The 273,780-nt window shown below is 38.9% G+C and overlaps 8 protein-coding genes and 1 long non-coding RNA gene across 19 annotated transcripts; 8 read left to right on the top strand and 1 right to left on the bottom strand.

Moving 5' to 3' along the window:
- Positions 1 to 20,044: 20,044 nt before the first annotated feature.
- On the top strand, positions 20,045 to 32,025 carry LOC102123428 (membrane-spanning 4-domains subfamily A member 6E-like). Its single transcript, XM_074012554.1, is given in 9 exon segments — positions 20,045 to 20,146; positions 21,439 to 21,599; positions 23,524 to 23,575; positions 23,578 to 23,658; positions 26,021 to 26,048; positions 26,050 to 26,077; positions 28,543 to 28,749; positions 30,966 to 31,066; positions 31,854 to 32,025. Coding segments are annotated over 9 exon segments (720 nt in total). The 5' UTR covers positions 20,045 to 20,136; the 3' UTR covers positions 31,906 to 32,025.
- Positions 32,026 to 63,587: 31,562 nt separating this feature from the next.
- MS4A7 (membrane spanning 4-domains A7) lies at positions 63,588 to 79,034 on the top strand. 5 transcript variants are annotated; one of them, XM_005577726.4, is made up of 7 exons: positions 63,588 to 63,753; positions 68,189 to 68,348; positions 70,135 to 70,269; positions 71,763 to 71,819; positions 74,430 to 74,636; positions 77,714 to 77,815; positions 78,835 to 79,034. In XM_005577726.4, exons 2-7 carry the CDS (start codon positions 68,202 to 68,204, stop codon positions 78,907 to 78,909), a joined length of 723 nt encoding a protein of 240 aa, XP_005577783.3. In that variant the 5' UTR covers positions 63,588 to 63,753; positions 68,189 to 68,201; the 3' UTR covers positions 78,910 to 79,034. The 5 variants fall into 5 exon arrangements, with proteins under 5 accessions (XP_005577783.3, XP_065384204.1, XP_073868649.1 ...); XM_065528132.1 differs by having other exon boundaries at positions 68,073 to 68,348; XM_074012548.1 differs by having other exon boundaries at positions 67,953 to 68,348.
- Positions 79,035 to 81,528: 2,494 nt separating this feature from the next.
- MS4A14 (membrane spanning 4-domains A14) lies at positions 81,529 to 102,051 on the top strand. Its single transcript, XM_005577728.5, is given in 7 exon segments — positions 81,529 to 81,785; positions 82,919 to 83,047; positions 85,467 to 85,517; positions 87,977 to 88,126; positions 90,809 to 90,907; positions 100,345 to 101,850; positions 101,852 to 102,051. Coding segments are annotated over 7 exon segments (2,145 nt in total). The 5' UTR covers positions 81,529 to 81,647; the 3' UTR covers positions 101,924 to 102,051.
- An 11,046-nt stretch (positions 102,052 to 113,097) lies between these two features.
- MS4A5 (membrane spanning 4-domains A5) lies at positions 113,098 to 123,528 on the top strand. Its single transcript, XM_015434099.3, has 5 exons — positions 113,098 to 113,352; positions 114,199 to 114,327; positions 115,814 to 115,870; positions 117,205 to 117,357; positions 123,418 to 123,528. The coding sequence occupies exons 1-5, from the start codon at positions 113,200 to 113,202 to the stop codon at positions 123,526 to 123,528; spliced, it is 603 nt and encodes a 200-aa protein (XP_015289585.3). The 5' UTR covers positions 113,098 to 113,199.
- On the bottom strand, positions 121,103 to 265,559 carry LOC123568791 (uncharacterized). Its single transcript, XR_006692337.2, has 5 exons — positions 265,247 to 265,559; positions 125,651 to 125,683; positions 124,576 to 124,665; positions 123,373 to 123,534; positions 121,103 to 122,009 (listed from the first exon to the last, which is right to left on the bottom strand). It is a non-coding gene; the product is annotated as an uncharacterized lncRNA (long non-coding RNA).
- On the top strand, positions 130,122 to 145,247 carry MS4A1 (membrane spanning 4-domains A1). Of its 3 annotated transcripts, none has more exons than XM_015434168.3 (7): positions 130,122 to 130,222; positions 137,464 to 137,638; positions 138,103 to 138,222; positions 139,385 to 139,441; positions 141,023 to 141,259; positions 142,064 to 142,165; positions 143,408 to 145,247. In XM_015434168.3, the coding sequence occupies exons 2-7, from the start codon at positions 137,480 to 137,482 to the stop codon at positions 143,624 to 143,626; spliced, it is 894 nt and encodes a 297-aa protein (XP_015289654.1). In that variant the 5' UTR covers positions 130,122 to 130,222; positions 137,464 to 137,479; the 3' UTR covers positions 143,627 to 145,247. The 3 variants fall into 3 exon arrangements, with proteins under 3 accessions (XP_015289654.1, XP_073868653.1, XP_073868652.1); XM_074012552.1 differs by having other exon boundaries at positions 139,385 to 140,034; XM_074012551.1 differs by having other exon boundaries at positions 137,290 to 137,638.
- Positions 167,493 to 176,978, top strand: MS4A12 (membrane spanning 4-domains A12). Of its 2 annotated transcripts, XM_065529684.1 has the most exons (6): positions 167,493 to 167,771; positions 170,933 to 171,067; positions 171,810 to 171,866; positions 173,489 to 173,593; positions 176,455 to 176,565; positions 176,747 to 176,978. In XM_065529684.1, exons 1-6 carry the CDS (start codon positions 167,493 to 167,495, stop codon positions 176,837 to 176,839), a joined length of 780 nt encoding a protein of 259 aa, XP_065385756.1. In that variant the 3' UTR covers positions 176,840 to 176,978. The 2 variants fall into 2 exon arrangements, with proteins under 2 accessions (XP_065385756.1, XP_065385757.1); XM_065529685.1 differs by lacking the exon at positions 170,933 to 171,067.
- Positions 183,432 to 205,642, top strand: MS4A13 (membrane spanning 4-domains A13). Of its 3 annotated transcripts, XM_005577713.3 has the most exons (7): positions 183,432 to 183,646; positions 186,171 to 186,283; positions 188,270 to 188,410; positions 194,078 to 194,134; positions 195,069 to 195,188; positions 199,506 to 199,601; positions 205,448 to 205,642. In XM_005577713.3, exons 2-7 carry the CDS (start codon positions 186,233 to 186,235, stop codon positions 205,502 to 205,504), a joined length of 522 nt encoding a protein of 173 aa, XP_005577770.2. In that variant the 5' UTR covers positions 183,432 to 183,646; positions 186,171 to 186,232; the 3' UTR covers positions 205,505 to 205,642. The 3 variants fall into 3 exon arrangements, with proteins under 3 accessions (XP_005577770.2, XP_045227865.1, XP_045227866.1); XM_045371930.2 differs by lacking the exon at positions 195,069 to 195,188; XM_045371931.2 differs by lacking the exons at positions 194,078 to 194,134; positions 195,069 to 195,188.
- On the top strand, positions 222,405 to 255,568 carry LOC102121923 (membrane-spanning 4-domains subfamily A member 5-like). Of its 2 annotated transcripts, XM_015434653.3 has the most exons (5): positions 222,405 to 222,452; positions 229,678 to 229,821; positions 240,976 to 241,032; positions 253,065 to 253,195; positions 255,529 to 255,568. In XM_015434653.3, the coding sequence occupies exons 1-5, from the start codon at positions 222,405 to 222,407 to the stop codon at positions 255,566 to 255,568; spliced, it is 420 nt and encodes a 139-aa protein (XP_015290139.3). The 2 variants fall into 2 exon arrangements, 1 of the variants encoding a protein (XP_015290139.3); XR_010581231.1 differs by lacking the exons at positions 222,405 to 222,452; positions 253,065 to 253,195; positions 255,529 to 255,568 and adding an exon at positions 241,791 to 242,583 and having other exon boundaries at positions 229,766 to 229,821.
- Positions 265,560 to 273,780: the final 8,221 nt, after the last annotated feature.

Here is a 273,780-nt window from a genome sequence, read left to right as displayed (position 1 = left end):
TGTCCTATAGACCTATGATACTTGGTATCGTATGATATGATACTTGGTATAACAAAGGTAGAAAAACCAGGACTCTGATTGGCACATATGGAGCCTCAAAGATAATGTATGTGTTATATCTTTGCATATAATTTCTTTATATTAATTATATATTTGATATAATTACTTCAACATATAATGCATAGATATGTATTTTATATATCAAGTTATTATATTCAGCTTTCTTGCTATAAAATTATGTTTTATTTTAATGTCACAATCTCATAATTATATTTATGACATCATATTTTTAATTTCTTGGGAAAGTTTTTCTTATTCCAGCTTTAAAATATATTATTTTGTATTTTCTTCCCTTGCTTAATAATTTTGTCTCTGGCATTTATTTTTATGAATATTGTTTAATATTGTATATTGAACATATTTTTCATATTATTGGCAATTAAGACTGTACTACTTAATGTAGAGCCCATCATCACCTCACTGACATTAACTGTTAATGTTTTACCATGTCATAAAGAGATATTGGTCTATTTATGTACCTAATTCCAATCTTTTAATTATTGTGTATGTGCTGATATCTTGTTTTATTTCTCCAATATTGTATTAATATTTGACAGATTTTGGTACTCAGCATTTATTCCCCATTTGTTCTGACAATGACAGTCTGATTTCCTCCAAAAAAATCACCATTGTCTAATTCTTAATTTATGTACAAGGGTGGAGCTCACTCGACTCCCAGCTTCAGGAGTTGACCTGTGTCCTACATCTGGGAAATGGCAGAATTACATCAACTCAGCTAGAGTGAAGTTCTGTGGTAGCCTTGTGACCTAGGAAAAACCAATTGTGTGAATGACTGACACATTTCCAATCAAAATTAATCTCATCATTTTCACTTCAGTGACCAAGAAATGGTCTCCCCATCTTTCCTCTTTCCTGTTGGGTTTGGAGCTGTGAGGAGGTAAGTTTGCTGCCATCAGCAGCCATATGAACCCCGTGACAGACAGATGCTCACAGGCAAAAGCAGAACTGAGAAGTGCCAAGTGAAAGATCAGACCCTAATGTAATTCTTTTGAGTCTCCAAGTCAAGTTTTACCTGGAGTTAACCCGATCCCTGGGGTTTTAAATATATAAAGACAAGGAAAGAGATTTATTCAGATAGTGTAATAACTGGGCAAAATCCTTCAATGACTTCCTCTCTAATTCAGAATAAAAGCCAAAGCTCATGTAAATCCTACAAGTCCTTACATCACCTGATTCTTTGTTGTTTTTTGGATTTTTAAAATATCCTGACTTAAATCCTGATATATTGCTTTGAGAGTGCCTTCTCTTGGTAATAATTAGTGCATACATAATTTTCTTAAGTTTAACACTTATATAAGCAACCTAAGATTAGTGCATTTTTAGCTGTAAAAAGTTCATGCAAATATTTTGTGCTATTAGTGCAAGATATTATGATTCCAACTTTTAGACAAGACCACCTGCACTTGTTTCATGTCATGTGATTTGAAATTTATTCTTCATTTGGTTATTCTTGGTTTTATCTATATGTGACTAGAAAGCAGTAGGAAAATGTCCATGAGACTTTGCCTCCTTTTGCTACATTTACAATAAAAATAATTTTTGGTGTTTTTTGTTTTTTTTTTTTTTTGCTGCTGTTGTTGTTGTTTGAGAGAGAGGGTCTGGCTGGGTTGTACGGGCTGGAGTGCACTGCAACCTCCACCTTCTGGACTTAAGCCATCCTCCCACCTCAGCCTCCTAAGTAACTGGGACTACAGGTGTGCACCACCATACCCAGCTAATTTTTCTATTTTTTGTAGAGATGGTGTTTCACCATGTTGCCCAATTTGATTCCCTGTCTGCTTAATGATTGCAGGTGGCTGCTCTGCTAGGTTGAAGTTGGGCCAAGAATTACCTTTGTAGTGGTTGGTATGGTAGGGATGGTATGGTTAAAGTTGAACTCATTATTGAGGGAAGTATCTTGGGACCGTGCTTTGCCTTGTAAATAATTGGGGGGGGGGGGGGGGGAAGAGTTATAAGGTCTTGAATATATAAGGTGATCTTATTGATAACTTCAAACTATAAGTAGTCAAAGCTCTTCAGGTAGATGCAAGATATTTGTGACTAAAAATGATTTTTTAAAAAACATCTTAATCCAGTATTTTTTTTTTGTCTTAGACTCACTGAGGCAAAATGAAGCCTGAATTCACGCTAAGTTAAATTTGTGTTATCATATATTTCTGTCCCCTTTCTCCTCTAAAATCTAATTTCTCTTCTCTACCAGTCCTAAATATCAAAGATTATAAGAAAAGTAAGGATAATTAAAGGTTAAATAATATTGAGGCTTGTGTATTTTTTCAGCCAATGATAAAGAAATGGGCAATCAATAATGAGCAATTGGTTAGTGTACTATAATCAGCATTGCTGCAAAAACTGCTATCTATTGAGAAAACATGCATCCAACTATTAAAAGTAATTTATGTTTATAAAATCAAAGTAAGCTCACTCATAAATGTAAGAGAAGTCTCAAAGGGCTCATTGTTTTAACAGTGATAATAGGTATTTTTACATTTGAGGTTGTAAAATGATAATACTGAATACTGTATGCAAAGTCAGGGGGCAAATCAACATTTCTAACAGTGATGTGTCACCCTTACATTACTCAGTAAATTGGATCATAGACCATGGAACAGTTTGGGGAAGAATCATCTCGGGTGTGCCCAATGACCATTAGAAATCTGTAGTTTATCTTAAATTAACTATTTTTTAAATTTGCCATTTTCTACAACTCTTATTTTTCCTGATTCTGAGTCCTAATCCCATAAACTTGCAATACTCTATGGAAAGGATTTCAAGAGAGATATACTTTTATCTTTAATAAAACCATGAATTACACCAGAAGGAAGGAAATAAAGAGTTGAAGGTCACGGCTGTGGCTGCTGAAGTAATCGATGCATTTTATCTTAATACTTGACTAGAAATTTCCTGTATCTTCATTTCGTATCTTATTATGAATCTTCATCATTAAAATGTATGATAGCTTTATGGTAGGTCTTGAAATCAGGTAGCATATGTCTCATATTATTTTTCTTCATTAACAAAATTGATTTGGTCATTCTAAGTCTTTAATTATTTCATGTAAATTTTGGAATTACTTCATCAACTTTGTAACTTCATCAACTTTGCAATCCAAAAAGACCTTCTTGGATTTTGATAAAGAAGGTATTGAGTCTATATAGGTCTATAAGGGAAAATTGCCAACTTAACAATATTGAGTTTTCTAATCCATTAACAGAATATACCTATTTATTTATTTATTTATTTATTTATTTATTTATTTATTTTTGAGAGGGAGTCTCGCTCTGTCAACCAGTCTGTAGCACAATGATGCAATCTCGGCTCACTACAACCTCTAACTCCTGGGTTCAAGTGATTCTCTCACCTCAGCCTCCAAGTACCTGGGATTACAGGCATGTGCCACCAAGCTAGGCTAATTTTTTGCATTCTTTTAGTAGAGACGGGGTTTCACCATGTTAGTCAGGCTAGTCTTGAACTCTTGACCTCAAGTGATCCACCTGCTTTGGCCTCCCGAAGTGCTGGGTTTATAGGCATGAGCCACCACTCCCAGCCTATTTATTTAGGTCTTCATTAATATGTCTCAGCAAGGTTTTGTCATTTTCTGTTAACAACCAGAAGTTCCTTTGACATTCATTCCATTGATTTTTTTTCTGGTACTGAATTTTCTCAGATTTTTTGTTTGTTGTCTGAATACATCTTTATTTTACCTCCAGTTTAATATTTTCACAGGATATTGATCCTATGTTACAGCTTTTACCTTCAAGTACTTTAATGATGTCTTTTAATTGTCTTTTGGCTTACATAATGGCTTATGGGCAGTCTGCAATTATTCTTACCTTTATGCTAATGTGTCTATTCTTACCCTCTGCTTTTAACATTTTATTATTCATTTTTAGCAATCTAAATTATGCTTTGGTGTGGTTTTATTTTTGCTCATCCAGCTTGTGATTGATTAGTTAAGCTGTTTGCATCTGTGGGTTTATACTTTTTATCAAATTTAGAAATTCCAATGATTTATTCAAATATGTTTTCAATTCATTCTCTCTTCCTCTTGTTGGATTCAGATTACATGTTAGACCACTTCATATTGTCCCACTGATGTTTTATTAATCTTTCTAGACTTTTTTTCCTAATCTTTGCTTCAGATTAGAGATTCTATATCCATCTTCCAGTTTACTAACCTTTTCTTCTGGAAGATTTAATGTGTTGTTAATCATAGGCAGTGATTTATTCACTTCATGTATTGTGGTGTTTATCTCTAGAAGTTCTATTTGGTGCTCTTTTGTATTTTTCATTTTTATACTCTTTGCATCCATGTATTTCTAGGAATTCTTATGCATGATTATAATATATATTCTAAAGCACTTCTCCTTTGTTGTAATCTGTAATTTACAGGTCTGTTTTTATTAATTTTTCTCCTGGCTATTTGTTATTGTGACTTTTCTGCTTCTTGGCATGTGTAGTAATTTTGGATTACATGCTGGATATTATGATTTTTATTTGATTGAGTGCTCAAATTTTTCTTTTTTCACAATGTATTACTTTTATTTCTTGCAGGAGCTTAAACTTGAAGACCAATTTGATTCTTCTGAGACTTTTGAAAAGGCATAATACGGAGGGTGTATTAGTCCCTTCTCATATTGCTATAAAGAACTACCTGACACTGGGTAGTTTATAAAGAAAAGAGGTTTAATTGACTCACAGTTCCCTAGGCTCTACAGGAGGCATGGCTGGGGAGGCCTCAGGAAACTTACAATCATGGTGGAATGTGAAGGGGAAGCCAGCATGTCTTAGGTAGTAGAAGCAGGAGGAAGAGAGAGTGAAGGGGGAAGTGCTACACACTTTTAAACCACCAGATCTTGTGAGAACTCACTATTATGTGAATAGCAAAGGGAAAGTCCACCCCCATGACCCACATGAGACTTGAGTGGGGACAGAGAGCCAAACTATATCAGAAGTTTTATAGTTGTTGTTAATTGGGTACATGCTTTAATAGTAATTGACTTATTATTAAAGCATGATCTTTCTGGAGGTCTCTATTCTATCCCCCAATTGTTCATGGAAGTCTCTGCATTCTAGCTGATTGGAACTTGAATGTGTGTCAGCCCTGTGTAAGCCCTGGTAATCATACAGCTACAACTACCTGGCTAGTCTTTGACTGTATTTTTAAACTTTCAACCCATACATACACAGCTTATGTTAAACTACAAATTTAGAATACTTCCCTGCAGATTTCTGGACCCCTGTCTCTGCATAGCCATACCCTTTATGGTTCTGTTCTCACTAACTATAGCTGTCTCAGTGCCCTCAAATTCTGTCTTTTGTCGACTTAATTCAGCAATATCAGAATGGATCCCTCTCCCTGACCATCGTCTGGAAAGTTTCTTCATGCAGAAAACCAGAGCAATTATTATATTCACATTTGTTTTCATTTTTTCAGTGTTGAAAGTCCTGCACTAACTGTTTCCCAATGTCTGGAAGCAGTTGTGCTTAATTTTTTCCAGTTTTATTTATAATATTAAAAAAAATGTGTGAGACAAGTTCTAACTCTGACACCCAGGTTTGAGTGCACTGGTGTAATCATAACTCACTGCAGCCTCAAAATACTGGGCTCAAGGGATTCTCTGACTTCAGCCTCCCAAAGTGCTGGGATTAGAGGCATGAGCCACTGTGACCAACCCAGTTTTCTAACAGAGTGGAAGATTAAGTCTGGTTCTATCACAATTGGAAGAGCTGAGTTTCAACTTTTAAAAGAAGATCACAGGCTGGGCGTGGTGGCTCATGCCTGTAATCCCAGCACTTTGGGAGGTCCAAGGGAGTGGATCACTTGAGGTCAGGAGTTCGAGACCAGCCTGGCCAACATGGTGAACTTCGTCTCAACTAAAAATAAAAAACTTAGTTGAGCGTGGTGGTGCGCACCTGTAATCCCAGCTATTTGGGAGGCTTGGCAGGACAATTGCTTGAACCCAGGAGGCAGAGGTTGCAGTGAGCCAAGATTATGCCACTGCATTCCAGCCTGGGCCACAGAGTGAGACTCTATCTCAAAAAAATGCTCATGAACACAGATGTTAGCATTTTTATTTCATTTGTTTATATTTAAAATTGATTTAAGCATGCCAACATACGTAACTTAATCAAATCAATACTTATAATTTAAAATATTCAAGCCGAAAATTGAAATACTGTCATTTTCATATGTTGATATTTTAGTCACCTTATTTTGGTTTCATAAGAAGCAACTATTAAAAGACACTAGCATATCACAGTTATTTTTTATTTAAATTACTTTGTGATATTTTCCAATGTTTTATATAGTAATATCCAGACAGTTTTAATATACACTCAAAAGTTTTGTTTTCACACAGTATAAATACAGGAAACATAATGAGACAAAGCTATACAAATCCAGGGAAAATACTTACATCTTTGAATTTATTAAAATATGTCTCTCTGTTTGAATTTTGAGTTTACTGTAGGAAAACACAGAAAAGATGTGTAACTTTCTTTTGATTGCCTGGTGGATACGAAAACAAAAAACAACTAAATTTGAGATATGGTTTGAACAAAGCTGATGATGCATTTGCCTTCCTGTTTGAATCTCTTCAAGATCAGCAACTTGTTTTTTTACTGACTAAGGTTTGTTGGGATTGCTACTGCTCATGTGATTCCCAGGAACTTAAGTACTTTCCAGTAACTGCGTGAGGCTGATAATACTAGATTTAAAAAAATTTGTCTTCAGTTAAGTACACTCTTTCCAGCAGAGGAAGCAATTCTGAAAGTTCTTTGTGGTTTCCCCTCTGGATCTTTTTATCATCAATGTCAGCAAAGGGTGGTATTTTCCTTTCTGTAAAAGGTCAAGACTGCTTGTTTTAATCCTTCTCAGACTCCAGGTACAATTTCACCAGATATAGCCTGTAACTTGCTCCCATCTCTTGAATGCACGTTTCCAGCTTGGCCAGGAGGGGCTGGACATCAAAAGGAGTAGCGTCACAGTCTGGATGGGGCTCAGAACCTCACAGTGCTATATAAGCCAGCTATCATCTGGGGGTTTTTCCCCCCTTAAGCCAGTAGCTTCAACCCTTGTTGGTTACTTTCAGTAACTGATTTTTTTTGTCTTAAGTTGCTTTTTTTCTTCTTAGTATTCTCTCCCATATTTAGAGAATAATGAAAGCATTCCCATTTTACCTCCAACTCTGAAGTCATAGAAACTGTGCCCAAAACAGGGTCGCTAAATGGCCTAAGTGACATATATGCAAATACATATACACAAACACACATGTGTCTGGAATATATATAAATTTGTATATTATTTGAAAATATATTAAAATATATAAAGAACTTGTATATTACATATAAATTTATATATATTTCATATCATATAGGCATATACTTTTTTTCTTACATTATAAAACTCTGGCAACATCTGCATGTAATGTAAGAGTCCTTATTTGTTTTGTTGACAAAGATTATCTGTCCCAGAATCTGGATTAGAAAATTTAGTTATTTAGTATTTGGTTGTATTATTTCAATATTTTAATTTAATTTATTTTGGAACTAGAAATCAGCCTGCAAAGTCTGCAAATTTTGCTTAGAAAGGTATCAAATGCATAAATTTGTTTTAGCTGACCTAGAAAATGGAGGGTTTATATTTCACTTTTTGTTTTTTGTTTTTCTATATAAAAGATATTTGATTTAAGAAGAAAATCAGTTCGAAGTCTTTGTAAATCTGATATATTCTCTATTCCCAATTATATTGCCCAAGTCAGAGTCTATTATTTTCCCCAGGCAGATATTTGAAAAGACTTAACAACCACCAAAGAATGTACTCACATGAGGCTTTTGTCTAAAGGCGGAGAGTACAATGCAGCGAGAGAGAGAGTAGGCAAGCACTGGAGACATTCCACAGTGCAAGATCCCCACAGGCCTAACCAGACACATGAACCATGCCAGTTTCTGACTTGAACTGCCCACATCTATGCAAGAAACTCTCTGTATCCCATTAAATAGTCAGGCTTGTCAAATTCATTAAGCTAGTTGCAAGTCATTAGCAAAGAAACTGACCTTGGGGCTTGCTGAGAGAGTTTAAAATTATTCTAAACTGCACATTATAAATTCCAATGGTCTTATCTTGACCAAGAGCCAAAATTCATACATTCAGCCATCCCCAGGATGAAGACAGAGCTCTTAAGTACTTCTGTACATTAACTCTATCTCACAATATCTTCATTCAAGAAATATTTATTGAGCATCTACTGCATTCCAGGTACTACTGGGAATATGGAGTGAACTAACTGAGCTGTCTATGACCTCCTGGAGCTGACATTCTAGTTTTGTTCTACAGTTATCGTTCAGGAGGCAGTTTTAGCACATTCAATGTGAGTTCTCAGTTAAAAGTGAAAATGAAAACTTGGCATAGTTTCTAAACTTTAATGTTTTTATAATTAGCCTCTTCTCATCATACTGAAACCTCATTGACCTGCAAACTTGAGAGGAAATACACAGATTTAATCTAATCTCTGAGTTTTTTGGTTGTGTGTTACCTAGCAAAATAACACAAAACTGAAGAGAAGTCAAACTTACAAAAAATGTATGCCATATGATTTCATTAATTAAAAAGATCATGCCAATGAAACTAATCACAGGTATTAGAGGTTGAGATGGTGATTACTTTGGGGGTATAGTGGCTGGAAGGGAGCAAAGGGGCTGTATACCTTCCTAGTACTTGCTACCTTCCAATTTTTAATTAGGAAATAGGAACACACATGTCTTTACTTTTTGATAATTCACGGAGCTGCATGTTGATGATTTATGCCCTTTATGTGCTCTTCCAACTAAAACATTGACACTAAATCCCTGTCTCAGATTCTGTTTTCTAGTGAACCCAGACAGAGGGTGCTTGAGCTGACATCTACTATATTCCAGGCACTATTGGAAGTATAGAGTGAACTAATTGGGCTGTGACCTCATGGAGCTGACATTCTAGCTTCACTCTAGAGTTGCCATTTACAAGGCAGTTTTAGCACATTCAATGTGAGTTTTGAATGAAAAGTGAAAATGAAAAGTTGGCATAGTCCCTAAACTTTATTTTTTTTCCTTATCATTAGCCTCTTTTCACCATAATGAAACCTCACTGACTTACAAACTTGAGAGGAATAATACAGATTTAATTTAATCCCCGAACCTTTTGGTTGTGTGTTGCCCAGCAATATAATACAATAATACTGAAGAGAAGTCAAACACACACGAAAATATATGCCATATGATTCCATTAATTAAAACGCCAAAACCAACAAAACTAATCATGGGTATTATAAACAGAGACAGTGATTACTCTTGAGGGTGTATTGTCTGGAAAGGAGCAAAAGAGTTCTGTACCTTCTTCATACAAGCTATTTTCTAATTTTTAATTGGGAGTTAAGAACACATATCTTTATTTTTTGATAATTTATCGAGCTGGACATTTATGATTTATGTACTTTTTGTGTTCTTCCAACAAAAACACTGGCACTAAATACCTGTCTCAGGCTCTGTTTTCTAGTGAACCCAGGCTAACACGATGAAAATTAATTTTAAAAAAAGCTTTTCCACATTCTTATGTAAATAGATTATATATGAAGACATTTATTTATGTGTAGTATATATAGAGATCTGTCTACGCATTAATCATTTTTGCCATGCTATCTATGCAGGGGAAAATAAAACATTATGCCAGCATTCAAGTTTTCATTTCAAGAGAGGGGAGGGGAGGGGAAGGGAGGGGAGGGGAAGGGAGGGGAGGGGAGGGGAGGGGAGGGGAGGGGGAGGGGAGGGGGAGGGGAGGGGGAGGGAGGAGGGGAGGGGAGGGGAGGGGAGGGGAGGGGGGAGGGGAGGGGAGGGGAGGGGGGAGGGAAGGGGGGGAGGGAAGGGAAGGGAAGGGAAGGGAAGGGAAGGGAAGGGAAGACTTCCAATGCAGAGCTTTACATGACAGATTTCAAAATTCAACATTATGCAGTTTTTTCTTTACTTTGTAGTTCCAAGGAAACAGGACTGTGTATGAGGCTTGCTGTTAAGCCCTTTATAGACAGCTCTGCTTTTCTTTGAGCCAATAAAACACTACAAATTTAATGTTACCCAAACACCACCCTTCTCCCCAATCATGAAATAACCTCATCTCTTTTTTTGGTTGATTAGATGCCTCTTGGTTCTCCTAGGGTGTATTATCACTTATGAAAACAAGTCAATAAATCTGTTGTGTTTGACTACATGTTTGTCTTCAGTGGTGTTTATTAGATGGACATTATCATATGTAGATAATATTTTGTTTGACTGAACATACATACACACACACACACACACACACACACACAGCCCGCATGCATATATTCCTGACATTTTGAAAGTAAGTGCAGCGACACCAGCAAGATGACCAACAAGAAGTTCTTAGTGCTCATCCCCACCACTATTAACCAAAACAATGAAGAAACTACTACATTTTGAAAAAAATAACCAAAGAAGAGCTCAGGAGTAAAGCAAAACAATAGCAAACATACTAGAGAGCACAGAAATCCAGATGGCTACATTTTCTGTCCCGGAAACACAACATTTTACCAAGCCAAATAGCCACAGAGGGTACTTGAGCTGAAACAGTGGCAGACTTCCATGGGAAATAAGATCTTGGTTGAGTCAAGCAGTCTCACCCCTCAGGACCTGAGCTAATGCAATGTCCCACTTCTGGGTTACTACAGTCTTGGCCTAGCCAAACAGTCATGCCTCCTGACACTTGAGCTAACTCAACACCCTGCCTTCTGAAGAAATAGAATATTGATCATTTCAAACAGCCATGCCTGCAAGGCCTAAGCTGACATGGTGCCTCACCTCCTGGGAAACCAAAACCTTCACTGAGCTGTGCCACCCCACACAAATGGCCAAATATGTACAGTCCTCTGCCTCCCTGGAACTAGCCACCAGGAATTGAGCTGCTGAGGTATGCTGCCTCCTAGGGAATGCAACCATTGCTGCACTACTCTCTGCCTTCCAGGGCCCAAGCCACAGTTGCATCTCAACATTCTTGTATCTTTGCTGCCTACCTTCACTGAGCCTGGGCTACTTGCACCTCCCTTCACTGAGCCTGGGCTACTGCCATGTCCCATCAACCCAGAGTACAGAGTCATAATTAAATGGTGCCTCATCCCATGAGGTCTGAGTTGGTATTGTGTGCTGTTGACTCCAGGACCTGAATTGCAGATGTATCCTCCTGTTTTCCAGGGCCTGAGCCTCTGGACCACCCATCATTCTCCAGAAGTATGGTGATACTTCACTCTACCCCCGAAAGTCACAGTCATAGCTCCATCCCTGGCTCTTGGGCCTGAGCTGCTGGAGTACTCCAGAGTCACAGACCTCAGCTTTGTAGGTAATCTACATTCACCATGACCTGGAGAGTGAACCAGTGCCCCAAGTCTTAGGTGGAAGTATTTTCATAGACTATGGGTCCAGGACCCTGGCTCCAAAACCACTCTAAGAGGTGGTAGTTCGTATCCCAACACTGTGTGGCCACCTGTGGACTGTGTTAGGCCCAATACTGAAAGAGATTCCCTCAGCTAAGATTCTCTAGTGTGAGGAAAATGAGTAAAAGAGGACACCAAAAGCCCTGTCACTGGGGACCCAAAGAACCAATGCTGTCACCATAGCTGCCACCAACTCCTGAAGCTTAGGGCACTTTGACACCTGCAGTCATCAATGATGTGGATCACAGATGAAGAAGCTGCATGATGCCTGCACCCCTGTGCACAACTGGAACCAGAGCCACCACATCCTGCCCAACTAGCACCCTTGGATCCAACTGCAAGTGAGTCTCTCTCTACAAAATCGAAGCTGTAAAGTTTGAAAGAGGTGATTGCTCCACTAGCTGTATTGACATGACCAGAGGCATCCAAGAAATGTGAAAAGGCAAGAAAATATAAAACCACCAAAGAAATACAATAATTCTCAAGCAACTGGCCTCAATGAAATGGAAATATACAAATTGCCTGAAAAGAAATTCGAATTAACAATCTAAGAAAACTCAGTAAGATACAAGATAATATATATAGGCAATTCAACAAAATCAGAAAAAAATTATATGAATGAGATTCAAAAATAGAAATCATTGAAAATAATTAAACAGAAATCATGAAGCTGAAGAATTCAATGAGTAAAATAAAAAATACAGTAGAACTTCAAAGGAGATTAGATCAAACAGAAAAAAGAATCCAGTAACTTAAAAGGAGGTCATTTAAAATTACCCAGGCAAAGGGAAAAAAGGAAAAAGCAGAGAAAAAATGTGAAGAAAACCTACAGGACTGATGAAACACTATTAATCAAATAAATTTTTGCATTATGAAAGTTCCAAAAGGAGATAAAACAGAGAAAGGACCAAAAAGCGTGCTTAATGAAATAACTGCTGAAAACTTTCTAGCTCTTGGAGGAGATATAGACATCCAGATCCATGAAGCTCAATGATGACCAATAAGGTTTAAATCTTGTAAGTTCTCACATTATAATCAAATTGACAAAAGTCAATATCAAAGAGAATTTTGAAAGTAGCAAGAAAAAAAGTGAGATTTTTAAATATAAGGGGATTTCTATTATGTTAGCAGAGGATTTTTTAGTAGAAAGTTGCAGGGCAGAGGAGAATGGGATGCTATATAAAAAGAAATTGAAGAAAAAACAAGATTTGCCAGCAAAGAATATTTTACCCAACACGGCCATCTTTTTTTTTCTTTTTTTTGGTCCCAGGGTACATGTGCAGGTTTGTCACATAGGTAAATGTGTGACATGGTGGTTTGCTGTACCTATCAACCCATCAACTAAGCATTAAGCCCCACATGCATTAGCTATTTTTCCTGATGTTCTCCCTTCCCCCACCCCCTATGCCCACCAACGGAACCCAGTGTGCGTTGTTCCTCTCCCTGTGTCCCTATTTTCTCACTGTTCAGTTCCCACTTATGAGTGAGAACATGCTGCAGTGTTTGGTTTTCTGTTCCTTCATTAGTTTGCTAAGGATAATGGCTTCCAGCTCTACTCATATCCTGCAAAGGACACGATCTCATTCCCTTTTATGGTTGCTTTGTATTCCATGGTGTATATGTACCACATTGCCTTTATCCAGTATATTATTGATGTGTATTTGGGTTGATTACATGTCTTTGCTATTGTGAATAGTGCTGTAATGAACATAAGCTTGTGTGTGTCTTTAAAATAGAATGATTTACATTCTTTTGGGCGTTTACCGAGTAATAGGATTACTGGGTCAAATGGTATTTCTTGTTCTAGGTCTTTGAGAAATCATCACACTGTCTTTCAAAATGATTGAACTAATTTACATTCCTGCCAACAGTGTAAAAGCATTCCTATGTCTCTGCAGCATTGCCAGCATCTGTTGTTTCTTGACTTTTTAATAATCACCACTCTGACTGGTATGAGATGGTATCTCACTGTGGTTTTGGTTTGTAGTTCTCTAATGATCAGCGAAGTTTAGCTTTTTTCCATACATTTGTTGCATAATGTCTTCTTTTGAGAAGTGTCTGTTTGTGCCTTTTGTCCACTTTTTAATGGGGTTTTTTTCTCGTAAATTTGTTTAAGTTCCTTATAGACACTGGATATTAGACCTTTGTCAGATAGATAGTTGCAAAAATTATCTCCCATTCTGTAGGTTGTCTGTTCACTCTGATGATAGTTTCTCCTGCTGTGCAGAAAGTCTTTAGTTTAACTAGATCCCATTTGTCAATTTTTGCTTTTGTTGCAATTGCTTTTGATATTTTCATCATGATATATTTGCCCATGCCTATGTCCTGAATGGTATTGCCTAGGTTTTCTTCAAGGGTTTTTGTAGTTTTCAGTTTTATAGTTAAGTCTTTAATTAACCTTGAGTTAATATTTGTATAAGGTATAACAAATGGGTCATCCAAAAACTTCTTAAGCTGATAAGCAACTTCAGCAAAGTCTCAGATTGCAAAATCAATGTGCAAAAATCACCAGCATCCCTATACAACAACAATAGACAGGCAGAGAGCCAAATCATGAATGAACTCCCATTTACAATTGCTACAAAGGGAATAAAGTACCTAGGAATACAGCTAACAAGGGAAGTAAAAGACCCCTTCAAGGAAAACTACAAGCCACTGCTCAAGAAAATCTGTGAGAAGCCAAACAAATGGAAAAACATTCCATGCTCATGGATAGGAAGAATTAATATCATGAAAATTACCATACTGCCCAAAGTAATTTATAGATTCAATGCTATTTCCATCAAATTACCATTGACATTCTTCACATATTTAGAAAAAAAAACATTTTAAAATTCATATGGAATAAAAAAGAGCCTGTAGGGACAAGATAAAACAAATAAGGTTTTATCTTGTTAAAACACCCGCTTGCTGCAGAGATCAGCCAGAACCAGATGACTCTTTCTAGTTGTTGATTCCTCCTCCTCACAAAGAGCCCACACGGTTCACTTTGCTTAATTGTCACTTTGAGGACAATGTTTCTTCCTTTCTTTCTTTCACACTTCCCTCTTTTCCTTCATTATAGGAAGAAACTTCTCATGTATGAGAAATCACAGTCACTTTTATGAAATAGCTTATGCTGAACATTAGCCCCTCCTTCTCTGGATCCCTTGAATGCTGGAATAGTTGCCAGGCTGTGTTTTCAACTGAGGACTTCCTGTTGCCCAACACTAATGTATCCAGTGGAGATTATAAGAAAGATTAAAAGTCTTGCAAACATATGAATATTTTTTCTTTTCTATCCCAAGCATTTAAGACTTTCTTAGTACTTTTCTTAAGATAATGTATGCAAAGGAAGTGATAAGTGGAGGAGGCAGAGGAATATAGTAATGGAGGAAGGAAAAGGAGATTTTGCTTACTAGCTTCTAGCTTTTGTTTTCCAGCAATCCAAAGAATAATATCTCACTAAAAAGTTGATGATACATGCTTCAGAAAGATATATCAAAAGAGAAGGGTTCCTAGAGTACAGGGTATGAGGGTCATCATGGAATGGAGGGGGAAACACGATAAATAAGAGAAGGACAGATGTCCTCAGGGAATAGAAGATTCCCCTGGTCCTGAAGGAGAGAGTTGTAAAGTGGGAAATGAAAGCTGAGATGTAAGTGGGACCTGGGAAACAAAAACTCAGATAGTTGTTTTGGGTCCAAAGAGTTAAGGCCTTCCTATTCTCTAAGGAGGGATCCCTAGAACTAGAAATGCCAGGGAGAGGGTCTTGCCCATGGACCTGCAGGAACAAGAGATATTTTATGGAGAATGTGCACAGAGAGTTGTATATATTGTTAGAGAAACACCAAATGTTATCTCTAACTTCTTTGTTGTCAAACATAAATATCTGTTTTTGATCTCTGCCACAGGAACTAGGGAGCACCTCAGATGAGTGCAGAGCCAGGAAAAGATGCATCAAAATGAGTAGAAAAAGTCGTGGTATTTTACTCGTCCTAACCTCTCTCACCCTGATACAGTGAGACTTGATCTGGAGAAAACACTTAAGTCCCAGCTTCTCCCTTAGGGAGGCAAAAGGAGTGGGCCATGAGTCCAGCATTCTGGGTTTCTGGGGGGTTGCCCAAGGCACTGGTTTCTGTCTTGCCTGACTCAGAGTGCAGAGTTTGAAGGCCATGTTGGGGGCCTCTGAGAACAAAGGCAAGCACCCTGTTTCTGCACTAGGGAGATTGTAGTACTATAGGCAGACACCAGGGGGAGAAAGAGGTTCCAGGCTCCAAACAGGAAGCAAGCACACCTCTTTAACTGGGAAATGACACACACAAGCCCAGAAAAAGCTTGAAGGGCCCCTAGAATCTCTAGCTATGCTAACCAATAAAGGTCTTCCAATGTATGAAGCCAGTCTGTAATGACTGGAGGAGGTCGGGTGTATTTTTCAAATGCCTGAATCTTAATAAAAGATCACAAGGCATACAGAGAAATAGGAAAACAGGGCCCAACCAAAGGAACACAATAAATCTCCAGAAACTAACTTTAAAGAAATAAATATCTATGAGTTACATGATCTCTTATAGATATTTACACACCCATATTCATTGCAGCATTATTCATAATAGTTAAGAGGTGGAAGCAACCTCAATGTGGACCAATGGATGAATACAGAAAATGTAGTATATACATACAATGAAACTGTAAGCCGCCTTACAAAAGAGGAAATCCTATCACGTGCTACAACATGGATGAAACTTGGGGATCTTGTAACAGCCCAAGGGGTCCACTTTGCCTGCTGCCTAGACAGAACTGCTTTATCAAGAAAGAGGAATTACGATAGAGAAAGAGTAATTCACGCAGAGCCAGCTGCGTGGGAAACTGAAGTTTTATTATTACTCAAATCAGTCTCCTGGAGCATTTGGGGAGCAGAGTTTTTAAGGATAACTTGGTGGGTGGGGCGAATCCAGTGAGCCAGGGGTGCTGATTGGTCAGAGATGAAATCATAGGGAGTCGGAGCTGTCTTCTTGCACTAAATCAGTTCCTGGGTGGGGGCTAGAAGATCAGATGAGCCAGTTTATTGATCTGGGTGGTGCCAGCAGATCCATCAAGGGAAGGGTCTGCAAAATATCTCAAGCACTGATTTTACGAGCAGTTTAGGGAGGGTCAGAATCTTGTAGCCTCCAGCTGCATGACTCCTCAACCATAATTTCTAATCCTGTGGCTAATGTTTGTCCTACAAAGGCAATCTAATCCCCAGGCAAGAAGGAGGTCTGCTGTTGATCATCTTTGTTTAAACTATAAACGAAGTTTCTCCCAAAGTTAGTTCAGCCTACCCCGAGGAATGAACAAGGACAGCTTGGAGGTTAGAAGCAAGATAGAGTCAGTTAAGTTAGATCTCTTCCACTGTCTCAGTCATAATTCTGCAAAGGCAGTTTCAATCTCATGCTAAGTAAAAGAAGCCATCACAAAAGACAAATACTGTATGATTCCTCTTAATGAAGAAGTTATTAAGAAATAATTCCTAAGCAGCTAGAAAAGTTATAGTTTCTCAGTGGAAATTTTCCTGTAATAAGAAGCAACCCCTGGAACCATTTCTTTTCTAACAGAAAAGGCAACTTAAAGAGCCAGGCTGGCAAGCTTTGACGTCCAAATGCTGGTGAGTAGAAACTAGGTCCACCTGAAATGGGCAACATGGCGATTCCCGCCGTCTTCTCCTTGTCACCACATGTGCCAGTGTGATGGCCACCTCCAGATTACTCACATGTGTTCAGGACATCATGGTGACCCACATTTGCATATTAAAGGGCTAAGGTGAAAGGGCAACATGAATGACACCCCTGGTCAAACCAATCCCCTGGGCCCTATGCAAATCAGACACCACCTCTTCCAGCCTCCAATATAACCAACTACTTTTCTGTTCTACACGGGGTTTCTCTTTGTTCGGAGACCCCCTCCCTCTGTCTCTGTATGCGGGAGCTGTTTTCTTCTTTCTCTCTTCTTTCTTGCCTATTACATTATCTGCTCCTTAAAACCACTCCATGTGTCTCCATGTCGTTTATCCAAACAGCACGAGACCAAGGACCCTGGTATTCCTGTATCACTCTCATTTGAAGTATCCAAAGTAGACATAGAATGAATATGGAACAGAAAGTAGGATGGTGGTTACCAGGGACTAGGAACAGGAAGGAGAGGGGTAGTTGTTCAATGGGTGTACAATTTCAGTTTCGCAAGATGAAAAAGTTCTAGCGATTTATTACACAGCAATGTGAACATAAGTAATACTACTGATCTGTACACTAAAAAGTGGTCAAGATAATGAATTATACGTGTTTTATACAACAATTTAACATTTTAAAAATAAAAATTAAAAATTGATTTAAAGAGAATATTGCTTTGTTTCTTGCACACCTGCCTTTACACAGAAGACACAAAACCCTTTTGCTCCTAGGTCAGTGGTTCTCAACATGGATGTGAGGAGATTTTGTTCTCCCTCCATCAAGAGACATTTGACAATATCTGATGATGTTTCTTGTTCTTACGCATAGGGTGGGGTTGTGCTGGCATAGGCCAAGGATTCCAGTAAGCATCCTACAGTGCCCAGGATAGTCGCCTACCACAAAGAATTACCCCGTCCAAAATGGCATTAGTAGCTTATTTGAGAAACCTGTCCTAGCTTATTAATCAGAATGTGTTATTGATAAATAATATTATTAATCAGAATGTGTTATTGATATATAACTTCTCCCTTCTAGTTAGGTCGGTGGAGCTCAGACTCTGGAAAAAACTGGGAATGTAAAAGGCTGAATGAGTGTAAGCTGAAAGACAAGAGGAATCTTGTTTGGAACTTACTGAAGCCAAAATGGAAAAAAAGGAAGGTTGGGGGAGGAAAGACAGTCAAAAGACCACTTTTAGGTCAAATTCTGTAGGGTTCTGTGCTAAGCACCTTATACCTGTTGTTTCACATAATCCTTAAAACTCAGAAATCATTTTAAATTAAATAGCACAGACTGGAGAGGGAGTCTTTGCTTGGGTAGGCAACTTTAACTGGTTTATTAGCACATTCCCCGGAAGGGAAAGGGGGTATGATTGCTCCTGAAGAGAGACCAAAAGAGCTTTTAATCAAAGCTCAGGAGGAGAGCTGCATTCCACTGTTTCACAGATGCTGTGAGGGTGGCAAAGATGCAGGGCACCCACCGGAAACACAGCCGGCACTCTGTGAAAGGGGAAGGGGCACCAGGAGCGCGGGTGAGCGAGGCTGGAGGTGATTCTGCCCCTTCCCCAGGCTTTCTGGGTGAGTCCATTCCCCCTCTCAGACTCACTGTTAGAACTCAAGGCAAGCCAATTACATTTCGTAATGTCTGTGTCATTCTGATGCTGAGAACGAATCCAGCCTTCTGAATGGTGTTTCTTAACTCCTTTCTTCAACAGAAGAGTTAATGTGTGGAATTAAGTGCAGAACCCATGGCCCTCTGAGGTGACGGTGATGGTTCAGGTTGTGTTTCTGGGTTCATTCTGGCAGCTCCTCCAAGGAAAGGAGGAAGGAAGCTGGCAGGGTGGGGCTTTGCCATCGCCCTGGCTAGCTCTGGTTTCCTTGCCTGATACATTGAGGTCAGCTTCAAAAGAATGCCCAGCCAAGGGTTTAAAGGGCACAGTGGCTCTGTCCTCACAAAACCAGCCTGCATATGAGTTTGCTGAATTCATTTAGGTCCTGCTGAATCTTTCCCATTTGTTCCTTCTCCATTTCAATATTTCAATACTTCCCTAGAGGGGCCCAACCTTCCTGGAGGGCAAAGATGTTGCTAGAGAAAGAAAGCAGCCAGAGGAAGAAGATGACTTTAGAGTAGGCAGCAGTTGGGCAATGATGTTGAAAGGCTGCTTTCAACCTGCCAAGAGCTTGGGGAATTAGAAAAAAAAAAAGAAAAACAAAACTAAAAAAACAAACAAACAAAAAAATTTTTAGGAAAGTTCTATATCACTATTATTAGCTGTATATTACTATATATTATTATATTATTAGCTATGTATTAGCTATATATTAAATGTTAATTGAAAGCATATTGTCATTATTGCTGTGATTATTATGGTTACTTATATACGATGGAATATTGTTATTTATCTATGTTATGATGACTAGCAATATTACTTTTATTAGTTACATATGATTGAAAGCTTCAAAGCAGCATAGGCTTTTTATAAGCATTTTTGCTCATGTTTATGACAATTCTCCAGTGTTGGTATTGCTCCTCTATTTAACACATTAGAAAAATGAGGCTCCAAGAACAGACTGGACGAATAACAGGGCACTTGTAAGTCTCAAACTGGCAATTCACACATAAAGCTCTGTGACGCCTGAACTCTCAGTCATAAGTTGGTTCTTTTTGTGATTTTCCTGAAGTTGCTAGAAGTTTATAGAAAAGGAAGTGCAGGCATATTTCACAAATTTACAACCTGTAAGTTGCACATCCTGTATGGCTGCAAACACTGGAATAAGAAAGGGCTGATGACTTTCAGAAGATGAAGGTATGTAGAAATCATTGATGGGACTATCTGAGAACCCAGACAGACTCTAGCTCCCTCCTGGGAGTTTCTGAGGACTCAGCTGGAACCAATGGCCACAGGTAGATAATGCTGAAAGTCTTTTCTCATCTCACCGTTCCCTTGCTGTGACGTCATTAGAGGAGTAATTTGACTTGAAACTCATTGACAGCAGTTAAGAGACACTAGAGCACTTTGGAAATAGAGTGGGCAAATGGGAGGAGTATCTGGTTTTAACTCTGTTTCTTCTGAATTCTAACTGCATGATGTTTGTGAGTCACTTACCTAAGACTGTGTAATTAATGGGAGCAGAGGTCTTGTCTCTTCAAATGTTCTTAGGCCATTTGCACACTGGGCAGTCTGTGGGCTGAGAATGGTGCAGTGAAAAGAGATCCAAGCTGAGCTCAGCAACAAATACCACAGCCAATGTGGTCTTAATGCTAACCGGAGGAGGATCCAGGATGCGAGCCTATGTGTTATGACTCCAAGACTTGTTTTCATACCTCTACATGTAGCTGCTTCTCCAACCTGAGTAAACTCAGACACGGGCTGGCATTGCCAGGTGGGAAGGTAGGAAGTACCACTACATGTAGCTGCTTCTCCAACCTAAGTAAACTCAGACACGGGCTGGCATTGCCAGGTGGGAAGGTAGGAAGAAGTGGAATGATCTAGAGATTTATGCGGAGGCTTCAGATTCAAGGAAAGTTGAGATCCAAAACTGGCTTTACAACTTCCCAGCCGTGTGAACAGGGTTGAACAATAAGGATAACTGCAAATATTTCTTCAGCATTAACTCTATGCCACACATATATGCAGCATGTATATTACTTGCATTCATAACTCAAACTTTATTTTCAGTGTTCTTATTTATTACATGTTTTTGCTAACTTACTAACATGCAGAGCTGTGGTAAGGATTAAAACCACTGCATAAGAACTAAGAGCATGTCTAGTAAAATATGATAAACATATTTAAGATGAATGCTAATAGACAAAAATGAGCAGAGTGCAGTTGTCTAAAAAATTCATCAAATAAATGGCAATACAGTTGTTGTCAGTAGGACTGGGCAAAGAGACATTGCTGCATATTGCAAATTTTGTGTGACCCTTTGCCTCTGGACATTGGGGCCTCTCAAGATTCACATTGCTGCCACCCTGTGATGTGTTTATTATCTATAATGGACTGTGTCAAACATTATGGAAAAATCCTCAGGAAACCAAGGTTGTGTAGTTTTCACTGTTCCATACTACCAGTTTCTTTCTCTAACAGACAGGCCAAGTCTGGACTAACTGGCAGAAACTGACTTACCAGTTTTGCAGCCAGAACCTGGGAGCTCTGTACTTTTTAAGAGCTGAATCTACTTTTTCTTCCATAGTTGGCAACACCATCATGACATCACAACCTGTTCCCAATGAGACCGTGATAGTGCTCCCATCAAATGTCATCAACTTCTCCCAAGCAGAGAAACCCGAATTCACCAACCAGGGGCAGGATAGCCTGAAGACACGTCTACAGGCAGAAGTCAAAGTTATTGGGGTAAATCTAATTCAGAACATGTTGGAGAGGGGTTGGGGGAAGCGGGAAGAGATGATGTATGTCTTGGGACTGGTCATCTGTCCTGAGTGTGGAGACCCTTAAGTTTTACCAGAGGGACTTTGGAGTAGAAGCCATTTGGAGAAAACTGTCCCAGAACTTTTCCACAAGAGGTTGTCTTAGAAATGTTTTTTCCCTTATTCTGAAGATGAGGAACTGATTTTCTGTTGTTGTCTTTGTCTTGTTGCAGTACAGTGCTTCTCTATATTTTCTTTTACAAAAGTAATGGTGGTAAATAATTATACATTGTATATACATTTTTCTGTATTTCACAACTGCATGCTTAATAATCCACACTGATTCTTTGCAAGGAATTTTTCCCTTACTGTAAACTACAGAAAAAATCTACTTTCTCTCCCTCTTTTCTCCTTACCTTTTTGAGAATGGAAATGATATTCACCTTTTGTTTCTCTGTTTCTCCTCTCATCCAGAGTTTATTAAAGAAGCTGTATTGCATGAAGGGAGGAGAGAAAGAAGGGATCTATCTTGGATTGGGAGGGAAACGCAGAGTTTTGGTTTCTAGAATTGCCTCTGATCTGAGGTGAGGCACTCCATTTGACTGGATTTCAGGGCCTGGTGGGACTGGTTTCCTTGCCTCATGTACAATCACGTGGGTTTCTGTGAGGCTCATGTGACATAAGGTCTAGAAAACTTCTTGGTAAATGATAATAGAGCTGTGAATCTCTGAGGTGGACGTCCAGGAGGGAAACTACCTCCTAAGACAGAGCTTCCGTTAGACGTGAGAGCATGCAGTATTTGGTTTCTGTCCCTGTTAGTTTGCTAAGGGTGATGGCTTCTGAATGATGAGAACACACGGACACATAGAAGGGGACAATGCACACTGGGGCCTTTCAGGGGGTAGATGATGGGAGGAGGGAGAGGATCAGGAAAAATAACCAATGGGTACTAGGCTTAATACCTGGGTGATGAAATAATCTGTACAACAAACCCCCATGACACAAGAGTACCTATGTAACAAACCTGCACTTTTACCCTTGAACTTAAAATAAAAGTTAAAAATAAAAAATAGAGCTTCCAGAACTTCAGCTTTTGGTTTGTGAACTGCAGTTTCCAAGGAGGTGACCAGAGGGGCAAATTCCATGGCCAGTGGAGTCTGGGAGATGAGGGGAAGGACTTCTGAACCGCCAATCCTTCAGAGAAAGTGAGGGCTTCCAGGTGCCCCCCGTTCTCAGAGAGGTAGAAAGAGAGTTACTAGTCATGCACTCAGAAGTCCTGAGAACTGGCAAAGCAAATCCCAGCAGCTGCTCCGAGCTGGAAGCAGGCGCCGTGAGCAGACCAGGGCCTGAGAGGCAGAAATGCAGACGCCTTCCTGAGCACCTGCCAGACCCCGAGACTGTGGCTTCTGTGGCAGAGCCGCACACCCTCCAGGGTGTCTTTTCTTGTTTCTCACTCCAGAGTTTCCACAGGGTTTGTATCCTCACTGGGATCCTGCAGAAGGCGATAATGCATTAGCGCCATGGGAGAGGCAAAAAAGTCCTGTTTTTTTGTTTGTTGTTTGTTTGTTTTTGACATGGAGTCTCACTCTGTCACCCAGTCTGGAGTGCAATGCCACAATCTCAGCTCACTGCAACCTCCGTCTCCCGGTTCAAGCGATTCTTCTGTCTCAGCCTCCAGAGTAGCTGAGATTACAGGTGCACACCACCACGCCCGGCTGATTTTTGTATTTTTAGTAGAGACGGGGTTTCACTGTGTTGGCCAGGCTGGTCTCGAACTCCTGACCTCAGGTGATCCACCCACCTTGGCCTCCCAAAGTGCTGGGATTACAGGCGTGAGCCACCGTGCCCAGCCTGGCCATGTCTTTACAAATGCTGGTTTTAATCCTCAATCTTCCTTTCTCTTTCCACAGACTATCCAGATCTTGTGTGGTGTGAAGGTATTGAGCTTGGGAATCATTTTGGCATCTGCTTCCTTCTCTCCAAATTTTACCCAAGTGATTTCTATGCTGTTGAAGTCTGCTTACCCATTCATAGCACCCTTATTGGTGAGTAGTTTCTGAGGAGGGAAGCATGGGGCAAAGAGGGGAGGGAGATGTCAATAGCGTAAACTCTACACCTGCCACCTTGCTATGTTTGATCTGCCGGGAGCAAGGAGTCAATGGTGAAACTTGTTCTCTTGTGTGTGTAGTTCAGGGAGGATTGAGTGGGGTAGGATGGCAGGGCGTTCCTGATTTTAGATCAATTTCTTATCAGACTCAAATATGCATTTCTTTTGAAGATCATCTTATTTTTCACCTTATCATCTTGAGCTATGATGAAGCTAGTGACTTCTCTCCGGGTTTAGGCAAAACATTCATGAATTAGGATAAAGTTGGGAAGGAACTTTTTATATTAAAAAAAAAGCATCAATGGAAAACATCATACACTCACAGAGAAACCACACAGATGCTTGTGGGACCGTGGAGGAAGGGGAACTGACACCTCTGAGCATTTTGAAAATGCTTTTACTGCATTGACGGATTCCCAGGGAAGGCTGAGCAGATGTCTGTGTCCCAGTGATGGGCTGGAAATTCCTCTGAAATAGCTGCAGCTCTGGGGTTTCAAAACGACTTAGTAGTCCTTTTCTCAAAGAACTGCTTTCTCTTAGATTGAGGCTTTCTCATAATTAAGCTTCTCCTTAAAAGATGTTTTTTCCTTCAACTTCCTGCACCTCAGTACCCGTCATTAGCCCTTGTTTTACATTTGTTTATTTGATGCATCAGGAAGTTCACCTGTTTGTCTATCATATCCATTTGTCTTCTTTTATTAACAGAAGTTTCATTTGGATTTGGATCTCACCGGTTTTCCACAAATGACATTTTTCTATGTTAAGATCCATGCAAGGCTACTACATTACACTGCATTACATTTGGTCATGATGTCTCAGGCTCCTCTAGACTTTCTCAGATTTTCCTTTTGCTTGAGGACTTTGGTAGTTTGAAGTAGTACTGGCTGCGATTTTTATAGAATGTTCCTAAATTGGGGTCTGTCTGATATTTTTCTGATGTTTAGAAAATGGTGCTTTACCTCTGCTGTCCTCAGCCAAAAATTCACCCAAGTCTAAACATCAGAAAAATATCAGCGTGTTGTCACTGACACAATTTACCTTGATCATGGAGCTTTACTGAAGCCAAAATGGGGAAGAAAGGAAGGTTGTGGGAGGAAAGACAGTCAACAGACCACTGTTGGTTTCTCCTCTGTAAAGGTTCCTCCTTTGTAAAGTTACTACTACTAACTACTAAAGTTACTATTGCTTTCTCCGCTGTAAAGTTACTACTTCTTTCCTTCCTCTTTCTATAACCCATTCTTTAAAGGCAAGTCACTAAGCACAGTCCACCTCTGAAGAGGCATCTAGTCCATATTTTATAGACTTGGCATTTGTCTATATAGACAAGTAACTAAATGCCTGGGTTACAGGAATCACAATTTTTCTTTGGTGTTTGTCCCCCTTTCTTCTAACTGTCAAAGAATGTTCTGTTCCTTAATGGCTCTAAATCTGTAGATCATGAATACTCTAGAGGATGAAAAAAAATTTCTTTCATTTTGTAAACACAACCTTGAAAGTTTCTGCCATCCATTCCTGTCTTTCCTTCTGTTCTCCTTGACCATTTTACCTTAGCCTGGGGAGCCAGCAATGTAAGATCCATGTCTCTGACCTCCCATATCTGTTAGCTTTTCCCATCTTTTATTTTCTTTTAAAGAAGACCTAGTAACAACACTTTTCTGCTCTTCCAAAAAATTGAAGAGGAGGGAATACTTCCAAACTCATTTTATGAGGCCAGCATTATCTTGATATCAAAGCCAGATAAAAACATTACAAGAAATCTACAGGTTAATATCCCTAATGAACATTGATGCAAAAATCTTCAACAAGATCCTAGCAAACTGAATTCAACCACATATTAAAAGGATCATTCACCATGATCAAGTGAGATTTATATCAGAAATACAAGGATGGTTCAACATATACAATCAAATGTGATGCATCACATCAATATAACGATGGACATAAACCACATGATTCTCTCCAATTCTTTTCTCTTTCCATACCATTGTTTTCATGTCCTTCTCTAAAGAACATCTTAAGCCAAAATTTTCTCATTTCATTAAGAAAACGAATATTATTTCCTGGCTGTTAAGATCCTCATTTTGTTTATTTGGATCTATTTCTGCTATCTTTTTTTTTCTGTTGCTATCTGAAAACTATAGGGGCAAACAGGATAAATCTATGTCTTTAAATGGATATTACCTCATTGATCATTTGTTCCCCAGGGTTTTTCCCATGAGTTTTCTATAAATATTGTGGTAGTAACATCGCAATTACTCTCTACATGGAAACTGACCTCATCATTTTCTCTTTTATCTCAGTTTGTCATCTCTGGCTCTCTATCAATTATCACAGAGAAAAGGTTAACCAAACTTTTGGTAAGTATAAGAACTATAACCCACAACCCAATGGATCAAAATGAAACTTAGACAGAACTCGTTAAGGTCAGTCTTTCTACTTTGAAAAGTTGAAAACTCAGTTCCAGAGCAGTCAGTTGTTAGAGTTAGGAGCCAGGCCTGGAACCTCTGTGTCCTTGTTCAGAGCACATTTCTCCAATTATTGCACCCTACATCAAAGTCTGCATTCAAGGAATTATAATATCCCTTCAGCCAGTGTCCAAGAATCTATCACAGAAAAATTGTGCTTATTTATGATGCTGTTTTGGTGACAATTGGCCTTCAAATTTAGGTTTTCAATGGCAAGGGAGCTGACAGTGTTATAAAGAGGCCTATTTGTTGGGGTTCACTGTTTAAGCCCAGGTGTTACCACCCTTGAAAAAATCGAGTCAACGTGCTGTTTATGTGCAGTACTATCTCTCATTCTTTCATCTATCTCACCAGAAAGATAATACTTTTATTTTGTTTGAGTATAAATTCTTGCACCCTAAAAGTTGTCCTTAGTCATTTGTATTGGCTAAGAAAAAAAAAAAAAGCTTTATCTGCCTTTATCCCTTATTCCAGCAAAAACTAGAGTTGGAAGTGGTAGGGAGAGAAAAGCTGGATTATAACAAGAAGTGTTTCTTGTCTGTAAAGTTTCATTAAGTCTTCACTCAATCCTATATCCCTCAAAGGATTAATGTTGGAGATTATGTGAGAGAATGTCATATCATTTAATTGCACAGAAACTCAATTTGGAAACTCTGGCTACAAAAATCTCCCAAAGCCAATGAGGAAGTTAGAGAGAATGCCCAGAAAAATGCCAGTTGTTTTTCTTTCCCTCGTTGGTATTTAATTATTATTTGGAACCCTCAGTTACGATCCAGACCACTAGATCTGTGCTGTGCAATATGATGGAAATGAAATGTAACTTTCTATGATGATGGAAATGCACTACAGCTGCACTGTACAACATGGCAGTCACATGTGGCTATCGACAATGTGAAATATGGATAGTGCAACTGAATTTTAAATCTTAATTAATTTTACTTCAAATATAGGTTGCCCATGTGGCTACTGGCAACCATACTGAGTAGCCTCATACAAGAGTAATGTTTCCAAACTTCTAGGAGGAAATATATGGGCCTCTTACTCCATAGAACAATCCCACAATGAACATGCAGGAAGCTCAAGGATGCAGGATGTGGTCTCGGGGTGGGCTCACACTCACCAGAAACATCGAGGCTTTAGTGAGTTCTACTCTTGTCACACATTGTACCAGCCCTTTTTGAGACTGAAGAAGAGTGCCATCTCAAGACAAATCTAGCTTATTCTAAGAAATATATATTCTAGGCATCAGGACTACTACTGGCTACTAGGAGGCCCAAGAGTATAGAGTCAGTCATTATGTTGGGAAATTGGGGTCCCAGAGCATCAACTGGTGAGTTCCTAAAAGAAGAAGTGCCCATATCGGATTAAATAACTCTCTACTGCATGGCTGTTGGGTTTGCCCTGGAGCCTGCCTACCTGTAACTATAGCTTTCAGAATGCTCTTAGCTCAATTCTCTTTTCTGTGTGAGTTGGAGTAAAGGAAGTCACTTCTGAGGTCAGTTTATTTACTCCCTTCGTTTCACAAATGTAGAAATGAGAACCAGAGTGCAAACTAAAACCAAGAAACTGACTACCCAAGGGAACAAGCTGGGTCAAGTCTATACTGTGACCTCAATTTTCTGACATACAATCTAGACCTTTTTCCTGTACTTCCCACTGCCTCCCACACATTACACCATCCTTGGGCCTGCACCTAGACGACTGCCCACAGCCACCCCATACTGCACTCAATGTGGCCAATCAATGCCTGCCCAGGTTCCAGGGCCTGCCTGAGACTCAGAACCATCCCCTCACTCATCCTTAAGAGGTGTGCTTTTGAGAGAGGCAATGGGCACTCATGCGTGAGCTATTAGGTTGGTGCAAATATAATTGCAGCTTTGCCACTGAAAGTAGTGGCAAAAACCGAAATTACTTTTGCACCATGCTAATACACCATCCACCTTTTCTGTATGGTTGATGCTTGCACGAGGGATTTCTGAGTTGGCCAAGAGAGAAACTGCATCTGGTACATTGCCACCTTTGCTTTTGGTCACACTTATAGTAATTTTCCAGGCAAGCCTAGTGGAGGCCCTGCTATCTGTCCCAGGGAAAGAATTTAGGAGAGTAACATTCTCTACCACACCACTGAGGTCCTGTTTAAGGGGAACCAGTTCATATATTCATTCATTCAGCCAAGTTTTACGTTGCAGATTCTGAGATTTTTGCTGGGCAATGGAGAGGCATACAGCAAGAAACGATCCTTCCCAGCCTTCCTGAGGGAGACAGATAAGGGAATAACTTGCAATGTAATGGCAAAAAGGGGTGAGAGAAATTCGTAGCTCATTGGGAATGATCCTTAACCAGCATGTCTCTTTCAGGTGCATAGCAGCCTGGCTGGAAGCATTCTGAGTGCTCTGTCCGCCCTGGTGGGTTTCATTCTTCTGTCTGTCAACCTGGCTGCATTAAATCCCGCCTCACTGCAGTGTGAGTTGGACAAAAGGAATATACCAACCAGACTTCTTTCTTATGATGATTATAATTTGCCTTACACCACGGACTGCTACAAAGCCAAAGCCAGTCTGGCTGTAAGCATTTTTTAGATGGGGTGTTCTAATTTTATGAGGTTTCTGAAAGCCTTGATTTCTTATTATTCCTTCCTTTGAAAATCTCTCTGTTAATTCTGGTTCGGGCATATGGAGGAAGGCCAGGGTTATGTAAATCAAAGGAGGACTGCATGGATGAGATTAAGGGGATTACATACTAATAGAGTGGAATTGAAAATGTCAAATAAGGTTGATGATGAAAAACTAAAACTTATTGTTTGTAGAGTTTCTTAATTATTAAACTAATCTAATTTTGGAGGCATAAATTACAAGTTTGTCAAACTGAGAATGTTGGTACATAGAGTGGTGAATTCAGATTGGCAAACAGAGCAGAAAGATCTGGGTGATCAGAAAATGCCAACAAGGAAATGTGGTATGTGTGTGTGGTAGGGGGTCAGTTTGGTCTAAAAAGACATCAGACTAAAGACGAAGAAACAGAATAGGAAATAGGGGGTTAGATGGTAAGGGCTTCTCCTTCTAATGATTACAATAATGAATAATACTAATCAGGTGAGACGGTAACATTATTATTGCTTTTTGTTATAGCTGAAAGAAGTGTGATACATTAAATCAGGAGATAAGAAATACAGGGAGTCACGGGGTCAGGAGATCGAGACCATCCTGGCTAACACGGTGAAACCCCATCTCTACTAAAAATACAAAAAATTAGCCGGGCGAGGTGGCGGGCGCCTGTGGTCCCAGCTACTCGGGAGGCTGAGGCAGGAGAATGGCGTGAACCCAGGAGGCAGAGCTTGCAGTGAGCCGAAATTGCACCACTGCACCCCTGCCTGGGTGACAGAGCGAGACTCCATCTCAAAAAAAAAATAAAAATAAAAAAAATAAATACAGGGAAATGGAGAGTGTAACTGATAATTATTGCAGGAGAATTCTCTCTTTGGAAGAAGAAAAACAATTAAGTTTGGCTAACAGAAATAGTATGTCTGAAGTTGAAAGATTAAGGGGTATGTGCATGGTCAGCAATACACTGAGAGGAAAACAGGCAACATAAAAGTAAAGAAGTTGCAGAATATTTATTGTCCTGCAATCATAAAAATGAGATCAGCCAAAAATTCAGCTGGAAGATGGATGCATAGAAAGGTCTGGTCAAAGTCATGCTTGTACAGCATCCATTATAAAGTAGGCCTTCCTCCCAAGGTAATGGTATAATGAGGAAAAAGTGCATGCAAATGAGGCTGACAGTAATTGGCACAAATTAACACCGGGCACAGCCAATTCTACCTTGGGAAAAATTCTGGAGAGAAATTTGAGAGAAATTTGGTAGTGATAAAGATGATGGGATGATTTTACATTGGAAATAAGAGAGCTTCTGTTGAGCTTGCTTGCTGGAACTATTTCTAAGGTAATGGACACAAGGTGTATCTTCTCTTTAACTGTGTGTAAATACCACAAAACAAAAGTTCATGTGATCAAATTATCTCCCTTTATTATCAGATGGCCAGTTCTACACAAAGAATGTCTCAGGACAGAAATGGTAGAACCCATCCTTGTGAGTTGATGTTGGTGATTAGCAACTCTGACAGTTTACTACCTTCACGGTTTTTTTCCAAGTCTTAAAGCCACCAAATAAATAAATAAATAAATAAATAAATAAATAAAATAAAAAATAAACAACAATAAAAATAAAAAACATCCAAAGGGGTTCGGAGACATAGACAGGGATGTCAATACTGAATTTTACAAAGGGCTTACACAGCCAAAACCTCCTTGATCCTCACAAATCTCTGAGAAATAAATGTTAGTAGGCATGTTTGATACATGAGGAAACAGGAGCCAGAGAAAGAGAGAGACTTGTCCAGGCTTACACAGCTACTCAACAGTAAAGGTGAGACTAGAACGGAGCTGCTGATTCTCAGTCCTGGTAGTTATTACACCACTCTGCTCTCTTACTGAGTGAACAATGTCATCACAACTATCTACGTCTCAAAGAAGTAAGACACAAGAGGATGGAGTGGATTAGTTGATTTAGTTACTACTCATCTTCCCTTCTCAAGCAAATGAATGAGTGAAGGAGTTGAATTAAGACATTTGTGAGGAGGAGCAGTTTTGTTTTCCTGATGGTGTCGTTACTTCATTCTCTAACGGTTGAGGTGGTCTTCTTCTCTGTGGTCACCTCTCAGCTAGGCATGAAAGCTTCGGCTGACCCAAGCACCACCGATATTTTATTTCTTGACTTTCAGGGAACTCTGTCTCTGATGCTGATTTGCACTCTGCTGGAATTCTGCCTAGCTGTGCTCACTGCTGTGCTGCGGTGGAAACAGACTGTGTCTGACTTCCCTGGGTGAGTGCGCTGGCCAGCCTCGCTTAATCTTGCCTAGTGTATCTTATCTCTGCACTGTGTTGAGTACGTCACCAAGAGTGGCAGAAGGAACAATCAGCCAGTCATGAGATACACATGGGAGGTCGTTTAAATGGTGATGGAAGACAGAGAAGAAAAGCAGATGGCAATTGAGTAGCTGACAAGCTGAGAGTTCACTGGATATGAAAATAGTTCAAATGAGAAATCAACTGGTTCAATTTCCCATTTTGTCAATGAAGGGAATGAGACTCTGGGAAGTTAAATGACTTCCCTGGCATTATACTATGAGTTTGTGCCTGTGCTGAGGACACTAGAACCGGGCTTGCCTCCCTTCTAAGCAGAAACAATTTCTGCCACAACCCCTAGTCTCTTTAATAGTATTGACTTGGTAAAGGGCCTTTACACATGTGACTGGATCCAGTGAATGTCTTATGCTCTGCTTTTCCTTCTGGTGATTTTAAAATTCTTTTTCCTTTTAAAAGATATATTAAAAATGTACTGTTGAATCAAATTCCAAGAGATACCACCCCTACGGACTTATGGCTTTTTTTAACTGAATTTGAAAGCCTTGATTTATCCAGAATTTTATTATAGAGAATAGAATGAAGACTAGACTGATAAATTGCAATTATTTGAAGAACCTAGTGATCTGTTCTACTTATCTTGGATTAGCTAAGAATTCTATGTATACAGTTGGAAAAATGGCATATATACATCTATCTTGAACCTGAGTAAAGTCTGAAGACCTAACATACTTTGTTTCTTCTAGAGTGTGCTTTTCCTGCCTCACAGTTACTCCTGTCCCCAGAGATGACTCATGATGCTGGATATGAAGAGCTATTGACTTCTTGGGGAAAAAAGGGAGAAATATTAATTGGAAAGTTGATTTTTATGATAATATGGAAAACCTAACCATTATAAAAAGGTGAACTTGAGTTTCCTAAATGTAAGCATTTAAAGTAATGAATATTTGTTTTAAAAAAGTATTTCACTGTCATTTATGATATGTGTTCATTGGGGGATCTCTTGGTTTGCCTGATATTGACTTCAGCAAAAGCGCGGGGCTGTAAATTACCATTTACTAGGCTAGCCAAATAGTCTTAGACATGTCCCAGAAAACTAGGCAGAATGATGATTCAATGGATCATGGTGAAGCAAAGGATACAGCTTTTTCTTATACCCCTCAATTGTCAACAGGAGTTAACTGATTTGCTGTGGTGCTCAGACTCTTTTGTCACAGGTGCTACTGATTTATCCCATGTATTTTACTCATTAGTGCATAAAGGCAAACCCCATAATGAAGTCTCAGAGTGTTTGAAGGTAGCTGGCTTCAAAATAAAATCTTTGAGTGCATATTTTATTTTAATACTTATTTTGTTGTTTTTTCCTTTAAACACAGAATAAATCAACAATGACAGACATAAACCCAAATTTTAACTCAATTTTCTCCTCACCAATATTCAAACAAAACTAGTGAGTGAACAAATGCTAACCAGGAATACTTATCTGTTATGAAGAGACAACCAGTTCATACTTATTTCCTTATTTCAAAATAAGAAAGACTAATTGTTCGAGTATAAATGTTAAGCCTCACCTCGCTCATGCACGCACACACACACGTGTAAAAAAGTATTTCAGTTTTACATAAGCTCCATTTCTTTGAAAGATGTTGTCATATTTCCCTTGCTCTGACCCTCTATAGCAGGGGTCATACTTCATGCTCAGTGTATCAGATATCCTGATACTCAGAGAGTTTCTCTGCTCTTTTTTTCCAGTCTCAAATGGAACTGTCAGTTTCTTTGATTTTAGCTTTATCTTTAAGTTCTGATTCATTATGTCTTCTCCCTGTCCTTTGCACCCCCCACTGACACACACCATTTCTTTCATTTATTTGCCTATTGTGGACATTCAACTTTTATTGATACTTATTGGATACCAAACACTATGCTTGATGCCAGGGCTACCAAAGTGAATAAGATACATGATTAGGCTTCAAGATATTTATAGGCAAATGAGGAAAACAGAGATGACAATGAAATTAAGGATATATACAGGACATTAACTGTTACATAAGCACAGAATAAAGAATATCATCTTCTGCCTAAAAGAATGTAAACAGGCGTGTGTGAGAGAGAGAAAGAGAGAGAGAGGGAGAGAAAGAGAAAAGACAGAATGTCCTTCCTTTGAAAATCCACCTCCCCACTATTAATCACATGGTGCCACCTTCTGCCAAGGAGAGGACCACTGAAGCATTGTCATTTGTCTGGGATAATACCAGAGGTTCATTGTCTCATGCCAAGAAAATTGAAGACATGGACACACAAGGAGTGAGTTAAGAGCAGAAGTTTAATGGCTAAAAGAAAGAAGAGAGCTTCCTCTTGCAGAGGAAGGGGTCCTGAATGGGTTTCTGGGTTTGGGGCAAGATGAGGTTGGTTTTATAGATGAGTTTGAGGAGGTTGTGTCTGATTTACATCAGACATAGTAGATTGGTTGGACCAGGTGTGCCATTTACATAGCATGGGAAGTGCTGGCCATCCCACCCTAATATTTTATTATGCAGATGGGGTCTCCACCTGGCCAGCACCATATTGCCTGCTTTTTTGTTGCACACATGGTAACAAAGAAAAGGGAAGAGGGAACCTCCATGTTTAATATACCTGGCTTCCAAGTTCCCCTTTCTATTGGCACAGCTGCTGGCATTCACCTTTGCAAGCTTCCAGCTTGCTTATCTATTCTTGCAGCTTGATTTTTCAGGCTGCTTTTGCTAGACAAGAAATGATTTGGGGGCTGCGTTTTAATAAAAGGAAAATCTTACCGAGAACTCCCTTACCCTCACTAGGTGCTTAAATAATTTCTTTTTAGCTCCTGTATTATTTCTCCCCTTAGGAGTAGTAACCCTAATTGCTGTTAGAGGGTGTTGGATAATGGCTCTTTCTGGCTACTTCCTGCTGAAAATGGGGCATCGAGTGGGGACAGCAGCTAGGGCTCCTCCTGAGTTCAATCTAAGTGTCCTCAGAAGAAAGGCGTGTCCATGTGTGGTTCTGCCTGCAGCACCATTTAAAGTTTGACTGCTTCTAGGCCAGAAGAGAGAAATTTTACAAGAAGGTTTATAATACAGGGTTTGAATATGAGTGTTAAGATTACCATTATTAGTAGGGGTACTATAGGCCATAACCATGCCAGTAGAGTTTGATACCTGTTAGCCATTTTAATGGATTGTAATACTAGTCTGCCTCCACCAGGTGTCGCTTACTTTACCAGAAGTGTTAATATAAAAGCAACATTTTTCTTTGCATAAATGTCATTGAATTGGGTGGCTAGAGTAACTTTAGTGTTAACTTTGGCAAAAGTTTTCCAGAAATTATTAATTCTATTATAAAGATGATAATTAGGCAGAATATTACAGCAATTGGAATTTTCCAACCGGAATTGCACATTGTAGGTGCCACAATGCATAGTTGTATTGCAAATAGTAGAGTGCATATAACAATTCCCACAAAAGGGGTGTAGTAGATAATTGGCAAAAGTTTTCCAGTAATATTAATTCTATTATAAAGATGATAATTAGGCAGAATATTACAGCAATTGGAATTTTCCAACCGGAATTCCACATTGCAGGTGCCACAATGCATAGTTGTATTGCAAATAGTAGAGTGCGTATAACAATTCCCGCAAAGGTGGTATAGTAGATAATTTCCATCTAAAACTTTTACTCACCAAGACAGAGAATTTCTCCTTGGGTTCTATGAAGTTACAAATGTAATCCCATGCATAATTAAAATCTCCCTGCAAATGTGTGTTAAAAAGAAGTTCTAATATCTGGTGGCGAATCCCAAAAGGAAATGTCGAAATGACACAAAGTATCTGGTGAGGTAAAGGTGGGACTGAGTAAGATGGGTAGCCCTTACTTGTTTACTTATCTTTTCTGATTTTCAGCTTAAGATCTCTTATTTTTTGTCATTGATATCCAGGACGTTCCTCTGGGCTGTCAGGGATTGCTCTCTCAGCTTTCCAGGCTTTGACTGGAGTGGGATGTGTCCAGGAATTAATACCTGTAACTTTTGCTGCTGAGGGAGTTGAAAGAAGAACAGTGTAGGCCCCTTCTCAGCTTGGGGTCAGGAAGAGAGAGAAAGGAGAGTTTCACCAATACCAAGTCTCCTGGGTTAAAGAAAGGTAATCCGATTTCTCGGAGCTGGACTTTTGCTAACTGTGTCAATTCCTGCTGGAAAGGAGCCAGAGAGGTTACATGCTCAACCAACTCAGAGATTTCCTAATTTAATAGAAAATCATTGGTAAGGAAAGACCATCCATACAGCATCTTAAAAGGGCTCAGACCTAATTTTGAAGGTGTATTTCTTCCCCACGGTAAGGCTATGGGGAGAGGAGTAACCCAAGGAAGGTGAGTCTCTTGGGACAGTTTTCTGAGCTGTCTTTTGATAATATCATTTGTTTTCTCTACCTTTCCTGAGGTCTGGGATCTCCAAGCACAATGCAGATGATACTGTATGCCTAGTGCCTTTGAGAATCCTTGTGTGACAGCTGCCTTAAACAAGGGGCCATTGTCACTTTGGAGGTACTTAGGTAGACCAAAGTGGGAAGTTGTTTCATTAACTAACACTTTTATTACCTCAGATGCCTTTTCTGTATGGCATGAAAATGCTTCTACCCAGCTGGTGAAAGTATCTCCCCATCCCAGGAGGTATTGGATGCCCTTCATCTTTGGCATGTGGGTGAAGTCTGTCTGCCAGTCCTCCCCTGGATAGCTTCCTGTTCTTTGGGTTTGAGGAGGAAGGAGCCACCTGTTGAAGGGATTATTTTTAAGACAGACTTCACAAGCATTAACAACCTGTTTGGCTGTTTTTGGTAAGTTCTCTCCTGAAAACAATCTCTCGGCACATCGGTAAGTTTTATCCTTTCCCAAGTGAAAAGCTTGATGAAAGATTTTAAGGACTTTCCATTGACTGGAGGCTGGCAACTGGAGTTTGCCATCCTGACTGTAGCCATCCTAAGGGCTGGAAAGTATACACTCGAGAAGTGGCCCATTCTATTTCTGCAGGGAAGTACTGAGGTTTAATTTCTCTACGGGGCCTTCCCAGATTAGAGGGGCTTGAAGTCCATAGTTGTCTTGGGGTTTCCTTGCTGCTGACTTAGCTGCCTGATCAGCCAACCTATTTCCTTTGGCTACTTCATCTTTTCTCTTTTGATGTCCCTTACAATGCATCACTGTTATCTCTCATGGAAGGAAAACTGAGGATAAGAAACCTGCTGATTTCCTGGTGGTATTTTATAGGAGATTCATTAGCAGCAAGAAAGTGCCTTTCCTTCCAAATGGCACTACGAGCATGGAGAACTAAGGAAGAATACTTGGAGCCAGTGTAAATGTTACCTACCTTTATTTTGCTTAATTTAAGCAAAATCAGTTCAGTTAATTGAGTGCTTGTGGCTGGAGAGAGACACACACTTTCAAAGACGTCATTTACAGTGACTACTGTATATCCTGCCTTGTGGATTCCTTGCTCTACAAAAGGACTCCCATCTGTGAAGAGGGTCTGGTCGGGATTTTCTAGGAGAGTTTCCCTGAGATACTCTCTGGCTGCATAGGTTTGTATTATAACTTGTTCACAGTCATGTTCAGTTTCCCCAGCTTCCGCTGGAAGGAAAGTGGTTGGGTTTAGGAGAGAACAAGTGTTTAACTCAACCGTGGAAATCTCTAACAGCAGAACCTGATAGTTAGGGAGCCGGCTGTCTGTTAGCCAAAGGCTCCCCCTAGAGGACAGTAATCCTGCCATGTTATGTGGGGTGTGAATCATTCGCCAGGGTTAATTTGGTGGCTTCTGGGACCAGTAGGGCCACTGTGGCAATGGCTTGGAGGCATGTGTAAATAATAGTTCCCCCCAACTGCAACTAAGGGGTTGAGAAAAATATTAGATTAGAATTTTTCCTGAGATGCCCCTCACATTCATGCTATGGGAAGAGGGGAGGCCAGGATTAGAGAGGAGAAAAGATTTCTTTCAATTCACCCAGAGTGCAGAGAATGGGGTGGGGGTGGATAAAAAAGTGGAATAAAATTAGGATGTCACAAAAAGCACTTTTTGAAATTAAAGCACTTTAATATTATCTTGAGAATCAACTTATGATAAGTTTTTAATATTCTCAATTAGAATAAAAGATATTTAAAAAATTTAAAAATTAAAGCATGGTGAGTAGAAAGAAAAATATACCATAAAACATTTAAACTTTGATATGTTAGTAATCAAAATAAAATTGAATACAGAATACTTACTATTTAAAATAAATATTAAATATATTAGAAGAAATATTTAAAATATACATACAAAATTAAACAATGACTAAATAAATAAAACACTATGCCCTGAGAAGTGAGTTATGTGATACTAAAAAATAGACAATTGAAATATTCAAAATATTCAGAAGATTGTTTAAAAAAGGGAATGCTCACAAATTTATTTTAAAAGATTTTGATCTAAACCAAACCAGAGCAATAAGAAATGGGAAAATGTTCAGATATTCTTCGATCTCTGAAAAATCATATTTAAAACACAAGGAAATACGATCTCACAGTGTAACATATATCATTACCAAGGTGTAATTATACTGAGAATGTATGGGTGTTTTAATAATATTTCACTGCAGACTTCAGAGGTAAGCATGATAAAGAAGGCAATCCTGTAGAACTTAGTGAGGGAGAGGGGCACCACGTGGCCACATTACTGCAGACCCCATCCCTCACAGTGACCTGAGAACAGCCACCACCAATACAGTAGAGCACATGCACAGGCAAGGCCACCTAAGCTCCCAGCTGTCTGCCATGCAGAGATGGGCCTGGTTTACAGACAGTCCCACTAATGAAGAGAGCTCTGTCCTTCTGCTATATTGATGGTATCTTAGTGGGCTCAGACAGAGGCACTGCCCAACAAGGACTAGATACCCTGTTGATCCACATGCAGCAACATAGCTAGGCCTTTAACACAGGCAAGATACAAGGACTTAATGATACCCAAGTGAAACTAACAAAACTCCTGGGCATAATTCAGAAAGGAGCAAAGCCTCTCATTACAAAGATGATTGTCTAGATTTTGACCTTTTCTTTTCTCTCCCCACTCCCTCAAAAAAAAAAAAAAAAACACACACACACACACACACACACAAAAGCAGCAATTTGTAGACCTAATTGGCTACTGGCAGCAGTCCCAAATACCCCAAGTAGATATCCTGAAAGTATTCATCTACTGGCTTACCATAAAGACCACTACTGTGCAGTTGGACCTCGACCAACAGGACACTCTGGAGGACCTCACTGCAGCATCCACATTCTGGGTTAAAGCAATTCTCCTGCCTCAGCCTCCCGAGTAGCTGCAACTACAGGTGCACGCCATCACACCTGGCTAATTTTCAGTAGAGACAGGGTTTCACCATGTTGGCCAGGCTATGGCCATTGTTTCTTTCAATGGACTCACTAGTTTAGTCCTGCTACTGCTTCCTGTTGCATGGGGTGGCTGCCTTGCACTGGCAAAGGGGAGAAGGCCACAGTGTTACAGCCTTAGTACTCACATTAAATGGGTCCTGAGTTATTGTCCCATGTTCAAGAAGAATGAGGTTATGTTGACAATTGAAGGGCGAGGAGGGCGGAGAAGAATTTTATTAAGTGACAAAACAGCTCTCAGCATAGAGGGGGTTACAAGGATGGTCCCCTACCCAAAGTCAGGTGGTCTCTCTCACCCAGAGGTGGGCAGTTCCTATGTGGCTGAGTCCCTGGCTTTTATGGGCTCAGAATGGAGGAGTACAGGCTGATTAGTTTGTGAGTATGCAAAAAAGGCTAAAACAAAGACACCACTCAAAAGTGGGCATGACAATGTAAAAGGCCAATTATGGAAGTGTAGGTACATGTAAAATAGGTGAAGGGTGGGGACCAATTAGAGGAAAGCATGCCAAATGGGAAGAGAGGTTCTCAATCCAGCCTCAGATTTATCTGAGACTTGTAGCTTGGCTTTCAGGCTTTAAACTCTCTTTGGATTAAAGGTGGTATTCACCAGACACCTGCCCCTGTCTGCCTAGGATTGTCTACCTCCTGGCGCTGTCAGATGCATCAATCTCCCCAAGTGCCTGTTTTATTTTTCAAAGTTCCTAGTCTTTGAACATATGTTTTTAGGAGAACTAAGGGACTAGGACTATAAATAATACCCCTTTCTTCTAGTCCCATGTTTACAGTGACTTGCAAAATAAGATACAGCAAATGCTCAGGTGAAAAACTAAAATACTACCTCATTCCTGATATGCTGAAGGAAAAGTATTCCTTCAGTTCAAGGCCAAATGAAATTCAATTTATGTGTGCAACGAGTCACTGGCAGGGCTGGATCACCCCAGGTCTGTCCCATAAGAGGAGGACTTCCAAAGCCTAGCAAGGGAAAGGAAGAGCAGATGATAGTGGTTTCTAGTAGGCAGACCGTCTCCAAAACAAATGAAGAAACTCAAAGGGGCTGAGCCATACAAGCCCAAGCCCTCCTTCCAAACTCTGCAACTTTGTGCAGCATTCCTCCTTCCCTGAAGAGAACCAGGTTAAGGAGATGAAAGAAACAGGTGTGTTTCTCTATGGGAAGTTCTGCTGGAAGGAAATGTGAGGCTAGAGACAGAGGAGGTTCCTTCCTAACTGTGGATACCTCTGGACAAGGAGGCAGAGGGAGGAGGAGACAGGGAGAGCTTTGGGGGCTACCCGCAGAATTTACTTCTGTAGGGAGGAAAAAAGTGAAACTAAATAATCACATAAAATGATCATGTCACTCGAATCACCGGGGGAAATACGTAGATATCTGTTTTATTATTATCTGTACTTTTATCTATGTTTATAAATTTTTGGAATTAGCATATAAACATTATAAATTATTTTGAATCATTTATCATCTCACCTTTCTATAAATCTGATCCTTTAAGAAGGAATACACGAAAGAAAAAGAAGAAAACATAAGTCTCCTATGAAACTCAAAGTTATTTTGTTATTATTTAATGTACCAATTTTATACAGCTCTGCAATTTATAAAAGTCCCTGAGTGGCAAATATATATAGTTGTTTTTCCTCGTTTGATCTTCTGCCTTCCTGCTTTTTTGCATGTTTCACTGTAACCCCCTCAAACAACAGTGAGTACTCTTTTCAGGACAAAATGTCAAGTATGAGTCACAAAGTGCAAAGGATCTATACCCTCCAGAACGATGAGAAGGAAAACTTTCTGCCTAAGAGATACTTCATATTAACCACGCAGTAGATTTCCTCTCAAATGGAAAGCAATTGAAGAGAAACCTCAGGAAAACAGCACATTTTTGTTTCCCAACAGTTATAAACAACCCAGTTTTCCTTTCCCTTCTCACCCCATTTTCAGACACTATGAGTGTTTCCCAAACTTTGGAAACAAAGACCTAAGTTTCAGGATCCTGCAATGACCTGTCGGTGACATTCTACTGCAGTCTTCAGGGCAAGTATGATGGCAGAGTTGCAGCTGGCTTGGAAGATTTATTTTTATTTTTAAGGGCAGAAGCAAAGGAAGACCCTACGTTCACTCACTGAAAATAACAATTGCCCACCTGCATTTGTTTCTGCCACAGCTTCAAAAGCCGAGGCAGAGAGGCTGATGATGTGGGCAAGTCTGGTCTTAGAGCTTAGGGCCACTTACGGATCCTGAAACTCCAGGTCAACCTAGGCTCAGAAAGGTCACTGATATCCAACCCAGCAGACCAGACGTATGAGTACTCTGCCCAGAAGCCTATTTACTTCTTCAAACACACAAAAAAATTATCTAGAGCAACTTCCTTAATGTTTTGGGGTCTTCCTCTCTGTTTTCAGAATGGAGATAGTGAAACATAATAGTACCCGGTGACAGGATGAGAAAATATATACATCCAGCACTTAGAACAATGTCTGACAGTGTAATCTCATCAAGACTTATGAGCTTCCTTTCTTCCATCGTTCCCTGCCTTGCTTTCCTAGATGATAGAGCTAGACTACCCTTCCATAGCCGGACACCCTGCTCACTTCCTCCAACACTTGCCCACAGGCACACCTAGAATCCTCAAGACCACTCCAGTGACTTTCTCGTACCACTCTTGCTAGACCAAAGGAAAAGGTAAGATGTGGAGGGAATTATGCATCTCAATTCTTCACATCTTCAATAGTGCTAAATGGTCCATATGTTTTCTTATAGTTGGGGGTGCATGCATTTACACAAACACACCCACACACAAAACACCCTCACACAAGAGTGTGCTGGTGGAAAGTTATGCAAATCTGAGGCTCTAACTACTTTTTGTGTACTTTTCACAACTGCCCAGCAGATAGCAGCAAAGTGTCCTGAGGAACTACCTTTTCTATCTAATTCAGCCCTATGTGGCAGTGTGAAGTTAGAGGCTAAATTGTCCCTCTAGATATGTAACAGGGCATAGGCAGGAGAGGCGTTCTGTTCAGTTTCATCTGCGGCCCAAAGACAAGAGATGACACAGAATTGTGCCGAGGGCAGGGCAGAAGGAGGAGTCTGGCCCTGGAGCAGGTAATTATTCAGGCAGAATTTAGATCTTTTTTTGTTGTTGTTGTTCCTGAGAGCAGTATTCTGTTACCAATACTGTTTAGAATTGTTTACAAATGGATGCTAAAAAGCATATGGCAGTTTGTTATTGTTGTAACATTTTCTACGGACCATGCTTCTTCTCATTGCCGGCACCTGAAGAGAACACGCCCACCACCACGTTCTTGTTTTGCCAGGGAGATGACAATCGCTGCCAGTTTACACATAACCCCATTCACCTGAGTAGAAATTAAGAAAAAAGAGCCAAACATGGTTTTCTCAACCAGATTATAAAACTTTAAAGATTGAGTAAAAGAGTAAGAAATTGAGTAAGACTGAAGGAAGAGGATTTCATTAGAAACAGAATGTCATTTGGAAACTGTACTGGAGAATTTCATTAGAAGGACATTGTAGATGTTTTGTGTGGTTTCCTCTGTCCTGTCACTATAGGAAAAGGAAGGAGGAACCTCCCCCTCATCTCCAGCTCAGAGAGGCTGGAATGGGACCACATGGGGATCATGATGCAGATCCTCTGCAGTTTAGGGAAAATGAGAAACTTGAGTCCAACACACCAGGAGAAACCAAAAAATGCTAAGACTAGGCCTGTCTACGCCATGGCCAGTGTTTTTATCTATTGCTAAATAACAAATCACCCAAACGTAGAGATTTAATACAGCACACCTGTTATCTCACAGGTCAGGACTCTGGGCATGACTTAACTGTGTTCTTTGCTTCAGGATCTCACCAGGTTCCAATTAAGGTATTGGCAGGGGTGAGGTCTCAACTGAGGTTTGACTAGAGAAGGATCCACTTCCAAGCTTACAATGTTGTCGCCAGAATTCAGTTCCTTGCACTTGCAGGATAAATGGTCTCATTTCTTGCCAGGTGTTGGCTGGAGGTCTTTGCAGGATATTGACCAGAGACCGCTCTCAATTCCAAAGGGCTGCCTACACTCTCTTACAGTATCAAGACTGCAACATGACAGATTGGTTTCTCAAGGACAGCAATGGTGAGAATGAGACACCAGTAAGACACAGTTTGTGGTCTTCTGTTACATGATCATGTAATCACATACCCCAAATCACATACATCCTGTCACCTTTGCAGGATTCTGGTTATTCAAAGCAAGTCACAGATCCTGCCTATATTTACAGGGAAATAACCACAAAAGGGCATGAAGACCAGGAGGCAGGAATCATCTAGCCACCCAAGAGTAGCTCTCATGGTTGCACAATTAAGCAAGAGGAGTATGTTGCGTGGGGGTGGTCTGCACTTCCCCCTGTAGGTCGGCTGAAAGAGATTCTGCCTGGTGGTCTTAGAGCTGGCTCTGAAAAGAAACCAGGAGGGAGCAAGGAGATCTTGAAGAGAATGAGGCTGGAGATTTTCCGATGGACATCCAGGGGCAGGACACAGGATGAATCGTCAGCCGTCAGCTAAATCCATGAGGATACTGAGGGTGGAGCAGGACGGGCCGCAGACAAAACCTCTCAGACACCAAGTTGTAGAAGGAAGGGCTTTATTCAGCTGGGAGCGTCGGCAAGCTACGGTCTCAAAATCCGAGCTCCCCGAGTGCACAATTTCTGTCCCTTTTAAGGGCTCCCAACACTAAAGATTTCACATGAAAGGGTCGTGACTGATTGAGCAATCTAGGGGGTATGTGACAGGGGCTTCATGCACTGATAGTCAGACAGAAACAGAACAGGGCAGGGAGTTGCACAGCGTTCTTCTATACAATGTCTGGAATCTATGAATAACATCAGTTTCTAAGTTATGAGTTGATTTTTAACTACTGGGTTTAGGCCAGGCAGACCCAGGCCAGGTGTCGGGCCTGGTGCTGGGCTGCCTGTCTTTGGTTTTACTTCCTTGTTTTTTTCTTAAAACAGGTACTGAGTATAAAACAATATAAAACAATGTGAGAGGGTATTTTTCTATTCTCATTTCCCCCCTTTGAGACTTTCACTCATTTTATTAGTGGGAGCTCTCACTTTCATTTTCATTATCTATGTTTTCCTGTGCAATAGATTGATAGTGATTTAAATAATATGCTTGTGCTGAAGCATTTTGGTGAACTAAGGTAGCGACAAAGCTTTTTATCATTTGGAGAAGTACAGGTATCAGACAAGGGAGCAGTAAGCAGGTTCCTATTACTATTATTACTCCTATTATAAGAGTTTTAAATCCTCCTATTGCTGGGAACCAATTTCCAAACATGGCTCCCGGATTAAATCCGCGCCACACTTGCACGGGTACATGTGCCAGTTTTGTTGTATCTTTAACTATATCCTCAACTACTTGCCCCTGATCATCTACATGTAGACAATAATTAGTAAGGCTGAATTTTCCACAAATTCCTCCTTCAGCCACTAGCAAGTAGTCAAGAGCTAGTCTATTTTGATAGATAGCATTTCTCATCAGAGTCTCTTGCCGGGCAAGAACGGCTTGACCGGTTTTATTAGTAATAATTTCTAAAACAGCTTATAACCGTATGATCTGGTTGAGCATGTAGATGGGGGTCCAATATCCCCACGAGCCATCTTCTGCCCAAGTGGTGGGTCCATAGTATTGTATAATTTTTTCAGGTGGCCATTCATTATCTCTCCAATTACCTATGGCTATGCTTCGTTTTTCGCGGGAAGCATAGTCAGGGAAGCCCAGAAGTTCACTTGTTTTTATGGGCAGTAAGAAGAAAGATGGCTTAATGGTGCCAATTACACAGCTACCTGTCCACTGATCAGGCAGCTTAGCGTAGGCTCTATGTCCACATATCCAGTATAACCCGGTGGGGCCGTCCAGTCCCGGTGGAATTCTGGGTGGGCCCAAACAGTCTGCAACTTTGGAAGTTTACTGAATGGATTTCTTTCTGTGTAATTGGAACTCCACCATGTAACTGTTTTTGCGGTACCATTATACAGCTTTTGCCCAAGACAACTAAGCCGCCCTACAGGATGAGTGGATCCCTTTCCTTCTCTAGCTATGCAATACTGTCCAATAATTGAGGCTTTTAGAACCCAAAAATTGTCAGGGTGGTTCTTTTGGGCCAGGAATTCATCAGGAACTGGGTCTGTAGGAACTAACTCTCGGGCTTCCCATGGCCAGTGATCTCCTGTTACAGTTCCTCCACAAACATAACATGAAGTGACTTTTAGAGACTGGGCTACATGTTCAGCTAATTGCAAAAACAAATTTCTAGTTTTTCCAGGAATCTCAGGTACTGGCACATTTAGTTCATCATAGAAAGTCTGAAATTCTGGTTCTGGAGAGTGTCTTTGAACCTCTCCTTTTATTAGGAGGCTTACGCTAGGATCTAGTCCTTTTCTATCAATGCCTAATGTTACGTATTTTCCTTTATTCCATTTTGGGTCTGAGGGGTTTGTGATGACCAATTCTAAAGGGTTGCGGTTCCCACTCGTGCAGGAGGGGCTGGATTTTCCTTTTTGGAGCCAAACAGGATCTTTTTTATCTTCTTTCCAAGTAGCCCAAATGACCCAAGACCTGTACTGACACATCTCACATAAATATGACTCTTGACAGATATACCTGTTTTCGGCTGTGTAACTTTTTTCTCAATCTAGAGAACGGCATCCTATCCCATGCTGCTTACTATTAATAGTGGCACAGGCATCAAATGTTAAGGTTACATTTTGGGGGACCCCCTCTTTCTTCTGTTCCAGCTATTACTTTACTTGTGTCCCTTAGGAAAGGACCAGTCCTTAGTCTTACTTCAAAGACTGTGATCATGGAAGGTTCAGAGGGGTCATAGCACACATCGGGCTGGTCACTTCCTGGATTACATACTTTGTACTGGGTGTTATTATACAAACAGGTTCCCTTTGGAGTTCCTAGGCATTCATAATAACTGTAAAATAAAAAGATTGTCTTAACTTGTCCTACCTCAGTCACCTGAGGTGTGCACTGAATATAGTCCTCTGTGTGGGAAGAAGCAGTGGGAGCTTTTACCACACAGGTCTGTGTTATAAGGAAAATAAGTCTCACGATGATTTTCCTCATGCTTTGGCCATGTGTAGACCAGTCAGCTTCCGGGTGTGACTGAAGCAGGGCTTGTCATTTTCCTCAGGGTCACTTTGCAGGGATTGTCCAGGATTGGTTTGGCCTCCCAGGTCTCAGCAGCCACAGGCTTCATGTGGCTGTGGTGAATCCAGGCTGGGATTCCTTCTACCTTTACAGCTGTGGGAGTGATCAGGATAACAGTCTGGGGTCCCTTCCACCGTGGCCGCAATGGAGCCACGTTCCAGTCCTTGATCCACACACGGTCACCTTCACGGAGCCTGAGTTAGAGCAATGAGTTCTGCTTTTGGGGCCGAAGTGCCCTGAGGCAATGGCTCAGCTTCAGCATCATCCAAGGTTACCACCGCACGTCCTGCACACCCTTCTCCTCCCGAGTTGATGAAGCTGCTCCTGTCCACATGTAACTCCCAGTCTACCGATGCCCATGGCTGGTCTCAAAGATCTGGTCGGCTAGAATAGACAGAGTCCAACACCTCTACACAGTTATGTTCAACAGGGCTGTCGGATACTGGGAGCAAGGTGGCAGGATTTAAAGTGTTAGACATCAATGGTTATGCGGGGGTTTTCACATAACAAGCCTTGGTACTTAGTTAATCTGGCATTTGTTAGCCAATGGTGTCCTTTGGTTCATCAGAGTCAACACCGCATGGGGGGTTTTTATATTTAGGTTTTGTCCGAGGGTTAGCTTATCTGCTTCTTGTGCTAATAGCGCCGTTGCCGCCCAGGCTCTTAGACACGGAGGCCAGCCTTTAGAAACCCCATCTAGTTGTTTTGAGAGGTAGGCCACTGGTCTTGGCCGGGGCTCCACAGTTTGAGTTAAAACTCTTATTGCCATTTTTTCTCTTTCTGACACATAGAGCGTGAAGGGCTTTGTCAAATCTGGTAGTCCTAGAGCTGGGGCTGACATAAGTTTTTCTTTTAACTTACGAAAGGCTTGCTGTTGTACAGGCCGCCATTCAAAGGGCTCTTGGTCGCCGCCCTTTGTAACCCCGTACGACGGTTTGTCTAGCACCGCAAAGTTTGGAATCCATATTCTGCAAAACCCCACAGCTCCTAAAAATTCCTTTACTTGCCTTCTGGTTTTAGGTTCTGGTAGGCTCCAGATGACCTGCTTTCTTTTTGACCCTAGGCTGCACTCCCCTTTTGGAATAGTGAATCCCAGGTAGCGTACCTGCTGTCTGCAGATCTGAGCTTTCTTCTTGGACACCTTATACCCACAGTCCTCCAGGTGCCGAAGCAGGGCATCCGTCCCTTCTGCACTCCCGACTGCTGTGGAGTGTCCTAGCAGAAGGTCGTCCACGTACTGGAGCGGGATGCAGCCTAGGTCTTTAGCAGGGAACTTCTGGAGGTCTCGAGCCAACACCTCCCTGAAGATGGTGGGGGAGTTTTTGAGCCCTTGGGGAAGCCGAGACCAAGTGTACTGAGTGGTGATACCTGACCCCAGATCTTCCCACTGAAAGGCAAACAGTTTTTGATTCTCGGGAGCTGGCCTGATGCTAAAGAAGGCATCTTTCAAGTCCAGGCAAGTAAACCAGCCGTCCTCAGCCGGCAGCAATCCTAACAGTGTGTAAGGGTTAGGAACTGCTGGGTGCAGAGTCACTGTAACTTGGTTTACCAAGCGTAAGTCCTGTACGGGTCAATAGTCTTTGGTCCCTGGTTTAGGGACAGGTAGGAGGGGGGTGTTCCATGGAGACTGGCAAGGAACTATAATTCCAAAGGCTTTTAAGAGTCTAAGGTAAGTCTGTATTCCTTTAAGGGCTTCCCTGGGAACTGGGTACTGCTTTTGTCTGATTGGCTGGGCCCCAGGCTTAACTTCTATGAGTACGGGGGCTTGATTGATTGCCAGCCCCGGAGGATTGTCCTCTGCCCATACTCGGGGCCATCGCTTAGCTAGAGCCGGTTTTATTTCCTGACCTGGCTCGGTTAGAAAAAGTCTCCATTTTTCTTCCCGGGGGACTGTAAGGGCCATGATGACTCCTGTTTCCAGTAACTTCAGCTGTAAAGAGCCCTGTTTTGTAAAGGAAATGGTGGCTCTCAGCTTGCTAAGCAAGTCTTTTCCCAACAAAGGCAAGGGGCAGTCAGGCATATACAGAAATTGATGAGTCACTTTATGTCCTCCCACCAGGCAGGTCCGCGGTAGGCAGAAAGCCTGCTTGGCGGAGACTCCTGTTGCTCCAATTATATCAATGGTCTTTTCAGATAAGGGGGCCACCACGGTGGTTACCACTGAGTGTTCGGCTCTGTTATCGACCAAAACCTTAATGTCCTTGCCCCCTATTGTCATCCTGACCATGGGCTCCTTGGGGGCATTTGAGCCTGGTCCCCTTCAGTCTAGCAGTCCTTCAGCTAGATTGAATAAAGTCCCTTCATCTTTGTCTGAGGTCTTTTGCTCTGCATCACCCTGCTTCTCCTTTAGTTGGGGACATTTATCTTTCCAATGCCCTATTTCTTTACAGTAGGCACATTGGTTACGCTGCAGATGTGAGTGATTGGACCAGGCGTTCCTCCCGGAACCCCCCTTTCCCTACCCTTTCAGGGGGATTCCTCTAATTGCTGCAGTCAGCAAATCAGCATTTCACCTGGCCTGGCGTTCGCCCTCCTTACGGCTTTCTCCGTGGCTTGTTGCATCTCTATTTACAAATACTTGATTAGCTATCTCCAGCAACTGCGAGGTATTCATTCCTGCAAATCAGCCTGTTTTCGCAATTTTCTCCGGGTATCTTCCGAGCTCTGACTAATTAAGGCCATATTAATCATACGCTGATTTTCAGGTCTATCCAGATCAAAAGGAGTGTACATACGATAGGCCTCACACAGTCTTTTATAGAACTGGGCTGGGCTTTCCTCCTTTCCTTGGATGACTTCAGAAACTTTATTTACATTGATGGCCTTTTGAGCCCCCTTTTTTAACTCTTCAATTAATGCCTCTTGGTACCGTCTTAGCCTCTCCATATCTGGTCCCTCATTTGGGTCCCATTGAGGATCCGTTCCTGGCAGCTGAATTCTTATGTATTCCTGGAGATTTTGGTAATGGCTGGGATGTGCTCCTCTAGCCATTTAGTTGCCGCCTGCAGCACCCTTCGCCTTTCGTCTGTGTCAAAGAGGTACATGAGTAGGTGGCAATCAGCCCAAGTGGGATTATGAGTCTGGATAATTGTTTGGAGCAAGTCTATTAGAGCTTGAGGCTTTTCAGTGTAAGATGGAGCGTTATTTTTCCAATTGAGGAGGTCAGCAGAGGTGAAACGGTGATACACAAAGGCACGCCTTTCCACCATGTGTCCGTCCTCATTTATCCCAGTATATGGCTGCTCTCAGGGGCATTTGGATTCCAGTCTTGGGCCGTAAGCAGGCCACCAAGGGAGGAGTTTTTCCTGCAGTTTCTCTTTCTTGTCTACTCTGGGTGGTCTAGGGGCTGTGGGCTCAGGAGAAGAGGGCCTCCCCGCTTGATAAAGGGGGGGCACTGTTGGTGCCATCCCCTGCCATGAGTCCTTGGGCTCTGGGTCAGACAGGACTTTAGGTGCTGGCTTCCCTTGTTTGGTGGAGCAAGAACCTTCCTTAACTAACTGTCCCTTTGCTATTAGTACTGCTGCTCCTGTCCCCTTAACCACTATGGGGGATCGAAAACTAGCTGTAACCAAGAATCTATCTATGCAAATTAATCTGGGTGTCCTGGCTTGCGAGTTACTTTGTGCCATACCTTTGAAACTAAAGACCTGTCTAAGCTTACTTTTGATGGCCAAGCTACATCTAATGCTGGCCCGTCTATTTCACACAAAGTTCTAAGTTTTCCTGGAGTCCTAGTGACTCCATAGTCTCCACTGAATCCTTTCTTGAAATTCTTTAACATAATTCCCAATGGGGTGGGCTTACTTTGCACCTGACCCATGTTTTTTCAAGACAAAACACCACACTCACCACAAAACAAAGAAAAGGTAAAGAGGGCACACACCCACAGTTTTATCATTTATACCAAACCAAAATCAGAATACCACGAAATTCAAAATCCGAGTATCAAGAAACTTAAGCCAAGTCAAAACCAAAACCAAACTATCCAGCAATTCAAGTCAAGTCAAAACCACAACAAAAGCGCCGATACAGGCACACCGTGGGTGATCAGGCCACGCTTCCACTCAAATGGAGTGGGGCAAGTTCCAAAGACTAGTCTTACCAAGTTTCAGATGTCCGGACTCCAAGTGCCAGTTCCTTCCTGGTGTTCAGCCATTGTGTTAATCCTCCACGTGGCCTGCTACGTGCTGCTCTGGTGAGGCGTTCCACCGGGACAACTGCCTACCCGGGATCGCTCTTTGGATTGCCGACACTCAGGCTGGCCGGAGTTCCCCTGCAGGGATGTTCCACAGGGCAGGCCTAGGCCGCCTAAGGGGCTGCCTCAGCTGTCCATCAGTTACCTCGCTTCCGGTCAGGGAACCAATAAATGTAGCAGGACGGACCGCAGACAAAACCTCTCAGACACCAAGTTGTAGAAGGAAGGGTTTTATTCAGCTGGGAGCATCAGCAAGCTACAGTCTCAAAATCCGAGCTCCCTGAGTACACAATTTCTGTCCCTTTTAAGGGCTCCCAACACTAAAGATTTCACATGAAAGGGTCGTGACTGATTGGGCAATGGTAGGGGGTACGTGACAGGGGTTTCATGCACTGATACGGAGAAACAGAACAGAGCAGGGAGTTTCACAGTGTTCTTCTATACAATGTCTGGAATCTATGAATAACATTGGTTGCTAAGTCATGAGTTGATTTTTAACTATTGGGTTTAGGCCAGGCAGACCCAGGCCAGGTTTCGGGCCTGGCGCCGGGCTGCCTGTCTGTGGTTTTACTTCCTTGTTTTTTTTCTTAAAACAGGTGCTGAGTATAAAACAATATAAAACAATGTGAGAGGGTCTTTTTCTTTCCTCAAGGGGAAGCCCAGCCAAGGAATCTCAGTGATCGCAACGCAGATGTATTCAACACCCACCATTCTGCATAGCACTGACGTGGAGTTGAGAAAGAGCCAATTGAGAAAGACTTTTTCTGTTCCTCTCTCCTCATTCGTGCCCCTGACTCTGTGAGGATCAGGAATCCCTCTTAGCAATCCTTAGGGGGAGGAGTTAGAGAAGAAATAGCACTGGCCCCCACTTTACATGTCAGATGCCCTGTCTAAAGCAGGCCAAACTGAGGGAAAGAAGAAATTTTAATATGAATGACAGTTGGATTTTGATTTTTGCATAAATCTGTATTTGAATTACCAAAGTGACCGAGGAACTCTTTATTAGCTGACAGTAGTAACACCTGAGATTTCAAACAAGAAACAGGGGAGAGCTAGCCCTAGGGAAGATGCTAACTAAGAACAGTTGTGGGGCCGGGCACGGTGACTCATGCCTGTAATCCCAGCACTTTGGAAGGCCGAGGCGGACGGGTCACCTGAGGTCAGGAGTTCATGACCATTCTAGCCAACATGGTGAAACCCTGTCTCTACTAAAAATACAAAAATTAGCTGAACATGGTGGTGAGTGCCTGTAATTCCAGCTACTCAGAAGCCTGAGGCAGAATCACCAGGCTGGTCTCGAACTCCTGACCTCAGGTGATCTACCCACCTCAGCCTGCCAAAGTGCTGGGATTATAAATGTGAGCCACCTCACCTGCCCTGAAGCTGATTTTTTTGTGCTGAGTCAGTTCCTAGGTGGGGGCCACAAGATCAGATGAGCCAGTTTATTGATCTGGGTGGTGCCAGCTAATCCGTCAGGGTCTGCAAACTATCTCAAGTACTGCTCTTAGGAGCAGTTTGGGGAGGGTCAGAATCTTGTAGCCTCCAGCTGCATGACTCCTAAACCATAATTTCTAATTTTGTGTCTAATGTTAGTCCTACAAAGGCAATCTAGTCCCCAGGCAAGAAAGAGTTCTGCTTTGGGAAAAGGCTGTTACTGTTTTTGTTTAAACTGTAAACTATAAACTAAGTTTCTCCCAAAGTTAGTTCGGCCTACTACTCCCAGGAATGAACAAGGACAGCTTGAAGGTTAGAAGCTAAATGGAATCCGTTAAGTTAAATGTCTTTCACTGTCTCAGTCATAATTTTGCAAAGGCGGTTTCAAACTAGGTTCAGTGATGAAAAGATTTTATTTGAACACCACTTGAAGGTATTTTATATCAATAATTTTTAAAATTTTAACCAACATTAATAATCTAAATACCCTGACTTGATCATTACACATTCTATGCACGTAACAAAATATTATATATACCCCATAAATATGTACGAATATCATGTATCAATTAAAAAGAATCTCAAATCACATGTGTTATTGGGTCAGAGGTTGGTAAAATCTGAATCCCATTTTCCGACAATATCTTACACTTGTGTTAAAGAACAAATTAAAGATCACTAGAGCTTATAAATAAAATATAAATGAAAAGCCAAGTTTATGCATTTGTATACATGCCCAGTAAGGAAAGAGCCCTGTGGGGAAATTCATTAAGTATTCACCAAGTGGGGGAAATTCAGGGGTTTTTTCAAACTGAATAGAAAGAGGTTTCATAATAGTTATGCAAATTGAAGACCGAGGTTCAGCAGTCTTCAGTCTTCAGGCTGGGAAAAGTGAGCTGTTTCAAACAGGTCCTGTTGTTTATAATCACTTACCACTTTCAGTCAATTGAATCAGCTGCAGTGAGATAAAACATTCAGTTGTGATTTGTTTCCTAAACATAGTTTCCTTTTATACTCAAAATTAGTTGCTAACCAAAAATTAAAGAAAAAACCTGATCGATAAATTTTGTTTTCTAAATGCCACTAAAATTTTATATGATATAGGAGTGTGTGTATGTGTAAAAATGAAAAATAAAATGTTTCCAAATGTGTTTTAGTAATATCAGCAAAAAGATGGTAAAATTGTTTCATTCCCATTCTCTGCTACCATCTGGTTTTGAAAATACTTAGGAAGAAATTTGTTCAAGTCATAAAGGTATCATTTTGAGAGACAGGACTAGCTGGATTTCCTAGACCAACTAAGAATTCCTAAGCCTAGCTGGGGAAGGTGACTGCACCTACCTTTAAACACAGGGCTTGTAACTCAGCTCACACCCGACCAATCAGGTAGTACAGAGGGCTCACTAAACTACAAATTAGACTAAAAGCAGGAGGTAAAGAAATAGTCAAATCATACATTGCCTGAGAGCACAGGGGGAGGGACAATGATTGGGATATAAACCCAGGCATTCAAGCAGGGAGCGGCAAACCCCTTTGGGTCCCCTCCCACTGTATGGGAGCTCTGTTTTCACTCTGTTAAATCTTGTAACTGCACACTCTTCTGGTCTGTGTTTGTTCTGGCTTGAGCTGAGCTATTGCTCGCCATCCACCACTGCTGTTTGCCACCACGGCAGGCCCGCCGCTGACTTCCACCCCTCCAGATCCAGCAGGGTGTCCGCTGCGCCTCTGATCCAGCGAGACACCCATTGCCGCTCTCCATTGGGCTAAAGGCTCACTACTGTTCCTGCACAGCTAAGTGCCCAGGTTCGTCCTAATCGAGCTGAACACTAGTCGCTGGGTTCTATGGTTCTCTTCCATGACCCACAGCTTCTAACAGAGCTGTAACACTCACCGCATGGCCCAAGGTTCCATTCCTTGGAATCCGTGAGGCCAAGAACCCCAGGTCAGAGAACTAAAGGCTTGCTGCCATCTTGGGAGCAGCCTGCCACCAGCTTGGGAGCTCTAGGAACAAATATTTTCAGATAAATCTGTGAGCAAGTTCATAACTGGGTTATCTGAAATATGCAAGGAATCCTTTTCACCAAGATAAATGCACACACTCCAATAGAAACTATCTTGCAAATTCAATGTTGATAGTTGATATGATTAGGCTTGGTGTCCCCAGCCAAATCTCATCTTGAATTGTAATCTCCAGGTGTTTAGGGAGAGACCTGGTGGGAGGTGATTAGATTATGGGGATAGTTTCCCCTATGGCGTTCTTGTGATCATGAGTGAATTCTCTTAAAATCTGATGGTTTTATAGCAGTAGTTTTTCCTGCGTTCTCACACACTGTCTCCTGCCAGTGAAGAAGGCCCTTGCTTCCTCTTTGCCTTCCACCATGATTGTGTTGTAAGTTTCCTGAGGCTTCCCCAGCCACGTGGAACTATGGGTCAATTAAACCTCTTTCCTTTATAAATTACACAGTCTCAGGTATTTCTTTAAAGCAGTGTGAAAACACACAACCAGTCAACATAATCATAATTTGTCTTTTTATTATCTGACCTCCCCATTTTTCTTATAAAAGAATGATTACTTTATTCAGAAGTGGGACTCTGCACAATTGAGAGATGATATTTCCCAGCTTTCTTTGTATATAAAAATGGCAATGTGACATAGTTCTCACTAATGAGACCTAAGAAGAATTTTGCTGGAATTTGTGGGAATGGGCTAATTTCTTATTTAGGCATAGCCCTTCCTCTCCCTTCTACTGCTCTCCTCCCACCACCCTCCTTCTTTGCCTTCTTGTTCTTATTCTTTTAAAAAGAAAAAGTAAATAGAAAGCTGACAATGGATTATCCAACTTGCTACCATATAGGTCCCATGGAGATCAAAGCTCATCTTATGGAGAGTTGTGCACAAAAAACTGAGAATCTGAAAACACTGATGATACTGAAATGGACATTGCAAAGTTATAGCTGAGAGCATGAATACAGTGAAAGAGATCTGACCTAACCAACTTCACCTTGCTTCTAACCTCCAAGCCGTCCTTGTTTATTCCTGGGCCTAGGCGAAACTAACTTTGGGAAGAACTTAATTTATAGTTTGTTTGAAACAAAGACAATATCTTTCTCCCAAAACAAGCCCCCTTCTTGCCTGGGGTCTAGACTGCCTTTGTAGGAGTAAGCAATTAGCCACACAATCAGAAATTATGGTTTAGGAGTCATATAGCTGGAGGCTGTGAAGTTCTCACCCTCCCCAGTCGCTCCTGGGGATCACATCTCTATTTCAAAACGTAAGATCAGTGCTTCAGATATTTTGCAGACCCTGCAATTGATGGATCAGCTGGTACCACCCACATTAATAAACTGGCTCATCTGGGTCTTGCGGCCCCCACTCAGAAACTAAGTACAAGAGGGCAGCTTTGATTCCCTGTGATTTTATCTTCGACCCAAGCAATCAGCACTCCCAATTCACTGGCCCCTTACCCACCAAATTATCCTTAAAAAACCCAATCCCTGAGTCTTTGGGGAGACTGATTTGAGTAATAATAAAACTCTAGAGAGTCTCCCATAGAGTCAGCTGTGCATGAATTAAACTCTCTCTATGGTAATTCCCCTGTCTTGATAAATCGACTCTGTCTAGGAAGCAGGCAGAGAGAACCCACTGAGCGGTTACAATATTGTAGGTCTTGTTAGTTAGCTCTGGACAGCTTCCCTAGACTTCTTGAAAAAGCCTGCTTTTCTACCTGGTGAAGTAATGGTATTAAGGAATGCCATCTCAAATTGATATACTAATATAGGCATTTCTAGAAAGAATATAGTTTGTACAAATGAGAAAATAAACTTCAAGTTACTCTAATATTAAAAGTGAGGTTAAAATTGTTTTCACTCTTAATTACCTCAGTCACCTTTCCTCACCATTTAGAATGGACCATTGTTTAATGTTATAGCTGGGATTCCTTAAAAATCTCCTGGTTTTATTGATTTCTAGTATTTAATGGGTGATGAAATTAATCTACAGAAAGCCACAGTGACTCACAGTTATGATTCAGACTCAGAGTTTATAAGTCCAAGACCAACATTGTTTCTTATATGCTCCGTTGCCTACAGGGGTCCATAGTACCCGTTCTCTACATTTATTGTCAATACTCAGTAGAACTATTAATACCTCAGGGAAGCAAGATTAGTTAATAATGGAATATGTATTAGCATTGCAAACATGAGCTATTTCATGAAGGCCAGGGTGAGAGCATTTCATCAGCTTGCATTCTCAAGGTCTTATCAATGCTTTAATCTGTAAATGTATCAATATGTCTTATGGTGATGCTGGACATCAGTGGAACACAGATGTAGACAATTATCTTCAAATCCAATTATCGGGGAAGCCAAAGGTTTACCTAGGAAATATTACCTTTGCTAGGACTAGGAACATCTCAGTTTGTTTTTGTGAAGCCTTTGTGATTGGCACAATATGAGTTTAAAGTATGGAGAACCGAATTCAGTTTCTAGCTTGTACAATTAACAGCTGTGTAAATAATGATTCACCCAAGAATTTTGTCTGCAGAGTATTATTTGTGTTGGGTTTCGTTTGTGGGGATTGTTTTGTTTGCATATATATTTGTGCATTTTATGTGGTTTGGGTGGGCATGGGGGTTCTGCTCATCTCTGTGTGTCTACCCAGGTCTCTAGTAGTCACTTTAGCCCAGGTAGATTCTTTAGCCATTAACTAAATATTGGCTTCCTAGTTTTTCACTGCACATACAATAATGTACGGTAATCAGATGTGTGACTTTGTCATGTGTACACACTTCCAGAACTGCCAGTTCAAAATAAACAGACCCTGCTTGACATGGAGAATCCACATAGTGTCACAGGAATGACTCACATACCTTCCAGAAAGATACGTGAGTAAAAGAAGCTGTCCTATGCTATGGATAGTGAGCAGAGCTACAAAGAATTAAAGATATAGAATCTATAATTTAATCAGGTTTTTTTTCTGAGTTACCCCTGGTGGAATAAACAAAGGGAAAATGCATTTTTGTCTACCTTGGGAGGGAAAATAACATGACTGTGAAGTCTCTTAGATTTAATGGAGCTTTCTTTGATTTCTAGATATTTCTAAGAGTTTGTTAACATTTATCACAACAGGCACCAGAAACTTTTGGGGAAAATGTGAACAAAAAAAGGAACTATGGCATTTTCACTAAGGAAATAGTGACCTGGAGAAAAAAGAGACAAACACATCTTGGTCCCAGGCCAGTTTTAAGAAACCCTTTTATACTAAGCCCTTTTCAACAGAAAGTGTTAATAGTATTCAATTAAAAAAAAAAGAAAGAGAACGCATAAAATTCACTTAGCTCTCCTAATTATGGCAAATTATGGGAACACATTGTTTTGTTAAATTCAATCAGTCCTAGGTCTTAGAGAAGTTACAAATGGGATTATCTTATGGACAAATGTGACAGAAATAGGATGGGAACTTGAAGAATATAATCAATTTCTGAGGATCAGGAAAGTGGAATTAAGTCCTTCTGATTTTGAGAAATTACTGGGCAGTAGTGCAGATCAGCTACTGTTGGGAGACAGAAATAACTGTAATTTTAACAGGCTTAGATCAGGGGTAGTGCAAACAAGGGCATAGGATGAAGCAAACTTTATAGACATAAAATGCAAACCTGTACAATAGCCAGGATGTCAAATTGGAGATAAAGACACCTTTGGGAAACTGTACTAGAGAGGATTAGCAAGGCATATGTTGTGGTTACACAAAACCCCAGTGTCTTTTAAACCCCAGTTTAAAAGACAGTTATCTGACCTCTCTCCAAGTTTATTACAGACTAAAGTTTCACAGTTGCCTGTACATATTTCTATGTTTGAGGAATTAAATGACTATCGCTAAGAGATGGGATTCGAATTTATTGGAGCTTCCAAGAGTCTTTACAAGAATGACAAGAATATTGCAGGGGCCAAGGGCCGGGCATGGTGGCTCACGCCTGTAATCCCAGCACCTTGGGAGGCTGAGGCAGGCGGATCACGAGGTCAAGAGATCGAGACCATCCTGGCCAACATGGTGAAACCCCGTCTCTACTAAAAATACAAAAAAAAAAAATTAGGTGGGCCTGGTGGCATGCACCTGTGTAGTCCCAGCTACTCAGGAGGCTGGAGCAGGAGAATCACTTGAACTTGAGAGGCAGAGGTTGCAGTGAGCCGAGGAGCCGAGATCGTACCACTGCACTCCAGCCTAGCGACACAGTGAGATTCCGTCTCAAAATAAATAAATAAATAAATAAATAAATAAATAAATAAATAAATAAATAAAAAGAATATTGTGGGGGCCAAGGGGATAGACACGAGGGCCTTCAGAATGAAGACACAAAAAATACAGCAGAAATTGTCCATTTCTATTTTAGGTTCAACAAAGGAAGGACAGCCCTGTAGAAATATGACTGGATATAATCGAATGCTAAGAGAGTGAGTGGGAAACCCAGCAAGGCCGGTCTGTCTAGGTTTTTCTTGGCCTCTCTGTGCTGCATTCCTTCCTTTTGGTTGTAGGATAGGACCATCTCTGGAATGGGCATCTTATGGCCTACAGTCAAACAAGGTAGCTCAGATGATTTCTTTATGACCAGTTTTACACAGATAGAGTGGAAGGAGAGTTACAGTAATACTTTTAGGTTTTATGGCTGACTTTGGCAAGAGGGGTTTCTGGTTTCTATGACCCACGTTGGGGAGAGCTTCTTGTTTCTACAGCTAGCCTCAAAGAAAGATAGCACTGAGAGACAGGAGGTCCAAGAAAGTCAGACAAAAACTTTTGCTTCTGAGGTATTGTTTTCTGAGCCCCTAAATACATAATAGGTTCTTTGTCTTTGCCCTTTTTATGTTCTTTTCCTCCTTTTTTCTCTCATGTGCCACTGTCACCATTTTCAGGTGGGCTTTCGAGAATGAATGTGCAAAATTCATGATTAGGGTCAACCATGCCTCCATAGCTATGGGCCTTACAAGCATTAACTGTCTATCATTTGTATCTTCAGATTGATATTCAGAATGGTTTCAGGATTCTCACACTAGGCTAGAGAACAAATTTTTAAATAAATCCATCAACATATTGATATGGGAGAGGGGCGAGGAAGCACTGAGTTGAGAAGGGCGGGGTCCCTGGCGAGGGTCCACCCTCGGCCTGTGCCCACGAACCTAGGTGAGGTCAGGCACTCCTGTTTTCATGCCAAATGTTGCATTTCCAAGCTAGCCATGCCCCTCCTCCTGTGCCTATAAAAACCCTGATATCTCAGTGGGTATAAACACACAAGCGGCTGGACATCGAGAGGAACACACTGGCAGAAGAACACACCAACAGATGCTGGCACACTATCGGTGGCAGAACAAAGCAGATGCCAAAGGAAATTCAGCTGAGGATGGTTGGAGGAGAGCCAGGCTGCTGAGTGGCCCTACTCCAGGGGAATAACATCTTCCCACTCCATCCCCCTTCTGGCTCCCCATCCATCTGTTGATAACTACTATCACTACTCAATAAAACCTTGCACTCACTCTCCAAGCCCACGTATGATCTGATTTTTCTGGTACACTAGGGCAAGAACCTGGGGACACAGAAAGCCCTCTGTCCGTGAGATAAGACAGAGGGTCTAACATGCACACATATGTTTATTGCGGCACTATTCACAATAGCAAAGACTTGGAATCAACCCAAATGTCAATCAGTGACAGACTGGATTAAGAAAATGTGGCACATATACACCATGGAATACTATGCAGCCATAAAAAAGGATGAGTTTGTGTCCTTTGTAGGGACATGGATGCAGCTGGAAACCATCATTCTCAGCAAACTATCGCAAGAACAGAAAACCAAACACCGTATGTTCTCACTCATAGGTGGGAACTGAACAATGAGATCACTTGGACTTGGGAAGGGGAACATCATACACCGGGGCCTATCATGGGGAGGGGGGAGGGGGGAGGGATTGCATTGGGAGTTATACCTGATGTAAATGACGAGTTGATGGGTGCTGATGAGTTGATGGTGCAGCACACCAACATGGCACAAGTATACATATGTAACAAACCTGCACATTATCCACATGCACCCTAGAACTTAAAGTATAAAAAAAAAAAAAGAAAAAAAAAAAGACAGAGGGTCTAATTAAGCTGTTTAAAACAAGGTGCCTGCGGATGGCTAAGCTGAAAGAGCACATTGTAACACACACCCGTTTGGGTTTTGGGAGCTGTAAACACTCAACCCTAGGTGCTGCCATGGAGTCGGAGCCCACGCTCCCCACGACCTGCCCGCCTGCATGCTTCCCTTAGGGGTTGGAGCTGCGGGGCACCAAAGAAGTGAGTCACACCCCCATCATGTGCCCTGCAAGGGGGATAAGGAAAAACTCCCCTCATTTCAATATGTTAAAGCTTATTCACCTCATGAGAGCCATTTAAAATGCTATTCTTGGCTGGGCCTGGTGGCTTATGCCTGTAATCCAGCACTTTGGGAGGCCGAGACGGGCGGTTCACGAGGTCAGGAGATCGAGACCATCCTGGCTAACATGGTGAAACTCCGTCTCTACTAAAAATACAAAAAATTAGCCAGCTGTGGTGGCGGGTGCCCGTAGTCCCAGCTACGCAGGAGGCTGAGGCAGGAGAATGGCGTGAACCCGGGAGGTGGAGCTTGCAGTGAGCCGAGATCGCGCCACTGCACTCCAGCCTGGGCGACAGAGAGAGACTCTGTCTCAAATAAATAAATAAATAAATAAATAAATAAATAAATTAAATAAAATGCTACTCTTAACATCGGTTCTGTTTCATTGGTCTATTCACCTTGTTGCTAGGCTTATTACTAGGACTATGTAGTATGCTTCCTCACTGTTCTATTTTAACATTCTAGGAGAAAGCAAAATCCCACAGAGGAAGGTGGTTTTGTCTGTTCTGTTCATGGATGCAATCCAAGCACCTAGAACACGGCCTGGCACAGAAGAAGCACTCAAACTATGGTATTTGAATGAAAAGTGAGGAATATTTTTCGTGTGGAATTTTTTAAAGGAATGTTGTGCCCTACACCTCTTCAGTAAGGAGATTTTCTGTAAAGCACCACACAAGGCCTGCTGTGTGCATGGCGAGATCGGCAGAGGCAGAGACCAAGAGAGGCAGAAACCTGGCAGAGCTGCTGACGATGGTGTAGAAAGAGACTCCCCCATGCTTAGTCATCCCATCACGCCCATTGGCATGTGTAGCCTCCAGTTACACAAAGCTAGAGATGCTCAGCTTCATCCCCATCTGAGGTAATTGCATTCTTTTGCCCTATTCATCATCACTGAATGGTGAGTCCCAGCAATACTGTTTTACTCTGATATCAGAAGCACCAGGAAATAACCATTTGTTTGTATTTCACTTGGAAGGTAGGGTCTCACACCAGGTTTGGGGGTTTACTGTTCAAGTCCAGATGACCAGTAAAGCGAGTTCCTGGAAGTAATAATATACCAGTTAAGAGCACAGTCCCTGAATTAAGATTACCTGGATTCAAATCTAGACTTCACTAATTTCTAGGGTGTGTGACAGGGTAAGTTACTTAACCTCTCTGTAATTCAGGTTATCAGCCAAAAGACAGAAACCTCCTGTTATTTTAGCAGAGAGTACTTGCTAGAAAGAGTCATTACCTGTGTATTAAAGAACCGCAAAGGCATAAAGAAAACACTAAAATAGTATAGAGATAGAAACTGCATGAATCAGCCACCAGCCCAGTCACTACTAACTCCCTAAGAAACCTCTGGCCTTTAGTTTCCCCACCTGTAAAATGCTGAAGTTGGGGGAAAAATCCTTTCACTTTCATTCCACTGGCATGATACAAGATTCTAAGAAACAGGGAGAATATTCCGTGAGGAGCCAATAACCAAGTCAAACATCAAGGGAGTCTGTGAACGCTGCTCCAAGGAATCTCTCTCTGGATGACCAGACTTTGTACCCTAGTCCCAGCCCATCATCTCCATTGCTAGAGAAAAAGAAAATACAGTTAGTCTGTCCAAGGCTGGCAGAGTCTTCTGACATATAAGACGCATTTCCATTTTACTAGCTTCATGGACTGCTTGGGGTGGGGATGGCGGGGAGATCATATCCTTGAAGGAAGCACTAGGACTGTGCGTCACTTGGCTGTCTAGAGCACCAGGACTGTTTGCAAAGGGCTGAGGAGATTCCTCTCAATGGACAGGAGCATGAATTTAGAGTAAACATAGATTATACTTAGAGATCAGAGATCAATCTAGAGTTAAAATACACTTTTCTCTAAAGGGGATGTGAGAAGGTGTTGGACAAGAAATACCAGATTTTTCTTTTCTTTCTTTTTTTTTTTTTTTCTTGAGACAGAGTCTCGCTCTGTTGCCCAGGCTGGAGTACAGTGGTGCGATCTCGGCTCACTGCAAGCTCCACCTCTCAGGTTCACACCATTCTCCTGCCTCAGCCTCCCAAGTAGCTGGGATTACAGGCGCCCGCCACCACACCCAGCTGATTTTTTTGTATTTTTAGTAGAGACCGGGTTTCACTGTGTTAGCCAGGATGGTCTTGATCTCCTGACTTTGTGACCTGCCCGCCTCGGCCTCCCAAAGTGCTGGGATTACAGGCGTGAGCCACCGTGCCCAGCCGAAATACCAGATTTTTCTTAATGGTTCATGTATGTCAGGCTCAATCGTGGGGACTTTTAAGTTATTTGACTTAATCCACAAAACAACTCTGAAAAACCTTTTTTCAAATGAAAAAACAAACTGGATATTTAACTGATTTTCTCACGAATTTCTTTTCAGGGTCTCAGAAGAAGTGTGAGAGAAGCCCAAATGACCAAGGTTCTTTGACAATTTGGTCAAAGCAGGTCATAGGCCCAGAGGAAGGTCTGGATCATGGAAGTTTTCTTAAGCAAAGACAATGCTGGTTGTGGGTATTAAGATGTTGACTAAGCTGGGCACAGTGGCTCATGCCTGTGATCCCAGCACTTTGGGAGGCTGAGGCAGGTGGATCACCTGAGGTCAGGAGTTCGAGACCAACCTGACAAACATGACGAAATCCTGTCTCTAGTAAAAATACAAAAATTAGCTGGGCGTGGTGGTGGGCACCTGTAGTCCCAGCTACTGGGGAGGCTGAGGCAGGAGAACTGCTTGAACCTGGGAGGTGGAGGTTACCATGAGCTGAGATTGCACCATTGCACTCTAGCCTGAGCAACAAGAACAAAACTCCATCTCAAAAGAAATAAATAAATAAAAATAAAAACTTGTTGACCAAATGGCAGACTCTTGCCGTGAAGCAAGCCCAGACCTCAGTGCCAAGAGATGTGAATTAGATTCCTGCCTCTTCCACAGGCTAGACATGTGACTGGGGGCAGATTCCTTCAGCAATATCACCTCATTTGGGGAAGAGAAGAACTGGACTAAAATACCCTCCAAGTACTTTATGAGTTATTTAAACCTCCCAGGCTTAGGTTTACTTCTCTTTTAGGACACAGCCTTGCCACCCTTTAGGAAATGGAGATTGTATATGGAGCATGTTGTGCCACCAGCTGCTGCACGTCCCAGAGCCATCTTAAACCCTCTCCTTCTAAACAATGGCTAGTCTACAAGAAGCCTTAAAAGGGATGTGAAAGTGGCAACAGTGTCCCCTCAACAACAAATACTTCCCCAAATATGAGCTTGTGTGGAGCTTGATGGCTCTGCCTCTGACTCCAATCCACTGGCATCTTTCCCAAGATGTGCCTGGACTTCCCTGAGCATGAGGCCAAAGATGGAGAATGCAGACACCCAAAAGAAGTAACGAGGAGACATGGAATTTTCCACAGGTTGCTTTCAGCTTACCAAGAGCCTGGAAAGTGAGAAAATAGATTCTCCAAAATTCAAAATTAACATTACTATTATCAATATTTATTGAGAGTGTCTACTTTTTGTAAACTCTTGGCATCTTTTTTCTTGAATTCTCCCAACAGCCACAGATTGGAATTATTATTATCCATCCGCCATTTAATAGACAAGAAAACTCAGGCTAAGCGAAACTACATGACTTACATAACTCCATGTAGGAGTAGGGAAAATGAATTTTAACTGGGACCGTACAAATCACTAGTCTTCACAAAGGTCTTTTACTCATGTGTCACTTCTATCTTGTGTCATTTTTCCAGACCTCCGAATTTAGAAAGAGGAAGCAGAGGCACTTTTTACATATCCACTGTCTGTAAATAAGCAAAATTCACATCCTGTGTAATCATAAATACTGCTTTGAGAAAGGGACAGGAAGTCTCAGAGGCTGGAGAGCCGACCACCAAGATCGTTCTGGCAGGAACAGCCAGTGGGAGGTTCCAGCTGAGCGCTCCCCAGAGGGGAGCTGACGCACCAGCCACAGCACACAGGACCAGGCTGCGAGAATAGGTAGGCACCTTGGTTTAGATCATGACTTTTGGGGAAGATTGTGTGCTTTTGGAAAGACAGCCAGGGAATTGGATTATCATTCTGTCTCTGATTCTGACCACCTGTGTGAGATGGAACGTCAGCTCGGTCCCCTTTTTGGGTCTCAGTTTACTCACTTGCCAAATAAGAAAATTGGGTAAAACCATTCTCAGGTTTCTCTCAAGATTTGAGGTGATTTTCCGCAATGCTCTGCATTCTCCTGGTGTGTCACTCAGTCTTACACAGAATCCACTCTCAACAAATACTGTGCACTTAGACTGAATCTTGCATTAGAACCCCATTGTCCTACTCTAATTCTGTAATACAGAAAATTGCTGGGCACAGCTGTTGACCTCCATGTTATGATTTATCTTCAAAGCAAGGATTTTAGAGCCATCTTGAAAGGTGTGGGTCCTTCTAGTCTATCTCCACAAGGCGAATGTGGAAGGACAAAGCATCCTGTCAGATTGTGGTGTTTGGAGATGATAGCATCAGTCTGGAGACTTTTGTGAAACATAAAGAATCTTGGTTATATAGAATTCCTCCTAAAAGTAGCAACATGTGTCAAAATTTAAGTATCATAGCTTTAAATGTAATAAATTCACTCTGAGATAATTAAATGCAAGAGGCATCACAAAAGTGCAAAGATGCTCATTATTGCATTGTTCATAGTGCCAAAAAGAAAAAATAGAAACCGCCTAAATGATCATGAACGTGTGACTGATTAAATGAATCTGAAGACCTCCATTTATTTAAATATACCATTTGACTTTTTTGTTGTAGTAAAATATACTTAAAATAATTGTAGCCTTTTAACCATGTTTTGTTGTTGTTGTTGTTGTTGTTGTTGTTGTTGTTTTGAGACACGGTCTTGCTCAGCCACCCAGGCTAGAGTGCAGTGGCGTGATCTTGGCTCACTGCAACCACCGTCTCCCGGGTTCAAACGATTCTCCCATCTCAGCCTCCTGAGTAGCTGGGATTACAGGCACTCACCATCATGACCGGCTAATTTTTGTATTTTTTTAGTAGAGACGGGGTCTCACCATGTTTGCCACGCTGGTCTTGAACTCCTGACCTCAGATGATCTCCCCACCTCGGCCTCCCAAAGTGCTCATTACAGGCATGAGTCACTGCACCCAGCCTTAACCATTTTTAGGTTTACAGTTCAGTGGCATTAAGTATATTCACACCGTTGTGCAACCGTCACCACCACCCAACTCCAGAACTTCCTTGTGTGCCCAAACTGGAACTCCATACCCATTAAACAATAGCTTTCCATTCCCCTCTCCCCCCAGCCCCTAGCAACCACCATTTTACTTTCTTTGAATTTGACTCTTCTAGGGACCTCCCGTAAGTAGAATCATACAATATTTGTTCTTTTGTGACTGGATTATTTCACTTGCCATATTGTCTTTAAGGTTCATCCATGTTGTGGCATGTATCAGAATCTATCGTTTGCTTTTAAATTTAGGATTTTTATTATTTCTATTCATTGGTCAAAGATGTCTACAGAATAATGGTGAGTGCAAAAAGAACAGTTATAAAATGGCATGGATAGAATGACTATTTCCGTAAAGTTGTGAATGTCTGTGAACATATATAAAGAGGAGAGAGACAAAGTGGCAGAGGGGAAGAGAGAATGTAAAGAATATGTGCGTAGGAAACAAGAGTGATCGGGTGACAGTTGAAAGTTAAGGAGCTAATTTGTTTTCTTCTTCAAACTGTATTCCCTTGTAATGGTGGTACTTTATGCACTCGTTCAAACAAAACAAACAGTTAAGAAATAACAAAGGAAAATAAATGTTCATGGTATCATGGTTTCAGGCTATAGTCTGAAATTATCAATTAAACTTTCGAGTCCTAGCTTCAGGCTGAGAATGAAGCATTTTCCACGGTCCTTGGGTATGAGATTCAAAAAATAAAGAAAGGAATCCAGAACTTAGGAGGCTGGTTACGAAGACTAGTAGGAAGGAGTCTAGTTGGTATATTTCGGCTATTGTGCCACACGGAGCAAGGTAAAAGCCAAGTTTCTACAACATGAAAACAATTTGGGAAATAGAAATCTTCAACCTATATTCCCCAAGATTAGCAATGTCCCTGGGGGAGGGTATGGAACTGGTAAGTGGCAGCCAATGCTTCAACAATAGGGGAGGAAGAATAGAGAGGATGAGAATCAGGTGTAGCTAGCCAGGCAAACACAAACCTACAGGGATATAGAAGAGCTCTGGTGTTAGACGGCCTGTGCCCAAATCTTGCCTCCACGACCTGCTAGATAAGCAATCTTGTGCAAGCTACTTCACCTCTCCAAGCCTCATTTTTCTTATCTTCAGAGTTCAGCGTCCATCTCTGAGAGTGCAGATTAAATGAGACTGTCACAAAGCTCTTAATAGAATGCTACATTCATAGTGCGTGCCCAATCAATGTTGGCAATGATTATCATTTTATCATGAACTACTGTTTGATTCTGAAACCTAGAATTTCTCTAAGCCTGAGACTTTTTCTCCTTCTCTGGCTTTAAAGATGTGCTGGAAGGCTCACCCTGGCTCCACTGCAGGGACTCAGCTTCAACATTATTCCCCTCATAGGACATGTAACCTTACCCATACTTCTACCCAGATTTCAAAATTCCAAGAAATGAAAATTATCTCCTCAAACAAAGAGAACTTTAGGTTTAATATTTCTTCAGATAAAGTACTTGATTCCCAGAGAGCATGAGAAACTAGACTAAGGCACAGATCTAGGAGCAGAAATAAAATGGGGGTCCAAACATGGATTGACTATTATGGAACACCTAATAAAACTCAGAGAGTTACAACAAAAGGCACTCATGTATGTCATTCACATCTTCAGCAGAGTCCTTCAGGATGGTATCATTATCCCTATTTTACAGATAAGGAAACTGGGGATGAATGAGGGGAAGTATCCTGTGTATGGCCAGCTCATCAATATCAGAACTGGGCTTCCAATGAGTATTAGATAAAACTGATACGTTTTGCGAGTTTATCACATGCCTCACTCTATGTTGAGCCCATTATATGTGTCATCTTATCTAACCTGTATCACAAACCTATGAAGTGGTGAAAATACCTTGCCCAGGGTGAGTTTAGCAGTAATTGGTGGATGTAGGATCTGAACATAGGACTGGACTTCAAGACATAGGCTCTGATGTGCAAGTAGATGCCTAGGCACTGGACTCCCATCCCAGTGCACTTTTCCATCTCCCTCACTAGGAAGAGATTCTAGGTGTCATTTCCAATCTTTATCTGTTATTCACTCCACCCAAGAGATCCTGGAACCATTCCTAAAGCACCAACACGTTGAGGCAAAATGTCAGGCAGCAGAGCTGTAGCACCTTTCAAGGATCACAAGCCTTTAACTAAACTCTGGCCTTCAGTAGGGAGAATGCTGAGCTGAAAACAAATCTGGGCAACATTTCAGGAGCTGAGCCTTGTTACTGACACCACAGAGGCCCAGCAATGCCGCTGAGTTGGTGGTGGCAGACAACTTGCTCCTGGAACCTACAAGGCAACTGGAAACGTTAGGAAGGAAGAGGAGAAGAATTAACATGGCATAGAGAAAAAAATACCACATGCCTCTGAGCCAGATAAGCCTCAATCCAGTCACATAAATGCAGGCTGTTAATATTAGCTACTGTATATTGAACACGTTCTATGTACTGAGATAAGTGCTTTATGTGACTATTTCATTCAATGAAAGTCACTTGAGCTTATTAGCCCCAGGTTTCTAATGTATAAAATTGATTTAATAACATGTAAGTGACAGGGTTGTTATAAGGATTAGAGTTGCAATGGTCTAATGCTAGGAATTCGGCAGGAGTTAAGTAAATGTTTACATTACTAATTACTAAACCAATATAAGCAAGGAGGAAGATTCTGGATGGGATACGCCATCTCGCTATAGGAAAGGAAAGTGGAACAGCATTCATCCCCAATATTTTTATGAAGATAAAATGAAGACTAGAGTAGAAGACTGATCAGTGCAGGTGTAGCACAAAAGTATAATCCTGGAAGATGTGGTGTGGAAAGGTAGCACAGGTGAAGCAGAGACACAGGAGATAAGGAAGGGAAGCTGGAAGCAGAGGTCATTGGAGGGAGAGTGAGATGGACATATTTAGGGCTACAAAGCAACTTCTATGTGATTTGCTCACTTCTCAATTGTAGGACCCCTCAAAATATGTACAGTTCTCTGGCAGTGACATGCTTCTTGACCACAATGGATGAACTGTGCCCAGCATGCCCGCTTTCCAATGCTCCACTGATTCCCATGTTTTGTTTCTGAAGGACAACCAGCCTTGGAATAATGGCAAATACTTTACGTTCCTACAAGGTATGGTCCCTGGAAGCTTATGTCTGTAAGTCAAACCTTGGGAAGTAACTGAGTTTGATGCCTCTTCCAGCATCATCAGCATCATGCTATTACAATCCCAAACCATGGGGATTTTTGACAGCTTTACACCAAAGGACATCACTATCCCTCAAAGAGAGAAACCTGGACACAAGTACCAAAAAGAAGATTACCTTCAGAGCGGGCTGCCAACAGAAGCCACCGTTCTTGGGGTAAGTCCACCTCATCATAAGGGGAATATTGAGAAAATACTTTGTAAATGTATCTAGACTACAGATCTACAGTGAGTCTGAGAAACTCTTTCACTCTTTTCTGGCTGACTCCAGGCTAATGAGGACATGAAATGGAGCTTTAGGGGAAGACTATATCCTCTGCAGCAGTTTCCAGAAACTAAAACCACTAGATCTTTTTCACTAGCATGCTTCACAATTAACAAGTTAGTCTTTCTTATTTTATTTATTTATATATTTATTTATATATTTTGAGATGGAATCTCCCTCTGTCGCCCAGACTGGAGTGCAGTGGCACGATCTTGGTTCACTGCAACCTCCGCCTCCCGGGTTCAAGTGATTCTTCTGCCTCAGCCTCCTGAGTAGCTGGGACTATAGGTGCACGCCACCACACCCGGCTAATTTTTGTATCCTTAGTAGAGATGGGGTTTCACCATATTGGCCAGGCTTGTTTCTAACTTCTGACCTCGTGATCCACCCACCTTGGTCTCCCAAAGTGCTGGGATTACAGGCATGAGCCACTGCGCCTGGCCACAAATTCGTCTTCCTTATTTTGTCTTTAGTACAGTAAAAATTTTCTACTTAACCATACGGATTTTACTCAGTTTGATTAAATTAGATATTCTTAACTTTGAGCTCATTTTTCAAATATTTTGAGATGAGACAATCAAGACTAATCTCATGATCCATTTTTCCCCATTCATATAATGATAAGACATCTAAGTGTCCCAGATTATCATCCCTCATATCCAGAACTTTAATCTCCAAATGGTTTTGAATACTCTCTTATAATACCCAGCTCCTATTCACTCCCAGTTTTAGATGGATCTCCCTGCCCTGTTTCTTCACAATCTATGCTTAGTACAGCAGGTAGGGTGATCTTTTAAAAATGAAAGTTAGGTCATGTATCCTGCTAGTTCAAAATTATCCAATGGGATTCCTTTTTTGCTCAAGATGAAAAGCAAAGTTGGTAAAACAGCCTGAAAATCCCTACATCGTTTGCACCATGCCTCCAGTCCTTCACAGGTCTCATGTCCTACTACTTTGCTCTTAACTCTATTCTGCCTTCCATGGAACTTGTCTATATCCTTACAGACAAGACACACAATACATATATAAGCTCTCCAATGGTAGTGATTTTCATTTGCTTCATTCCCTAGTGCCTGGCACACAACAGGTATTCAATAACTATTAATGATATGAATGGTTGACTTCTTTTTTTATTTCTCCTATGTTTGCATCATCTTTCAATTGCACGTGCATTTGAGCAAAAGCATAGGCTTTAGAGCTAATGGCAAAACTAATGGCAAAACTTCAGTTCTTCCACTTGTGAAATAATTATTATTAAAATTCAATGATGAACAAAACAAGATGAATTACAGCAGAAGAGATGACCTGCTCTAATTTCAACTGAAAAAACTCTTCATTAACACTCCTGTGAAAAGTTTCCACCTCACTGAACAACTTTTTTATCTACTTTTCAAGGAAATAAATTTAAAAACTGTCAAGTATCTTTTTCAAAAATAGTTAAAGTGTGCATATGATCACTTCCCTATTTGCTAGTTTAGTAATCCTATCAGAAAAGAAGAGGTTAGCTATACATGACTTCCTCTAGCAGCATATCGATCGGCTCCTTGTAACATTTGTTCCTCTTTAATACAACAAATTATAACGTATTTTATACTCTTTATGCTTTACAATGTGCATTCAAATAATCACTTTCATCTGTTTGAAATGCAGTCTAGATTTCCTGTCTTCTCTATTGCAGACTGTCCAGATCCTGTGTTGCCTGATGATTTCAAGTTTGGGGGCCATCTTGGTTTTTGCTCCCTACCCCTCCCACTTCAGTCCAGCAATTTCCACCACTCTGATGTCTGGGTACCCATTTTTAGGAGCTCTGTGTGTGAGTAGAATGGGGACTGTAAGAGGGGACATGCTTTATAAACGCTAACCAGGTGCATAGTTGTGGAGTGACTCAGACTCCAAGAGGCCAGGAGGCAAAAGAAGGCAAGGCCTCAACTTTCCTTCTATCATTGCCCCACATCACATTTCCTCTATTCAAGAAGAGCAGCAGAGAGACTTAATCTGTCTTCCTGCAAAGCAGGGGGCAAGCGAGAATGGTGGTAATGCAATGGGAATACCAGCACAGCATTTCTTACCTGGCATTACAACATACCTCTGGAAAAGTGGATGTTTTTCCATATCCCTCTTTGGGGCTTTGATGAGGCCATTGGATTCTCTCCGTTGTAAGAATAATTAACTTTTAAGGTAGAGAGTGAGAAGGCCATTTTTAAACAGTAAAACGAGCACCACTGGGAGGTGCCACAGGTTTGCAGAGATTTGGGTTTGCATGGTAAGATTCATGGGTGGCAGGGACAGGCTTACTGTGTGTCCAGAGGTAACCCTTAGCACTTGAGAAACTCTCTTTGCTGCCTTCCACCTAACGGCTCATGAAAAAGGGTCTAGCAGATCTGTTTTTCAGAGAGTGGCCAGGGCAGACTCGCATGTCCCACAAAGGGTTATTTCTTCTCCATGTAGTATTTTGTACAAAGGATAAAAAGCAAACATTCTGGGCAGATGAACTATACTAAGGTACCATTTCTGTGTGGATACAGTCCCTGTGTGAACACAAACTGTGCAGTCATGTAAGGAGGCCCTGCTCCTGCCCCAGAGCACAATTTGTCCTTGACTTCTCCTATAACCAGGTTGTGGGCCCCACGTCTCCTTAGAGAAGCTAGCATTAGCTTATACTGGACCCTTTTTGCCTGTGACTATTCAATATCCAAGCACACACTTAAGCAACTTTTCAGCTTCTCAGAATACCCTTCCTCTGCCAGCTGGATCTTTAATACCACTGGGATTAAATACTGATTTCTGGGGCTTTATGATAAAGACTTCATGTCTGAGTCTGCTCTTCCCACTTTCCTCAACTCCCATTCTGACTCAAGCAACATACACCAATAACTTCCAGTTCATGTGTTTCTGCACCTTGTCCCATCAGAGCCTCTTTCCTGAGTGCTTCTGTTGGCTGTTCCAATCTCTAGATCCATTCAAGTCGTTGGTCCATCTCAACCTCCTCTCTTTCAACCTTGTAATTTAGTAACACTCTTCTCCTTCCCATGAACACCTTTTCTCCAGGCCTCCTCAGTTCCTAATGATTTCCACTAAAACAAATCCAACCCCTCTGTACATCTGCATGTCATTCAAAGTCAATATAGACATTCTTATGTCAGGTGGGAATTAGGCCTTTCTAGCAATATGGATTCACACGATTTCTGCAGTGTTCTCTCCCTAAAAGTTTTCCAACATCACTTTTTGATTGAGTGATTGACAGTGACATGGTGGGCACATTTCCACAAGACAACTGAACTGATTATTTTTCTCTTTTCTGAGCAGTTTGGTATTACTGGATCCCTCTCAATTATCTCTGGAAAACAATCAACTAAGCCCTTTGTAAGTATAAGGACCATTAAATCTCAGCTGGTTGGAATTGAAGAAATGTCAGAGTTAAGTCTTCTAGTTGAAAATCCCTATTTTACAGTTTAGAGAGATAAAGCTTAGAACAGGCTAGGAATCCCAGGTTTTCCTGGCTGTCCCATTGGTAGAACGAAGAGTAGAGCCCACATTTCTTGCCTTCTAGACCAGCGCTCTTTCTTCTACAAATGGTGCTTCTGGATTATATTCCAAGCTTGGAGGAGGTTTACCTCAGTTATTTAAAAAGTGTAAATTTTTAAATGTACCATGGACTCTTTACAGATTGTTACCTTGACCTTGAATAAAGTAGCCAACCATCCCAGAGAGAGCCTACAGATCCTTTTTCTGTAAAACCTGCCTCCTGGGGTTCTTTTTGATGCCAAATGTCCCCATTCATAGAGTTGGGACTTCACACAAATTCTAGCCCTTCAGTGTCAGGGTGACCAATTGTCTTGGTTTTCCCAGGACTGTCTCAGTTTTAGCCTAGAAAGCCTATATCCTGGGAAACCCTTTACTCCCCAGGCAAACCAGGATAACTGGTTTACCCTACTCAGTGGCCATGGTAACAACTTGAAAGAAGTCCATGATATATTCTCAAATTTCTACTTTTTAGGCAACTGAAATAAACCTCATTCAGTCAAATAACAGGTGGGGAGGCATTCATTCCTCTGTCAGAAGAGGGTGTTGCCATCTTTTTCCAGGCTGGAGGAGACTATTTCCATCCAAAGACCCATTCTTGATAATTGGATGTTAGAGGAAAAAAATCAGTTTAAAGTAAGGTGGGAGAAAATGAGGGTGATGGAGTAGAGGTAAGGGGGATGTCTGCAATGTCAACACTGATTGCCGCACCAAACTCAAAGACAATACCACTCATGCCACTGCCAACATCCCCCTGGCTTCCTCAACAACTTTAGAATTATTATATTGCCCTAAGTGCATCTAGAATATGACCTTTGGTGCCTCTGTAGAAACCCAATTTATGTCTTCTTACTTAAATGAGCAGCTTTAGAGAAAAGACAGAAGCAAACTGGAGAGGTTGGAATACCTACCTACAGGTGGATCAGGCCTATGAGAACCACATTCACCACACCATTTCCCAACTCTTCTTCTACATTTTAGGAGAAAGGATTCTCCCATAGCATGACAATTCATTAGCAAAGACACTGATGTGCCAGGCTCTGTGCAAGGTTTCCAGCGCATGCTCCTCTCTGTTTAAGCATCATTGGAAGACAATGTATGTTGGGGAGGATGGTTGTTCTGCCCTTTTCTACTCCAGCTCTGTAGCTACGTGGCTTCATGTGCTGAGTCTTTGAAGGAAAACTAGTCCCAATGGACAGTCACTTTGCCCAAAGCTACCGTATGAGCAATGGAGCCCACATGTTGTTCTTTGTCCCACATGTGGAGCCCACATTGTCGTCAAGTCCAAGCATAGATTTCCCTTTCTGTGTATTCACTGCATTTGGGAAGCCACTTCTGAGATCAGAAGATTCATCTTCCACATTTTATAAAAGAGATAACTGAAGCCCAGAGTAAGAAAGATCTGCTCAAGCACGCAGATGGATCGGTGAGATGGGTTGGTGACAGAGCTAGGATAGGAGGAGAGGTTTTCGGATTCTAAGTCTAGAACTATGACTCCAACTAATGAATGCTGTGAACTCTTCAAAATCCTCTTCCATACTCCTGGGTTCTAGACTGCAGCTTCAATCATCAGGAGCATATACCAGCCTCACGTACCATCCATGTGTCCTCATCTATGCCTAGCCAGACCCTGTATCTTCTTGAGTCAGAATGTGGCTTTTCCCTAAATCACCTCTGTGGGTGTACGGCAGGGAAGAGAGAAAATTGCTATGGAGAGAAGCAAAGGCTTTATAGCTGCTTCTTCCCTTTCTCCCTCCAAGGTTTGTGGGAAAAGTGGCTACAGTCTGATAATATTTCTGTTTGTGAATGGGTGGAGAGAGAAGCACAGGGTCTAAGCCCATGTGCCTCTGCCTCATGTCCTGTCACTTTGGAAAACTGAAGGCATATGCTTGTCATATTGAACAAATATTGATTGTCAATTCAAGATCAATTGCTTATCAATTGAAAATCTGTCTTATGTTCCCATAGACCTATAGATAGGTTTTCCAACTTTTCCAGTTTGCCTCCACCTTTTCTCTGAAGCTGCTCTTTTATGTAAATCAAAGTCATAGATTCAGTTTACCAGAAGGAGCCAAAGTCCATATTCTAGAAGCCCTTAAGGCAACAGAATGATTCTAAGGCTATTGAGGAGGTCACGGGAGATGTTGGCAGTGACCTGAGCAGCACTGACTCTATTTTGAGTGCTATAGAGAGTCAAGGGCCAGAATCCCTCTCCCTAAGGAGGAATTATCCATGCATTTTCTTATTCAATAAGCATTTACTAATTATATCACATGCTTAACTAAATAGTGACAAGAGATACAAAGATGAATAAAACACAGTTTGTGCCCACACAAGGAAACAGGAAGGAAACAGACCCAAGGAAGCACCATGGCAGTACAATGGACAGAGGACTCATAGTGTCACGTGCTGATTCTGTGATGAGAACCCAATACAGAGTTTCTCTTCCAGGACCTGAGCAGCCTGACCTCAAATGCAGTGAGTTCCGTTACTGCAGGGGCAGGCCTCTTCCTCCTTGCTGACAGCGTGGTAGCTCTGAGGACTGCCTCTCAACATTGTGGCTCAGAAACGGATTATCTATCCTCATTGCCTTATTCGGAGTACTATTATCCAATATATGAAATCAAAGATTGTCTCCTGACCAGTGTCAGTTTAACAGTGAGTAGTTTCAGATTGAACATTCTGTCATGTGAAATCTCTGTGTCTCCCCTTTGCATAATCTCTGCTTTTCTGGCAGTCTCTGGTCCTGTCAGTCTGAATGCCTGGAGACAGACAGAAATAAACAAAAACCTGTGGTTAGAAGAGGCCTGTCTGCCGACTGCGTGGTGTGGGGGATGTACTATATAAAGTCCAAAGAGGAAATCAAGAAGGACAGTAGGGAGTCCGTCCCTCCACTGTCTTTCTTATCACAAACATTCCAACCTCAATGGGTTTAACTCTTAAAGTACATCCTTTGTTGAACAGGCTTCTCCCTACTCATCACAGGCAGAAATAGTCTTCATTTGAATTATATTTGAATTTGGGATTATCTCTTTTGGATTCTTTTCCAGGGGTTGGATGCCCCTACCCCTTAAAGATGCTTGTCTTCTGATCATCAGTGAATTGAGGACTAGGAGAGGCTGTATGGTGTTTAATCTAATCTTCAAATGCAAGCCTGTATGCTACATTATGTTAGGCACAGAACTTGAACCTTAAGTCCAAATACATAGTTATTTTGTACTTTGGTCCAACAGGGCTGACAGAGAGTGGTGGGAAGGGAGACAGCCTATCACAGATTTGACTTCCAGAAAAAATGTCAACCTTTCTGGGCAGCATTTTGTTGGCACCTTTCTCCCAAACTTGATGATCACTTCCTGTTCGTGGTGACAAGCCTTGCTTATTCAATCCTATAAATATAGGATCATGGTGTTAAAACCATAAACCAGTGGCCTTTTAAGAAGAAAGAGTTCTTCCTCTATGAATCCTCCTAGTAGGAGCACAGGGAGCCCAAGGCAGTATCTCTCATTCCCTTGGATCCATCTGTTTCACAAACCTCATAAAATGTGTGCAAGCTTTTGCACTCCTGTGGGTCTGCTCATGTGATGCAGAGATTGTCAAAAGCAACCCTTTTGGTTCAGGAGCTTGAGGAAGTAGAAGAGCACAGAGACCCGTCTGGAGGAAACCTGGTAGATAGTGTCATCCTGGTGCAGGACAGACATCTGGTAAAGCAATGGGGGTGGGAGAGGCATATTGGGGGTTTAATTTAAAGAAAATGAATTTCATTACCTCAAACTGCCTCCCATTCTGAGACAACTGGAGTCCAAAAGACCTTCCCACAATATCAGAGAAGATGCAACATAGCAGACTAAGCCGACTCTAAAGGCCTACTCTTTGTTAATTAACACAGCAATTACCTGAACAAAAGTAACGAAATTTTAAAAATTAAAAAATATACAGCCAAGGTTGGAAGAAGAAGGGAGGGCAGAAGGAAAAACAAATCAAAGAAGAAAGATGTCTTAGGTTCCAGAAGCTAAGAAGGATCCTAAAGCCAAATCATCAAACAAGAGCTGAGGCCAAAAAACACAAGGAAGTCTGGATAGGAATATTGGTGTTAGAGGCTAGGCTCACACAGTTTTAACATCCATGACAAGATCTGGCATTGGGCAGGACCATAGAGCTCATTTTGAGTACCATGCAAAAATGTTGAAAGCTGAAACTGAGTATTTACTCAATTTGTGAAAATAATATGAAGAAAATTCTGCCCAACATCCCAAGAAGTTTCAAGAAAACCTTCCATCAGCTCACTAAGTTTTGTGGAAGTGTGCCATCCGAATTCATAATTACATGTAAAATAGGGGAACTTCAAATAAAGGGATTAAGTTAAAAACTGCTACAAGATATGTGAAACTTCTCAGGTTCTCGCAGAATCAAATCTAAAACTACTATCGAAGGAGATGTCCATAAACCTAACTTATAAGATGCCTCCCTATCAAAGAACCCTACCACTACCACCATCTACACACTGCAGTTATCTAATAACCAAAATATTATGAGAAACATAACAACAACACGAAAAAACGAGAAGCGGCAGCAAATGGGGAAACATGAAAGTCAGAAGCTCAAGAACTGTAGATAATATAATAATTTGAAAACGGCTATTATGAAAATACGTTTTAAATCATTAAAAATGTTTAAAAAGTAACAGAAACCAGGCCAGGCGCGGTCGCTCACACCTGTAATTCCAGCACATTGGGAGGCTGAGGCAGGCGGATCACCTGAGGTCAGGAGTTTGAGACCAGCCTGGCCAACATGGTGAAACCCCTTCTCTACTAAAAATACAAAAATTAGCCAGGAATGGTGGTGCAAGCCTGTAATCCCAGCTACTTGGGAGGCTGAGGCAGGGGAATCGCTTGAACTGGGGAGGCACAGGTTGCAGTGAGCCGAGAGCGCACCATTGCACTCTAAACTGGGTGACAGAATGAGACCCTGTCTTTAAAAAAAAAAAAAAAGTAATAGAAACCAAAATGGAAAAAAAAAGGACAGTAAAGGGAAAAAAAGATATGTGCATTTGAGAAAAAAATGGAATCACATAATTGGAAATGAAAATTGTCTTTGAAATTAAAAACTTAGCAGATCAGTTAAACAGCAGGTTCAATATATTCAAGGAAACAAAGAGTGAAGTGGAATTTAGATTTGATGAAATCACACAGAACACAACACATTATGTGTGTTTGGAAAAGACGGATGAAAGCCTAAAAGGCATGTGGATGCAGGGAAGTGGAGAGGTTTAATACATATCTGATATCAGTCCCAGAAAGAGATTATAGAAGAGAGAGCATATGCAAAAGCAAATAACTAGAAATCTTTTAGAATTTAATAAAACCATGAGATTTCAGATTGAAGAAATGCACTGAGACCACTGCAGGATACACAGAATCAAATACACACCTAGAAATATCATCATGACAATAAAAAGCACCATAGTCAAAAAGAAAATAATAACAGCAACCAGAGGTAAGTGGTAGATTACTCTCATCTGTCATTAGGTAGGATACCAAAGTTTTGAGATGATGCAGTTGCTGCTTATTTCCCTTCATCTATTCAGAAATCTGAAAGGGAAAGCAGAAAAGAGGATTAAGCAATTTTCCCTGTCCCCTTTTCTTTGCATTGCTGGAGCCTCATCGCCCCGTCTCCTCTTAGTGAGGCATAACAGCTAGCTTGTGTTGGGTACCAGCCATTCATGTCCTGATTTGCAGGGTGTCCTAGTGGTGATGCTCGTCTTCACTGTGCTGGAGCTCTTATTAGCTGCATACAGTTCTGTCTTTTGGTGGAAACAGCTGTACTCCAACAACCCTGGGGTGAGTATGCTGACATGTTGCATGATACCTGCTCTGTCCCAGGTCCAGGCTACAATAATCCAGGCTCAAAAGTGACAAAAAGAAGAATCAATTATTGTTCATGAGGTGCACGTGGAAGGCCACTTTTATAATTTAAAAAAATGAGTTAACAGTGAAACCCCGTCTCTACTAAAAATACAAAAAATTAGCCGGGCACTGTGGCACATGCCTGCAGTCCTACCTACTTGGGAGGCTGAGGCAGAAGAATTGCTTGAACCCAGGAGGTGGAGGTTGCAGTGAGCTGAGATCCCACCACTGCACTGCAGCCTGGGTGACAGAGTGAGACTCAGCCTCAAAAAAAAAAAAAAAAAAAAAAAGTTTAAATAAATGGGCTCCTTCCTGAGGACACTCTGGTCATCTGGGATCAGTTAGTGTCTACTGGGAAGTAGACCAGTTAGAGAATTGCTTAATATGAAGCTAATTGGCTTTAGAAATCACATAGCGCAACCCCTCATGAAAGAACCAAGGCTTGGATAAAATTACATAGAAAATGAATGATACAGACTATTGGGCTGAAAATGAGAATGCGTATCCCCTCACTTTTATTATGAACACAGCCACCCGCCTCCCGAGAGTCTCCCTAGCCAAGTTTCCTTGTTAATGTAATGAGACTTTACTAGAACGTCTCTGTCCTGTTTATGCTTCCTTGTGCTCTTTCTTACATCCCCTTAGCTCTTGATGTTATAATTTTAAAATATTTTCATTTCCCCTAAAGGCTACAACAACAACAAAAAAGAAGTGCTTATAGAATTTGGATGAAGTATGATTTAACTATGATCCTATTTAAACATAGTAAAATAATTAGCAGACTGGAGAACGGCATTATTTTTAACTAATATTGCTGCAATTCTATATTATGGCAAAGCTGGAAGAACTAGTACTACACAAAACTTGGGGAAAATGTATTATGAGTTATTTTTTTTAGTCTCCAAAATCAAAATCAAAAGTTTAAAAATTCTAACCAATTATATGTTTTCTAGAGTTCATTTCCCTTGACCCAGTCACAAGATCATATCCAGCAGGTCAAAAAGAGTTCTTCACAGTCTTGGACATAAGCAACTCTTGGCCTCAGAGGAAGGAAAAGCAACCCAACGCTCATGGTCAAGTGTGATTAGACTTTCCTGAAATCTCAGCCATTTTAGATACCATGAAATAAACTTAAAAAAAAAAAACAAAAAAACTTTTTGTTTAGTGTTTGTTTACTATGATTCGTCATTTACATGAGTCGTTTACTACAACTCATTTCTCTTGAAAATAATTTCCTCAAAGCCCAAGCCAGTAAAATGTTATTAGCCAGTCTTCCAAAATGGTCATCAACTTTAGAAACTGCTTTGGGTAAACTGAGCAGAAGGTGATCTAAAGGGAAAATGTGCACTCATACTAGTATGAATTTGGTAAGTCGTGTGACTCTGCAGGCTGTTTCTGTATTATTTTCACACTCATATTGCTTAAATATTACATATTAGGGATTATAAGAACCCTTTAATTAAAAATGAAAGACTATATATAATTAAACTACTCTGCTCTGGCCACTCTCTGAGAAACAGATCTGCTGGGCCCTTTTTCATGAGCCATTAGGTGGAAGGCAGCAAAGAGAGTTTCTCAAGTGCTCAGGGTTACCTCTGAACACACAGCAAGCATGTCCCTGCCTCCCATGAATCGTACCATGTAAACCCAAATCTCTGCAAACCTGTGGCACCAACCAGTGGCGCTCATTTTATTGTTTTAAAACGGCCTTCTTGGCCTGGCACAGTGGCTCATGCCTGTAATCCCAGCAATTTGGGAGGCCGAGGTGGGCAGATCACCTGAGGTCAGGAGTTCGAGACCAGCCTGGTCAACAAGGTGAAACCCCATCTCTATTAAAAATACAAAAAATTAGCCGGGCACGGCAGTGCGTGCCTGTAGTTCCAGCTACCCGAGAGGCTGAGGCAGAAGAATCACTTGAACCCGGGAGGCAGAGGTTGCAGTGAGCAGAGACTGCACCATTGCACTCCAGCCTGGCCTACAAGAACAAAACTCCATCTCAAAATAAATAAAATAAATAAATAAAAATAAAAATGGACTACATATAGTCTTTGAATTCATTTATTTTAAATAAATAAATAAAATAAATATTTAGTCGGCACATAAACTATGTTCTTTTCTATTATTTCAGGGAAGGAGTCAATGAAGGCATCTTAGTCTTCTTAACAAGTTACAGATAATCTGTCTCTGAGTGGCATGTTTTCTGTTTCTAACTTGGAGCCAAATAGTGTTCACACTGAAAATAATAATGTCTGTTTGTTTGGGTATTACCTCTATTTTGATCTATAGCACAATTTTGTAATTCAGATCATCACCCCTGCACTTTGTACCACATGGGCATATTCTTTCTTCCCAGTCATTGCCGCAATTATCTTGTCTGTTCTTTGTGTAATATGTTCTATGTGGACCGCTGCATTAAACTCAATTTCTTGGGCAATTATGGAAATTCCAGTGTGGCTGCAGTTTAACTTTGCATTCTCTATGCATATGAGGTTTCCTAAATAAATTTGAAGAGTAGCATAGTTTAAAAAATACATATCATAACTTTCTACAACAAAGAATGATTGAGTCCAAATGCCATCAGTGCTAATTTTGAGACACCCTGCTATCCATGGTCCCTACAAACCAGGAAATAAGTTATTATGTGTATACATTGGTTTTAGTTTTATGAAACAATTTGCCTTCATGATCTCATAGTTAAAATTGTAACAAATTTAGGAATAAAAAGGATCAATATGGGAAGCAAAATTTCTAAAGGCAGTTTCTGTTGTTTTAATTAGTATTTGTGTAGTTCAAACTAGGAAGGATTTGACTATCATTAGTCTTACTTAACTTTATGAAAGCTAAAATATTATCTATTGTAAAGGGGCAACTCCATCTGGTCCTATAGCATCTTTACTACTGATTGTTTTTTAATTTGAAAATGCAAAGAATTGTTCAATGTTCTTAAATGTTCTTACTACAGAAAAAGAAAAAAGATAACTACGTGAGATGACGGATATGTTAATTAGCTGGATTGTGGTAATCATTTTGGAATGTCGATGTATATCAAAACATGTAGCACACCCTAAATATATATAATTTTTGTCAAATATACCTCAATAAAGATGGAAAAAAATTGAGATTCAAAGTTAACTACTGATTTTTATAATACAGAGGAATATGGTTAAACAGTAAGTTAGAAAATTCATCAAGTAAAAGTGAGAAACTCCTTTTGAAGGAGGGCAGAAGCACAGTTGAGTTTAGAAAACATAGATTTTGGAGACAGGGCAAGTTGAGTTTACCCCTTCCCCCGTCCCGTATGCCTTTGGGTGACATAACCTTGCTGTTCCTCAGTCTCAGCATTGTAGAACTGTTAAGAGAATAAATGTTAGTGCATGTCAACACAAACAAAACACCTTCTACACAGTTCCTGGAACATAAGAAATATTCCATAAGTTTTAGTTCCTTTATAACTCATGAACATATGTGTAAGGACTTGTTTTGTATATACCATCTATTCTGTGTTTACCATATGTTTGTAAGCAAATTGACAAGAGAGGAGGCCTTCTGGATACAGTACTTTTCACCAGGAAGATGGGGGGCTGGGCATGCTCTAGAATTCTAAAACTCTGTGACTCAACTATGATTCTGAGGTTCTACTACTGAGTAGAGTCATCACTAAGGGCTCATCTCTAAAGGCTCCATGTGACTCTGGTGGAGAGGTAGGCCATGATCTGGGCAGCAATGTTTGCTCACTCTTTCTCTTACTAGAGTTCTGCATTGAATCATGGAGTCACCATCCCAGGAAAAAAGGCCAACTCACGTCATCAATGTAAAACCAAATGAAACTGTATGGACTGCATTTCCCTACAGACCTCATAGCTCTCTGCTGGATTTTCTGAAGGGAGAGCCAAGAGTCTTGGGGGTAAGTCCTCTCCAATCAATAGATCCTCCCAAAGGGGAGGAAAGAAGCTCATTTATTCATGTATGTCTGCAGAGATACCTCTGTGCTATTATTTTCAGGGAGGGAGTTAATTCTACTTTTCCCCCTTCACGTTTCATGAGAAATTAGTACTGATCTTTGAATCCCAGCAGAGGGGGAAGCAAGAAACTAGTATAACTTTTTAAAATATCTCATTGAGGAAGTGACTTCAGGGTGTGGTGGAACCTCCCTTGAAGCTAAGAAACCTTAAGTGCAGAAGTTTGACTTCCCCTTCGTGCTCTTAAAGGAACTGGGAGTGCTTCAAAATCCATATTCAAAGCTCCACAGTGAACCAAATGATAAGGCATATACAACGTTTTTCATCACAAATGCACCCAGGGGAGAGCTGTATGCACAGCCTCCATCCTTTGTACAAACAGCAAAAATCATTACTTGGGGTGCCATAGCCCAGAGATGTGGCCTGGGGACAAAATCTAGACTGCTAGAGAAGTTGCGCCCTGAGAACCACTGCTGCTATTCTTTTCCCTGCAGACTCCTGCAAGCTGATAGGCCCACTGGCCTATTCTCCTCCCTAGTTGGGTCCTTGGATGAAAGGAAGGTGAAATACAAGCTCATCCCAGGTTCTCCACTCATCAGACTTTTAAAACTTTTAGACAACTGGAACAAGCCCCAATTCCAAAAGCCTATACTGAATGCTGGAAAATGCGGGGGTGGGGGCTGTTAGGATAATAATAGGAAACAGGTGAGACAGAAGAAAAACAAAATGTAAAGGTGAATAGTTTGTAGTCCCTGTGCTCAAGAAGCTTATAATCTGGGGGTAGTCAGACACGTACTCAAATCTGTCTGATATAAGATTAATTGGTAACCCCAGGGAGGAGAGAAAATAATAAAGAATAAAAGTGAAGGATTTGAAGTTGAAGGATCCAGGCAAGCAAAGTGAAAAGGAAACACATTGAACTGAGTCTCTTAACAATCTGAGAATGATTGACAAATAAGAGAGGAAGGCATTTGGATGGAGGGAAAAGTGTGCCATGGAGGCACACCCTGAGGGACCTGGGGTAGCCCACAGGGGCTTGGATACTTGTAACCTCATGTACCCATTTCTCTCCTCACAGGCTACCCAGATCCTGCTTGCTCTAATCATTGTGGGCCTTGGAACTATGTTTGTACTTAATTACATCCGTTTCTCCCAAAGATTTCCCCTTGTTGTCCTCACGGGGTATCCATTTTGGGGAGCACTTATTGTGAGTACTTTAGAAGCTTTGGTGAAATTGCTGTAAAGATAGATTTGAACTGCTTCACGTGCTAGGGTAATGAATTCCATAGATACGGCCCTCCAGGAGACCAAAAAAGGCAGTTCCCTTCATGGCAAAAGCAGCAACTCCATTTGGTCATTGCACTACCATCATCATTGTAATAACTACTGTCAGCTGCTTGAAAGTTTCCAAAGCCCTTGTGTGTATAGTAAGACATTTGGTCCTCACTACTAACCCGGGAGATTAGATGCACAAATATCCTACTTTCTCCTTTGCAAATAAGGAAACTGAGCCCAAAAGTAGAGAATAACCAAACATATCTAGCTAGCACTCATGAAATCACAGACTCTGAAAGCTTTAAAAGAATTTTAAGATTATCATCGCTCATCCTCCTTCTTAGCCCCAGAGACAATTTTATGAGTGGCACTCCTCTAGATAATCATATAGCCATAAATATTATTCTTAGTACAATGCTATTTCTATCCATTCTCCACAGCCTGGATTCCTAATTTTGTGCCATAATAGTTAAGGACAGACTCATTATAGCTTCTCCTGCTGTAACATACACTCCTGAGAAGACAGCAATATTACCATCTGTTTTAGTTGTTATATTCTGAGAATCTAGAATCATGCTTGAGGCATAGCGTGCATGAACGAATGAATGAGTCAATCAATCAATCAATGAACAAATAGGTAAAATAATGAATAAATTAGGCCACTATCTCTAACTATTAAAAATCCATAGTCTCTTTTGATAAACAGAAATATTCCATGCCTTTTCTATAATGTGCATTTCAGAAACAACCAGCAGTGTTTTCATTTTCCCAATATACATAATGTAATATTCAACATGATTTTCAAACTTTACATGCCATACTGTAGAAAATCAAACAGACCAACCCCTCACTTTCTCATTTCACAACAGAATTGTCCCAGTGTGACTCTGTGTAATCTGCATGTGTGAGTTAAAATGAGGTTCTGGCCTGCTGCTTTTGAAAACTCTACTTTTCACTTAAAGGATATTTACTGAGCACATACCGTGTCCTCGATAGCATCCTAGGTGCTGAGACTGAGAATACTGGAAAACAGCTCCTCTCTGAGAGAAGTGGTGAATTGTTCTTAGATTTAGACAGTTTGTCATCTAACTGGGAGACTAGACATGAAAAAGTCAAAAGTAACCCCAAATATTTGTTCCTACATTTGTGTCAAGTACTCTAAGAGAAGAGTTCCAGGTGCCATGTGAGGGTTTAACAGAGGACTCACCTGACCACGGAGGTCAGGGAAGTGCTTTCTGCATAGCTGCTCACTAGGCAAAGTGGGAGAAAAGCATCCCTGGCAAAGATAAAGCATGAGCCAAGGGCTTGATGTGGGAAAGAGTAACCAAAAGAAGACCAACGAATCTATCGTGATGGCACAAAATGAGGCTATAAAGGTAGAGTGTAACCAGGTTGTGCCAACCCGTTAGTCATGTTAAGAACATGGAACTTCAATGTGAAAGCATGGGAAATCCACTGAAAATTTTTAAAGAGGATAGAGACATTTGAAGACTTGTTGAAGTATCATTGTGTTTCTCGAGTGAGAAATTAATTCAATTATAACAGTAAACTTAGGAGAATCCAATGAGAGGAGGCTGCAATCACGTGGATGAGGGATGAGGAAGGAGTTTCCCTGAACTAGTTTGGCGGCAATGGAGCTAGAGATGGAAAGCCTTGAGAGTGACTTGGAGGTAGAAATGACAGGACTTGGCAATCCAATGTGGGGAGTGAAGTGGAGGGAGGTATCAAAGGTAACTTTCTGATCTCCGCAAGTCAGCTGCAGATCCTTGGACTCTAAGACCCAGATGTCCCCAAGGTCCAAGTCAGTTCCCACAGGGAAAGTTCCCATCCTCAGAACATTAAAAAAGTAAGGGGCTCCACATGGAGTGACAGAGTTCTCATTTTCCTGAGGTGGCACTAGGTTCTACACTCATGGGAAATGAGGGACTCTGATAACTACACTAGGTATCAGTCCCCGTATCAGCCTTTAGAGGGGTCTTCCTTGAGAAAATCTCCCTTCACCTGCTCAGAACAGGCACAGTTCCTCTTCTTCTCTTCAAGACCCAGAGCTCAGGAATCTTTTTTTGGAGCCCCAGTTGGACCAAACATCTGGGTGGTGTCCTCTGGATCTTAGAGGAGCCTGCTTGTCCCAGCTGACCCTGGCAGAGAGTGCTTGTTCAGTGCTGAGTGAATTCAGCCGAGTTTCTTCCTACCCTACCTATGCCTACCTTCCCTACTCCCTGATGCTCAGGTGGAAAAATTGGATGGTCTTGGAGATTCACAAACAGATATTTTGCGAATCCAAGAGAAATTATATTGCAAGGTGGTCAAACACATCACCTGTTAACTTTTGTCTCTTGTCTTCTTAACAGTTTATTCTTACAGGATATTACACAGTAACCGATACGAAGTCAAAAATTCTGGTAAGTCACTTAAACTACATAAATTTTGAAATCTTCTATTGTTTTCTATCATCTTTATGTATAAAGCCTTTAGTAAAGTTAACTGTCAGGAAAATCTGTACATGTCAAAGTTGCAGTTCAGATCATCCCTATTTGCCAGTGCCACTCTTTGCCCCACAGACATTCTTACACTGGTTCCCATTTCCCTGGTCAAGTAAACTAAAAGAGTTGTTTATGGGAAACCATTCTGTACCCCTGTAATTCACTGTTTGTAATTAGGGGTAATTCCCTGCCCTGCACTCCCAGGACCCAGAAATATTGGACAACTGCTGAAGACATTTTTGGTCATTACAATTGGTGTTATTGGCAACAAGTGAGTAGAGGCCAGGGACATTTCTAAGCATCTAAAATGCACAGGGCAGCCTCCCCACAACACAAAAATTAGACAACGAAAAATGTTTATAGTACCAAGGTTGAGAAACCTTGCTCTAACCAAACTCAATCCTAAGATCTCAGTAATTCTTCCTCCCAATCCTAGCCCTATCTCCAATACCAACCGAGGCTTTTCTTTAGAGCCTGTCCAAGGTCTGGAAAAAAGAGTTTGGGCATCGATGCTGGATTGTTCTAGGATTGAACCAAGGCTATCACTCACTTCTCTGTTAACCTGAAGGGAAAAGTACCTACTTCCAAGGGTTATTTTGAGGGTTTAATGAGACATTACTTATAAAAGGCAGGATGATGCTTAAATGTTCATACTCCTTTCTAACCACTCTGATCTCGTTTAAGGTCCTGGGGATGTGGGCCTCTCTGAAAGTCAGTTTAACTCTGTTCTTATGGTCCTCTGCCAATTTCCTCTAGGGATAGTTACAAGCCATAGAGACATTCTGAGGGGAGGGGGAATAAATGTTTCCACCCCTGCTTATGGAAACACATGCAGACAATGAGGATGAAGCCCCAAATGGTGTTCTCCCTGTATTGACTTCCTTCCAGAGCTGAGAAATAGACTATGGGTAAGGAAAACCTACTCCTGACTCACTGAGAGCTATACAGATGGAGATGGGCAGGAATGATGGGGGCAGGATGCTGATCCAGGCATCAGAAGACCTGACTTTTCATCACAGCTTTTTCACAAACCGTGAAAGTGATTGCTCACAGTCACTTACTTCCTGAAGTCCATTTATCTGTAAAATGGGGATAACAACAAATGTCCTTCCTACATCACAAAAGTATAATGAGAATCAGAAGAGAATAGGCTGGGCATGTTCTTTGTAAAGCCCAATACACATGAGGGATTGATTATCTAGAGATCTTAGTCTGTAAAATGTCCTATGGGAGCCAAAATAGAGTCTTGAGAAAACAAGGGCACTAAAGACCAAGAGAGAGATGGCCTATCTATATGTTCCTGTGCATTTTTCTGCCAAAGTGCCTATTTGCAATTAAAAACCTGGGACTGAGGTAAATATTAAGTCACAAGTACACTTTTGAGGTTTGCCACATCAAGCCACAAACTGTTCCAGAAAGGACTGGCTGTGTAAATGCATCATTGTATTTTCCACCACAGTAGTCATAAGACAATCAATGAAGGTACAGCAAATACCTGATAAATGGAAAGGGGAAGCTTTTCTTTATTTTTCCTTTAAAAGAGTGATATCAGTCCTGGGAGTGGGTAGGAAGGAAAAAATCGGATGATCCCTTTCCTTTAAAGGAACTCAGATATACATACCCCACCCACCCGCTACTCCCTCTCCCACAAAAAATAGGAATGAATAAAAGGAATTGGGTGGGGCAATGTGAAATATTCTTATTGGAACACTGAGTTCAAGAAAGAACACCTTTAAACTCCAGTCCAAATAGGTTAACATCTTTAAATGTTCATGATTCTGTTGATTATCGCTTGAATTCTCCCAGGGAATGACTGTAAACTGCGTGATTGCAGGATGTCACCTCTTTTGTTCATTTTTGTGTCTCCACCAGGGCCTAATGCAGTACTCACACGTATCTGGTGCACATTAAATATTTATGAAATAAATGAATAAATGGGTACTACCCTAAAAGGTGACACATTCACATTTTTAAAGGCAGCAATTGAGATTCCAAGAGATTCGGTTGCTTGCATAAGGTCCCAATGAAACTTGGACTTGAAATGAGGTTTCATTTCCAAGCAAATGTATTTGCTAACACATTGTACTGCTTCCAGATTATGAAAGATGGTGGGGATAAAACGAGATAAAATGGGATGAAATGAACATTTTCTTTAGCATTAGCCATAGAGCATCCTTGGCCCATTCTAAAACTTGGTTTGTCTTCTGACTTTAATGAGTCAGAATTTAGTTTATTAAGCCTTCCAATCATACTGACCTGATGGAACAACTCTTCCCTGAGAAGTATCTGGAAAGAGAAAAGCATTAAGAATTTCTTACAAGGTATTTTTGCTTTGGTTTTGATTTTGTTTATTTTATTATTTTTTAATTATCTTTCAGGGTCAAGGTGTCACGAGCATGAATGTTATCAGTTCCTTGGTTGCGATAACTGGGATTACTTTAATCATTTTCAGCTATAGACATCAAGACAAGTACTGCCAGACGTCTTCTGTTGAAGAAATATGTGTTTTGGGTAGAACTCTTTTCATTGTAAGTGGTCTTATTTTGCATGATGAATCTCTAAAATCTTATGTGAACTGTGTCCGTGATGTAATGATTCATTGATTTTTATTTTATTAACTGAAGTTGTGTGAGCATTTGAACTGACGGTTGAGAAGGGTACTGTGGGGTTATTGTTGTAATGATTAAGGAGCGATATTTTCTGGACTTGAATCCTGTTCGCATAAGTTTGTTACCTTGGCCTAATATTGTATTCCCTCTAAGACTTGGTTTTCCTCAAGTGGAAAATGAACATAATAAGAATGCTTACCTCATGGGTTGTTGTGAGGATTGCTTAAATTAAAACAGTACCTTGCACGGTTAAATAGTTAATAGGTTTAGCTAATACAATTATTATGGACACAGATTGAATTAAATATTACTGTTTCAGCATTAATGAACAAAATGATCTAAAAGTTTGCTCAATAACACTAAGATCAAAATACAGTGGGGGAAGGTATTTAGAAGTCATTTAATTAAGTAAGGATTTTTATAAGCTTCAGACATACATTATTTCACATAATTGTAGCAATTTTATTCATTAAAGCAGATGAGAGATCTTTTACCAGGAAATGTAATTGTCTGTACAATTTAAAGTGTTTATCTAACAAGTAATCAATGACATTATTTTTAAGCATGTCAGTGACTCCAATAGGCCTTTCTCTCTAGTTCCCTAAGCAAGTCCTGGGGTTTTATTTTATTCCTATCAGCTATATCTTGAGGCTTGGGTTCTACAATTTGAAGACTATTTGAATCTGCTGAAGGGAAATAAAGTGGAATCACAGAAAATGGTCTTCCTCGGTAAATAAGAAATGAGAAGCTAGCTCCTGAATACAAGAGTTTATTTAATCCTCACAATCACTCAGTGAGATGGTCCTAGGGACCCTCTCATGTGTTCTGAGATAAATTCTGAAATTAGGCTTATGAGAGATTACTAAAGAAAGCCAGAAAACAACATAAGCAATAAAACCCTGTTCTAAGTGGGCCAAGAACATAAGACAATATTATAATTCTTGGCCATTGCCGAATGGACAGGAGCCTACTACTGTTTGTTATGTTGGTATATACAAGGAAGAACTTGTATATACAGAAAGGGTTAAATCTCCAGATATAGGAAATTCTGCTATTTCCTACTCTCCATGGATGGATATTGCAAGATTAGTTACCTGCATACAGAACCATGAACAGTCTCTTCCTGGTTCTCACTTATATAACTTAACAATTTCTTGCTGTAACCCAAACATCATAAGCTAAAAGAGCCAAAACAGTGGGCTTTAGATGTCCCTTGGACTGACCCCTGTCCTAAAGACCAATCTATTTTCTATACTGTGGCCAGAGTAATCATTTAAAAATATAAATCTGAGCAATTACTTAATGGCTTCCTGTAAAACATCTGATGATTAAGACCCATATCTTAAGGGCCTTACCAAACCCTGTAACACCTATCCTACCCACCTTTCTGACATTATTCCAGGACTTCATTCTTCTCACTCCACACTCCGGCCACTTCCTAGAATCCCTTAATGTGTCAAGTATCCACGGCCCCAAGATGATCATAGGATCAGCTTCTTCCTGCTTTGAAGGGTCACCAGGCCAGTTACACAATTAACTCATCCTCATACTTAAATCTCAACTGAAATATCACTTCTTTAAGTTCTTCCTGACCACACCTCTACGCTCATATCTGCATAGACCCCCATTATAGTAGTGCATTGCTCGCAATCCTTCTTCACAGCATTTATCACAATTTAGTTAAGTAAATAATTCCCTAATTACTTCTTATTGTCTGCCTCCCTTACCATGATGTAAGTTCCACAAAATCCAAGACCAGGTATATCTTGTTCAATGGAGAAAGTGAGTAAATTGCATACAATGGGGTCTTCATACATTTCAGTTTTACCAACACATATTGAATATCTAAGATTTTTGGTGTACTGCAGGGAAACCAAGATTCAGAAATACACTGGGTTCAAGCAATTCTCCTGCCTCGGCCTCTCGAGTAGCTGGGATCACAGGCATGCACCACCAGGTCCAGCTACTTTTGTATTTTTAGTAGAGACGGGGTTTCTCCATGTTTGTCAGGCTGGTCACGAACTCCCAACCTCAGTTAATCTGCCTGCCTTGGCCTCCCAAAGTGCTGGGATTACAGGCATGAGCCACCACGCCCAGCCCGACCTTGGATCCACTTTAACCCAGGTCTTCCTGTCTTCATAGTTTAAACTTTTGAGGCACCATAAGGTACCATGTTACTTCTCAATCTAAACATTACCTTAAAGCAAAATGGGCAAAATGGCAATCTGTGGGCTACATCCAGCCTGTACGTATGTTCTATCTGGCTTTTTAGGGAAAAACAAACAAAATAGGCATTATGGTATCCATGTTCCTACAGGACAACAATTGGCTGGAATTGATGCCTCCTATGAATGCTATTACTCTCTACTGTCTCCTTGTTTAGTTCACAATGGTTGCCCAGCTCCCATGGACACTGGAGTTTGTTATCCCTGCCTTATCAGAAAGACATAAGATGAAACTTGCGCATGTCTGATGGCTACAGAACCATCCAACATATAGTTTTCCCATACTTGGTGATACAGTGTAAGGGGTTCTCAGCTTACATATTTAAAATAACCACTCTCATTTCAAATGCCATTTATTTCTCCTCATTATTTGCAGGGAATTTTGTCAGTCTTACTGATCATCAGCATAGCAGAGCTCAGCATCTCTGTGACTATTGCATCCTTTAGAAGCAAGTGCTGGACACAGTCAGATGAGGTATGTTCTGATGTCTCTTAATATTATTAAGAGAACAGGTGCCTGTTCCTGTTGGGATACTGCACACGATGATGTCTGGTTTATTAGCAGGAAGAGCAGCAAGCTCAGATGCTGAAGTAAAACATCTAAATTTAGGAAGGTCAGAGAGGCGCAAGCTTAAGATTGAAGCTCACCCCACCCTCTGAAACAACTATGCTTTCCCTTCTTGTACTATCTGCTTTATACTCAGTCATCTTTGTTCAGACATAGCTCTTTATGTCCCTGCCAAAAATATGTAATATCAGACTTAATGGGATCCCAAGTTACTGTGACATGGGGTGTGTATTCTTGGATCATAAGATGTGTGACACAGTTCCACCACCAGAAAAGAGGTAGGGAAAAAACCTATTAATACTGATACTACATAGTATTTACAATAATTGTTATAGTTTATATTTACAGAATTCTGACTATGTCAGTCACTGTTTTAATCACTGAGCACCAACTTAATCTTAACAAAACTATAACATCCTTATTTTATATATGAAGGAAGTAAGGCACAAAGAGGCTGAATAACCTCTCCAGTATCATATAACATCAGGATTCTGACCCTCGTGGTGTGTCTCCAGAGCCTGCCTGCTAAGTCCCCAATACCAGTACAGGCCTTGTGATTCGTGGAGTTTTCATTTCTCTCTTCTTGTTTACATCAACTTTGTAGAAGTATCATTTATAAACAACAAAATGTACCTATGTTGAGTTACCATCACAATCAAGGTATATAGTGCATTCCTATCATCCCAAAAGGTTCACTGAACCCCTTTGCAGTCAATGTCCTCATCACCTAGATTGGTTTTGACTTTCCAAAATTTCATACTCATGGAATCATAAGTAAGTACTCTCTGTATATGGCTTCTATGGCTTCTTCCACACAGAAATATGTTTTTGAGAGTCATCCATGGTGTTGCCTCTATCAAGAATCCATTCCCTTTATGTATGGGTACATCACAATTTGTTTATCAATTTACCTTTTTTTTTTTTGAGTCGAGACCTCACTCTATCACCCAGGCTGGAATGCAGTGGCACTATCTCGGCTCACTGCAGCCTCAATCTCCTGGACTCAAGCAACGCTTCCACCTCAGCCTCCCAAATAGCTGGGACTGCAAGCATGCGCCACCACCCCCAGCTAAATTTTTTTTTTGTATTTTTTTGTAGAAATAGGGTTTTGTCATGTTGCCCAGGCTGGTCTCAAACTCCTTGGCTCAAGTGATACACCCACTATGACCTTCCAAAGTTCCGGGATTACAGGTGTGTGGCACTGCTCCCGGTCCATTTACCTTTTGATGGGTATTTAGATTGTTTAAAGTTCTGAACTATTATCAATAAGTTACTGAGAATATTTGAGTTCATATGTTTATGTGGACATATTTTTGTTTCTCCTGGAGTGTTGCATCTAGGATTTGATTGTGAGATCGTATGGTAACCAGATGTTTCACTTTATAAGAAAATATCCAACAGTTTGTCAAAGTGGCTATATTGCTTTCCATTCTCATCAACAATGTGTGGGAGGGACAGTTGCTCCACATCATCATGAACACTTGAAACTGTCAGTTTTATCAATAATTTAGCTATTTTAGTGCGTATGTAGTGGCACCTCATTGTAGTTTTAATTTACATTTCCCTGATGACTAATGATGATGAGACTCTTGCTATATGTTTATTATCCATTTGTGTATCCTCTTTTGAGATGTATGTTCAAATATTTAGCTGTATTTTATTGGAATATCATCATCTTATTGGCCTTATAGCAGCCTAATTAATTCTTAATACAAATCCCTTACAAATATTTGTTTCACTCTGTGATTTGCCTTTTCATTTCAATAGCTTCTTTCAAAAAACTAAATTTGATGAAGTTCCATTTATCATTTTTGCTTTTATGGTTATGGTTTTTTTGTGTGTTGTTTAACAAAGTTTTCCCTACCCCCAAGTCATGAAGGTTTTCTTCTCTCTTTCCTACAGAAGTTTTATCATTTCAGATTTTCTGTTTACATGTATGGTCCATTTTAACTTAACTTTTGCATACAGTTGTAGGGTAAGGTTAGAAGTTAATGCACATCCCCCCCCAATGGAGATATCCAGTTGTTATAACGCCATTTGTTGAAAATGCAATGCTTTCCTCCAGCACTGTGGTATTTTTGTTCAAAATCAATTTACTTATTACTTATTTTAGGTCTCTTCTGGATACTTGATTTTGTTCCTCTGGCCAATATGTCTATCCTTGCACGTATTCTACACTCTCTTAATTTCTGTACCTTTAGAGTAATTCTTCTGCATTGTGGTGAAATATATATGACATAATATTTATCATTTTAGCCATTTGTTCAAATCATTGAATACATTATTAATGTTGTGTAACTCTCACCACTATCTATGCCCAAAAATTTTTCATCATCCCCAACACAAACTCTGTACCACGAAACAATCACTCCCTGATTCTCCTCCCAATTGCCCCTGGTATCCTCTATCCTACTTTCTATATTATGGATTTGCCTTTTCTAGAGACCTCATATAAGTGGAATCTTACAATATTTTTCCTTCTCTAACTGGCTTATTTGAATAAGCATAATATTTTCAAGATTAATCCATGTTGTAGCATACATCAAAATTTCATTCCTTCTATGACTAAATAAAATTCCATTTTGTGTATATACCACATTTTGCTTAGCCATTAATTTGTTAATGGACACAGAAATTCCTGCCTTTTGCATATTGTGAATAACGCCGTTATGAACATAGGTGTAAAAATATCTCCTCAAGTCCCTGTTTTCAATTCTTAGGATACATATTTAAGAGTGAAATTGCTGGGTCATATGGAAGTTCTATGTTTAATGTTTTGAGAAAATGCCAAACTGTTTTTCACATTGGTTGCACCATCTTACATTTCCACCAGTAGGGTACAAGGATTCTAATTTCTCCACATCTCCATCAATACCAACCAACAGGGGAAAAAGGAGAGCAATTATTTTCAATTTTCAATTTATGATTGACACATGGTAATTGTACTATATATAGGGTGCAGTGCGATGCTTCAATGCATGTTACATTTTCTAACGATCAAATTATGGTAATTACCACATTCATCACTTTAAACATTGATCATTTCTTTGTAGTGACAACATTCAAAATTTTCTCTTCTAGCCTCCTGGAAATATACACTACATTGTTACTTGCTATAGTCACGCTACTATGTATAGAACTTATTCTTACTATCTATAGTAAGTAAGTGGGAACTTATTCTTCCTGTTTATAATTTTATACCCATTGACCAATCTTTCCTGGTCCTCCCAACCTCCCTACCTTCCCTAGCCTCTGCTAACCACTATTCTAGTCTTCACTTCTATGAAATCAACTTTTTTAGATTCCAAATCTGAGTGAGATCATGCAGTGTTTGTCTTTCTCAGCTTGGCTTATTTCACTTAATATAATGTCCTCCAGGTTAATTCATGTTGCCACAAATGGCAGACTTACATTCTGGTTTATGGCTGAATAGTATTCCACTGTTTGTGTGTGTGTATACATTATATATGTAATATATAATGTATGTATAATATACATATATTACATTTTCTTTATTCATTTATCTGTAGATAAGCATTTAGGTGGATTCCTTATCTTGGCTCTTGTGAATAGCACTGCAATAAATATGGGAGCACTGATGTTTCTCCAACTGTCTTCATTTCCTTTGAATATATACCCTGTAATGGGATTGCTGGATCATATTTGTTTTTATCACGGCCATCTTTCTTTTCTTTTCTTTCTCTTTCTTTTTTCCCTCCCTCCCTTTCTTTCTTTCTCTTTCTTTCTTTCTCTTTCTTTTTCTTTCTTTCTCTCTCTCTCTTTCTTTCTTTTTCTTTCTTTCTTATACAAAGACTCTGTCACTTAGGCTAGAGTGGCACAAGATCACAGCTCACCACAGCCTCAAACTCCTGGGCTCAAGCGATCTTCCTGTCTCAGTCTCCTGAGTAGCTGGGACAAAAGGCATGTGCCACCACACCCAGATAAATTTTTATTTTTGTAGAGACAAGGTCTTGCTATGTTGTCAGGGCTGGTCTTGAACTCCTGCCTTTAAGCCATCCTTCCACCTTGGCCTTCCGAACTGCTGGGATTAAAGGCATGAGTCACTGCACCCAGCCCGACATAATGGCCATCTTAGCGGGTATGAAGTGGTATCTTACGCTTTTGATTTGCTTTTACCTAATAATTTCATGTTGAGCATCCATGTACACATCTTCTTTGGAGAAATATTTTTTATGGTATTGCCTGTTTCTTAATTGGGCTGGTTTTTTTGTGGTTGTTGTTGAATTATAGAGTTCTTTATATATTCTGGATCTTAGTCCCTTAGTAGATAAATGATTTGCAAATATTTTCTCCTATTCTGTAGGTTGTCTTTGCACTTTCTTGACGACCTTTTGATGCACAAAAGTTCTTTATTTTTATGAACTATAATTAATCTATTATTTTGTTGTTGTTTTCTGTGCTTTTCTTGTCACATCCATGAAATTATTCCCAAATTGTCATGAAGATTTCTTCCAATTTTTTTTCCATGAAATGTATAGTTTTAGCTCTTAGGCTCAGTGTTTGATTGATTTTGAATTACTGTTTGTATATGGTATAAAGTAAGGGTTCAACTTTATTATTTTGCATGTGGATGCCCAGTTATTCCAGCATATGTTGAAAAGATTCCTTTCCCCACTGAATATCTTAGTGTCTATGTTGAAAACTGATTTACTATATATGTGATATATGTGAGCATTTATTTCTGAATGATTCCATTGGTCTATATATCTTCCCTTATGCCAGGTAATATATTGGTTTTTTAGTTTTGTTTTGTTTTGTTTTTAAGATGGAGTCCTGCTCTGTCGCTCAGGCTGGAGTGCAGTGGTGAAATCTCAGGTCACTGCAAACTCTTCCTCCTGGGTTCAAGCAATTCTTCTGCCTCAGCCTCCCGAGTAGCTGGGACTATAGGCGCATGCCACCGTGCCAGGCTACTTTTTGTACTTTTAGTAGAGACAAGGTTCACCATATTGGCCAGGCTGGTCTCGAGCTCCTGACCTCAGGTGATCCACCTGTCTCGGCCTCCCAAAGTGCTAGGATTACAGGCATGAGCTACCGTGCCTGGCCCCATGTTGTTTTAATTAGTGTAGCTTCATAGTATGTTTCAAAGTTGGAAAGTATAATCACTCAAAGTTTATTATTCTTTTTCATTGTTGTTTTGGCTATTCAGGGCCTCTTAAAATTCCATATGAACTTGAGGATCCATTTTTCCATTTCTGGGAAAAAGACTGTTGGAATTTTGATAGAAATTGTATTGAATCTGTATATTTCTTTGAGCGGCGCTGACATCTTAACAATTTCAAATCTTGTTATACATGAACACAAGATGTCTTTTCATTTATTTAGGTCTTTAATTACTTTCAGCAATGTTTTCTATTTTTTAAGCATAGAGGTCTTTCATGCCCTTGGTTAGATTTATTCTAAAGTATATAATTATTTTAGGTGGCATTATAAATGAAATTGCTTTTTAAATGTTCTTTTTATATTGTTTATTGCTGTTATACAGAAACAACAATGGTTTTTTTGGGTTGCTGTTATATCTTCAACCTTGTTGAATTCCTTTATTAGGTCTAGTAACTTTCTTGTGGATTTGGGAGGATTTTCTATATAGGAAGATCATGTCATCTGAAAATAGAGATGGCCTTAATCTCTTCTTTTCTAATTTGGATGAATTTTATTTCCTTTTATTTTCTAATAGCTCTAGCTAGAGCTTTTAGTACAATATTGAATAGCAGCACTGAAAGAAAGCATTCTTATACAGTTCCTGATCTTAGGGGGAAAGCTTTTAATCTTTCACCACTGAATATGAAATGAGCTGTGTGTGTTTTAAAAATAAACTTTACATATTGAGGAATTTTCCACCTCTTCCTAGTTTTATAAGAGGTTTTCTCATGAAAGGCATTTCATCAAATGCCTTTTCTACTCCAAGTGAGATGATTGTGTGTGGGTTTTCCAACATTATATTAATGTGATGTATTACATTTGTTGATTTTCTTATTGTACCATCCTTGTATTTTGCTTATGAATTTCACTTCATCATAGAATAATCCTTTTCAAATATTTTGTTGGCAATTTTTATATCTACACTTATAAAGGATATTAATCTGTAATTTTCTTTTCTTGTGACATAATTATCTGGTTTTGGTGTCAAGGTAATGGTGGCCTCATAGAATGCGTTAGGCAATTTTCCCTTCTCTTCAAGTTTTCAGAAGAGTTTGAGAATAATATTTTTTTTCTTTACATTTTGGTGGAATTCACTGGTGAAGCCATCTGATCCAGAAGTTTCCTTTGTTGGGAAGTTTTAGATTACAAATCTTTTTACTTGTTACGGATCTGTCAAGATTTTCTATTTCTTCTTGAATCATTTTAGGTAATTTGTGTGTTGCAAGGAATTTGCCCATTTCTTATACAGTATCTGATTTTTTGGGACACAATTTTTTATAGTATTCTTTTACAATACTTTTTCTCTCTATAAGGTCAGTAATAATGTCCTCACTTTTATGTCTTGTTTTAGTTGTTTTATTGTCTTTTTGCCTTTCAGTATATGTAAAGGTTTATCAATTTTGTTGATCTTTTAAAATAATCAACATTTGGGTTCATTGATTTTCTCTATTGTTTTTCAGTTCTCTATGGAGATTTCTCTTCTGCCCCACTAAAATTGTGCTAGAGTGATTCTCGAAATCAGATAGTGTAAATCTTCCAACTTTGTTCTTTTTCAAAATTGTTTTGGCTGTTCTAGGTCATATGAATTTCCATATAAGTTTTAGAATTAGTTTATTGATTCCTACAAAAATCTTGCTGGGATTTTGGTTGGAATTGTACTGAACCTATAGATAATTTATAAACAATTTACTTCCTAGTAATATGTAGTCTTCTGATCCATGTCCATGAAACATGTCAATATTTTCTTACATCTCATTTCATTTCACTCAGCATTATTTTATTATTTTCAATGTATAAGTCTTATGCATACTTTGTTAAATCTATCTGTAATTATTTCATTTTTTCTTGATATTGTACATAGTATTTTAAATTTACTTTTAAATGTTCATTCCTACATATAGAAATGCAATTTATTTTTATATACTGGTCTACTATGACCTTTCTAAACTAACTTATTAGTTCTCATAGTTTTTTTTTAATAGAGTTCCTAGAATTTTCTTAGTAGATAACCATTTTAAATATTAATAAAGACATTTTTACTCCCAAACTTTATGCCTCATTCTTCTTGCCCTATTACACTGTGTAGCCTCCAATACAATGTTTAAAATAAGTGATGAAAATAGTCAATCTTTCCTTTTTCTTGATCTTAGGATGAAAATGTTCAACATTTCACTCTTAAATATGATGTTATTTGTAGGTTTTTTACAGAGCAAATTTACTCTGTTATGAAGATTTTTAAAAATCATGAATGGGTATTGGCTTTTGTCATTTTTCATCTTATGCTTTCACCTTTATTGTATTATTTGTATACTATACAACTAGAGGAGAGTACAAACCCTGTTTTAAGCCCTTTAGAAACAATATTAAAGTAAGTTACTCATACTAAATTACTTTTCAATTGAATTCAGTGAATACAGATCTTTAATCCACTAATGGCATAGTAACATGCAAAGTACAACAGGGAATTCAAAAATAATAAAATATGTACCTTGATCTCAAGAAAAGGAAAGGAAAAGTGAACTCTACATTTACAGAGAAATTTCTCTGTGCCAGTTTCTGTGCTTGACAGTATTATTTCACATGATCTTTAGTCATAGCCACCCTGAAGTAGGAAAAAGGTGGTTATTAATACAAGCAGCATAGATCAGAGAGGAAAGCACAGGACCTTGGATTCAACTACAATGTTTAAATCCTTCCTAGGTAAACAGCTCTATGATACTGGTCTGGTTATTTAACATCTCTGAACCTCAGTTGCCTCAATTCTAAAAGAAGGATAATAACTTTATAGGGATGTCATACCAATTCTTTGGGATGACTTTGGAACTTTGTCTAGCATCTGGTAATCACTGAGTTCTCATTAATGATGAGGAAATTTAAAATCATAGCACTTAAGAGCTCGAATAAACAGAGAAACTATAATTCATTCTTCCAAACCTCTTTTTAAATGAAAGAATAAATTAAAATTCACATGGAACAAAAGTTTGAGGATTCTTAGAAATATAAAAATCTCTTCCAAAGTACCATTTATACTCACATAAATAGTCCTTCAATAGAGATGAAATATAGGTGTGAAAAACTAATTAGGAGAGTGGGAAATACAATGTATTATGTAAGAGAATGTGCAGATTCTCAATCTAGGCCTGCTATTAGCCCAACGAGGTAAGCATAATTAATTCATTCAATCACTGAGTTCTGATCCACTTCATCAAATAGAACAAGTAGTCTATTCTGACTCCATGAATTACCTCAGAAAGGTGTAACTCATGGAGTCAGAATAAAAAGCAGTAGGTTGTGCTTCAGTAACAACCTCCTAAAAATTATAATAATAACATGAGAACTAATGGAAAGCATTGCAGGTTGTATCAGATGCTGTCACTTAGCTGTTTAAAAAACTCCAATAGCTTTCTCTTATTTGTAAAGGAAAGTCCAAATTTCCTAGCCTAGCATACCATCTAATAATATCAGCAATATCTAACTGTTCACCCTCTGCCATCACACCATGCTGTATCACAAGCTTGTGTTTTTGTACCCGCTATTCCACTGCTGCTTCTACCTGGATTCTGACTCCTGTCTTATTTCATCTTACTGTCTATGCCTGAGTAATTCCTACTCAGTTGTTAAGATATAGATTAAATATTGCCTCTTCTGTAAAGCATTTCCAGGTTGTCTCAGAATCAGGTCATCTTCTATGTTTCCATAAAGCACTAAGTATCTATTTATACAATTGCATTTGCTGAATTGTATTACTATTATCTATTTATATGTTGATGTACAGATAATTGTGAGCACCTTAAGGGAAAAACCCACATATAACTGTCTTTGATTCCCAGCATTTAATTCATCTAGGTGATCAATAAACCATTACAGATTAAGCATGAATATATGAATATTGACTAGATGATATAAAATGTCTCAGAAGCTTTATAATATTAAGTATGGGAGGAATTTTTGAGGCAATCTTAATCAAATTCCTCTGTTTAATATTTGAAAAACTAAAAGGTGATGACTTTTCTAAAATAACACCAATAAGTTGATGGTAAAGGCAGGGCTGGCATTTGTTTTCTGCCTTCTCATTTAGATGTTATTTCCTATCTACTGTCTTAAGTCAGAGATGAAAAGTAACTTGGAAAAAAAAATCAGACATTATTCTGTCATATTAATTACTCTCATCCTTGGTTTTATAGGTTCTGTTTTTCTTGCCTTCGGATGTTACTCAAAATAGTGAACAACCTGCCCCAGAAGAAAATGCTCAATTACAATTTGTGCTTCAAGAAGAGTTTTCCAGTGATGATTCAACAACATATGCACACTCTGTTTTCTTTGGAGGCTATGCTTTCTTCAAGTTAAGACTCTCTAGAAGTCCTTTAGTCTCCCAACCAGGTAATAAAAGTACGGAATTTGTGCCAGATGAACAAAAGCAAAGTATCCTTCCATCTCCCAAATTTTCAGAGGAAGAAATTGAACTAAAACCTTTGCCTCCTACATTAGAGGAAAAGCCCTCAGAAAATATGCCCATTCAGCTAGACTCTACATTTAAACAAATGAAAGATGAAGATCTACAATCTGCTATTGTACAACCTTCCCAAACGCAAACCCAGTTTCCGCAGGACCAAGCTGTGTCACTCCAAGTTTTTCCATCCCATTCTATACTAAAACTCGAAGATCTACCACCTGAAGACTTGCCATCCCAAGCTCTACCAGTAGAAGGCCTGTCAGAACAATCCATGCCATCTAGGTCTACAACATCCCATGACAAACAGTCTTATAATCTGACAGCTAATGACCTGCCCCCTCAAGGCATACTATCCCAAGACACACCACCTCAAGATATGCTGTTGCCTGACATGACATCCCAAGACATGAAATCCCTAGATATGCTATCTCAAGACACATCATCCCACAACATGCCACCCCAAGACACACCTTCCCAAGATATGCTATCCCAAGCTCTATCAGCACATGCCATATTACCTGAAGCCTCAACACCCCATATTATGCAGTTCCCTAAAATACAACAGCTACTTCAGCAGCCCCCAGATCTTCAACCAGAAAACACCGAACCTCAAAACCAGCAAATTTTACAAATGTCATATCAAGATATTAGATCAGAAGTTACGGAAGAGACCAAAGAATGGAAATCTGAGGAGGGACTCCATAGAAGAAAATCCTCAAGACGGTATTCCTTAAACCAGCAAACCAAAGCCTTGCAATACTTAAGGAGATATTCTTTAGACATGCAAACCAAAGGCCATAAATCCTCAAAGAGGCATTCCTTAGATCAGCAAAGCAAAGGCTGGCAATCTACAAAGCGGAAATCCTTAGACCAGCAAATCAAAGACTGGCTATCCCCAAAGAGGCACTCCATAGATAAGCAAGTTCAACTTAATCAAACTACAGAGCAACTCCCAGATCAACAAGCTGAAGATCAGCAAGCCAAAGGGGAACAATACCCAGAAGGACAATCTAAAGATGGACAAGTTAAAGACCAGCAGACTGATGAGGAGGAACCCTCAAAGAAGCAAATCCAGGATCAGCAAACCGAAGACCAGCAGACCCAAGAGAAGAAATCCCTGAAAGGACAATCCCAAAATGTTCGAGCCGAAGGACAGCAAGCTCAGGTGGAGAAAGTGCCAAAACTGTTATGCCAAGATTCAGAATCCCAAATACAGCAATACCAATACTGGCAATCCCCACAAAGGCAGTCTCCAGACTGGACAACCCAAAACTGTCAATCTTTTGGCCAAGAATCCCCTGAATGGATAACTCAAGGCTGGAGAAACAAAGATTATAAAGCAAGAGAATGGCAATTTGAAATGCAGCCCTGGCAAACACAGGATCTATTAGAGAAAGAAGCCCTAAAGCAGATAGCTCTATACCGAGAAGTCCAAACCCAGCACACAACAGCCCAACATAACCTAGAATGTCAAGCCAGTCAAGATAAAGACCAAGAAGACCTTCAATCCAGAGTTACACAGAAAGGAGATATATATACTAGAGACATCAAACCAGGGGACATGAAATGTACAGGGCAAGCCTCAGGAGACCTGCAATCAGAAAACGTGAAGCCAGATTTTCATTCTTCTTCTGGCCAAAGCTCAGTACAAGACACGTGTATAGGCTATTTGTCCCATCTAGATTCAGAACAAGATGTGCAGCCAAACACTTCAGCTTCCTCAAATTCATATAAAGAAGATGTGAATGTAACTTCTACTTCATGTGATCCAAAAGAGCAACAGCAATCTGAAGACTCTGACTAACATGCAGAATCTACCCAAGTGCCTCACTGCCCCCATTAATGGAATTAAATTAGGGAAAAACAATATTGTCACCTCCAACCTGCATACTCAATTGTGGTTGCTACCTAATTAGCTTACAAAAAAATGAAGGGCATGCTGAGCACTCAATTTGTTCTTACTTAAAATAAAATGACAACAAACCAAATGTTAACACTGTACCATCACTTTATGTATGTGAAGAAATAATTCACATGTATACTCCTTGTCATCAAAGTTAGTGCTTCAGTTTATAATCACGATTTCATCTTATAACTTAATATCTAATGGCCCTACTTTGGTGTGATCCTAGTATTTTTCATCTCCTCCTTTTGGCATTATAGGAGTTCAGAATATCAACCACAGGGAAGTCTGTGAAGGCTCTCTAAGGGTTCAGGAACCAAAAGAGTCAGCAAGAAACAACAATTTCTCCCATTTCCCTGTCTTGCTGTTTCCAATCCTCTTATTTACCCTCCCTCCTCATATCTATGTTGAGGATATATGGACTGAGTTTGTTCAATTGTTAATGAGGTAGAATGTGGCAATGAATACAGAATGTGACAGATGGAGTGGGAGGGATTAAGAGATATCTAGAGATAGGAAAGTAGAAATTAGGGAAGAACAGAGATGCAGATGTCATAATAGAAAATATGACATAACGTATTATATTGAGTGAAGCTTCAGCTCCCTTCTTTATGCCTGCATTTACTGATTCTAATTTCTCAACCCTTATGATACATAATTTCATCCTCTGTCATCAAAGGAAATTATGTTATCAAAAGCTATCCATTACCTCAATCTTCCAAGCCTAATCATGTGCTATCAAAAGCTATCAGTTACCTCAATCTTCTAAGCCTAATCATGTAAAGTTTGACTCCTAAAATTGCCAGCATTATTTCTACAATATTTTTTTCCCTTGTGCACTGGCCAGATGTAGAGAATCTAGGATCCACAAGATCTTGAGTCGCTAGAGAATGGAGCCTGGTCCATAAATCATGGTGTAGATTACTTCCAATTTGAATATTCAACTGGATTGTGGTCTAAAAGAAAAACCCGCATTAGGGCAAGGAATGCATGGAGCTGTTTGGCTAGAAGGTAGTCTAAGCTGAGTAATAGAGTCTTTAAGGCACACAAAAAGTCAAATCTTGCTCAAAATGGCAGGAATCTTACTCGTATCTCCTTGTGTTAGTTACCTACTGCTACATAACAAATTGCCACAAAGGTAGCTGCTTAAAACAACAAGCTTATTATCTCTCAGTTCAGAAGCCCAGGAAAGTTTGGTTAAATTATTTGTTCAGAATATCACATGGCTAAAATCAGAGGACTGGCCAGAGCAGTGGTTCTGGGGTTGGGCTCCTCTTCAAAGTTCATCCATTGTTAGAAAAATGCAGTCCTTGTGGCTGCAGGACTGAGGTTCCCATTTCCTTGCTGGCTGTCAGCTGAGAACTGCTCCTGCATTCCTTCTCATGTGATCCCTTCCATCTTCAACCCAGTAACAGTTTGTCAAGTCTTCTCAAACCCAAATCTGACTCCCTCTCCTGTATCTGGTTTTAAGGAGTCATTTTATTACACTGGACTTACTCAAATAATCCAAGATAACCTATTTTAAGATAAATCGATTAATAACCTTAAATTTCTGTGCTCCTTTTCTCATTGAAGATAACCACAATCAGGAAAGACTGTGGGCTCCCATAAATAGTACACACAGAAAAATACACATAATTTTAAAAATTAATGTTTTCCAAATTTCTTAGAAACACGTTTGACTTTTAAAGTGGGAACTAACTGAGTGGTGTTTTAAAGAGATTACTGTGGCTGCAGTGTGGAGGATGAATTGGAGAAAGAAAGATGGAGGCAGGGAGTCAATTAGGTCTTGATATAGTGAAGAAAGAGATACTAAGTGATCTAGGGATGTATAGAAGAGTAGAGACTAAAATGATAACTCAAGAGTAAAATTGTCATGATGGGACAGGAACTAGAGGTGTAGAATTGAGGAAAATGAAGAATAAACCATCTTCTCTAGCTTAAAAGATTAGCTGGCTGAGACATCATTACCATCAACAAAACAGAGGAAGAGGCACAGGCTGGAGCAAGAGTAAGGGGCATAGTCAGTTCTTTCTAGTATGGTGTATTAATCAGGGTCCTCCAGAGAAACAGAACCAAGAGGATTAGATAGACAGACAGATACAGATAGACATATAGAAGATAGATAGAAGATAGATGATAGACAGATAGATAGATGGATGGATGGATGGATGGATAGATAGATAGATAGATAGATAGATAGATAGATAGATAGATAGATAGATAGATAGATAGATGAGGAATTGGCTCACATGATTATAAGGCTGAGAAGTCCCAAGATCTGAAAGCTGGAGACCCAGGAGAGCTGATGGTATAGTTCCAGTCTAAGTCCAAAGGCCTCAGAACCAAGAGTTTAAATTCCAGTTCAAGTCTTAGTCCAAAGATAGGAAAAGTCCAGTGTCCCAGCTCAAAGACAGGCAGAGAAAGCAAATTTTCTCTTGCTCAGGCTTTGCTTTTACTTAGGCCCTCATTGGAGACATTGAAAGTGACACTGGGTTTTACCACCATTCATGGAATAAGATTTAAAGACACTATTATTATTTATAATTTAAAAAAAAAAAAGAAAACTAGAGGATCTGGAGACTCCTAAGCAGGTGACATCTGGCCACAACAGTTGACTGCACTAACTCTGCTCCCAGAATTGTTCTCTCCAGAGGATGGATATGGATTTTTTAAAGGAGAGCTCTAACAAAAGAGAAAAATAAGAGAAACTTAAAAACTTAAAAACAAAGAAAATTGACTTTCAGTTGCAGTAACAGAAGAATGAGAGATTAAATGAAGCCATCCATTCAGTCTACCAATGTAAATATTAACCTCATCCAGACACATCCTCATAGACACACTCAGAATAAAATTTAACCAAAAATCTGGGCACTTATGGTTCAATCAAGATGTGCATACAATTAACCATCAAAAGGCCATCCCTTGTCAGCCTCACACTCATATGCATCTCCTTAAGCCATACTTAATCTCCAAATAAAGACTAAAAGGTCATAATTCTTCATTATATGTTACAACTGTCATGCATACAACTGTAAATGTACCAACCTCTTCTCAGAAGAAGGGTAAAGTCTGTGAATGATGTTTACTCTTCTCCTTACTGTCTAGCAACTTCTATGATTTAAATCATATGATGTAAAGTTAACAATATTTAATACTATAATATAAACATGCCTTAGGTTACATGATTAGAGAATGAGAGGGAAAAGATTGTGTGTGTATGTGTGTGTGTTTGTGTGGAGGGGGTTTCTATAACTGGATATGTGGTCATAACTGGTATTTATAACTACCTTATTCTACTACCCATTCTGTAGTCCCTTTGCCTTCAGCAAGCACCTTAGCTGGCCATGGTTTTTCATCTGGTAGAATGACCCAAACCTTCATTCCTGAAAAGCCTGGACAATTAGTGGTCCTGCCTGGATTGAGATGTTGCAGTTTTCTTAATTGACCTTAATCACAGGTCATGATAATACTAAGAGATGCATGAAGGGATGTCCTATATTCCAAGCATACTCTTCCTTATCTCCATTGTGGAGTGGTGGTCTAATTTCCCCTTAGTCATCAGAAACAATCACCCCACCCAGCACAGTAACCCCTTTCAGTTATCTGAAGAGGATGGAAGGGCTTTGCTCCAACATTCAGCAATAAACCTATAGAAGCCTACCTTACCAGAGGCTCTACATAGCATCCCTACCTGCCATTGATACTTCAAGCACCATTGGATCTGTTGCATGGTATGGTTAAAGCAGAAGACAACTTACATGGAAGCCTAGGCCTGTTGTGAAGGCTTTTCTTTTGGTCCTACTCAAAAGTAGCAGCTTTGTAAGTCACTTGGCAAATTGGCCAAAGCAACACACCCAAGTGAGGGATATGTTGCCTCCAAAATCCAAAGAAACTCATTAGATGCTGTGCCTCCTTTTGATTGTGGAAGCCAGATGCGACAACTTATCCTCATGCTGGAAGAGATTCTCAATATTCCCCACACCATTTGATCCCCAGAAATTTCACTGAGGTACAAGACCCTGAGGTTTTATCAGATTTATTTCCCACACTCTGGCATGTAAATATCTTACAAATACACCTAGAGTAGTTACTATGTCTTATTTGCTAGGTCCAATCAGCATAATGTTGTCAATCTAATGGACCAGTGTGATATCTTGTGGAAGAAAAGGGCAATTAAGATCCCTGTGAACTAAATTATGACATAGAGCTAGAAAGTTGATATACTCCCAAGGTATGACGGTGAATGTGTATTGCTGGCCTTGTCATCTGAAAGCAAACTTCCTGGTAGTCTTTGCTAATAGCTATCCAGAAAAGGCATTTATCAGATCAATAACATTATACTGGGTACTAGAGGATGTGTTAATTGGCTCAAGTAATGAAACCACATTTGGTATGGCAGCTGCAATTGGAGTCCCCTCCAATTGGTAATCCACTGTCATCTTCCAAGACCCATCTGTCTTCTGCACATGCCAAACATACAAGTTGAATAGGAATGTTGTGGGAATCACCACCTCTGCATCTTTCAAGTTACTGATGGTGTCATTAATCTCTGTAACCCCTCAAGGAATGTATTAGGAGTCACCAACCTGGCATCCTTTTAGTTACTGATGGATTTATTAATCTCCGTGGTCCCATCAGGAATGTGGTGATGCTTTTGCTTTACTATTTTCCTAGGCAGAGGCAGTACTAGAGGCTTCCACTTGGTATTCCCCACCGTAATGGTCCTTACTCCACAGGGTAAGAAAATAATATGGAGATTCTACCACCTACTGAGTATATTTATTTTAATTATGCATTCTGGAATTGGGGGAATAACCGCAGGATGGGTTTGGGAGCCCACTGCACCCATTGTGAGATTAACCTGAGATAAAACTCCATGGATCATCAGACCTCCACAAGCACTTACTCTGAGTGGTAAGCCACAGTGATGCTTTGGGTCTCCTGGAATTAGTATCAGTTCAGAGGCCGTGTCTAGTAGTCCCTGAGGGGTCTGGCTATTTCCTTTTCCCCAATGCTCAGTACCCTGGAAAAAGGCTGCAGGTCCCTTTGAGGAAGGCTGTGAGAAAGATTAACAGTACAAATTCTTGGTAATGCACCAGTCCTTCCTCAAGGAGACCTGGTCTCCCCTTTAATTCAAGGAGTTCTTTCTGGGTTTGTAAATTTTATTGAAGGTCTGTAAACTGGCTCAGGTCTGGGAATTGATTGAGGGGCTATGAGTCTCTATTTTTATGATTCAGGTTAGGTTTTCATTCACATGACCTAGAACTTTTCTGCTTATATAGATCAAGGAATAATTTAAAAGTATTTCTGTCTATTTTACCTCTAGGGACACCGTAATCAACTAGCCCATACCCACACCATAGGTCTAATTCAAATATTAATCTTATCCATACACACCCTCACAGACACAGCAAAAATAATGTTTTAATTAAATGTTTGGGCAGTCTATGACCCGGTTGAATTGACACATAAAGTTAACCATCGTATCTCATGTATACTCACAGTCTTGTGGCCACAATCTGGAATGAGTCTTAACTGAAATCACCTGCATAGATCAGAGGAGTTGCTGGGATGCAAATGTATACCAAGCAAGTCCTCACTGAGATATGGCATTAGCAGGAACAAAAATGTATTATTTTAAAACATGGATCCAGAGATCTTCTCTGGAAAATAATAATCTACATTTATGCAATCTCTCACTTGTGGTTATAATGCCTAGAAAGGCATGTAGGTTCATCACATTTCTAAAAGGCTAATGTTACTGTTAGTGAGTAACAGTACACAGACACAAAGAGTCCTGAGGAAAGTGCAGATCTCCTTTTCAGCCATAATATCCTCCATCAGTTCACAAGGTACTCTTTGGACATTTGGAAATTCTCATCTCTCACTCTGCTTCCCCCACTAACACATACACACATCCACCTTTCTTTCCCTGTGGTCCCTGTGATTTTTTTTTTCTTCTCTGAACCTACCCTAGGATTCAAATGTGGAGTTTCTGGTCAGAGACTTAAAGTTTTAGGCATCACTGGAGAAAGCTTTAGTTCTCAAGGCAAAGCTCTGAAGCATCAAATTGAGTACATGGAATGTAAATCTAAAGCAACTGGATCATAATTTTGACCCAGCACCATTACTAGCTGGGATACTTTGGGAAACTTTCTTAAAATTTCCGTGCCTAAGTTTCCTTATCTATAAAATATGAATAGGAGTAGTACTCAGCACCGGGTTGTCAAGAAGGTTGGATAATTAATGGATGTATAGTGTTTAAAATATCTGTCACAGAGTAGATGCTCAAATCTGTTCCATAATAAAACATCTATAAAACAAATTCTCTTACTAGTCGGTATTACTTCTTATGGCATAAACTTGATCTAGTTTATGCCTCCAAAGTACCTCTCTTTATTCTGAATTATAGAAATTTTCTCCCTGCTATTGAGTGAACTGCGTCCCACTCTAAATTCATTTGTTGAAGCTCTAGCTCACAGTGTGATGATATTTGGAGATGGGCTTTTGAAGCTGTTGGGTTTAGATGAGGATATGAGAGTGAATCCCTCATGATGGGATTAGTGTCCTTATATGAAAAGACACCAGGCCTCTGTCTCCTGCTCGTTTTGTGTGTGCGTGCTCACATGCCTGTGTACGCACAGAGGAAAGATAATGTGAGGACAGAAATAATGCAGTCATCTGCAATCCAGGAACAGAGATCCCACAAGGAACCAAATTAGCTGACACTTTGATTTTGGAATTCGCAGCCTCCAAAAGTATGAGAAATAAATCTGTGCTGTTTAAATGAAGCAGTCATGGTAATTTACCATAGTAGCCTAAGCAGACTAATATACACGTTTTCTTCTTGCAAATTGGGAAAGGGAGTGAGGGCATCAAAATCCCACCGGACCACAATGAAACAAATAATCTTTTTGTTCTTTAAACATAAAATTCCTAGGTAGTCACAAAGGGAGTATCTAATACCTACGTGTAAGTCCGAAATTAGTAATTAGAATGTGTGTGTCAGAAGATACCGTAGGAAATCCCTGGTGCTGCCTTTGTAAGTTCTGTAGAATAGTCTTCTAATCTTATTTTTAAAGTATGCTATACATGTAAGATTGTGCTAGAGTAGTGAAGAAGCAGGATGAAAACTAACAGGACAGTGCAGTGAGAAAAACAGTCAACACAGACAGAAGCCCAGACATGCAGAGAAAACTAAGAATTCAATAGATGCAGAAAATCAGAGCTTGAGACCACGCCACACGATAGAAGTCCCAGCGGCTCCCCCTCCCTCATATTCACCTGCACCTTCCAAGAAATGTCTGGAGACATTGAGAGTGACACTGGGATTTACCGTCGTTCATGGAATAAGATTTAAAGACACTATTATTGTTTATAATTTTAAAAAACAAAAAAATATTGTTTATAATTTTAAAAAACAAAAAAAATTATTGTTTATAATTTTAAAAAACAAAAAAATCTTTGGGGACTCCTAAGCAGGTGACATCTGGCCACAACAGTTGACTGCTCTAATTCTGCTCCCAGAGTTGCTCTCTTCAGGGTATGGATATGGATCTTTTTAAAGGAGGGCTTTTGCAACAGAGGAAAATAAGAGAAACTTAAAAACAAAGAAAATTGACTTTCAGCTGCAGTAACAGAAGAATAAGAGAAATAATATAGAGTGTTTTTCTTGGAACTTTCCAGCAAGGGCATCAGATGAGAGGCTGTGAGGAAAGGCTTAATCCCATTGACTGTGAATCAGAGAACTTGGATTCCTTGGATCATCATAACTTCTCTGGAATACTTAGCAATAAGAAGCTTGAAATTAAGGCTGAATTTCAGAACATTAACGAATACAAACATATTATATATTATTCCATAAACCACCTTAAGACTAGAGTAATTTGCACTAAAAGAGTAGATTTTGGCAGATTGGAAAATAAGAAGAAATCTGAGGTATGAAAAATTGTTGAAGTAGTGAACAGATACATGTCATCAATGTATAAAGGGGCCTAGGGCATTTATTAGCAGGAGGCCATGGAGTCCCACAGCCACCCTGAAATGGAGAAATTGTAAAATAACGTCTGCACCGGGGCCAGGCACGGTGGCTCATGCCTGTAATCCTAGCACTTTGGGAGGCTGAGGCAGGCGGATCACGAGATCAGGAGATCAAGACCAACCCAGCCAACACGGTGAAACCACGTCTCTACTAAAAATACAAAAAATTAGCCAGGCATGGTAGCAGGCACCTGTAATCCCAGCTACTCGGGAGGCTGAGGCAGGAGAATGGCGTGAACCCAGGAGGCAGAACTTGCAGTGAGCTGAGATCATGCCACTGCACTCCAGCCTGGGCGACAGAGTGAGATTCCGTCTCAAAAAAAAATAAAAATAAAAATAAATGAATAAAAAAATAATGTCTGCACTGATTCAGTGTGACATTTCCAGAGTTATAGCTAAGCTCATAGAAATACATTTAGCCTATAAAGAATCAACAAAAATGAACTTTGGAAATAATGCAAACATAAAGCAAGACAAAGTATCTGCTCACCATGCTAAAAATGGCAACAATAAGAGAAATAATACTTATTACTCTTATTTTTATTAGTACTACAATTTACTTAGCATCTACTGCATTCCAGGTACTTTAAAATTCACTCATGATAACTGTATAACAATTTTTATTCTCACAAAAGAAATGTAATGTTTTAATAAATATGTAAATTAATAGATAACTTGGCCTAGACCCCATAACAAGTAAATAAAAGAGCTTGGGGTTCATTCTAGGTTTCTCTTCTCCAAAAAGTAAGTCTTTCACTGCATTGCCAGAATTAGCTTGCATGAATTAAAGAATAATAAAAATTAAAGTTATATTTCTGCCATTTGTCAGATAGCTATTAGAACACTGTGCTAGTCATAATGCTTAGAGGGAGAAAAAACAAAAACTGAGGAAGGTCTAGAGCAAAGCTAAAACCTGAGTAATGAGGGTGAAATGGTGTTTTATAAAAGTATGTTGCAACATAGTGGGCTTAACTTAGGGAATGCTAACACAACATCAGATGATGTTCATGAAGGATAATCACCATTATGATTCAACGTCCATAGAAAATTGAACAAGAGATGGATACGTTCAGAGAAAAGAAATTGTGAGGGAGGGGTGGCCTTTTAAAATATTCTAACTGGCAAGTGGCTAGAGGCTGTCATATCATGAGATTCAATTAAGGAAGACCTGATCTCAATAGAAAACACCAGAAAATGACAAGGTACAGTTAAAAATAGACACAAATTGTTCCCCTCCCTTCATTCTTGTCCTTTCAAAATGGAAGTACAGATCCTCCCATGAAGACATTAGGGGGCCTATTTTCTTACCCCTCGAATCTGGGTTGTCTAGGAAATTTGCTTGGCCAATATGACATTAGCACACATGACTCAGCAGAGGTCTGAAAAGTATTTGTGAATTGGAAGAGAACCAAGAGTCTGCCAACTGCCAGAGACACGACTGAGGCCATCCTAACTCACGGAATTGAACGCCCCACCAGGTGACCACAGTTGCATAAGAGAGCCTAGTAGAGAAGTGCTGAGCAGGCTCAGATAAGAGACCACACCCAGGACCCATGGTGTGTAAACAAAAGCCGATGGTGGTTGCCGGAAGTAACTACATTTTGAGGGATTTATTACACAGCTAAAGCTACTTAAATCAGGTGGCAAAACCACAAAGTGACAGGAAAAATGGATGTTATCTATACTTTAAGAAGTGGTTAATTTGTTCCGTGGCCTGAGAGGTTTTGCGTTCTACCTGTATCTGAAGATACGGAACTGGAATAAATGTGTATCTAGTTGCCATTTGGTAACCAAAATGTCCTTTTTTGTTTTGTTTTGTTTTGCTTTTTGAGACAGAGTCTCGCTCTGTCGCCCAGGCTGGAGTGCAGTGGTGCAATTTCTGCTCAAGGAAACCTCCGCCTCCTGGGTTCAAGCGATTCTCATGCCTCAGCCTCCCGAGTAGCTGGGACAACAGGCAGGCGCCACCACACCCGGCTACTTTTTTATTTTTATTTATTTATTTTTTTGAGACGGAGTCTCGCTCTGTCGCCCAGGCTGGAGTGCAGTGGCCGGATCTCAGCTCACTGCAAGCTCCGCCTCCCGGGTTCACGCCATTCTCCTGCCTCAGCCTCCCGAGTAGCTGGGACTACAGGCGCCCGTCACTTCGCCCGGCTAGTTTTTTGTATTTTTTTTAGTAGAGACGGGGTTTCACCGGGTTAGCCAGGATGGTCTCGATCTCCTGACCTCCTGATCCGCCCGTCTCGGCCTCCAAAAGTGTTGGGATTACAGGCGTAAGCCACCGTGTGTGGTCCCTAAAATGTCTTTATATGTAGACCATCTAGTCCGATTTGGTCAATGTACATATGAGGAATCAGAAACCAGGAAAGGGGGATGTGACTTGCCAAAAGTCACAGTAAACCCCTAACTAACCAGGACTACTTGTCGGGTTGTCTGATCCCCAGTCCCAGGCATTTTACTTAGGGCCGTCTTGGGATCTCCAGCCGTCCTGAGATTCTATGACTCTGTGACTCTACGGTTCTATAATTCCAAGACAAAGCGAACAATTCCAGTGCTCCAGGCAGCCTCAGCACAAGAAAAGAACATGGTCGAGGCTGAAGTACCAACTAAATAATCTCCTTTCACATTTTCACCGACACCATCATGGATTCAAGCATGGCACACAGTCCGGTGTTTCTGGTATTTCCTCCAGAAATCACTGCTTCAGAATATGAATCCACAGAACTTTCAACCACCACCTTTTCGACTCAAAGCCCCTTGCAAAAATTATTTGCTACAAAAATGAAAATCATAGGGGTAAGTAAGACTTGCCCCTATGTATATTCTACTGAGGCAGGGGAAAGGCCAAGAAAATGATCTCTTGGCACATGTTTGAAGGTAGGAGCTCATTCCAATTCTTCTTTAAGAATATGTGAATATAGAGTGTTAGTGGGACATTTGAGAGAGGATGTTTGACAAGAACGAATCACATGGGTCTGGACTTGACAAAAACATGCTATCATTTAGGACTCACCTCCTTAAAAAGTGATAGTTGCTATGGCAGTAAATGAGATTCCTCAGACTGAGAAGGTGGGCTGAGAAGAAGAAAGCAGAGCACATAGACTCACACGTTGTACACCTTCCATTTTTGTATGTTGTCCTCATTAGTCTTCCCCAGCACTTGTCAAACCACTGCCTGGTGTCACAGGCTCAGAGAATTGGCCATCTCCAGGTCAATTCTGCTTGGGGCCAGCCTGGTATACTCATTTAGAATTCAGTGTTTCTCAAACATTCACATTTATGGGCTAAAGAGCTGAAGAGCTTATGAAGACACAGATTTCCCAGCCTCACCTGGAGACTGTTACAGTAAGTATGGGATAGGGCCTGATAGTTCGCATTTCAGGCTCCCAAGTGATCCTGATGTTGCCAATCCGAGGATCACATTTTCACGAGCACTGATTTAGATCATTTTACCCTTCACCAAATACCATATAGAGGAATTAAGAAAGTACCCAGGAGCATCACAAAGGGACTTCTATTATTCTTTCCCTAATTACCAAAGAGAGTAATTGCCAAATCCTTTTAACCAAAAGAAGATCTTCTAAACAGAAGGGAAACTATCACTTGGCTTTTCCTCACCATGACTTTTTCCTCTATTTGCAGACTATCCAGATCCTGTTTGGAATTATGACCTTTTCTTTTGGAGTTATCTTCCTTTTCACCTTGTTAAAACCATATCCAAGGTTTCCCTTTATATTTCTTTCAGGATATCCATTCTGGGGCTCTGTTTTGGTGAGTAGAGTCAATCAAGTTCAATTTGAAGCCATGCCAACAAGGATGTTAGGGAATTCTTTGCAATGAAATAAGCTAGATCCAGTTGTATGATACGCTTTCAAAAGTGCAAAAAACTAACCTTGTTGAAATGATTTCCCCATTTGTTCATCACAGTCACTGATATTCCATCATTAGGTCTTGAAGTTCCTTTGGGAATATTTCTTTTGAGGCTTGAAGTTGTTTATTTGGCTATTCATTCATTCAAAATTAGTTACTATCTATTATAAGCCAGATACCCAGAGAAAGGCAGTGAGCCTCTCCCCCAAAGACCTCTCAGTCTAGCAAGAAAGCACGTAAACAGATCACTTCAAGGCAGTGTGATAAATATTATCACAGAGGTGCAGAAAGCGCTTATGCAGGCAGAGATGAAGGAGCAATTTATTCTTTACAGAAGTGCAGTGGGAAGGGTTTCTCAGATACACCTTTAAACTGCAGAGAGGTATTTATCAAGCCCAATTTAGTCACAATCAATAAACATTAACTTAGGACCTAAAATTTAGTGCCAGAGCATGGGCAGGGTAATGGATTCAGGGAAAAGACAGCAGTCCCTGAGCTCAAGGCCTCAGTTGAGTGAGGAGTTAGACAATTAACATAGGGTGTGATGAGGGAGAATAGACACAGGGGCTGCCTCCATAGGAAAGGCACCAACAAAACAGAGGGGACAATGCCCAGAGACATTTCCAGCTTGAATGAGTTTTAAAGGGTGAATGGTTAATCAGGTGAGGACACACACAGAAGATGGGAGTTGGGATGCCTGAGTGTAAGGATTAGAGATGCCTTGTTGCATGCCAAGAGAGAAAAATGAGCAAAGGCTGAAGGTATAGGAGAGCATTTTCTATTATGTGAACTATAAGAGTTCAGCACAGGGAGTGAGGGTGGAGGGATGAGGCTGGAAAATGCCCATGAAGGGGCTAGAAATGTAAACATGGATGTGCTGTAATCAGATTTGAAATGTCCACTAGACAACAATGCCACCACGTGTGACCCACTTCCAAGAAAGATCTTGGAGATTTTTAAGAACTACCAGCACATCCACCGCAACCCCACCTTATGTTCCCATTCAAGAGAATACACTGGATTATAGTAAGATGGAATTCGATCTTAATGATTGTAAACTGACTTGACATCCCTTTGTCATGAGATCAAAGCTGAGTTCACAATAGCTATAAAAGGAACATGGATGAGCAAACCAAAGCCCTGTATGGTTAAAAAAAAAAAATGTTCATGTTCAAATAAATAGAGCTAAAGCGGATTTCCAGACCAGTGTTTCGTCCACTATTCCATTTGCGGAAAGTCATATAAAGCAACTCACCCTTCTCACTGCCCTGAGGAGTGTGCGAACTTAGAAGGCAGGCATGTAAAAGAATTGCACAGAAGTCTATTCTGTAAGAACTCAACATCAGCTAAACATGGCCATCATTAACGTATTTATTCCTCTTAACAGTTCATTAATTCTGGAGCCTTCCTAATTGCACTGAAAAGAAAAACCACAGAAACTCTGGTGAGTTATATTTCTACTTTATTAAAAATATATTTTGTAGCCAGGCATGGTGGCTCACGCCTGTAATCCCAGCACTTTGGGAGGCCGAGGCGGGTGGATCACGAGGTCAGGAGTTCAAGACCAGCCTGGCCAACATGGTGAAACCCCATCTCTACTAAAAATACAAAATCAGCCAGGTGTGGTGGCACACACCTGTAGTCCAGCTACTCGGGAGGCTGAGTCAGGAGAATTGCTTGTACCCGAGAGGCGGAAGTTGCAGTGAGTTGAGATCATGCCACTGCATTCCAGCCTGGGCAATGGAACAAGACTCCACCACACACACACACACACACACACACACACACACACACACACAAAAGAGTAATGAGTTACATTTTCACTATTTCCACTTTATTAAAAATAAATAACTTTCAAATAATTTATCCTGGCCTTGAAAAAAGTTTGTAAAATCATTAAGTCACCATAATTCCACAAACTATCAAGTATTGATACCAATAAACAGCATTTGCTTCATGTTTTCCTAGAATTATAACCCACTATGCCAGAGGAGAAAGTTTCTCTGGTCATCTAGTTTAGCTCGTATTTTGTGTATGAAGACACTGAGGCTTACAATCGTTAAATAACTTGTCCAAATTCCCAGTCAATTAATGGTAGAATTATTTCAATATTCCAGTTACTTATTCATTCTTTTTTGTTTTCTGGGTATTTACAGCATTCCAGGCACTTTGGGACAGGCACTACTTTGACTCACATGAAAGGCAAACTGTAGACAATCTAATTAAACCATAAACAGAATCTCAAAATAAAGAATACAGTGCTACTGAATGTAAAGGTATAGATAAATTATAAGTAGAATATTTTTACTTTACTCAAAGAATTGAAGACATGAAATATTACTAGGCCAATACATGATTTTAGAAAAGGACTGAAAATCCTTCATTTGTCATTTTAGGGAGAAATTAAAAATGGCAGAGAAGTGCAGCATTTAATTAAACATAGGAGCCTGAAAACAAAAATGTAAACAGACAATGACTTTCACCAGAGAATCAAACTGCAATCGTTACAGGCACACCTTTCCTCCCAACTGAATGAGAGTTAACTTAGGCATAGAATATGGGAATGGGAAGGTTATTAAAAGTTCACAGGATGCCCTCATTGTGTAGATGAGGGCCTGAAGCCCAAAGATGTGAAGCAATTCGCATAGGACCACAGAGCTGCCTCATGGCATTAAGATGCTGTGAGTAAAATCCTGCTCTCCATTCTCTGCACTCATTGCTTTGTTTGTAGTACAGGCTGGGCCTGAGTCACATTATTATGTTCTTATTCTATTTCAGATAATACTGACCCGAATAATGAATTTCCTTAGTGCCCTGGGAGCAATAGCTGGAATCATTCTCCTCACATTTGGTTTCATGCTAGATCAAAACTACATCTGTGGTTATTCTCACCAAAATAGTCAGTGTAATGCTGTTACTGTCCTGTTCATGGTAAGTATGTTGCATTTATAGAGTGAGAAGTAAAGGGCTTAATAGAAAATATTTATTAGCACTCAATCAGCGCCATTCAGATCATGTTGTGGACACCCATGTCTTTTCTTTTATTGACAAACATTTATGAAATCCATAATATTTGATAGATATTATACCAGGCATTGTGGAACAGAAAAAATAAACCCATTATAACTCCCACCTTTAGGGATTCACAGGCGCACAAGAGATAAAACATATACAAAAATCAGTATAATACAAATAGAAAATGATACACTAAAAAGAAAAGGTACAGCAGTATGGCTGTAGTTTATAGTCCTATATGTACATTAGAATCACAGTGGCGTGTTTTTACAGTTCTTGATTTGATTTTAATGGGCTGAACTTCTGATAAAGCATGATAAGATTGAAAAGGGGCATTTATTTTAGCTGCTTCCAAAATACCACTAAGATTAGTGTAAAAGAATGTAAAAGGTTTGAGCCACATGGAGAGAAAAAGAGAGTTACCAAACACATCAAAAATTGCTGAGGAAATTGAAAACCCACCATCTAAGGCAAAGGGGTTGGAGGTCATATTAGAAGATATTTCTTAAGGCAAAGCCCAAGAAATACTTAACATTTGAATGCACCAGGTCCACAGAAAGCAGGACCAACGTGCAGAAAACAGGGAGACTGATTTAGGTAATGGTTAAGTATGGCTACGTGAATCAGCTCTTCTCTGAAAACAGAAGTTTTTTATTAAAAAAAAAAACAAAACAACCTTAAAGGTGTTAAAAAGCTGAAAGTTCAGCTGAAACTACTAAACCAATTTTTCGATAAAAGCCTGCAACCTGAAATTTACAAGTGGAATTCTGAAGAGCACGAAAGCTGCTCATGTCTTCAGACCCACTTGCCAGTGATGCTGATTTGCAATCCAATCCCTGGCCCATGTGGACTGAAAGAGAAGGAAGTCAAGGTTTCACGTCCATTCAAGGTATAAAGACTTAAAAGAGATTTTCTCCATATGAAACTAAGTCTTTGATAGGCTACGACGCTCTTCAGGTAAGGACAAAAAGATATACAAAGTACCCTGCCCCCAAACAGCAAAGGAGAGTTGCTGAACAACGTTTAAAAAGAAGACACGGACGCAGGGAAGGGAATATCACACACCAGGGCCTGTTGGGGGTTACTGCGACAAGGGGAGGGAGAGCATTAGAACAAATACCTAATGCATGTGGGGCTTAAAACCTAGATGACAGGTTGATAAGTGCAGCAAACCACCATGGTACATGTATACCTGTGTAACAAACCTGCATGTCCTGCACATGTATCCCAGAACTTAAAGTAAAATAAAATAAAAAAAAGAATACAGTAGACTGTCATTAACTATGGGCACCCCGCTGTATAACGGATCTCTTGAACTTATTCCTCCTATCTAACTAACTGATGGAAGTGAAAAGACAATAGAATTACATCTTTAAATTGCTAAAACAAAAATCATGCCAATCCAAAATTCTAGGCCTGGTGAAAATGTTCTTCAGAAATGAAAGTGAAATAGCCAGGCACGATGACTCAGGCCTGTAATCCCAGGACTTTGGGAGGCCAAGGGGGGCAGATCACTTGGGGTCAGGAGTTCGAGACCAGGCTGGCCAACATGGTGAAACATTGTCTCTACTAAAAATACAAAAATTAGCAGGGCGTGGTGGCGGGTGGCTTTAATCTCAGCTACTTGGGAAGCTAAGGCAGGAGAATCATTTGAATCTGGGAGGCAGACGTTGAAGTGAGCCAAAACTGCGCCACTACACTCCAGCCTGGGCAACAGAGAAAGACTCCGTCTCAAAAAAAACAAACAAAACAAAACAAAACAAAAAAACCACAATGAAAGTGAAAAACAGCTGACAAATTTGAGAGATTTCACGATTTCACTTAGAGCATTTTCAACAATTAGCCATATGCTGAGCCTGCAAGCCTCAACAAAATTCAAAGGATTAAAATCATACACAATATATTCTCTGAAAACAATGGAACTGAATTAAATGTCAATTTTAAAAAGGCAAAAAAAGTCCCAAAACTGTTTTGAAATTCTAAGTTATACAAGGTTCAAAGAATTTACAATAGAAATAAAAAATATATTAAAAACAAAATAATAGAAATATTTATATAAATTGATACAACTAAAGCATGCTTAGAGGAAACTTTATAACCTCAAATGCAAGTATTGGGAAAGAAAATAGACTAAAAATAAATTATCTAAATATTCATACCAAGAAGTTAGATTAAAAAATTAAACATAAAGAAAATGAAAGAATTGAGATATAGTATTCTATAATAGAGATAACAAAGAATAGAGATAAAAACTAATGAAATACAACACAAACAATAGACAAGATAAAATAAAGCTAAATATGGATGTTTGAAAAACTAATAAAATTGGTAATCTCCTAGATATTTAAAAAGAAAAAAGAGAAAACACAAGCTATCATTATCAGAAATGAAGGTGTATCACTATAAATACAATAGCCAAGAATATATGAGGAAATTATTAATATAAAAATTACTTGATGCTCTAGATGAAATTGACAAATTCCTTATAAACTATGCAAAACCACTTGCCACGACTAACACAGGAAAAAATGTATATATCCGACTGGTCTTATATCTTAAAAAATCAAATACATAATTTAAAACTTTCTCTCTAAAAAGAAAAAGCAAAGCCTTGCAGGAGTAGACTAATTCTTCCAAACATTTAGAAAAGAAACAACACCAAACTGAATACTTTCAATTCACTTCTCAACTCACAAATATTTGTGTGAGGCTATCACAAGTTTGACATGAAAACATGATAAGGACATTATAAAATATTTTAAAATTACAGGTAATTCTATCTTGTAAACTTTGTGAAGCAATCTGAAATAAAATATTAAAAAATCAAATTCAGCATTATATATAATAAACCGTGGCCAAGTCAGTGGATACCAGAAGTACACAATTGATTTCACATTCCAACGTCAATCAGCGATACACCTAAATGTGAAATCCTAAACTATAAAGCTTGAGGGGATGGGCTGCAGGGAACTCAGGAGAATATCTTCACGACCGTGGGAGTAGACAAAGCTTTCTTAGATAGAACATAAAATGGACTAACCATAGGGGAAAAATAAAATAAATAAAATGGACTACCAAAGCACAGAAAGGGAGAAAATTTCCTCTTTCTCTATATATCTTTCTCACAAAAGACCCACATCCAGAATATATTAAGCACTCCTGAAAATCAATAATAAAAAGGCCAAAAAAAGAGTAAGACTTGAGCAAGTACTTCACAAAGATAGATAAATGGCTAGTGAGCATGTGGGAACATGCTCAACATTATTAATCATCACATAAATGCAAATTAAAATCACAATAAGACACTACTCCACACACACCAGAATCAATTTAATTAAAAGGACCGGCAATACCACATGTTGGAAGGAATGTGAAGCAACTGGAACTCTTAGACCCTTTTGGTGGAAATGGAAAATGGAAAATGGTTCAACTACCTTGAAAAACTATTTGGTGGTTTTTAACAAAGTTAATCATACACCTACTTTATGTCTCATGATACATACAAAAATGTTTATAGCAGTCCTATTCATTATAGTTAATCTGGTAAGGAATTCAAATTTCTATCAACAACAGAATGGCTAAAACAAGTTAATTATTCAAATAGTAGAATATTCCTCAGCAATATAAAAGAACAACCTACTGACACACAGAGGAGCATGAATGAATTTCAATTTGTTATATTGAGGCAAACAATTTCAGATAAAAACTAAACAGGTAAATTTATATGATACTAGAAATCAGAAGGGTGGTTGACTCTCAGTGGGGTGGGAGGATTGATTGGGAAGGGACACAAGAGGATTGATTGGGAAGGGACACATTTTATCACTGGGGTAATAAAAATGTGATATATCTTGACGTGGAAAGAAAAAGAGATAAAATACACTTCTTTTTTTTTTTTTTTTTTTTTGAGATGGAGTCTCACTCTGTTGCCCAGGTTGGAGTGCAGTGATGCGATTTCAGCCTACTGCAACCTCCGTCTCCCAGGTTCCAGCGATTCTCCTGTCTTGGCCTCCAGAGTCGCTGGGATTATAGGCACATGCCGCCATGCCCAGCTAATTTTTTGTATTTTGGTAGAGACGGAGTTTCACCATGTTGCCCAGGCTGGTCTCAAACTCCTGAACTCAGGCAATCCACCCTCCTCGGCCTTCCAAAGTGCTAGGATTACAGGCATGAGCTGCCACAACCAGCTAAAATACACTTCTTTATATATAAACTTTGCTATAGTTAAAAATGGAAAATATAGTTTTAAAGCAGATAACAGCAACATTTTCATGTTTTTATATACGGAGTGCATATAACTGACAAGAAAAGTCAAGAACAAAATTTTTAAAAGATAAAGAATATGAGGAAGGAATTTACAAAAAGGAAACTATGATGGCCAAACATACAATAATGCTCCAATTCACTAATAGTCAGGGAAAGGTCAATTAATTTAACAATGAATGGCAATGTCACTGCCATTTTGGGAAGCAAGGAGACAACATTTACTTACCTGACTGATAAACAGATCCAGATGTCTATCTCTACAGCAATTAAACCACCTACATAAGGGTACATGTACAAGAATGCTATTGCAGCATCGTTCAGAGCGGTAAAACAAAACAACAAAACAAAAAAAAAGAAAGAAAGAAAGAGGAAATCAGTCAGTTCCTGTCACAAAAGAATAAATGAATAGTGACAAACCACACCATGAACTATTATGTGGCCATTAAAAACCATGTGGCTGTAAAACAGCTACTGAACCTATAGTTAAAATATAGTAGACAAATAAGGCTTTAGGAGAGGATGTTAACCATATTAACCTTTGCAACCTGAGTATAAAGTAAAGCTCTCGGAAGACTGCAAACTTTAACTGATAAGTGCAGATGTGCAGTCTCTGGGCTACTGAGGAGATGTGCATCTCTATTTGTGCTCATAGTGCCAAAAGACAAAACATTTTGAAGGTCTTTTGCCATGATTGAAAAAAGCACAGCTGGGGCCAGGCCATGGTGGTTCATGCCTGTAATCAGAGCACTTTGGGAGGCCAAGGCGGGCAGATCACCTGAGGTCAGGAGTTCAGCCTGTCCAATATGGTGAAACCCCGTCTCTACTAAAAATACAAAAACTAGCCGGGTGTGGTGGTGGGCACCTGTAATCCCAGCTACTCGGAAGGCTGAGGCAGGAGAATCGCTTGAACCTGGGAGTTGGAGGCTGCAGTGAGCCGAGATCCTGCCATTGTACTCCAGCCTGGGTGATAAGAGTGAAACTCCATCTCAGAAAAAACAAAAATGGTGGAACTACTAGCCTATACTGCTTATGTCTCTTTTGCTTTCTCTTTTTCTGAGCCAATAGTTTTCTTTTTTCCCTCTTTTTCTTTTCTATTTTTAATTCTTTTTCCTGTTTCTTCACCTTCTTTCTTTCCCCTTCATTAGACTACCTTTTATATATGCATTTCTTTGCATTTTATGTATTTATAAAATGGACTATTTCCTACATACATAAATCAAAAATGTATTATTTTATATGCCTTTCTCTAAAAAGATAATATGCTATGCTATGCTATGTTATCCTATGCTACGCTATGCTATGCTATGCTATCCTATGCTACGCTATGCTATCCCATGTTATGCTATGCTATGCTATGCTATGCTATGCTATCCTATGCTATGCTATGCTATGCTATGCTATGCTATGCTATGCTATGCTAGCTATCCTATGCTATGCTATCCTATGCTATGCTATGCTATGCTATGCTATGCTATCCTTTGCTATGCTATGCTATCCTATGCTATGCTATGGTATGCTATGCTATGCTATCCTATACTAAAATAGATGTATCCTCTCATAATCCTTCACTGATTTGATTCCTAAGCATCAGATACACTTGAGATATATGGGGAAGCTTTTATTATCTGGACATTGCTATGTTATTATAATCAGAAAAACCATTACCCTGCTAACATCATGACTCTTCTTTTTTTTCTTCTTCTGTTACAGGGAATTTTGATTGCATTGATGACTTTCAGCATTATTGAATTATTAATTTCTCTGCCCTTCTCAATTGTGGGGTGCCACTCAGAGGACTGTGATTGTGAACAATGTTGTTGACTAGCACTGTGGGAATAAAGATGTGTTAAAATATTATTTAGCAATGACTTCTGCTTGTAAGGAAAAGCCAAAGGACACATAGAATCTTAAGGCTGGAAACTATCTGAAGCAAAGGGGAGTGGCTCAAGCGAGGGGGTTCTGGGGACATTTTGACTGATAAAGCACATTCTGCCTCTTGGCAATGCCATATGTCCCTCTCCCCAAATCAAATGGTCACCTTGGTGTTGTCACCTCTGTTAGTCATGCATTCTTTCAACTAAAGGACAGCAATGTGGTGTTGCAAAGATAGGAACCAAAGCCCAAGGCCTGGGGTGACCCAGTCGTCTAACTTCTCTGGTTGATGACATCTCCTGCTGATTTCACTAAGAGACCCCACCTAGTGGCTCCTACTCCAATGGTGTGTGGAAAGATGAGTTGGTTGGTGGAATGGTTTGGCCCACAAATTCTACATTAATGCTGCAAGATCTTCAATGTTAAAGAGCTGATCAACTAGAATAGTAACAATAGTAAAAATAATGAGGGCAAATATTGGTGGAACCACTACTATATTCCAGGCATCATTCTAAGTATTATATAGGTGTTACTCATTTAATCTCACAAAAATCCTAGGAGGTGAATTGTATCATTATACCGATTTTACAGAAAAGGAAACTGAAGCACAGAGCGGGTAAATGATTTGCTCAACGTCACGAAGTTTGCAATGGCAGAGTCATAATATCAACAGGCAGTTGGATCCAGAATCCAAGGTCTTAATTCCAATGCCAAGAAAAGTTCGGAAGGGACTATTTTCCTCTGGGTTCTCTTAACAGCTTTTGCATTCAATCTGTTATGATGTCTCATGTTCTATAGCCTATGGAGTATACCACTATAAAGTTGTGAAAAGAGAAATAAGGTCTTAGTGTCATTATAAAAATAGTTTTGAACTTAGAGAGCACCTACAAACATCTCAAGGACCCCAGGAAATTCCAGACCACACTTTGAGGACCACTACATTATACAGTATTGCCTCTCACTGGCTGAATATCTCCTAAGCATTAGAGGTCTTACCTGTATCATCTCACTTGTCCTGACAGTCCTCAGGGTAGGTATGTCTTTTGTCATAGTCATAAAAATTGAAGCTCAAAGTGGTTAGCTTTTCTGAAACACAAAAGGAGTGTGATTTAGAAAGAGGATTTGAGTCAAGGTCCCTAAATTCAAATCCCATAATCCTATGTTGTTTATGGTATAGAAAAAAATTCAGCAGACTCAAAAAACTAAGTAACGGGCTTTCATTTCTGCTATTTGCTGGAAGCAGCTTAGGTTATAGGTGCATGTGTGAAGGTGAGGGATACAACACGGCAGGAAAAATAAGTAACTTTTTTTACTTCCAGTGAAGTTAGGTTCTGATGAAAAATACTTGGCAACTGAATGATGTACAGATGTGTGAGGCTTGAGATATATTTAAGGGTGCAAAGTCTTGGGCTTGTAAGTCAGAAGTAGGTTTAAATGTTGTCTTGAAGTCAAAAAATAGTAGATGCAAGTTGTGGAGAAAAGAGAATGCTTATACACTGTGGGGAGGAATGTAAATTAGTTCTGCCACTGTAAAAAAAAGCAGTTTGGCAATTTCTTAAAGAACTCACAGCAGAATTACTATTCAACCCAGCAATCCCATTATTGGGTACATACCCAAAAGAATATAAATCGTTCAACCATAAACACATATGAACCTGTATGTTCACTGCAGCACTATTTGCAATAGCAAAAACATGGAATCACCCTAAATGCCCATCAACAGTAGACTGGATAAAGAAAATGTGGTACATATACATCATGGAATACTGCACAGCCATAGAAAAGAATGAGATCATGTCCTTTGCAGCAACATAGATGAAGCTGGAGGCCATCATCCTAAGCAAACTAACACAGGAACTGAAAAGAAAATACTGCATGTGTTCTCACTTATGAGTGGGAGCTAAACATTGAGTACATATGGACACAAAAAAGGGAACAACAGGCACTGGGGCCTACTTGAGGGTGGAGGATGGGAGGAGGGTGAGGATCAAAAAGCTACTATTGGGTACTATGCTTATTACCTGGGTGACAAAGTAACCTGTATATCAAACCCCCGTGACATGCCACTTACCTGTATAACACATCTGCACATGTACTCCTGAACCTAAAATAAAATTTAAAAAACAAAAGAAAGAAGAAACGTTAAAATTATTAGAAATAAAGATAGAAGACTTCTTTACAACATCAAGGTAGTAAAGAATTTCTTAAACAGATCCCAGAACATGAATAGTACCAATAGGAACTGATACAACCCACTTAGTCGTTATTAAGAATGTTACACAAGTGTGACAAGAGCAGCTACAAATCAAAGCCTTTTAGCAACAGAAATAACCAACAAAATTAATGAGATATAGAATATGTAAAATCCTCCTATACATTAATAGAAAAATACAACTTGATGAGAACTTAGTCCAACGCCATGCATAGCCATTTCACAGGAGAAGAAAACAAAAGTTAATATATGAAAAGCATTCAATTTCTTAAGTAATTGTGGAATGAAAGGAACTCTCCTACTACGATGGTATGAGTGTAAATGAAGACAACCACTTTAAAAACTAATTCCCTAGTAAAGGTAAAGATACACATGCTTTATCACCCAACAATTCCACCGCTAGTTAATATATACAAGAGAAATTCTTTTTTTTTTTTTTGAGACGGAGTCTCGCTCTGTCGCCCAGCCCAGGCTGGAGTGCAGTGGCGCGATCTCGGCTCACTGCAAGCTCCGCCTCCCGGGTTCACGCCATTCTCCTGCGCCCAGCTAATTTTTTGTATTTTTAGTAGAGACGGGGTTTCACCGTGGTCTCGATCTCCTGACCTTGTGATCCGCCCGCCTCGGCCTCCCAAAGTGCTGGGATTACAGGCGTGAGCCACCGCGCCCGGCCGAGAAATTCTTATATGTGTGCAACACACGACATGTACAAATGTTTCCAGAGCAGGATTGTCTGCAATACCTCAAATGTCCAGGGACAGAGAACAGATCAATTGTACCACATTCCCTCCTGGAGGACCACATATTGCTAAAAATAAATTACTCGAAGCAAATCAACAAAGATGAGTTTTACACATTTAATGTTGAGCAAAAAAAGCAAGTCACAAAAGAACATCTTATTAATTCTACCTAAATAATGATTACAAAACACAAAAACTAAGCAATATGTCGTGTGAAATATAAACATATGTGGAAAGACAAAATATAATGAAAAGGAAGAGAGTGATAAACACCAAATTCAGCTTAATGATGAGCTCTGATAAAGAGAGTGACTTGGGGAAGGATAACACGAGAGCCTTCAAAGGTATCAGCGACACTCTTGTATCTCTAATCATGGCTGTGGGTACATGGTTTTTTGTCCCACTGTTACAAGTAATTTTTCATACATATTATTTAATTTTTTGAGAAATACAATTGAGAAAGCAAAACATCTTGTTTTCATTAAATAGTTTATTACATAATGATATTTTTGTAGTCAACACCTGCAGAAAAATGTTACTGTTACATATCAGTCTCCAATGATAGCATATTTATTGGTACATAAGAGAAAAAAAACTCTTTTCAATAACTATGAGGTCATATAATTGCATTTTTTTCTTCAGCTATATTCCCACATCACAAAAGCAAAGGGAGTGATCCAGTAATCTGCACACGGGAGTACATCAGACATTTTTATATCTTAAAACGAATAATAATAAATGTTTTGCCATTTAAAGCTGTGTCACTTGAACAAATTAATCTTTGTGGGCTTAAAATTTTTATACTAGATTTCAATAATCATAATACCTACCTAATGGGTTCACTGTGAACCTTCAATGAAACGTGGAAAGTGAGTTTACCAGTGCCTGGAACTTAAAAATCACTTAGTAAATGGCAGCTTTTAAAATTTATCATTGAGATTTTCTTGCTCTAAACATCACTTATTTTACCATTTACCAGCTTTGCAACTTGGGAATGGCTTCCTCCATTTCCTGAACTTTAGTTTCCACAATTATAAAACAGAATCAATATTATATGTGGGGTAAGGTTTATATGTGGACAATTCTTGACATAAAAGTAATTATTTAATTAATAATACCTTCCTAGCTGTTCCAAATGTAAAGCAGTCCCTTAAAATAGAAAGAAGACCCTGTAAACTATAAAGTTCTTAAGTACTTCGATTTACATTTTCCTTAGTATGAATTATTTACAAGTGCAGCAATGGGATTTTCTGACCTGTAACCAAGTCCTATTTGCAATTAGATCTTTAGCCTCACCTCTGACAAGCCCTATGTCTCCTTTACCAATTCTCTGACACCAAAACCCTCCAACAGCAGATAATTCTGGGTGCCAGGGCCTTGCAGAGCAGTTGGGAACATGGCATAATGTTACTTCTTAATTTTGGAGAGCCTGGGGACAATCGCCTGGGTGAAAGAAACAGCCAAACAGAACTATTCTTTCTCAGGATTGCCAGGGACACGGCAATCCCAAAAACTGACCCTGCTTTCAAGGGACAAGGAGACAATGGCTGATTAAGGCAAGGACACAAATAATTATCATGTAGCATACAGTTTTCACACAGAGGGCAATGATGAAAAAAATTGGAGTGCTAGGACGTGCAGAGAGTAAAAAGGAAATTCACGTCAGGAAAATACAAACTGAATAAAAGTTGGCACACTTTTATGTAGACTTTAAGATTGTCTTTTGGAAGCAAGGTTACTAGATAATGAAAATAGGCTTAATTCAAAGAGAAATATTTTACATATGTTATCAACCTAATAAAATATTCTCACGCCTTGGGGGAAGAGTGATGGTGATACACCAAACAAGGTGCTACTGACAAATCCAAATTGTAGTGAGAATTTCAACACACTCAGGCACTAAAATGTTGATCATTCAAATCAGCAAAGGCAAGTAAATGTTTATGTATTCATACAAATTCAAGTTCAAGTTTATTTGGGAAGAATCATACATAGAGCCACCTAAGTTATCTTGCTGGCCACAAAGTAGCAAACAACCTGAGACTGACTAGGGAAATACAGGGCTCAAACAGAGAAAAGGAGGCAAAAGACCAGGTTGTGCAGCCACAACTCAAGTCCCTTGGCTGCCATACATTTGCCAAGTCCTGACCCTGTTCCCATGCCAACTAAAATGAAGGCACATGCCTCTAATCACCCCACCCATCCAGGACTCAAACCTCAAATCATCCACAACTCAGACCCTAGGTAACTGTCCTCCCATCACCAACCACTCAAGCATTTCAGCAGATATGCATAGACCCTCAATTAGAATGTTAAATGGATGATGGATCTTCTGTTCCCACTCTCCTTCACTCTACAGCATTTCTGAGAGGTGACTGCATGGCTTTTTGAGTATTCTTGAAGAAGTAAATTCTCTATTCAAATGGTAGCCAGTTCCCCTAATGAACCGCTCCAATGATTTTTTTTTTAAAGTGGCATCTTTTTAAATATCACACCACAATCAGCCTTCCCAGAACTACTTCTTCCCAGTGGATCTAATCCTATGGTTCCAAACTATTTTAAATTTAAAAAGAGAGGCAGAAAGAGAAAGAGAGAAGAGATGTAAAAGAGAGACAGGAATGAACCTCGAATTAGGCAACAGAGCTGCCTACCATATTTCATCCTTTTAGATTAAACGAACAAATAATTACCTAACTATAGCTCTGTATCTCTAATAAAATGAAGCAATGAACAAGAAAATAAAAATGTAATTAAAAATTCCACGTATGAACATAAAAGTTGAATACTGTAGGGGGAGAGAGAGGACAATATCTTTGGGCAAAACTCTGATTCACATCCCAAATATTTAGACTCTTCTGACACCACCAACTTCTTCCATTTCCCTACTTGATCTAGCACTGGGCTTGATGACCCTGCGGCTCCAGACTAGACTAAAAAGAGAGGGGACACAAGGGAACTTGACAGATGGAAGAAAAAGGTGGGTTCAGAGGTGAAAGTGCTATTTCAATTTACATCTCCAAATATGGAGGCTAATTCTTGCTTTGAGTGGCTGGGTACATGTACTACGGCACTGAAGTATACTTTTAGGCCATTTCTGCTAAATCTGACACAAGATATATACATAGTTCATTAGAAACCTAAGTGTGAGCAAATGAGGACAATATTTGAGGACCCCTAAGTATAGTGCTCCCAAGTGTACAGCCTCAGTGATTCTTGAATCTCTGCATGGATGCCTCCTCCCCACCTACTCAGCCCTAAAAGTGAAGCAAGAAGGTGAAATCCAGTGCTAACAGTCCATCTTTGGCCAACTTCTAGACTCTTTCTTGTCCTTAGGGACCCGCCATCCACACCTGCTTATAGGGTGGGGGCTGCAGAAGTTCTTCTAATTAAGGTCACATGAGCATGCCAGGCAGTCCCCTGGGGTCTTTTTCAAGAAGTGAAACCTGGTAAGGCAGAAACTTTTTCTGCACCTCCTTCAGCTATGGTAAGTGTTAAACCAAAGTAATTGGAGCGAAGCCCAAGGTAGCGGAAGCTACTGATTTCCTGTCACCTGGTATCTATCAGCGATTTCATCCTCAGGCCTGGACTACCTCACTCACCCTCCCAGTGTGCTTGAGAAACGAGCTGCACCCACTGAACTCTGCAGCCGGCATCCAAATCAGCCCTTGAGATTTGAGGCCTCGGAGACTCACAGGTAAGGCATCAATTTGTTTTCTTTACATGACTTAAAGGAGGTGATGGATAAGGTGTAGAATGGTTTTGAAAACTGGAGGTTCTTGGTCTTAATTCTAGAGTTTCCCTAGTCAGACTTCCTAAAAGTTCTATTACTTAAGGAGGGGTGATGATATCAAGGCTTGCTGCCCACTCACTCCTCTAACCACTCTCCCTCTCAACAATTACCCTATGCAGTCAACTGTGAAATCATTCCACAAAAGTAGTAGATTGCAGCATAGAGATTAAATCATGGTTTCTAAACCACTGGGTTCAAACTGGAGCTCTACCACTTACAAGCCATATAACCTTGGGCAAATCGCTAAACCTCTAAAGGCTCAACTTCCTCATCTATAAAATGGGGTCAATGGTAATACCCACTATATTGTGAAAATTAGAACTAAAATCCTGCATCCCTTAGGACTTCCCAATACCAAATGAGAAAATAAACAGTCATAGCCATAATGAAAAAAAACTCCATTCCTCTTCCTTTAAATGCTTTTGTCTACATTAAATGTAAATATACCTAGAAGTACAGGTGGCTTTACAGGCTAACATTTTCTGGAGGGGATTTGTGGACATCAAGTTGAGCACGAAATCCTGCCTCAAATCTATCACATGGAAAACCAAGAGCGAGAGGGGCCACTGCAGGTGGGAGGTAGCTCTAATGAAGGAAAACAAGGATTAATTTTAATCATGCTATTACTGTTTTCTGAATCCAGTATATAAGTGACTCCCTGTTTCCCATAAAATGGCTTAGTCTCACTGAGAATCTGGTGGAAAGAAATGTTTAATCCAGCATTGTGAGCATTAGTGTGTGTGCGTTTTGTTTGTTTGTTTGTGTTTTAGTGGAGACAAGGTTTCTCCATGTTGGTCAAGCTGGTCTCTAGCTCCTGACCTCAGGGTATTCGACTGCCTCAGCTTCCCAAAGTGCTGGGATTACAGGCGTGAGCCACTGTGCCTGGCCATTGTGAGCATTTGTAAAGCTTCCCTGAGGAAGTAGCTGAGTTTGATGTTCAGCTTAACATTACTGAACTCATAGGGCATAGAAAACAGGTTCCCTCTGCAAGTCTAGTAGGACACAGGATTCTCCGAAGAAAGTAGTTGGTGTCTAGTAAGGAAAGCAAAGAGCTAGGAGCTCTGAAGAATTCCTTGCAAACAGGCAAGGAGAGCAGGAACGCCCTCAGGTGATGAGCATATCTAATGCAGAGTTTGATTGAAGGCAAAGAGGGAGGGAGAAGGAACACTTCAAAGTTGAGAAGGTTCAAGAAAGAAGGTAGAGGACATGTGTAGACCGGTGGCTCTGGTGGCGAGAGTGGGCTATGAGCTTGGGAAGTCATACACGGCTGAATTCCAAAGGCCTGGAGGGGTCAGATGAAGGGTTTCGCCAGCAGGTAATGACAGGCCAGCAAAGGAGTTCAGGCTCAGGAAGAGCATCACTCAAAGCAGTGACTGGGAGCTTGATGTAGTGGCCTTGTGGACAATGGATTGGAAAAGAGAAAGACTGAAGGCAGAAAAGCATGAATGGAAATGAGAAACTCACAGGTTACTCTGGATATAGAAAACAGACCCACATGCAAAATGTGTTGCATAGGTAGAAATGGTATGACTTGGCCACTGACTGACGAATAGCCAAGATGAAGATGGACTGAGAGATGATGGAGCTAAAGTGAAATGTGGTCCCAACTATCTAAACCTTGGTGGCAGGAGAAACAAATAAAACAATCTGAGACATGAGGCCTGAGGGAAGACCACTGACTTTACAGCACAGTCCTCAAAGATAAGTTTCAGTTTCAGTGACCAGCGGAAACTGGTTGCGAAGCATTGAGAAGTGAGTGGGTAGAGAGGAGGTAGGGGAAGAGAGTGGGTAGCAAAGCTTTGAAGAAGCTGCGGTGAAGAAAAAGGGAGCCTGGGCAGTGGCCAAGAACATTGCTAGATTAAAAGAAGAAAGCTTTGGGATTCAGGGGCACCGCAGTACATTTTAGTCATTAAAGGAGTATTTAGCACCTTAGCAAATGCAAATTATCTCATTTTCTCAAAATGATACTTTGAAATGGGGAAGGCAACTATTACCCTAAACTTACGGAGACCACAAGAGGAGCAAGCAAGAGAGCTGAGATTAACTGTCTGCTACATATTGCCAGAAATTGGGAGAGTGAAGGTGCAAAGCAGAAATAATTTCTTGGAAGGGCTAACAGCTTGGTTGGACTGAGATGGGCTGAAAAGCACTAAGGGAAGGGAAGCAAGAGCATTCTTCCTCGGAGATAAGTGCACAGGAGGCCAGAAGGAATAAAAATGCAAAGCAATTTTGAGTGGAAAAGAATGAAGGTGAGGTAACAAAAGTGAGGTAGTTTTAGGCTGGGTGTGGTGGTTCACGCCTGTAATCCCAGCACTTTGGGAGGCTGAGGTGGGTGGATCCCGAGGTCAGGAGATTGAGACCATCCTGGCTAACATGGTGAAACTCTGTCTCTACTAAAAATACAAAAAATTAGTCGGGCTTGGTGGTGGCCGCCTGTAGTCCTAGCTACTTGGGAGGCTGAGGCAGGAGAATGATGTGAACCTGGGAGGCGGAGCTTGCAGGGAGCCAAGATCGCCTCACTGCACTCCAGTCTGGGCAACAGAGCTAGACTCCGTCTAAAAAAAAAAAAAAAGTGAGGCAGTTTTAAATTTCTCATTATATGATGGTACGAGTGGACTTAAAAGTCTATTCAAACCAAAACTCATAAAGGCTGTGAGATCTTCTTCAGTGGATGGACATGAAAACAGGAGTGCCTTTAAAAATAAAAAAACAGGCCTGGCGCAGTGGCTCACGCTTGTAATCTCAGCACTTTGGGAAGCCAAGGTGGGCGGATCACAAGGTCAGCAGATCAAGACCATCCTGGCTAACACGGTGAAACTCCATCTCTATTAAAAATACAAAACATTAGCCGGGCGTGGTGGTGGGCACCTGTAGTCCCAGCCACTCGGGAGGCTGAGGCAGGAGGATGGTGTGAACCCAGGAGGCGGAGGTTGCAGTGAGGCCAGATCGCACGACTGCACTCCAGCCTGGGCGACAGAGCGAGACTCCATCTCAAAAATAAATAAATAAATAAATAAAATAAAATAAAAATAAAAAAATATTTGCAGGAGTTAGTGTGAGTAATTAAATGGGGTACTGACTGATCACCTGAGTCTTGATTTTAACATTCATGCTGATTTGGACACCAGCAAATGTAAAATTTTATTGTTATCCTATTTTGGCTAATGTGGTCCATAACCCCTACTAATCTACCAACTAGTCTTTGAGCATAGCTGTGCATTGGGCACTAAGTCATTGTGAACAATTTATTTTAATGATAAGGCAAAACTGCGAGAATCTACAATCTCCATAGGAGTATGTGGGCTAGTTTTATGTATTTATTAATTCTCATGGAACGAAAGTTTTTCATTACAGAGTCAGCCCACAATGCCATAAATCAATTAATATATTTACCTCTCATATATATGAGATGAGATATATATATATATCTCATCTCACATATATGATATATATCTCATCTCATATATATGAGATATATATCTCATCTCATATATATGAGATATATATCTCATCTCATATATATGAGATATATATCTCTCAATATATATATCTCATCTCATATATATATGACAGAGAGAGAGTTTCCACAAAAAACAAAAAACAGAGAAAGAACTCATGTGTTTGTTTATAAACTATTTTATACAAATATTTAAGTCTTGTAGAAATATAGCTGCCATCGTGAGATACCATTTTAACAGAGAAATAAAATATCACACACACACACACACATAAACACACACACACACATAAACACACACACACACACATAAACACACACACACACACAGCTCTTGTGGTCATTATTGCCATTAGTCACAACAGGCACAGCCCAAGTAGAATTGGCTTACAAAAAAGGTTTTTCTCACCAACAATACAGACACAGCTTTAATCAAGCAGTTGATTAATAAAATGAAATTAAAACAACGGTAGTCCAATCATCTCCTTCAGTTCAAATAACTGATGACTTTTGCACTTTAAGTAATCTTCACTAAAGTTACCCCCTAGGGCGGAGTGTAGTGACTCCCAGCTCATTCTATACTTGCCATACGACCTTCAGAGGTCTGAACCTCCATTTCCTCATCTGCAGAAAGTAGTCAAAATGCCTACTTATGAAGGTGTTGAGTGAGTTGGCAATACCATATACAATATCCCTAGTATGCAGTAGGTGCTCAGTAAACAACTATAACTATCTGGACTAGCCTATGGTACAGCAGAAAAAGCATCAACGTCAGAGCCATGGTGACTGCCTTCTAGCTTGGCTCTGATACTGTGAGGTCTTTACCAAGGCACATTCTATACCCAGACTGCAGTTTCCTCATTTGTGAAATGAACAGAATGGTTTCTGAGGTTTGGACTAGCTCTAGAAATCCTACCTAGTGACCAGTATGCAAACTCTTTAGTGGGCTATATTGAAATATTCCTTTTTGTTAGAGGTCAAAGCAGATCCCCGGGATCGTGTGGCATCTGGCTATCTAGGGCAGGGGCAAAATCAAGTGAGAAACAACCAAAGTTTCTTCTCTTCCCCCTAGCCCATGCGCCAGACAGATAATAATTTTCAATCAATTTATAGTCATTCAAATAGTGCATATACTGGAAGGAGAAAAGAGGGGTTCATAAGGGAAAGGCTGAATTCCTCTTTCTCACAGAAGACAAAGCAGCCTGGTACCCTGGACGCCTCATTTGAGAGATCCAAGTCTTCATTTTAAATCTTTATGATGAAGATTTATCTGGGCGTGGTGGCTCACGGTTGTAATCCTAGCACTTTGGGAGGTGGAGGCGGGCAGATTGCTTGAGTCCAGGAGTTCAAGACCAGCCTGGGCAACATGGAAAGACCCCATCTCTAAAAAACATATAAAAATTAGCTGAGTATGGTGGTGGTTGCCTGTGGTCCCAGCTACTCCAGAGGCTGAGGCAGAAGGATCCCCTGAGCCCAGGAGATAGAGGCTGCAGTGAGCTGTGATCATGCCACTGCACTGCAGCCTGGGCAACAGAGAGAGGCCCTGTCATGAAAACAAACAAACAAACAAACAAATATTTACTAATTTTGTAACTTGGAACAAGTAACCTAACTTCTCCGTGCCCTTGTTTCCTCTTCTATAAAACGCAGGTGATGATTCACTCCTTGCCTATTCTATAAGACTGAGTCTATAAGACTCAGATGAGATGCCATGAATCAAATTTGCTTCTAGCTGTAAAGTAGGTATAAATGTGAGTGACAGTAGTCAGCTGCCTGTTTTACATCACATCTGCAGCTACTCAGCTCTGATTGACTTCAGTAAGATATACTTCAGCCTGCGGTCTAATGGCTGGGATGTGGCGCTGGCTTCAGTAAGATATGTCACCTGAATAGACAGTCTTGATTTCCAATACATCTTACGTGACTTACAATCAGTAAAGACAAGAGCAACGATGTGTCCTCAAAAGAGGGATTTTCAGATTCCAGGAAAGACCCAATCAAGTCCACATAAGCGCTTAACATAAACAACTGAATACTAAGGAAACCCAAGATGAAGATTGAACAGAATCTTAAAATATCTGAGCTGGAAAGGGCATTATTAATTGCCTTCTCACTTCAGAAATGAATAAATCATGAAAACTGATAAATAGCATTTACTACACTCTCCGTCTGTCCTAGGCACAATTACATATGTTAACTTATTTATGTCTTACATCTCAGAGAGGGGTACTGTTCTCATTTTACAGAAGGATAAAATAGAAACTAATGCTCAGTAAAGTACAAAGAAGAACAAGAATAGCAACAAAAATAACTATTTATTCCAACATGGGTTCTTTGCATACATTCATTTCTTCGATAATATTTATTAAGAAGTAACTAAATCCAAGAATTATTTTAGATACTGAACAAGACAGAACAAAATCTCAACTTTGATGGCACTTCCATTCTGTGGGGGAAGAGATAGATAATAAGCAAATAAATAAATAAGGTAATTTCCTAAAGTGATCAGTGCCGTAAAGCAAATAAGATAGGATTTTGTAAAAGACAGCAAATAGGAGTACGTGTTATAGGTTGAGGGTTCAAGGTAGGCTCCTCTAGGAGCTGACATTTGAGCTACACCTGAACCAAAAGACACTAGCCATGCACAGACCATGAGCCCAGTTAAGTGTTATAGCAGCCCATGAGATAAGAATTATTATTACTTCCATTTTACAGTTGAACCTGAGGCCCAGCGAATTTAAAGAACTTGCCCAATACATCAGAACAAATAGAGGAATCACTATTGAAACCTAGGCAATCCGACTCAGGAGGCCACAGTCTTACATACCGCATTAGAAAGCCCTATAGAGCCTTTTTTTTTTTTCTTTGAGATAGAGTCTGGCTCTGTTGCCCGGGCTGTAATGCAGTGGCATGATCTCAGCTAACTGCAACCTCTGCCTCCTGGGTTCAAGCAATACACCTGCCTTAGCCTCCTGAGTAGCTGGGATTACAAGTGCACACCAACACACCTGGCTAATTTTTGTATTTGTAGTAGAGATGGGGTTTTGCCATGTTAGCCAGGTTGGTCTCAAACTCCTGACCTCAGGTGATCCGCCTGCCTTGGCCTCCCAAAGTGCTGGGATTACAGGCGCAAGCCACCATGCCCGACCTAGAGAGCCTTCTTGATGTGACTTGCACAAGGTGGCAGAGTTAGAGATAGAAGGAGGCCTGGAATCGACCCCTCCTGCTTCTACAGATAGTCCTCACCGTACTCTGCAATGTTGCCTCTGGCCCATCATAATGCACAAAGGCAGATAAGCAAAAGGACAAGGACAAGTCCATTGAAAATACATTTTCCAATATTAAAGCACAAGAAAAGCATCCAAGAATAAGAAACAAAGAGGACATGCAGTCATATATGCAAGGTGTTCTCTACAAAGATAAAGTATGCCCCAAACCCAGTTGCCAAGATCACTGGCAGGGACTCCTGGGCCCACATGCTCTTCCTAAACAACCCCTCCATCTCCTTTCTCAGAACTCAGCAGTAGGCCTTGCTTAAGATCCAAGGTCACTCGGAAGAGGCCATGTCTACCCTCAATGACACTCATAGAGGAAATGCTGAGAGAAGCATTCAGATGCATGACACAAGGTAAGACTGCCAAAAATCTTGTTCTTGCTCTCCTCACTTTGTTATTTGTTTTATTTTTAGGAGTTTTGAGAGTAAAATGACAACACCCAGAAATTCAGTAAATGGGACTTTCCCAGCAGAGCCAATGAAAGGCCCTATTGCTATGCAACCTGGTCCAAAACCACTCCTCAGGAGGATGTCTTCACTGGTGGGTCCCACGCAAAGCTTCTTCATGAGGGAATCTAAGGCTTTGGGGGTAAGTCCGTTGCCTTCCATCCCAAGTCATAGGGATTTTCTGGCTGACAGAAGCTGATGCTGTAGGCCACATACAGAATTCAATCCAACCTGAAGAATTGGGACCCAACCTGGTGTGTTCTTTATGTCTAACACAGCGGGCCAAATCAGGTGCATCAGATAAGTCACCGCCTAGATAACCTCTGGGTGATCTTATGTCACCTTTTGGTTTTGGGGTTTGTATATTCAGGGGTCCCCCATCCCAGTCCATTGCCAGAATCCCAGGCATACCTGCTCCCTGGAAATAACCCATGTGGTTGAGGAAACAGATTTGAACAAGAAAAAGACAAAATTCTTGGCACCTCCACTGCTTCCTTTAGGCATTCCTCACAGCTCCAAGTCAGGAGTCAGGGCTTCCAACCTTGTCTTTGCCTGCTAGCAGTGATGATTTCGGCTCATCCATTGCTGCCTCTGTTCTCTCCCCAGGCTGTCCAGATTATGAATGGGCTCTTCCACATTGCCCTGGGGGGTCTTCTGATGATCCCAGCAGGGATCTATGCACCCATCTGTGTGACTGTGTGGTACCCTCTGTGGGGAGGCATTATGGTGAGTAAAAGAATAACAGCCATTTGAGAAATGAGGCAGACAAAAATGTTAAAAGTCTCCACAGGGATATGCCAGACTATTTCTGTGTTGAGGGAAATATTATTGAGTTAAACTAATTAAGAAGACAGGTTGACCAAATTGAGTATAAATCCCATGGTTGAGAGTCAGTGTTCCGGTTTCATGTGAATTCAGAGAAGGGGGCCCTGCATGGGGCCTGTCCAAAGGGACTCACAGGGACTGTCCAAAGCAAGAACACTCCAAAGTCAGTTCTGGTGGGGAGGGTGGCCCTAGACTTTTAGACTAGACAGCAAGATGTTTTGGAAAGCAAGAGGGAGCAGGAGCATCCACTTCTTCCCATCTACTCCTTCTTGCTTACAATTCTGTTTAGTTGCTATGGTACCTGGTGAAATTTGTCCCATCACAAATCAGTCTTATTTTGCTTATCAACAGAGCAGCACTCTTTTGGCTGTTTTATGTACATGTTTTCCAAATCTGTAACCCTGTCTGGGTGTGGCACATAGGACAGTGATGTTTATTTCCCCATGACACTTTTCATAGTTGCCACTGTAAGTCCAGGATTAAAATTTTCCAAACAAGTAGAGATGGGTTAGAACAAGAGTTTCCTCCATTCTACAGCCTGAACGTGAGAAAAGGAAGATGAAAAATAGTCATCATCACTTCCTGTAACAGCCAGTGTTTTAATGGAGTGCCTGTGCCGTTCAGGTCAAGTATTTCTTTCTGCATCAATTCACTCTTCAGAGGTCATCAGAGTCATTTATGTCACTGTGAACCCCCAAAGGGCAGTTCCACAAGTTAAAAACAAAGAAAAACTAAAAATAAAACTTTTAAATTCATGGTATGAGTATTAATTGATGAGGAAATAGGAATTCTGTCTCTTTGGTCTTATTATATTCCTAGTCACAGATCCCCAGATGATTGAGTAAAAGGCATGAATTTAGTGTCACTGAGCCTGAATAAAGGAGAACTATGACGGCCGAAAAATGAATAAAAGTGACAAAAATGGGTGGATGGTTGTGTGAAAGTTGCTGAAAGTGTAGGCTTCTTTCTGACCAGTTATCAATGTTAAAAAGTGATCTCCCTCTCTCCTCTTTCTCCTGCCTTGCCCACCCCTCTCCACCTCCCCCACCTCTCTTTTTTACAGTATATTATTTCCGGATCACTCCTGGCAGCAACGGAGAAAAACTCCAGGAAGTGTTTGGCAAGTAACCATATGTCCTTCTTTCCCACGTGTCAGAGAAGTACCTATTTTTTCGGTTAAAAACTGAGGCCCTTAAAAAGCCAAGGTATCACAGCCTCTCAGCCCTAAAAAGCAAAGACCTTCCACAATGTTCTTGTGATTTTATTCATGAAAAAACTTAGAAGTGAGGTCTATCTGAAGTTTGTTCATGGGAACAGAACTAAAAGCAGATCCATGAAAACCATACCTAGAGTCTTATGAATGTTAAATGCTGTGTGAAAATAATAGACCTTTCTGAAAGTCCTATCATTTCTCCCAGATCACCCTTTAGGAAAATTATCTGATCAATGTCATGATTGATTCAAATTCTAGCTAAGCTATTTTTTGGCCATAACATTGAACAAGTCAGTTTACCTCTATGTACCTCTGAGTTTTCACCTAGAAAGGAAGGGTAACAGTCCTTGCTACCATGTGACGTCACAATGGAGCTGAAAGGCAGTAGAGTGTGTGATGGTGCTTCAGAGGCTATACGGTCTACACTGCGGTCTTGCCCATAAAACCCCTAGCGACTCATCCACATCCAGAGGAAACTGGCCTGCAGAGATGCTGATGCTGTATGGATGAAAAAAGTTTACCAGCAAGTTTGCTCCCCAAAAATTCCACCCCCAACACTGTCTCTTACTAAACTGAGTCACTTTCATAATCAACAAGGGAATGGGTGGATTGAGATGGTTCCTCTCTTAAAGTGGCCTGAAAAACTCAGTTTTGGGGGAAAAACGTTTTACGACATCAAATTATTCTCCAGATACAGCCAGACCTACTGACTTGCCATGTGTAGGTCGTAGAGCCAGGAATGAAATATGTGCAGCATAAAATAATAATCAATAATCTCATATCATTATGGTACTTGTTACTTATATTTTCCTGTTTCAACCTTTTATCATCTTTGCAAGGTAGAACGTTCACACTGATGTTCTCGCACTTATGCTACCCAGAGACATCAGCCCTAATTGTATTTTGGGAGATAGCTAACTGGGGCTGATCGCAGCCCATGGCAGCAGGGATAGGTGTTGTTACTGTTGTTGCTTCTGCTCTTTTAATTTCCATTTATTTGATAGTACAGATCTAGAGGGTTCTAGCTGAACCTTCCCAACCTAGACTTCACAATACCATCCCACTAAAGTGTGATACAAGAACCGTCTTCTCTCTCTTCCCTCTACCTATTTATGAAGGCATATAATAAACTGGATAATATTTATCTTCACCTATTCAACAAATATTTATTGAATGCCTATTAGGATGGTGGCAGTGGCAGTGAAGGAAGTGCAAGGATACAAGATATAGATTCAAGGGTTACTCTTAGAAATTTTGCTTTGTAAAACAGATGGATGGTGAATGAGATAGGGAAGACTGAGAAAAGAACAGGATAGAGACATGATTTTATTTTATAGAGACAAGGACGTTAAAAACAACCAAGAGAACTTCAGTATATTTAGTTGTAGTTGCTTTGTGAGTCAGGGGAGTAGCATTTGGAATTCCCTCCCAGACTATGTTTTCCAAAGGGAAATCAAACCCAATTAATAATCTGTGTCTCCATTTCAGGTCAAAGGAAAAATGATAATGAATTCATTGAGCCTCTTTGCTGCCATTTCTGGAATGATTCTTTCAATCATGGACATACTTAATATTAAAATTTCCCATTTTTTAAAAATGGAGAGTCTGAATTTTATTAGAGTTCACACACCATATATTAACATATACAACTGTGAACCAGCTAATCCCTCTGAGAAAAACTCTCCATCTACTCAATACTGTTACAGCATACAATCTCTGTTCCTGGTAAGTGTGAAACTGGATTGCTCTCCAGGGCGGAAGGATGACTGGTTTATTAAGATCATGAATTCTGGATTCATCCAGACCACCTGAGTTTGCTAGTTATTGTCTATGTAGCTGTGGGCAAGAATTTTAACCACACTCTGCCTCAACTTCTTCAACTGTAAAATGGGGATGGTAACACTATTTATCTAATAGGGTTGTTCTGAGTAGTAAGTAAGTTAATATATACAAAACATTTAGAACAGTGTTTGGTACCTAGAAGTGCTACATAAGCATTGGCTTTAACATCAATTATTGTTAACATCATTAGTGGCATTAATATTTATCATTATATTGACTAAGATGAGCACAGAAGAAATACCTAAGATGTTATGAATGTCTTTTGCCCAAGGACTTTTAAACATAGAGTTTGAAAGAGATTTTTTAAAAAATGCATACCCCAAGGATGAAGAGGTCTCCTCGGCATGATTCCATACCAACTAAGACTGAATGCAATTTAATTTGAGACTCATTACTTATTCTTTCCTATATAGAATTGATTCTTCAACTGATTATTCATACCTTACTTTCTATCAGCAATACACATTAACCATCTGTTGTGTGCTGAAAGATGCTGAAAGATGTGTTTAGAGTTAGGGTTATAAAGACGCTGTCTCCTGTACTAGCAGTTCTCACAGCTAGTCATTACTTGTCTAAAGAATTGACCTCTTAATCATTCAATTATAGTCAACAATAACTTATTGAATATCAACAATGTTCTTTGTGTCATTATTACATTTTTACCTTCATTCTTCTGTTGTTTTTCAGGGCATTTTGTCAGTGATGCTGATCTTTGCCTTCTTCCAGGAACTTGTAATAGCTGGCATCGTTGAGAATGAATGGAGAAGAACATGCTCCAGACCCAAATCTGTAAGTAGTAGCCCCTCTGGCCACAACCTCCCTCTAGAAAATCCACATCCACAAAGGATCATTTATGGAGAATGTAATCTGATGAGTCGTTGAAACTAGGAGCTTGATTTAAAAAAAAAAAAAAAAAAAAAAGGTCATGGCATGTTTCTAGAAAGCGAATAATATCAATAGTAAGGAACGATGTCTTGAAATTTGAAATAAGTCTGTAGTTAGAGCCCACAGTTCTACATTCTGTGCATCGTCATCTTCTTCTTTTTTTTTTTTTTTTTTTTTTTTTTTTTTGAGACAGAGTCTCACTTTGTCACCCAGGCTGGAGTGCAATGGTGCGAGCTCGGCTCACTGCAACCTCCACCTCGTGGGTTCAGGCGATTCTCCTGCCTCACCCTCTCAAGTAGCTGGGATTACAGGAACCCACCATCATGCCAGGGTAATTTTTGTATTTTTGTAGAGACGGGGGGTTCATCATGTTGGCCAGGCCGGTCTTGAACTCCCGACCTCAGGTGATCCTCCTGCTTCAGCCTCCCAAAGTGCTGGGATTGCAGGCATGAGCCACCGTGCTCCGCCTCTGTGCATCTTCTTCTTAACCTTCCCTGCTGCTTGACTTCAGGCTTCCATCCTGATTTTGTGATTCCATATTCAGCGTGTAAAAGCAAGATGGTTGAAGGTTGAAGGCTGACTAAAGTCACTAGTTCTTTGGTTTCATTTTTCAGTATTCCCCTCTTCCCTACTTTTCACCTAATTCCTCTTCCAAGACAATAGGTTAAAGGGCTCCACAAATGGAAATAAAAAGAGACCAATAATAGATATATTACTAACTGCTTCAGAACCAGACTGTTAGATTAAGAATAGAATTTAGAAATCATCACTAATTACTTCATTTTGCATTTAAAGAAAAATAGTATCAAAGAGGGAAAATTCTTCTCCCAGAGTTATATTCACGAAAGGCAAATCAGAACAACAATCTAAACTCCTCTATTACTGCAACGTTCTTTTCCCAATACCACGTGGTCATTCCAGGCACTATGGTAAATGTCTGCTGCCCTTGAAGATTTACTCAGACTTGAGTTTTAATAAGTGATTTGATAAGGATTTAAGCACCTGCAAAATAAATCCTGGCATTTAAAGGCATATAATAATAAGTAGCATAAAAACCAGGAGCTATTTGATAAATGTTTGTAGAGATTGTTGACAAAAGTGTCAATGGTAAAAGTAAAGAATAGTTTGTTTAATTTTGTGTTTTAGAGCGTAGTTCTCCTGTCAGCTGAAGAAAAAAAAGAACAAGTCATTGAAATAAAAGAAGAAGTGGTTGGGCTAACTGAAACATCTTCCCAACCAAAGAATGAAGAAGACATTGAAATTATTCCAATCCAAGAAGAGGAAGAAGAAGAAACAGAGACAAACTTTCCAGAACCTCCCCAAGATCAGGAATCTTCACCAATAGAAAATGACAGCTCTCCTTAAATGATTTCTTCTATTTTCTGTTTCCTTTTTTAAACATTAGTGTTCATAGCTTCCAAGAGACACGCTGACTTTCATTTCTTGAGGTACTCTGCACATACCCACCACATCTCTATCTGGCGTTTGCATGGAGTGACCATAGCCCCTTCTCTCTTACACTGAATGTAGAGAATGTAGCCATTGTAGCAGCTTGTGTTGTCATGATTCTTCTTTTGAGCAACTTTCTTACGTTGAAGAAAGGCAGAATGAGTGCTTCAGAATGTGATTTCCTACTAACCTGTTCCTTGGATAGGCTTTTTAGTATGGTTGTTTTGGTTTTTTTTTTTTTTTTCATTTTCTCCATCAGCAACCAGAGAGACTGCACCTGATGGTAAAGATATATGACTACTTCACAACATTCCTAAACTATCTTTTTTTTTTTTTTTTCCACATCTATGCTTTTGGTGGAGTCCCTTTGGCATCACTGTTTTAAGGACGATTAAAAAAATAACAACTAGGGACAATACAGAACCTATTCCATTTATCTTTCTACAGGGCTGACATTGTGGCACGTTCTTAGAGTTACCACACCCCATGAGGGAAGCTCTAAATGGCCAACACTCATCTGTTTTTGTAAAAACAGCATAGCTTATACATGGACATGTCTCTGCCTTAACTCTTCCTGACTCCCACTCTAGGCTATTGTTTGCATGTCTACCTACTTTTAGCCTTTATGCAAGAAAAGAAAAAAATGACCATAGAAAATGCCACAATGAGGTGCCCAAATTTCAAATAATAATCAACATTTCATTGTATTTATAATTTCCAGATGACAAAGTATTTCATCAAATAACTTCATCTGATGTTCCATGATCAAGAAAACATCCCTGTCTCTATTTTACAAGTAATTCAAAGAGGTCACATAACTTGTAAACAAGAAAAGGTAACTTATCAACAGTCATAACTAGTAATTACGAGAGCCTTGTTTCATAACGAGGTCTTCTTACTCAAATCCTGTGATGTTTGAGATAACCAAATTGTCTCCCCAATGTCTGCATAAATTGTGAGAGCCAAGTCAACAGCTTTTATCAAGAACTTACCCTCTGATCAGCACTAAACAAGCACTGAGAGACACAGAGGGTCAGAGTCAGATTTTACCTATGGGGATAAAAAGACTCAGACTTCTACCACATTTGGAAAACTACTTGCATCATAAATATATAATTAACTGGTAGTTTATATAAAGCAGACACTAAGTGCTATAGACATTCTCAGAATATCCTACTCGGAAACAATGTAATTAAAATGCCAAATCTGAGTCAATAGCTGCCTTACTTTTCAATTCAGATATATTAGTACCTTACTTAGAAATAATGTTAACCTAGGGTGAGGTCACTATAATCTGTAGTCTATTATTTGGGCATTTGCTACATGATGAGTGCTGCCAGATTGTGGCAGGTAAAGAGACAATGTAATTTGCACTCCCTGTGATATTTCTACATTTTTAGAGACCACTAGTGGAAGACATTCCTCAAAATTAGAAAAAAAAAGGAGATAGAACATTTCTGTCTATGTAAAGTTCTCAAAATTCGTTCTAAATTAATAAAACTATCTTTGTGCTCTTTTCTGCAACAGATGATTCCAACATGGGTGTTTGTCTATTCTTCTTTACTCTTGAAACATTAGACCATGGGAGGCTCTTACAGCCTTGAGTTCATATTTACAAAACCCCAATCTAGGTTTGAACTGTGAGGTGTCAGGTCATCAAATATTCATGTCTATATAGTCTTACACAGGTTCCCAAAGACAATGTTCATGGGATAGGTCATTGATAATGGATTCCTTACTCCCAGAACTCCAGATGACTGAAATATATGAGAGAAGTAGGATAGGGCATGGTAGGGGCAGGCCTGAGAAAAAAAAATGAAAGTCAGAAATCTTTAAAAAAAATACAAGATGTTATTTCTATCTTATTTTTTTCTCCATTTCTGAAATATATATGACGATTCCTCTCCAAACCCATGGTTTCTCCAAGAATTTTGAGTCATTTGTACAACCTCAAATAATTAGTTTTGGCTGACCTCACATAAGTTCTTAAAATAGGGGACATCTTTAATGTCTGCTATTAAAGAAGAATGAAAATTCCTATGACCTTCTCTCCGATGATCCCTTTGGCAATATAGAGTCAAATAATAGCATTGGCCAATAGTAAACATGCTTTGCCAAGAAGTGGAAGATATATTCTCCAGTCTTAGTTTTTCCTCTCAATTTGTATTTTCGTAAAAATAATATATCCACAAAGGAAATAAGCTTTGAAAACCCAATTGCACTCATTGACTAGGAGGCTGACATAACTTCTTTTCATTTTCTTCTGGTTGTCTTATAATCTTTGTTTATAATAAGGTGATAAACCATCCCAGTTTGTCTGAATCTGAGGGATTTTTCTGGGATACAAGATTTTCAACGTTAAAACCAAGATAGTCCCAGGCAAACAGGATGGTTGATTATCCTACTTCATAGTAATAGATAAGTTTACTCAGTTACAACCACTGCATAATATTTGCTTTTTACATGTAACAGCATATCATAGATTTTTCCTTATGGATATATAATTTCATAAACATCACTTAATTTCAATTTAGGATTTCATGAATCAATATAAATTTACCATTCCTCTATTATTGGATATGTAGGGTATTTTCTTTCTTTTTACACATCACTTTTGGAGCACAGAAACGATGAGCAAGATACATGTTTCCTCTTATTATTCAAAATGTAGCTTTACATTTAAAGTCTTGTCAATGTCGACCAGTAGGAAGTACTAGCACCTGTTAAAACCCAGAAAATTTATTTTTAATTTCACTTTGACAAGAGAATAGTCAAAGATTCAAAACACAGAAATAGTTACTTCAGATTCATTTAGTATGAGTTCATTTAAGAAATTTGATTTGTTTTAAATTCTTGGTGTATAACATAAAACACTGATGGAGGGGTTCAAATCTGAAATTTTCATAGGTTAAGTCTTCGATACGTCAGTGAGTTTCCTTTTATGGAATACTTGGTTGTGTGTTCTGAGCTAAAAAGTACCAAGTAACAAATGAACATGACAGAATCATGTGGTGGCAAAGTTACAATTATCCTCTATTGACCCCAGCCTACTCAGCAGTGCAAAATGCTGAGCAAGAATAAATAAGTTGTCTCCTCTTAGGGCTGGAGAAAGAGAAATTAGTTAATCAGGTACCTGTTATGGGTAAAGCATTTTGTTAAGTATGGAGGGGTACGGATAAAGATAGGAGAAGCTCCCTGATCTCAAAAATCTTAGTGCCTAATTGAGAATGATATAAGCATATGTATTAAAAGATAACCAATAAAGGTCCAAGAAAACTCAATGGGAAAAGAACAATCTTTTCAACAAACTGTGGTGGGACAACTGGAGAGCCATATGCAAAAGAATAAAATTGGACACCTACCTCACACCATACACAAAAATTAAAATGGAGGCCTAAATGTAGGAGGTAACACTATAAACCTCTTAGGAGAAAACATAGGTACACATTTTGTTACCTTGAAAAGGCAATGAGTTCTTAAATATGACACCAGAGGCACAAGCAACCAATGAAAAAATAGATAACTTTGTTCTTTAAAAAAAAAAAAAAAAAAAAAAAAAAAACAAGGAAAAATAGGAAGGAAGAGAAAAAGAGAAAGAAAGGAAGTAAAGGAAAGAAAGAAGAACACAACTTTACTCCACACTGTTTGGGTTTTGAGGTTTGGTATACTTTGGACTCCCCAGAAGGAATTTAGAATAGGGGTTACCAAATGGATGCACATTAGCATGAAGTGAGAGTTTTCCAAAGCCCTGCTGCCTAAACTGAGCCCAGATGTAATTATTAGAATCTCTGGGCTAGCATTAGGCATTGCGATTTTTAAAAGGTCCCCAGATAATTCCAATTAAATCAAGTCTACCCTAAAGTTGCCTCCTTACATTTTTTTGTTGTTGTTGTTGAGACAGAGTCTTGCTCTGTCACCCAGGCTGGAGTGCAGTGGCACGACCTTGGCTCACTGCAAGCTCCGCCTCCCGGGTTCAGGCCATTCTCTTGCCTTAGCTTCCCGAATAGCTGGGACTACAGGCACCCACCACCACACCCAGCTAATTTTTTGTATTTTTAATAGAGACAGGGTTTCAGCATGTCAGCCAGGATAGTCTCAGTCTCCTGACCTTGTGATCCACCTACCTCAGCCTCCCAAAGTGCTGGGATTACAGGCATGAGCCACCGTGCCCAGCCCGCCTCCTTACATATTTTAAGGTTGGCCTAAAGGTTTTTCTTTACATCATGAACTATAACAAGTGGAGATGTAAACAGGCGGTCACCTACACTTGTGCCAGCCACTAAGTTTTGATCAATCAAATGTAGTCAACTGTTCGAACAGTGATCAAATGAGGTAAATGCCAACCTATAACCAATCCAGCTGTTTCTCTACCTTATTTCCATTTTCTGTACGTCACTTTTCTTTTCCCGTACATCACCTTTCTTTTTCTGTTCATAAATCTTCTTCCATCACGTGACTGTGCTGGAGTCTCTGAGCCTCTGGCTCGAGGAGGTGGCCCAATTCGCGCATGGTTCATTGCTCAATTAAACTCCTTTACATTTAATTTGGTTGAAGTTTTTATCAGTACAGCTGCCTTGAAAATTAGTGATTTAAAAAATAGCATGCATCCTAGGTTAGAATGCTAAACGCCTGCAGAAAACTCAATTCTGCTGAACTGTACTTCATTTTGTTCCGTTCAATGAGAGCCTGTTTTTGAATTTGTCTTTCTCAGAATTTTCGTAATTAAACATTTTCAAGAGAACTCAGGAAAGAAAAAGTCTTTAAGAGAATCTCTCAGTTCCGCATTGGCAAACAAAAGACCTGCAAAATAGTATATCCTAGATGGTTCTTAGGTTTTTGTTTTTTTTTTTTTTTTTGACAAACACCTAATTCAAGTTTATTTAAAAGAAGAAAAATTGTGTGTCTCATGTAATGTCTTAAAGTTTTCTGTCATCTCGTGATGCCTTGCTCCTGTCATCAACTCTGATTCACTGCAGCTGTTTCCTGCAAAACGCAAAAGCGTGACTTCAACAAGTTTCATTTCCTATAAAGATAAAAGTACAGAAAGTTGTGGATAAATCTCTGGGCAACTCTGTCACTGTAGAAGATGATGAAAAATGGTGCCAGAGCTATTTACGCAGTGAGAGCTTTCTGATGCTTTAGGGCTGGGGACTTCTCTTTTCCTTGATCTCACCTGGTTCATGGAGCAATATCGCTCTTGTCATTGATGCTGCACCTCACAGATTTGTTGCTATCATATTGGCCGTTGTAGTTGTTTCCATCAAAGATGAGCAAGAATTGCTTTGAAGAACATTTTACAACACCCAATTGTCAAGGAGTTATTATAAGTGACATGACTGAACCTTAGCTCTAAGTGAACAGAAGTGTCTAAACTGTACCATCATCTTGACTGCTCACTAGTGAGATGGAGACTAATGCATCTAAATTCTGTACACTTCACAAAGGCAGGAATTCTTGTCTATGTTGTTTACTCCTATATACACAGCACTTAGTACCAAGCACATGGAAAGCTGAATTTGTTGAATTTGCTGAATGAATGTAACCCTTTTAATCTAGCTGTGCCTGTAGGCTTTAGACCTCCCACCATCCTGAGGTAGTTGCTCGCCTAGATGCTCCTGCAGACCACTGAATTCTCTCTCTCCTCTCCTTTACAACCAAACATCTCAAAAACAGTCTGCTTTCAAGTTTGAATGCTTTCATATGGCGTTCATTTTTCAGTGAATTACAGTCTGTCTTTTCTCTCTAACACTTCTCTAAAATTGTTTCCCCCAAATGCTGCCAATGACTTCTTAATTGTTGAAACCAGTGGATTCTATTCAATTCTCATTCTGTGCAATCTGTTTTTAACAACACTTCCCTGTTGCTTCCTTGCCTTTTGAGACACATGCCCTTCCTTAGCTTCCAAGATGGGACACTCTTAACTCTCTCTCCTACTTTCTTAGACATGCACAATTTCATCTTCACTAGTTTCATTTTTTCTGACAACCAAATGTGCACATTCCTTACAAAGCGTCACCTTCCCCACAAAACTCTCATCCATTCCCATAACTCAGTCTATCAATTTTAGGTCACTAATTCATGTAATTGCATTTTCAATCCTGTTTACTCATCTAATTTCCAAGCCTGTATGTCTGGGTATTTACAAATTATTTCAGAATGATCTCCTATCTGCAATGTAAAACTATAGAGCTGGTCCAATCTGAGCCCGTGGTCCAATTCCCATACACCTCCTTTTCAGCTTCCTGTCTATCTCCCTTTGCATCCACCCCATTCTCCATACTCACAGCCGAGAGATGTATTTGATTTCTTCTTTTTTCACTTTTTGTATCTAATGAAGTTCCTCATGCACTTTAAGTTTTGTCTACTCTAAAATGTCTCTAAAATCCAACTCTCCTCTTCTTTCTGGTCTTCAATTTAGGTCTAGTTTCTCATTTGCTCCTGCTGTTTCACTTATTTTATAAACGATTAATTGGAATTGTTACATCCCTACTTAGACATCTTGAATGATTTTCCAGTGCTTACCAATTAAAGTCCAGATGCCATGGACATTTAAGATCCTGCATGGTATTGTTTTAACTTTTCTCTACTGCCTTCTCATTACACCCCAATTTAGCCACAGTCTAGCCTGGTTATTCAATTATTCCTCCTGAACACAAACAGAATGTTTCTGTTTTCATCCTGTTTAGATATTGTTCCCCTACATGGAATATTCTTCTCTTTTTTCTCTCGTACTAATTTCTGCCTATTCTCTAAGATTCATCTCAAATCCTTCTTATTCCAAGAGGTTTTCTTCTAATACTCCAAATTTATTGAGCTTCTGCCTGTGCTATATTATTGAGCAATTATTTTGTCCTATGTACTAGGACATTATACTATTATTTAGCTCTTGTGGGCTGACTTACATCACTGGTTATCTTGTAAAATTATTTGTATTGAGATTTGTTTCACACACCATAAAATTTACTCTTTTAATTTTTTAAAGAGATTTTTGAAGAAGCTCCCATACTGTTTTCCATGGTGGCTGTACCCATTTACATTCCCACCAACAGTGAGCAAGTGTTTCCTGCTCTCCACATCCTCTCCAGCATTTAGTTTCTTTCTTTGATAACAGCTATTTTAACTGGGGTGAGATGATATCTCATTATAGTTTTGATTTGCATTTCTCTGACGACTAGTGATGTTGAAAATTTTTTCATATGCCTGTTGCCATTTGTATGCCTTCTTTTGAGAAATGTCTATTTTGCCTATTTTTAAATCAGATTTTTTTGTATTGAGTTGTTTATTGAGTTGTTTGGGTTCCTTATACATACTGTTAATTAATCCTCTGTCAGTTGAATGGTTTGCAAATACTTTCTCCCATGCTGTACGTCTCTTTCTTTTATTTTATTGATTATCTTCTTTGTTGCCAAAAGCTTTAATCCAGCAATTTGACTGCTAGGTATATATCCAAAAGAAAGGTAATCAGAAAATTGAAAAGAGACCTGCACTGTCATGTTTATTGTGGCACTATTCACAATAACCAAGATATAGTATCAACTCAAGTGTCCATGAACAGATGAATGGATAAAGAAAATGGGATATATATAGTATATATAGGAATATTATTCCACCATCAAAATTAATGAAATCATGCCATTTGCTACAATATGGATGGAACTGGAAGACATTATGTTAAATGGAATAAGCCATACACAGAAAGACAAATGTCACATGTTCTCACCAATATGGGGGAGCTAAAAAAAATGATCTCATGGAGGTAGTGAATAGAATGGTGGTTAACAGAGGCTGGGAAGGGTAGTGAGGAGGGAGGGATAAAGAGGAGCTGGTCAGTGGGTACAAAAATATAGTTATATAGAAGAAGTAAGTGCTAGTGTTCAATAGGGTGACTAGAGCTAATAATTTACTGTATATTATAAAATAGTTGGAAGAGTAGATTTGGAACATTCCCAACATAAAGAAATGATAACTATTTAAGATGATGGATATCCTAATTACCCAGATTTAACCATTACACATTGTATGCTTCTATTAAAATATCATATATATGCCATAAACATGTACAACTATTAGGTATTCATAAAATTTGAGAAATTACCTCTTTGTTTTAAAATATATTAGGAAGTTGTACAACCATCACCACTATATAATGCTAGAATATTTTCACCACCCCCAAATGAAACCTAGACTCATTAGCAGTCACTCCCCATTTTCTCCTTCTCCCAGTCTCTGGCAACCACTAATCTACTTTCCATTTCTATGAATTTCTCTATTCTGGACATTTCATGAAAATGGAGTAACACATATATATGGCCTTTTCTATCTGGATTTTTGTACTTAACATGATGTTTTCAAGGTTCATCCATGTCGTGGCATGTACTTCATTATTTTTGATGAATGAATAATGTTTCAGTGTATGCATATACCACATTTTCTTTATCCATTCATCAGTTAATAGACATTTGAGTTGTTCCCACTGTTTGGTTATTATGGCTACGAACATTTGTACATAAGTTTCTGTGTGAGCATATATGTTCAGTTCTCTTGGGTATATACCTAATAGTCGACTTGCTAGGTCATATGGCAACTTTATACTTAGCTTTTTGAGGAAATGCAAAACAGTTTTTCAAAGTAACCACACCATTTTATGTCCCCACCAGCAAATTATAAGGACTCTAATTCTCTTAAATCCCCACCAACACTTGTTACTTTCTTTTTGATGATAGCTGTCTTTGCGAATGTGAAGTAGTATCTTATTGTGGTGATTTGCATTTCGCTAGTGTCTAATGACATTGAACATATTTTCAGATGCCTGTCATGCACATACTGATTGGCCATGTGTGTATTTTCTTTGCAGAAATATGTATGCAAATCCTTTGCCAAATTTTAATTGGATTATCTTTCTATTGTTGAGTTGCAAGCTTTCTTTCTGCATTCTAAATACTAAATCCTTATCAGATATATGATTTGCAAATATTTCTTCCCTTCTGTGGGTTGTATTTGCATTTTATTTATAGTATCCTTTGATGCCCAAAAGTTTTAAACTGAAAAAAATGAATTGAAAGAATCCTTTTGAGGAGATAATTTAATAAACAAGGCAGTTGGTGACAGAAGAGATCCAATGAGTTAAAGAGGGTATGATTAAAATCTTAGAAAAATTGGAGAGGCAATATTTAACAACATTCTGTAGCATTATCTAGGAAGAAGGCACTTTCCACAATAGGTGAAAATGAGAATTGCTTCTTTTGGTGATCATATCTGACTGTTCAATAAGCATGGAATGTTTGTGTCTATGTGCAAAGCAATACAGGGAATTAATCATTGAAGTCTACATTTCAACCAGCAAGAAAGAAAGGAGGACAAAGTAAGGAGACAGAGATGGCAAGAAAGAGCAATGCTCTTCTACTAAGACTCTTCTTTATGAGACATCTCAATTTAGAACTATGCCTATGCTTTAGAGGACTGAAACAGGAGGAACTTGACTTAAATTAATACGAGAACTATATTGCTTTAAAGTAAGGAGAAGGAAAACTAATTTTCTTTTAAATGTACACCATGGGACAGGGATTAGGGTAGAAGCATTACATCCAGTAAATCATTTATTCCTCACCTCAACCCAACAAAGACGGGTATAAACCCATTTTATAGAGGAAGAAATAGAGTTTAAAGAAATGTCACTTCCCAAGGTCACACAATAGAGGAAATGGAATTCAAACTTCAGCCTAATTATAAAATTTTCATTATTTCTCCTACTGTCTTAGGACTAAAAAGGAAAATCTCTCTATCTTCTATCTAAAGACATAACATATTACATTAATTCTTTACTTTTTCCACTGTTGAACATCTTTGAGATCTTACAGTGTCATAGGTTAAATGGCTGAATTTTCTTTCTTGGTGCTATATAAAATAATGGCACTTCTTAACAACAATTACATAATAGATTCAATGAACTACTCAGATATATGACTGACTTTTGATGGAAATTCCGGCAGAGATATTTAAAGAATAATATTAATAAAATAGTTTAGATTTGAATATCCTCTCGGATGAAAATCAGAGGCCCAGAATAGAACATCTCGAAGAGGCAGCTTCTTTTTTAGCTCCATGTTCGTCACGCTTAGATGATGGCACTTCATTCTGAAATATTCTACCTTCTAACACTTGGCAAACGTCACTGTTTACAGATCTTTTGCTTTGCTTTCTGAAAAACAAAAACATTTTATGACAGTACCCACCAACAGAACCTTCCATTCATAATGCAAAAGCTAAGGTGTGTTTGCAGGTTTCCAGTAAAATCAGAGAAGGATCAGGGAGGAGCAAACTTGGCCCCCAAGGGGCAAGGCCCAGACTGCACCTCCTTCACCTTTTACTCCAGAAAGCAGAAACTCGTGACGGGAAGAGGAAGTGAACAGGATGTGCATCTGATGATGGAGATCAGGGCTGGCCAGTCCTGCGTTCCCCAAACACCCTCCCCTCTGTTCCCTAATACGAGGATGGAGGAACTCCATTTCTTCACCCTATCCTCTCAACTCCAGGGGATACCATGAAAGGGGACCATTAAATAAGGGATCAGGACTCTCACCCTTTCCAATGTTTCCAATGCATGGGAATTTCCAGATCTGAGGAAGAGTCTATGAGTGAGTATGACGAGACCACAGTTAGCCCCCTGTATTGGCCAAAATTAAATTATCATGCTGCTACTTTTAAACCAAAGATTGCTTCTTAGCCCCAGAGACCCCACAGACCCTCCCAACTCAGAGAAAGACTTGCTCAAAGGCAGGTTCAAGGATGACTTCTTTTGCAAAGCCTTTCCTCACCAACCACTGTAAATCTTTCTCTCATGGCCTGACTGGATTTCATAATAACTGTGTATTTCACTGGGTCTGACTCAGTCATTAGGAAATAAGTTTCTTGAAGGTAATAACCATTTTTACTCACCTCAGCATCCCCAGTCCCTGCTCATTCAATTCTCTTTGAGTAACTATGTTAGACTTTGTTCTTTAAGAACTTAGTGAAATCATCAACACAATTTCCATTAGCAGCACCACCTCTGTAAAGCACTCAAATTAGAATAAAAGTAAATACGTGCTTTATCTTCTACACAACTTTACTTTCCTTCAAATGGTAAGTATGTGTGGTGATGGATGTGTTAATTAGCTGGATGCAATCATTTCACAAGGTGTACATATATCGAAACAGCGTGTTGTACACCATGAATATATCCAATTTTTCATTTGTCAATATTCGAGAGATCAGCTCTAAGCACTTCAGTTTTTATTCTCTTGGTTCAAATGTGTTGAGAAGGAGGAGGTACTGCAGTTCACTATTTTTAGTTAATTCTCTTTTCTATAAGTTGCTAATACCCTGTCCCCAAAAGCCAACAGGTGAGCCCATTTGTGTATTCCACACAAAAGGCGACTCTCCTTCTCCAAACAGCTACCTGCACCAAGTCTACCTGTGACGATTCTGTCCTCTCCTCCAGGATCCTGCACTTGCCTCTGGTCCCCACATTGACTTGAACCTAAGTCTTGATGATTCTTTCTCCATAGAGATGACAAAACAATGACATGTTTTGGAGTCCTCCTATGTATCAAACATTAATAAAAGTGTTCTGTACACATATCTCACTTCAGCTTCACAATAACCCTTTGGCATAGATACTGTTATTTCTCAAATTCAAAGACAAGTTGACTAAAGCACAGAGAGGTTAACTAATTTGCCTGAGGTCACAACTAGGAAGACAGAGAACAGGCTTCTGAACCTAGGGTGTCTGTAGATTCTATCATATTCTTAACCTCCATGGGTTTTACCTTCCCCGTTTGTCTTTTTAGACACTATCTTTAATCCTTACTACACTGGCGCTTCAACATAGGCTTGTTATTGTCGATTTCTTTTTTTTTTTTTTACTTTTTATTTTGAAATAATTTTACATTCACATACAAGTTGCTAAAATACTACAAGGAGCTCCTAGGTATCTGCCAGCTTCCCTCGTGTGCACCTTGGATATAACCATAGTATAACTGCCTAAACCAGGAAACTGACATTTATATACCACCACTAACTGAACCTCGGAACTTATTTGAATGTCACTAGTTTTTGAACGCACTCACTATGCTTTGTGTGTGTATATATAGTTTATTCATCAAATGTAGAGATTTATGTAACCACCACCATAATTGGATTTTAGAACAGCTCCACCATCCCCAAACACTTGAGGATGTAGATCGTTTCCATCACCAAAAAGAAACTCCCTTGTGTCACCCCTTCACAGTCCAACCCCATGCCTAATCCCTGGCAACCACTGGTCTGTTCATCATCATATACTCTGTCATCTTAAGAATATTCTATAGATGGACTCATAGAGAATGTAATCTTTTCAGGTCACCTTTTTTTCACTTAACACAATGCCCTTCAGATACTTCAGTTCCTGTATCAATAGTTTATTACTTTTTGTTTTTGAGTAGCCCATTGAATGGGTATGTGGTTCGCTTAGCTACAACCTTTCATTTTCTTCTAGCTTCCTATAGTTCTTCTACCAGAATAATCCAGTGATTCTGAAAACACAGAGGGAGGTCTTCTTTTAATTGGTCACGAATGTTAAAAAGCAGAATTCTGGATCCCGTTTGAGGTCCATTGAATCTGAATATCTGAGGGTAAGGACTAGTGTTACAATATCTGCAGTTCACATACTTCAATGTAGATGGTGCAGTATTGATTGCTTTTCAGTTGCATTAAGCTATAGTAGAAACCTATGTTGCTTCCACTTTAATTGGGAATGGTGATGATTAACTGACACTCTAATCACCAAATCCATTCTTCAGAGGCAATCAGTGGTATTGATATCAGATCCTTTTCTAATTAGAATAATACATGTCCAGTTTTTTAAAATAAAAGTAGCTTATGACATAGCATTATTAGAAATGGATTCTCACCTGTGAAATTAAAGACGTTAATATTTTAGAGACACCCTAAACCCTAACATGAACAAGATATAAGAATCTAACAATGTCTGTAGCCTTTACCCTTCCACCCTAAATTTATGCCAGATCTTCAGTTCATCCATGAACTTGGAAGACTCTGATGATAGCAGTCTATTCTTACGAAATCTGGCTTGTACACCCAGTTGAAACTTGCAGGTAGAATAGTACTAAGCAGAGTACCTAAAGGATACAGAAAGGGGCTGACAAGTTGATGGGTGCAGCACACCAACATGGCACAAGTATACATATGTAACAAACCTGCATGTTATGCACATGTATCTTAGAACTTAAAGTATTATAATAATAATAATAATAATAATAATTTTTTTTTTTAAAAAAAGGATACAGAAGCTAGGAATGTGATAAGCATTTTGTACCATATTCACTTATTAGAGCCTAGAATAGTGCCTGGCACAGAGCTGGCCCTCAGTAAGTATTTGGTGAATTTCAAAATGTGCTCTGTTCTTTTATAGCTTTCTACTTTAAATCAGAGTCACAGAACCAAGTAATCCCTGATTAGTGAAATTCAAGGTCTTTAGTGGATAAATACTTTCTCTAGATTCAAAATACTTGACCCAAGGGGGCATACGGTACAAGTATTACTGTAAGATTTCCAACCACTTGTCATTTTCTGAGGTTGCACAGTGTTAGGGGAGAAGCAGAGAGATATGTTTTCTTGCCCTTCCAAGGTTCTGAGTCAACTTCTTGTTATATCAGAAAAAGGAGAATAAAAGAATAACTGTTCAAAACAAGCAAGACTTTTTTTTAAGCAAAGATTAACCATGGAGGACACCTGGTGGTAAAATCCATCACCATCATGTCACAGTTGTTCCTCTGTACCGTACCACACTTGCCACTTGAGGCCACTACTGAAGCTCAGATACTGCACAAATGTGGAGTTTCAAGCCTTGTGAAGAGCCATGCTGTGGAAGTCCCAGGCATTAATTCATGAGCGCACTCTGCCTCCCTCTCACTCCACTCTTCCTGATTGACTCAAGTTTACCTAGAGACTCAGTCAGGCTCCCAGTCACTGAAGGTGCCCTGCTTTAGTAGAAAAAGTAAAGAGTTTGGACTCAGACACACCTGGACAGACTCTACCACTTTCTAACTACATGACCTTAATCATATTGCTCATCATGCTACGACTTAGTTTCCTGTGTGTAAAACGGCAGTTAAATCTATTATGGCATTGTTGGAAGAATTAAATAAAGTTTATGCAAAGCCAAACAGTATCCATTAAATGGCACATGATATTATGTCTAAATCAATCCTAACCTGATACTGAATATACCACCATTCTTTACCCACCAGTGACTGAGGTTTAGAATTTATTTGTACACATTTTCTAGGAGCCCTAAGCATGCTAACTCTCCTCTTCCTATCTTTATTCTGACCCTGTTTATACCACTGGGCCTCGGTTCCTTTACTGACCCTTTCAGCCTGAGTGACCTAGCTCTCACCATTCCCCTTCCCAGAAGACTAAACCTGACTCCTTGTACCTCTAGCTGCCAGATAGAGCCTGTCTGGCAAACATGGAGTCATAACGGTTGACAGGTTGGTGTTACCCAAACCGTCAACCACAGACCAATGCTGGAATCCCTTCCTTCCTTCCTTTTCCTTCCTTCCTTTCCTTCCTTTCCTTCCCTCCCTCCCTCCCTCCCTCCCTCCCTTCCTTCCTTCCTTGCCATTTCATGAAAACATAAATACAGAAAATGAGAATAAAGCATGCATCGCTTCTTGGCCTTTTGGCTGAGACTGAGTATGGAGAGTAGTATGTAGTAGCATGTAGTGACTTCCGTCTCACTGAACAGGGTATAGACCATTATGCATGCAGCTTATACAACAAGTTGTTAGTGGTGTGAGCTTCATACTGGTCATGCTCTATAGGACCACATTACAACATGTAATATGCTAAGGTTGGTTTGTCAACTCTAACTCAAGAAAATATATTTAAAAATTGAGAAAATTTAAACATTCTTTATAACTGATTATTCCACTGGGAAAGCTCTGCTGAAAATATTTGAAATAGGTAGTGAACTGTTTGTGTTTCATCAAGACAAGAAGCATGTTTGATCTCAACTTTTCAAAGATGTGCCTATGACCACAATCACTTATTTGTATATCTTTAATAATTTAATGATTATAATACCTCTTGCAAAGAAAAACTGCAACATGTTTTACAGTGGCAGATAAGATTAAAGGGCAAAAACAAACATTAAAAGCTTAGAAAAAGAACATTTAACACCTAGCAAGAAAGTGGTTGATGATTCTGATATTCCACATCTGCAATAAGTTATTACCAATCACTGTATGAATTTTATATTCCATTAAAAGGAATATAAAATTCAGAAGAGGTCCAAAATTTGAAAATTAATCTTTCTAGAATGCATTTTTTTCTTTTTCATAAATTTTATTGTATATATGTAAATATACAATATGATGTTATGAGAGATATATAGACAGCAAAAAGCCTCTGTAGTGAAGCAAATTAACAAACCCATCATCTCACTTAGTTACTCATTTTTTGGTTTTTGTTTTTGTGGCAAGAAAAGCAAAATCTACTCATTTCCCACGAATCCCATATGCGTTACAATTTTATTACTTACCGTCCTCACAGTGTACTTTAGATCTCTAGACTTGTTCGTCCTACATATCTGCTACTTTGTATCCTCTCATCTACATCTCCCATTTCCTCCGCCAGCCACTCCTGCTAACCAACATTTTGTTCTCTATATCTGTATATTTGAAAATTTGTAGCAAAAATGTTATCAGAAGAACTAAGTTGGAGGACTGACACTACCCAACTTCAAGACTTACAGTAACGAAGACAGTATGGTATTGGTGAAAGAACAGAAAAATGGATCAATAGGTGAAATCAGCCAGACACAAAAAAAAATATATCACATTATCTCAAAATCCATTTTTTGATCAAAAGGAAAAAAATTATAGATAGGATAAATTGTTGGCAGTGACCACCGATGGATTGAATATGTATTTTGAAAATATGATATCACTTGTTTTGTTATACATAAGAATTTTAAATAAATATTCTGTGTTTCCGGCCAGGTGCTGTGGCTCATGCCTGTAATCCCAGCACTTTGGGAGGCCAAGGTGGGTGGATCACTTGAGGTCAGAAGTTCGAGACCAGCCTGGCCAACATGGTGAAACCCCATCTCTACTAAAAATACAAAAATTAGCTGGGCCTGGTGGCACATACTTGTGATTCCAGCTACTTAGGAGGCTGAGGTATGAGAATCACTTGAACCCAGGAGGCAGAGGTTGCAGTGAGCCAAGATCATGCCACTGCACTCCAGCTTGGGTGACAAAGTGAGACTCTGTCTCAAAAACACAAACAAACAAAAATTATGTGCTTCTGAAATTATTCCAAAATTTCTTCTGTTTCTATCAACATACCTCTGTGAGACTGAGTTCTCTACTAGGGGTATTGTTAAAACAAAACATAGAAACAGTTTAAAAATGCATTATCCTCTGCAAGTAGCACTGCCATCAATCCAAGTTAGATTAAACAAATTAATAAGCAAGAAGTAAGTTTATTTAAATAGTGGAAATTTACATAGTAATGTACACAATGTTTATTCCAAGTGTGTATTATGGAATTTTAATGCAGGAAATCATTATTTCCTTTGTAATTTTTGTTTAGCTACAATTTTGGAAGAGCCAAAAGCTATGTGTCATAGTGATTATAATAGTTGTGGATCGTTGTCAGATTTGTAATTTTTTTCTGTTTTCCCATGTTGAGGTTACATTTATTAAAACAATTTTATGCCTACAGATTCTCATGGAAATGCTGGGCTTGAATTGTTGTCTATTTTATTTTCCTAGTTGTTTATTTTTATTGTATTTTACAAATGTGTTGGTCCACAATAAATTGAAATTTTTAATGGAAAAAATGGCCTTTCTCCACAGACAGTTTGTAAAGCATTCAGTTTTACGAGCATTTTCCTAAGCTAGGGATACTAAAGAGATTATAAAATGGTGCTGTAACTCCTGCCCTTAGAAGTTAGAGCATGTTTGAAGAAATCACAAATCAGAATACAACATGGAAGAATCACACTGTTAATGGCACTAACCACATGTTTAGAGAAGAGAACAGTGCAGAAGTCTTACCAAGATTTACTGCATGAGGTGGGGTCTGAAAGGCCAACAGGAGAAGGAAGGGGATTCCAGGTTTAAAAAACACTATTTCTTTTCTTTTTTTTTTTTTTTAAGAGGGAGTCTTGCTCTGTCACCCAGGCTGGAGTGCTGTGGTGCAATCTCGGCTCACTCTAACATCCGCCTCCCAGGTTCCAGTGATTCTCCTGCCTCAGCCTCCCGAGTAGCTGAGATTACAGGCGTGTGCCACCACGCTCAGCTAATTTTTGTATGTTAGTAGAGACAGGGTTTCACCATATTGGCCAGGCTGGTCTCCAATTCCTGACTTCAAGTGATCCACCTGCCTCGGCCTCCCGAAGTGCTGGGATTACAGGCCTGAGTCACTGTGCCTGGCCTGACATGATTTATTTTCAACTTTCTCTTCCTGCTGCCCGGATAACATTATTGAGGTTGATCATGTTATACCTTTCCAGACAGTAATCGTAATTCTGTGGGCTTTCAAAAACAATGCTGAGTTCTTTCTCCTTCAATTACCTTCAAGCCTTTCAGCAATATTATTGCCTGAAAATGTCATTTTCTTTTGTTTTTTTTTTTTTGTTTTTTTTTTGTTTTTTGAGACGGAGTCTCGCTCTGTCGCCCAGGCTGGAGTGCAGTGGCCAGATCTCAGCTCACTGCAAGCTCTGCCTCCCGGGTTTACGCCATTCTCCTGCCTTAGCCTCCCGAGTAGCTGGGACTACAGGTGCCCGCCACCTCGCCCGGCTAGTTTTTTGTATTTTTAGTAGAGACGGGGTTTCACCGTGTTAGCCAGGATGGTCTCGATCTCCTGACCTCGTGATCCGCCCGTCTCGGCCTCCCAAAGTGCTGGGATTACAGGCGTGAGCCACTGCGCCCGGCCACGAAAATGTCATTTTCTTAAGTTCATAACATTAATAAATCTTCAGCATCTTTTTTCTATTTTAGAAAAATATATAAAAATTTAAACCCACAAGAGAAAGAAAACCCTCAATAATACACAAAAAAAGAAAGAAAAAAGAAAAAAGAATCTGCAATCATGCCACTAACTCTTTTAACATATATTTAATGAGCCATGTGTGAGACACTGCCATACATGGAGTTGGAGGTGGGGATAGATATCAGCCCCTGCCCCAAGGATCTCTGGTCTCAAGGTACTCATTTGTACCTGAGATACAACATAAAATAAGTGACTGGAATGTGATAGGACACTTCCAAAAAATAAAACAGCATGCCACTATTAAGAATTACAATAAATAGTCCGGGCGCGGTGGCTCACACCTGTAATCCCAGCACTTTGGGAGGCCGAGGTGGGCAGATCACGAGGTCAGGAGATCGAGACAATCCTGGCTAACATGGTGAAACCCCATCTCTACTAAAAATACAAAAATTAGCCCAACGTGGTGACACATGCCCGTAGTCCCAGCTACTCGGGAGGCTGAGGCAGGAGAATTGCTTGAACCCGGGAGGCAGAGATTGCAGTGAGCCGGGATCGCACCACTGCACTCCAGCCTGGGCGACAGAGCGAGACTCTATCTCCAAAAAAAAAAAAAAAATTACAATAAATATGTTTATTGACATGAAAAGCTACTTATAGGACATTAAGTTAAGTTAAAAAGCAGGTTATAAAGTACACATACATTATGATCCTAACTTGATTTTACTAAATTATATATGTATAAAATACATGTATATGCCTACGAAAGTTTACAAATCAAAATGCAAATGCTATCATCAATTATGTCTGCGTGGTGAGATTGAGTGCTTTTTCTCTCCTTTTTTTATTATCTGCATTTTCCAATTTTGTCCATCTAATTTAAAAGGCATTAAAATGCAGTATGATATTGCAATGATTAAGTATCAGAAAGCTGGAGAAAGTAAATACTAAAGTGTTTGGGAGGGTCAGAATAGGCTTCCCAGTAAAAATTAGAGGAAGACATGAAAGCACAGCATATTCCAAACTTTACAATTGCATCTACATCACTTAAGGTGAAAAAGAAACAACCATAAAAGGACTTTGGAACTACAAAAAGATACAAGACAAATTGGTTTGAAGCACGGAAGTAAAAGTTGCCTATAAAATCCAGGTAAATACCTGATACTGGCACACAGATTGGAGCAGAGAAAGAGGAAACCGAGGTGCCAAAGGAACAAGTAAGTCCATTGAAACGTCCTTGCTTATCTCTCCTCCAAATCAATGGGCACAAAGTGGGGCTGGTCTACCTGTGTGGGTTCTATTCTCTAGATTGGAGGGATGAAGACAAGTTCTTGACTCTATGTTGAGGCCAGTTGAAAAATGAGGAAAAATAAAACCATGAATGAAACAAGAAAGAAACGAAACAGAAGAAGAATGAAAAAGTAAGTTGATTGCTATACAAGAGATAAAACAGACTCCAAAAAGAAAAAAAAAGGCTAATGCTGGCCGGGCATGGTGGCTCACACCTGTAATCCCAACACTTTGGGAGGCCGAGGCAGGAGGATCACCTGAGGTCAGGAGTTCGAGACCAGCCTGGCCAACATGGTGAAACCCCATCTCCACTAAAAATACAAAAATTAGCTGGGCGTAGTGGCAGGTGCCTGTAATCCCAGCTACTCAGGAGGCTGAGACAGAATCACATGAACCTGGGAGGTGGAGGTTGCAGTGAGCTGAGATCGCTCCATTACACTCCAGCCTGGGTGACAAGAGTGAAACCCTGTCCAAACAAACAAACAAACAAACAAACAAATAAATAAAAAACTAATGCCAAGAAAGGTGAATAGTGAATAGTAGGTTTAACTGTATGCCATTCCATGAACATAGACCAAAAAGGACGAGGCCATGCCCCACTGGGTGCTTCATGATTATGTGGCTACCACAGGACAACACAGAACACAGAAGAAATACTGGAGCCCTTGGTTTTATAACACATTTTAATTAAGGTGCTTCTTTCTGACAAGAAAACAATTAAAATAGGTGGGGAAAAAACATTCATTTTCACCAGGTTAGCATTTTGGGAAAGGTGATAAAAGTGTATATCTGTGGATGTACTGGGTGATTTTGCGGAAATGATTCAGTTTCATGTTTTGCTTTATGCTATAAAGTACTCTTGAAAATAATAATCATCTTCACTCTGTCAAAAGTGAAGTTAGCATGAAAATGAGGTAGAAAGAAACTATAAAAAAGTAAAATTTTTCCCATTTTATTTGAAATAATATAATCACAGAGCAAATTGGTGAGGTTTTCTCTAATTGCTTTAGTCTTGTACTTTTGATCTCATCAGAGTTCCAATAATTTTATGTGTTCCTTGTTCTTAAAAATTGCAGTTGTTCTAATTTTCATTTTAAAAGAAGGACAAATGGTGGTAAATATTTTATTAATTGTCAAGAGAACAATCCCACTAAGACAATAGGTGGAATCTATAAAAGGAGTCTATTTATTAGTTTCCCTTCTCATGTATCATTTACAGAATTGTCTTCATTTCAATTGAATAATTAAAGAATCAGAATTGGCTGGCTCTGTCTTTAATTCTTTTCATAAAACCAGAACTTGACCCAGTAAAAATGTATTCTGAGACTAGTCCTAATAAGTATAGGCCTAGCCATGATAATCTGGGTTCTATATGAAACTTATAGATCTTAGTCCAGAAACCAAATAGCAGATATGAAAGGAGAAACTGTGGATAAATAAATGAAAAGTATTGAGTTTTCCTCATAAAATTTCTCGAGACAAAAAAAAGCAATGATCAACAGCAAAGGATAATGTAATGAAATCATATACATGCAGAAACGTGGACAATTCTTTAACTGTATGCTTTTTAAAACCTCAAAAAAATTCTTGTTCTGGCTAATTACTGTACTCTGAGTACCCATCTCCTATATCCTTGCTCTTGACATTGACCCTGTTCAATTCCTTGTATAAAATTTCCTTATGGCCACATCCACTGCCTTAAACAAGATAGAATACCTTGGGACCTAGTAATAAAACAATAGTTTCCTTTTTGAGCTCTTGCCATGTGCCAGGCACTATTCCAACAGTTTTGCATAAATTAGGATAACTTGATCTTTAGACTAGCCTCTTTAGGTACCTTCTGTCATTTTACAGTTGAGACATAGGAACTAACAGGGATTTCATTAAGAAACTTGTTTAAAGCCCCAGACTTAGTGAAGTAGCAAACTGAAGATTGGAAAAGAGGGCTTGAGTAATATTTGGCCATAGAAACCAGATCCATAGTATGTATAACCTCACATTCTCAAATGCTATTGGGAGTTACGTGGTGTTACTCTAAGAGTCACAGCTATGGACTTGTTTCTTTTTCCTTGTTTAAAATAAACTTTGTGGGCTAAAATGTGTTTCCTTCTTTTTTTTTTTTTTTTTAGACGGAGTCTCTCTCTGTCGCCCAGGGTGGAGTGCAGTGGCACTATCTCGGCTCACTGTAAGCTCCATCTCCCGGGTTCATGCCATTCTCTTGCCTCAGCCTCCCAAGTAGCTTGAACTACAGGCGACCACCACCAGGCCTGGCTAATTTTATTTATTTATTTATTTATTTTTGGATTTTTAGTAGAGATGGAGTTTCACAGTTAGCCAGGATGGTCTCGATCTCCTGACCTCGTGATCAACCCGCCTCGGCCTCCTAAAGTGCCGGACGTGTTTCCATTTTGGAAAAAAAATAAAATCCCTTTGTCATCAGATATTTCAGAAAGGTGTTTTCTCCCTTTTCATTGAGTTTTCAACCATTTTCAGTTGCATCTAGCATCGGAGAGTAAGGGTTATAAGTGCAGGTTCTGGATTAAATCCTCTCATTGTGAAATGGGGATATTAGTAGAGTACCTACCTCATGGGGTTCTGTAAAGGGTACAGAGATAATGTATCTCATGCACTTAACATAGCGATAACAGAGCCAACCCCTGTGGTTGGAATAGGCACAGTCCTACATACTTTGCCCAGAATAACTCCTTAATACTCAAACTGACTCTCTAAGGAAGGTAGTCTTTTTAGCTCTATTTTACAGACAGAAAACAAAGGCAAAGAGAGGTTAACGAACTTGCCAAAGACACAAAGTTGGGGTTAGATCCCAAGTTCATCTTCCTAAACATGACACTATACAGACCCTACTGTGCCTACAATAAGTCTTTAATAAAGGTTAGCTCTCTACACACCTCGACTAAAGCTTGCTAAAGAGAATCCTTACTAACTTAATTACTTAGTCACTAAGAAGTTAATCTGGTTTATAAACTCCTCTCTATGGCATCAAAGACAGAAGTTTTGTTGTTGGGCAGTTGCAGGAGCAGAGTCAATACCCTGTCACCAAGGCTGGCCTGGAAAACAAGCTACAGTGATGCTGTATGGATGACTGGGGGTGGAGGGGGATTCTGAACCAACAGCCAAGAATCCCATTTTCAAGTCCTAACTCTGCCACACGTTTTCTATGTAACCTTGAGCATGTCACTTAACTTGACTCAGCTTCAATTTCTCATCTGTAAATGAAGGGGAATGAGACAGGATAAATGGAAAGGGTCTTTCCTACCCTAAAATTTCTGGATTCCATGAGCACAGGGTCTGAATATGTGTCCCTGTTAGATACCAGTGAAACACTGTACCAATAGGTTATTCATAGTATTCATACTTCATACCAAGAATGAGACATTCATCACTGTAACTTTCTTGATACTCATAAGTACATGAAAAATTATTTGAGAAGACCTCAAAAAAAGGAATCTAAGGCTAATGACAAATTTTTTAAGTGTCATAATTTTTTTTCAAGAATTAATAGTCATTGTTGTCCATATCCAGTTGTATTGGCTTATTTCCAACAAAATTTCCCTTGGCTACATGGGGCCTGAGATGCTCTAAGCTTTCAGAAGGACAGAAATGAGTAAGAGCATTTTTCCTAAAGAACAGGAGAATCATCTTAAATGGGCATATGTGAACCATCTAGTTTCCCAATTACTGGCAAATAATTTCAATCTTGGACTGCCCTCTTTGCCATACAAGTATTGTATTACTTGGCCCCTGTATTAGTTTTCTATTTCTTGATATAACAAACTACCACAAACACAGTGGCCTAAAACAATATATTATTTTATCTGACAGTTGTGTAGGTCAGAAGTGCCATACCAGCTCACTAGACTAAGGTCAAGGTGTCAGTAGAGTCAGGTTCCTTCCTGGAGACTCTAGGAAGAATCTGTTTCCTTGTTTCATCCAGCTTCTAGAGGTGACCCACATTCCTTGATTCATGGACGCCTTCCTCCATCTTCACAATCAGCAGCATAGCATCTCTCTAATGAGAGATGGGTCCGGGATGAAACTGTTCCACCTCAGATCATCAGGCATTAGAGTCTCATAAGGAGCATGCAACCTAGATCCCCAGCATGTGCAGTTCACAGCAGGGTTCACGCTGCTATGAGAATCCAATGCCGTGTTGATCTGATAGGAGGCAGAGCACAGGCAGTAATGCTTGCCCGCTGCTTACCTCATGTAGTGTGGCCAGATTTCCAACAGACCACGGACGGGTAACAGTCCTTGGCCTGGGGGTTGGGGATTTATGAGAATCATGTTTCTATCAGATGTTATGGACCATTATCTGTCACTTGCTCTCTCCATTATCATAGATAATTGACATTTGATATTTGGTAAGATTTTCTTTAGTTTCTTTTCTGGATAAACGTATCACTTTGGTATGTTTTGTGATACTTAGGACATCATGGTGTCATCCAAGCCAACAAGCCATGCTGGAGTATATGAAACCACACCCAACCCTTACTACCCACCAAGCAGCTTTACGGCTCCTGGATCTCAACAGCCTCCGGGTTCAATCAACTTAGAAAACCAAGCTCAGGGTGCTCAGAGTGCTCAGCCCTACTTCATCACATCTCCAGGAACCTCTGCTGTCAGTCAACCAGGTCAAGGAAATACACAAATGATAAATCCAAGCGTGGGAAGAGCAGTAATAAACTTTAAAGAAGAAGCAAAGGTACTAGGGGTAAGTCTACTTACTACTAGAATTTTAAACTCACATTTGCAAGGTCTTCTTATAAGTTATAGGAGAAGAGAATATCATCCAATTGCTAAAAAGTTTTGAATGTTATTCTGAAACTATCCCTTTTAGACAGAAATATTTAGTCTGCCTATAGACTTTCCCTTGAGTTCATTTCATTTTAGATCAAGCAAAAATATAACAGGAGACAGAGGAGCCTCCCTAGCTGGAGGATTTGGTAATATTGACATGACGGAAACTCTACTACATCTAGCTTGATCTCATTTCTTCAAAGGACTTTTTGGACAATCTCAATCTCGTCTCCAGATTGGTTACAAGTCAGGTATTTGCATAAAGGTGAATTTACATAAAAATGAACATTGATGGCTGCCTCCAGAAAAGGAAACTACAAATGGGCAGTCTGGGAAAGGCTGAGTGTGAAAGAATTGGGGGACGTTCCATCTGTTGTGCCTCTCTCGCCAATATCCTTAGAGATGCTACAGCGTAACTGTCACCTTATTCCTACAAAGGAGACTCTGAACTGACCACCTTGTTTCTGTAGGCATTGTAAAAACAAAAATGCCCTATTTGTAAGAAAATTCCACCTGCCTAGGTAGAATTGTTACTCCCTTCGCTGTGCTTTCCAAATACCTCATTCATCCCGCTAGTACAATTCCACCAAACTATATTAAGTCTCTCCCTGTGAATAGCTTGAAATTCTCTGCTGGAGCATTCCGTAAATGAATGCTCATTATGTGCCAGAAAATCTTCTAGTCATCTTACTACCTATTTCAAGTTGTGATGTTTTAGGGAAGTAAAAATGAGCCTAAGTTCTCTTGCAGCAGCCTATTTACTAAGCTGTGGAGGTGGCCCTTCTGATCCTCTTCCTCCCAGATAGAGGAAATTCCCCACTTCTAATAAGCCAATGGGACAAACCCCCCATACAGCCAACCCCACATAGGTGCTTGGAAAATATCACCGAGTACAAAGCAGGTGCAATCTCTGCCTTTACAGAACTTTTGCCCTAGTGGGGGAAATCAGACTGTAAACATAAGAAGGAAGTAAAGTACTTAGTGTATTAGAAGGTGTCGAATGATATGGACAAAACAAAGAAGTGTAAAAGGGCTAAAAAGTACCAGACAGTGAGGAGGCAGCAATTTCAAGGCAGTCAGAATGGGCTTTCCTTAGAACATGACATTTGAGCAAAAACCTGAAGTTAGGAGTGAGCCCTGCAGATATCAGGGAAAGTGAAAACAACCAGTGTAAAAGTCTTTAGATGAAAATATCTGTGATGTATTTGAAAAACAGGGAGAAGGCCAATAAAATAGAACAGAATGAGGGAGGGAGGGAGCAGTTGTCAGGAGGGCAGAGGAGTGGCAGAGGCCACAGCTGGTGAGGCCTGCAGAGCAGAAGGCTTTGGCTTTGACTAAGTGGATGACGAACCACTGAATCACGCTGCCTGGCACCAAAAAGGCGTGTGATAAAAATACTTTAAAAGACTATGAAGTTTTGTTTAAAGCTCCAGTTGGCAGAAGCTACTTCCTCTCTCTGAAGATTGTTATTTCTATACCATCAGCAGGCCCCAGGCATCACGACAGTGCAGGGGCCACAGGTGGCAGGACGTGGCACACCTGTACCAGTCAACTCAGACCTTAAAGTGCTTCTGTGTCCACAAATGCAGACAAATTGTATGTCCAAATTTTTAAGTGTGTCCTATAGGCAATTTTCATCAGTAAATGGTACAGCCAGGGCTGTAGGAGGAGAAATGAGGGCCAGTACAAATCCAGATCTAACTGTCCCTCATCAAGGTGACAGCAAGGATGAGGATGGGAAGTTTGTGGCCAGATGGCTAAATTGCTGCTCTAAAGAAGAGTTGTAAAAACCAAATATAAAGTCTAATACAGGAGTTCTTTAAGTGAGATAGGCTAAAGGAGGCCCATCATGCCTCTGAAACTATATGCAAAAGTATGGTATGTGTGTGTATGGAGGTGCAAGAATAATTTTTTAGGGAGAAAGGTTCACGGTTTTTATCAAAGTCTCAAGAAACTGTTAGCATTGTTTATAAAACTGGGTTTTTTTATTTTAATTCAATTTACTTGTGTTCAGTAGCTTTTTATTGAATAAATACAGCAGTCTTTGTATTTGCAGTCTTCCTGGATAGATAAGGTGTAAACATGGGGAAAAATAAATGACAAATCTACAGTCAACTTTTGGACCAATCTAGAAATGGTTATTCCTCAGAAATCTATCTTTATTTACAGTGAAGGAAGGTTCAATAAGAGGTACAAGGAGCTAAAAGATGCATACCTTACTTTTAGTAATATATGATTGGTAAGAAGAATGGTAAGAAAATGATTGCACACCTGCAACTTTTTAAAAGAGAACAATATCAATGAATACAAAATCAAGTAACAAGGTGTGTTTTATGTCATGAGATGCAACAGAAATTTAGAAAAAAAGAAAAAAGATTAATTTGGTGTAATCAAGAGGGCTTCATGGAAGAGGTAGAGCAGAGCTGAGCATGGGGGAAGACAGTACTGAATAGTTCAGACAGGCTCAGCAGTCAATGTGCTGCGGTAAATTCCCAGATCTGCCCCTCAGGAACTGCATGACCTTGGATACAAGGTCTCACATGTCTTTATGTCTCTGGGACTCAATCCAATTGTGGGAGGACTACATGAAACAATAAATGTAAAGTGTTCAGAACATGACTAAGCACATAATTCATGCCTTATAAATGGTTTTATCTTCACCAGTCCCTTTACCCGTAACTGGGATGACCCAAGCAGAGAACTGATCCATCTGAAAAAGCAACTACTGACATCACAGTTAAAGTATTTTTTTTCTAATAGTCTTTTAGAGGCCTTCAGAGATACTAACACATGATTAAGCAGCTGTACTTTCTGAAGAATTCTTCCTGGGCCACCCCAATAAGTCTCCCCAAATACCTCAAAACAAGGCGCTTCACTAAGGGCTACCTACACTCCAGTTATTCTAGTGTATGTCAGAATCTTCATGGCCCACCTCCTGCTTCAGATGCGTGCCTGAATGACAACCATGGATCTCAGCAAAATTGACAATCAATAAGCAGGGGCAGCAATGACAGTAATGTTTCACACGTCTGAAAGTGAAGAAGTAATTTTAAAATGGTTGTTTTCTTTTTTCAGGTAATCCAGATCATGGTTGGATTGATGCACCTTGGTTTTGGAATTATTTTGTGTCTAATAGTAATCCCTTATGGAAGAGTACTCGGTTTTGCCTCTGCTGTTATTAGTGGATACCCATTCTGGGGTGGCCTTTCTGTGAGTAGATTGCTAGAACACCACTCCTTCTTGGTTTATAAAGTATTGATATCTCCAGCCAATTCACAACTCATTTCTTGATAAAGCCCTACATCTGAGGGCTGGAGAATTTAGAAAAATTAACAGCTCTGAATGAGCATAAAAAAATCAGGAACTTGTTTACCATTTTAAATAGGAGCTTATTCCATTCTTTAAAATGTAATCATGTAACCAGCAAGCCAAAGTTTTGGTTTCCTACTACATTTGAGATGGAAATGTATGTATTGGGTGGAGAGAGAGAGAGAAAAAAAAAAAGGTGATTGAAAACATGATTAAAAATATGCAAGTAAGTCAGGCATAGTGGTATGTGATTGTAGTCCCAGCTACTTGGGAGGCTGAGGCCGGGGAATTGCTTGAGTTCAAGAGATTGAGGCCAGCCTGAGCAATATAGTGAGACCCAATCTCCAAAAAAATTTTTTTAATTAAAAAAATGCAATTGATTATGAGAAGGGATGGAGCGTAAGCCTCAGAACAAGGAAAGCTTAGACATTATGAGTTCCTCATGGGCCAGAAATTAAGGAGAAAATAAAAAAGAAGTCAAGGACATACATGCCTGAGAGTTACCCAGAAAATTTAGAAGTGCAAGAGAAAATTTTGAGAAGGAAGCTAGATGAACGTAAATAGACCAACCTTTTGTATAAAGAGAAACTCCCAAGCACAACCAGTTAACCCATTTCTCAACTAAATTTGTCCATTTCCACAGTTCATTATCTCAGGCTCTCTCTCTGTGTCAGCATCCAAGGAGCTTTCCTCTTGTCTGGTAAGTTAGACTGTTTCTGCTTTTTGAACCCCTTTAAAGATTAGCTTAACATATTGGGGAGGAAAATTGAAAAGCTGGATTTGGGAAATGCAAAAGAGAGCACCTTTCCCAAAAAAAATCTATTGGTTGCCTCATGGTCTGAGCGCTGGGGTAGGAGAGTGGTCCACACAGTCTGCCACTAAGAAATGGCAGAGTTCCACATCCTGACTCTTGAACTGACAAGGGTGAGAAGTAGTAAAGATCAGGGTGGTTTAAGCTTTAACCTGAAAGCTCCCTGGTTTAGTCAGGTCACACTCGATTATGGGAAGTCCAAAGGAGAATCCAGGAGCCAGGAAATACCTACTAGCCACATCAGTTACCAAGTCTCTACTGTTAATTTGCCACTTCTCAGCTCTGTCTTGTATTTTTATTTTCATATTTTTGCGTCTTTCCTACTCTTACTCAAGATTGGGTGTGTGTTTTACAATTCTTTAAATTGCCATTAAATGAATCTAGCCTGTTCCGTAAGAAGAGTTTATAAAAATGATCAGTAAGATGGGACCTTGAGTTCTGTTGGTCACAGAGCCCCACCTATTGCAATTTCCCGGTCTACTATTGAACTAGGAAAAAGAAAGTGATTTACCAAGAATTAGAGTCAACTAGAGCAGAGGTGGTGTCAAAATTATATGTAATCCAGCACAAGAGGGAAGAATAGGGAAAGAGGAACACAGGATTGTGTAGTTCATGCTCTTCCAGACAAAACAAGAATAAAATAATTTCGTAGTCCAAAAACAAAATAAAGCACCCTTTCTCTGCATCCTTTAAGGATCCTTCCCTCTAATTGAGATTGTCCAAGCATAGATTCCATCCTCTTAGAGGAGACAGCCACTGACACTTACCTAAGACAATTTTTCCAAGAGCTTTCAGAGACCATCAGGAGGCTCTAAGGCATGCTGCAGTACAAGCACATTCTAAAGAACTCAACTACGCCACCCCTAGCAAGTCAGCAGCAGATCTGCTTTCACAATTATTCTTCTGCATGTTAAAATCCTATTGTAGAAACTGGGGAAAGATTTGTAGTCACCCATACACCTCTGCCCACAAAAGCTTGAAGAGTTTCTCCTTCTAAATTTGGGGGTGCATATTTAGTCCCTAGAGAGACTTAGGGTTTTCATTAATTCCTAAATTTTTCAGCAAACATGTTGTGTCTAAATACTTTGCCATCTATAAAAATCAGATGCTATCATACCACCTCATACAAAAGCTGTAAGAGTTAAGTGAGATAATTTAAATAATTTAACACAGTGTCTGCCACAGAAAAATGCTCATTAGAAGTTTTTTCATTTTTTATAAAGAAAATATAGTTGTTATTGTGCATGAGGCTTTTAGTAAAAACAATAGATGAGTGCCTGCTTTATATGATTTACATTTTTCTACAGCTTTTTAGAAGTACCCTACCTCTAGGCTGCATATAGAATAATGTTTATGGTAATTACCCAGAAGGGCAGAAAATAGAATAATTTCAACTTGAAAATTTGTTTTGAAAGTTCAAAAATTAAGAACCATGAAATTTGATTGATTCTTATTTCATTTAACTTCAGTGATCCTGTATATAATTGATTTTTGCCTGCCATCTCCACTAGGTGAAAGGCAGCCTGGGAATGAACATTGTTAGTTCTATCTTTGCCTTCATTGGAGTGATTCTGCTGGTGGTGGATATGTGCATCCATGGGCCTTACCAACGGGTCGTAAGTATCCCATAATCCACCATGTGCTTGCTCTCTTTTCAGTCCTGTAAAGTGGGTCTATGTTTTATCTCTTAATACCGTACACCAGCTCTAATGGAAATTTTTTTTTCTATTCTAGCCCCACCCCTAGTCATATGATCTCTAGGACTATAGAATAAAGTGAGAGGGTTACCTCTACAGATAGACGGAGGCTTAAAGGACATCCTTTATTGGCCCATCTCACTGTCAATCAAATGAACAATGGGGAAGGGTTTCTAAAATTGTCCAAAAATTATTTTCCCAACATTTGAAATTCTATATAAATAAGGTAGTCAAGCTATTGAGTGTTTTTTGTTAAACTTCAGAGTAAAGTATGAAGTGAGAGGTAAAAGACAGGGATAAGACATCCGATTTTTACAGAGAAACCCAAGGAATGAAGCAATTGCAAAATGAAGCACATGCCTCTGAATGTGCTCAAAACAGAATCACACATTCATTAGCCTTATACAGCCAAGCATGGACTCCGACCTTAGGAGGAAATGGGTGGCCCAAGGGCAGGAATGCTTACCATCTATAAGGAATGGAGGAACATGGTATAAAATGAGGTTGGACTGGAAGCTTTCATTCTATCTCAATGGCCACGTTAAGAAGTTTGGTTTTCATTCTGTGAGCAATGGAAAACCACAGAAGAGTAGTTTTATATGTTTTGTTTTATTTTACGTTGGGGTTGGTTTTGCTTTTGCTTTTCAGTTTACAAAGAGCAGAGTTTATTAAATTACTGTGGGATATATATATCTTAAGAAAGACACAGAATGACTTCCTTATATATCTAGAACATATTAACATTAAGACAATATCACAATATTTTGAACAAATAAACATAATAACATTTCTCTTATCAGTTCACTCAGTACTGTGTAAGTAATTCTGTTCCACTCGATCTCAGAGTGGCAGGCTTATGAAGCCATCTGCTTCTCAACTAAAGGGTTCTGAAATCCTGACTCCAACCATTGGTATAATCTGAAAGTTGTCTAAGCACTCCCATCAGATGCCTGTCCCCTAGAGTATGTTCTTTGAAGTGTCAATAGTTGGAATTGCTGGCACACTCCTTTTCCACCAAGTTCTGAGACAATCCTTCTTTGTTAAAAACGTAGAAGAGTTTTAGGCCGGGAATTTGAATGATCACTTTTGTGCTTGCAAAGGACAACACTGTTTGCAGCGTAAGGAAAAGCTTATATAAGAAGGTGTATTCGGTTGTTTTCACACTGCTGATAAAGAAACACCAAAGACTGGGAAGAAAAAGGGGTTTAATGAGCTTAGAGTTCCATACGGCTGGGGAGGCCTCACAATCATGGCAGAAGGCAAGGAGGAGCAAATCATGTCTTATATGGATGGGGGCAGGCAAAAAAAATAGAGCTTGTGCAGGGATCACAAAACCATCGGATCTCATGACACCCATTCACTATCACAAGAATAGCATGGGAAAGACTCGCCCTCATAATTCAATCATCTCCCACCAGGTTCCTCCCACAACAAGTGGGAATTATGGGAGCTACAAGATGAGATTTGGGTGGGGACACAGAGCCAAACCATATCAGGAGGCAAAAAAAGATGAGAAAGCTTCTTGGTAAATAAGGCAGAGTGAAGCAGGAACAAAATTCATCTTCCAAAATACCAAACAAAAGAACAAAAAGTATTCAAAAAAACAGCTTTCAAACTGGCATCCAAGTAGAGAAAAGAATCATTCTGATGCTACTCAAAGTAGCTGAAAAAAAGCACAGCTTTTAGACCTCACTCTTGTTTCCCTAGAAACAAAACTAAGGAAAAAAGGGAAGCCAAAAAAATTACTGAGAAGTCTCACTAACACTCTTGAGTCTGTAACTGAGAAGGCTGGGGTGGAGAGTAGTCAATTCTGCGAAAGGATAAAGCAAATCCTGTATGGTACAAGACCATGGGTAGTACCCAGGACCTCAGGAGACAGAAGAAAGAGCAACACCTTCCCATACCCTGCATGGTACCCTGCTACCAGCAGGGAATGAGCAGAAATGCACAGGAATAAACCTCCAGTCAAGGAGCAGGCCTCCGTACTAAGCATTTAGCAGGCTCTCAGAAGACAGAAAAAGCAAAGTCCATGTTCACTAGCAAGAACTGTGCTCAGGGCCAGCTAAGCTATATCTCTCCCTGCAACAGCTATATGTTTACATTTAGAAACATGGATATGAAACAACAGCTAGGGCTCAAGTTGTAATGGAAGCAAGGAAGACAAATGGGACCCAAATAAACAGAAGTGTGAATGAAGGAAAATTCACCTACACTGTATCTGATCAAGTAGAAGGCCTGTATAGAGTTCAAGGGAGCTTAACACTTTTACTTAAAATTGAAATAACATGATTCTGTTCTTATAGATTGATGCTCCTCTCTCTTGATCTCTGTTTTTTCCTCTCTCACGGCATCTTTCCACACATCCATTCTTCTGCCTTTTCCCTGTACACACAGCGCTAGGATAACAGCCATCAAACATTAGTTTTGGTTATTTCTAAGCAGTGGCATTTTGAATGATCCATTGGTTTCTATATTGCTTGACTTTTTTAACATTTTTATTAAAAAAGCAATGAGGCCGTCACAAAGGAGAAAAAAACTACCTTCTTTCTAATATTTCTAAACAAAATAGCCTACTTACCAAAAGGAAAGACTTCTGGTATTTTAAAGAAAATTCAAAATAACTTCACACTCCTCTGAAACAAGCATTCGATGATACTGGAAGAATAAGCATGGAGCAAGTTGAGTATAAGCAATAGCACATTTGATGAGTCAATAATTTTTGAAGCCCATGTGAGGCCCTCCTGATTAGCCAAAATTTCACTATCTATTTGTGATTTCAGCCTTCTAGACAAGGCATTTCAGCCATGCTGATGATCTTCTCCCTCTTGGAGGTCTGCACAGCTTGTGTCACAGCTTATTTTGCCAACCAAGCAGACACCACGACCAACATGGTGAGTTGTGTCTCTTCTTTGTAAAATAATCTGAAGATGCCCTGGAGAAATACAGACTTGTGTCTGCTAAATCCTACTATGGGCTTACCAGAATGCTCTTTGTCCTTCACTCTGATGGTACCAGGAGAAATTGCATAGAATTGTAGTAACCTTATTGCTGGTTTTTATTCATTCTTTCCAGCCTGTCCTGGTTATTCCAAATATGTATGAAAACAACCCTGTGACACCAGCGTCTTCTTCAGCGCCTCCCAGATGCAACAACTACTCTAACTAATGTCCCTAGACATTAAAAGAAAAAGGGGGATCAGTCTAATCTCATGGGGAAAAACTGCTTGCAAAAAGTTCTTAAGAAGATGTCTTTTATTGTCCACAATGATTTCTAGTCTTTAAAAACTGTGTTTGAGATTTGTTTTCAGGTTGGTCGCTAATGACGGCTGTATCTCCCTTCACTCTCTTCCTACATTACCACTACTACATGCTGGCAAAGGTGAAGGATTGGAGGATTGAAAAATGATTCCGCAACTCTCTTAAAGTTAGAAATGTTTCTGTTCATATTACTTTTTCCTTAATAAAATGTCATTAGAAACAAAAGCCTTTTTCAGTGTGTTTAAAAAATTGATTTTGATTTGATATTGGTTGTAGAGCAGTAGATCTGACCTATACTCCAAGAAGATTGATAAACCTTCTTTGACGATGATTTTTCTAGGTGTCCAGTCACTGGAGTTCCCTAACTCATCTCCTCCTCGTCTTTTTGTTCAGAAAGCAAATGTCCAATTGCCCTTGTTGGAGGTCACATTATTCTATACACTAATATCATCAAACATCTTGCCTCCTGAGTATCGACAAAATTTTGCTATTTACAGAGTATTTTCATGTACGTTAAACTAACCTGCAATGGGACAACAGTAGGACAGGGTTGCTGCACTGAGGGGTTTTCATTTGAGTTTGGCTTTTTGTTTTTGGATTGTGGGCACATTTATAAGCCAATTAGAACAATCAAGGTAAGAAAGAAGGGATGAAAGACAGTGTAAGTTTCAAGAAATCAAAAGCACGGATGGATAACATCACCTAAGTCATGAAGAAGGGCAGTTTCTCTACAAAATAGAAAGGTATCATTATCACAGATACCCACAGATTTGCAATAGTGGCAGTGAGGATCTGATGTGATGGCTCATGTCATCCCTGTCAAAGCAGTAGTGACGTCATGCCCAAGGTAGGGGCATAGGTAGAGTCAGAATACTGAGCAGAATGGTAACATGGGAAAAGTCATGGAACTGGAGAATAAAGTGGTCAGAGAAATAGGATTGCCAAGCTGTATGGAGGGCACACCTGAGGATGTGGTAACAAACTCAGAGTATGAACAAATTGCTCCTGCAAGGTCCTGCTGCTAGATCCAGGCAAACTATGGATCCAGGAAACTCTCTATTTGATTTTATCCAGGGTTAAGGTTTTGCTAGAGGAGATGACAAAATAGCAGAAGGGCAAGAAAGCTTAGGACACTGTAAAAAATACTATTTAAATGATGGACTGTGGAATCTAAACTGGATAAGGAAGGAATAATAGTAATAATAAAAGCAACAATAAAGAAAAAAGACAGATTGATCATAAATGGAGAAATCTGCCTTTTCTCCAGGAGCTGTTGTGACAATAAAATGAGATAATGTTATATAAATATGGTTTGAAAATAGCAAAATATTGTTCCTTTTTGAAATCTTAATATTATTAAAGAAGAGGAGACAAATAAATACAAAAAGACTAGGCAGATAAATCAAAATCAGGGAAGAGGCAGATGAGAAGAATAGAATTTTTGCATCTGGGAAAGCAGGTGTATTATGTCAGGTGAGAGTCACATAATTTCAACGTCCTTGGCCTGCCTGGGTCCCAGCTATTCAGAAACTTGGGTGATTAAAAATGCTGTGTCCTTCACCATGAAGCTCAACAGCTCAGCAAAAGTGAAGACATAGATTTCGTGGTCTGAGGGTTTGGAAAATGAAAGGCGCCCCCAAAATGTGGGGAGGATGGTATATTGCATATCTATACATGTAAAATAAGCAAATATAAAAGTAACTTACTTTAGGTAACAGAAGCATTTCCAGCAAAGTTCATTTTTTAAATTTCTATCAAATATATTCTATTTTTCAATTTACTTTAATAATAGTAATAATAACAGCATATATTTAGCCCATTCTTTGTACCACTCACATTCCAAGCACTGTTTCAATGCTCACAACAACCACCTGTGAGGCAGATACTACTATTAGGATCCTATTCAGATGAAAAAACTTTGGCAGACAGGTTAAAAATCTTGTCCTAAGATACGTAGCTAGCAAATGGTGAAGCATGGATTTGAATCCAGGCAGCATGACTCCCAGGTCCGCACAGTTGCCCTAACCATTATTCTCACTATTCTTATAGTCTTGGATAGAATCAGACATTTGTAATGCCAAAACAAACAGAAATGTTTCTCTACAGTAAGCCTGTAATAAATTTGGAAGAAATTGCCTTATTCGCTGATAGGAGAGAGGAGATTTAGTGGTATAAAAATACAGTTGACACTTAAACAACATGAGTTTGAACTGCGCGGCTCCACTTATGTACATGTTTTTTCAATGTGGGAAAAGTCATGGAAATGGAGAATAAACTGATCAGAGAAACATAGGATTACCAAGCTATACCGAGGGTATGTTTGAGGGGGTTTTAGCAAATTTATGCTATGAACAAATTTCTCCAGCTGGGCCTGTGATCTGAGACCCTAGAAGGTGACTGGAATAGAAATACTATATTGCAACATAGAGGTCACGTGCCTGCTGTGGTATTATTTAAAGCCCTTATGGTATTTTCATTCTGGAAAATCTTTTTTAAATGTTCATTTTTTTCATTCATTTGCTTAAAAAGAAGTATTACACTACAACTTGGTGATGAAAACTTTGCTATTCCATAAAATTTAGGCTTTACATATTTTTTTCATGTAGGGTAATATAAAATGAAATGCAGTAAGATTTATCTACATGTCAGTGAACACATGCTTTCTTCATGCACAATTAATGCTGGATTTGCATACAAAGACTTTGCCTATGAAATATAACTTAAGCTACACACACACATACACATTACACACACATCTCAAGTACTTTCTATATTTAGTCTCTTCCTTCCTCAGAAGAGCACAGATCATTATTAGATCTCTAGGGCTCTAGGATGTCTTCTACTTCTAGATTCTAAGGCTTTAGAGAAGGTCGATTATTCATCATGAAACACATGGACTCAAGAATGATCTTTCAAGAATCTATAAATGTATCTTAGATAAACATGTGTCATTGATTCATGCCGGGCCCAAACAACATTTCTGAAAGCTCTCTTTCCCAGAACATGTTTGCATTTGTCACAACCCTCTAATAATCCATCACAATTGTCCCCTTTTCCCACAGAGCACATGCTGGCTAAACCTACCCTGAGTTTGGACAACTGGGGGTGGGGTGCAGAGTCCCTAGGCATCTATTTGCAGTGGTGATTTGCATCAAGGAAAATATGCCACCGAAGTTTTGAGTTCAGGTATCTGATGCTCGAGCTGAAAGATCAGAGTCCAGTTGCCCACCTCACCTAGGTGACCAGGTCTAATCCCCATGGAGAAAGGGCTGTGCTCCACATTTGTGCATGGACTATACCCAGGCTCCTCCTCTGTAAGGAAGACTGAAGAACATACTAGGCTGTTTGAATACCTCCAGGGCTCTGGTGCTTTGGGAGCCCTGGGAGACAGCACCTGTGGTAAGGCAGCCTTCTCTCAGAGAAGCTGCAGCAAGGTGGGAGAAGACTACAATGTATCTGGAAAGTGGCTGTCCCATGCACTCAGCAACAGCTCAGCCGAGGCCTGTTGGAGAACAAATGTGAAAATTCTGGGGACTCCCAGAAATGCTCTGGAAATGGGGATTTGCAAATAACTGGGATCATTCTTCAACGCATGAGGGTGGAAACCAGGCCAACTGGGCCATAAGGCTAATGTGTCCTGCTAATTCCCACAGGCTGGAGAGGCCTTGGATATCAGGGTTTTCCTAAAACTTCCTGATTTCTGCCTTTTTCTCTTCATTTTGCATTTAAAACAAACCAAGCAAATTTATAATTTGTAACTGTTCTCTCTTTTCGCCGAGCTCTCCACCTCTCCCTCAGTTCCCTGGTTTCACTCTTAAAAACAAATCACTGTTACTAAATTCTAGCACTACTAGCAGTGCTCAACAGGCTTCATTCAATCTCTTTCTCCACACACACATCCCAGGGGTCTCTATTTCGCTTAAGTCTCATGCACAATCTCACTTTATATTTCACAACTCCTCCTACTCTCCCAAGTATTTGGCAACGCTCAAGGATATGGTATGGACTTTTAGGCCAAATGTCATTTCATATATTCATACAATGCTACAATGTGTACTTCAAGACCCTAATTTTACAGATGAGAAATGAATTCAAAGAGTAGAGGAGGGGAGTACACACAGCCAGAACTGGAGCTGGAAACTATCCCTAGACCTTATGATTTCTTCAACAATATTCTTTATGCAGTTCCATGACAGTTACAACACAGAGCTCTTTCTGAAGGAGGCTTAGAGCGAGAAAAGTGGGTAGGAGGATGGGCTACAAATTCTGGAGCTAGACTTACACTGCTGGAGTTAGAATCTCAACTCGAACATTTATAAGCTGTGCGACTCTTTACTTTGCCAAACCTTAGCATACTCATCTGTTAAAATGAACATAACAATGGTATGTACATCACTGGCATGTGGTGAAGTTTAATTAAAATAAGCAATATAAGGCACTTAACATATTGCCTCAACATAGTAAATGCAAGGAAAAAAAGCAAGATAAGTTTAAGCCATTAATTAGCATTTTACTAAAGAATATTATATAAGTGATATAGTAAACATATGAAAACTGAAATCTACTATATACATGTATGTGTACCTGCATATATATATATATCTATATACATATAGATTACACTTTACATAAATATACATATGTATGGATATTGCATTTCTACAATGAATTCAATTGTTTAGTTTCCTCAGTTTGCATAGATTTCCATTTTACTTGACTAGAACACCCTAGTATAAATAAATAAAATTCCTCAAAGAAATCTGGACAAGTTATTTTATCAGGGCTCACAGCCAACAGGGTCCTTGTAATAATCCCCAACAATGGTTTTAACATTATATAGGTATTGTGGTTCCAGCACATTTTCACTAATGTCTTTTGTATATTGGGAACCAATTCAAGAGAAATTAACAACATGATACACATGGAGAAATAAAAGTCATATTGGATGTCAAACCATGACTGATTGATTGCCTCTTCATTGCTGAAGAATACAGTTTTTAACAACCAAAAGTTAAAAAATTAAAGTGAATTCTGAATTTCCAAATCCAGTTTATAGGTACTAAGAAGATCAATGTTGCTTTTACTGATCTGTGATAGTAGCAGAAAAAATAAGATGTGCCGAGGAACCATGCCTGTCTCATAGTTTGGCTCATTCTTCTATTTTTGCCTATGTTTACACTGAATGTACATTTTGTTCCCAGTCCAAAAGACTGATCAAATCCATGATAATTTCCAGAGACTATTGGCCAAATCTTAAATGAAGAAATATATCACTTCTCTCACAAATAGCGGCAGCAAGTTACAATGGGGGTCCATCTCATCAGAACTGGCTCTTTCTACTATGGATTCTAAAAAATCCATAACCCTGGGCTTGAAGACACAGTTCCTCTTTCTACAGCAAAGAGAATGCTTAATATTATCAGAGCCCTGTCTGCTCATAGAGAAGAAACTCACAAAAAAAAAATGCCAGAAAATCAAGTGGTATATTACTTAAGAATAAAACTATTACCTTCAACGACATACTGACCAATACAAAACGTAAAGACTTTAAAAGAGCCTGGTTTTTTTTTTTTTTCTTTGATTTGAGGGGACTTTGGAGTCTCAATGTAAGGAAGCTAGCTGTGAGACTAAAAATAAAGTTTCTCAGCTTACAGTTGATTTTTCAGGCAATAAAAGATCTCGATGGCTTTCAGACACACTCATGATTTAGCTTTTGCAAATAAAGATGTTGGAAGCACAGAAAATTTCTTTATGAAAGAAAAATCTGTCTTGTTTTCTGCATGTTTTACGCACTGGCTATCATTGACTAAAAATTTACATTACAAGCTGGAATTTTAACTTTTCCACAATGTCAATTTAATTTTTCCATGAATAAATGAGAAATGGCATTGAGTAGCTGTTCTCCAGGTACTTTAAACGCCTCAGTAAGTCATGATAGCTGCCTAAGAGGATGGTCTGTACTCCTCATCTAAAGGACCTCTTCATAAACACTGTGTTAACTACTGTCTACACTTCAGATAGAAAACTGGCACCATGTATTACCCAAAAGGTAAACCCACCTCAGCAAGTGGATCAAACAGTCCTTCCGGTGTCTTGGTAAGTATTACTCTCGTCACTAATTTCCTTCTTCGGTTATTTATGTTTAAATAAAAAAAAAGTGAGCCATTGATTCCGCCATTTCACTCGAAAGTGCACCTTCAAAGTGCACTTGTGGTCAAAATTTTTCTTTGAAAACAGAAAAGGTGAACGGCGGACTTTTTCCCGGTGATCCTGGTCACTGTGCAGCAGGCGTGTGTATAAGAAATGCACCAATATGGGCAATCTCAGAACAGAGGTTTGCAGAAACCATTCCTAGAGGCACCAAAATGTAGTTGACCGGTTGTCTGACCACTTGGCTGCCAGGGGCCTAGTGAGTCTGCGCACACGCACTCCCTCCGCCCCTGCCGTTCCCTAGTGGGTGCGCAGGCGCAGGAGGAGCACACCGTTGCCATTGGAGACCTTCACTCCCTGAGGAGCCTGAGGGTCGGCTGGGTGCTGGGCTCTGGGCTATCCCTGTGATGGTAGCTCAGCCAGATCTGGGGACCTGACGCTGAGCGCGTTGCCAACCAGGATCTTCCTCTTCATGTAGGCCCGGACGCTGGCGTGAGAACCTGGTCTGGGTCCTGGACGAGCGCCCCCCGAAACTTCTCGGAACCTTGAATAAGTAAAATGCAAGGTAGTGATGTCGCTTTGCTGGAGTGATTTCGTGTCAAAAGCCATAAAGGGACACGGAGGCTGATTACGGTGTTCCTCTCCCCACAGCTTCCCTGTTCTCTTATCATCTCCCTCCCTCCTTCATCAGAGTCTGGATCTTAACGCACCCCACCCCCTACCCCGCGCCCCATTCTTGATTTGATCCAGTATTGAGTCTCTGGGTTCTAGCCCAGGACTGTCCTTGGTCATACAGAAATGAATTCCTTGACTTCTGGGAGCTCCCATTGACTTAGGAGCCAGTCCTGAAAATCGAAAGAACACACCGTGGTAGGAATTATGCTCGGAATGTTGGGGGAACAAGGAGTGGGGCATCTAACAGGCTTGTGAGACAGAGTAGGCTTCCCAAACAAGGTTACTGCGGGAGCCGTTCGTGTGGAAACAGAGAAGTGGTCAGGATGAGGTTAAGAAGCTGGGCGGGGAGCTGTTCATGAAGGGCTTTAAGTGCCCTGCTAAAGAATTTGGACTTAATTCTGAAGGCGCCAAGGGGTTGCATCCCTGCTAAAGATGCTAAAGATAGAGAAGCGTTTTCTAGATAAGAGCTTTCTGCGACTATTTCAGAATTTCTATATAAAGCAAGTTCAGGGGATAAGAATGGGGTTGGGAGTAAGGGTTAGGGTACTCATTCCTCAGCTGCTTTTGGATTAGTGACAGGATCACCGAAAAATAAAAACAAAGAAATGATTCCTTTTATTCATTTGTTTTTACAAATAATGGGATGCTTAACTGGGTTTAAAGTACTCAAACACAGACTGATTTTAAAAAAAAGAAAAGAATGCCAACCATCAGTTATTGCAGGAATATGTTGTAGTATTTCTTAGTTTCTTCCTTCCATCAATTAACCTGAGAATTTTGAACACCCCCACTTTCTTTTTCTGATTGGCATTTTTTAGGAATACCAAACCTAGGGTGGTTTGGGTAGAGGTCTGATGGAGATTACAGAGATGCCAGATATTCTGCTCCCCAAGTCACTTCATGGTGCTTCCACTGTTAACTACGAAAGTGAAAAGAATTTTCTATACAGTCATCCCTCCGTATCTGCTGGGCGGATACCAACATCAAAGGGTGCTCGAGTCCCTAATACAAAGGGGTGTAGGATCTGCATGTAACATGCAAATCGCCTATACTTTAAATCATCTCTAGATTACTTAAAATATCTAATACAGTGCAAATGCTATGTAAATAGTTGTTACACCACATTGACGGTTGCATTTGTATTTTTACTGGCATGTTTTTTGAATATTTTTGATCCACTATTGGTTGAATCAGATGAAACAGAGGGCCAATTGTATACATAAAAGGGCCTATTTTTATTTTCTTGTTTTCTGTAAAGTGACAAATAATAGCAATGTAGATATGCTGTTCCTTATTATTCTATATGGATTCTGTAATTTTATGGTTTTTTATTTAATCATAGCAGAGTGATTAATTTTGATTGTCTATGCTTCTAAATACTTTATTTCTCAAAGATTGTGTTTGAATGTATAAAGCTTACTTCAGTTAGTAACATTGTTTTCTCTCTGTTGCTATTACTAACTTGTATTCTTAACTAGTTTTTTCTGTCTCTACACTTTATAGCATTAAGAGACATTGAGAAAACAATTTTAGAAAACAAAGACCTATTAAAATAATTAAGTCATGAGATTTTACAAGTACAGAGAATGAGAAGTCACTTGGTCAAATTCCCTCCTTTCTGAAAAGATCAAGTCTCAAATTTTAAGATCATGTTAGTGAGGTGGCATGACTCAAGCTATTGACCTATGTAAGCATGACATACTAGCAGATGTAGAATTCCAGATCTAAAAATAAATACAATCCACAAGGGGATATAATTAATAGCCAGGTTTTATCTTAATATAAATGTGGAGATGATCTGAACAACAGAGAGAAAAGCAGGAATAACAGGGGGAAAAAAAGACCAGGAAATGCATTAACATTAACATTGTGGGAGCAACTTCAGTAAGTTGTCTGATAGAATAAAAGATTCTTTTCATATAGAAATAACTGAGTAGCAGGTATGTGTCAGAAAAAATAATCACAAGCCCACTTTTTGATGAATTTGATGATTACAAGAATTTGGTTTTGAAAATGCAAACATGGCACTATGGATTGCATTGAATTGATTACGAATTGCAAATAAATTGTTGAAAGTTTTACTGAAAATTCTCTAATACTATTCCCTAGATATCCTTTATACCTTATCATTTCTGTTACTGTTTACTCTGTAAACAGTAGGCACTATTTACTACTCAGAGATGATATCTGTAAAATGCCGATATGTTTTAGTCACAGAGAGAGACTTTTCAGTTATGAAGGCTGTTATTCAGAACAGGTGGATGAAAGTTGATGCCTCTGATATTAAGGCCTAGAAAGAAGAAGGCTATTGCTTCTGAATTTGGGGAGGTGGTGACTGAACAATAAGGAAAGGATCAAACTCATGTATTTTCTTCTAAGAAAATCATGTATATGTGCCTTGTACTGTTTTGTAGAAGTCTGCTAAAGATATCACCAAAGGTTAGAGAGAAAACCATCTAGAGGAAATGCTGGCAGTATGGCATGTGTTCATTCAAAAATCTCTACAGCAAATTCTCTTGTTTTAGGGGTAAGATTTCACTTTGACTAACTAAATTTAAGATCATGAACTCTTTCATTTTTTTAAAGGATATATTGGATCTGAAGAGGGACAGACTTGGTTAAATCAAAAGGGTAAAAGCTTATGTTTTTCAAATGTTGATTGTCTTCTACAAATTTTGACTGATCTCATGTTCTTTCATGTGCTGAGATGTAAGTATACAGACTAAACCAGCACACACAGGATAACAGAGAAATCCAAGTAAGGTTTAAAAGGAAAAAAGAGAGTACTGTACTTACATCTATGCAATAGGATGATTATAAATTTGTCTCCTCTATTAAGTTATAAACATGTGAAGTTATAGTTTAGCTTTCTTAATAAACACCAAGGAATTATGAGTATCATCCTTTTTCACATCCAAAGGGGAGAAAACTTTTCCACTCATGTGAACTTTTCTTCTGAATTTGAACGCTGCATAGATCAATTATCTAAGTCACCTATTCGACTGTGCAGCAGAGGTTCTTAACCTCTTTGGGGTCACAGACCATTTTGGCATGGAATGAAACCTCTAAATCTTCTTCCCAGAATTATGTACATGTCGCAATCCTTTGCATTTTTTTTTCCTGGGGGCGGGGGGTAGGCGGGTCTGACCTCCTGGAACTCATATTGGCTCTAGATTAAGAATCATTTTTAAATAAGAAAACCGATCTTGTCCTTCTCCACACACTGGCAGTTCTTAACAAGCTTTGGCTAATTAGATATTTCATAGTCTTATATAAAACAATAGTCAATCATTTAAAAAGAGAGTATTTTTCAAGCCCACTTACTTTTTTAACAGTTAGGAAAGCCACATGGAATCATGATTCTTGACACCAGTATGCTTATACAAGAGGTATTTGCTGGATGCCTTCTCTATTCTGGTCACCATATTAGAGGCTGGTGATAAAGCAATAAGAAAAACAAACTCCAGACCCTATGAGATTTTGCAGCCTAGTGGGGGATATTTCTCCAAGCAAATCCAAAGAATTTCTGGAAATATTACCATTCTTGCAAATTTGATGCAGGGAGAAACCTTAAATTCTAAATCTATAAAAATGCATGATCATTACCAAAAAAGAGACCTTTCCTTAAAAAAAAAACTTCTCCAAAATGTATTTTTTAAAGTTAGCCAATTGCATTTACATATTTCATAGACTGCCTGCTTTGCAAAGAGCTGGAACTCTTAAAACATTGAATAGCTTTCTGTTAAAGTTTATATGAAAATAAAATGTATGTGTCCTCTGTCATTTTTAAAGAGTAGTAAAATAATGTGATTAAATATATGAAATATCAGTTCACATATAAATCCAGAAATAAATTTGCTGGGCTTATAATTATCTTCTTACAAATTAGAGTTGAGTAATAATTCTCCCCTATTCAAACTCCTTCCCCTCTCCAATGGGAAAACGGAGTTCAAGCAAGTCCATTCTGGATATTTTCTGTATTGTTGTGTTGGATTATGCCTTACTCCAGCATACTTGTGAAAAAAAATCATACCAAGTACTCCTTGAAGGAAAAGATAAATCAAACCTTTATAAAAGTCAAAAAGTGATTCATCTTTAATAAATTACTAATGTACAAGAAAATGTTGGATTTATGGCTTCCTGCATTGTAGCAGATTAGTAACCACATTTTCTCTGAAGTAATCCCAATATTCTCCTCTCATACCATTACTTGATAGGTAGGGAGACTAGCCAGTGATAGAATCTAACTGTTAACTTACAGGAGAATTGACCAGAGCTACCATTATTGAACAGCCTGTTGTTTTTAGTATGACTGATTCCTATTTGGTATATCTCAGTCCTTCCTGATTGATCCTTTTTTCTGGGATAACCAATCCAGGAAATACATTATTAAGTGCATTGCTGTTTTACTTTTGTATTTGTAAAGGTGTTAAATGCTTCTTATAGTTAACACTTATTGGAATTGTGTTTTAAATTACATTATTTAGGTACTAACAGCATTCTCTTCTCACAGGCTATCCAGATTATGATTGGCATCTTTCATGTTTTCATGTGGTACTTCCTATTGGTTTTGTATAAGGGGCAAATTAAAGGAGCCTTTGGAATATATGAACCTATAACTTACAAAACAGGATGTACTTTGTGGGGAATTTTTGTGAGTAGAATACATATATATTGCTTTAATCATACAATAAATAATATTCATGCCAATAATATAAGGTAGGGAACGGTTTCTGAACAAGGTTTTCAGGAGAATTATGTAACTAAATCTCATGTTGATAATTTATTCAAAGTCAGATTCCTTTTTTCAACAAATATATATTGAGTACCTTTAATTTACGAGTGCTGTTTCAAGAGATATGGAAACAGGAGTACACAGTGACAGCCATAGGGCAGTTTGTCCCTAGATATGTGAAAGGCAAAGAATCTCAACTATAATATCCATTAGCATGATTAACTTGCATGTTTATTGTCTTCACTTCAGTCTCCTCACCCAATGAGTCAGTACTCATTTTCTAAATTTTTTCATTACTGACACTTTTCTGTGGTTTCTAGATAGCCATTAGGTAGGGGAAAACCTAGAGAGTATAGCATCCTGGAAGCCAAGTGAAGAAATTGTTAGAAGAAATGAGAAAGGATCAACTATATTATATTTTGTTGTTTTGTCAAATAAAATAAGGACTACGAATTGACCATTGGATTTAGCAATATGGAAGTCAGTATGATCTGCGCACTAGTAAATTTTACAAGTAGTTTCAGTGGAATTACGAAGCAAAAACCTGGTTGGAGTTGATTTAAGAAAAAAAATAGGAAGAGAGGAATTACAGACAGCAAACAGACAGCTTCTTTAAGGACTTTAATGTGGTATAAAGAAATGGGGCGATAGCTGGGGAAATTTGGCTCCAGAGAGGGTTTGCTTATTAGTTTCTGTGAGTTGAAAGAAACAGCATTATATCCTTTGTTGAGAGGACGGAACCAAAAGAAAGAAAATTGATGATGAGTAAATGGGGGTAGGTATTGGAATCAAGTATTTATGTAGGCAAGAGGTGATGGATTTTGATGCACAAATGGCTAGGAGCATAGAAAGTTTATCTAGGGCAGTGGTTCTCAACTAGAGGCGATTTTGCCCCTGAGAACATTTTATAATATCTGGAGATATTTTGGATTTTCACAGCTGGAGGTGTACATCAGGTGGGCAGGGGCAAAAGATGCTGCTAAATAGCCTGTGATTCACAGGACAGCTCCTCACAATAAAGAATTATCCAGCCTAATTAGAAATGGTTTCAAAGTACAAAAACAGGAGGGAAAGGCAGAGAAAGTGAGCGAAAGGAGAATTTTCTTTGATAGGATGTTGGAAGCCTGTGGAAGTTTTTTTTTTTTTTTTCCCCAGTAACTTTAAATAGCTCAATGAATTAAGCAAGATTATGAGCTGAGACTGAGGATGGGGAAGTGGTTTGGTTGTTTCAGGAAAGGCGAGAGAATATGAAATGATCATCGAGGAAAAGTGAGAGTGCACAGATTATGGAGAGGTGGTTTTCTTTTCATATAGCATTAAGGACACACTTGAGGTTTAGGAACAGGATATGAATATGGGTTGTATGCCTTTCTCAGACCATGGTCAGCTGCATGAGTTCGAGCATGCAATAGGATAAAAACAATCAGGATTTTTGTTTAGTTGTGCAACTATAATAAAACAAGAAAGGTGTGAAACAGTTGCAAGTGGATATAGGGCAGTGTTTGTAATGGTTGGCCATGAAATTTAAGTTAGTGATGGAAAGAAGAATTTAACAGAGAGTTGAAGTTCTCAGATTATGGACCCAGGGGGGGTCAAAGGGTTGTTAAAATTTTAGTACTAGAGGGCATGAGCTAGAAAGATAGCAGGTGGTGATCAGGTGGAATATTTGAAATTAAGATTTGAAAGGTACAGCAAAGACAAAAGAATGATTATGGGAGTGAGTGACTAAGATAGTTTGGAGTCAGGGATTGGAGGAGAGAACAAGAATCACAAGCCCAAGGTACTAGAAAGATGATATGGTTTGGCTGTGCATCCCCACCCAAATCTCATCTTATAGCTCCCAAAATTCCCAAGTGTTGTGGGAGGGACCTGGTGGAAGACAACTGAATCATGGTGGGGGACAGGGGGGCAAGTCATTCCTGTGCTGTTCTCATGATAGTGAATAAGTCTCACAAGATCTAATGGTTTTAAAAAATGGGAGTTTTTCTGCCCCTGGCCCCTCCTAAATTTCATGTCTTCACATTTCAAAACCAATCATGCCTTCCCAACTGTCCCCCAGAGCCTTAACTCATTTCAGCATTAACTCAAAAGTCCACAGTCCAAAGCCTCATCTGAGACAAGGCAAGGTCCCCTCCACCTATGAGCCTGTAAAATCAATAGCAAGTTAGTTACTTCCTAGATACAATGGGGGTACAGGCTTGAGTAAATACAGCTGTTCCAAATGGGAGAAATGGTTGAAACAAAGGCTATAGGCCCCATCCAAGTCTAAAATCCAGTGGGGCAGTCAAAATCTTAAAGTTCAAAAATGATCTCCTTTGACTCCATGTCTCACATACAGGTTATGCTGATGCAAGAGGTGGGCTCCCATGGCCTTGGGCTGCTCTGCCCCTGTGGCTTTGCAGGGTGTAGCCCTGCTTCTGGCTGTCTTCACAGGCTGACATTGTCTGCAGCTTTTCCAGGCACACAGTGCAAGCTGTCAGAGGATCTACCATTCTGGGGTCTGGAGGATGGTGACCTTCTTCTCACAGCTCCACTAGGCAGTGCCTCAGTAGGGACTCTGTGTGGCAGCTCCAACCCTGCATTTCCCTTCTGCACTGCCCTGGCAGAGGTTCTCCATGAGGGCCCTGCCCCTGCAGCAAACTTCTGCCTGGGCATCTAGGCAGTTCCATATATCATCTGAAATCTAGGCAGAGGTTCCAAAACCTCAATTCTTGACTTCTGTGTACCACAGGCTCAACACCACATGGAAACTGCCCAGGCTTGGGGCTTGTACCCTCTGAAGCCATGGCCCAAGCTCTACATTGGCACCTTTCAGCCACAGATGAAGCAGCTGGGATGCAGGGCACCAAGTCCCTAGGCTGCACATAGCACGGGGGCCCTTGGCTTGGCCCATAAAACCACTTTTTCTTCCTAGGCTTCAGGGCATGTGATGGGAGGGGCTTCCATGAAGACCTCGGACGTGCCCTGGTGACATTTTCCCCATTGTCTTGAGAATTAACACTCAGTTCCTCATTACTTATGCAAATTTCTGCAGCTAGCTTAAATTTCTCCTCAGAAATTGGGTTTTTCTTTTCTATCACATTGTCAGGCTGCAAATTTTTTGAACTTTTATGCTCTGCTTCCCTTATAAAACTGAATGCCTTTAACAGCACCCAAGTCACATCTTGAATGCTTTGCTGCTTAGAAATTTCTTCTACCAGATACCCTAAATCATCTCTCAAGGTTCAAAGTTCCACAAATCTCTAGGGAAAAATGCCACCAGTCTCTTTGCTAAAACATAACAAGAGTCACCTTTGCTCTAATTCCCAACAAGTTCCTCATCTTCCATCTGAGCCTCAGCCTTGATTTCATTTTTCATATCATTATCAGCATTTTGGTTAAAGCCATTTGGTAAGTCTCTAGGGAGTTATGAACTTTCCCACATTTTCCTGTCTTCTTCTAAGTCCTCCAAACTGTTCCAACATCTGCCTGTTACCCAGTTCCAAAGTCACTTCCACATTTTCGGGTATCTTTTCAGCAGCACCCCACTCCTGGTACCAATTTACTGTATTCGTCCATTTTCACGCTGCTGATAAAGACATACCTGAGACTGGGCAATTTACAAAAGATAAAGGTTTGTTGAACTTACAGTTTCTCATGGCTGGTAAGGCCCCACAATTGTGGCAGAAGGCAAGGAGGAGCAAGTCACATCTTATGTGGATGGCAGCAGGCAAAGAGAGAGGGCTTGTGCAGGGAAACTGCCATTTTTTAAACTATCAGATCTCATAAGACTTATTCACTATGGCAAGAACAGCATGGGAAGGACCTACTCCCATGATTCAACTGTCTCCCACTGGGTCCCGCCCACAACACATGGGAATTATGGAAGCTACAACATAAGATTTGGGTGGGGACACAGAGCCAAACCGTATCAAAAGATCAGATAGATAGATAGATATGTATATATACACATATATATATGTGTGTATGTGTGTGTAAAAATATCACCAAATATTACGTGATGCTGGAGAGAGAATCAGCATGTCAAAATGTCAATTCATTCCGAAAGAAGAGTGGCTAAGGGGTCAATAGATTACTTCAACCATAAAGAATAGTGAGTTATAGAATCTGACATGTGACTGAAAAGTGGAGGAGAAAGAATGGTTGGATAGCAATAATGAGCAAGGAAACCACTTAACCCACACTTCAAACAGATGGAATGAGGGCTGTAGGATACAATATGGCTGCCCATTGAGACAGCAAGTAATCACTAGAAGAAACAATGATCTCTAGGAGGTCTCCCACTTTTATACATACACTAGCTCATAAGTGTCAACGGATTGCCTTGAAAAATAGGAGAAAAATACTGAATTTTCACACAAAATCCAGATAAATGATACATGGTTCATAAAGGATGCATGGCTCATAAATAATGCACTGGTTCATAGGTGATAAATGATAAATGATGTACTGGGTCACATGTGTCAAAGCACTGCCTTGGGAAAAAATAGGAGAAAAACTGTGGATTTTCCAATAAAATCCAAATAAATGATGCATTTTCCTTAGTGTTTAGCCACTCACATTATAAAAATAGTATATTTAACTCCTAGGATAACTTATCTAAAATTTCAACTAAATGTAATTTAATACTAAACTTCTCACTTAAGCTTAAAATGCCTTTGAAAGGCATTTTGTAAAACACATGGTAATCTAAAGATAATCTCATTAGAGAGCACTCTAATTCAAAATTCACAAGATATTTTCACCTTAAATTCTGAGCTAGTTCTTACCTTCACTGTGTACCTCCTTAGAAATTTCAGCTTTTGTTGTGGAATGAAGTGCTGAACATATAGATTTAAAATTATCCATGGGAAGTTTGTAAGCTTCAGGTTTGGGCTTCCTACATATAGTGTATAGCATGACAAAAATAGCCTTTGACTTGCCTCTTTAGTGTTTTATCACTAAAACAAATAAGACAAGGAATACTTTGAGGAAATTGTGCAACCCATCTTCAAACAATATGGCATAGTTTTATACTTCTTGGAAGTAGATAGACTTCCTGACATGAAATAATGGAATCTCTGTTTTAAAAAACAAAGGCAAAGGCATGAATTTCTGCCATTACCTTAATAATGACTACAAATCTCATAAGAGACTGCACATTTTGTACCATCACAATGTGGAATAATTCTTGAACCACTTTTTCCATATTTGGATATGTACATATTAATCATAATTAGTGGCATCATCTCATTAGGAAGGATAACATTAAAAGCAATAATCAAATGACTTATATGTGATGTATCTCATACACATAAAAGCAAACTTGGTTCCCGGGTTCAGGACTGCTTAGGCTGTCTGGCATATTATCACAATGTGAATCTGCCTACTGTCCCCTATATGTTTCTGTTATGACTGACTCTACTATTACCTTTCAATGTATTACTACATGATGTAAATTTGTCCTGACCCATCTACTAAAACTTCTGTGTGTTTTGTTACTATTAGCATTCTTAAAATAATTGACTTAGAAGAGAGTTGTTAAAAGTACATTCTAAATTGGTAAGCACTATCAATGAGTATTTATAAATATGTTTTTATATCCAGTTTATCATTGCAGGAGTCTTCATAATAGCAGTAACAAAGTATCCAACTCGAGCTGCAGTAAGTTGAAATGTTTGTGGTATCTCTAGAAATCATTTATCACAAAGCTAAATATTAAGTTTTAATGAAAATATAATGTCTAAATAATGAAGGAATCTATGCTACCTGTAAAATAAATAAAGAAATTAAGAATGAATCTAGAAGAACATAATTTAATGTAGACAAATACACTGTATTGGTTAAATCATGATTATGTATAGATTTCTAAATGTATATATAGTTTTTATTTTGTTTGATGTTCTACCTTTTAACATTGTGTAAACTTTATAATTAAAAAATTTAATAGAACCTAATACCTTTAGATATAGACATTATACTACTGTAAAACTTCATTTTCTGAACTATCCAATTTGGGAACAAGATTGTATCTTGTAATGAAGTAGGAAATTGGTCCAGATTAAAGATCCATGCATGGTATAGGTGGATAGATACTGGGAAGAACACTTTAGAATCTGAGAGCTAAACACACCTTAGAAATTAGTCTGCCCTCATAATTTTACAGATAAAAAACTGATGTCTGAAAATATTGATAGATTTCCATAGGTAATGAAGACCCAGGATTAAAATTTTATCAACTGACTCCTATTTCCACAAGCAGTCATTTTCCGTTTTCTTTTTTTTTCTTACAGTGGAACCACTTTTGTCCAAATCATCTCTTATATGCTTTCTTCCAAATGACTTATAACATTGAAAAATACAATACTTTTTAGCCTAAATGGAAGATTAATGATTAATGGACTGATGGTGTTAATGTTTCCTCCAGATTAACTGGGCTTTATATAAATTAGAAAAATGTTTTCTTAAGACTTAATACTTCTAAGACTTCAGAAACTACATCAAAGTTTTAACTAGATGACTTTTTTCAGCCATGCAAACTATTACACCAAAATGTTTATTCTGAATATAATAAATTTACCTTCTGTCTCCTTTTCAGATTATAGGTACTTTAATCATAAACATCTTCTGCATAATAACTACAATTACTGCAGTAACTCTAACAATAATAGAGTTGTCTTATTTCAATTCTCCGTCATACAGGAATTATGGACAAGCAGTAAGTGACCAATTCTATGGGAACATATTAATTTTAAAATTATTCTTTTTAATAATTTTGAAATCTTAGGAGGTAAGATGAGGCTTTTATTGGTCCTCATGAAATTCTTTGATTTAGTAGTGAGTTCTTTTTTTTTTTTTTTTTTTTTTTTTTTTTTTTGAGACGGAGTCTCGCGCTGTGTCACCCAGGCTGGAGTGCAGTGGCGCGATCTCGGCTCACTGCAAGCTCCGCCTCCCAGGTTCACGCCATTCTCCTGCCTCAGCCTCCGAGTAGCTGGGACTACAGGCGCCCGCCACCACGCCCGGCTAGTTTTTTGTATTTTTTTTTAGTAGAGAAGGGGTTTCACCATGTTAGCCAGGATGGTTTCGATCTCCTGACCTCGTGATCCACCCGCCTCGGCCTCCCAAAGTGCTGGGATTACAGGCTTGAGCCACCGCGCCCGGCCAGTAGTGAGTTCTTGATTGAAATTTTTAAATCAAAAATAATTCTAGGCTGTGAGTTTTAGTAAATATTAAGAGAATGTTTGAATTCTTGATTTGCTGAATTAAAGTGAGTAAAAACTTGAAAACTTCAGTGGCAAGTGTCTATGTATCAGGCACAGAGTCACTTAATGATTCTCTTAATACAAGAAAAGTATAATCTGGGACCATAGAACCATTTTGCAAATAAACAAAAGAATTCTGCTACTGATACATACAGTTCAAATTGTAGACATCTAGCAATTTCTGGCTTAACATAGAGCTTTCATACATAGCCTATCTTTGCATCTTACATGAATTTTGCTTTAAGGCCAAAAATGCTAAATATAAATAAACGTAACTTGTTTCCATTTAGTTCTCCAGTAACTGTGAAGATCTTTACTGATAACACAATAGGTTTATTTTAATTATATTGGCTTTAAATTCAGAATCATAGAATATTAGTGCAGCAAAAGACCTTAGCAAAGCTAACAAAATCTCACATTTAAAATAAGGACAAATTGGAGTGAAACACCTTGTTTGACCAACAGAACAAAACAAATAACAATTTCAGTAATGAGTAGAAGCGTCCTTGCAAGTGAAGGATAAAATTCCTCCTCCTCCCCTACATACTTTCTCTCCATACCTGTGACATGTTATTAAGGGGGACGTCAGAGGAAAGAACCCAAACCTGGAGAACAAAACCCTGGAGGACAGTGAGATAATAAGAGAAAAATGCAGTAATTCTCCAAAATATATTATCTGTAATGAGTGATTATGTAAACAAACATGGACCAGATTTTCCCTATAAATTGTAAGAAAATTGTCCGGTTGCCCTGAACATTCAATCTACAAATCTTTAGTTCTAATTTTGAGGACAGAGAATAAGGAAGGAGTACTTAAGTTATTAAGTACATAATTGTTTCAAGTTATATGTCACCATTCTTATTCATAAACTTTTAATTATCAGTTTAATATGGCATAATTGCCAAGGATTGCCTTTTGCAGTCAGTGTGAGAAACCATTGTAGTCTGTATTTATCTGATCTGGACTCAGTAATAACGACCAGTTTTACAGTCTCTCAAAATCACAAGTTTTAGCACAAGTTTGCTGTGATTAGTTACACAAAATGAACTTGTATATTAGACTTATATCTCGAAACCACCATCTTTTTCTAGGGCCATTATAGAATTATGTACTTACCCTTGCTAAGGCAGCCAACATTTTACAGGACTTTTACATGCCAACTTTTCTAACATAAGCAAGGGTCTTGGCTAAATCTACAAACTCAGCAAGTTATCAGTGTTCCCAGGCAGCGTCAGAAAAGTGCATGAATCTGAAATACACTCCTCATGTAGCAAAATGGTTAATACTATAGATTCCAGAATCAGAGTTCACTTATTTAAATACTATCCTCAGTACTCACTGTGTGTAAACCCCTGGCAAAGTTTCTTAACTTACCTGTTTCTAAGTTTTCTTTTGTGTAAAATGAAGAAAATGCCTGCCAGTTAACTGCTGTGTTCTTTCTTCCAAACTCCTGGCCTGTTGTTTTAAAAGCTAGCTTGACTTTTCTACTTGGCTATGCTGCTATCACTATCATATCAAACTCAACAGATAGAAAATGGAAATTACTTACCTCCTCAAAGGTATACACTGCAAGACTCCCTCATTTCAATCTCCTACACACAAAACCTTGACATAATACCTCATCTGTCTTTCTACTGTCTTTATAATTACCAAATATTGCTTATTCTTCATTTAAGTATATATTAATTAGGGTTATCTTGGTTTTAAGTAACAGGAAATACAATCCAACTTGATTTAAGGCAAAAAGGGTCACTTACTGACTTAAGCTCGGTCCAGAAGCTTACAGTTTACATCATCTGCCAGGGACTCATGACTCATTCATTCTCTTTCTCTCTCTCTGTGTGTGTGTGTGTGTGTGTGTGTGTGTGTGTGTGTTTTTCCTAGGTTGTTTTCACATTTGAGCTGATCTGGCTGACCTTTTGCTGCTTTCAGTCAGGGAAGGAGTTTTAGAATAGAACTCTCATATAAATTAAGGAATATGGGCTGGGCGAGGTGGCTCACGCCTGTAATCCCAGCACTTTGGAAGGCCAAGGCAGGCGGATCACTTCAGATCAGATGTTTGAGACCAGCCTGGACAACAAGGCAAAACCCCGTTTCTACTAAAAATACAAAAGTTAGCTGGGCATGGCGGAGGGCGCCTGTAATCCCAGCTACTGAGGAGGCTGAGGCACGAGAATCGCTTGAACCCAGGAGGCAGAGGTTGCAGTGAGCTGAGATTGTGCCACTGCACTCCAGCCTGGATGATAGAGCAATACTCAGTCTCAAAAAAAATTAAATAAAAAAAATAAGGAATATGGGCAAAATGACTTTTCACAGTCTTGTCAGCTAAGAAGTCCCAAGTACTTTCTAGATAAAATGTTATGATTATGTTTGTGGATTTCTGCCAACAAAATTAAATCAAAATTATTTACCTTGGTATTTCAAACCTTCTACATCTTTTCCTTGTCTTCCTGTTTATACCATATATGAATGAACACTATAATTCTCAAAACATTATATTGCTTACATTCAGTTTTGTTCTCACATTAAAAATCATAGGTTGTTCTGATATATATTTTAACTTTACTATTGGTTCTATTTTATGTCTGAATTTTTTAATTATTCTGTCACATTTTTAATTTATGCTATTAAACTCTTTCTGAAACAAGATAGGTTACGAGGACACAAGCAAATAAAAATTTAAAGTTGCCTAGAATGCTGCTTCCTCTCTTTGTTTTTCTCAGTCCTACCTTTATTTCAAAGTTCCTACCACTTTATGAAGCCTTCCCAGAGAGTAATAGCTTGGAGTGAACCTCCTGTCCTTCCTGTCCCCTATAATGAGTGAGCAAGTTTTTATGCATTTTATATGGTACCTTATATTATCTTTCTGTCTCTTCTACTTCATTATAAACTCTAAGAAATCAGGAAGTTTTTATGTGTCATTGCATTCCTATCATCTAATTCCTACTACCAGATAGTTTGTTGAATATAAAAGATGTTAAATAAACCCAACAAAGAAGGAGGAGGAAGAGTTAGAGAAGGAATTGAAGGGGAGATAATTATGATGTCATTCTTTCTAGATCTGAGTATCATTCTTGTCTTTCCACAGCCAGCACAAAACCCACATTTTCAGGATGAGCACCAATATTATTCACATAACTAACCAATCAGATTTGTGGTTGAAAATACCTTTCTGATAGCAACAGAAGGGAATCTGTTTATCCCAGATTGATCCCAGCAGTCACAATCACCTTATGCTTCCAAGTTAAATGTTCTTTGAACTCTTTTTGAATGTATTACTCATTTTAAATGATATTAGAGCAATCTGTATGTGAGAGTTTTATCACCATGTATGTAAATTTACAAAGGGTTGTCATTAATAATAGCTGTTTTAATAGAAAAGGATTGCTTGATAAATCTGTTGGTGGCCATCTTATCATTAGAGACAGAAGAGTCAAATCTTAGTAACTGAAGAGTTTAGATAGAGAGCTGTGCCAGCGATTCTGTAAAAGCTGTCAGAGTGAGACAAGAATGCTAAGCAAAGGAGATCAAATACAGAAACCACAGATGCTGAACTGAGGAACCGAAAGCTAGGGAAAGTGTAGCAGAGGGCAAAGGAGTAGAAATGTCTAAGGAACTCAAATGGTGAAAGGTTTATCTGTTTTTATTTTCCTTCCTTTTTTTTTTTTTTTTTTTTTTTTTTTTGACTCTCATACCAGTAGCTCCTTCCATGATCATGTTTACACTCACTAAAGATAATAACATAAGATTTCTCCCTGTTTTTTGGTTATAGAAACTTGGGAGGGAAGTATCACGTATTTTACTGTTCTTCTACCCTTTGGAATTTTCTGTTGCACTTACATACTCAGTATGTAGCTGTTCCAATTTGGTAAGTGTTTACTCACTCTCTGGCAAATCAAAAGATGTTGATTTCTAGTAACTACACTCTATGAGGAGATGAATACAAATACAAATGAGGAGATGATGCAAAATATTTAGAACTAATATGAACGGAATGTGTGATATTGCCTTTATTTTTTATTAATATTATTTTATAAATAGAAAACATAAAATTATAAAAGTAATACATGAGGCTAAATTTAAAAGTAAAAAGCGTATAGAGTAAAAAGTGATTGTTTCCTTAATATAGTTCTCATGATATCCACACATCCAATTCTATACAAAAAAAAGACCAATACACACACATTTTCTTTTTTACTAATTGTATGTATTATATTCACATTGTTTTGTCATATGCATTTTTTGCAATGATTAGAAATATCTTTCCATTACAAAACATATCCAAATAATGCCTTTTATTACCTTCATTGTTTTTCTTAGTATCCAACACTCCCTAATTACTGTATACGTAGCTTGGTTTCCAGTTTTTTCTAAATTATAAACAATGATGCAGTGAACACTTGAGTATAAATATTTTTGCATACAAGACCACTATTTCTTTAGGTGGTTGATTCCTAGAAATGTAATTGCAGAATCAAGTGTAACAACATCCAAAAATGCTATAACAACTCACAAAAGTTTATGAGAATGATTATTTTCTCACAAGCTTAAAAGACTACATATCTAACATTCATTCATTCTTTCTCAAATATTTATGGAGAGCATGCTATTTGCTAAGCATTGTCATAGGCACTAAGGATGCAATGATCAACAAAACAGTGTCCTTTCCATTAGGGAGTCTGAATTCCATTAGGGGAGAAAGGCAATAAACAAACACATAAAAATATAAAATGTCAAGAAATGAAAAATGTTATGAAGTAAAATAAAGCAAAGTAAGGAGATAAGGCAAGACTATTTTACGTAGGATGGTCAAGGAAAACTACTGTGATCAACAACTGATTGAAATATAGAAACAACTATAAGACTATATGGTAAAAGGATTTCTGAAGAGAGAGAATGAGTTGCATTTCCAGAATGGCTGATTGGGAACATGGTAACTCTCCCTAAAAATGAAATTATAAAACTGAACAAAATTATCAATAAACAACCTTCTAAAGATTCAGGAAGTTGACCAAGCATACAAGAACTTGCAAAGTGTTTAAGAAAATCTACTCGACCTCAGTAAGAACAGTGGATGTCTGTGGCATGTTAGCTTGGGACTGTTCCCACTCTTCCCACCTGATATGGTTAGGCTTTGTGTCCCCACCCAAATCTCATCTTGAATTGCAATCCCCAGGTGTTGAGGGAGGAACCTGGTGGGAGGAAATTAGATCATGGAGGCAGTTTTCCCCATGCTATTCTCATGATAGTGAGTGAGTTCTCATGAGATCTGATAGTTTTATGAGTGTTTAGCTAGTTCCTCATTCACTCACTCTTCTTTCTCCTGCTGCCATGTGAAAAAGGTCCTTGCCTTCCCTTTGCCTTATGCCATGATTGTAGGTTTCCTGAGGCCTCCCCAGCCAATTAAACTTCTTTCCTTTATAAATTACTCAGTCTTGACAAGTTTGTTATAACAGTGTGAAAACAGACTAATATACCACCCCACCCTCAGATTCCATTACGCAGAAGTTTACCTTGGTGAGTCAGACTGTGAGACCCAGCAGCCTCACTGCTTGAGATGACTAGTTTTATTTGGAACAGAGCTCAGAAAGTTCCATGACCAAGAGGGTTATTAAAACAACCATAATCCCAGTGGCAAACAAGCAGGTAAGGCCAATGTCATTCCTAGCCTGACCATGATCACAATACTTGTTGGGGCAAAAAATTTACTAGCAACCTACCAGAAACTCAACAGAGAAATCTGAAGAACAGGACAGCCACAGTGAACCTTGATAACTTCCTACTTTTCCCCTGCAGTCTGGAAGAATATAAATATGTACAAAGCTATACACATACTAAGGAGACTGGAAAAGGTCGTAGTGAGCCCTTGGTTGAACAAGAGGCCTTGCAAAAATAAAGTAAAAGCTGGGGCAGCCTCAACTTTGAATATACTGCTCAAGCTACACTGATTCATTAGGAAAGGGTAGAAGTTTTACTGGCTCAAGGTGTCTAATAGTTTCCTAGAGCTTCTATAACAAAGCACCACAAACTGTGGCTTAAACAACAAATTTATTTTCTTACAATTCTAGAGGCTAGAAGTTCAACATCAAGGTGTTGGCAGGGTTAGTTTCTTCTGAGGCCTCTCTCCTTGGCTTTCACTTGGCTGTCTTCTTCCTGTGTCTTCACATGGTCTTTTCTCTTTATGTGTCTGTGTCCTAGGCTCTTCTAAGCATACCAGTCATATTGCATTAGGGCTTATTCTAATTACCTTATTATAACTTCATTGCCACTTAAAAGACCCTATCTCCAAATACAGTCATATTCCAAGGTATTGGGAGTTAGGACTTCCAGTATTCCAAGATACTAGTGGTTAGCAATAGCCACCGCTCCTGGGAAATGAGGCAATCAGAATCTAAAATTGCTATGATATATTATCTAAAATGTCCAGTTTTCAACAACAAAAATATGCAAATAATAGGAAATAGTTAACCATAGAGTTCAAAACAACACTTAACAGACATAGTGTTTTGGAGCAAGGGAAGGATAAATGTTGGACTTAACAAAGAAGGGCTTCAAAAATTAGTAAATATGTTTGAAGAATTATAAGATGGCAACAATGATTCATCAAATAAAAGTCAATAAAAGAGACAGAAATTATAAAAAACCCAATGGAGTTTCTAGAGTTTAAAAATACAAGAACTGAAATGAAAAACCCAAAACCCACTAGAGGAACTCAAGAGCAGAGGTGAGCTGACAAAAGACAAAATAAACAGACATAAAGACAGCAAAAAAGATATTGCCCAGTCCAAAGAACAGGAAAAAAAAGAAAATGAAGAAAACTGAACAGAACCTCAAAATCCTTTGAGATACCATCACATGTATAATGGGAGTCCCATAAAAATGGGGAGTACCAGAAACAAATTAAAGAAATAATGGCCCCAAATTCCCCTCATTTCATGGAAAATATTCAATACATCCAAAAAGCTCAAGGATCTTCAAGTAAAACAAAGAGATCCACTCCTAGACACCTCCATGTCAAACTGATAAAAAGGAAAATCTTGAAAGCAGCGGAAAAAAAAAAAAAAAAAAAAAAAGACTCTTCATATACAAGGGAACCACAATAATATTAAGAGCTGGGTTCTCATCCAAAACAATGGATGGGATATTAAAGTACATGGGGAAAAACAGGCAGGAATTCTTTATCCTTTAAAACTATCCCTCAAAAATGAAGGTGAAATAGAGACATACACAGATGAATAATGTGTTGCTAGCAGAAATTCCTCATGAGAAACACTAAAGGAAGTTCTTTAGACTGAAAAGAAGTGACATCAGATGAAACTCAAATGCACATGAATAAATAAAAAAGTACCAGTAAAAGTAATTATGTAGGTGGTTCTGAAATAACAAAAGATGTATAAATACATCTTTTGTGCTTTCTTCTGTTTACTGATTTAAAAGACAGTTGCATTAATCTCATTGGGCTCACCCAGGTAATCCAGGATGATTACCTTAATTTAAGGTCGTGTTATTAGTAACATTAATTCCATCTGTCATAACTACTCAGCTCCACTTTTTAGCATGAAAGTATTCATAGACAATACATAAAGGAATGGATATGGCTTGTTCCAGCAAAACTTTATTTACAAAAACGGGCAGTGGGCTAGATTTGGTCCATGTATCATAGCTTGCCAACCCTTCTTCAATAGATAGTTTCTCCATTTTTATCTTAAATTTTAAAAGATAAGATCATAAAAGCAGTAATTATAACACCATATTGGTAGTTATATAATATATATAGATAGAATATATGACAATAATAGCTCAAAGAAAAGGAAAGGGAATGAGTTATATGGGAATAAAGTTGCTGTATTTTACTGGAATTGAATTAGCATTCATCTGAAGTAGTCTGTGATAAATTAGGGTGCTTATTTAGTGATTAAGAAAGCTAAAAATATAACAGCTTAAAAATAAGGGAATTAACATAGGCAAAGTATGTTTAATTTTTAAAAAATAAAGAACACAATGGCCAGGCTTGGTTGGTTAACAGCCATATTCCCAGCATTTTGGGAGGCCAACTCAGGAGGACCATTTGAGCCTAGGAGTTTAAGACTAACCTGGGCAACACGACGAGACCTCGTCTCTACAAAAAAATAAAAATAAAAACATTAGCCAGGCATGGTGCTACATGCCTGTGGTCCCAGCTACTTGAACGGCTGAGGTGGAAGGATCATTTGAACCCAGGAGGTCAAAGCTTCCATGAGCCATATTCATGTCACTGTACCCCAGCCTGGGTGACAGAGCAAAATCCTATCTCACCAAAAAAAAAAAAAAAAGGAAAATAAAACACATGAGACACATATAAAACAAATAACAAAATGTCAGATATAAATCTATTCATTGTAATAACAACATTAAAATGACAATGAGATGTTTTAAAATACCTACTGGAATGACTGAATTTCAAAATATTGATGATGCCAACAGATAGCAAAGATTATGGATAAAAGAAATATCTCTCACACTCCTGGTTGAAATATAAGTTATTGCAACAATTTTTAAAACCTTTTGGGCATTACCTACTAAAAATTAAACTGTGCATACCCTATGATCAGTAATCTCAGTCTTTGGTATATAACCAACAGAAACGTTTGCCCTTATGCATTCAGATAAACTTCCAGGAATATAGAGAGAGCAGTATCATTCATAGTGGCCCTAAAGTGGAAACAACACAGGTGGGTGAGTGGTGAATAAGTTGAGGTGTATTACTTTATTGAAATTTGACATGCTGGTTAAAACGAACTATACCTGCACTTAACAACATGGATAGATCTCACAAATAAAATATTGAGTATAAAAACTCAAAAGAATGCATAGTTTTAAAAACTCCATTCATATGAACTTTGAAACCAGGTAAAACTAAAGCTAACTTATAGTGTTTAGGGATGCAAGCTTAGTTGACGAAACTAGAAAAAAAAATTGACAGGATTGATGACTTTATCTAAAAGTCAAAATGACCACTACCTTGAAGGAAAGGAATAGGAAATAGGTGAGAAATGTCATGAGAGGATAGGGTGCTGGCATCTATTAAGATTTATGTTCAAGAAGACTATGGTTATTTTTATTATAAAAGTTTGAAGGTATACCAAAAGATACAAGTGATCCAACAGAAATTAAGAAAGTAGGTTGACGGCTGGGCATGGTGGCTCACACCTGTAATCCTAACACTTTGGGAGGCTGAGGCAGGAGGATCACTTGAGGCCAGGAGTTCAAGACCAGCTTGGTCAACATGGTGAAACCCCATCTCTACTAAAAACAGAAAAAAATTAGGCAGGGTGGCACAGGCCTGTAATTGTAACTACTCGGGTGGCTGCGGCATGAGAATTGCTTGAGTCTGAGCCTGAGAGAGAGGCGGTTGCAATGAGCAGAGATCGCATCACTGCACTCCAGCCTGGGTGACAGAGTGAGACCTTGGGGAAAAAAACAAAAACAAAAACAAAAAAACAAGGAGAGAGAGAGAGAGAGAGAGAGACAGAGAGAGAGAGAGAAAGAGAGAGGGAGGGAAAGAAAGGAAGAAAGAAGAAGGTTGAGATAGGAATGGGACAGAAATACGATACTTTAAGATTTTTCTCTATAAATATCAGTATTGCCTGTCTTTTTAAAGAAAAAGACCTATTTATTAGTTGTGTAATTTTAAGAAACATGATATGATTTGTAAGAGGTTGCTTTTTTTTCCAGTTTCGAAGACAAAGTGATCTTACATCTGTTGCTGAGGAAGCTGAGAACACTTTTTAACAACCCTAGAAATGTGAGAATTTTGCTGTTGCTGATGCCTGATGTGGGTCCTAATGATATCCCTGTATAACAAAGCAGTTACGAAGCCTACAGACTTTGTGCAAAATAAAATACAAGCGAGGTGAATTTTTCTCCTCAGTATTCAAAAATGTCTCTGCTCATATTTTTCTAGGCTGCAAGGGGAAAGCTTTTCCCTATTTAAATATGAGATTATTACAGAATGAAATTGTTATCTAGGTACTCTGAATAGCTGTCAACTCTCCATAATAGAGCTTTTGTAAGAGACTGTCAAAAAGATTCATTATTATCTCTAGAGTGAAGGCTATAAAGACTTGGGCCACGATGCCATATAATTCACAGGGTAACTTTAAATACTTATGTCCATACAAGTAGAAAGCACATTTTACAGTCTGAGTTCTTCTACTTTAACTAGCTTCTACTTTAACAAAGTATGAATCAAAAGGCCTCTAATTCATATTTCCTTCATTGTTCTTTGACTTGTCTTCTCCTTATTTAAAGTTCCTTTCTGCCCTGAACATATCTGCTATCTTTCTTATCTTTCTTTCCCCTTGGTTCTTTCTTCTTATCATTGTTTGGATCATCTGTTCAACTGCTTTTCGAAGCAGACAGGCTGTTTTTCCACAATACAGAGAATTTTCTAGAAATCTGTTCTGAATTCAGTTCACCCTCTCTTCTAATATGGAACATTACTTCAGAAAGATGTTTCACTGATTGCTATCTAACACTGTAAACTGAGGTTACTTGATTCTAAGAATTTCAGTGCTTAGCTCATTCTTTTTCAGATTGTCTACTGTATGCCAATGAATAATATATTAAGCTCTTGAGTATCAGCAATTAATAAGGTACCTGATGACAAGGAGACTTTATTTTAGGGGAGGAAACAAACAGCTACCAAATTAAGACTATGTATGACATATAAATTAACAGAGTATAAAAAAGTAGAAATAAGACAGAAGAAATAATCCTTCAGATGTGAAATAAGAGGAATAAAGCTTTATGAAAGACCCCTGAGCAGGGGATTAGTAGTTTACCAAGCAGAAAGGTAGGAAGACATTTTGAATAGAAGATTTTAGCTTATTAGAAATGTGGGAGAGATCACAGCTAAAATAAATATATTAAAATCTAATGACAGGGAGGAGGAAGTCAAGAGTGAAAGCTGGAGAAATTGGGGGAGGTCAGATAATAAAGAAGTCAAATCACCAAAAAGTTAATACTAAAGTATTGAACTAAATTTTGCAGACAGTGGGGGGCCATTGGAAAGTATTTCAATAGGAAAATTACAGGCTTGGATTTACATTGAAAAAAAGTATGAAATATGGGAAAATGCGATAGAAAGTATAAATTTGATTAAAGCAACTGGATTGTGGGAGGGAAAAATGAAGTATTATTGTAGTGATTCAGAGAAGCAATGAAACGTGGTAACTTTTAGCCTTACTGGCTGATTAAACATGAGGTGTGAAGAAATCTAAAATAATCCCCTAGTTTCTGGATTAGATAAAACCTACAGTGATATAAATCATATAAGACATAACAGAATTGGATAAAATGACAAATTCTATTAGGATAAGTTGAGTTTGAGGTAACTATACAACATCAAAGTACAGATATCAATTAAGTAGTTGAAAATACAAATCTGGAAACAGAGGAAAGATCATTTATAAACTGAATGATTTTGATGGTACTTAAAAATATTGAGGGTTGATGTTACCATGATGGCAGACTCGAAAATAACCTACTCATATCTCCCAGAACAATAACAATTCTGCACCCATTCCAAGTCAAAAGTCTCTCTGCAGGAGCCTCAGGATTCAGGTAGGAGTTTGTCAAATCCCAGTAGAGCCCAAGATCCAGGTGAGTCATTTTTAGAGTGCAGACCAACACCCAAGTGGCTGATTTGCTGAGATTGCTTGTAGATTCAAGCCCAGTAATATCCTAGTCCTCGAAGGGGTTTGTTTAAAGCCTCATTTGGCTTTGAGCCTACAACCAAAACCATCTACCAAGGGTTCCAGAAGGAATCATGCACGCCAGTGCCGTGGTGGAAAGGCTTGTCTGCCTGCTGACATCAATCTTGGCAGTGACCCTGAAAGGTGCACTGTGGCTCTGCTTCAGCCTTCCTTAGCTGAGGTCCCAGCTCAGAGCTACTCACACAAGAACCCCAAAGTGAGACTCACTCATCTCTTGTAACCCAGAATTCTGAGCCTCCATGATGGGTTTGCCAACTTCTGTCCCACAGCAGATCCCAAGGGGGTCCACTCTCAGCTCCAGTGCCTCTCACTGCAGTGAGAAACTATCCCATCTGTGCTGAGAATCTGCTGGGAAATGAGTACTTGTCTGAGCCAACAAGATGAGTATTCCATCCTACATCACAAAGGAGACCCCAAGGGAGCCCAGTCTCAGTTCCAGTCCCTTCTGCTGCAGTCAAGGAACCATCCCATTTTTGCAAGGTCCTCCTGGGAGTCATGTGCCCTCTGAGCCAACAAGACTGAGCTCTATAACCTTTATCCCACCACAGATCCTGAGGGGCCCCAATCTCAGCTCTGGCCCCTCTCACTGCCGTTGAGGAACTATCCTATCTGTGCAGGAACTTGCTGGGTGGCATGCACCCCTCTACACTGAAATTGACCTCCTCATCCTCTGTCTCACTGAAAATCCCAAGGGGGCCCAATTTCAGCTCAAAACCCTCCTGGTACAGTCAGGTAGCTATACCAGCACCCCACCCTGTGTTTCACAGCAGATCTTGAGGGGGGCCAATCTCAGCTCTGGCCCTTCCTGCAGCAGTCAAGAAACTAGCCCACTTGTGCAGGAATCTGCTGGATGATGCATGCTTATCTGAACTGACATGGGCCCACTAGCCTCCTTCTCACAGCAGTTCCCAAAAGGGCCCAGTCTCAACTCTAGCTACTCTTGCTGCACTTGGGGACACAGGCTACCTGTACAGAGACTTGCTAGGCGGTACGCCTATCTGGGTCACTGGGTCAGTCATTCAGCATTTTCACACAATCCCAGTACCCTTCTTGAGTCTTTCCCAGGTCCATCTGGATCAGAAAGCTATGTCAACCTTGAAGTCTTCAAGAGGTTCACAGTAAGCCTGGGCTTAGGGTGTCTTATAATGCTGAGATAGCTGCAGTGGTCACAGGCTCTGGTAAAACAACAGTAAGTCAGCTTAGAATTCCTGGAAATCCCTCTAAAGGACAGGCACAAACAAAGCCAGTCTGTGAAGAATGAAATAAATACCTAATCCCTGAATGCACGGATATTGTCACACTTCCACAAGCATCAAGAATATGCAGGGAAATATGACCTCAACAAATGGAGAAAATAAGGCACCAGAGACCAACCCTAAAATGATGGAGATGTGTTCTCTCAGACAAAGAATTCAAAAAAGCTGCTGTAGGGAAGCCCAATGAACTTTAAGTAAACACAGAGAATCCATTTAGAAATTTATCATAGAAATTTTAAGAGAGATTGAAATAATTCAAACAGAAATCCTGAAGGTATAAAATACAATGAATGAAATGAAAAATTCAATAGTGAGCATACACAGCAAAAGTGATCAAACAGAATAAGCAGTGAGCTCAAAGACAGATTATTTGAAAATATACAGTCAGAGGAGAAAAAAGAATGAAAAATAATAAGGAAAGCTTACAGGACCTATGAGACAACATTAAAAGATAGCATATTCAGGTTATTGGAGTCAAAGAGGGAATTGAAAAAGACAAAGGGATGGGAAGCTCATTCAAATAAATAATAACATGAACTTTCCAAACCTGAAGAAAGATATAAATACCCAGGCACAGAAAGGTTAAAGGTCATCAATCAGATTTAACACAAGTAAGAACACTCCAAGACATAAACACTAAAAGGCAAAAGACAAAGAGAGGATTCAAAAAGCAGCAAGAGAAAAGAAACAAAATATAAGGGAGATCCAATACACATGGCAGCAGCAGACTTCTCAGCAGGAATTTTACAGGCCAGGAGGGAGTAAAACAATATATCCAGAGTGCTAAAGAAAATGCCAAACAAGAACACTGTACCCAACAAAGCTATCCTTCAGAAATGAAGGAGAAAGAAAAAGCTTTAACTGACAAATGAAAGCTGAGGAAATACATTGTTACTACACCTGTCCAACAAGAAGTGCTAATGGAAGTTCTTCAAACCCAAAGAATAGAATGCTAAGGTGATTGTTAAATTGATATTGTAACTGTGGTGTTTAAACGATTTATATCTTCAGTTAGAAGACTAAAAGCCAAAACTATTAAAAATAAGAACATTTTAAACTACTAAAAATAAAAATATTGCCTATCTTAAATAGGCAATATTTATCAAGAAATTTTAAGAGAGATTGAAATAATTAAAATAAAACAGAAATCCTGAAGGTATAAAATACAACTATTTTAAATAGGCAACATTTTTTATAAAGTAAACTGTGACTTCAAAAATTCAAAATGTGGGGAGAGAAGGAAGTTAATGTATACAGGGTTGTTTTTTCTTTGTGTTATGTGCAATCAGTTCAGTTGGTGTTAGTTTTAAACAACTTGCTATAGCTATAAGATGCTTTATATAAGCATAATGGAAACCGCAGAGTAAAAAACTGTAATCGATATCCTAAAAATTAAAAACAATGAATTAAAACATGCTACCAGAGAAAACCACTTATGCACAAAGGAAAACAGTAAGAAAGGAAGAGAAAAGTTACACAACAACTATAAAACAAGTAGCAAAATGGCAGTAGTAAGGCCTTACCTGTCAATAATAACACTGTTACTAAGTAAATTAAATTATCCAATTAAAAGACATACAGTGGCTGCATGAATTAAAAACAGAACCTAACTATATGCTGCATACAAGAAATTTACTTCACTTATAAAGACACACACAGATTGAAAGTGAAGGATGGAAAAAGATATCCCACGCAAATGGAAACCAAACATGAACAGGAGTAGCTGTGCTTAGATAATATAAAATAGACTTTAAGTCAAAAATTATACAAAAAGGCAAAAAGGCCATTGTATAATGATAAAGGTGTCACTTCAACAATAGGAGGTAACAATAGTAAATATGTATGCACCCAACACCAGAGCACCCAAATATATCAGCAAATATTAATAGATTTGAAATGAGAGATATACTGTAATACAATAATAGTAAGGGACTTCAACATTACATTTTTGGCAGTGGACAGATCATCCATGCAGAAAATCAACAAAGAAATATTGTAGTTAAACTACACATGAGTTGGACCTGACAGACATTTAGGGAACGCTTTGCCCAACTGCTGCAGAACACATATTCTTCTCATCAGCAAATGGAATAACCTCCAGGATAGACCATATTTTAGCCACAAAGTCAGTCTCAACAAATTCAAAAAAGTAAAAATTGTATCAGGTATCTTTTCCGACCACAATGGAATAAAACTAGAAATCAAGAACAAGTGGAACTTGGGAAACTGTACAAATACATGAAAATTAAACAATATATCCTCAAACAACCAATGGGTCAAGGAAGAAATTAAGAAGGAATTTTAAATATTTTTGAAACAAATGAAAATGGAAACAAAAAGCACCAGGATCTATGGGATGCAGAAAAAGTGTACTAAGAGGGAAGTTTATACTAATAAATAGCTGTATTAAATAAATTTCAAATAAGCAACCTAACAGTGCACCTCAAGGAACTATAAAAGCCAGAATAAACCACCCTGAAATTAGTAGAAAGAAAGACATTTCTAAAAGATCAGAGCAGAAATAAGTGAAATTGAGACCAAAAAACAATACAAAAGATCAGCAAAATGAAAAGTTGAATTTTGAAAAGATAAAACAAAATTGGCAAACCTTTAGTTAGAATAAAAAGGAGAATAAAAAGAGAAGCCCCAAATGAATGAAATTGGAGAATAAAAAGGAAACATTACAACTGAAACCAAAGAAATACAAAGGATCATTAGAGACTATTATGAACAACTATGTGCCAATAACTTGGATAATCTAGAAGAAATGGATAAATTTCTGGACACATACAACCTACCAAGATTGAACTATGAAGAAATAGAAAATCTGAACATACCAATAATGAGTAACAAGATCAAAGCAGTTATAAGCAGTCTCCCATCAAAGAAAAGTCCAGGATCTGACAGATCGACTGTTAAAGTCTACCAAACATTGGAAGAAGAACTAATATCAACTCTACTCAAACTATTTCAAAAAATTAAAGAGGAGAGAATAGTACTCAACTCATTTGTAAGACTGGAATTACTCTGATACCAAAACCAAACAAGAGCACAACAAAAACTACAGGCCAATATCCCTAATGAACATAGATGCAAAAATCCTCAACAAAATACTAGCAATCTGAACAACATACTAAGAGAGATTATTTATCATGATCTATTGGAATTCAACCTAGAGATGCAAAAATGGTTCAACATGTACAAATCAGTAAATGTGGTAAATCATATCAACAATAAAGGACAAAAACTATATAATCATTTCAATACAGTCTGAAAAAGCATTCAATAAAATTCCACATCCATGGCCGGGCGCGGTGGCTCAAGCCTGTAATCCCAGCACTTTGGGAGGCCGAGACGGGTGGATCACGAGGTCAGGAGATCGAGACCATCCTGGCTAACATGGTGAAACCCCATCTCTACTAAAAAATGCGAAAAACTAGCCGGGTGAGGTGGCGGGCGCCTGTGCTCCCAGCTACTCCGGAGGCTGAGGCAGGAGAATGGCGTGAACCTGGGAGGCGGAGCTTGCAGTGAGCTGAGATCCGGCCACTGCCCTCCAGCCTGGGCGACAGAGCGAGACTCCGTCTCAAAAAAATAAATAAATAAATAAAAAATTCTACATCCCTTCATGATAAAAACCCTCAACAAACTGGTATAGAAGGAACATACATGCACATGATAAAGGCCATATATGACAAGCCCACAGCTAATATCATATTAAACAAAGAAAAACTGAAAGCCCTCCCACTGAGATCTGTAACAAGGCAAGGATGCCCACTTTCACCACTTGTATTCAACATAATACTGGAATTGCTAGCCAGAGCAATTAGGCAAGAGAAAGAAATAAAGGGCACCCAGATTGGAAAGGAAGAAGTCAAATTATCTTTTTTTCCAGATGACATGATCCTATATTTAGAAAAATGTAAATACTCCATGAAAAAACTCACAGGACTGATAAACGAATTCAGTAAATTTGCAGGATATAAAATCAACACACACGAAAATCAATAGTGTTTCTACATGCAAACAGCAATCAATCCAAAAAATAAATCAAGAAAGCAATCCCAAGATTGCTCCAAGATGGCTGAATAGGAACAGCTCCAGTCTACAGCTCCCAGCATGAGCGATGCAGAAGACAGGTGATTTCTGCATTTCCAACTGAGGTACTGGGTTCATCTCATTGGGACTTGTTGGACAATGGGTGCAGCCCACAGAGTGTGAGCCAAAGCAGGGTGGGGCATCACCTCACCCGGGAAGCATGAGGGGTCAGTGAAAGGGTGCCAGTGCCCAAGCCACCAATGCCAGTACCACCTCAGATTCAGGATTCATAGACCCTCCCCACAAGTACCAGTGCTTCAGTGAGATATTGCTCCTCACTGGAGAGCATTAGCTATGGGGGGTCCACCCGCAGACCCTGCCCCAAATGACGGATGAATAAAATCTACATTGATGTACACAGATACTCTATTTTGCCAGACCTGCTGAGCGTCCAACCGCCTGCACACCAAGAAGGGTTTGTCGCTGCGGCCAGCCCTGAGCAGTTCACACTCCAGGCATTTATTTAGTATACAATAAACAACAAAAGCTCTGAGTCAACACACTTGTGGATAATTAACATGGTTAAGAGAGTAGTTCTAGGAATGATTAAAGCTCTGGTACTGCGATCTAAAGTAAACACCATTAGGGGGCAATATTCCTGGTCGACCTCCCCTCAAGAGGGCCATCTGGCTCAAAAGTTAGTTAATGGAGGTAGGGTAAACAGACTTAACTGGGGAAGCCTCTGTTGTCCCTAGTATTTACCCTATGACCTAATGCTCTCAGGTAAGAACCAGCTGCCTTGAGCCCGTTCAATTATTACAAGCTATGTAACCTTGCGGCCTTCCAACAGGTTTGTGACTATTTCTTATAACTTTTCCTAATATTTCCCTTAAATATTTCTGCCACCATCCTGAGTGAATCCCAACACTTCAGGCTTCATGTCTATGGCCGCTCCACAGGTACCACACTCAGCAGACGTCAGTGCCAATGCCATTTGGGCTTGCAAGTAGGATCCAGTGTCAAGAGAACTTCCATCACTACAACATCAGGATCAAGAAGACCCTAACAGCTACAACCACCATAAACCCCAAAAACTCACAGTACTGCAACAAACATCCACACTGTTGAATGCTGAGGGTCCATGTAATCTTTGTCAATACCAAACCGAGCAGACAGAGCTGCAAAGAGACTGCACAGCTGTGCCCCTTAGTAATGCCAGAACTTCTGCTGCATCCCACCTAGCAAACACTCTTGCACCTCCTTTTTACCCACAGGAAAAGGTGTTTATACACAAAAGCTAGGCTGTAAATTCTAGTATAGGTGACTGCTCCACAAATGCAGAGAAATCAATATAAGGCAGTAAGGAACATGAACAACTAAGGAGACATACTACCAAAATAACAGTCTCCCAGTAGCTGACCCCAAAGAAATAAAGATATACAAACTGCTTCACAGACCATTTAAAATAATTGCTTTAAGAAAGCTCAGCAAACTTCAAGAAAATACAGATAAACAACTCAATGAAATAAGGAAAATTATAAATGATCAAACGGATACACTTAACAGAGAGATAAAATTATTTTAAAACAACAAATTTTGGAGCTGAAAAATATAATAAATGAAGTGAAAAACGCAATAGACTCAGTAATGTAATTGCTGAGTCAAATGGTATTTCTGCTTCTATATCTTTGAGGATTTGTCACACTGTCCTCCACAATAGTTGAACTAATTTATACTCCCACCAAAAGGGTAAAAGCATTCCTTTTCACTTCATCCTCTCCAGCATCTGTTGTTTCTTGATTTTTTAATAATCGCCATTCTAACTGGCATGAGATGGTATCTCCCTGTGGTTTGGCTTGCATTTCTCTAATGATCAGTGAAGTTGAACTTTTTTCATGTTTGTTGGCCACATGAATGTCTTATTTTGAGAATTGTCTGTTCTTGTCCTTTGCCCAGTTTTTAATGGGATTGCCTGTTTGTTTTTCTTCTTATAAATTTAAGTTCATGGTAGACTCTGAATACTAGACCTTTGTCAGATGGGTAGATTGTAAAAATTTTCTCCCATTCTGTAGGTTGTCTGTTCATTCTGATGTTGGTTTTTTGTTTTGTTTTTTTTTTTGAGACAGAGTCTCACTCTGTCACCCAGGCTATAGTGTAGTTCAGTGGTGCAATCTCAGCTAACCACAACCTCTGCCTCTCAGATTCAAGCAATTCTCTGCCTCAGCCACCCAAGTAGCTGGGATTACAGATGCCCACCACCCCACCACCACATGCAGCTAATTTTTGTATTTTTAGTAAAGGCGGGGTCTCACCATCTTGGCCAGGCTGGTTTTGAACTCCTGACCTCATGATCCACCTGCCTCAGCCTCCCAAAGAGCTGGGATTACAGGCATGAGCCACCATGCCTGGCCTGATGATAGTTTCTTTTGCTGTGCAGAAGTTCTTTAGTTTAATTAGGTCCCTTTTGTCAATTTTTGCTTTCGTTGAAATTGCTTTTGGCATTTTCATCATACAATTTTTGCACTTGCCTATGTCCTGAATGGTATTGCCTAGAGTCTCTTCTAGGGCCTTTATAGCTTTGGATTTTACATTTATGCCTTTAATCCATCTTGAGTTAATTTTTCTATAAGGTGTAAGGAAGGGGTCCAGTTTTAATTTTCCACATATAGCTAGGCAGTTCTCCTAGCACCATTTATTAAAGAGGGAATCTTTTCTCCATTGCTTGTTTTTGCCAGGTTTGTTGAAGATCAGGTGGTTGTAGGTGTGTGGTCTTATTTCTGAGTTCTCTGTTTTTGTCCATTGCGCTATGTGTCTGTTTGTGTACCAGTACCATGCTCTTTTGGCTACTGTAGCCTTGTAGTATAGTTTGAAGGCAGGTACCATTATGTCTCCAGTTGTGTTCTTTTTGCTTAGCAAAAATTTTAAAATAGTTTTTTTTTCTAATCCTGTGAAGGATGTCAATGGTAGTTTAACTGAAATAGCATAGAATCTATAAATAACTTTGAGCAGTATGATCGTTTTCACAAGATTGATTCTTCCTATCCATGAGAATCGAATGTTTTTTTCATTTCTTTGTGTCCTCTCTAACTTCCTTGAGCAGTAGTTTGTAAATCCCCTGGAAGACATTCTTCACTTCCTTTTTTAGTTGTATTCCTAGGTATTTTATTCTCTTTGTAGCAATTGCAAATGGAAGTTCATTCATGATTTGACTCTCTGTCCATGTTGGTGTATAGGAATGCTAGCAATTTTTTCTCACTGATTTTGTATCCTGAGACTTTGCTGAAATTGCTTATCAGCTGAGGAAGCTTTTGAGCTGAGAGGATGGAGTTTTCTAGATATAGGATCATGTCATCTGCAAATAAAGATAATTTGACTTCTTCCCTCCCTATTTGAATATACCCTTTTTTTTCTTTCTCTTGCCTGATTGCCCTGGCCAGAACTCCCAATACTATGTTGAACAGTAGTGATGAGAGAGGCCATCCTTGTCTTGTGCTGGTTTTCAAAGGGAATGTTTCCAGCTTTCACCCATTCAGTATGATATTGGCTGTGAGTCTGTCATATATGGCTCTTATTGAGGCATGTTCCTTCAATACCTAGTTTGTTGAGATTTTTTAACATGAATGGATGTTGAATTTTATCAAAGGCCTCTTCAGCATCTATTGAGATAATCATGTGGTTCTTGTCTTTAGTTCTATTTATGTGATGAATTACATTTATTGATTTGCATATGTCGAACCAACCCTGCATCCCAGGGATGAAGCCAACTTGATCACGGTGGATAATCTTTTTGATGGGCTGCCACTGGATCCCATTACTGGGTATATACCCAAAGGAATATAAATCATTCTATTATAAAGATATATGCACACTTACATTCATTGTAGCACTATTCTCAATGGCAAAAACATGGAATCAACCCAAATGCCCATCAATGATAGATTTGGTCATGAAAATATGGTACATATACATCATGGAATACTATGCAATCATAAGAAGGAAGGAGGTCATGTCCTTTGTAGGGACATGGATGGTGCTGGAAGCCATTAACCTCAGTGAACTAACACACAAACAGAAAACCAAACACTGCATGTTCTCACTTATAAGTAGGAGCTGAACAAGGAGAACATATGGACACACTGAGGGGAACAACACGCACTGCATGAAAAATGTCATGGGTGGGGTGGGAGAGCATCAGGAAGAATAGCTAATGGATCTTGGACTTAATACCTAGGGGATGGGTTGATCTGTGCAGCAAACCACCATGGCACATGTTTACCTCTAAAACAAACCTACAGGCCAGGCATGGTGGCTCATGCCTCTAATCCCAGCATTTTGGGAGGCCGGGGTGGGCAGGTCACGAGGTCAGGAGATCGAGACCATCCTGGCCAACATGGTAAAACCCCGTCTGTACTAAAAATACAAAAAATTAGCCGGGCATGGTGGCACACACCCGTGGTACTCAGGATGCTGAGGCAGGAGAACTGCTTGAACCCGGAAAGCAGAGTTGCAGTGAGCCGAGATCACGCCACTGCACTCCAGCCTGGCTAGAGAGCGAGACTCCATCTCAAAAAACAAAACACAAAAACCTACAAACCTGCACATGTAACCCAGAACTTAAAAGCTGAAAAAAAAAAAAAATTCAATAGAGAGCATCAACAGCAAAACTCATCAAACCCATCTATGAAGTAAAAGATTACTTTAAAATATACTGATATGGCTTGGCTCTGTGTCCCCACCAAAATCTCATCTTGAATTGTAATCCCCATGTGTCAAGGGAGGGATCATGGAGGCAGTCTCCCCCATGGTATCCGCATGATAGTGAGTGAGTTCTCATGAGATCTGATGGTTTTATAAGCATCTGGCATTTCCCCAGCTTGCAATTCCCTCCTGCCACCTTGTGAAGAAGATGCCTTGCTTCCCTTTCCCCTTCCACCATGATTGTAAGTTTCCTGAGGTCTCCCAAGCCATGCAGAACTGTGAGTCAATTAAACCTCCTTTGTTTATAAATTATCCAGTCTTGGATAGTGTCTTTATGGTAATGTGAAAACAAACTAATACATATACCTTCAGAGGAGAAAAAAAGAATAAAGAGAAATAAAGCTTATAGGATTTATGAAACATACATAACATGTAATATTATATAATGGAAAACCCACAAATGCACACATACACAGTCAACTAATCTTCTACAAAGGTGCAAGAATATGCAGTGAGGGAAGGATAGTCTCTTCAATAAATGATGTAACTTGCATAATAAATGGGAAATCTGAATATTCTCATACAGAAGAATGAGACAGAAACTGAAATAGAATATAGAAACCAGAAAAAAAAACCACAAAGATTTTGACCTCTACCTTATACCATACAAAATCAATTTCAGATGGCTCAAAATGTAAACAGAACAATAAAGCATTTAGAATATAACATAGAAGTGTATCTTATATTAACTTTGGATAGGAAAAAAACTTTTTAACAGGACACACTAAAGATTACCTAGAAAAATAACATTAATAAATTAGATTACATTAAAATTTGAAACTTATCATCAACAGACATCTTCAAATGAATGACAGAAGATAATTTGAATACATATTCCTGGAAAAAGACTCACATCAAGATTTTTGCAATGGTAAATGAGCATTAAACAGCACTCAACTTAATTAAAAGTGGATATCCAAATTATAGGTATATTTAAAAAGGCCTTTATGTTTTTCTTTTCTTGGATCTTGTTTTGCTGGAAAAAGGTTTTGTTCTCAGTTGCCTAAATCCTTTTTCTCCATTTTGTCTTGCCACTGAATACACACATGAGAGGCCTTAAGATAACCCCTGGGGTCACTGGACTCCTTGGGAAAAACAGTGAAGGCACCACTCACCCTGTTTTGGGAAGAAATCAGTTCTCGTCATGGAACCCCAGGAATTAAAAGTGGATGAATCTCTCTCAAAATCTATTTTTGCCTCCCAATCATGCCTGTTTATTAGACTCTAGAAGCTGCATGTTTTCCTATATAAAGAAATCCTACTAAGTATTAAGAAATAGACTAATATAAAATTGGGTATAAAATGTGAATAGGTACTTCTCAAATGAGGATCACCAAGTATCCAATAGGCATATAAGAATGTGCTCAATATTATTACCATTAAAGGAAATGAAAAACCCTGAATACAACTCTACTACAAATATGCTAAAATATAAAATTACAAAAACTAAAAACATCAAGTATTAGCGATATGTGCAAGTCTCATATTGTGTATGAGGGAAGCATAAATTGATATTTTTAGGAAGCTGTTTAGCAGAATCAACTATAGCCAATTAAAAGTATGCCCTATGACTCAGCAATCACATTCCTAGGTATATATTCCTAGGTATAACAGAAATTAGTCCATATTTGAACAAAAAAAAGTTTAGAATGTTTCTAGTAACTTTATTCAAAAATAGCCCTCTATACAAATGATCTCACCTTTAACTTCAAAAATCACCTCTATATACCAACAAGAACTAGGAAAAGCATCTTTTCTCAAGCCTCCAATTCCTCCACAAACATTTTTCCCTTTTTTACTTGAGGTGCTAATCTCCCTAACTTTGTATAGCTCCACATGTGGTCAGGAAAGAATTCAAAAAGATGTACTCCAAAATAACGTTCAATATTCAGTTACACAGAGAAATGGCAAACAGCTCACTCTGCTGAAAGGTATGATCAGGGCAAGGTGTGGTGGCTCATGTCTGAAATTCCAGCACTTTGGAAGGCCGAGGCAGGCGGATCACAAGGTCAGGAGTTCGAGACCAGCCTGACCAACATGGTGAAACCCTGTCTCTACTAAAAATACAAAAATTAGCCAGGTATGGTGGCATGTGCCTGTAATCCCAGCTACTCAGGAGGCTGAGGCAGGAGAATCGGTTGAAACCGGGAGGCAGAGGTTGTAGTGAGCTGAGATCATGCCACTACACTCCAGCCTGGGTGACAGAGTGAGACTTCGTCTCAAAAAAAAAAAAAAAAAGGATTTTCAGTTCTGATACACCAAGCACTTTGTGACACATTTTTTAAGTTTAAATTGTGTATAATATAGAGGGTCTATAAATAATATCAACTGACAAAGATATTAATAATTCATAAAATCATCATGCTATGATGGGTGTTTTTTCTCTTTTATAAACTTCCTGATATATAAAATGCATGTACATAATAATTATAGATCATATCACATATTACACGTTTTATTTTCAGGCTATGGAAAGGTATTTTATCTTATTCAGCAACTTGAATTAAGCACAGAGTCTCACTGGGCATAAAATATTATCTCTGAAGAGTTTTCATAGGAAGCTGAAAAAGTCTGCAGTGATTGTACACTTTGGTTTTGGTTTTTGAGTTTGTTGTTGTTGTTGTTGTTGTTACTTGTTTACTTGTGTTTTGACTGTTTGCCTGACATTTGTCAGGTCATCACCAGGCACAGGATTAAGGGCACATTGAAATCTGTGGTCTCTCTATTTTATAATTTACTTTACCCCAAAATGCAAACCTTAACTATACAGTAAAACAACGTAAAGAATAGGGAAGATCAATATTTTGCTCAAACAGGCAACTACCAAATAAAAGGGAGAGTTAAGGACCAGGGCCCAGGTTTATTGATTAGTACCCTTCCCTCTAGACCTTGTGGGGATTAAAAGTAAAAAGACTTGTTAATACTAACCTATTACAGAAGTGATGAAGAGGACATGTGCTTGATAACGAAGTCTCTGTGGAGGCATCCAGAGAATCGGCCTGCGACTGGAGTCAGGCGCTGCGAGTATGACTCTAACATGGACAGGAAAGCATTCGTCTGTGTCAGATCCCACCCCACGACTCATCTCTCACTGCAGTCCTGAGGGAGAGCAGGCTCAGAACAGTTTCCAGGCCCCCAGGGTGCCTGTGTCGGCGCAGGTCTCCACGTGGAGTCCCCTGGCGGCCGCTCTAGACCATAACCGCTGCGTTGGAATCTCGCGAGAAGAGATGAGGGTCACCACCCAGGAAACATCTCCGACTAGGGAGTGCTGCCTCCGCAACTCTGAAGCCGGAAGATGCGTAACTAAGGGCACCAGCTGCAGGATCACACCCCTCTGGCCTTGTGATCAAGTCAGTGTAGGATATGGTCTGCTGTGGACCATAAGTTCCTCTTGTTCGAGTTTCAATTTTGTAAGTTCCTCTTTTTTGCTCCCCAATACAGTGCTACAGGAGGGAGGGTGTTTTGTTTTGTTTTGTTTTGTTTTGTTTTGTTTTGTTTTGTTTTGTTTTGTTTTTGGCGCTGAGGAAACAGACTTTGAAAGAGTAAATGATGTGAACAAGGTCACGTAAGGTAAGATTTGAACTCACGACTGGTAAGATACGAACTCAAGTTTGACTCTTTCCACTATAGCTTTCAATTTCAAGCTTAATGGGCCATCTCAAAGGCAATTTAAGCCTTAAGAGTTCATGGTTTATATAAGTGAAAGGAAACGTTTATAAACGAAAAATGTAAAGACAAGATCTTAGACTTTGACAGTCTTCCCTTGGAGATTGGGGAGACTGTCAAAACCACATGAGAAAATTTACAAGACAAAGCAATTAAAAAAAATGTTGCAAGAAACAAAAGCTCTCTCTTATTAGTTTTAGCAAAATTAAGATATATTTGTTATAATATATGAACAGGTATTTTACATAATGTAAGGACCAGAAATCAGCCAGGTTTCTGAAAGAAATTGGAACTAGAAAATGGAAAGCCATCATAATCTTGGGAAGTTCTGTTCTTCCATCTCTGCTTTTCTCTGGGTGTCTTCTCTATCCTCTCACTCTCAAAACTTACTTTCTCTACAATTTTGTCCATTAGAGAAGAGCATGGCAATGCCACTGCTACTAAATTTTTACATCTTCTCAACAAGAGACCAGCCTGAACAATCTTGGAAAGAGAATATCATGAACTCACCTTGCTTTAGATGTTTACCTTTGACCCAATCAGCTAGGATGAAATAATAATTATGGATACTAAATATGGATGCTAGGGAGAAGTAACACAGGTTATATACAATCTAATGATAACTATCTGTGAGTTGTAATTTTCTTATCTATTGAACACCCTCTCTATATTTTTATTGGTTCCTAACTTATGAAGCCCACCTTTCCAGAATATAACATATCACTCTATTTTCCAGCCTCCCATGCATCTGGTGGAGGTATATGACATGGGTTCTTCCAGTCAGGTACCCCTGAACCAGGCTTTAATTTAGAGGGAAACAATGAGTAAGAGAATAAACCATGGCAACCAAAAGCCCAATGTTTCTGACCCTGTAAGATGTGGGGAGATGGGTAATTTCTAGAGGGATTGATGTTATTGGGACAGTCACCATATTCTATTTACTAAAGCCTAATTTAAGGTTTGTAAGTGAACAAACAATTTGAGAGGTAACTAATGGATTTCTCAAGATGGTAATATTGGTGGTTTCATGCAAAAAGCTCTCAGGGAACAACAAAGTCATGAAAAATAGGCAGCTGTAGGTCGGATTTCCCTCTAAAGTTTAAGTTTCTTACCCCCCAAAAAATTAACATTAATTTGTTTTCATATTTTCCTACAGAAAAGGAACACATTTATTCTTTGTCTATTGTATCTTAGTGAAAAATGCCACGAACTCGTCTGTGGATAAGAGAGGAAACAAGAATGTTGGGGGTAAGAACTAAATGCCACTTGAGTGAATAAATGATTATAGTGTTGCGATTTCTAAATATAAAAGGGAAGAGACTGTAACCACCTCTATTATGAACTCCTCAAATGGAGGAATGTTAATAGAAGTGTCCTGAAATTGTTATGTAGCATCTGCCTTTTTCCACATTCAGCCTCAACACATAAGCTATTTATCAGGCTCACATTAAATAAAGCAGAAATTATGAATTTATCAGCTACATGTAAAAGACCCAACAAAGTCTAAACCCACTCATGCTCTCAGAAAACCCTGACTCTGGAAATGGGTAAAGAAATCTCTTTTTGGCATCTATAAATTATTTCAAGCTAAGCTAATGACATGGTTCTAAATGAGATGATCAAATTGTGGAAACTACATTCAGGAGAAGCTGCAGACCATAGAGCTTTATGGACGGTGGTCACAATAGCACTGTGCTTTCAAGATTACCCCCAAAACACATGACTCTTTTCCCAGTCAACTTCATCAAATATGGCAGGTATTCACCCATATTGCTGGATGATTTTGCATTATCCACTCATTGTTGGATGATAGAACCAGATTAGAATTAAACAAGCAGGATTAAAGTTTGGTTCAGGAAAATTCCCAACATCACAAGTATATTATTACTCCCACTTATTTAAGATCTGCCTGATCCTTTGCCAGAATTGTACTAAGAGCCTTACATAAAACAAGCAATGAACCCAATATTTTCTCTCCTCATTTTCAAGGTATGATATTAAAGATGTGGATTCCTAACCCCCTTATCCATTTATCTGGTCTTGATATTGGGAAATAATTAGTTGAAATGTATTTGAGAATAAATAAATTTGTTATTGTCTATATTACTGTCTTTCTAATGAGATCTACTGTTATCTAAGAAGATACAGAGCTTTGGTTTTATTTCATGCATTAAGACATTCCAAAGGCCATTTCTCCCTATTCTTACCACTAACTATATCTAAAACTTTGGATAAATACAAGAAGATCCTGAGAAGTACAGATAAGGAAGAATAAGATTTAGGGAGCTTTGAACCCAGAGAATGATATGTTAGTGAGTTTCCTGGGTTTTCTTTTTATTTCATATACCTCAAACTGGGTCCCCAGTTGAGATATACCTACTAATGTTTTGAAGCCTACAATTTCAAAACATAAAATACCTAGGAATAAATTTAACCAAGAAGGTGAAAGGAAAACTATAAGTAAAACTACAGAAGACTGATAAAAGAAATTGAAGAGGACACAAACAAACAGAAAGACATCCCATGCTCATGGATTGGAAAAATGACGATACTAACCAAAGAAATCTACAATTTCAATGTATTCCAAATCCAAATACCAACGTCATTTTTTATAGAAATAGAAAAAAGAATCCTAAAATTTGTATGGAATCAAAAAAGTTTTCAAATAGCCAAAGCAATTCAAAATACCTAGAAGAGAGGAACTTGAAACATTTGCAACACATAGAAGTATCCTAAATACCCTGGCTTGATCATTACACATTCAATAAATGTAGCAAAATATTACATGTACCCCACAAATATGTACAAATATTATATCACTAAAAAAATAAATTTTAAAAATAAAAATTTGATTGATATAACTAAGCAAGAAAAACAAATATATTAAAGAACTCAACACCACCATCAACCAGTAAAATGTAATTAATATTTATAGAATATCTAACATCAGAACATATACTCTTTTTTTTTCTTTTTTTTTTTTACTTTTAGGTTCAGGGGTATATGGGTGGGTTTGTTATATAGTAAATTGTTATTATGGGGGCTTATTGTACAGATTATTTAGTCACCCAAGTCATAAGCATAGTACCTCATGGGTGGTTTTTCAATCCTCACCCAGTTCCAAACTTCTACCCTCAAGCAGGTCCTGATGTCTGTTGTTACCTTCTTTGTGTTCATGTGTACTGGACATTTAGCTCCCATTTATAAGTCAGAACATGCAGTATTTAGTTTTCTGTTCATGTGTTAGTTTGCTTAGGATAATGGCCTCCAGCTCTATTCATGTTGCAGCAAAGGACATGATTTCATTCTTTTTTATGGCTTAGTGTATATGTACCACATTTTCTTTATCTAGTCTACTGTTGATGAGCATTTAGGTTGATTCCATGTCTTTGCTCTTAAGAATACACATTCTTTTTAAGTGTCCATGGACCATTAACCAAATAAACTATATTTTGGGCCATAAAACAAACTTTGAAATATTTAAAATAATATATTTAAATATTTAAAAGAAATATTTAAAAGAAATCATATGGAATGTGTTCTTTCACCAAAATAGAATCATACTAGAAACCAAGTAAGAGAAAGATAACAAAAAAGCTCCAAACTTGAAAATTAAGACACTTCTAAATAATTAATGCTTTAAAGAGGACATTTCAATGAAAAATTTATAAAATTCAATTAAATTATAATGAAAATACATGATATCAAAATGTATAACACTAAATGCTTACAGAAAACAAGAAAATTGTCAAATAAATACTCTAAACTCTCACCTAAAAAAAAAACTAGAAAAGAGAAGACCAAAATAATAAACCCAAAGAAATCAGGAGAAAATAATAAAGATAAGAAAATAAATCAATAAAATTAAAATTTAAAAAGTAGAGAAAATCAGTACAACAAATAGTTGATTCTTATAAAATATCATCAAAATCAACAAACATCTAGCAAGACTGATCAAGAAAAAGAAGACAAAAATTATCAAACTCAGAAATAAAATAGAGTATATTACTACAGATAATTTACATCTCAAAATAATATTAAGAGACTGCTATCAGTAATATAGACACAAATTTGACAATTTTGATAAAATGAACAAATTTTCCCAAAAAGCACAAACTACAGTTCAATATGAAATAGATCATTTTAATGGCCCTATAATTGTTAGAAAAATTAAATTTGTAATTTTAAAACTCCTGAAAAGGAAATGTCCAGGCCAGGCCTGATTTCACTGAAGAATTCTACCAGATGTTCTTAGAATATTCAACACCAGTTATTTTCAATATATTTCAAAAAAACAGAAGAGAATGAAACATTTCCCAACTTATTTGAAGAGGCCAATATTATTCTGATACCAAAACCAAATAAAGATAGTACAAAAGAAGAAAACTATAGATCCATATCCTTCAGAATATAGACCCAAAAATCATTTATGAAGTATTAGCAAATATAATTCAACAATATTTAAAAATACTTTTCCACCATGACTAAGTGAGACTTATTCCAGATATACAAAGCTGGTTTAGTACTCAAAAAGCAATCGATGTAACCCATCATATTAATAGGCTAAAGAGGAAAAATCACATGATCATGTCAGTTGATGCAAAATAAACCACATTTGACAAAATTTAACACCTGTTCATGATATTTTAGAAAGCTCTTAGAATAATAGAAATGTAAGGGAACTTCCACAACCTGATAAAGAACACCCACAAAAAAACTTACAGCTAACATTATATTTCATGTTTAAAAATTGAAGTATTTTCACCTAAGATTGGTAACAGTGCAAAGATATCATGTCTCACCATGCTTACTAGCACAGTACTGGAAGTCTTAGCACAGATCAATAAGATAAAAAAGAAAAATAAAAAGCATACAGATTGTAAAGAAAAAAATGAAAATACCCCTGTTTGCAGATGACATGATGATCTATGTAGAAAATCCCATGCAATTAAAAAAAAAAAAAGACTCCTGGAACTAATAAGTGAGTTCAGTAAGGTTACAGGATACAAGATTAATGATCAACATACAAAATTGATTATATTTTTATATAATAGCAATGAACATATGGACAACAAAATTTAAAACACAATACTATTTAAAATCAGCCAAACAAATACTTAGGTATAAAGTTAGCAAAATATGTACAGGACTCATATTTTGAAAATTATCTAATACTAATAGAGGCTGAGGCGGGTGGATCACCTGAGGTCAGGAGTTCAAGACAAACCTGACCAACATGGTAAAACCCCGTCTCTACTAAAAATACAAAAATTAGCCAGGTGCCGTGGCACATGCCTGTAATCCCAGCTACTTAGGAGGCTGAGGCAGGAGGATTGCTTGAACCTGGGAGGCAAAGGTTGCAGCGAGCCGAGATCATGCCACTGAATTCCAACCTGGTTGACAAGAGCAAAACTTCATCTCCAAAAAATAAATAAATAAAATAAAATAAAAGAATTCCAAGTAGGTTACATAAATGAAAAGACATTTATTGTTGTGACTGAAAATCTCAACATAGTAAAAATATTAATTGTCCCAAAATTGACATATCGATTTAGCACAATTCCTATCAAAATCCTGGAAACATTTTTTGTAGATTTAAATAAGATTATCAAAAATTTCTATGGAAAGGTTGAGAAGCTAGAATAGCTAAAATTTTTTAAAGAAGAATAAAGTGAAAGGAATCATACTACCTGATTTTAAGACATGTAGTTACAGATTTTATAACTACAGATATTAAGACTGTGTGGTATTGGTGTAGTAACAGATACACAGATAAATGGAACAGAACACACTATCCATAAGTAGACTCATACAGTTATGGTTGACTGACTTTTTATAAAAGTAATTCAATGGAGGAAGTATAGTCATCTCTAAAAATTGTGTTGGACTAACAGGATAACCACTGGCAAAAAATAAAAGAACCTCAAACTAAAGTCTCCTACCTTATACAAAAATTAACTCAAAATGAATACTATATTTAAATATAAAATATAAAACTATAACACCTTTAGAAGAAAGCATAGGAGAAAATATTTAGTACCTAGGACTCTAGAGCTCTTTAACATGACCTTAAAAACATGATCCATCCATAAAAGACACAAATCAATAAATTTTATTTCACCAAAATTAAGTTTTGTTTTATGAAATACCCTTGTTAGGAAGATGAAATGACAAGCTACAGAGTAGGAGAAAATGCTTGCTAACCACATCTCTGACAAAGGATTTATATCTAAGAATATCCTTCTTAAAATCCTTAAGACTCAACCACAGAAAAAACACAAATGATCCAACTTTAAAACCAGCAAAAGACATGAAAAGACATTTCACTGAAGAAGATATACAGATGGCATAAGCATACAGAAATATGCTCAACATCATTAGCCACGAGAGAAATGCAAATTAAGACCATAATGAGAGATCACTACAAACCTATTAGAACAACTAAAATAAGAAATTGTGACAATACCAAATGCTGGAGATGATGCAGGGAAACTGGATCTCTCTTACATTGCCAGTGAGAATATGAAAATGATATAATCACTCTCAAAAATAGTTTGACATCTTATTTAAGTACTAAACATACACTTGCCATTAAGTTTAGCAAGTGAGCTCCAGGGTATTTATCTTGGATAACTGAAAACTGATGTCTGCAGAATTTACATATGACTCTTCATAGCATCTTTATTTGTAATAGCTCCCAAAATGGAAACTGTCAAAATACCCCCTCAAGAGGTGAATAAACTCTAGTTGTTCATACCATAGACTACTACTCAGAAATTAAAAAGGAGTGAACTACATTGTTACACGTAACAACTTGATGAATCTCAAAGGTATTTTGCTGGACAACAACAAAAAAGCCAATCACAAAAGGAACATACTGAATTATTCCATTTATTTGACACTATCAAAATGATAATAGTGAGGATATGAAAAACAAATTAGTGACTACCAGAAGTTTAGCATTGTTGGGACAATAAAGATGCAGCATGAGGGATATCTTCATGGTGATAGAATAGTTCTGTATCCTGATTATGGTTGTGATTATGCAAATATGCTTATGTGCTAAAATGACACATAACTGTACACACACACTGTATCGAGGTTAATTTCCTAATTTTGATATTGTCATATAGTTATGTAAGATATAATCATTCTGAGAATCTGGACTCAGGACACAAGGACCTGTCCATAGTTTTGAAAATTCCTATGAATTTATAATTACTTAAAAATAAAGGTTTTTTTGTAATTCCACATCCTTCACTAAACTCAGACTTCAGAGAAAGTCATTGTGTTCCACGCCAAGCAAGGAGATGAAATGTGCACAGCATGTCAGTCAGTGGGAAAAGTCCTGTCCATTCCAATTTCCCCTTGCTTCCTGCCACAGCCTGCCTGAAGTACCTCTAAATGCGTAGTTTTGTGTTGCCTAGGCATTAATCTGCAAGTGAAAATAGTATTTTCATTAATTAGCCACTTCTTGGCTCTCCCCAGAATCACACACCAAAACAGAAGCTCATTGCAAACTTCAAGTAGAGGTGTCCATGTTTTAAGAATATCTGTGAGAAAATATGTCAGGAATCCCCAGACATTGTGAAACTATGGTGGCAGTATGGTGAACTCCAATCCTGCTCCTTCAGCTTTTTCAAACTTAACCCCTGTGCTTACCTGGGAGTGTAGGTAGGGAGAGTCAGAATGTTGGCTTATTCAGCTGTGGCAGGAAAAAAGCACCCCTGAGAAATATCTACCTGAAAACCAACTGAAAGGCCCTACAGTGATACATTAGAGGGCTCTTCATACAACTTAGAATTGTCCTCCTACGGCTGAGAAACTGTCATAACTGACCTATAACTTCAGTGGGTACGAATTATCTGAGACCTCCACATCAGGAAATAGCCCCTTGGAAGAGTGACAGAAAACCAAGGATCCCAAAGGCTCACTATCCTTTCAAAAGAACCCTCTTGTGAAGGACTCAAGACTATCAGTTATAGATGTTTTGGAGGTGGGAAGAACAAAAGGAACCAAAGTTCAAAACCCAGCTTTGGTAAGATAAGAGGAATCTAGGGAAGGTCAGAAATACCAAGTCTAGTTGCCTGTAGAACATAAGAGTTGTATATGCAGGATAATATTGTTGACCTAGGTCAAGAATTCTTGACCATACAGGTCAAGGATTGTTGACCACACAGGGATTGATGACTCTCAAAAGAGATCAATTCTTCTGGACTCCAGGACTAATGCTATGTAATCTCCTGAACCGATCAGATAAACAGACTCCTAGTATAATTTTATTGGATATGTACATAGTCATTATATCTGCAAACTGCTCTGAAATAATAAAGTCTCCTTATCTGATTTGAATGTTGAGAAAGTTAAAATTCTGTTAGGTCATCACCTTCCATCTTCACCTTGGCTTTTTCTTGATGTATATTCCTTTCAAAGGTTGAACTAAAATAATAATGGTAGTGTTATTTTCTTCCAGGCCATACAAATAATGACTGGTATACTTCTTGATTGCCTGGGACTGCTCTGGATGTATTTGTTTTTCACACAAATTGTTGCATTTGGAGCGACATATACTCCTATTGCATTACTAACAGCATACCCATTTTGGTCATCCTGGCTTGTGAGTAAATCAAATTTCTGATTGTTATTCATTACATTTAATGACTGTGTATCAGTCAAGCAGTACGCCAGAGACTGAAACTAAAAATGCACAATCTCTATTCTCAAGGAACTCATTTTATCTGGTTGAAAATAATATACCAATATGAAAAAACTTAGATTCTTATCAATGATATTCTTTAATAATAAGAGTCTTTTGTTAAAAGGCTACCTTTTACATTCTTCTAGGATATGAAGAAAAATGATAAGATACACAAGGGGCATTTTGGAAAAACAGAAAATTGTTGGTGACTATTCAACTGCCCGTATGGTATTTATTTTGCCAGTGGGGCAAATAAAAAATGAGAGAGCATAACTGCTGAGGAAATAGTGGGATATATACAATTTGTGTAGGGAAAGAAACATAAAATCTTTGTGTTGTATTCAAGAAGTATTTGGTAAAATTGAACAGAGATTTTAAAATTGAATTTTATTGTGTCTGATAGTATGATGAGTGATGTGCCATTGTCTTTAAAGGGGATATCTTGAAGAAGGATATTATGGTGGTTGATGTGCCATGTTTCCCACAAAATCCTGAGTGAAGCTTATTATAATATCACATTTGGAGTTTGATCACTCAGCCGGTACTTATTGAGTACCATGATGTGTCAGGCACTGTTTTAGGTGCCTGAGATACATTAGCAAACAAAACAAAGATCCAAGTTCTTAGGGAGCTTTTATTTTAGCATGGCATAGTATATTAGAAGATGATAAGGCTATAGAAGCAAAAAGAAAAAGAGTAGGCTAAGGGGGACTGGAATTTTTGGGAAAGTGGCAAAGGGATATAGGTTATCACCTAAAATTGGGTGGTTGAGGTAGGGCTCATTGAAAAAGTGACTCCATTAATCATCTATTGTTATGTAATAAACCACCAAAAACCCAGTGGCATACAATTACAAGCATTTATTTTTTACTCATGCAGACTTGGCAGAGATTCAGCTGCTCTTGGCCTGGTTCCAAGCTACAGGACAGGTCCAGTCCACTCCATATGTATCTTATTGCTTTTAGACTAGGGGCTACTAGAGTCATATTCTTCTCACAATGAAAAGTGAGAACACAAGAGGACAATCCTAATCACACAAGACCATTTCAAGCTTTGGCTTGGGTCATGTTTGTTAAAATCCCAGCTAAAACAAATAAAATGATCAAGTCCTAAATTAAAGAGCAGGGAAGCATAATCCAAGCACCATGAGATCATGGCAAGAGTATGAAAATATATTATTATTACCTAAAAGTAAAAAATTGTGACCAACAGTTCAAACTACCATGGTGACATTTGAGCAAGGACTTGAAAAAGTGATGGTTTTGACCACAAAGATATGTTGGGAAAGAACATTTTGGGGAGAAAAGAGTCAGAATGAAGTCTTTGATGAAGAGTTCCTAGAAAAATGTAGTCAGTATTTCTGGAACATTTCTGGAACAGAGTGAGCAACCACAATAGTAGTAGAAAACAAGCTAGAAAAAATAATGAGGTGCATGACAATATAGGGCTGTGTAAGCCATTGTAAACATTTTAGCTTTTACTGTAAGTGAATTGGAGTTATTATAGTGTTTCATAAACAGAAGTTAAATAATCTGGTTTAGGTTTTAAAAGAATCACTTTGGTTTCTGTGTTGAAAAGAGAATGAAGGGGTCCAAATAGACTTTTTAGAAAGCTACTTCAAAAGTCCAGGTGAGACTCAAAGTTGTTAGTAGTGAAGGTGGTGAAAGTAATATAGACATATGTGGAGGTAGAGCCAACTTAATATCTTGATGGATTGGGTATGGAGTGTGAAAGAAGTTAAAGATAATGCCAGGGTTTTTGTTCAAGCTAATAGAAGGAATGACTTGACATCAAGTGATACAGGTGAGACTGTACAGAACTGGTTTTCAGAGGAAGATGATGAGTTTGCTTTGACAATATTGAGTTTGAAATATTTATTTAATATTCAACTGGAGATGTCAAGTAACCTGTTGGATATGGAATGTAGAGTTCAGAAGACAGAATTAGAATAAAAGATACAGAATTGCAGAAAGGACAAGAATTCACCAACCAAGTATCTGCTGCCTTCAAGAGACTCACCTAACACACAAGGAATCACATAAACTTAAGGGAAAGGGGTAGAAAAAGATATTCCATGCAAATGGACACCAAAAACTAGCAGGAGTAACTATCCCTGTATGAGGCAAAACAAACTTTAAAGGAACAGCAGTTAAAAAAGACAAAGAGAGACTTTATATAATAATAAAAGGCCTTGTCCAACAAGAAAATATCACAGTCCTAAATATATATGCACCTAACACTGGAGCTCCCAAATTTATAAAACAATTACTACTAGACCTAAGAAATGAGATCGCAACACAATAGTAGGGGGGACTTCAGTACTCCACTGGCAGCACTAGACAGGTCATCAAGACAGAAAATCGACAAAGAAATATGGATTTAAACTACACCCTGGAACAAATTGACTTAACAGATATTAACAAAACAATTCTACCTGACAACTGCAGAATATACATTCTATTCATCAGCACATGGAACTTTCTCCAAGATAGACCAAGTGATAGGCCACAAAACAAGTCTCAATAAATTTAGGAAAATTGAAATAATATCAAGTACTCTCTCAGACCACAGTGGAATAAAATTGGAAATCAACTCCAAAAGGGACCTTTAAAACCAAGCAAATACATGGAAATTAAATAACCTGCTCCTGAATGATCATTGGGTCAACAATGAAATCACAATGGAAATTACAAAATTATTTGAACTCAATAATAGTGACACAACCTATCAAAACCTCTGGGATACAGCAAAGGCAGTACTAAGAAAAAGTTTACATGCCTACATCAAAAAGTCTGAAAGAGCACAAATAGACAATCTAAGGTCACACCTCAAGGAACTAGAGAAACAAGAACAAACCAAACACAAACCCAATAGAAGAAAAGAAATAACAAAGATTAAAGCAGAACTAAATGAAATTGGGGGGGGAAAGGCAATACAAAAGATAAATGAAACAAAAAGCTGGCTCTTTGAATAAGTAAATACAATTGATAGAACATTAGCAAGAGTAACCAAGAAAAGAGAGACAATCCAAATAAGCTCAATTAGAAATGAAATGGGAGATATTACAACTGAAACCACAGAAATACAAAAGATAACTGAAGGCTACTATCAACATCTTGTGCACATAAATTAGAAAACCTAGAGGAGATGGAAACATTTCTGGAAATTTACTACCCTCCTAGATTAAACCAGGAAGATACAGAAGCTCTGAACATACCAAAAAAAAAAAAAAAAAAAAAAAAAAAAAAAAAAGCAGTGAGCTTAAAATGGTAATAAAAAATTGCTAACAAAAAAAAGAAAAAGCCAAGGACGAGATGAATTCACAGCAGAATTCTATCAGACCTTCAAAGAAGAATTGGTACCAATCCTACTGACACAACTCCAGAAAATAGAGAAAAGGGAATCCTCCCTAAATCATTCTATGAGACCAGTATCACCCCAATACCAAAACCAGGAAAAGGACATAACAAAAAAAGAAAACTATAGACCAATATCCCTGATGAACATAAATGCAAAAATCCTTAACAAAATACTAGCTAACTGAATCCCACAGCATATCAAAAAAATAATCCACCATGATCGAGTGGGTTTCACACCAGGGATGCAGGGGTGTTTTAACATACTCAAGTCAATAAATGTGATACACCACATAAACAGAATTAAAAACAAAAATCACATGATCGGCCGGGTGCGGTGGCTCAAGCCTGTAATCCCAGCACTTTGGGAGGCCGAGACAGGCGGATCATGAGGTCAGGAGATTGAGACCATCCTGGCGAACATGGTGAAACCCCATCTCTACTAAAAAATACAAAAAACTAGCTGGGCGAGGTGGTGGGCACCTCTAGTCCCAGCTACTTGGGAGGCTGAGGCAGGAGAATGGCATAAACCCAGGAGGTGGAGCTTGCAGTGAGCTGAGATCCGGCCACTGCACTCCAGCCTGGGCAACAGAGCGAGACTCCATCTCAAAAAAAAAGTCCCATGATCATCTCAATAGATGCAGAAAAAGCATTTGACAAAATCCAGCATCATTTTATGATTAAAACCCTCAGCAAAATCAGCATACAAGGGACATACCTCAATGTAATAAAAGTCATCTATAACAAATCTACAGCCAACATAATACTGAATGGGGAAAAGTTGAAAGCTTTCCCTCTGAGAACTGGAACAAGGCAAGGATGCTCACTCTCACCACTTTTATTCAACATAGTGCTGGAAGTCCTAGCCAGAGCAGTCAGACAAGAGAAAGAAATAAAAGACATCCAAATCAATAAAGAGGAAGTCAAACTCTTGCTTTTTCCTAATGATACAGTTGTATATCTAGAAACCCCTAATGACTCATCCAAAAAACTCTTAGAACTGGTAAATGAATTCAGCAAAGTTTCAGGATATAAAATTAATGTACACAAATCAGTAGCTCTGCTATACACCAACAGCGACCAAGCTGAGAAACAAATCAAGAACTCAACCCCTTTTACAATAGCTGCAAAAATAAAATAAAATATTTAAGAGTATACCTAATCAAGGAGTTGAAAGACCTCTGCAAGGAAAACTACAAAACACTGCTAAAAGAAATTATAGATGACAGAAACAAATAGAAACACATCCCATGCTAATGGATGGGTAGAATCAGTATTGTGAAAATGACCATACTGCCAAAGCAATCTACAAATTCAGCACAATTCCCATCAAAATATTGCCATCATTCCTCACAGAACTGGAAAAAACCAATCCTACAGTTCATATGGAACCAAAAAAAAAAAAAAGCCCACATAGCTAAAGCAACATTAAGCAAAAACAACAAATCTGGAGGCATCATATTACCCAACTTCAAACTATACTATAAAGCCACAGTCACCCAAACAGCATGGCACTGGTATAAAAATAGGCACATAGACCAATGGAACAGAATGGAGAACCTAGAAATAAAGCCAAATACTTACAGTTGGCATATCTTTGACAAAGCAAACAAAAACATAAAGTGGGGAAAGGACACCCTATTTAACAAATGGTGCTGGGATAATTGGCAAGTCACATATAGGAGAATGAAACTGGACCCTCATCTCTTACCTTATTCAAAAATCAACTCAACATGGATCAAGGACTTAAATCTAAAAAAAAAAAAAAAAAAAAAAAAAAAAAAAAATTAACATCGGAAGAACCCTTCTAGACATTGACTTGGGCAAAGATTTCATGACTGAGAACCCAAAAGCAAATGCAACAAAAACAAAAATAAATAGGTTAGACTTAATTAAACTAAAGAGCTTCTGTACAGCAAAAAGAACAGTCAGCAGAGTAAACAAACAACCCACAGAGTGGGAGAAAATCTTCACAATCTACACATCTGACACAGGACTAATATCCAGAATTTACAAGGAACTCAAACAAATTAGCAAGAAAAAATCAAACGGTCCCATCAAAAAGTGGGCTAAGGACATGAATAGATAATTCTCAAAAGAAGATATACAATGGCCAATAAACATATGAAAAAATGTTCAACATCACTAATGATCAGGGAAATGCAAATCAAAACCACAATGTGATACCACCTTACTCCTGCAAGAATGGCCATAATCAAAAAATTTTTTTTGAAAATAGATGTTGGCATGGATGCAGTGAAAAGGGAACACTTCTCTGCTGGTGGGGGAATGTAAACTAATACAACTATTATGGAAACAGTGTGGAGAGTTCTTAAAGAATTAAAAGTAGAACTACCATTTGACCCAGCAATCTCACTGCTGGGTATCTACTCAGAGGAAAAAAAGTCACACAAAGAAGATACTTGCACCCACATATTTACAGCAGCACAAGTTGCAATTGCAAAAATAGGGAACCAGCCCAAATGTCCATCAATCTATGAATAGATAAAGAAGCTGTGGTATACATATACGATGGACTACTACTCAGCCATAAAAAGCAACAAATGAATGGCATTCACAACAACCTGGATGGAACTGGAGACTATTAATTTAAGTGAAGTAACTCAGGAATGGAAAACCATACATTGTATGTTCTCACTCATAAGTGGAAGCTAAACTATGAGGCTGCAAAGGCATAAGAACAATACAGTGGACTTTGGGGACTCGGGGGAAAGTGTGGGAGGGGGTGAGGGATAAAAGACTGCAAATTGGGTTCAGTGTATACTGCTAAGGAGATGGGTACACCAAAATCTCACAAATCACCACTAAAGAATTTACTCATGTAACCAAATATGACCTGTTCCCAAAAACCTATATAAATTTTTTTTTTAAATGTAATGACAAAAAAGAAGCTTAAGAAAGAAATCTTAAAAAAGTAGAAGAGTCATTGGCATCTTGTAATGAGACTAGATGGGATCACCAAGGAAATGAATAAACAGAAAAGAGGAGATAACTAAGGACTAGAGCTGCACTGTCCAATACAATAGTCACATGTACCTACTGAACCTGGAAAATGCAACTAAACTGCACTGAGAAGTGCTGTAAAGATAAAATACATATAAGATTTCAAAACTTAATATACATTTTAAAATGTAAAATATATAATTATTTTATATTGATTCTATGTTGAAATAATTTTGGATATGTGAAGTTATAGAAAATATTATTAAAATAAGTTATATATATTTCTTTTTAGTTTTCTTAATATGGCACTTGAAAACTTACAATTACATGTGTTGCTTGCATTATATTTCTATTGGACAGCCCTAGACAATATTCTGACTCAGGATAGTGCTATGATTAGTTTGTTTTAATACCATTGCTCTATGAGTAATAAGAGATTAGATTTGAGAATGTTAGGGAAGTTAGAAGAGGCTACTACAGTGATTCAGATAAGAAAAATACGGCCTTAATTCAATTCAGAGGTGCCAAAAATACGGGTTCTGTCTTACTCCATTTTGTGTTGCTGTGATAGAACATCACGGGCTAAGTAATTTATAAAAGAAAACAAATGTATTTCTCACAGGTTTTGGGGCTGGGAACTCTAATATCAAGATGCTGGCATCTTATGAGGACCTTCATGCTGCATCATCTCATGATAGAAACTGTAAGGGCAGGCCGGGGACAGTGGCTCACGCCTGTAATTCCAGCACTTTTGGAGGCTGAGGCAGGCAGATCACGAGGTCAGGAGATCGAGACCATCCTGGCTAGTACGGTGAAACCCTGTCTGTACTAAAAATACAAAAGATTAGCCGGGCATGGTGAGGTGGGTGCCTGTAGTCCCAGCTACTCGGGAGGCTGAGGCAGGAGAATGGTGTGAACCTAGGAGGCGGAGCTTGCAGTGAGCCAAGATCGCACTACTGCACTCCAGCCTGGGCGACAGAGTGAGACTCTGTCTCGGGGGGAAAAATATCAGTGAAACAGGTAGTTGATATTTTGCAAAGTTAAATAAATTTGACAAATGTTTAGCCAGACTAACCAGGAAAAAAAGAGAGAAGATTCGAATAAATAAAATCTGGAATTTAAAAAGAGACATTAAAACTGATGTTGCAGAAATTCAAAAGATCATTAGTGGCTACTATGAGCAACTATATGCCAATAAATTGGAAAATCTAGACAAAATGAACAAATTCCAAGATACATACAACCTACCAAGATTGAACCATAAAGAAAGCCAAAACCTGAACAGACCAATAACAAGTAATGAGGTCAAAGCCATAGTAAAAAGTCTCTCAGTAAAGAAAAACCTGGGACCTGATAGCTTAACTGATGAATTCTACCAAACATTTAAAGAACTAGTATCAATTCTACTCAAACTGTTTCAAAAAAAATAGAGGAGAAGGGAATACTTCCAAAGTCATTCTACAAGGCTAGTAAAACCCTAATACCAAAACCAGACAAGGACCCATCAAAAAAAAGAAAAAAAACTACAGGTCAATCTGATGAATATTGATGCAAAAATCCTCAACAAAATAATAGCAAACCAAATTCAACTATGCATCAGAAAGATCATTCATCGTGACCAAGTGGGATTTACCCCTGGGATGCAAGAATGAATCAACATACCCAAGTAAATCAACGTAGAACATTATATCAACAAAATGAAAAATAAAAACCATAAGATCACTTCAAATGATGCTGAAAAGTCATATGATAAAACTCAACATCTCTTCATGTTAAAAACCCTCAAAAAGCTGAGGATATAAGGAACATACATCAATATAATAAAAGTCACTTATGACAGACCCACAGCTAGTATCATACTGAATGGGGAAAAATGGAAAGCCTTTCCTCTAAGATCTGGAACACAACAAGGATGCCTACTGCCACCACTGTTATTTAACATAGTACTGGAAGTCCTAGCTAGAGCAATCAGACAAGAAAAAGCTATGAAGGGCATCCAAATTGAAAAGGAAAAGTCAAATTATTCTTGTTTACACATGATATTGTCTTATATTTGGAAAAACCTAAAGACTCCACTAGAAAACTATGAAAACTGATAAACTCAGTAAAGTTGCAGGATGCAACATCAACATACAAAAATCAGTAGCATTTCTATATGCCAACTGTGAACAATCTGAAAAAGAAATAAAAAGATTTATCTCATTTACAACAGCCACACATAAAATTAAATACCTAGAAATTAACTAGGGAACCTGGAAACAAATCCATACACCTAGAGTGAACACATATTCAACAAAGGTACCAAGAACATATACTGGGGAAAAGACAGTCTCTTCAACAAGTGGTGATGGGAAAACTGAATATCCATATGCAGAAGAATGAATATCTCTCACCATACACAAAAATCAAATCAAAATGGATTAAAGACAAATCTAAGACCTCAAACTATGAAACTACTACAAGAAAACATGAGGAAAATCTCCAGGACATTGGTTTGGGCAAAAATTTCTTGAGCAATACCCCGGAAGCACAGGCAATCAGAGCAAACATGGACAAATGGGATCACATCAAGTTTGAAAGCTTCTGCACAGCAAGGACACAATCAACAAAATGAAGAGACAATCCGCAGAATGGGAGAAAATGTTTGCAAACTACCCATCTGACAAGGGATTCATAGCCAGAATATATAAGGAGCTCAAAAAACTCTATAAGGAAAAAATCTAGTCATCCGATTAAAAAATGGGCAAAAGATTTCAGTAGACATTTCTTGAAAGAAGACATACACATGACAAACAGGCATATGAAAAGGTGCTCAACATCACTGATCTTCAGAGAAATGCAAATCAAAACTACAATGAGATGTCATCTCACCCCAGTTAAAATGGCTTATATCCAAAAGACAGGCACTAACAAATACTGGTGACAATGTGGAGGAAAGGGAACCTTTGTACACTGTTCATGGGAATGTAAATTAATACACCCACTATGCAGAATAGTTTGGAGGTTCCTCAGATAACTAAAAATTCAGCTACTATATGATCCAGCAGTCCCACTGCTACATATATACCCAAAGGAAGGGAAATCAGTGTATCAAAGAAATATCTGCACTCCTACATTTATTGCAGCACTGTTTACAATAGCTAAGATTTGGAAGCAACGTAAGTGTACATAAACAGATGAATAAAGAAAATGTGGTACATATACACAATGGAGTACTACTCAACCATACAAAAGAATGAGATCCACAACTGTAGCAGCTCTGCTCCCACCTCAGGCCTGCAACACAGGAGAGCACAATTCCAGTGCTCACTGCTCAGACACTTTCCACAATTCTAGCTGTGGAGGCTCTTAGCCCACACCAGGGCAAGAACTCCAATCTCTGGCCCAAGACTATAATCCTTATGTGGCCATGCTGCAGGCTCACCATGGAATGACTGACTTTGTATGCACCCAGATTAAAAATGATGTCCTGCTATTGGTCCTGGATTTGGGAAAGTGTCTGCAGCTTTTCCCAGTGCCTTTCCCTCTCAGTGTCTCCAAGCTTCTCCCTAAGTTAGCTCCAGGACTTGGGAGAAATAAAATGCTCCCCTTCAGCCTGGGTTCCTTGGATTTCTCATGGAAAGATGAGTCACAGAGGGAGGCTCTCTGCTTCTCTCACACAGTGGGACTTCACTCACTTCTATCAGCCAGACATCATCACGGGGAATGTTTGCCCATGTCTCTCTTCTCCAGGATCTGGGTGTCCTTAACAACACCCATGAGTTTCTGTTTTCCTTTTTGAATTAAAGCCCACAGAGTTGATCTGTATGCACTATTCTTTTATTTCCAAGTTGCTAAAGTATGCTAAAAGCCCCCTAATCTGCCATCTTGGAAAAAAATCGAAACATTATATATAACTATTACAATACTACCACAATAACACAGTGTAACAGATTATCCTCATTTTACCAATGAAAAAAGCAAAACTAAGTTATAGGTTAAGTAATTTTCCTGAGTCACAGAGAAAGCAAAGAGCAAAGAACTCAACCTCAGATCCTTCTTACTTCAAAATTCTATTTAGCATTGACATATGGGTTTCCAGATTTTTCTGGGAAAAGAACATCCCTCTCCCATACTACTAACTGACCTGTTCATTTCTTAACGCTGTGGAAAGTTTTATAAGTTCATAAATGTTGCATCTGTGAGTAAAATAAATTTCTGATACACCATAATTGCCATCTTTCTAACAAGTGTCACGAAATGATAGAAGATCTCAGAACAAGCTTCTCATGGAAGACATTGTATAATTCTTCTATTTAAGTATGTAAACTGAAGCACCAATATTTTATGAATATTTTCTATTAATAAAATATGTAAGCATTATATTAAAAGTATTTTCATATGAAGTCACCAAGATACAACATTTCCCAGTAGTAAATTCATTAATTGTGTGCATTTTCCTGTAATTCACATATTGGCTTTAATAAATTATAATTGACAAAAACTAAGGAAACATTGATACTCCTTTTTCCATAAAGTCACTTCAGAATGCCCTTAGATTCTATTTCCAATACATATATTAAATTAGTAGCCAGAGATTTCATGGCTTTCTCCCATCTCCACAAATAAAAAAAAAACCTTTGAATTATATCCTGAATGATTTTCTCAATGGTCCCATATTCTTTATGTTAAAACATTCCGGAATTCTCTTACTTTTTAAGTTTATACATAAGCATAATGACTGGGTATTAATAAATGTAATCTTTGTTTCCAGTTTATCTTCTCGGGAGCCTTTACAGTATTGTTAGAAAAGAGACGTTCACCATTCTTGGTAAGTCAGAATGCTTATAGCAGCTCTAGAGTTTTATTTGCCAAAAGAAGGAAAGTCAGTGGGTAGGCAGCATTGTCTGTGTGTCACTAGAAACCTATATATAATTGAAGAATAGATTTTTAAAATATAAGAAATGTAAGTTTCCATTGCATTTTCAAACAAAAACAGAATACATGCCAGTTACTGAAGGCATTGTTATATTTCATCAGTTGTAAAAATAACTCAGATGTATGAAGTTAATCAAGAAGCTAAATTTCTACATGATAAATCATTTAGTGCAAATTAAAATTCAATGAAGACATAAATATAGCTATCTTGAAATGACCCAGTTTCTGTTATTACCTTCTTTTTCTCTTGCTTCTTTCTTCACATGTCTAGGAACTTTTAATTGTATGGGGGCTACTGTGTATGCGGTGTTTCAAAGAGTCTGGATCATGTTGATTTCCTTTAGTGAATATTGCATTTTGTATTGATAGGAAGTGAGGTGAAAGAATAAGAAATTAGAATAATTATGTATGTAAATGCTAGAAGATTGACTTCTGGAATGGCAGACTGAGAACTCCATGAAATCGTTCTTTAACAAAAGCAGGGAAAGCACTGGCAAAACAACCAAAAGTAATGATTTCAGAGCATTGGAAATTAATCAAAGCCACAGCTAAAACAGAAAATTATCTAAGAGATACTAGTAAACCTCAGAAAAATAGAGAGATCTATAATGTTTTAATTTGAGGCTAATTTCTATCCCCTCTCCCTTCAAGCTCATTGGCAGAGTATGTATGAAAAGCCAGCAGTAGAGCAACCAGCTGAGAGGACCGACATCTTGTGATGCTCTATTAAAAGTGCCATCATCTGAGCACAGTCAATATTTTGTCTGAAATTGTACCTCTGTTCCCAGGATGTTTTGGCTATTTTTTGTATAAAGATTTCAGCTCAGTGAAAACAAAGTCCTACCACTGGATGGCGTAAACACCATCAATCTGCTAACAATAGCACAGCTTAGTAAGGCTATGAATGCAGGTAAATAAGGGCTTGGTCAGAAATTTAAAAGACAATCCTGAATAACTAGATAATCATAAGGAGCTTTGAAAAGCTCTGACATATTCTTGGAGATCTAAAGTCCCTCACAAATATGGAAAACTATGTGCATGCCCAGGAAACTACTAAGAAAGAAGAAAAGTCCACCACTCCTTTACCGCTGGCTGACTATGAGGCCCTAAGCAAGGAAGAAGTGAAAGCTGAAGCTGTCTTATTAACTAACTGAAGTTTTAAGCATATATTCTCATATATACTCTCCTTGGCAAAGGATTATGGACTGACATTAAATTACACTGGGCCAGGGATGGCTCCCAGGAAGCAGATAACCCATGGGCCACATTGAGGGAATAAAATATTTACAGAATTAATCCAGGAAATTTAACAAAGAAGAAGAAATAAGAAAAACAAAAACAAAAAAAGCAAAAATAGCAAAAAAAGCAACCAACAGAAAAATATTACTGTGGGGGCCAAAATTTGGTACTTACTACTCAAAGACTTTAAATTAGATCTTTTATGGTCAGAGAACCAAAAAAAAAAAATTGTTTAAAGAATTAAAAGAAAGCATGAAAGTGATATGTCATCAAATACAGAATATCAATAAAGAGATAGAAATTATAGATTTTAAAAAATTAACATGCTAATTGGAATTCCCATAGAAATCACTTTAAAACATGACTGAAAATATACACAACAAGAAATAAGGCCATCTCCAGTGATGCCAGGCACAAGTTCAACTCAAACTATCCTAGACTCCAGACTAGTCCTATGGACCCAGACTCTACACCTGCCCTAGCACCAGGCCAACCCTAAGCTGCAGGCCAGTTCCTATAGCCCAAGTCTCCAGAGGACCCAGTGTCTACGCCTGCTCCAGTAGACCCAAGGTCCAGGCCCACCCCAGTGGACCCCATTGCCAAAATGAGCCACATGGACTGAGGCACCATGACCACCCTTGCAGACCCATTCCAATGCCCATGGACTCAGGACCCAGACTCATCCCTACAGACTTGGTTTAGACTTGCCCCAGCACCAGACCAGCCCCATGGACTCAGAATGCAGACCCATGTCAGTGGTCCCAGGTGCCAGGCCCATCACAACATCTGAGTGACCCCTAAAGACTCAGGCTCAAGGTTCACACTAGTATCAGCTCAGCTCTTGTAGACTCAGGCTTCAGGCTGGCCCCATTGGATACAGGCTCCTGGCCCATACTCATATGCCAATCAACAAGTCCACCATGGTAGATCAGGGCTACAGGCATAACTCCACAGAACCAGGATTCAGGCCCACCTACCTGCTAACCTGGTATGAGGCCAGCTTGCCTGAGGACTCCAGCAACAAGCCAACCATACCAGATGTTCTGCCCAGAATCTCTGAATCTGGTGAAAGTCTTTTCTAGACAAAGCCAGTATGAAAAATCTGGAATAAAGCTCCTACTTCAAATGGACAGATATCAACATAAGGCAAAAAAAGATGAGAAAACAAGAAGACATACCACAAAAACAACACAATATGCTGCCGATAGCTGACCCCAAATAAATGGAAATATATGAACTTCATCATCAATAATTCAAAGTAATTGTCATTGAAAGGCTCAAGGAACTTCAAGAAAATGCAGATAATTTTATAAAATCAGGAAAACAATAACTGACCAAAATGAGAAATTTAACAGAGTGAATAAAATTATTTTTGAAAATTGAACAGAAATTCTAAAGCTGAAAAATAAATGAATGAAGTTAAAAATGCAATAGAGAGCAGCAACAACAGAATTCATCAATCAGAAGAAATACTGTGACACTGAAGACAAGGCATTTGAATATATACAGTCATAGGAGAAAAAAATGAAAAGGACAAAAATGTCTATAGGATTTGTGGGACAAGATCAAAAGAGGAAATATTCAAAATATAGGAGTTCAAGAAGACGACGACAAAGACAAATGGCTATAGGAAGATTATTAAAATAACATAAGAAAGCTTTCTAAATCTGGGAAAAGATATAAATATCCAGGTACAGGAAGGACCAAAGGTCTCCAATTAGATCAATCCAAGCAAGATTACACCAAGATATAATCAAACTGTCAAAAATCAAAGACAAAGAGAGGCTCCTGAAAACAATAAGAAAAAAGAAGTAACTAATATATAAGAAAGTTTCAACAAGACTGGTAGGAGATTTCTCAGCACAAATGTAACAGGCCTGGACAGAATAGGATGATATAATCAAAGTGGTGAAAGAAAAATACTGTCAACAAATGACCCAGGAAAGCTGTTCTTCAAAAACTAAGAATGAAGACTTTCTCAGACAAACAAAAGCTAAGAGAGTGTATTATCCTGTAATGGAAGGGTCAAAGCTTACAAAATTTTAGTTAGATAGGAGTAATAAGTTCAAGAGACCTTATGGTGCAACATGATGACTATAGTTAAAAACACCAGATGTAACAGAGGTGTTGAAATTATCACACTGTGACTTCAAAAAGCTATGATTAATATGCTGAGAAATCTAATGGAATAAAGTGGGCAACATGCAAGAACAGATAAGTAATGTAATCAGAGAAACAAATTCTAAGATGTAATAAAAAGGAAATGCTAGAAATAAAAAATGTTATAACAGAAATGAATAATGCCTTTGATGGGCTCATTAGTAGTCTGGACATGTCTGAGGAAAGAATTTGTGAGTTTAAGGATCAGTAAATGTAGAAGCATCCACAACTAAAAAGTAAAGGGGAAAAAAAACTGAAAAAAAGCAGGACAAAAAATCCAAGAACTGTGAGACAAAGACAAAAGAAGTAACATGTGCATAATGGAACTGCCAAAAAAAGAACAAGAGGGAGCGGAAGAAATATTTGTAGCAATAATGACTGATAATTAATATCAGACCAAACCACAGATCCAGAAACTTAAAGGACACTAAGGAGAATAAATGCCAAAAATATACACTTAGGAAAATTATACTTAAACCACAGAAAATCAAATATTTTTTTAAAAATTTTGAAAAAAGTTGTATTAGTTTGTTCTTATACTGCTATATAGAAATACCTGAGACTGGGTATTTATAAAGAAAAGAGATTTAATTGACTCACAGTTCCTCAGGCTGTATAGGAAGCAGGACAGCATCTGCTTGGCTTCTAGGGAGGCCTCAGGAAACTTAAAATCATGGCAGAAGGTGAAAGGGAAACAGGTACATCTTACATGACAGGAGCACGACCAAGGTGGGAGGAGGTGCCACACATTTTTAAACAACCAGATCTCATGATAACTCATTCACTCTCATGAGAACAGAGGGGGAAATCCACTCTTTTGATCTAATCACCTCCCACCAGGCCCTGTCTCCAACATGAGAGATTATAATTCAACATGAGATTTGGGCAGTGACACAGATCCAAACCGTATCAGAAGCCAAAAAGAAATTACCTATAGAGGATCAAGGATAAGAATTACATAGGACTTCTCCTCATACACCACACAAGTAAAAAGAGTGGAGTTAAATATTTAAAGTATTTGGAGAAATGCCAACCTAGAATTCTGCAGTCTGTGAAATTATTCTTCAGAAGTGAAGGAGAAATAAAGATTTTCTCAGACAAGTAAAACTGAAGAAATTTGTTGAGAGTAAACCTGCTTTGCAAGAAATGTTAAAGTTAAGATTTTTCAGGAACCAAAAGAAATGATATTTGTCAGACTTACAACTTAATAAAGAAAAAAAGATAGAGAAAGAAAAAGTGAAGGTAAAAAATTAAAACTTTCATTTTTCTTATATTTAATCTAACAGTTTGTTCAAAATGATAATAGCAGCAATGTATTCAATGATCACACCCTATGAATAGGTTTAATGAAAGAAAGCAATGATACAAAAGATGAGAGGAAGGAATTAGAACTACTTTGTTAACATAAGATACTTGTACTATCTGTGAAGTAGTATATTGTTATTTGACAAATAGAGTTGGATTAGTTGTAAATGTATATTGAAAACACTGTGGTAACCACTTGAAGAAGTTTATTTAAATATTTGATTTGCTAATAAAGAAGAGAAAACAGAATCACATAAAATGTTCATTTAAGCCAAAAAAGGTAGAAAAACAGCATAATCTGAAAAAACAAGCAAGAACAAGGGAAATGAATAAAGACCAGTAATAAATATATGACAGATATTAATCCACCTCTATCAATAATCACTATAAACACCAGTGATCTAAATGCACCTATCAAAAGACAGAGATTTTTGAAGAGTGGAACAAAAAACAATATTCAACAATATGTTGTCTACAGGAAACCTGCTCTAAATATAAAGACACATATAGATTGAAAGTAAAAGGATGGAAAAAGATACCACATGTTAACACTAATTGAAAGAAAGTAGGAGTAACTATATTAACTTCAGACAGAGCAGACGTCAGGGCAAGGAAAATTATCAGGAATAAAGAGAGGCATTACATAATGATAAAGGGGTCAATGTATGTGACCAACAAAAAAGTAATAAAATACATGAGGCAACAGCTGATAGAACTACAAGGAAACATATATGGATCCACTATTAGAGTTGAAGATTTTAACTCCTATAAGTAATAAAGACATTATGCAAGCAGAAAATCAGTATGTACAGAGTTGAACTCAACAACACCATCAGTCACTTGGATATAATTGACATCAATGCAATACTCATACAATAAAAGAATACATTTTTCTCAAGGACACTTATAACAGCCCCTAAGATAGACCATGCTCTGAGTCATAAAATACATGCTAATTGCTAATCAATTTTTTAAAAATAAACATTGTACAATTTATGCTCTCAGATCACACTGTGATGAAAATAGAAGCTACATTAGAAAGGTAAGAGAAATGCTTTCACTTTGACTATGTCACCTCTCCACGACAATGGCATAGCACCCACCACACAGGAAGAATTTCCTTAGGCCCAAGATTTCTACAAGGGAATGAAAAGGGAGCCCATGGTGGACATCCAGCTTCCCCAGCATTCTTGGGTATTCTGCCAGAGGCCCACTTCTGTCTTGCCAAATGGGGAACATTGGAAGTATCACCAGGGATAGACTATGTGGTGTCAGCTAGAAATAGAAAGGTGGGGCCCACAGCAACCAGCACGTGAATCTTGGCTGCGGCTCTGTATTCTGGTCAGCAGAGGCACCCAACCAGAGAGATTCGCCAAAAGCATCTCTCTGCAGGAAGCACAGTTGAGAGATTTGCCAGGCTTAAGCCTTTGTCTAGCTTTGACACCCAGCATCAGAGCTCTGCATAAGGCTCTCCCAGGCTGAGAAGCAAGTCTGCATTTGGACACTGCTACAGAGTGTACCTTCTGGCCCAGCTCAACATGATTAGCTAAGCAGTAACCTAGCCTCAGAGACCTGCATAAGGATGTATCAGGCTGGGAGGCAAGCCAATGTGTGAGCGTATCTATGAAGCAGAGCATCTGGCTCTGCCTGACGCTAGCAGTTGAGCAGAGGCCCCGTCAATCTTCAGAGCCCAGTCGGAGGTTCTATCCAGACCCCGGCAGGGAGGAAATCCTATGACTACACATACCTGTGGAATATAGTCTCTGACCGTGACCATTTCAAATAACATTTTCATAATTGAATTTATAGAAGGAAAAGAGAGAAAGGAAGAGCAAGCATATTTAAGAAAATAATGGCTGAAAACATTTCAAATCTGGAAAAAGATGGCAACATACAGATATAGGAAGCTCAGAAGTCTTCAATCAAATTAAACCCAAAGAAAGGTTAACCAAGACATATCATGTTCAAACTATCAAAAATCGAAGACAAAGAATTCTCAAAGTAGCAAGAGATAAGAAACATATCATATTCGAGAGGGTTCCAATACAGCTATCAGCAGACTTCTCAGCAGATATCATGCGGGCCAGGAGAGAGTAGAATAATGTACTCAAAGTGCTGTAAACAACAACAACAACAAAAGGTCAACCAAGAATATTTTACCTTGCAAAGCTATTCTTTTTATTATTATTTTTTCTTGACACAAAGTCTTGCTCTTGTCACCCAGGCTGGAGTGCAATGGCGTGATCTCGGCTCACTGCAACCTCCACCTCCCAGGTTCAAGCGATTCTCCTGCCTCAGCCTCCTGAGTAGCTGGGATTACAGGCACCTGCCATCATGCCTGGCCAATTTTTGTGTTTTCAGTAGAGACAGGTTTCACCATGTTCACCAGTCTGGTCTCAAACTCCTGATCTCAGGTGATCCACCCGCCTCAGCCTCCCAAAGTGCTGGGATTACAGGCGTGAGCCACTGCGCCCGGCCCTTGCAAAGCTATTCTAAGGAAATAAGAGAAAAATTAAAACTTTCCCAGACAAAAAAAAAAAAGCTAAGGGGTGTCATCATCACTACACCTGCCTTACAGGAATCATGAAAGGGAGATATTTAAGCTGAAACCAAAAAAACAATGATACAAATTAACAACATAAAACATATAAAAGTATAAAACTTGGTGATATAAATAATACACAGTCATATTCAGAATACTCTAGTACTATAATGGTAGTACATAAAGCAATTTTATCTCTAATATAAGTGTTAGAAGAAAAACACCTATAACTACAATAAACTAAGGGATACAAATTACACAAGATACACATTTTGACATCCAAATAACAAATAGGGGAAAAAGTACAATGCAGACATTTTGTATTGAAAGTTAAGTTGTTATCAGCTTTCAAAGCCTGGTACAACTACAAAATATTTTATTTGTGCCTCATGGTAACCACAATACAAAAACTTATAATAGTTGCACAAATATAAAAACTAAGAAATCAAATCATACCAGCACAGAAAATCATCAAATCACAAAAGACAGTAAGAAAGGAGGAAAGAAACAAAGGATGGTTTAAAAAGAAAATAAACCACAAAACAGCAATAAGAGTTCTTATATATTAATAATTACCTAGAATGTAAATTGACTGCATTCTCCAATAAAAAAATAAAGTAACTAAATGGACTGGAAAACAAAATGCAACTATTTGCTGCCTACAAGACACTCGCTTCACCTTTAAGGACACATATGGACTGAAAGTGAAGGAGTGAAGAAAGATATTTCCTGAAAATAGAAGCCAAAAAGAGAAGAAATAGCATACTTAACACCAAATGTTAACAGGTATGTGGAGAAAATAAGCCCTTCATATTGTCACTGGAAGTGTAAAATGACACCATGACCTTGTAAAAATATGTGGTTATTCATTCAAAATTTAAATATACACCTGCCATATGATTCAGCAATTCATTGCTAGGCACTTACCTCTGAGAAATGAAAACATATGTCAAAAACAAAAAACAAAAACTTGCCCACATATTTATAGGAGTTTATTCACAATAGCCAAAACCTGAAATTGAACTAGGCAAGAAAACTTTTATCTGAAATGTTTCAGTTATTTTAGAAACAAAGCCTGGGTTTTTTAAAATAAAGATTAATAATGTATGATTTTCTGTGGCTGCAATAAAAGTATAAAAGTGTTTCTTAAAATATTCTTTATACCATCTCGCTGGGCGCAGTGGCTCATGCCTGTAATCCCAGCACTTTAGGAGACCAAGATGGGCAGATCACTTGAGGTCAGGAGATCAAGACCAGCCTGGCCAACATAGTGAAACCCGGTCTCTACTAAAAATACAAAAATTAGCCGGGCGTGATGGCATGTGACTGTAATCCCAGCTACTTGGGAGGCTGAGGCATGAGAATTGCTTGAACCTGGGAGGTGGAGGTTGCAGTGAGCTGAGATCCCACTACTGCACTCCAGCCTGGGTGACATATAATGACCATATAAATGATTATATGGTCTCTATTTTCAAAAATTACTAAAAAGCAAACAAAACAAAACTTCATAGTAGATGGCAGGGTCATAGAGGGTAGCTTATCCCATGCCTCACACTCTTTTACTGCATCTGGCTCTTACGTAGTGCCCCTTCATGCTCTTCTTTCTTAATTTTTAATAGCTTTATTGAGGCATAATTGACATACAATAAACAAACTACTGTATGTATTTAAAGTACACAATTTGGTAAGCCATTAATACAATAAGGTAGTGCATATGTCACCCCCAACAGTTTTCCCATGCCCCTTTGTCATCCCTCTTGCTTATCCCTCCTCAAAACCCTCCCTCCCCCAGGCAGCTACTGATCTGCTTTTTATCACTACAGATTAATTCTCTAGAGTTTTATACACATGGAATAATACAGTATATGTGCTTTCTTGTTTGACTTATTTCATTCAGCAGAATTATCCTGAGATTCATCCATGTATATAAGTTATCAATCCCTTGTTTATTTCTAAATTATATTCAATTTTATGGATATATCACAATTCATTTATCCATTCACCTATTGATGGAACTTGCATTGTTTCCAGTTTTGAGCTTTTACAAATAAAGCTACTATGAACATTTACATGTAAGTCTTCATACAGACATATGCCTTCATTTCTCTTTAGTAAATACGTGAATCGTAGGGTATATGCATGTTTCACTTTTCAAGAAACTGCTAACCTGTTTTCCAAAGTGGTTGTAGCATATTACATTTCCACCCACAGGCTGAGTATTCCAGTTCCTCCATACTTTCACTCTCTTCTTACAGTGCACTTACTGTATATCTTTCTGTATTAATGATTTATCAAATCGTATACTTTAAATATGTCCAATACCATCCCAACGGAGGGCAGGAATCAAAACAAGTATTTCTGCTTGTTTTATTCAGATAAGTTTTTCCCAGAAAAACTTCATGCTCCAGAGAAGAACACCTGCTCCACAGGGCCTTATTGATGCATTTCCTCAACAAGGTGGCTCTTTTCTAAATAAAACCAGATTATTTTGACATAACTATTGCCTGTATAGTTGAGAAAATGAAATATTTACCAAATATACTTCATTTTAAAGACTGGATTATGTCAACATACCAAAATGTACTAAGCAATACAGTCATATGTTTAGGTTATAAAATGAAATAATAAACATTTTATTTTCATTTGTCTTTCTTTAAGGGAGATTTGTTCCAAAAGAATAAATTAGTTGAGATTACTATACAACATAAAACAGCAACTTCAATAAACGCATCCTTTATCCAGTGAAGTTGGTTTCAGAATTCAGTAGTTTAAGCTTTAGTAATTATTATCTAATTCATATTAGATAGAAGGAAATATACATATCTTTTTAAATTTAACTTTTAAGTTCCGGGGTACATGTGCAGGTTTGTTATATAGGCAAACCTGTGTCATGGGGGTTTGTTTTACAGATTATTTCGTCACCCAGGTATTAAGCCTAGTACCCATTAGTTATTTTTTCTCATCCTCTCCCTTCTCTCACCCTCACCCTCCAATAGGCTCCAGTGTGTTGTTTCCCTCTATGTGTTCATGTGTTCTCATCATTTAGCTCCCATTTACAAGTGAGAACAGGCAGTATTTGGTTTTCTGTTCCTGCATTAGTTTGCTTGGGATAATGGCCTCCAGCTCCTTCCATGTTCCTGCAAAGAAAATGATCTTCTCTTTTTTTATGGCTGCATAGTATTCCATGGTGTATATGTACTACATTTTATTTATCCAATCTACCATTGATGGGCATTTAGGTGGATTCCATGTCTTTGTTATTGTGAATCATGCTGCAGTGAACATATATATGCATGTGTCTTTATGACAGAATGATTTATATTCCCTTGGATATATTTCCAGTAATGGGACTGCTGGGTCAAATTGTAGTTTGTTTTTGTCTTTGAGGAATCACCACACTGTCTTCCACACTAATTGAACTAATGTACACTCCCACCCACAGTGTATAAGTGTTACTTTTTCTCTAAAACCTTATCAGCATCTGTCATTTTTTGACTTCTTAGTAATAACCATTCTAACTGGTGTGAGATGGTATCTTGTGTTTGATTTGCATTTCTCTAATGATCAGTGATGTTGAGTTTTTTATCATATGCTGGTTGGCCACATGTATGTCTTCTTTTGAAAAATGTCTGTTCCTGTCCTTTGTCTGCTTTTTAATGGGGATGTTTGGTTTTATCTTTGTAAATTTGTTTAAGTTTCTTACAGATGCTGGATATTAGACCTTTGTGAGATGCATAGTTTGCAAAAATTTTCTCTCATTCTGTAGGTTGTCTGTTCATTCTGTTGATTGTTTCTTTTGCTGTGCACAGAAGTTGCTTGGTTTAATTAGATCCCATTTTTCAATTTTTGTTTTTGTTGCAATTGCTTTTGGTGTCTTTGTCATGAAATCTTTGCTTATTTCTATATCCAGAATGGTATTATCTAGTTTGTACAGGAGAGATATAGATATAGATATACATATAGATATATAGATATAGATATTCAAATGTAGACAAAGAAATAAATATAATCAATAAGGATCTTCTTAATATCATGTCACCTCTCAGATCCTATACATGGACAAAGTGCAATTATGCAGCAACGTTATACATATGCATGCCATTCTCTACCATCTTTTAGATAAAATCCTAAATATCTAGCTAGATAGCACCTATCTTTCCAACAAAATTTTCTACAGCTCTCCTTCTTCCACTCCAAAATGAACCATAACAAACTCCTGAAATGTTAGCTCTCTGATATTCTGAAACTGTATGGCACTATGAATTTGCCTACATTATTAACAATTTTTTTACATTCTATTCACATTTAACATGCACTTGTTTGTCTTCCTCAATAGTCTGAAAATTCCTTGAGTGCAGAGACCATTTCTTTTCTGTCTTTTTATCTACTAATGCAGAGCATAGATTACAGAGTATAGAATAGGTATTCAATAAATTGTCAGTGAAGAAATAAACTTGTTTATTATATCAAAAATTGTATCATCTCCAGAATGGTTTATTCCTATTGGGATCCTGACACATCTGCAGTTCTGACCGTCTTTGTAATGATCCTCCTCTGCTGAAAAGATCAACATTTATATAAACCTTTTACTTTTAAAAAAATGTTTTACTTTAATATACTTGTCAATGATGCATATGGATAATTTCCAATGACCAAATGATTATTTTTCTCTATTGCAGGTGTCTTACGCTTTAGTAGTAAACATCATAAGTGCCTGTATTTCAGTGATTGGTCTGCTTTTACTATCAATTGAGTTTATAAAATATAGTAAAAGTTCAAAAAATCCACTTTGGCCACAAGTAAGTACCAGGTTTCTGTGAGAATCTCATCACAATTTTAGAATTATGTGTTAAATATTTACTAAGTGATCAGGGTACTTAAGTACAATGCAAGTCATGGAGGTAACCCTCACCGTTAGTTTACCTCATGGTATATGCATCTATTAAAAATGTGAATCAAACTATGAGTTATATTTCTAAACCCAAGACCACCCAAAACCTCAAGTAAACAAATGAAAGGTATTATAAATATTAATAGATGCCTTTTGAGTGACTAAGCATTATATTCAATTCTGGACCCACCTGATAGCCATGATATTTTTATGATGGGCAGCCCAGTTCATTCCAGGTTCCTGCATCTCTGAGGTCAGTTCTCCCAGGCCTTAAAAGATCAAGTTTGTTATAGCAAGACTTGGTCTTCCAAGAAGGAACGGGCATACTCATGTACCTGTGACACCCAGGGGTTTATGTTCAATATCAGGGCTGTAGTTTATAAAAAGAATAAAGCTGAACTCTGTACACGTATGTAATTTTGAATGCATGAGTACTCAGTTCTATATTGTTCGCAACTATGTGGACATTTTTGCACTGCCTGCTTTGATTCTGTCAGTTGTTCAGCAGGTCTGTGGGAGTCTAAATGTGTTCACATTTGCATTTCAGTATCTGTGTATATCTATGTTCCCATTCATGTGGAACTGTGGACATATGTGCATTTATCTGTACACGTTTGTTGGTGTATAGAGAAGGGGCTAGGAGGGCAAGAAGGTGGAAGTCAGTGCTAAGCAAGTTGTGTAGAAATTGAAGCGTAAGGGCCAAAGTCTTCTCTAGGATTTCTGTCCTTCTGCTCTACCCCATCTGTCCAGGGCTTGATGATGGGCAAAACAGTGGGGACTTTTACCAATACTTAGAAATCAACTTTTCTGAATTGAACCCATTAGATATTGCCTATATTTAAATTCCTAACTCATTAAGTAAACTCTCCTTACTTCAACATCCAAAACTCTTGGTTAATTATCTAGTTGCAAAGAATACACCAGTTTGCATTTTGCTGGATTTTTCTTATTTCTATGTAGCTTTGAAAGTGATTTTACCGTGAGTACAACTGTAAACCTCCTTAGGGGACCATTTATGTCTCTGATTCAATAAAGAAATGAGTTTAGAAATTTTAAACTACTTGCTCAGAGTCACATGGCTAGTCACTTACAGATCATTTTTTCTAATGCAGAATGGTTTTAAATTCTAAATTATCTTACCCCACAGAATTGAGCTTTTACAAAAATCAATTCAGTGGCACATCAAAGAATCATTTTGCTGCTGCAGAGAATGTTAATATTTTATGACACATACCCTGATGGATACCTTAAAGTGGTATCTTAAATAAATAGAAACATAAAGATGTTGCTTAAGATTGTATTTGTATAACAAGAATGCCTCATTTTATTGGATTGATCTTTAATTATGATCTTAACTCTTTCATTTTTCTAATTTATCTCTTAAACTATCAATATTCATATTAGTAGGAAATCCAGAATCTTCCTTCTGAGGTCCCCTCCCTGTTGACCCTCTCAAGTTACTCAAAACCACTGGGATCCAAAGGTTCAATATTGACTCCAAACCCTTAGTTAACAGAGTCATGGAGTATCTCATCAGTCCACCAGCGTGCCCTTAATTTCCACTGCCATGGTTCAGTCACTACTAAATGGTGTCATTATTTAACACTGATCTGAGTAGCCCGTGGTGACCTTGTCATAAAAGTGCATTGAGTACTGAAGAGGCTTGGGCTTCCAATATTACAGATTCTGTATTATTGTTTCCAACCCAGCTATCCTGTCAGGATATGGATCTATTGGGGCTTATAGACAGAGGCACAATCCCAGGAGGAAATTCCTACCCCCAGGCCACATAAGCCCTTGTGTTGAGTCCAGGTTACAAGTCCAAACATTCTTTTCTTTCATTGTTTCTCTTTAGCGTCCTTTCCTATCAACAGGGCAGATTTGTATATGTTTCTCTATTAAATAAGTTCTACAACACTAAACCTCAAGGGTGTCACAATTCCATCTTCCCCAGAGATTTATTGGCCTCAGTGAAAATTTCCTGTCATTATCCACAACAATAAACAAGAAAACACAATCAATGATTCTCATCATCCACTTGGGAGAAATGTATCAGTTTATCATCATCCTCAATAATTATCAGTTATAATTACGATTAAAAAACATTTAAAATTCTCTTGTTGAGGGTGCAGGATATGGTGGGTCATTTTTCTCTTCTGTTTTTCTTCTTCAATTTTAAGATATATTTATCAATTCTAAAGCGCTCACATAGAAAGATCTGTAAGGAATGTACATTTTGTTTTTGGGTACAGAAAACTGGTAAACTCCTTTCGGAATATCTGTTCATATTAACCATCTTGGAGTTGTCTGTCACAAGTATAGTCATCCACTGGGCATTCCAAGCAAAATATACAGGAAGATAAAAATGCAGTGAGTATCCCATTTCTCCCTTAGTAAATCAGAGGATGTTGTCTTCTGTTATGAACACTATTTGAATAACTAAGGTTTTGATATGAATTAAGTATAAATAATGCCACCACTAAGCTCTGATTGTAGATAACTGAGAACACTCGGCACTAACTGTCGTGCATTTACATGGGTCCCTCCACAGCTGAATAATCTTCCCTTTTATAAAAGTGTTTTGCATTACAGGGTACTTTTATGTCCACACCGTATGAGAGAATAAGGTAGAAGACATGTGATTTTCTGGCTCAGGTCTGTTTAATTCAACAGATATTACCCTGGAAACAAAAAGCTTTGTAGAAGTTGTTACCAGGCACGGGGATATGGGACTACTGAAGTCTGAAGCCTTTATTTCTCAAAATTTGGGAGAACAAGTCGACTATCTAAGTGTAGAAATTTAGTGTCTTCAGAAACCAAGATGTGGGAGTAATGGAGAAGTTGAAAAAGATGGTAAAAACCTTTTTTCAATAAAGCTATTTTCCTACTTTCTCCATTCCAACTAGTTCATGTCTAAAGGAAAACTTAACCTCCATTTGACCTCAATCTCATTAAATCAGAGAACTTCAGTGAAAGATATTCCCACCCATTTTCCCCAGTACCCAATCAACAGGCTGAGGCTTAGGGATCTGTGAGATCATAGAAACAACTGAGAAGGAGACCAAAGTTAACACAAAGAAGAAAATGAGTTGTCCATATATCCTAGACCACATGTGTAGAAAGGTTTAGGAAATTTAAGCTTCCTCCCCATTTTACCACTTTCTAATCTCATCTGTTTGACCTTTTGACCTGCCTTCTTACCTAGGTCTTAATCTCTTCAGGTTGCTATTCTGTGCCTTGACTTTTCCAACTGTACCTCTATAGCTTTTGTATAGGCAACACCATATATACCTACAGCTTGGTAGATGTATACCATCTATAAATTGATAATAATCCAAATGTTGAATCTCCACCCTAGACTTTTCTACTGAGCTCTAGGCTCATATTGCCAACTTCAAATGATTCCAAAGCACCTCAAATAAAACACATCTAAAACTGAACTAATCATCTCACCCACAAAGTGATTACCTTGTCTTTTCCATTTAAGAGCACCACCATCTACTTGGCTGTCCTGGCCAGGGAGCTGAGAAATACTCTCAAATTGAAACTAGCTGATAATCTTTTTTATATGATCCCTTAAATGTACTTCAGTTCTGTCCTCTGTTTCTTCATCTCCCCAAATGAAAGTTTAAACAGGCAACACTCACCACATGAAAGCCTGATATTCTAGCACAACATTCATTTCTGCAATAAATTAGCCCAATCTACCTTCTTGACTTCATTTCCTACCACTCACTCCCATAAATGCTGTGCTCCAGCCTCACCAATTTACTTATCATTCCATATAGATACCTTGTTAAGTTTACCATCTTAATTTACAAATAGCTTTGTTTAGGAATCTCTATTTTGAATTAACCTGATAAAATGAATTAGGAGGGAGAGGAATTTATCATATAGATTTCTTTTCTCGTATTTCCCACTTTCTCTTGACACTCAGAGGCTACATCTTCATTTGTACTGCAAAAGTCATTTACTTTTCAAAACATGTGAATTAGCTATAATTCCAGATGAATTAGGGTATTGAAAACCTATTATCTGGATCACTGATTGCCTTTCAATGAATTTTCTTTAAGTAAGGTATTAAAATGGGGAGCTGAAGTTCCATCTAAAGGTATTCAAACTCAAAATCTCAAAAAAATATGGCTCTACCTAAAAGCAAAGTAAACAAAAACACACCACACACACGCGCGCGCACACACACACACACACAGGTCTTATTCTTAATTCTTCTCTGAATAAAGTGAAAAGAGAACAAACATGGATTGGGTATATAAGGACATATAGATTTCTACTCCAACTAAATAGAATTTAAACTGATAGGTATTCAATGCTATACTTAATAATGCAATCAAGTTTGAGTAGAAAACAGTATGTCCTTTATGATGAGTCATTGTCTTGGGGACTGTCTTGTCATATGGCATTGTCTTTGGCTTTCAATCTATAGAAACAAAAGGGAAGGGAGGATGGAAACCAGGGAGAAAGGGAGAGAGGACAAAGAAAGAAACTAAAAAGTATCAAAAGCACGTGGTTTAATTTAAAAATCTCGCCTGGTGGGGTGGTTCACACCCATAATTCCAGCACTTTGAGAGGCTAAGGCAGGGGAATTGCTTGAGCTCAGGATTTTGAGACCAGCCTGGGCAACACAGTGAGACCCTATCTCAAATAAAATAAAATAAATTAAATTAAATAGAAAAAATTACCCAGGAGTGGTGGCACATACCTGCAGTCCTGTAGCTAGTTAGGAGGGGAAGGTGGAAGGAGGGCTTGAGCCCAGGAATTCAGGGTTACAGTGAGCGATGATAGTGCCACTGCACTCCAGCCTGGGTGACAGATAGAGACCTCATCTCTAAAAAATAAATAAAATAAAAATCTCAATGATGAGAATACTTCTATTAGAATTATTTCCAAAATTCTACCCCAGATTTTATAGTTCTTTATTTTAGAGTCTATTAATGATCAATGTACTGATATCTAACTTAACCTCAGGTTCATAGCAGAAGGAGATCCTTTTTCTACATATTAAAGAAACCATCGGTGAGCTCAGTCAAGGACGAAAGTTTAGTGACAGATGAAGAACTTCATTCTGTTCAAGAGGCTTCTTGGAAAATGTAATTTCATTAAATCCATGTCAGTATTCTCTTTCCCCTATTTCATTAATAAAAATGAAAATTGATGAATGTGGTTATTTTTGTCTATGTGGGGAACTGTGCATGAATTTATCTCAGTTTGAATATGGTCAGCCTGAATTAAGAGATTCTTCCATGTAAGAGAAATTCTATGAATGGGCACATGTTTCTAGAGTAGAATCTATACCTAAAATTGATAATGACGTAATAAATGCTAACTCGAGAAAATTATTTCATTGTGAGAAGGAGACTTCACATAAATGATAAATAATCCCATTACTTGTGAAGGCTTCTTTGCTGATTAGCTCTAAATACTACTTCTAATTATTTCTTTCTCACTGGATATTATTAAAACAGGCATAGCTTACATATAGTGAAGAAGGTATATTACAATTAGCCATATCTTTATGTTATTGAGACTACATGAATAGCTGCTGGATTTATTTTGTCTAGAAAGTCCAGCTCCCAAAACGTTACGTATTTTTGCCTATAATTTTACACTGTGGCTTATCACACTCAAATTTTAAGTAAATTATCTTAGAAATGTTTTGTTGTATCTATAAGGATGCTTCCTATTTTTAAAATTTTCTTTGATGTCCATACTCCACTCCCCCTTCCCTCCCTCCATGAGCAATTGTTCCACTTTATAAAACATTTTTGTCAGTATCTCCCCAAAAATGTATGGCATTCTATTGTGGGAATGTATTTGGAATCCATGAAGATCATACACACTGATAAATTACATGCACAAATTTTGCTCCTCCCAACAGTAAGTTTTAAAGATCTATCCATGTTGCTATCAGTACCTCTATCAGTTGATTTTAAATGCTGCCTAAAAGTCTGTGCCATGCACCCAGCACATTAACACATTCGCTATCCCAGGAATGGGCAACTGGGTCCCCCCATCTTACCCCTTAAGTAATTTGGGGGGATATAAATTCAAGATTAGAGTATCTGTGTTATTTATGTATATGCCATTTGTTTATGAAATGCAAAAATTCCCACCATTTAGAACCATCTTCTGTTGCAGGTCCTTTATTATTGTGTACTTTTTCTTCAGTCTAGTCTGCATACTTTTAGTCTCTCAGGAATTCACAGATTCTGGCTCACCAAGAGAGCTGCTTCTTATTTTTCAATGTGGCAATGGAATTTTTTTTGTAGGGGTGCTCCTTGGAATTGGAGTTCATATGAGGAATAAGTAGCATCTGTTTGGTCTACCTTCATGAACTAGAAACCACAACTGTGAGAGAGACTTGTACAAATGTATGGGTTGAGAAGAAATACGAAGCAGGGAGTAATATTTGAATATACTGGGGAGAAATAGATAATTGATGGATTAAGGTTTATAAGCCCTTTGAAGGAAATGAGATTAGTAGCACAGGAACAGATTACACTTTAGAACCCAGGAAAGATACCTAATTCTGATCAAGTAAGAAAATAGTGAATCAATAGCTTTAATGTAAATGTTTTTTATCCATTTCTCCATATGAGGAGGATAAGAAAGAACATGAGAGCCTTTGTCTTTCCTTTGAAAATATTGACAAGGAAGTCATTTAGGAGTGAGGAGTGGTAATGAATAAAGTACTTGTTTGGATTAAGAGTTGCCAGGAATCAGAGGAAAAATTGGCCAAATTATACTCAACGATTTAATTAGAAGCACAGATGAAGACACTGGACTTTCAAATGACATCTTTGTTGGGTGTCTATCCATGCCATTGTGAGTTTCCCTAAAATATCCTACACAGAAAAGGTGGCATTACAAGGTGGTAAACTTGCATTTGTGGGTTTTAATAAGAAGATAATTAGTTGGATCTGTGGGATCCAGGCTGAATGAGGAAGGATATGATGCCAGAAATTTTGAAAGAAATGTAGAGATCGGGGGCCAATAATCTGAAAAAGGGCTACTAACACGTAAGATGCCGTTGTGCAAACTAGACAGAAGTACCCTGTGCAAAAGGACAGACTGCTCAATAACAGCTCCTCTGGGAAAATGAAATAGACGATGAGTCCCCTCTGAACAGTACAATTAGAAATTGAGGCCCCTTCCTCCTAACTGATCAACCAGCACCAAGGAAGTCTGCCTGCAAGTGGAGATCAGGTGCAATTGCAGTGCCAATCTTTAACTCCATTCACATGCATCCTTGAACAAGGTCCCAGCTTTAGAGCCTGAGCTAGTTTAACACAAAGAATAGCTCTAGATAGGGATGCCATGTCAGATCTGAAAGATATTTGTTTTTTATCACAGAGCAGGATATCACCATTGAGATACTGGAAAGAATTAGCTGTTAATGTAAATATAGGGTAGCTCCTCCATTCATCCATACATTCATCACAAACTACTTTTTGACAATCTACTTTGCACCAGGCATAATGCTTGCTTCTGGGAACAGATTTAAACAAAAGAGACAAGATCCTGCCTTCAGGGAGCTTATATTCTAGGGAAAGGAAGTCAGTGACACTATATGGATCACGCACTGGTCAACAAAGCAAATACATAAAAATTGAAAAGGCCAATCTCTCCCTCCCCCATAAAAAAAGAAAAAGAATCATAGTCACCCTTGTAGGGTGTTCATTATTTCAAAATTTCATAAGTAAAGAGATAAAACATACATCTTGCCTTTCTTTTTTATAACAGTTTCATTGAGATATAATTCAAATATTATAAAATTTGCCCACTTAAAGTGTATAGTTTAGTGGCTTTTAGTATATTCACAGAGTTGTGTAAATAACAGCACCTAATTTTGGACTCAAACCCCTTAAGAGTAATTCTTATTCTCCACCACTTACCTCAGTGTTAGCAAACCACTGGTCTACTTTTTGTCTCTGTGGATTTGCCTACTGGGGCTATTTTATATGAATGTCTTTTGTGACTTGCTTCTTTCACTTACCATAATGATTTCAAGGCTTACTCATGCTGTAGCATAAACTAGAACTTTGTTGTGTTTCATTGTGAAATAATACATTATATGGATATACCAAATATTATTTGTTCATTCATTAGTCGATAGGGATTTGGGTTGTTTTCACTTTTGGCTATTAGGAATATATAGGAATGCTCCTATGAACATTTGTGTGCAAGTTTTTTTATAATGAGGACTTTCCTGACTCCCCTCATTTACATTTCCATTGACCCCACCTCCCTTTCATACTTTATCATTCTCCTTAGCTCTCATTATTCTTAACATGCTATACATTTTCCTTATGAATCTTATTTATTATTAGCTTCCTTATTCTTATTAGAATTTCATCTGTTTTATTCACTACTGTATCCCCAGCCTTGTGAACAATGCCTAGCACATACTGGCACCAAGTGGAAATTTGCTGAATTAATTTATCATAAAAACGCCAAACATAAAAGAGTTCAACGAACATGACTGTCATCTATTACTCTTAATTAGCCAGCTGATGCTAACACTTTAATATGTTAGACAAAACCTTGCAATCATTCATCTGTTCCTACTATGTGTTGAGGATAGTTGTTAAACACTGAGAATACAACTTAAACTGTCAGGTTCGGCTTGAAGGACATATATGCACCCTGCTTATCGCAGTGGAATATGTTTGTAAAACATCTTTGGTTTTCAAAGTTCTGCAGCATGAGCATATGAGGTACCTGAGCGGGTATCATCCCCACTCTACCAAAGAATAAGCTGAGGACCGAAGGAGTTAAGTGCAGTGCTGTATCCACCACATTTTGCAGAGGATTCTTAGCGTCAAGGAGCTTCTGACAATGTTGCTGCTTCTAAGCGGAGGTGTGTCTGGGGTTAGTAGTGAGGCCCCCACGTGATCAGCCCGCCGACACATCAAGCACAGCCTCTTCCCCCTGGGTGTGCCAGGCCCAAGGACAGAGGATAAAGCCCACACAGCCAGGAAAGGGCGGCATCGTTGTCAGCCCCTACCCCACCCTCGTCTTGGGAACCTGCAGGCTCCGCGGAGCCACGGGAGCCCCACCGCGCCTCAGGTGCCCACGCGGGTCTCTCGCACAGCCGCGCTCTTGGACGTTAGAACCCCGCGAGGCGAGGTGAGGGGCACCACCGAGGAAGCACCCACCGGGCTCCCGGGGCTGCCAGGCCCCGCATTGAGGAAGTTGAATGCCAGATCACACTCTCTGGGCCCAGGCGTGAGTGGAGGGATCCCTGGTTGGATTTTCACTGGCGCTGGGAATAAAACTAGCACCTGCTGAGGGTCAGGTGTTCCCCACCACCCCATAGTCATAGTGTTTTCCAAATCACTTCCAGTTGGAAAGAGCCTCAATTAATACATTGTGGCACTTTTCACGTATTTCTTTCAATATTTTTTCTTCCAATGTGTGTTTTCAGTAAGTGACCTGGTTGACACACCCAGCATCCTCTCATGTAAAAATAAATTGGCTAATTGACAGGAGGAGAATATGGAGATAGTGTAGTGAACTGGGGATCCCAGGGTCATGGTTGTGGCAAGAATGACTCTTACTTTCCATCTTTTACCGTATTTCTATATCCTTTTTAGCTTAGGAGATGTGCCTTGGGTTTTTGCACTAGAGATGATATCAACAGAAACTCATATTTTGGATGATAGGAATGGTGGATTTCCAAGAACAGTGACTCAAGAGTTTCCCTGATTTTGTATTCCCTTTCCCGACTGGCCTACAAAGCTTTAGGAGGGAGAACCCTCAACCAGGATTATATAAGAGATTCCACTGCTGCTCCTCTGGAGCAGGCCACAGAGTCCTCGTGTGAAAAGTGGCTCTTCTGAGAATCACCTCCTGAAATTCATATTGTCTGCACGTATAAATTCAATGTGATCCTTAATATTGAAACTGAAGTTTGCCTTCTCAAGACTTTTTAGTACCTGCCACATGTCTCAGTCCAGTCTGTTCTATCTCCTTGGGTTCATCTGCTATGGAGAAAGACAGTGTGTGTCTTTGGGGTAACCTTCCAAGGCTGCCCAAAACTAATTCAATAAATGCCAGAGAACCTATGCTCTAAGGCTGAACTTCCCAAACATGTTCCATAACTGGCATAAACAAATCTACCCATCTATACCTAATGTGGTAACACGTCATGCATTTCCTGGTAACGCATCAGCCAGGAAAGGGAATACACAATCAGGGAAACTCTTAAATCACTGTTCTTGGAAATCAACCTTTCTTATCATCCAAAATATGAGTTTCTGTTTATATAATCTCTAGTGCAAAACCCAAGGCACAAGATACCCAAAATGGGTAGAAAGGATTCTCCCAGCAATTATTGTATTCCAACAATGTGCAAACTCATTGCTAGAGCCAGATACTGTGACACTGTGAGATTTTGCAGCAACAATGATGTATATGGGAAGGCACTTAAAAACCATAAGGTGCTTAAATATCACACAGTAGTGGAAATGTCAGCGGTCAGGAATGGATGGAGTGCTGTGTGAGGAAAAGAAGTGTAGGCCAAATATACCTGGCTCCAATGTGCCACACAAAGAAATGTGTACTGTGACCTGAAGAGAACGAGGAGTCATCGAAAGATTTTTTTTTCCTTTCCAACTTTTGTCTTAAGTTCAAGGGGTACATGTCCAGGTTTGTTAGATGGATAAACTGCATGTCATAGGGGTTTAGTGTACAGATAATTTTATTACCCAGCTAATAAGCATAGTACTTGTAGTATTTGAAAGGTAGATTTTTTTTTTTTTTTTGAGACATTGTCACCCCAGCTGGAGTACAGTGGCAATCTCAGCTCACTACAACCTTCGCCTCCCAGGCTCAAACGATTCTCTGGCCTCAGCCTCCCAAGTGCTGGGATTATAGGTGCCTGTCACCATGCCCAACTAATTTTTTGTATTTTTAGTAGAGACAGGGTTTCACCATGTTGGCCAAGCTGGTCTTGAACTCCTGTCCTCGTGGTTTGCCTGTCTTGGTCGCCCAAAGTGCTGGGATTACAGGAGTGACCCACTGCCCCCAGCGTAATAGGTAGATTTCCTATCTTCACCTCCTCCCACCATCCACCATCACACAGGGCCTAGTGTCTGCTGTTCCCTTCTTCATGTTCATGTGTACTCAATGTTTAGCTCACATAAGTAAGAACATGCAGTATTTGGTTTTCTGTTCCTGCATTAATTTACTTAGTATAATGACTTCCAGCTCCATTCATGTTGCTGCAAAGGACATGATTTTGTTCTTTTTTATGGCCATGTAGTATTCCACAGTGCATATGTGTCATATTTTCTTTATCTAGTCCACTTTGATGGGTATTTAGGTTGATTCCATGTCTTTGCCGTTGTGAATAGCATGGCAGTGAACATACAAGTGCATGTATCTTTGTGGTAGAATGATTTAAGCAAGTGATTTCTACACATGATTTCTGTTTTGGAAATGCCACTGTGTTCATGTTACAGAGGCTGGATTTAAGCTTTTAGGTTCCTTTGCTGTGGCGACCGAGTTGTTTCATATTCTGCTACTTTGTAGCAAATTGTAACTCAAGGGAATTCAAAGGAATGGTGTGAAATAACAGTAGGGTCCAGCCCTACAGGGCCTGTGGGTTTTTCTCTTCCTGTGCAGAGACAAGAGATTGTAGAAATAAAGACACAAGACAAAGAGATAGAAGAAAAGACAGCTGGGCCCCGGGGACCACTACGACCAAGGTGCGGAGACTGGTAGTGGCCCCGAATGCCTGACCGCGCTGCTAGTTACTGTATACAAGGCAAAAGGGGCAGGGTAAGGAGTGTGAGTCATCTCCAGTGATTGACAAGGTCACGTGAGTCACGTGTCCACCAGACAGGGGGCCTTTCCCTTTTAGGCAGCCAAGGCAGAGAGAGAGGGCACAGCTTACGTCATTATTTCTTCTATGCTCTTCTCAGAAAGATCAAAGACTTTAATACTTACGCTAATTCTGCTACTGCTATCGAGAAGGCGGAGCCAGGTGTACAGGGCGGAACATGAAAGTGGACCAGGAGCGTGACGGCTAAAGCACAGCATCACAGGGAGACGGTTAGGCCTCCGCACGGCTGCCGGCGGGCCTGACTGACGATGCGGGCGGGCCTTCCACAAGAGGTGGCGGCGCAGAGTCTTCTCCAACTCCCCCCGGGAAAGGGAGACTCCCTTTCCTGGTCTGCTAAGCAACGGGTGCCTTCAGAGGCACTGGCGCTACCTCTAGACCAAGATCTGCTAAGTAACGGGTGCCTGCCCAGGCACTGGCATTGCCGCTAGACCAGGGAGCCCTCTAGTGGCCCTATTCGGGCATGACAGAGGGCTCACACTGCTGGTCACTTCTCACCGTGTACCTTCAGCTCCTGTCGCTGTATAGCCTGGTTTTTCCTAGGTTAGAATTGTAGAACAAATATTATTACGATATTAGAATAAAGAATAATGCTATAAACTAATGATTAGGAATATTCATAGATAATCATATCTATATTCTATGTCTAATACAACTATTCTTATTTTAAGTATTTTGTTTATTATACTGAAACAGCTTGTGCCTTCAGTCTCTTGCCTCGGCACCTGGGTGGCTTGCCACTCACAAATAACCAGTGAGGTTGTTTCTAATACAATCTGGAAAAGAAACCAAAAGCAGTGTCCAAAACTATAGGGGAATCAGGAATCTGATACAAGTAACTGGAGAGAGGTTGAAGGGAAACAGGAAAAAAGCATTATTGGCATTTGACTTTGTGCCAGTTCCTATTATTTGCTTCCCAAAACAACTCTGTGGGAATAGAAAACTAATTCTCTGAAATATTATGTAGAACTTAACATTAGTAATTAATATAGACAACTGTTATTAGTCTAAAAGTAGTTGTACCAATTATACAATTAGCAGTCAATCTAGACAAGATTTGAACTCAAGTCTATATCCGCTTGTTTCACAATACTATGCTCCATTTTCTCAGTTTCATGTGTCATTGGTACATCTATTTGGTAACTGATCCTTAAGAATTAATGGTTGATGTAAATCGGAAAGAAAAATAACGTAAGCAAAGATTTTGAAACCAAGATCTTAGACTTCAGAGTTGGCTATTGGCAAAATATTGAGAAAAAATCTAAACTAGGTAAAGAACGAAGATCCATCAGATATTGTAAAATCTAAAGAGTAAATTCTCAAAGCCGTAGGGCAAGAGTTATAAGAAAGACAAAGCAATAATTTAAAAATACTTTGGCTGCGAGCAACAGAAAACAGCTCTTGCTAGCTTAAGCAAAACAAAGACACATGTATTTTCCAAGGGCAGGAAGACATCTGTTTCAGAAAAGGACTATAACTAGGAAATTGAAAGTTATTAGGAACTCCAGTAGTTCTCTTGGTCTATTTTTTATTTTTGATTTTTCTGGATGTCTTCTCAGCTCATATGGTAGAACACATTAATGTTCTTCATTTCAAGAGTTTATATAATCTTATCTAGAGGCAAACCCAGACTAACATTATAATATCTAAGTTTTTTTTTTTTTTTTTTTTTTTTTTTTTTTTTTTTGAGACGGAGTCTCGCTCTGTCGCCCAGCCCAGGCTGGAGTGCAGTGGCGCGATCTCGGCTCACTGCAAGCTCCGCTTCTCGGGTTCACGCCATTCTCCTGCCTCAGCCTCCCGAGTAGCTGGGACTACAGGCGCCCACAACCGCGCCCGGCTAATTTTTTGTATTTTTAGTAGAGACGGGGTTTCACCGTGGTCTCGATCTCCTGACCTTGTGATCCGCCCGCCTCGGCCTCCCAAAGTGCTGGGATTACAGGTGTGAGCCACCGCGCCCGGCCTATAATATCTAAGTTCTAAATACACAATTCCTGGGAAAGTGACACTGATGGATCCAACCTGAGACAGACTCCCCACCTCTCTTCCAGTTAGTACAATAAGGGAATAATTCCTACAGATGACAAGCATGAAACTGAGGTGAGTTGGCCACATACCCAGAATGGTGTCCACAATAGCAAAGTCATAGAGATAATGTATGGTGGCCATCTTTTAAACATTCATGGCTGCCATGTGTCAAACATCTTCCCTACCTTTTTTTGGTCACTAAGTTGTAAAAGCTACCTTTGCCAAAATAGAATCCAAAAAACGATATTCCCTTGCATCCCTTGAAATCAAAGTGCAGGCATTTGATCTAGGTTCTGCCAATTACGTATTCTTGCACTAAAGTTTGATTTAGGGGAGAACAACAAAAGAGACCCTACAGTAGTCATCAATTGGACAGACGATGGCCCAGGAGACAGGGAAGGTTTTCTCATGATGCCAGTTCTACAACAGAGTTCTGGGGCAGGAAATGGCAAGAGCACTTCCTCCTCAGTTTAGATCAGCGAGTTGTCTCAGGGCACTGTTTGAAAAGCCTGCCCTTCCCAGTGATTATGTGAGCTCACTCATGTTCTATTTTGCTTAAACAAGCCATATTAAATTATGATGTCTGCATCTTAGAATCCTAAGGACCCACAGGGTGTCATTTAAAATTGGTAAAACTGTATAAAATCTAACAGGACAATTAGCTATGTCCAAGAGAGCTTATCAATTGATTAATTTTTAAATACCTATTTCAGGGAACTGTTTCATTATTTAAAAATTAAAGACAACAATGATAGGTTTCTCAATGACTTTTAAGTGCTTATCTGAGATCACTGTTTTTAAAATCACTATGTTTATTTTTTCTATGTTGCCTTTAGAGATAGATTCCATTCATCCTTTCTAATGTCTACACCATATTTTGGATAACATGCCATCATCTCACATTGTGTTGAAAGAAGAAATCAGAATGTTGGGGGTAAGATTCAATGCTACTTGAGTGGATAAATGATTTTGGTGTTGCAGATCCCAAATATTTAAGGAAAGAGACATCAATTCCTCTATCTCAGTTACCCAATAGGAAAGAGTTGATAAACTGAGTCCCAGCAATCCTACTGCTGTGATTTTCCCTTTGTCTGTGTATATCTATAAAGAGTTTGAAATAAAGCTGAGACTGGGTCCTAAAGGAGATGACAAGGTCGGGGTCATAGTCAAGAGATAATCTAGATCATAGGGCTTTGTGGACATTGATCATCTCATAGCACGATGCTCTCGATGCTCTTTCTCTACATTTATCTCAAGGAAGTTGATATTTTGGACCACTATCTACTCTTTTTCCCCAACCAAACCTAGTATGCTACGTATTTTTTCATAATACAGCCTAATTATTGGGGACTTGAGTGAGCTCAAAAACCAAACTATGAGATTGTATGGCTCAAGAAAGTGCCTAAGATCACAGGGGCGAGAATCTTAGGATTCAGCAGGACTGATTGCAAGTGTTCCTCCCACCCCATGGTGTTAAAAATCAAAATTGCTATCACAAGAAAACCATTTTTGTATTAACTGATTGATAGGTATGGTAAAAAACACATCAGGGAAAGGAGCTGGATCCATGTATTTTGCTGACCTGGCCCATAAACAAGCCACTAGAACACCTTCATTTGCCTGAAAGCAACCATACATCTACCAGTTGCTAAAAACCATCATGCATAATTCCTGTGTGAACTACATGTAGCAATTCTAAGCACTTTTATGGCTGCTACCTTCTTCTGTCACCTTGGCTTCTCCCCAGTTTTTGGATAATTTTGAGGGCTGAACAAGAATAGTAGCAAAGACTCCTGAGATTCAGAAACATGGAAGCTATACTCCCTCCCTTCCCTTTCCATCACCTAATTTGTAACTCTCTTAAAACGTATGTATCATATAATTGATTCTGACATTCTTTTCTTATAGGCTGCTCAAATAATTATTGGTCTGATCCACTGTGCTCTGGGAAAAATCTGGATATATTTATGTCTTAATGAATCTGCTTCATTTTCAGCAAGCTACTTGCCTATAGCCTTGATATCAGGATTTCCACTTTTGTCATTCTTAATTGTGAGTAAATTATTTTTCTGATGAGCATTTATTTATTCATTCAATATATTTAATGACTGCTTCTGTGGCCAAGCAATGTGCTAGAGATGCCATCTGTGAAAACGTATAATCCTTGCTGTCGAAGAATTCAGTCTTGTATCTTTGAAGATATTTTAAAGTGGTAAATTTACTTATAAAATTGTTTCATACAAAGAGTTTATTTAGTTGAGCAAACATTGGGGGTCAAAGAATGGTAAGGTTCCAAACGACAAATAGTAAGTGGTTAATGAGTGCTCAGCTTACTTATAAAGCTCAGGTTTCCCAATAATGTAGGCAATCTGAGAGCCAGAACTTCATTTCTGGGGCAATAGAGGAACTATTAAAAGTAGTTCCACAAAGAAGAAGAGAGATCAGGGCATTACTAGCCCAAGAGGAACTTGAAAGAATTCAACAGGGATTTCCTTTGTTTGTTTGTTTTTTGTTTTTTGAGATGGAGTCTCACTTTGTTGCACAGGCTGGAGTGCAATGGCGCAATCTCAGCTCGCTGCAACATCCGCTTCCCGGGTTCAAGCAATTCTCCTCCCTAGCCTCTCGAGTAGCTGGGATTACAGGCGCATGCCACCACACCTGGCTAATTGTTTCTATTTTTAGTACAGACCGGGTTTCACCATGTTGGTCAGGCTGGTCTCAAACTCCTGACCTTGTGATCCGCTCGCCTCAGCCTCCCAAAGTGCTGGGATTACAGGCGTGAGCCACCACACCCGGACTCAACAGAGATTTCTAAGGAATTTATATTATGTCTTATAGCACAGAGTTAAATATTCCTCCTTCCATTTTCCCACACACTTCTCAGTAATATCTATCTCCCAAAAATATTTTAGTTCATTCACTCAGCAAAAATTTACTAAATACCTACTATAGACCAGGCTTTCTTCTAAGTGCTTCACTTACAGCAGTGGATACAATAGACCAAGATTAGAAACGTATAACCTACCAACACTGATTCTTGAAGAAATAGAAAATCTGAACAGAACAATATTAGTGAAGATTGAATCAATAATCAAAACCCTCCCAAGTGAGACTGGCCTTTAGGACTGTGGGCTGCATGGGAGCAAGGTGAGGCCTGTGACTCCCAGCTTTCCCCTACTTCTCTGGTGACCTATATGACTCAGCAGAGGCAGCCATAATCCCCCTGGGAATATAACTCCATTAGACTGGGAGCCATGCCCCCAGCCCACATAGCAGCCATAGCAAACCCTGCCCAAAAAGAGGCTGAACTCAGATACTCTTATGCCTGCTCCCACCTGATGGTCTTTCTCTTACCTGCCATGGTAGCCAAAGATAAAGGTCATAATCTCTTAGGAGCTCTATGACCCTGCTCACTGCCTGAAAAAACTGAGTACTTTATCAGCTGTTCCTAGGGCAAGTTTGCATCCTCCCTATAAGACCACCGTTGATGCACTCTTGAAAGAATCACCTCCTGGCTGGAGACCAACCAAAACAAAACCAGCGCACTAAACAAAAACACAACCAAGGACCCTCACAGAGTCCACTTCACTCCCCTGCTACCTCCACCAGAGCAGGTGCTGGTACCCATGGTTGCAGGACCTGAAGACAGATCACATCACAGGACTCTTTGCAGACACTCCCCAGTACCAGCCTGGAGCCCAGTAGTTCTTCTGGATGGCTAGACCCAGAAGAGCAAAAACAATCACTAAAGTTTGGCTCTTAGGAAGCCCCATATCTAGAGGAAACCACATCGAGGGAGCACCCCGTGAGACACAAGAATCTGAACAGCAGCACTTGAATCCCAGATCTTCCCTCTGACATAGTCTACCCAAATGAGAAGGAATCAGAAAAACAATTCTGGGAATATGACGAAACAAAGTTCTTTAACATCCCCAAAAGATCATACCAGTTCACCAACAATGGATCCAAACCAAGATGAAAGATCCAAATTGCCAGAAAAATAATTCAGAAGGTCAGCTATTAAGCTAATCAAGGAGGCACCAGAGAAAGGTGAAGTTCAACTTAAGGAAGTCAAAAACATGATACAGAATATGAAAGGAAATTTCTTCAGTGAAATGGAGAGCATAAATAAAAAACAATCACAACTTCTGGAAATCAAGGACACACTTAGAGAAATGCAACATGCACTGGAAAGTCTCTGCAACAGAATTGAAAAAGCAGAAGAAAGAACTTCAGAGCTTAAAGACAGGTTTTCAAATTAACTCAATCCATCAAAGACAAGAAAAAGAATTTTAAAAAATGAACAAAGCCTCTAAGAAGTTTGGAACTAAGAATGATGGTTTCCAGCTGCATCCATGTCCCTACAAAGGACACAAACTCATCCTTTTTTATGGCTGCATAGTATTCCATGGTGTATATGTGCCACATTTTCTTAATCCAATCTGTCACTGATGGACATTTGGGTTGATTCCAAGTCTTTGCTATTGTGAATAGTGCCGCAATAAACATACGTGTGCATGTGTCTTTATAGCAGCATAATTTATAATCCTTTGGGTATATACCCAGTAATGGGATGGCTTAGCAAACTATCACAAGAACAGAAAACCAAACACCGCATGTTCTCACTCATAGGTGGGAACTGAACAATGAGATCACTTGGACTCGGGAAGGGGAACATCACACACCGGGGCCTATCATGGGGAGGGGGGAGGGGGGAGGGATTGCATTGGGAGTTATACCTGATGTAAATGACGAGTTGATGGGTGCTGACGAGTTGATGGGTGCAGCACACCAACATGGCACAAGTATACATATGTAACAAACCTGCACGTTATGCACATGTAGCCTAGAACTTAAAGTATAATAATAATAAATAAATTTTAAAAAAAATCACATTGTCTATAAATAAAAAAAAAAAAAAGAAATGATACAACCTCTGTTAAAAAAAAAAAAAAAAAAGAAGTTTGGAACTATGTTAAATCTTCAAACCTAAGAATAATTGGTGTTCTTAAGGAAGAAGAGAAATCTAAAGGTTTGGAAAACGTATTTGAGAGAATAATCAAGGAAAACTTCCCCAGCCTTGCTAGAGATCTAGACATCCAATATAAGAACCTCAAAGAACACCTAAGAAATTCATTGCAAAAAGATCATTGCCTAGGCACATAGTCATCAGGTTATCTAAAGTCAAGAAAAAGGAAATAATTTTAAGAACTGTGAGGAAAATGCATCAGATAACCTATAAAGGAAAACCTATCAGATTGATAGCAAATTTTTCAGCAGAAACTCTACCAGCTAGAAGGGATTGGGGTCCTATTTTTAGCTTCCTTAAACAAAACAATTATTAGCCAAGAATTTTGTATCCAGCAAAGCTAAGTTTCATAAATGAGGGAAAGATATAGCCTTTTCCAGACAAACAAATGCAGAGAGAATTCACCGCTACCAAGCCAGCACTACAAGAACAGCTAAGAGGAGCTCTAAATATTGAAACAAATCTTCAAAATCACAAAAATAGAACCTCCTTGAAGCATGAATCTTACAGGACCTACATAACAGTAACACAATGAAAAAAACAAGGTTTTCAGGCAACTAATAGCAACATGAATGGAATAGTACCTCACACCTCAATACTAACATTGAATGTAAATGGTCTAAATGGTCCACTTAAAAGATATAGGATGGCGATATGTATAAGAATTCACCAACCAAGTTTCTGTCATGTTCAGGAGACCCATCTGACACATAGGACTCATATAAGCTTAAGGTAAAGGGGTACAATAAGATATTCCATGCAAATGGACACCAAAAGTGAGTAGGAGTAGTTATTCTTTTAGCAGACAAAACAGACTTTAAGGCAACAGCAGTTAACAAAGACAAAGAAGGATGTTATACAATGATAAAAGAACCAGTCCAATGGGAAAATATCACAATCCTAAATATATAGGAACCTAACAATGGACTTAAAAAACAATTACTACTAGACCTAAGAAATGAGATAGACAGCAACACAATAGGAGTGGGGTACTTCAATACTCCATTGACAGCACTCGACAGGTCATCAAGACAGAAAGTCGACAAAAAACAATAGATTTAAACTATACCCTGGACAAAGGGGTTTAACAGATATTTGCAGAGCAATTCTACCCAACAATTGCAAAATATGCATTCTACTCATCATATTACGGAACTTTCTCCAAGATAGACCATATGATAGGCCACTAAACCAGTCTCAATAAATTTAAGAAAATTGAGGCCGGGTGCGGTGGCTCACACCTGTAATCCCAGCACTTTGGGAGGCCGAGGCAGGCAGATCACAAGGTCAGGAGATCAAGACCATCTTGGCTAACACGGTGAAACCCCATCTCTACTAAAAATACAAAAAATTAGCCGGGCACGGTGGCGCACACCTGTAGTTCCAGCTACTTGGGAGGCTGAGGCAGGAGAATGATGTGAACCTGGGAGGCAGAGCTTGCAGTGAGCCGAGATCATGCCACTGCACTCCAGCCTGGGTGACAGAGCAAGACTCCATCTCAAAAAAAGAAAAAGAAAATTGAAATAATATCAAGTACTCTCTCAGACCACAGTAGAATAAAATTGGAAATCAACTCCAAAAGGAACC

Source organism: Macaca fascicularis, chromosome 14 (assembly GCF_037993035.2).
Source record: "Macaca fascicularis isolate 582-1 chromosome 14, T2T-MFA8v1.1".
Classification (NCBI taxonomy): Eukaryota; Metazoa; Chordata; class Mammalia; order Primates; family Cercopithecidae; genus Macaca; species Macaca fascicularis.
This window is presented reverse-complemented; position numbering and strand designations above follow the sequence as displayed.

What these genes read in the sequence shown, in the direction of transcription:
- MS4A1 (XM_015434168.3), top strand. Translation starts at nt 137,480, where the DNA reads ATGACAACACCCAGAAATTCAGTAAATGGGACTTTCCCAGCAGAGCCA. An exon ending in GGGAATCTAAGGCTTTGGGG is followed by an intron (nt 137,639 to 138,102) that starts GTAAGTCCGTTG and finishes TTCTCTCCCCAG; the next exon opens with GCTGTCCAGATTATGAATGG. An exon ending in AAAACTCCAGGAAGTGTTTG is followed by an intron (nt 139,442 to 141,022) that starts GCAAGTAACCAT and finishes TCTCCATTTCAG; the next exon opens with GTCAAAGGAAAAATGATAAT.
- LOC102121923 (XM_015434653.3), top strand. Translation starts at nt 222,405, where the DNA reads ATGCCACGAACTCGTCTGTGGATAAGAGAGGAAACAAGAATGTTGGGG. An exon ending in AGGAAACAAGAATGTTGGGG is followed by an intron (nt 222,453 to 229,677) that starts GTAAGAACTAAA and finishes ATTTTCTTCCAG; the next exon opens with GCCATACAAATAATGACTGG. An exon ending in TGGCCACAAGTAAGTACCAG is followed by an intron (nt 253,196 to 255,528) that starts GTTTCTGTGAGA and finishes TTTTGGGTACAG; the next exon opens with AAAACTGGTAAACTCCTTTC.
- MS4A5 (XM_015434099.3), top strand. Translation starts at nt 113,200, where the DNA reads ATGGATTCAAGCATGGCACACAGTCCGGTGTTTCTGGTATTTCCTCCA. An exon ending in CAAAAATGAAAATCATAGGG is followed by an intron (nt 113,353 to 114,198) that starts GTAAGTAAGACT and finishes CTCTATTTGCAG; the next exon opens with ACTATCCAGATCCTGTTTGG. An exon ending in CATTCTGGGGCTCTGTTTTG is followed by an intron (nt 114,328 to 115,813) that starts GTGAGTAGAGTC and finishes TCCTCTTAACAG; the next exon opens with TTCATTAATTCTGGAGCCTT.
- MS4A7 (XM_005577726.4), top strand. Translation starts at nt 68,202, where the DNA reads ATGCTATTACAATCCCAAACCATGGGGATTTTTGACAGCTTTACACCA. An exon ending in TGACCAGTGTCAGTTTAACA is followed by an intron (nt 74,637 to 77,713) that starts GTGAGTAGTTTC and finishes CCTGATTTGCAG; the next exon opens with GGTGTCCTAGTGGTGATGCT. An exon ending in TGTACTCCAACAACCCTGGG is followed by an intron (nt 77,816 to 78,834) that starts GTGAGTATGCTG and finishes TATGTTTTCTAG; the next exon opens with AGTTCATTTCCCTTGACCCA.
- MS4A12 (XM_065529684.1), top strand. Translation starts at nt 167,493, where the DNA reads ATGGTGTCATCCAAGCCAACAAGCCATGCTGGAGTATATGAAACCACA. An exon ending in CATTCTGGGGTGGCCTTTCT is followed by an intron (nt 171,068 to 171,809) that starts GTGAGTAGATTG and finishes CCATTTCCACAG; the next exon opens with TTCATTATCTCAGGCTCTCT. An exon ending in CAGACACCACGACCAACATG is followed by an intron (nt 176,566 to 176,746) that starts GTGAGTTGTGTC and finishes CATTCTTTCCAG; the next exon opens with CCTGTCCTGGTTATTCCAAA.
- MS4A13 (XM_005577713.3), top strand. Translation starts at nt 186,233, where the DNA reads ATGGCATGTGTTCATTCAAAAATCTCTACAGCAAATTCTCTTGTTTTA. An exon ending in ACAGGAATTATGGACAAGCA is followed by an intron (nt 195,189 to 199,505) that starts GTAAGTGACCAA and finishes TTTTGGTTATAG; the next exon opens with AAACTTGGGAGGGAAGTATC. An exon ending in TATGTAGCTGTTCCAATTTG is followed by an intron (nt 199,602 to 205,447) that starts GTAAGTGTTTAC and finishes TTTTTTTTCCAG; the next exon opens with TTTCGAAGACAAAGTGATCT.